At 36.5% G+C, this 266,364-nt stretch overlaps 12 protein-coding genes and 2 long non-coding RNA genes across 20 annotated transcripts; 9 read left to right on the forward strand and 5 right to left on the reverse strand.

The window, feature by feature from the left end:
- Positions 1-5,832: 5,832 nt before the first annotated feature.
- LOC135746784 (uncharacterized) lies at positions 5,833-8,795 on the forward strand. The gene is made up of 6 exons (XM_065265481.2): positions 5,833-6,339; positions 6,427-6,708; positions 7,100-7,221; positions 7,660-7,767; positions 7,865-7,954; positions 8,577-8,795. Exons 1-6 carry the CDS (start codon positions 6,273-6,275, stop codon positions 8,628-8,630), a joined length of 723 nt encoding a protein of 240 aa, XP_065121553.1. The 5' UTR covers positions 5,833-6,272; the 3' UTR covers positions 8,631-8,795.
- A 160-nt stretch (positions 8,796-8,955) lies between these two features.
- LOC135746717 (40-kDa huntingtin-associated protein-like) lies at positions 8,956-16,245 on the forward strand. Its single transcript, XM_065265378.1, has 12 exons — positions 8,956-9,063; positions 10,338-10,384; positions 10,470-10,542; positions 10,649-10,808; positions 13,390-13,458; positions 13,598-13,718; positions 14,053-14,145; positions 14,311-14,375; positions 15,491-15,572; positions 15,659-15,705; positions 15,781-15,836; positions 15,924-16,245. Exons 1-12 carry the CDS (start codon positions 9,005-9,007, stop codon positions 16,003-16,005), a joined length of 954 nt encoding a protein of 317 aa, XP_065121450.1. The 5' UTR covers positions 8,956-9,004; the 3' UTR covers positions 16,006-16,245.
- Positions 16,246-16,332: 87 nt separating this feature from the next.
- On the reverse strand, positions 16,333-22,937 carry LOC135746718 (epithelial membrane protein 2-like). 3 transcript variants are annotated; one of them, XM_065265380.1, is made up of 5 exons: positions 22,434-22,937; positions 20,488-20,589; positions 20,306-20,414; positions 19,984-20,124; positions 16,333-18,864 (listed from the first exon to the last, which is right to left on the reverse strand). In XM_065265380.1, the coding sequence occupies exons 2-5, from the start codon at positions 20,563-20,565 to the stop codon at positions 18,704-18,706; spliced, it is 489 nt and encodes a 162-aa protein (XP_065121452.1). In that variant the 5' UTR covers positions 20,566-20,589; positions 22,434-22,937; the 3' UTR covers positions 16,333-18,703. The 3 variants fall into 3 exon arrangements, with proteins under 3 accessions (XP_065121452.1, XP_065121451.1, XP_065121453.1); XM_065265379.2 differs by lacking the exon at positions 22,434-22,937 and adding an exon at positions 22,274-22,404; XM_065265381.2 differs by lacking the exon at positions 22,434-22,937 and adding an exon at positions 22,274-22,330 and having other exon boundaries at positions 20,488-20,586.
- A 3,776-nt stretch (positions 22,938-26,713) lies between these two features.
- Positions 26,714-31,627, forward strand: LOC135746660 (uncharacterized). The gene is made up of 5 exons (XM_065265316.1): positions 26,714-27,145; positions 27,247-27,365; positions 29,437-29,590; positions 29,684-29,802; positions 29,932-31,627. The coding sequence occupies exons 1-5, from the start codon at positions 26,860-26,862 to the stop codon at positions 31,453-31,455; spliced, it is 2,202 nt and encodes a 733-aa protein (XP_065121388.1). The 5' UTR covers positions 26,714-26,859; the 3' UTR covers positions 31,456-31,627.
- A 2,258-nt stretch (positions 31,628-33,885) lies between these two features.
- On the forward strand, positions 33,886-43,797 carry LOC135746706 (uncharacterized). The gene is made up of 18 exons (XM_065265364.2): positions 33,886-34,301; positions 34,522-34,689; positions 34,810-34,928; positions 35,209-35,377; positions 36,675-36,787; positions 36,902-37,730; positions 37,816-37,940; positions 38,174-38,420; positions 38,563-38,705; positions 38,793-38,883; positions 38,965-39,087; positions 39,169-39,341; positions 39,431-39,528; positions 39,596-39,723; positions 39,920-40,100; positions 40,209-40,350; positions 40,449-40,518; positions 43,411-43,797. The coding sequence occupies exons 1-18, from the start codon at positions 33,923-33,925 to the stop codon at positions 43,431-43,433; spliced, it is 3,321 nt and encodes a 1,106-aa protein (XP_065121436.1). The 5' UTR covers positions 33,886-33,922; the 3' UTR covers positions 43,434-43,797.
- LOC135746561 (EVI5-like protein) lies at positions 43,583-107,596 on the reverse strand. 2 transcript variants are annotated; one of them, XM_065265167.1, is made up of 25 exons: positions 107,397-107,596; positions 100,768-100,957; positions 89,287-89,656; positions 88,289-88,478; positions 86,433-86,657; positions 86,255-86,329; positions 86,026-86,151; positions 85,507-85,650; positions 85,131-85,220; positions 84,831-84,928; positions 84,173-84,233; positions 82,732-82,785; positions 82,254-82,286; positions 81,602-81,742; positions 64,972-65,088; positions 64,726-64,866; positions 64,432-64,593; positions 61,514-61,660; positions 58,673-58,768; positions 58,479-58,574; positions 53,518-53,725; positions 45,996-46,156; positions 45,676-45,792; positions 44,610-44,775; positions 43,583-44,390 (listed from the first exon to the last, which is right to left on the reverse strand). In XM_065265167.1, the coding sequence occupies exons 3-25, from the start codon at positions 89,526-89,528 to the stop codon at positions 44,293-44,295; spliced, it is 2,988 nt and encodes a 995-aa protein (XP_065121239.1). In that variant the 5' UTR covers positions 89,529-89,656; positions 100,768-100,957; positions 107,397-107,596; the 3' UTR covers positions 43,583-44,292. The 2 variants fall into 2 exon arrangements, with proteins under 2 accessions (XP_065121239.1, XP_065121237.1); XM_065265165.1 differs by lacking the exons at positions 43,583-44,390; positions 44,610-44,775; positions 45,676-45,792; positions 45,996-46,156; positions 100,768-100,957 and having other exon boundaries at positions 48,886-53,725.
- Positions 107,597-108,508: 912 nt separating this feature from the next.
- On the forward strand, positions 108,509-119,059 carry LOC135746652 (ATP-dependent RNA helicase DDX39A-like). Its single transcript, XM_065265306.1, has 10 exons — positions 108,509-108,593; positions 109,978-110,190; positions 110,959-111,086; positions 111,898-112,174; positions 114,525-114,643; positions 116,003-116,134; positions 116,261-116,370; positions 117,041-117,185; positions 118,577-118,724; positions 118,813-119,059. The coding sequence occupies exons 2-10, from the start codon at positions 109,983-109,985 to the stop codon at positions 118,827-118,829; spliced, it is 1,284 nt and encodes a 427-aa protein (XP_065121378.1). The 5' UTR covers positions 108,509-108,593; positions 109,978-109,982; the 3' UTR covers positions 118,830-119,059.
- A 26,269-nt stretch (positions 119,060-145,328) lies between these two features.
- LOC135746749 (uncharacterized) lies at positions 145,329-153,350 on the forward strand. 2 transcript variants are annotated; one of them, XM_065265426.1, is made up of 12 exons: positions 145,329-145,456; positions 146,764-146,826; positions 148,009-148,442; positions 148,649-148,710; positions 148,888-149,051; positions 150,214-150,407; positions 150,634-150,695; positions 150,874-151,034; positions 151,477-151,628; positions 151,733-151,794; positions 152,029-152,195; positions 152,306-153,350. In XM_065265426.1, the coding sequence occupies exons 2-12, from the start codon at positions 146,787-146,789 to the stop codon at positions 152,395-152,397; spliced, it is 1,590 nt and encodes a 529-aa protein (XP_065121498.1). In that variant the 5' UTR covers positions 145,329-145,456; positions 146,764-146,786; the 3' UTR covers positions 152,398-153,350. The 2 variants fall into 2 exon arrangements, with proteins under 2 accessions (XP_065121498.1, XP_065121499.1); XM_065265427.1 differs by having other exon boundaries at positions 150,217-150,407.
- A 4,746-nt stretch (positions 153,351-158,096) lies between these two features.
- LOC135746769 (uncharacterized) lies at positions 158,097-160,135 on the forward strand. Its single transcript, XR_010531621.2, has 2 exons — positions 158,097-158,313; positions 158,737-160,135. It is a non-coding gene; the product is annotated as an uncharacterized lncRNA (long non-coding RNA).
- A 2,703-nt stretch (positions 160,136-162,838) lies between these two features.
- On the forward strand, positions 162,839-171,576 carry LOC135746754 (uncharacterized). Its single transcript, XR_010531620.2, has 5 exons — positions 162,839-163,391; positions 164,184-164,230; positions 165,705-165,751; positions 170,143-170,279; positions 171,493-171,576. It is a non-coding gene; the product is annotated as an uncharacterized lncRNA (long non-coding RNA).
- A 15,252-nt stretch (positions 171,577-186,828) lies between these two features.
- Positions 186,829-194,050, forward strand: LOC135746705 (uncharacterized). The gene is made up of 10 exons (XM_065265363.2): positions 186,829-186,876; positions 187,103-187,164; positions 187,685-187,848; positions 189,236-190,071; positions 190,281-190,342; positions 190,502-190,665; positions 192,686-192,837; positions 192,941-193,002; positions 193,242-193,408; positions 193,518-194,050. Exons 1-10 carry the CDS (start codon positions 186,829-186,831, stop codon positions 193,607-193,609), a joined length of 1,809 nt encoding a protein of 602 aa, XP_065121435.2. The 3' UTR covers positions 193,610-194,050.
- A 4,421-nt stretch (positions 194,051-198,471) lies between these two features.
- On the reverse strand, positions 198,472-235,392 carry LOC135746722 (uncharacterized). Its single transcript, XM_065265386.2, has 13 exons — positions 235,274-235,392; positions 220,632-220,685; positions 220,492-220,539; positions 220,292-220,362; positions 218,031-218,086; positions 217,231-217,283; positions 216,524-217,147; positions 216,330-216,422; positions 201,261-205,915; positions 200,535-200,596; positions 199,677-199,819; positions 199,469-199,555; positions 198,472-199,210 (listed from the first exon to the last, which is right to left on the reverse strand). The coding sequence occupies exons 2-13, from the start codon at positions 220,660-220,662 to the stop codon at positions 199,122-199,124; spliced, it is 6,012 nt and encodes a 2,003-aa protein (XP_065121458.1). The 5' UTR covers positions 220,663-220,685; positions 235,274-235,392; the 3' UTR covers positions 198,472-199,121.
- Positions 235,393-250,073: 14,681 nt separating this feature from the next.
- Positions 250,074-258,143, reverse strand: LOC135746793 (adipose-secreted signaling protein-like). Of its 2 annotated transcripts, none has more exons than XM_065265491.1 (6): positions 258,018-258,143; positions 254,895-254,997; positions 253,606-253,742; positions 253,338-253,488; positions 252,451-252,576; positions 250,074-250,221 (listed from the first exon to the last, which is right to left on the reverse strand). In XM_065265491.1, exons 2-6 carry the CDS (start codon positions 254,911-254,913, stop codon positions 250,124-250,126), a joined length of 531 nt encoding a protein of 176 aa, XP_065121563.1. In that variant the 5' UTR covers positions 254,914-254,997; positions 258,018-258,143; the 3' UTR covers positions 250,074-250,123. The 2 variants fall into 2 exon arrangements, with proteins under 2 accessions (XP_065121563.1, XP_065121564.1); XM_065265492.2 differs by lacking the exon at positions 258,018-258,143 and adding an exon at positions 257,807-257,968.
- A 314-nt stretch (positions 258,144-258,457) lies between these two features.
- Positions 258,458-263,882, reverse strand: LOC135746643 (E3 ubiquitin-protein ligase TRIM39-like). Of its 2 annotated transcripts, none has more exons than XM_065265293.1 (8): positions 263,761-263,882; positions 261,866-262,523; positions 261,456-261,551; positions 261,125-261,358; positions 260,018-260,165; positions 259,760-259,789; positions 259,422-259,448; positions 258,458-259,310 (listed from the first exon to the last, which is right to left on the reverse strand). In XM_065265293.1, the coding sequence occupies exons 2-8, from the start codon at positions 262,514-262,516 to the stop codon at positions 258,751-258,753; spliced, it is 1,746 nt and encodes a 581-aa protein (XP_065121365.1). In that variant the 5' UTR covers positions 262,517-262,523; positions 263,761-263,882; the 3' UTR covers positions 258,458-258,750. The 2 variants fall into 2 exon arrangements, with proteins under 2 accessions (XP_065121365.1, XP_065121366.1); XM_065265294.1 differs by lacking the exon at positions 263,761-263,882 and adding an exon at positions 263,603-263,742.
- Between the last annotated feature and the right edge of the window lie 2,482 nt (positions 263,883-266,364).

Consider the following 266,364-nt stretch of genomic DNA (forward strand, 5'->3'; position numbering starts at 1 on the left):
TCGGACTCAGCCTGTAAGTTAACTCCTGTTAGCATTGCATTTTGAGTGAATCTTTTAAACATGGTAAGGAGCGTTACATTTCCGGTTGACGTCAGAGGTATTCAGGCCAATCACAACGTACAGATTAGCTGGCCAATCAGGGACACAGAGCTTTTCAGATCAATGAGCTTTGTACAAATCAGTGTGTTTCAGGAAGACAGTATATCTGAAGCTACAAAAATGTACGGTATGTGGAAAATAATGTGTTTTTTAACCACAACCCACGCAAACACATTGTTTTATACCAAATATACAAAATAACTTTGTTTTATTGTGTATGAACAGGTGAAATAGGTGCCCTTTAAAATACATCATTGCCATTGTTTTGTCTCAAGATGCACACCAGTAATGTTTTCGTAAGGTATATGTTTGTAAAATGTCCTTATATAGCCTAATAAGGCCTAATCCTGGCCTAATCTAAACCTTTTTCAGGAAACCGTTCCTTAGTAATAGTATGTAGTGTGTTTCTATAAAACTGGTTCCTTTGACTTTTAATTATTTTAATGATGACTAATCCAATCCAGACTGACTCACATTTTCTCACTAGGTTAATATAAAGTTGATTTTTGAATGATAAGAAAAAAAACTTTTTTATTTTGGCAAACATATGACACAAAATACTAACAGTATGATAGCATTTTATTTTTTACTTCACCATCTGGATACATTGTTTATTTGTTTTACCTCCCTCTCTGTAGTTCCAGTTCCCATAATCCACTTCATTGCTTATCCCAAGACATGGAGACAAAAATGCCACGAGCGCCAGCCATCCCATTAACATCTTTGCCATGGGAACAGTCATGGATACCATGTGGCTGAGGTGTACAGAAAAAGGAGGTATGGAGTTATATTAAACTGTTAAACAATCAAAAAAATTACCAATGAGAGTTTTAGAGTTTAAAACCTTAATGCTGCCAATTCATCTGGCACAGAAAAGAGCACACTGTTATTTCCAGGACAAACAGCCAAAAGACTTATATGTGCCGAGCATAAGTTTGTACACAGCTCTACGACTTCATATGATCCCATCTTCTCAATTCCCTTGGACAATGATGCCGTGCTGAATATTTTCAGACACTTAGGTCAGATCACATGAAGTCATTCATTGGAGAACAGTGGTACAGATTAAACTAAATTATCTACAGAAAATTGTGTTCTTTGTGTCAATCACTGAGACATCAGTAAGTTTTACTGTGAAAAGACAAAACTTATCTAAGCTCAAATGATCATTGGAAATCAGAGAAATCCAGCTGGAGAAAGAGGAACAAGAGAGTGACGCTTGGGCAAAAGCTGGAGGAGAGAAAGTTTTACGTAATATTGAATTTGGAAATCGTGGTTATTGACTTCATAAAGTGAGTCAGTAAAGAGGCATTTCTGAGAATGACCTCATATCAATGTTTTTAAGAGATTTTGCATGCTGAAAAAATCTCAAAAGAGGTGGTTTCTGTTTGTTTAAACCATTTTTAATGACAACATTTTTTTTATTTTAATAGTAAAACTATATTCTTCTTAATTTATGTCCAAGCTACACTAAGCCAACACTCTTTAACAAATACTATTACATAATACACAACAAATTTCAGCCTTGAGAGAAGGAACTGACATACTACATCAGAAATGTTGAAAAATGTTCTCAGCTCTTACAGTAAACATATTCAGTACTGCAACATTTGGATTTTTTGGTATTTCCTGGAATTGCTGTAAAATGGGTTTTTGCTTTATGAGTTGTAGACAGACCTTTATACCACACAGATACAGCAGCTAATGTAAAGGATGGATTCAGCAGAGAGAAGGAAAATAATAACAGTGCAGAAAAACTGCAGGGCACACATGGTACTTAAGCAAAACATCTGTGTAACGCCATCAGTGAAACATTGTAAAAAAAGGATATTTGAATAAGTCAGTATTTTGAAAATACACTGAATTGTTACAAATAATTACTTACTTTTAATCAATTTTATGAGATGTTGTCTTCTTCTCGGTTTACTTGTAGTAAATATGTTTTCAAGTCCTCTACTGTTTTAAGTCTCAGTCCTGTTCAGTCGTCTTCCTATTTTTTTAATCAGCAGAAGAAACAATGAGATGAGAAGAAAGTCTGTGCTCAAACTTGTCTTACTGTAGGTCTGCCTCCCAAAATAACTGATGCTATATGCTCTCTCTTTCTCTTATTCAACCCCTCCCCTCTCTGCACTCTTTCTCACTTTTAACTTACTTACTTTTCATTTTCCTTCCCTCATCTGTTCTCCTCTGAGCTTGGTTGTAAATACATTTTATGTAGGTGTGTATACTTCATTAAACAGTAGGCGTATTTATAAAAGCAGTAAAGCCATAAGACTGTGATTCATGTGGATTTAACAAGGTTATATATATATATATATATGACAACTCTTTCACTGTAAAATGTAAATTTATTTCCACAGCTGTATAGTTAATTATCCTTAAAGTTGATCACTAAGCAAGATAGCAAGAATTAATATAAAATGTGTGGCAACAGGTGTGTGTTTATAGTCATTTTACCATGCCTTCAAATCAGAATTGAGGCTTTTTACATAATTGTTAAAGTTCATGTAAAGTATCATATTAAATGTGTTCTCAGTTTGCACACCCGAGACGAATTTGAATGAGGAAATAAAATGGCAAGTGCATAAAACAAGTTATCAAAAACTTCGAAAAATAGGCAGGATTCTCATGCGGTGGGGCGTATCCGCTGTCGAAAAGGAAACCACAGCCACTCGATAGCTGCCATATCTCTCAACTTTCAAATACCGCTACAATCTGAATGGATGCTCGCGATTGTGTTGGGGCGGGGCCATGCTGGGTGTCTCATCGAGCCACCATTTTAGCCCCACCCAAATAATCGTGAACTTGTTAATGAGAACAAACTGTTTAACGTTGTAGCCCCACAATTCTGTACATTTATAACGTGTTTAGAAACAATTTATTTTTAGAAATGACTTTACCTGGTCTTTAACTCTTTCACCGCCAGCGTTTTTAAAAAAAGTTGCCAGCCAGCGCCAGCGTTTTTCATGATTTTGACCAAAGTTTAATGCCTTCCAGAAAATGTTCTTCTTTAAATATATAAACATACAATATACCAAATGAAAGAACAGACCCTCTGCTTTCAAACAAAAAAAACCGTTTCATCCTACCTTTAGTGGTTCTTTTGCAATCAGCTTTTGAATATGGGTAGGTTTTTGCAAAAACATCATATTTTGAGCAAAAAGCAGAGATAATTCCATATTTATGACGGACTTTTCATAGAGATCCCATTCAGAGCGATCTTTAAAACAGACACGGACATGCAGCCGCTTGCCATAGGGCAATACTTCCGGTTTTAAAAAGTTGCGGAAGGGCGTCACCTGGTGGATAATAGCGGTATTGCGGAAAGACGGAAAATCTCGTCATTGGCGGGGAAGCGTTTTCTCTTAATTGACGAGATATCTCGTCAATGGCGGGGAAAGAGTTAAAGGTGCAGTGTGTAAATTTGACTGGCATCTAGTGGTAAGGTTGTGAATTGCAGCCAATGGTTCAGTTAACTCTTTCACCGCCAGCGTTTTTAAAAAAAAGTTGCAAGCCAGCGCCAGCGTTTTTCATGATTTTCACAAAAGTTTAATGTCTTCCAGAAAATGTTCTTCTTCAAATATATAAACATACAATATACCAAAAACCGTTTCATCCTACCTTCAGTGGTTCTTTTGTAATCAGCTTTTGAATATGGGTAGGTTTCTGCAAAAACACCACATTTTGAGCAAAAAGCAGAGATAATTCCATTTTTGTGACGGACTTTTCATAGAGTTCCCATTCAGAGCGATCTTTAAAACAGACACGGACATGCAGCAGCTTGCCATAGGGCAATACTTCCGGGTTCAAAAAGTTGTGGAAGTGGATAATAGCGGTATTGCGGAAAGACGGAAAAACTCGTCATTGGCGGGGAAGCGTTTTCTCTTGATTGACGAGATATCTCGTCAATGGCGGGGAAAGAGTTAACTGCTCACCCATCGTATTTAAAACGCATAGAGAAGCTACAGTAGCCACCACCAGACAAACACTTCGGAATCATCTTCGGAGACAGCTTCATAAAAAAGTTTGTCCGTTAAGAGCTGCTGTAGAAACATGGCGGCACAAAATGGCAACTTCCATGTTAGGGGACCCTCAGTATGTAGATAACAATGTCTCATAAGGTAATAAAAACATAGGGGTTTATTATAAAAGGTCTTTATACACCCCTGATAATATAGTTTTGTATATTATTTTGCATTTCTGTCAAGAGATCCTTTAATGTGCGTGTGCAGTTCTTGTTTAGTTTCTCTTATAACATTTGAAGTCAATTGACTGACTGATCATTTTGAATGTCTGAATGGGTTTTAACAAAAAGTATATCTATCTTTCTTTTGGAAGCCATCACAATTCATAACTCCTTTTCCAGATGTGCAAACATATCGTCTCTCTCTGTGTTATCAGTCAGATGCATAAATCAGGTAGCATAAGACTTATTCAGTCTAAGTTTCTGTCAAAACTGAGCAACAACTCCAGTAACTTACTAGTAAAGATTTAATCTTGCATCGTTGCTACCAGTGACAATAAGACTGAATTGCTGCAGTTAGACAGCAGATAAAATTGGACATGGACTTGGAATAATCTAACTTTAAAATAATTTTGTTGTTGTTGTTGAAAATGTTTCTCAAAACGATATGATTGCACTTTTCTTATTTCAGACTGAGGGAAAACTTCAAAGTATGTTACTTTACTGAGTATCTAACTTGATGTCATCAGTCTTATTGTTTATGATTGTAAAATACAGTTGCCTTTGATCTTTTCTTCTACGCAGGTATGCTGTACTGTAATTTATTAGAGTCATGTCTATATAAATCTGCACTGATTTTGATCCCCAGAATGACTGAAGGAATCGAGTACAGGGCAGGAAATATTTTTTCTCTGTTATCCAGATGTTATTTCTGTTGTGTCTCTCTTTCGTTCTCACTCTCTCACCCCGCTCTGTTTTTTCTGGTATGTGAATGAACTGTATGAGAGTTTACTCCATTTCTTTGGCTCTAAGGCAGCAGTCACAAGGCGCATGCACCTGTTTTTTATTAAACCAGGCGATCTGTCACCTCCAACTGAATTCCTTTCAACCTTCTCATCTTTTCTTTCACTTTCTCTGTTTTTCCTTTAGTGTCATCAGACCATACAAATGGAGCCTAGAAGTTTAATTGGTTGGAAAATATGCAAGCCTGTGCATACAGAATAGCCAAGTCTGTTACGTTTGTGTGAATGTCTTTCTCTCTTTTTACACCTTTTTTCTGTCTTTTATCTATTTCTTATCAAAGTAGATATTTTTAGAAAATCTTTGTACGCGAAGAAAGAAAATGAAGTGATGCAATCATTATGTAATTCATTTATTTGCTGGTGAGATGGAAACATTATGAACTCCCAATAGGGTCTCCTTTACAAAATATCACATACTCATCTGCTTCCATCTGGTGGTTGAAGTGCAGTATTTCAAAACTCACCTTTCTGACCAGTTTTGCTTTCCCAGCATGCTTCTTAACTAACCTAACCAGAAACAGTTTTTTTGGTAAAGTGGCCTCACAGCTACAGCATGATGGGCTTTTCTTAAAGAGATAGTTCCCCCCAAAATGAAAATTTTGTTAATTTCTTTGTTCTGCAAAACACAAAGGAGCATATTTTGAGCAATGTTTGTAACCAAACAGTTTTGGAGCACAATTTTTTGAATGGTGCTCGAAAATGGCTTGATTGCAAGGATTCCTCGAAATATCTTCCTTTGTGTTCAGCAGAACAAAGAAACCAATACAGGTTTGAATCAACATGAGGGTGAGTAAATAATGACATTTTTATTTTTGGGTAAACTATCCCTTTAATTTGTTTTCCCACAAATTTGTCTCTCACCAAGACTTTTATTATGTAGTATTGAAATTATTATATACTGTATAAAATACTGTACCAGGTTTTATGATTCAAAGGCTATTTCTCTCTAAAAGGACAGAATTAGGGAAGTTACATAGGAAGTGGTTTGGTGGATTCATGAGAAGATTTTATGCTGTAAAAGGCTCTGTGAAAGTCCACTGTGACGCAATATGGCTCAACTTCCTGTCTTCTCCAGAGACATGACTTCTGTTTGAAAATAATGCTTCGCTCTTGTGTTGGATATGACATCTGACAAAAAGTCACAGGGTGGATCATTTCATTTTAAATGAAAGGAAATTTGAATTGTAATGATGTATGTGGCAAAGCCTGCCGTGTGTTGGGTCTTTATCCTGTCCTGCTGGCGAGTAACTGAAGGTAGGTCAGTCATTATTTATTTGAGAGTTTGACTTGGTTTTCATTGCTATATGTCTGACCATTAATACCTCTTCAATCTGAAAAAAGGTGACGCTTCAATCTCGACGACGTACAGAACCGGAGTGGCACTAACAGGAGAAACTTTAAACATCAGCCTCTCCATGAAAATCCCTGCAAACTACACCAAACAGCCAATTAAATGCTACCATGGTCTGTTGGGGAGTGTTTGGGAAAAAATTATTGAAAGTAAAAGTGTTATAAGTAAAAACCAGGTGGTGGCAACAATCAAAATGCACAACACATCTTTTTCTGGAGAATACTCTTGCCGTTATGGGAGTCAGACGGTACATTGGGTTATTCTTGTAAGGGGTAAGTCTGAAGATCACAGATAAATATCCAAGTTTTTTAGATATCTCAAGTACACACTCATCATTTCGACTTTATGTACAGTCATGTATGAGTCTTGATCTTTATAGTTTATTGATTTTTATTTCAATCTGAACCTTCTGTACACATCGAGTTTGTGAGGCAATGGACAGATTGGGGCGATGAATCAGTTAAAGCAGTAAATTATTATGTACACAACAAAAGATCACAAAAAATAACATGAGATCAGTCATGTGACATGTTGAACTAAAACAGTAACTACTTGTATATCTGAAATGAAGCTGGCTGCAAAAATTTTGCCATGAGTGAAATGACTGTATATCTATCGCTACACTGTTTCATCTACTCAACCAGAACTACATTTTCTTTTCAGATAAAGGTTATGAGGAGCCAGATGATGTGTTAGAAATTGATGTCATCATACAGATGATTTTCTCAGGAGTTGTACTGATCTTCAATGTGGTTGGGTCACTTTACATATTAAAAAGATACAAGGTAACAGCTGAATGCCTTAAAAAGATCCAAATGTATTGTACAGTACAGTATTATTGTTGTTCACCTACCTAAATTCACCTCCATATTGTACTGTGCTTATTACTATGCTTTGATGAAAAGTTAGATGGTGGTCAAGGTGACAATAAAGAACTAGGCCAGTGTTATTAAGTAATTTTGCAGAAGTGTTTATCCAAAGCAGTTCAAGCTCTGATAACAGACAAAGGAACATAACCCCCAGTTGCAAGTTACAACTTAGTTTCCAGAGTTGCTTTGAAAGCAAGACGGTTAGGCTATGACCAAAAACAGTATGATACCTTCCAGATAAATGCACAGTCAACCCATTAAATATGTAATGCTAAAACTAAACACAAAAATTACACAAATCCTAGCAACTTTTGAGTATTGGTTTGAACTCTTGTTTTGCCTTTGTTGGTTTAGGAACATCCTCCTTCCAAAGAAAAGGAAAAAAAAGCACCGCAGCAGAGACCAACAAATAGTGAGGATGCAGCAATGGATGAAGATGATGCATCCGCATCACTTTACACTGTGAGAGATTTCACTTTTTGCTAATATGTTTTCTTTATCTGATATTGGTTTGTACATTTTTTATTTATAATTTTTTTTTTACATCTTACTCCACAAGGATTTACAACCCAGACCAAGCTCCATATATGACAGGCTAGATCCAGAAGAGATGACACATGCAGAAGACAAGACGAATTGTAAACAAAAGGTTGGTTTATTAGTAGGAAAAAGATTGAATACCACACTACACAAGACCTTTAATAGAAGCACTGAATCTGTTCTGAATACAAATACTTTATTTGAAATATTGATTTACACTGAATGTTTGTGGATATTTACTCTGGTAAACATAAATGTAAAGTATGTACGTTAACACTGGCATTTGACTTCATTGTTAAATAGTGACACATAAGCTTTACATAAATGTGAACATACATAAAAGAAATGAAGACAAAAAAGTTACATCAAATTTAGACAAACAGTAAACACAGCTACCGTAAAACATTTAGATCGGTAGCAAGGAGCTAACTATGCAATCTAAGCATGTAAGAAGATTGGTACACATGATTTTCTGCAAATCCTAAAATTTAAAACATCACATCAAAATCACTGTCCCATATTTGGGTATTTTGAAAGTTAAAATTTTAAATTCATGCCTTTATTTTATTTATAACCTGCTCATGTAAAATACTTACATGTGTTAAAAGTTTTGTTGATGAGTAAACCAAAAGTGGTTTTTCAGAAAATGTGTCAATATCTGGAATTTAATATGTGTAAACACCATTTAAATTTTACAAAATATTTTATTTGGTCTCTTTGTTCTCTTTCAGAACTCTAAAGCTCAAGATGAAGAAGTATTTGATTCTGTCTATGAAAATCTGTGAATTTTTTGTTTATTTTTATAAAAAATGTTATGTTTTTGAAAATATTTTTTTTTTAATGTTTTATTTTGGTAAATGTATTACATTTTGTAAATTTACTTAAGTTTTAAGATTATGTATGACTAAAATAAAATAACAGAGGAACATAAAAACAAAAAAATATTAAAATGATAAATGCTGTATTGTGTCGGTGTTTTCCCCAAACTACAAATCTCGCATTCTTGCTTAACGTTTTTAATGAATTCTGTCAATGAAAATTCTGTCAGAGACCCGCCCTTTCGCCATGTAAACCAATGAACTGGCAGCTCAGTTTACATCCAATAAAACAGTCGTAACAGAACTTCCTGTTTCTTGCCCCGCCCCCTCAAGTGTCAACAATGGCAGCCGAGGGAGATTTTCTAATGCGCTACCGAGCGGTGTCAAACAAACTGAAGAAGTAAGAGCTTCCACAACAGTTTTATTGATGACTTTATTGAACTTTATTTTATTATTGGTGATACATTGTTATTTTTGGCAGACAATTAATTTAGTTAACGACAAAGAGGATAACCAGTGTCATGAAAGCACAACCCTCTCCTGACTAGCACGTCGCTAGTCTACTACGTTAGATATATCAGTCAATTTCTTATTGTAGAATTAAGAAGTTACCATAATAGAATGATGTGATATTAGATGCTTTTCTATCATGAACAGATTCGCTTGCATAACGATTATTTTTTAAAGAAAATCTTCGTTCGGAAATCTTTCATAGATCATTACCAGTTCAGCGCAATGCCATACTGTGGTTTAACGTTAATTGTTTAAAAATACAGAAGGGGACACACAACGGTTTTTATCTGTTTTATCTGCCTTGAGGTAATGCAACTGCTGTATTAAGGCAAGATAGGGGCCGTCTGCAAAGAACAAAACGAACACAATAATTCCATTTTATTCTAATCTCCAAAAGCTTCTTATATTATTAATTTAATGAATTTTAATATAAAATATATCTCAAATGTAATATGTGTGTCTTGTTACTGATTTCAAGAAGAACATTTTCATATTAGGTGTATTCACAAACTATAGCACATCAACAGTTATTGAAATACATCAACTAAGAAATTTTTTTTAAAGGGGGGGGGGGTTAATGGTATTTTATGCATTCTGACATATTAACACAGTTTAAGTTGGATTTCTCATGCTAAACATAGGCAAAGTGTCAAAAAAAAAAAAAAAACAGTAGGACGTATGATGGAGTATTTCTGTGCTGAATGCACTTCGCCAGGGTTCATGCAAGATTTTTTTTCAAACATGAAAGAATCATACCTAACAATCTTAAAAAATGACTAACAGTGATTTCAGATCGATAAGGACTTACTGATCAAAAGCCGTAGTACATGAAATAGCTGTGAATAATATCGGCTGTGCGATTCAGAATAGTTATCGGTCACGTATTATTAGTGTATATCGGCATTTATCGGTGCACCCCTATAATGTAATCGACACAAACATGTTGTGAATCATAAGTTATCCAGAGATAGTGGGATAATGCTTTTTGTGCGTTGCTTGCTTGTCACTCACTATAGCTGATCTGTTTGATTAAACTGAAGACTGTTTGGATATATGTTGTTTGGATGTAATTCAGTTTAAAAATTTAATAAAAATGCTTGCAGTTTGGCGTGTCAACTTGATGTTGATGGTTTGTTTGCTTTTCTCCTCCCGTCACCACAGACGTTTTCTTCGGAAGCCTAATGTGGCAGAAGCAAGTGAACAGTTTGGTGAGTATTGTGTTAGAAGAAAACTGAATAAGAACCTGTCACCAGATAAGGTTAACACACAACTTTGCATGACATCTATCTTTAGGGCAGCTGGCCAAGGAGCTGAAACAGCAGGACTGTCCTCAATATGCTGCCTTCTGTAATCTAGCTATGGCCCGGTAAATAGCTTTGATCTGTTCATGTTTTGATTCAGAATGTTCATTATCTGTTGAATGTGATCACTTCTGTAGGGTAGTTGAAATGGTATTTTTTCAATGTCTGCAGCTGTGAACAGACGCTGTTCAATGCCCCAGGAGAAGCCCTGGCTCTGACCGACGCTGCCCGACTCTTCCTGGCTTCAGAACAGGAAACGAGAGCACTGAGAGCTCCTGGCTTTGATGAAAACATGCAGGCTGCAATGAACTGCTATAGTTTTTCTATTAAGGTATTTATAGCAATCAAATTTATTTTCAGTTATTCACAACCTGCACATGTTATTTAATAGGTTATAAAATACATGTTATTTCAAAAGCATATACACTTAAAGCTATTACATCATAAGGACAAAGTTTAGTACTCTAGATTATTGACTTTCCTGCTAAGTGTTGCTTCTGCTCAGCTAAAACCACTTTCACACGGTGCATTGATACCATAAAATTGCAAGAGTGCCCTCTGTGAGAACACTAGGGCTGGGCAAAAAAATCGATTTTTCGATTAATCGTTTTTTAAAACGTGGCCGATTAAAAAACGATTCTCAAAGAGCAGAATCGTTTTTTTTTTTTCATATTTATTTCCGCAAACATTGAACGGAGGAATGGAAGCATTTTAGATTTCACAAGCAAGACTTGTGACTTTTAATTTCTTTGTATTAATTACCCACTTGTAAACTGCTGTTCACTGTTCTTTTTTATTAATATAGTATTTGTATTAAATCTATATTCATTGAGTTGAATCGAGAATCGAGTATAAAAACCTACCTGAGAACCGGAATCGAAAATGTAATCGAGAATCGGAAACGAATCGATTTGATAGCTTGTGAATCGAAATCGAATCGATCTGGAACATCTGAATCGATACCCAGCCATAGAGAACACAAACACTTCCTGAAATTCATCCTGGGATAATTTTCGAAATTGGGACATATTAATATTTCCGTAACATTTCCAGAACGCATTAACGGTATGCGATCATGATAGCACATTGCACACTATCAGATAAACTTCACAAACAACGCTGAGAATGCAGAAAATCTCGCGAAGATCTCGCAATGTTTCTCACGTCCAAATGTTGACTTCACAGTAAAAACAAACATGGCGGCCGACCAACAGGCATAAAGAAATGTCATTAATACAATGGACTGCTTTTTTACATCTCTGTGTCATGTAGTTGTTATAGATTTATCTTTCATCTGCTCGTTGTCTGATTGGGTATCGGTTTGTTTCACGAGAAAGTCTACAGCGTATGTGCGTTTGTCAACGGGGTTTTCCCCCACACAACAGGATTTTTGCTCGATTTGCGATCGGAGTGGACCCCCTTGTGTACAGTACGTTCCTTCGCGGCCCCCCAAAGAAAATGTATGACAAAAAACTGTTCTAAAATGTAACATTTTAATTAAACAAAACATATTAAGTTATACAGAGTAGTGCTGTTGGTTAGTTGCCTTATTTTTTTGGTTTAATTACACAGAATTCATGATAAATTAATGTATTTTATAAAATGTCATAAATCTGGGGCCCCCCTGGCACCATCTCGCGGCCCCCAGTTTGAGAACCACTGTTCTAACGCACCGCGCACCACAGGAAAATCTAATAAGATAATTGGTGCACCATGAAGACGATGGGGACTCAAATTCCCAGCACGAAAATCTTGTGGTGTGTACTCAGCTTTAATAGAACAGTACAGGTTGCACTAGTTTATGATCAAATTAGAAAAATTGCATGCACGTGGTTTCTCAAGAGAGAAAGCATAGATGAAAAGCAAATTTAAGATGCTGTGTAACAATATCCTTTAAGTGCATGACTCAGTCCTTCCAGAAAAACGCAGAGGTTTTTTTTGTGATTGTTGCGGGCAAAAATCCTTGATCTTGCAAAAAATGCAATGGAATATGGCGGATATTTATGCAATGAAACTGCAAGAACTTTTGAATGATGTTCACGTCACATAATCACGTCACTTCAGAACGTTCCCATGGCAACAGGAAAAATGGCTGTGCTTGTGTGAAGTAAATGCAACATTTTTAATCTTTCTGCTAAGATATATGTGATTTTTGCTACGAAAATGCAGGTATTATGAAATCAAGCATGCCCCGCATATTTTTGCACATGGAAATCTGCATATTTGGCTGATTTTGGTTAAATCATGCAATCGCATAATCACGTTTTTCTGGAGGGACTGGTGACTACAGTTACATTACACATAATGGGTCTTTACGGGATCTTTACGTGATATGTGTGATAGCGCGCACAAATTCCAGAAAATCACTTGCTGTGTGAATCCCTGGAGAGATCTTGGACACATTCTCCATGTATTTTCCTAAATCATCAAGCCCTCATCCACATATTGTTACTTGGGGTGATGTTTATAACTAAGTTCTCACTGCAAGTAGTTCAAAATGTAGCTATAGTTTTGAGAAACAATCACCCAAGAATGAACATCTTGTCATTATTTGCTTACCCTTTAGTTATTCTAAACCCGCAATATTTTTTACTCGAGCGGAATCTGAAATCAGATATTATGTCTCCATGCACTAAGTGTTATAAATTGATACAGGAACGAACCGAATTGTACACTTAAACATCCTCCACCATAGCTTTAAAACATTGACGCACATTATGAGCGGTCATGAGATGTGAACTCCAATGTGAGATTTGAAAGCTATATGAAAAGCTTAAAACAGAATTTATATATATATATTATATATATTAGTATACTCCACTGTATTAAGAATACTGAAATCTTGCAGTCACAAGCAGATTTTGTGTTTATTTAGATGTTATACTACAAATAAGTACTTATATATTGTTTAGGTCTATATTGAGATGAATCAGCCTGTTATGGCCGCCAGTCTCTCACTGGAGCTTGGCAATGCTCTGAAGGTGAGACTTAAATTATTACAATATATGAAGCAGTTTCTCTTTATAAATCAGGCTATTTGATAATTGTTTCTTTTTGGTTCCCAGGACTTTGTCATGATGTCTATTCTGTTTGTGGTGTTTTTTTAATATTTGTGTGTAGGAAATGAACAGACCAGGAGAGGCGATAGTTCATTTTCAGAGAGCCGCAGAATTGCAGATTCAGACTCCGATTGAGGCCCTGCTGTCGCTGTGGGAGATGGCCTCCTGCAAAATACTAACACGTGAGTTCAAGGATCATTTTAATGCCATAATATGATGACACTTTTCTCCCAATTCATATAGGGGCGGTTTCCCGGATAGAGTTTAGACTAGTCCTAGACTAAGGTAAATGTAAGAGCTGTCCCAACTGAAAACAACTTGCACTGTTTTGCTTCAAACTGCACACAGGTAATGTTTTTGATGAGGCATATTTGTTAAAACTAATCATATTTCCCAATTAAACTAAGGCCAAGTCCTGGTTTAAGCTAATCCCTGTCCAGGAAACAGCCTCCTACATCATTAGTCAGTTGAGATGGTTGTTGCCATAGTAACAGTAAAGTGACGTTTCATTGGCAGGTGATTATGACGGTGCTCTTGCTGTGCTCTCAGAAATGCAGTTGATGTGTCAGGAGAGAGGACTACAGCTGCCTGGGACCAACACTCCTGTCGGTATGAATCATATAATGATTTGTGACTAGGGTCCTTACCAGTGCCCGAACCTGTGTACACAATATATTGATTCATACAATTAAGAAACAACCATATTCTGCTGAAAACCATCAGATTTATGCTTGCTTTACATTCCTTGATTGTGTTAATGTGTGTTAATTTCAGGTGCGTTTATGGATATCATAGCAAAGTGCGAAATCTCCAGGGTATTACTGCTTATGCTGCTTGAGGTAAACTAGATATTTTTAAAAATATCTGTAAGGGTCACTAGGACTTTGCAAAGCCATTAGTTGTATAAACAAATCATTAGTGTGTTTGTTCAATATCTGCAAATCACATTATTTGGGTAAATGACGTGACGTTACTTATTTAGGGTTCAATTAAATGTAAAAGGGTTAAAATTTCAAAATAAATTTGCAGATTACTTGCATGCATTCTCTTTTTTGAGGACCAAGTCTAAAATTTCTGGTTTTATTTTATTTTGAGAGAATATTTGTGGGATAATTGCAAAAATGTCAATGTGGTGTAACCGCTCTGTGTCAGTTGGTGTAACACATATTTTTTATTATTTTATTTAATTTATTACTAATATTTATTTTCTTTTTTGTTGTCTTTTTTATCCAGTTTGTTTAAATATACTTTAAAATAGTTTTCTATTTTCCTTTTTTGGGTTGGGTAAAAAATTTTTTGTTCATGTTTGTCCTGTATATTTTTGTAAAAGTTCAATCAACCGATAAAAAAAATATTCATAAAGAAATGTGGAATAAAATAAAATCATCTAGTTTAGTGTAATAAGATTTTTTTTCTACATACATTTTCTCATAATTTGTCAAAGATTATTTATAAAACAGAGCTGTCTTTGGCATATGTCAGGACAAATATTTCAAAGACGCATTAAAATGTACATTTAGAAATAAATAATAAAATGATATTTTAAATTATGCTTACATGTCATCAAGGTATCCACCCTGATGGCAAATATTTAATATTTCTCATTCTTTGGCGCAACTGGCGCGTGCTTGCGTGAAACTATTGCATGCTCGCGTGAAACTATCGCATGCGCACGTGAAACTTCTGCTTTCACGTGTGCGCGCGATAGTTTCAGGTGAGCATGCGATAGTTTCACGTGCGCACGCAAAACTAAACTTAAAAAAAAACAATTCTGCACATGAAGGTTTCGCGTGAGCACATAAAAGTTTCGCGTGAGCACATGAAACTAAATTTTATTTATTTTTGCTCCATGTCCCCTTAGGGGCTCCGTAATATAGACCTGATGCATGCTTTTAAAACAAGTTTTTTGAAAAGTTTTTTTTTATTTCTCATCTTGCACATTTATTTATTTTAGCCTCCACCTCAGAAGTTGTTACCTGAGCATGCTCAAACACTAGAGCGATATGCCTGGGAGTCATTTGACTCGCACAGTCAAGGTAAGGTATCTTCTGGCCTATAAACAACAAAACTTTTTTAAAATGTGGCTTTTCTAAATAAACTCTTGTTGAATTATGTCCTCTAGTAAACTTCCTCCCAGAAAATGTGTTCCTTCTTCTGCAGTCAGTTGTGGTATGTAAATGTAAAAATGTCAGATTCGTATTGTGCTAGAATGCCTGTGATCTAAAATTGAGGCTGAAATTGCAGATGGCCTGTCAGGAGAAGGACACTGAATCCTTAAAGGCTCTGCAGACAGAACTATGGTGAGCTTTTTGCATTGTATAAGATTAGAGTCTTGGCAATGATGTCCTCTTTTTCAAATGCATTTCTCATTTCCTTTCTTACAACAGGCCGCTCCTTTCGGCAGAACAGAATCATCTCTTACACTTAGTGGTGCAGGAGAGAATTACACCCTCTGGTCAAGGTATATGATTCAGTCCCACACCCCCACAAAAAAAGCCTTTTTGGAACATTCCTATGTCAGACTCTTGTGAAATTGCATGAGGACTGTAGAAGGTCACTGGATCTATTAAGTGTGTACATACACATGTGCAAAATTATTATAATTCCTTTCAAGACATATTGTTTTGTCTCCAGAATTGTTATTTGAAGAAATACTAGCTTCCAATATTTGTCTGTACATTTTACCTTTCATTTTGACTTTATTTACTGGAATTATATTATATTAAGGCAAAATGCCTTTGTTGTAACTTATTTAAAGTTGTTAAATATTGAGGTTGTAAATAAATTGACAAAGGAGATGTTTATCAGGTTTTTATTTCTCAGATTATTATAATTAAAATGAAGCTCATCCGTGGTTTATACACTAGCATCGCACTGAAAAAATACAGCTGATCCTTTTCATTTACTGTCAGTTTTTAAAATAGAAAGATTTCTAAAGATCTCAAGCATTTCTGAATGTTTGGTCAACCAAACACAATAAGCAGGAACTAAATAAACCAAACCTCCATATTATTAGGAGCATCTGTTGAATAATTACTTTGCTCATATCAAATATGAAAACATGAGTACTGAAAAACAGAGAAATGGCTTTCAAGATTCTTTCAGACCATTCGGTGTTGTAAAATCAGAATCTCACGAGCCCTGTTTACACCTGGTATTAAGATGCATTTTGGTCAGTCGGATCACAAGTGTACAATACTAAATATAGGTGTGAAATGTTTTGAGCTCATCCCCTTTCGACCACATTTTATCGTTCGACACGTATCTGTCCTGACTTCTACTGCAAACCCACAGTGTTTGGCACGGTCTTTAGGCTATCATTGATAAAACTAAAGCGCTTGCTCTCCACCTCCACCTTTAATTGTTTCTTTCATTTTTTATTTCATCAGTTGTTCTAAAATTGTACAGTACAATACAGGGTTCCTACGGGTCCTTGAAATAATTCAAGACCCTGGGAATTAAAAAAAATATATACATACAAAGATACAGGTCATTGAAAGTGCTTGAATCTATTTTATGCAATAAGTTTTCTGGAAAAAAATCCATATTATTCCCTGTGTAGTGTAGGAAAATATCATAAAATTTCTGGCCTTTTAAGCACACGTGCTGAGCTGTTCACTTTAAATGCTTATATCTTCTGTATGCGAATGTTGATTCATACCAAAATGCTTTTTTGCATAGTGGTATGTGACACATGAAAACGTCTCGGGTTACGTATGTAACTGTTGTTCCCTGAGAAGGGAACGAGACGCTGCGTCTTCCTTGCCATACTTCCTGCGTCACTGTAACGCCGTCTTTGGCAATAGTTCAGATAGCGATATACTTCCTGGCTCTTGCGTCACCCTGTCTTTATCATTAAGCCTCACCAATGGTTGAATTTGATATACACATTCAGACGCACTTACCCCTGGAGGTGTACCCAAAGTGTCACCGCAGTGACGCAGCGCGAGTTCCCTCAAAAGGGAGCTGTAACAATGTATCTTAAAAGGTAACACGATATAACCTTGCTCTCACTTGAAATGTGTCCTCACATTTAGTCCTTGAATTTGAGGGTCTTGGACCTGGAAAGTCCTTGAAAGGTCCTTGAATTTGAAGTGAACTAAGGTGTGGGAACCCTGACAATACGATGTGCAGCATGTTTACTAACAGCACAACTAGCGGTACCCTGACATAATAGTTTGCGTCAACTTAAACCTGTCATTTTTCCCGCTCGTGTTTTAAGGATTCGAGACCGTAATCGGGACAGACGCAGTCAAAAGGTGGGGGAAAAAGAGACAGATAAAAGTTTAAGGTGTGTCGCTCTCTCATCCACTTGTGATCCGATCAACCAAAACGCATCTTAATGCCAGGCGTTAATGTGCTGACAGAGTGCTTCGGGTGATCATCCGACCTCATGAACATTTATTCACTATATTCATGCTATTCTAATGATAAGCATAGCAACAAGGTTTGTGGTGCTATTACAGTACAGGTATCCTGAAAACCAAGTGTCTTCACCTTAATGCACACAAACGGTTCTGTAAATATGGTAGTGGAATGCTTGTACAGTCAAACTTTTCATGACTGTGTATTTGTAAAATAAACAGCACCATAGACTATCTGGAGCTATAGATTATACTGTGCAATTGGTGTCTCTTGAAAAGAAAAACACTCACTAGAATAATTTTGGTGTAATGTCATACCAAAACAAACGTGTGTTTGTTAAGCATAGGCTATTTTAAAGTGCAAGTGATGTTCTACAGAAACATTCTCTTTAAAAGTTTACTCTTTTGTATGTACTTTATATGTACAACTGATCTTTCTCTTGTTTATACATGTTTAGATACATTTTTTACATTTCATTCCTGCATAAACTTTTGTATATGTACACTTTATCACTTGCATTCATACCCTCTCGTTGCCCTCAATGCATTATGGAACGGAAACCCAGCCAATTAAAACTATTGTATTGTATTTATTTTAATTACATTTCCCTTTAAATGTTGGGTAAAACCTTTTATCTCTGGCGACATGAAACGTTTGGACAAAGGTTTAAATGACCTGCAGTTATGAGTTGTCCAAATTTTCCTCTACTCTACCAGAGGCCTGGAACGTTTAATACAACATATTTCTTAAAATTTACAGCACCTACAGCCGCGGATTAGCACTGAGAGCGAGGGTCAAGATTTCAATCCACTCTTTTGCGCAGGACAATGTACATAATTCCAGTGAAGAGGGTCAGCAGCCAGCCAAACCAGGCCATGATGTAAGACCAACCGTACCAACCGTCCTTCTCACCTCTGTGAAAGTGATCGGTGTAGACTGACAGAGCCACCATTATGCAGAAACCTAGAGAGATAAAAGAGAAATCAAAATGTCAATAAACGTTTTCCAGTCCCAATTGGCTGGGATGATTCATACTAATAATACCTGTCTGAAATCGTTTCCGCACGAGAGCGCCCTCTGGCTTTGGATGTAGTGGCATTTCACCATAATTTATTAAAAAGCATAGCAAGCAAATTGCACGATTTATCATCCCAGCAATTTCCTTATACTTAACACAATGAACGTTTGTCATAACTAGTGATGCAAAAATGTGAAATATGGTTTGTAGCTAGATAGTCAAGTCACCTATTTAACAATAATCATTTTATCTAATTTGCTAACTAAGCAGTTCATTGCAAATAAACTTATTAGTTTTAGAAGACATACTGGGCGACACTATGAGATACCAGAGATTAATTTCAGGGAATTTAATCTTGGTTATTTGTATAAGCCAAGTGCATTATATGCACATTGAAGTACTTAAATAAAAAAAATGAAAACTATATTGTATGGCGGAAGAGCACTTACTTTGTAGCACTTTGACCTTGTGCCACCATACTTACCCGTGTAACTACTCATGTAACAGTCTTTAAATAGGGAAAACATGGAAGTGTTTGGTGGCTTCTAAATTCATCCCTGTTTGGATCCTAAGGAATGAATGGGGCTAGGCTAAATGCTAACACATTCACCACTCGCTGTACAAAGATTTAGTGCATGCATTGAAAAAAGATAGGGATGTATTAATTCGTCTAAGTTGAGGTAAGAACATAGTAAAATATTGAAAAACGGTGGTGTTTTCCTTTAAGGTATTCCATTAGGCCTGTCTGAAAAGGCCTTTTGTGAACCCTGATGCATTAGTTACAAATAATATGTTTGTTAATCCTTATCTCAAGAGAATTCTCACACATCTTACGAGTCGGCTAATTTGTGTGAATTGTACAAAAACGTATTATTAGAGAAAAACAATAATGGTGTCCCACCCCTAAACCAAACATCACAAGGGCAAAAGCAAATTGTACAAAGTTGATCGTACTATGTATGAATTGCAATGAGATTAAGTTGGTTTTGTTACACACAGCTCTGATACAAAGGAGACAACTTCACCAATCCACTCAAATACTGTGTCCAGACACATGAACTTACAGGATATGAGTTGCACAACTCCAGAGATGGTGAACCGCTTCCCTTTACCCAGGGTAAAGAGTTGAAAGATGAAAACACACAGTGACAACACAGCAAACAGACAGGCCAGCACTGCGAACACCTGTACCGCCTTCAGATAGTCTAGAAGAAATGATCAAAGATAAATTGTCACCCTTCCTGTGAAAACCCAGCTAAAGTGATTTTGGGAGGGGGTTACTGTTTTCTACATACAAACATATATGTTGTATTTATACATGGTGCAGAATCCATGTAAAACAACTATGACATCGTTACTCCTAGGGAATGAATTGTTTTGCCTTACCTTTCCTGTAGGAGGTGGGTATATCCTTGTACACCCAGACATTATCATTGTTATCCATCTCCCATCCACCCCACAGATCTGTGTAAAGGGTGTCTGTAAACCACCATGCCTGATCAAAGCAGAAGTAAAGATTTTATTACATATAAAATTACAAAATATCATAAATAAATTATTGCACTTACATCATCTATGGTTGCCCAAAACAGGAAAAAAATTGTAGTTAGATGAAGCAAACAGATTCCTCCCAAAGCCTTCAGCATATTCAGAGGATAAGAGAGCAGCTGCTGTAAAGAAAAAAAATACAAGAGTTAGTGATATGCATATTTTTGTGACCAAGGCCATTATGTACTATAAAAATAACTTGATACACCTATGACATGTCACTTTATTTTATAAAACCTATTTAGTTTACATACATTTTCAATATATTTAAAGGGATATTTCACTTAAAAATGAAAATCCTGTCATCATTTACTCATCCTCATGTTGTTCTAAACCTGTATGAATTTCTTTTTTCTGATGAACACAAAAGAAGATATTTTGAGAAATGATGGTAAACACACAGCAGTAAGTGACCATAGACTTCCATAGAAGGAAAAATATTTTGGAAGTATTGTGATAAATGACTAAGAAAATATTTTGATTAATAATGGTAAGCACACAATTGAAGGTACCTATTAAAATCCATCATATTTTTTATTCCTACTATGGAAGTCTATGGTCACTTAATGCTGTGTGTTTTCCATCATTTCTCAAAATATCTTCTTTTGTGTTCATCAGAAAAAGAAATTCATACAGGTTTAGAACAACATGAGGATGAGTAAATGATGACAGATTTTTCATTTTAAAGTGAACTATCCCTTTAAATAATAATTTGATATCGCAGGCAAAAGCTTATATAGACATTCAAGATGTCTGTTAAATGAAAATGTAGAGGTTCGGTGGTGCAACAGGAAAGACAAAGTGTACAAATGCTATATGAATGCCCCTAAGAAATTAAAAATAAAGCTACATTTTTAATAAGATGATATTTTATCTAATAATTTTTGTTTAAATAAATGCAAGCTAAGCTTGTTTATAATAGTTACAGTTCTCAAATGTTAGTTTTATGATAAAGATGTTTTACACTTTTTTAAAAATGTTCTGACATTGTTGTTCAAACAAACATAACTTTTTTATTTTAAATAGGTCTACGTTTTAGGAGATTGTTTAGATATTGACCCACAAAGTTTTCTGAAATTTAGCAGCTAATCAATACACACATCCATCATATATGAAGGGGGTTTATGATCTTTTGTCATTATCTAAAATGCTTATGTGTCACTTTTCATATGGGATGCATATCCGAATTTACAGATGGATAATATGTTCTCTACCAATCTAACCTTTCCTCTTTGGTCTCTAGTCTAAGATGCCATTTTAAAGTCACGTGGTTGCGCTGACAGGTCATTTAAAATGCAAACAAACACTTTCAAACAAGCTATAAGCAAATAATCTCTAAAAAATTCATCATATATTTCTAATGAATGCTGTTCAAAAAAGTAAAAAAAATATGCAGCAATCAGAGTACAATAATCAGTTTTTTATTGTCAACCGCCAGCCAGCAAATCTACATTACACACAATAGACGAATGGACAATAAATAAAATGCCGTAAGAAGGAGGAACATTTTATGGCAAACATATGCTTCGTCACCTACCTTATGCAAAATACACAGACATAAAATCGTCTGACAGAAGAAATTCGTGCGTCATACATTCATTCAGCTGTAGCTTCATTAAACACTGCATCAAATTTGCATCAATATGTGATTAATTGCATTTTAGTATATATAATCATTTCTATTTTGTTATATCGATTCTGATTCTTAGATGCCTTATTTTAATAATAAATAACTTTATTATATAACAATTGTAACACCTCACCATCACTATTGTACAGCAATGCCAAAGATAAATCAAATGTTACCTTGTGGTATTTTAAGCTCTGAATTAATTTCTTGGTTTTCGTAGTCTATCTGATGGCCCAGCATCCGAGAGAACTCACGTTTCCCGCATCTCGTCCGCTGTCTCGCCCCCCTCCCGCACTCTTTGCTGCATAGAAAACCCCACCCATCCCAAGGACTTACTTTACGTATCCCACATCCAGACAGCGAAATCCTTGAATCCTTTATGTCGCTCACAGGAAAGTCATTTGTCACGTAGAGTATTTATGCTTTGCCAACCCTTTGCCAACCAATACTTAATACACTAAGACATTTTATTACATTAAGTGTATCCGTTGCGCCGCATAAGCTATGAATCTCAGTTCAGTTCCTTTCGATTAAGAGTTTGCCCTATTGCCTAAAGCTGTGGCGTGCAATACACAGCTGAGCTGCCGGTCTATTCGCATGTTCCAGCATCCATCACTTCTGCAGACACACAACGTCCGCGCACTCCAGACTCGACTCGTCTATCACACAAAATTGCACTGCGCTGTACCTGCAAGGTTACGACGAACTACTGAAGCGATCATTGAGGCTGACTCCGGCTATTCGCAGCTTCTTGACGCTGTTCATTCCACCTTAAAAGACGCGACGCCTTCGCGTTAGAAGTTATTATTCACGCTCAACTTAGGGACCGTGTTTCTTTTCTCTTATTCGTGCTGTTTTAAGAAATATTATTATGTGTCTATTTTCAGAAAAAATGAACAAAATCTGCATACAGAAGAGAGGTTGTTTTGCTGTTTTCCCAGCTAAAAATGTTCAGTTCCCAAAACGTTCCCCTAATGTTGGTTTTTGGTTCCCACAACGTTATTTCCCAAGGTTTGTTTTTGCTTAGCCAGGAAAGTTTTCTTTACAGAAACTGAACATTATTTTTAGCAGTGGGGAACCTTCAGGGCCTTCTACGCCTTCGGAGAAATCCTTAAAAAATTAATAAAAAGATTTTTTATAAATAAATAATAAATAATATAGTATTCAATAAAAATATGTTTTTACATTTAAATTTTTTTATTTAATTCAATTTAATACAATACATGTAATATATTTTCTCTCATCTATGTTCTAACGTTAAGCTTACTGTCAGGTTCATTTCATGAAAACATCTAATCCAATCAGAATCGTCTGTCTCTATTAAGGCCCGGTTATCTGGCTCATTCATTGGTTAGGACTTCATGAATCCCAGGGAAGGCCAAGCTATGTGTTTTGGTGTGGAGAGTGACGGGCAAATTGACCAATCACGTTTTGATTTCAAGTGGGCGGGTAAAAAACAAAACATTGTAAGCCTTCATGAAGTCCTAAGCATGCAACAAACTGGATGCGAGCTGCCGTAAAACACCAAAGACGAAGATCATAGACCGTTAAAATTAATACAGTCTAATGGCCCGAATCTCTGCGGTGAGAGTGGTTGAGGTAAATGGCGGAAAACGTGATTGACGTTGTGGCTAGCTTGATAGGGCTGAGGTAAAAACGAAATTACTTAAGCGCGTACTCGTGAAGAGCACAGCCGGGAGAAGCGCGTGCAGAGGAGCCTGTGCATATGACGCAAACACGAGAAAAATAATGGGTTTAATTATACTTTTACTTCCTGACAGTTTCACTTGTTACGTGAGGATAGTAATGACTGACAGACGACGCCGAATTACATACCATATAATTTCCTAACTAAATCTGAGAGAATGCGAAAACATTCAAATATTTTTTTCCTCGCTATACCCGATGGGCAGGGCGGAGATACATTTTGGTAGCTCGACAAGAATTCGCAATAGCCCCGGGACCTCAAGGCTCGGGCTAGCGATTTTGCGAGCCCTGGATATCTTATAACAACAGTCATAAGCCACAAGGAGGTGCACTGAGAACGCAGGGTGCTATATTTCCCCTTATGAAAAAGACTAACAAGGTATCCTACAGCTAAATATATATTTCCAAAAAATAAAAAATAAATTAAAGAACATAATTTAAGCTTGTTAAATGCAAATTTCAGAGCTCAAGACTTCAGCCGCAGTGAAGTAGTATGGCTTACTAAAGAATTTAAAAATAACCACCCTGCAATGTTATGGGAACATTATTTTATGGTTGCCAAAAATAAAACGTTCCCAAAACGTTAATATTTGGTTACCAAAAAATAACCAAAAACGTTAGGGTAACGTTCTGTGTTTGCTGCGTTACTGGCTGTCTAGTGCAGTTACAACAGGCTTAAGTTGATGTGCTTGAAACTGTGGACATGAGAGAGGACTTTTGAGGAACCCAATCACTCCCTCCCATCACCATTCTCTGTTATTCTGTTTATTTTAAGTTTTATTTTGTTTATAATAGAAACAAAATAAACACGATCCCTTAAAAAAGCACAAATAAAGAGAAGCGTGAGGGTGAATAAGAAACTGCCAACAGAAGCGTCACGCCTTTAAGGTGGAACGAAGTAGTTGGATTCAGCCTCTTCATCTTAATTTGAAGGAACTCTAAGCGATATAAAGTGCCCATTTAAAAAGCGCAAAGAAAGTGATAAATTATCATTATATAAAGGTATGATATCTGAAATACAAAAATTAAATACATTTAAAATAAAAACAACATATAAAATAAAAAGTATTATTTAAATTTAAGGCACAATATGTAGGATTTTTTACACTAGAGGTCGCTATTTCACAAAAACACAATAACATAGGCAAAAGTAAATAGAATCGAAATCCCCCACTACATTTTCTTCAAAATGCACTGAGAAAACTCCTTACCCAAGATCACGTGATTACAAACGGAACTTACTTTCTTGAAGTGACCATGGCATGTTTTTGCCCTGTCCCAAATGGCACACTCCAGACATGAGGACTTCCTCTGAGTCCACACTTTGATGACATCATGTAGTGCAGACTTGATGCGAGTCCATGAGGACACATCAGAGTCGTATTTTGGGACAGACTCGAGCGTCACCCTGGAAATAGGAAGATAAGTTGCCCATCAGTGTGAACTCCTTCCATCCGTCGTCTGATTGCTCTTTTGCAAGCCTGCAGCAGGGGGTGCATCAAGGGTTCAAAGGGGGTGCTGATGAGCACACTTTGGAGCTTAAAGGTACTCTGAGCGAATTCACGCATTTTAGGCCATAAAACATTTTTTGTTTCATACAGTAAACATCTCCTCACTATCTGCTAGCTGCATGTCCTTTGAACACACTGTAAAAAAACTCGGTCTCTGCAGACAGCCCAGGCTTCGCAAACTGCAACAAAAACAGAGTGATCAAATCTACCACAACGAAACATAACAAAGTGTTCCAGCCAATAAACGACAAGAATGATTTGGGAGTGGGGACGGAAGGGAGGGGATGAGTTAGCTACAGGAAGGGACGTCACAGATTCGCTTAGAGCGCCTTTAAAAATGACAGATGGGACACCTTACCGACTCGTAGACTAAGCGAGCATGCGCAGTTTAAGGCCACAAGACAGAAAGTAGGATGACCATACGTGCCATTCTTCCCGGACGCATCCCGTCCAGGATTTTGTGTTCGTCTTCCGGAAGTCGTATTTGTCGACCGCATAAGTCATAGAGGATTATTATTATTATTACAGAAAAGCCACCGTTACATTTTAAGGTAAGAATGAAACTACGTTTGTATATCTTATGTTTTTAACTGAATGGCGTATGCGGTCAACAAATACGACTTCCAGAAGACGCACCAAAATCTTGGACGGGATGCGTCCGGGAAGAATGGCACGTATGGTCACCCTACAGAAAGTCCGTCATTTGGGACAGGGCATCTTTACACTTCGCTAACAAACTTCTGGAAGGGCCTTTCATGAAGGGATTCAGAGGTTCACTTTCTTTTGGAACTCCTATACAAATGGCGAATGGCCCTCAAGGGTGCATAAATGGTGTTTGGAAAATGCCCTGAGAGTGCAAGCCTGTAACAGTGCAAGGCAACTGCAGCTAGCCCTCTTGTTTGGTTTTGCAGTTCTAGATCTACTTGCTCTAGAAAAATATTATCATGGAGGTATTATCGAAATTACCACTCTGTAGGACTAATATTTATTTTATTTATTCCTTCGTTCTGGGGTTCTTTTGCAAGTTGTCTTCATCACATATAGATGCATTGAGTTAATTGTTGCCATGATGTGATTGGCTCATTAGCGATTTTGTATAAGCAATAGATCCCAACAAAGTGGCTGGTGTATGTCACTATACAAATAATATATTTATGTGGATATGTGAATATTATCTTTTACTAACCGTTTTAACCCTTTTTATATAAGAAGATTTAAAAGCATAATAAAGAACTATCATAATTTTATTTCTAACCATGACGTGCATGGGCTTCCGCATTTGAAGATGTTATTAGATAATAAATATCAGCCGTGTCCTATAACAAGGAGGCGGCTCCATCCTAATTATTAGCGTTGCAGGACAAGCTTTGTTTTTTCCAGCTGCGTTGTTTGATTGAAGTAACTTTTGCTGTGGAGCGAAGGCTGCCGCATTATGTTTTCGTTCATGTCTTGATAAGAACTGCCTCGTGCAAACAGAATATTATACTAAACCACCCAGAATGCTTATGTAATTTAGCTTATGTTGAACGGGACAGGTATTCAAAATGAACAAGTGCCATAAACTCCGAATCCTTTGCATTTTGTTACTGGTTGTTCTTGATGTTTTCTGTGATGACGTGAGCAACAAAGTCTCGAGAGGTGACTTCTTAACATCTATTTGGCAAAACTCAAAGCAGCGAAGAAGCTTGAGATCTGTAGGCATGAGGACCGACGGACATTTCCGAATGGCACAACCGGCTCAGATCGCCAAACCACCGTTTGAATGTGGCGACCGATTCTTGACGCTGTTTTTAAGTCCCGCAGATGTTAGAAACCTCCGAATTTATGGACGTAAGTGAAAGTTTGATCTACAATTTTCTGTCAGTAAAACGGTCAAACTATATTCTGTGTTGGTATTTCAATTAAACTGTTGCGGTGTTGCCTTCTGATAGCGCTTGGAGATCAGCTGTTCTTGGGTCAGTTAGCGGCTTTTTGTGGCGTGTCGGTCAAAACTACACAAACCGATGTCCGCCTGCAATTTAGCTACGAAAGCTGTTACGTTAAACAAGAGGTACAATTTCTTTCATTTTAAGTTCTATCCACATGAGAAATACTTCGTTTAGCCTACTTTATATTATCTAGTTATTTGTACTAAAGTGGGTTTTTTTGCCCAAAGTAGGCTAAATATTGAACTTCCCCTGCTGAAAAAAACTGCATCAAACCAGCATGAGAATTGCTGGTTTAGCTGGTGTTCACTAGCAAACCAGCACCAAAACACAACTGGTCTTGCTGGTATGCTGTTTATTTCAGCAGGGACACTAGTACTAATACTGAAGTAAACATTTTGAAGTGTTACTATCCCTGCTCAAAAAACCAAACAAAAAACAATAGAAACCATCACAGAAGTTCTATTGGATGTAATGGTTTTAATGGGAATTTTATTGGTTTTAATGGAAACTCTAATGGTCTCTACTGTATGTGTTGGATTCTATTGGTGGGTGCATTAAAACCTACTGTAAATGTCCCAACAAAATGAAAGTATACAGTAGTTTTCATGTGGGTTTGAATAAGATCTTTTTTGCGACACTTGATAAAGCTCCAATCCGTAACGTTTTGGTTAAAAGTTAACATCAAGTTCTCACTTCCATACATCGATTTTTAACGGTAAATTTTATAATATTGATTTACAATTTGAAGTTTATGGTTTTCTAGGGCAGTGGTTCTCAAACTTTTTCAGAGTGTGGCCCCCTTTGTGTACGGTGCATTGTTTCGCGGCCCCCTCAAAGAATTTTATGACAAAACAGTTCTAAAACTTCACATTTTAATTAAACAAAACATTAAATTATGAAAAGTAGTGCTGCCTTATTTTTTTAGGTTTAATAATTTCACAGAATGCATGATAAATTAATGTATTTTACAAAATGTCATAAAACTGGGGCCCCGGACCCCAGTTTGAGAACCACTGTTCTAGGGAATGCCTGTTTTTTTATGTGCATGAAATATGTTAAAGTTGGGAGAAAATACCAGGGATGACATGCACAATTTTTTTTTTAAGGGCACAGATCGCACAAGCATTAAAAGAAATATGGGGCATTCAGTCTTTTTTCTCGGCACTCCCATTTACACTTCAATCAATTTCACCTCCCTGCTTTTATGTAAAAACCTCCATAATAAATGTGTTGACTGACTATTATGTAAAATTTATATTAAATAATTCAACCAATTAGAATATTATTGCCAGAAGTTGAATTTGAAATGCATTCTGTTTACCGTTAATGCTGCTCAATTGTGCTGTAAATGCATTTGCAAAGCAACTGTTATTAATTTAATGTGGTTTTATTAAATACATTGCCCCCCGCCTTTAAGTATATAAACATGGTTTTTGAAAAACACTTTGGAAAAGCGAGTCGGGCCGAGTACCAAAACACACTTGTTGCATGTCTACTAACCAACATCGTTGCATGTGTGTGTGTGTGTGTGTGTGAGGGTCTATCAAAAGAAGGTCCAGATTCTATTGGGGTAGGTGTGTTTTTTTTGGGGGGGATTTTAAATATCGACATTGGCTTTCAGAGATCATGTACCCCACCTTTATCGAAAATGAAAAACAGTCATGTGATTGTGACGTTCGCTGCAAAAATAATGCTGTAATCTAGACTTTATTTTCTAGTTTCAATTTAATATAAATTTTTAAACATGTATGTTTATATAAAACAAATCATTAGAGGCCGTGTACGCTGGTTTATGGCACATACTCTACTGAGTTGGGTGTTGAGAGGGTTTTCGATGATTTAGTTCTTCAGATAACAAAATGCAGTAGCAAGGAGCCTGTGACCGCACAGATGATGTTGATGTATGCAGCGCCTGCCGTCTGAATAAAGTAACGTGATCAAAACTGTGAAAATCTCTGGATGCAGCACTGTTAATATTGTGCCTAGTTAACAGAATTAAAGACAAGTAACACTAATAGATACTTTGATTTGGTGGTTGCATGCAAAATCCATTTGGCTCAAAAAACTGCCCCTTCAGTTTAAATGCTAGATATTAATCACAAATGTTTAGAATGATGACCCTCATCTTAAACATAATGTCCACAGTATTAGAACATTGAATGTTGATTTTTGTCACTTGTTTAAACTTAACAGGTAGCTGAATATGTGGTGTTCCTGAGCTGGTATGGCACAGATATGAAACTGTCCTGTCCTGTGATTGTGGCTCCTCCTGTGGTCATCTGTAAGAGAAATGCAATGGAATTAACTGTTGTTGGTGAAGGGACAGCAGATGTACTGTCTGTTGCATGTAGGTGTTGTTTCAGTGCTTTATAGAGACTTGCTCTTATGGTCATGCTTGATTCCAAAGTGTTGATGGTTGAGATTTGGTTTTCACTTGCAGTAAATGGAGAATGGGCTCCTCTGCTTTATGTGGCTACACAGTGCTGGCAGAAAGAGCCATCTAGTCAGGGAAAGCTCACCTTCTCGATTCCATACACAAGCTGTGGTGTGAACTTGAGGGTGAGTTCCCACACTTATAAAAATAACTGCTTGCCTATTTTACAGTGCACATTTTAATTTTAACAAAATAATGATGTCTGGAATATAACTGTGGTGCTTTAAAGTGACCTAAATGTTTTTTTTGTTCAGGATGGAAACTTCATTCTTGAAGTCAGATCAAAAGACAAGATGATGTCCCTGTTTTGTCCATATGAACCAATTCCTCCGGTCACGAGCACAATGGTTCCTGTGACTGCGCAGCCACAAAAGCCACCTGTTGTATACCAAAAGCCACTAACTTTTTTTCCTGCAGCAACAGGCAGTGAAATTGTCAATCCGGAGCAAGGATTTAGGCAACCAGAAAGAACTGCAGTTATACCTGCCAAAACACCCTTACGGCCATCAAGTCACCGGATGCCAAATAAATCCCCTCTTTCAAAACTTTTGCCTGGATCCTTTAATCTGGCAGTAAATTTCCCTTTTTCAGTCCCCATACCAAAATGGCAGGCTGCAATGCCTCATAGACCCCATCATAGTAAACCAGCATTTCCGATCTCTGATCCCACCCCTGATCCCATTCTTGAAACCACTTCTGCCTTTATCCCTGATCCTACCCCAGCTCCTACCCCAGCTCCTACCCCAGCTCCAGTCAGTGAAGCACCATACCCTCAATTATACCCAAATGTGCCGTTTCCATATCCATTCCAAAAACCTGGTTCAATATTATCTCACATTAAGCCTTATAGTCAAGAGTATCCACGTGTGGGAGCACTAGTCCCAGGTTCTGCACAATACCAGCAATTAGTCTCAGCCCAGAGTCTTAACTTACCTCCAGCTTATCAGTATAAAGTAAACGAGGCTTTGTCCACTTTAAAACGGTTTCTTCCCCCTGGGTATTATCTATGCTCTTATGACAGTCAAAAACCAGAGGTTCTGCCACAAAACCTACAAAATCCTGTTCTTCAGCCTACTCGGCCCTTTCAGTATCCAGAATACGGGTATGAAAAAACGGATATTTCTCCGCTTGCACCTGTAGCACCTCTGATAAAACCATATTCAGAACAGCAGTTTGCAAGTCCTGAAGTTGATACTGAAGAATCGCGTACTGTACCGCAATCTTTACAACCCCAGCCATATTACCCTGCTTCTCCGTATATTCCCGTAAATACGCAATCTCAGGTGAGACCATATCGTCCTCACCATGGTTTTCAAGATGCTAAGCCCTACCAGCCACAATACTACCAAACTCCTGATCTCAGTCGGGGGTTTGCTATGCAAGCTGCTGGCTCACACGATTCAAGTCGTTCACCGTACAGGCACGGTCAATATTCCAGATTCCCATATCAACCGTTAAAATCTGCAGGTGACGTCTCTTCAGGACAGACCGTATATACTGGCCCGAGTTTTGGACCACGGTCTTTAGCTTCAGCTAGTTTGCAGGAACCAGATTTACCAGGCAGTGGTCTTCTTGAGTCTGCTCCTCCAACTCCCCCACAACCTTCACTGCCTCCTGTAGAAGGGAATTCACAAGTTCCTCAGCTCCCTTACCATCAAGGTCCTTCTACCTTACGATCAAGGTCTTTCATATCCAACGAAGGATCGCTTCAGCCCAGAAGAGCATCGCTCCTGAGGTCCAATTTCTACAGGCCTCCAGCTGCTGCTACTGGCAAATAAAATGTGGTTTTGGTTTGTGTGTAGTATTTGTGATTGTCCTAAAAGTAATAATATTTTGATGTGAAATTTTCAGGCTGATACTTTCCAGACCTTTTGAAAAGCTGTTCTAAGAAGGATGGTAGAAGTAACTTGATAAATCATGTGTGATACAATAAATGTTTTGTAAACTGTACTTGCTGACTTCTCATTGTTCATGTTTTTTTTTTTTTTTTAATAGTTGCATACACATTTATAAGGGGTTTAGGATTTTCTGTGTTTTCAATGCAGTGCTCTTCTTTATTTGGAAGCTTCGTTTTGAAACAACCTGACAAGTAATCGAACTGATCATTAGTTTGAAATCTCTATTAATGCTTAAAACTCTTAGGGGTAGTTTCCCGGACAGGGATTAGATTAGTCCAAATTATGTCGGTACTATAGAGTACCAATTTGCAATCAATCCACAACAAATTTCGGTACCTTTTGCATTGTTCAAATTTACTACCTTTCGTGTTGTTAGAAAACATCCACTAAATTCAACCGCTACAAAAATGTATCCGATGAATATTTTTCAATTTTCCAATTTTTTTTTACATCTGTTAATCAACCTCAGTACTGATCAAAACTACCAAATCTTCACAAAAATTCCATGATTTAAACACTTTAATTGCCAAGTTTATAAGTGGTGTCACTGATTTGGGGGAAAAACACACACAAAATCTTTTTCACAGTCTTGGTCATGTCAAAGATTGGTAAAATAAAAACATTGGCTTTGAAGCATTTTTTTTTTTTTGTAGCATCCGTTTTTATATTTTTCTCCCTTATTTATTGTTAGTGGCTGTTTTTGCCCCATTGATTTCCATTACAACCACATTTTTTGATTGCAGAGCTATGACACCTTTTTATCATGCATTTTTGAATGTTGGTGTTTTTTCCTATTGCTAGAGGTCAAATTTGTCATTTTTACTGTTGATCACCATGTGGCACTATTAACCCTATAGTAGCCCTGTGCAAAAACAAAGCTTAATTTCTGGCTTGTACGTTGTGTTTTATGGAGTATAACTCCATAATAAAAGCATATTTGTGTGTGTGTGTGTGTGCAAAAAATATTTTCTGTAAAAATCTTCTCTGCGTTAGATTTCTGAACATCATCTATTACGAACACAAAAAAACTTCAAATAAACTGAACAATGAACTCCATAAAACACGCGCGCAAACAGAGGGTTTATTTTGTCTAGTGCGTAAAATTTCTAAATAAATAGCAACATGTTAAGTTTTGGATTAATTTTTTACTGAAATGTTTTGGTTAATACATGAAGTACCACAAAAAGGTTTCAGGTACCGTGAATGGTACTCAACTCTAGGACAGTGGCCTTCTAGGACCAGGACTTCGAGCAATGTGCCAAATTGTAGGACTGTGGCCCTCCAGAATAAAAGGTTTAGCACTTCTTATGTGAATATTTGAATATTGAGTATTTCAGATAAATGTCAGACAAAGATCCAACAAGCAGATAATTACAGAATAAAAATAATGTTGGAATACTAACATGTTTAGTAGCATTCAGAAGCATTCAAATAGCTGATGAAGTAGTTTAGACAAATATTGGTCCTAAATAGCACTAACGAACCATTTTAAGTGCTAAACACCACCTATGTAAAACCTGTGTAGAGCTATTGTGTTATGTTGAACCATATGTGGTGCTACAGTCATGATTTAGCACCACTTATGGTTCCACAGAGGTGTTGGTGCTCTGTAGTCCTAAAAATGGTTCCCCTATGATTATGAGCTTTGCATATTTAGCACCATTTTTTTTTAGAATATGGGCAGGCTAAAGTCTTAAAATCTAACTATAAGAAAATGAGCATTAAAATTCGATTAGAACCAGTTTATTTTAGATGTTAGAAACATCAGTAGACATCAGATTTATTCAGTCTTTCTGATTTCAGTGTTTATGCTCAAGATCTTTCTCAGACAATATGAAAGATATCAATGTTAGATTTTTTTACAGAATGCTCTTTACAATATTCAAGATGATTTTATTTAGAAAACAGTGTAGGAATTTTTCTTATGTAGAAAACACAACTTTTTCTTAACTGCTGTTTTCAAGTTCCCATAAGGTAAAAAATGTACTCAATGCTGGAAAAAACATTAAATTAAGATAAATGAACTTCAACAACTAATAGTGAAATTTGTATCAAGGGAAGAAAATATTAAACATAATTTAAGTAATATATTAACAATTATATCAAAACATTTTCCTGACTATTTTTGCTTTAATTTGAATTCAAATTATAAGTAGGCTACTGTGATATTGTATCTTTTTCCAAGACTAGAAATTAAGCAAATACTTAACTGCTTTAGAGTAGAAACACAGTTTAATTTGTTTAGCTTTACACAGGTGGTCTATATTAGTATGGTTGATTAGATTTGCAGTTTTCCTGTGCGTGCTTTAGTACGCAGTAACATCGGAACGCGTAGGCCTAACTGGCGATGTCTTGCAAAACTAAAGAGTTATTTACAATCTTGGTACTATTAGCAGTTGCAGTTCATCTCAATTGTGGATCTTTAAACGCCAAGGAAGCCACTGGCTATTCTAGAAGAAGCATCTATGACTTCAATTTGGCAGACCAAATTAGATCTTCACGAGGACTCCGGAGCGCCGGTTTGGAATTTAACGCCACAAATTCAAGTTCAAGTGGGCGACACAACGAAACGCTGCCACTTGAAGAGAATAAACACATGTACGAATTTTCTATGCGACCCAACGACAGTTTACCTACTTTCTCGCCCAATGAAAACAGTTCACTCATCAGACGTTTCCACAAAAGAGCTTTCCATACCGACGCTAAATTTCAAGCGGACAGCGCAGGTTCGTTCTTTCCTGACTTAAAAATATATTTTTGCCTAGGCTTATCCTAGTCCCATACTAAAATGCGTGTTTCCGCTGCCTAAATTTAAAAACACTTCGTACTGACATATCTTAATGTAAAACTACTTATAAAAGTTTGTGAAAACTACTTATTACTAAGCTTATAGTAATGGTCTTACCTAAACCCTTTCCTGGAAACCCCTATGTGTTTCACATACAGCATTTGAGGGACCAGGGACTTCCGGGAATATGTATATATCTCAACACAGGTCTAACCCTCAAGACACAGATTTGTGGCTTGTTGTAAAACCATCAGTGCATTGTTCAGGAGATGCAATGACTCTAACAGCCCAAAGGAAAGAATTCACCCACATCCTTGTGGACAGAGGTAAGGATCGATGTATTCTTGGAAAAGTAATCTTTTAATTGCTTACCAATAGTCAATAAGTTTATCAGTTTAATGATCTTCTGTATCTACAGATAAATATGTGTCTTCATTCATTCACAGCGGATGCTTCCCCAGTACATTTGTACCAGTTACCTGCAAATTGTGGTTACACTGTCAGAGTTACATGGAAAGAACTTGTGCTAATGGCCCCGTTTGATGGGTGCTACATCACACAGGAGGTGCCCAATATGTAATTTATTCTTTTAAAAGTTGTACTTTTTACATGTTTAAAGGCGGGGTGCATGATCTCTGAAAGCCAATATTGATATTTGAAAGAACCCCCCGATATATATCGCCCAGCCCTAAAACTGTTACATTATAATGTGAGCCCACGGTAAGGCTTTTTTCTGACATTACTGATGTTTGTTACGCCGAAATATTTTCCTACTACGTAATATGTAGAAAAAATGATAACCTAAATATTTTTTTTCATCTTTGTTTAAATCCTTTCCCCCATAGAATGGTTTTCATGTTCTTTCACTGCTGTGGTGGGGCAAACCCATAAAGATCTCCTGCCCCATGACACAGATGACCTCACAACCAACTTCTTCTGTCCTCTGTTCCTACTTTGGCATGATCATTCAAATAGAAGGTGCTCAAGATGCTGTTGAGAAACACAGAGTTATGGGTAAGCACATTGACATGGAGTCAGACGCTGGGATTTAATTTTAATGCTTCCTTATACAAGAATGTTACTACACATTAACATTTCTTTAATGCGCACAATTGGCAAGTTAAAAAGTCAGAAGGGGAGAGCGTGGCACAAGCTAACGCTTTTTGGTTTTGGCTCAATCATTTATAAAATATTTGAGTTTGATTAATTATATTTTTACACAAGCAACACACACATCTCTGCTACAAATGAACATTTGAAGTTTGTTTCTATTACTTACCATTCTTGGACAATTACACAAAAAGTGACAGAAGTGCAAACGATATAACTTACCCCATAGGTGGGGTTAATTGTAACAGGCAGGGGGTTAGTTGTAACACTTGCTAAAAATTAAGTTTGCAGGCAAATATTTCAATACCATTTTGTCTATATACTTGAAGTGGATATTGTTTATATATCTGTCTATAATAGACAGCTATCCACACTGTATTCATTCATCCAGCCCTTTTCTAACAATAGTTCAATTATAAATTGATACAAATGTCTAAATATGTGAGAAAAAGCAGCACAATTATGACAAAAAATTTTTTATATGTGACCCAGTCTGTAATAGTCATACTACAGTTTCAAAATCAAATTCTGAGATAATGAGCATCAAAGTCTGATTTTAGCCCTTCATTTTATTATGATTTCATAATCTTATTCAATCAATATTAAAGATATAAACAAAAATAAATTTGACACACGATTTTTGATAAGACAGACACATTTATTTTGTTGGCAGCCAGCGATCATTCGTGTGTAGCCTATTTAAAACAACGGTAAGAATTACTCTAACGCTAGCGGTTTTCATATCGTAAGTGCTGAGGGGTTAGTTGTAACACGGCGTTAAAATTAAGCCCACTGGGTCAAAATATTTTCAAATATTCCAAAAAAGTTGCTAAGAGCTGCAGACATATTTCAAAACGATGCTATGTTTTAGTCAACAAGACACTGATTAATATGACATCATTGGATTTGGTATCTTACACACCCAACTTAGAAACCAGGAAAAAAAACATATGATGAAAAAATGTACTTGCATGCCACCCTAACACATTTCCAATAATTTGCGGGGTTCATCTTTTGGCAGCGTGAAAAAAATACATGGAAAAACAAAATCCTCAACAATATAAACAGTCTGTGCTACATCTAACCCCGCGTTAGTTTTTACCCTGCGCACCCCTATAGCGTCTATAGACAATATCAGTTTGATATCAGCAATGGGTGAAAAAATTCCCCAAATGTAATAATTGTTTTTGGTTGTTTACAGTGAATGGGGAGGTACTGCCTCTCTTATCCAAGACGTGTGCATACCGCATAAATTCTCCCCCTGATGTTGTCGTTCTTCATACTGCTTTCACCTCAGGATGTGTGATTTCGGTGGTAAGAATGTATTTTGTCTGTCGCCAACTTTGTGTTCCTTTTCCAAGTAAAGTGCATTGTATCTAGTGTGTTTCTACATTGTACTTTATTCTTGTTTTCCATGTATTTTAATAGGATGGAGAGAACAGACTTGTAATCTTTGTGGATGGAAAGCAGTTCACCCTTTCTTGTCCACACCCTCACCTTTCTCCATTTCTTCCCAACCTTCAATCTCCTACATTCTATCAACAGCCAAAATTGGAACAAAAACCTTTAATTCCTCATGTTCCTACTTCTGTTGCTAATGCCATGCGGCAGCCACCTAAACCAGAAATATTCAAACCCCCAATGGTACCTCACTTTCCTTACAAGGCACCTTTGGTTCCTCAGTTTTACCCTGATCATAGCAAACAACCTCTTAATTATGTTCAGAGCTTGTACCCCATCCAACAAAAGTACCCACCCAGTATTTACCAACAACCAAAACCGGTTCCCGTACGTCTCCAGGCACCTCCAGACAACTCTGGTTTCTCCACACAACAATATATTTCTCTACCACGATTGCCTGCCGCTGCTTCTCCCATATCTCATGGTACCCAACATCAGGCTCCTATTGCACCGTACCACCCAGTGATGCCCCCCTTGCACTATTCACCATATCAAATTTCCTGTCCCCCATACCCTGAGATGTTCTGTTCTCAGTCCCCCGTTCTTTACCCCCAATATCATCAGACATTAATGAGACCTGCTGCACAACCAACCATCAAACCAATGCCAGAGGTGTCTTTCTTTCCACAACCTACATACGTGCCTTTGACCCCTGTTATGCAAAACGTCCTGTTTCCCCAACTTCCAATCTTTCCTTCAGTTCCCCCCAAGATCTCATCTCCATCACTTAGTTGCATAAGGAATAAAATGACAGCAACTTTGCCCTATGCCCAAATAGACTCTATTAAAGTCAAAGGTGAGCTAAAATAGTGTAATTCCACTAAACGTGTCTATTTGCAGGCATTAAAGTCAATAATTGCTTGTTTTGTCTCTATGTGAAGATACGAGGACAAATACTTGGATCTCCATTGCTGCTGTTTCATCAGCATGTAATTACAAAATCATCTCCAGAGGTGGTGCTGTTGTGCTCTCGTCTCCACTGCCTGCCTGCCATACACAACAAATGGTGAGCCCTCAGTTATCACAAGAACATCTTCATACAAGCATGTTGGTAAATAACTAGGGAATGAATTTGCGTAAATAATGATGCATTCTGCCAATTTTGAGACAATTGACAGTTTTTTTTAAATGGGAGTTTAAAAATCTTGATGCTGTATGCTTGCATACTAGAATTTGACGTGAAGAAATGAATGCTTGGGTATGCATCTTACAAATCACCTCCATCATCTTTTCCTTTAGTCCTCCTCCATGATCTCTCTATATGTAAGGTTCTGGGATTCCTCATTGCTGCGAGCCAGGACCCTACAGCTTCAATGTCGGTACCTTGGAGATGTAGAGACGCAATCTCCTGTTCTTTATGGTACACCCAAACCTTTGTCCCATTATCCTGCTGGACCAACCCCTGAAGAAGTTCAGGTGTTTTGTTCTAGCCAACATATGAGTGTCAGCGTGCCACCTGGACCAACATCTGGCCTCGTTGTAGAAGGTGAGTTTCAACTTAAAATACATTTTCAGCAGGGAGATTCAGACCTTCAGAGCTTTCCCCTGCATGGTGACAACTGTAAGTCTACTCTTGATTTTATGTGCTTGGTTTTTCCTTGGTGCTATCTATATTTTTTTGTTTGTAGCACCCTCCAGTGGGATTAATACACAAACGAGAGCCGTGCCTCTTTTAGAAGCCCCAAGTCATTGTGGGTACTCTTTGCAAAGAAACAGAGAAGGTGCCATAAACATCCATCTGCCTTTTTCTTCCTGTCACATGACTCAGCAGGTCTGTGATGTCATTCAGTAATCTCGTGCAGATTGTATAAATGTGTCTGTCTGTATCACACCTTTCTCTTTTGGATATTATCAACAGGATGGGCAGCACAAAATAATATTACAATATCAGACATCGGATGGACGCACGTTTGAGGCCTTGCTGTCGTGTCAAGCTTCGGTCAGTCAGGGTATGAATCTGGTGTTTTATAAGACATTCAAGCATGCTGTTTTCACCAAACCGTTTTTTACAGTTTTATTTTTGTATTTAGAGTGCAACGTTGCCATTGACCAGCAGCTGATCTGTGGTTCTGGAGCTTTATCTTCAACAGAGTGCTATGACAAAGGTTGCTGTTTTTCGTTAGATACCCAGCTCTGTTTTTATCCCATGGATGGTGAGTTTATAGACCAGGCAAAAACATTTCCAAGGCGAGAGAGTAAATGCACACTTTCGATTAATCATACGTTTCCATCAGAATGCACAGTGGATCGCCATTTTGTTTTCTCGGTTCACTCCTCCCTCGCAAATCCGCCCTTTTCGCCAGCCACCCTCGTCACTGCTGGAAACAGCTCTTGCTCACCGCACAAAGTTACTGCTGACTTTGCCTTGTTCAAGATACCTCTGGATGAATGTGGTGTCCACAGATATGTAAGTGTTGTGTGGTTCCTGTTTGTCTGAGAATATATGTGTGTGTGTGTGTGTTCAGGATGTTTGTGTGCTAACTCGACTGTTTATAGGAGGTGGGCAAAACCGTGATCTACATGGTAGAGATCCTGAATAGACTGCAGTCCGTCAGTTTAAATTATGGCACCATTACCAGAGACTCACCTGTAAGGTACAGTTGCACTGACTTGCAAATAGCTGGACAACGTGCTGAAACTTCACGTCCTATCTGTTTCCAGGTTATTGGTTGAGTGTCGGTATTTTCCTGGCTCTGTGGTAAGTCTGGGATACCTGGTGAAAAGTCCTTCCCTCGGACCTTCTATCAAAGCTCAGGGGGTGTTCGGGGTTCAGCTCAGGATTGCAAAAGGTTGGTTAAGTTTTTGTTTTAATGGACAATTTGAATATTTTGAGCAATCTGAGTGTATATAATCATTTAGATTTATTTGAACCTGTAGTAAAATCTTATGGCATGTTCAAGAAAATCTACATTTGATTTAAATCACAACAAACAAAGCGATTTCCGTTTTGTCTTCTGGGTATTAAGAACAGATTTTTCACTTTAGACGAACACTACAACGACTTTTACCCACAATACCACCAGCCCCTGCGTATGCTGCTGGGGAAACCCCTTTACCTGGAAGTGCGTTTGCTAAATCCTCCAGACCCCACTGCTATGCTGTTGGTGCATTACTGCATTGCCTATCCACGCTCTGCAAAATCTGCATGGATCCTTATCTATGATGGGTATGAAAAGACTTTACTTTAAACCTTTCACCCAATTACAAATTTTAAGTTTTAGTCTTTTACATTACATACGCTGGCTTTTCATTTTAAACATCTCGACCCTTTTAGGTGCCCAAATTCTCTTGACAAGGCTCCAACACACAAGCCACCTGCCACCCCTGCAGAAACTCTGACCAATCACGCTCGGCGTTTCACCATCACTACTTTTCAGTTCCTGCATGACCATGACGTCTTACAAACAGATGAGGAGGTAGAAATAATTTGGCTTTGCACATGCAACAATTATTATTGATTGATTTGAGCCTTTTGATATGAGGTTGGTTTATGCTTCTTTCTTGCATGTCACAGATTTATTTTATGTGTTCAACTGAGGTTTGCCTGCCCTCAGATGGTCCATGTATTGAGGGCTGCTTTGAAGGTAAACTTTTATGCTATATGCTGGATCCGTCTAAAAAATTAAATTAACCCATTTGACCCAACAATGGATTAAAACAACTTTGCTTTTTGGGTTAAAACAACCCAGGAGAGGATATGTTGCAGAGACCCCCTGATGTTGGATTTGTTCCTTTCTGACCCAATGATGGGCTGAAAATAACCCAGCATTTTTTGGTGTTGTGTATAATTATAACCAGTGTTGGGGGTAACGCATTACAAGTAACATGCATTACGCAATATTACTTTTCTGAAGTAATGAGTAAAGTAACGCATTACTTTTTAAATGTACACATTAAAGGATAATTCCGGTATTTAACACTTTGAGTCTCATTTCTGGTTTGTTTTGGATGAACTACAGTGATGGACACAGACATTTTGACAATGGGTCATGTCTTGACTTTTTGACTCGTTTAGAAGCGTCTCTTGACTGCTTCAGAATGGAAGTCAATGACCATGCACAAACATGTCATTAAAACAACACTTAACGTTCATTTTCAAAACTGTACTACTCACCGAGTGGTTCGTGGTGTTCGTTGATGATTAAAAACAAGTTGTGTAGCGAAATACAGTTTCTGTCGTGTTTTATTTGGCATTTTGTAAAATTCCATTGACTTCTCTTGGAAGACTCATTGCTCGCTGATATATCACTCCACCGCCGGGAAACAGAAAAGGGTCTGTTTACATGTGGTTGTAGTTTTTTGCTCGGTTTCTCTCAGAATAAATTTTTCCCATATTTGATGGCTCAAGGGCGATTTATAGTCGTGCGTAGGTGCTACGCCGTAGCTATGGCGTAGGCTATCCGTAGCCTGTGCGTAGCTCTGCGTAGCCTGACGCGCACCTCACAAAATTCCTAACAGCGCGTCGGCTCTACGCGGACCGCAAGCTCTGTGATTGGTCCACCAGAACCCCTCCCGTCAGGTAAAAAAACTGCGTCATAGGTATTTCTGGTTGAGACGGTGAAAACAAAGATGAGCCAAGTTGAGGAGTGATTTAACTCAAACTGCAACATAAGTCGCTGTTTATTTACTGCCATCATTGCTGGTCTTCTCAAATTATACACAAGTTGCTATTTCTTCTTCGTTTGTGGGTTAACTTGCTTAGCTTCTTCTTCTCTGACAACTTCTGCTGCTACTGTGGTTACACGCGTGATTACTGCCAACCAGCGGTTTCGCGTGTGTTTGCACGTCGACGCGGACGGCGACGCACAAGTTTAAATGAAAACCGACGCGGAACCTACGCCGTAGCTGCTACGCCGTAGGACCTACGCACGACTATAAATCGCCCTTCAGTGACCAGCTTTAGGTTTGAAGTTGAGCTCGATTGTGACTGTCTATACCAGGGATGGGCAACTTCGGTCCTGGAGGGCCGGTGTCCTGCAGAGTTTAGTTCCAACCATAATTAAACACACCTGAAGCGGCCAATTAAGGTCTCACTAGGCATACTAGAAACTTTTAGGCAGGTGTGCTGAGGCAAGTTAGAGCTAAACTCTGCAGGACACCGGCCCTCCAGGCCCGAAGTTGCCCATCCCTGGTCTATACGCTAGACACCGAGCGTACTTGTATGGAAAAGTGTTTGTCGCCATCAAGTGGTCGGGAGTGTGCTAACGCTTCAGACTCAAATAAAGAGCGGAAGTATATACACGGTTGTGAGGTATCTGGAAAAAGTAGTCCCACTATAGCAAATAACACGGATTGAAATCATACATTGCGCCAATATATTTGTTTTTAATCATCAACGAACACCACGAACCACTCGGTGAGTAGCACAGTTTTGAAAATGAACGTTAAGTGTTGTTTTAATGACATGTTTGTGCATGGTCATTGACTTCCATTCTGAAGCAGTCAAGAGACGCTTCTAAACGAGTCAAAAAGTCAAGACACGACCCATTGTCAAAAATTGTGTCCATCACTGTAGTTCATCCAAAACAAACCAGAAATGAGACTTAAAGCGTTAAATACCGGAATTAGCCTTTAATATTAGAGTTACTTTTTTTAAAAAAGTAATGCAAGTTACCTTTTTAGTTTATTAGATAAAATAATTTACTGAATTAAACTGAACGTAGTTACATTATACTCTATGCGTACACCCCTGTGTGGGAACAGTTTGGGTCAGAAACTGTGATGGCAGGCCAGAGCTTGACATTTTTTGTGATTTGAAAAGTTCTGCATTCACAAATTGTAAGTCCTGAAGGAGATCAAGCCTCAACCAAGAAAAAGTAACGTAAGCATTACTTTCCATGAAAAGTAACAAAGTAATCCAGTTAGTTCCTTTTTTGGGAGTAACTTAATATTGTAATGCATTACTTTTAAAAGTAACTTTCCCCAACACTGATTATAACCATAATTGAGGAGCTCAGATGCAAAAGTCACTTCCGTCAGAAATTATAATAATATCCGAATGCTCTTGGCATGTACAATATGTTCATCAAATACCTTTTAGCTTCAAATCCGCTTAATCCTGTCGTGTTGGCAGAATCCGCTAAATGCCACGGCAATTTGTGCACTTGTCCTTAAGCGCACAAAAGATTACATTTATCCACTGGTGTTTTGACATGTCATCGTTCATCCCATGCAAACTTGAGATGCATGTGAGAATTGTTGAAATAAAGCATTTGAATTATTGGCTATAATTTAACCAATTAACTTTCCATTGCCATAAAAGGGAAATGACTAAAACTAACCATAAAAGCTTGATAAAAGTGCTCAAGAAAACATGTGAGATGCACTTTGATGGTTTTGCATCTGAACTCCACAATTATGCGAACTTGTGTCGAATAATTGTCATTTCTGAATCAAGATTTTTGGCCAGAGAAATGATGCTGTATTGTATTTGCACTGTTTGCATTTTATTTACTTCCATCACTTTGTCTTTTTAGATCCTGCTAATGTGAAGTCTTGAGAGAAGACTATTCATTTCTGACACGCAGTGCACAGTGGCACTTCAGCAAATACAAACAATAAAACTGTAAAACACTGTCATATTTCAGTAATACTTGATCAGAATGTCTCGTCTCACAATAATAACTGTCTATATCTTCACTCGTTCAGCCAGAGCTCCAGTTTTTATTTCAATGTATTGTTTAGTCACTGTAAAGACACTGGACGCTCAAAACGTATTTGCACTGTTAAGACTTAAACACACATTTTTAGAGTACAGTAAGTAAAATAATCAAACGACCAATGTGTGGGAGTTTTGAGACATAAAAACCTTAAGATATGAACAGATACAAGACTACAATAAAAAGACAAGACATTAAAAATGAGACCTTTTCTGATTCTTTGCGTCTTTACACCAATTTGCATATATAAAATAATGCTACAGCACCCATAAAATTAAATGCTAAATAATGTAAATGCAGTTATTAAATACTAATATATCAAAGCAAGATACATTATCTTCAAGTGGCTTTATACAGCTAACAAACTGTTGATTTATGATTAGGCTCAACATTGTATGTAATTACAATGTTGTAAGCTGAAATAACACAGCTTGATTCATCTCTGCATCACTGTAGCAATGTCCTGTATATTTAAAATTGTAATTCAATCTCCATTACATTTAATTCGCTGTCCATTCTTTAATTCTGTGTATTATTTTGACAACCTTGTTGACAGTGTTTGAATGGAGCTTGGTTTAAACAAGAATATATACACATGAATGATTATTATAATAATACTTTTTGTGTTTTTTTTATAAAGCTAATATAAGTACATTCACATTCTTGGTTCAGTAACTGTTCAGCTTCAAGTATGTCTGTTCAACTGAATGGTCTATAGTGTTTTCTGCTGTGGGTGATCAGGTTGGAGCTCTGACTGAAGGCCTTACCACACACTTTACACACATGCGGCTTCTCCCCTGAACAAAACAAAAAGTACATCTTAATGTCCAAAGAAAAGTAAGGAAATCACACACACAAATATATATATATATATATATATATATATATATAAAGTCATAGGCTGCTATAGTACAGTATATATTGTGAAGTATATGATAATGGAAGAACACAATTCTTAGCTGCATTTTTTAATGAAATAAGCATTTGTGTGTCTCCTTTACATTTGTATGCCTTACCTGTGTGTATGAACGTGTGCTTTTTCATGTCTGATTTCTGGTGGAATCTTTTGCCACAGTATTGGCAGGGATACGGCCGTGTGTCCGAGTGGATCAGGAGGTGCGTGGACAAAGTGGATGAGCGTTTAAAAATCTTTCCACATTCTTTGCATTCAAACGTCCGTTCCTTAAACATGCAAAAATAAATCTTTAAAGTTATAGGGGTGGTTTCCCAGACAGAGATTAATTTAAGCCAGGACTAGCCCTTAGTTTAATTATGAAATATAACTAGTTTTAACAAACATGCCTTACTAAAAACATTACTTGTGTGCATTTTGAGGCAAAACAAAGGTTGCTGATATATTTTAAGTTATGTCCCTGCAAGATATTTTTAGTTTGGACAGCTCTAACATTTATATTAGTCTAGGACTAGTCTACTAGTCTTTCTTGTATTAAAAGGACTGAAGTAAAATAAAAACATATACGTAAAAATATTTTTCCCTTTTTTCCAATGCATTTTTTATGACACAACATTAAATTATCAATTTGTGTTTTTAATGAGCCTGGCCGATGGCTATTCAGAATTGGGCACAAGAGGGAGATATTTAGCAAACTTATATCATTAGAAAAGTCACTATCTTTAGACACCTTTTTATAGTTTGTTATCTAAATATGTTGCACATTTATCTTGCTTTTTGTTTTTTTTCTAGCATATTCTTATTTTTTTAGTTCTCAAATTTTCTTTCTGTTCCCCTAATACCTGCACTGTAAAAAATCTTTACTGCCTTACATTTTTTGTTGTTGAATCAACTCAGATTTACAAGTCTTGTCAACTTACTATTATTTATCTTGACTAGAGAGGAGTAAAACTTATAAAATTAAGTTTTTTTAACTATATTTTATAAGATATAACAACTGATCTCTAAGATAAATAATAGTAAGTTAAAATGACTGTAAATGTTTTTTTGATTCAACAAACAAATTTAAGGCAAATGTAAGATTTTTTACAGCATAAATGTTTCCTGAAAAGATTATTTGCAACAATATATTGTGAAAAGTGCTATGATATTGAACTAATTTATTATACCTTTACTCTGCATGACATCAGTTGGTCTCTGCTTTCATGTAATGTCAGAGATCGTCCGTGATGACTGCCGTGTGATCTGTACACGTGCGACTCCAGGCGAGCAAGAGAAGAGAAAATCTAATAAAAAATATAAAATGAACAGAAAGCTGTTTTAAGAATGATTCAAGAAGATTTTCTCTGTACGCTTTTAAGGCCAAATACAGCAAAAGCTTAAAACTTTATGCTGATCAAGAAGATCTGGAAAATCATCTGTTGAGTGTGTTAAAAAATAAATGAGAGTTTTTATTTTAAAAATCTGTCAGATCAAGGATCAGTTTTACCTTGCCACATAAGCTGCAGTGTTTTGTTGCTCTCAGAGAATTGATCAGGGAACAGTCTGTATCTCTGCTATTAAGCTCCTGGATATCTGCTATATCTCTAGAGCTGACAGGTAACCAGGGTAGTTGAGAAACAGAAGAGTCATACTGGATATCTGCTGGATCTGCAGAAAACATTAAAGATTATTAAGAAATAATCATACAGTCAAAAATATTTCATAAAGAGACATGCATAAAAACAAGATGACTAATTGACTATTGAAATTAGACTCTTTTTAATATAAAACAAGAAACACTAGTATAAAAGACTATGTGTATTAAATTACCTGTTATACAGCCATTATCTGGACTTCCTTGTGTGTTGTCTTGTTGCGTGAATGGGGAATCTGGTTGTACGTCCTGGCCTGATTCTTCAGGCAGGGTCGAAACTTTTAGGGGGACAGACCAACCTACGATGCCCAGGTATGGCACATCAGCTATTGGAGGAGAGGAACGAAAACCCCCCTTCCTTCTTTTTTTCACCAGAAATGATCGAGGCATAATGGATCAGAGACTGCTTTGGAATGCTAAAATAAAAGATATGACAGACATAATACATTTGGTGTATACTTAAGGATTTACAGAAGGATCTTCTTTAATATCTGCATTCAAAATTTACTGAAATATACAATAGATACTATTGGTTTCTTCATTAATAACTAAACCAAGTTTTGAGGAATGCTTTCAATGACTAATTATATGATTCAGCATTTTTAACCTCTATAAGCTCAAGCACTAAATCAGTTCCTTAACATCTAAGAGTTGAAGATTTTTGCCATTTAATTTCTCTGTTCTTGCTGTGATTAAACATCAGTGGATCCAGATCTTTTCATGACAGAGAAAAATCCATTACCAAAACAGATGGATATGGTCTGTTTAATGTAATAAGGGTTGATGTATTAAATCCAGTGAACTTTTGTTCATATAAATTCCCAAACAGCGTACTATCACATTAACTGAATCAGATTTGTTATGATATATTCAGATTTGTTATTTACTTTTTTACACTGTAAAAAATCTTTGCTGCCTTTTTGTGAAGTCATTTATCTTATTATTATTTATCTTGATGAGTTTCTACAAAAAAACCTTCATTTTATGAGTTATAACTTATCTGTAGTTATAACAAATCATCTCTAGTCAAGATAAATAATAGAAAGTTGAAATAACTTGTAAATCTGAGTTGATTCAACAAACATTTAAGGCAGCAAATAATTTTTTACAGTGCGGTTTATATTTCCGAGTTTAATTCAGGTAACGTGTCATTTAAAAACAAACATTTTACACGGACGTGAATGTTATGACGTGAATAAATGTTATGTTAACTTTGAATAAACACAGCATTTTTATAAATATACTAAATACGTATAAATGCATTTTTAACTTAACGTGTGTTTCGTAGTAAGAAAAAAATTATTAATTTACATACAGGACAACTGTTTGCCTTGTAATGAGCTACTGTGTTGAATTGTTAAGTGTGTAAACCTGTCAGTAAATAGTTAACCTACTACATAAATACTCAGTAAAAGTGCTAGTAAATCTTAAGTGCTTTGGTTTACAAAAAGTTATTTTAGTTCTTGATTTATCTCGTGGATCCCTTAGATATGCAATTTCACAAACTGTTTTTGTTGTATTAATGCTACTTTAATTATCAGCACTTACCTCACGAGCCTGCAAATAATACGAGTCGCCTATAATGCACACACGCGCTATTCTTCTCACGTTTGTTTGCATGTGTTTATCGCAATCAGGTGAGGTTTAACTGCACTGCTGCGCGTCTCTCTGTCACCAGCAGTAATAAATCACTGAAAGCAGGTGCGCGTTCCTTAAAGCGCAGCAAAACTGAAAGTTTGCGCACTCGCAGCACCGGCCGACCGCAGACGCGTCAGTTTCCGCCGCGCACTCTGCCTCGAGCTGTTAAAAACCCAGACTGATACTAACCGTAACTGCAGCTCAGTGTACAGGAAAATTACCAGCAATATAAAGCGGCGTAGATTTATCAAGCACTGTTTTTTTTTAACTTAACTATATACCGTGCATTTACTTATTTTGCAGACGCCCAAAACAACTTTAAAAAGACATAAGAAACAAAGCTAAGTGGGAATAAAGCTGAAGTTTGTGCCGTGTACACGGTTAAATATCCTGGGTTGTTTGAACCCCTGTTGTCCAGATTTTATGGGTCAAAGCAACCAGCATTTTTTGGAGAGATAGCCTACATTTGACTGAGAACGTGTGTCAAAAAGTTGCATTTTACATGATTGAAAATAAAGACACCATGGTAATGTTATGTGGTGATCTTGTTGCAAAAATGGATGAGTCATTCAAAGCAAATCTAGAACGCTGTTGAGTTTTAAATGTGTAAGTGTTTTCAGTGTGTGACTACAGCATAACACATCAGTCAGATTTGCCGTTGACCCACCAAGGCGAAAAGTCTCAGGCCCCCAGACAGATGAAGAAAAAGCAAGGGAAAAGTGATGATACTGTTGAAAGGCTGGTGAACTGTGGAGTGTGTGGTTGTGTGAGGTGTAAAACAAACTTTGCTCATTCATTCTTGCCCTGAAACCATCGATAACTGACATTGTTCACAAAGCCAACAAAATGTCATTAGCGCTCAATTTCCTGAGAACCTAGCGGCAATGGAGGACAAACAAGAAGATGCTCCTATGGATTTGACTAAGAGTTGTTGCTTACAACTGCAATTGGCTAGTTTACAGGTATATATCGAGAGGTGATGAAATGTGTGCACAATCCTTTCACTTCTTCTTAAACCAGTAGATTGTAAAATGTAAAGCAAATCTGTCATTTACATGTCAGTAGGTAACAAAATTCATACAGACACAACAATATTTGAACCAAGTGAAGAGCATAAATGTTTATTCTTCTTTTTAAATACATTTTATCATCAAATACAGAACACAGGATCATCGTTTGATAACATTGCCGTTTATATAATCTTTAGTACTGTCGTTCTTAATAACACATCGGTAAGATTGTAGGACAGAGTACATGTGGTGTAATGGGGATGTGGGACGTTTGTTTAGTACTGGTTAAAGGAGGTAAGGCAGCTGTTGGGCTCTACATGGGGCTCCTGCATTCACGTACGCTCTTGCTGGCTATTCATTTTAAAATGGCCACACTCGCAAGCGTAATGTGATGAGTATCTTGACCTCTGTTGTTAGGTTTGGCGTGTTGACTTCCGGTCTTTAACATGTTGTTAAATATAGCCCACTGTCATTTTACATTTAAACTTTTTTTGTATACACACACAATGCATACACAAAGTCCATACTGTAGTGTGCACATGCGTGTAAAACAAAAACGTTCCCCAATTTAATGCATCAATCCAACAAAGGGAAAAATCTGGCTTTAATGGTTAAGTACACTACAATTTTTAACATTGAAACATATTCTGATACAGCATGATATTATGCTATTTTGATCAAAGTGACTTTGATCCGTAGGAAAATGTCAGATTCACAGACACAAACACAAACTCTGATAGGTATTTTCTGTATTGACGTTTTTGTGAACACATTTCTAATGGCACCAGGGTAGATTCACATCTACCATCAAACCCAGTAGGGTTTTATAAAAAAATAAAATGGAAAAATAAAACAAAGTGTGCACGTAAGACTCATGACAGTATATAAAAAGTATTCAGTTTAACTCCAACACTGACAGCATTTCTGAGATGTTAATAATGAATGGGCTGGAAAACGCGATAGACTTGTAATAAGAATTTGCATTACTGTTACTATAATAGCATTATTTTTACTTAGTCCTTCACTGGTTATAAATATTCAGTATTTATTAATAGTGCTCAAATTGGACCTCACTATGAGACAGAAATGTGTTTGACCATATCAGACACCCCTCTTTAAAAATACATTTTGTTCTTAGTCAAACAACTTCATAAAGTAAAAAAAAATCAGCTAAAAAGAAAAATTGCCAAACTCACATTCAAAGTTAATTTCAAAACAGGCTTTTCTGAGTTCCTATTAAGTAAATATTCTTTAGAAGATAAAACTCACACCACAAAACCGTTGCATGTGAAGTAATCAAGTTATGAGCACAGTTTCCTTTGACAATTCGAAATCCAACAGCTCTGAACTACAATGTTGGTAAAACAACAGCTTGGCCTAAAAGGTTATCATTTTTAAGTGCAAGGCTTGAACAATTTTCAATATTTTACTAAACTAGTGTTTGTTTTGAGCATTTGAAGAACAATGTGTCTTGCCTCCAGATTCATCGAAGTGGAACAAAGATCAAAACTGTGCTTCTTTAACCACTGCAGACAAAAACCTTTGACAATTGAGACCCACAGAAGTTGCCCTTCTCGAAAATCAAAGACGCAAAACAACTTCCTTTACCAATTCGTGTTGTGAAGTATTTCACATAGCTCTGAGAAATAGTTTTGTGGATAAAAAAAAAGTTACAGACCGGGCAACAGAAACACGTCCTAAATCAGTGTACAGCCCTACTGAAACTACAAATGCTTTCGTTTGAACCGAAATGATCCTGAAATGTATAAATAAACCAATTACTGGGGACGTTTATTTTCCAGTTAAGTTTTCTCAAGCTGTTAAAAACTTTTTTAGAGATGTGATATGATCAGAATCAGTGAAATGGGTACTGCAGTACTGAGTCAAGACAGCACTGCGGTAAAAAAACACAGTAACCCCCGACTACTTCTAGCATTTACAACCACTCGAACGCAGATATGTCCAATAAACATGATAAAAGGGCTTTTTATCTGATAATCAGCACGTAAATGTTTATCTTTAAAACTCTGAACATTTAAAAGTGTCTGAGCTGTGACTGTGAACAGCTTCTAACTGGTTCTTATTAATAACTAGTGGGAATCAAGACGACAACTCTTTTCTGAGGAAAGAGTCAGCAATGTTTTGAAATCATGTAAACGCATAACTTCAATGATCGATGAGCTTTTGAAACATGAGGCAGTGGTGGGAAAAAGCAATGACAACGACGCACGCATGTGTTACTGGTACGGTCCTGTAATCTTACAATAAAACGTCCAGACGTGATCAAGAAGAATAAACTAGCAATTATGAAACATTTGTATACAAACTCTATTACTTTGTGTATGTATAATAACTATTATTTAACTCTGTTTAGTAGTTATATGTATGTAAACCTGCTGTTGTTCAGTCAAATACACCAGCAAGCCAAAGCTTTTGTTCTTTAAATAGAAATAATGATACCAAAAAACAAGAGTGAATTCAGAAATGTTAAAAATGTAACTTTCAGGCAGCCATTTTGTTATAATGTTCTAAAAAAATGAAAATTTTCTTACTCGCATGTTGTTACAAACCTGTCTAAATTTCTTTGTTCTTATAAACACGTAGGAAGATATTTGGAGAAATGTTTGTAACCAAATGATCATGAGCCCCATTCACTTTCATAGTAGGAAAAAAGAAAAGTATGGGGCGTTTGTTACAGACCTTTCTCAAAATGTCTTCCTTTGTTTTCATCAGAACAAAGACATTTATACATGGGAAATATAAAATTATACAGGAGCGAGTAAATGATGACAAAATTTTCATTTTTGGGTGAACTATCCCTTTAAGAAAGTTCTGCTGTACAGCCCAAAAAACGGCTGGGTTTGTCCCCTTTTGACCCAACGCCGAGTTGAAAATAACCCAGCATTTTTTTTAGTACAGGATCAGCTCTTACCCCAAATCGCATGTCAACAGTTAACAATCAGGATAAATACAGTATCTTTCCTAATACATTTAGGCATAACTGACCCGTGCAATAAAAATTAATATCGCAGAGATCAGATCATTACTGTTAAGGGTCATGTTTATAATAATTCACAGTATTTAATAAATGTTTCGAGCATATAGATACTCAACATGGGGGAAAGGTTATCCATGTAAACCTTTTGAAAAAAATATAATAACTAACTAACTAGATATGTCATAGCAGCAGTCGTTTCCTTTTCTTTACCCTTCTTAAAACTAATCTCTTCTCTGGAGACCCTGTAGCGTCAGCTTTGTGCTGTTTTGTCAGAATTGGCACAAGAAAAAAAAAATGAAATAAATATTTTGGCCTCCGAAGTTCATTCATTCGAAGTTTTCATACGAAACAAACATAAATAACTAAAAATAACATTTGGCAATGTTGAGACAAGTTTTCTGTCATTCAAAATGTTGATCATCTTGGTTTTGTATAAAACACACACACAGATACATGAATGAGCTATTGTAATATTCATCTATGTATGTAACTATTAACATCTCTATTACGTAATATAATAAGAGTTTGTTCATATCGTTCCTTTATCTCTTCCATTTTCTCTCCTTCAGCCATCACCTCTCATTAAAGTGATTGCAGTGTTTGTTGCGTTTAAAAATAAACTTAAAAGTGCACATGAGAACAAGACAAAAAACAAAACGGAGAACGTCCATCCAGGCTGAGAATGTCACCGTATCTGATGTTTGCCTCTGAAGACACAACAGATAAAGAGAGTGATGTCTTAAAATCCAGATCCAGAGATAGGATGTTGCAATGACACACTAGGGGTACCAGAAACTGTGCATCCTGCTTTCTCCTGCTTCCCGAAGTTACTCATCTTCTCACAGGATTTAAGTGAGTGTGTGGATAAATTAGAGGTAGTTTCAAGGCCACAATGTTTTTAGATAAGTTCTTTGAAAAGAATAAAACAAAGTAAAAAAAAAACAAATTGGCACTGTGAGAAGTAAACAGAGTTTAACCTCTGTGTTTGCAATGTAAATGAACAGGGTCCAAAATTAACAAATGCCAAAAGCCCGACATGAAAAATGTTTTTAATAAATCCAGAGATAGTTTGAATTGCACGTGTTACTTGCATTAGCGAGGGTCAGTCAGACTAGTAAAGACATAGAAATTGTTTACTACATAAAAGTAGATTTACATCAGTCCAAAAACGTACCATCAGAAGTTTATCTACTGTAGGTTGCCTACAATACTTCACAAATGTGGCTTAGAGTAGCCATTAAAAAAAATTAAAATCCCATTGCAACTAAATAATAAATAGGCCTTTATTTAAAAAAAAATTCTTGCTAAGTAATAAATAGTAAATTTTCCTCCGACCTACATGGTTGGCACACATGAATCAGTTAATTTCAGACCCTGTTACACGTGCATTACTGAATATATATGATACTGATAAAGGAAAACCAAAGGTAAGAGAGAGAGAGAAAGATGAGAGGGTACTATGAGTGTGGCGCTATGCATCAGTTTCCTGCCGTACCTCTGACAGCGTTCGTGTAAATGTATCTCTCTCTCTTTCTCTCTCGCACGCTATGCATGCGTGCACTGTGCGGCCTGTTCTTGTCTGTTTCTGTACGTTTACATCCTTCTTCCGGCCACCATTTTAATGAATCTCAATTTTCCAGTCCTTCAGCACACACCATGCCCGGGTAAAGCTGCTGCTGGTTGGGCAGAGGGTCTGGGCAGGGATTTTGGTGGGAGATCCGCTCCTCACCATCGCTGTCCGTGCTGCCTTGGCTGTCCAGGTGAGATGACGTGTGGTGTGTGTACAGGGCACTCACAGGCAGGTGACTGTGAAGTGGGTCCTCGTCTGAGCTGGGATAATCGCCTTCCGCAGACGCCGGGCTGGCCAAACACAGGTCCTGATAAACGCCACCACTGGTATTCTGGAACTTGGAGGGCTGTCCACGTAGCTGCCTGATCTAAAATGTTCAAAAGAAGAATTTTGACAACTTATAAATGGCATTCCTGCAAACATAGAATGTCTTCCGCCATACAACATAAGGAATGAATGGGGTTAGGCTGAATGCTAGTTTAGGTGCATGCAATGAAAAAAGATATGGTATGTATGAAAATTAAAAATAATGAAAAACTGGGTTGTTTTCATTTAAAAGGCACAAATCAAAATAAATAATACCCAACAAATGAAGAAAGGATCCATCCATCTATCTATATCAATCTATATATCTTTATCTACCTGTCTGTCTATCTTTATCTATCTGTCTATCTAACTTTCTTTATCCATCTATCTATCTGTCCGTCCGTCCGTCCATCATCTTCTAAATATCAATATTTATCTATTTATCTGTCTGTCTGTCTGTCTATGTCTATCCATCCATCCATTCATCTATCTGTCTATATCTATCTGTCTGTCTGTCTGTCTGTGTGTCCGTCCGTCTATATCTGTCTGTCTGTGTCTATCCATCCATCCATCCATCCATCCATCCATCCATCTATCTATCTCAATCTATCTATCTTTATCTATCTACCTTTCTGTCTGTCTGTCTATCTATCTGTCTTTCTGTATGTGTCTATCCCTCCATCTCTATCCATCTATCTATATTTATCTATATCCATCTACTTATCTTTATCTATATATATCTACCTCTCTGTCTGTATGTCTATCTATCTGTCCATCAATCTTCATCTATATATCAATATTTATCTATTTATCTGTCTGTCTGTCTATTTCTATCCATCAATCCTTCCATCTATCTGTCTGTCTATATCTATCTATCTGTCTGTCTATATCTATCTGTCTGTCTGTCTATATCTGTCTGTCTGTCTGTCTATATCTGTCTGTCTATCTGTCTATATCTGTCTGTCTGTCTGTCTGTCTATATCTATCTGTCTGTCTGTCCGTCCGTCCGTCCGTCCGTCCATCTATATCTCAATATTTATCTATTTATCTGTCTGTCTGTCTGTCTATGTCTATCCATCCATCCATTCATCTATCTGTCTGTCTATATCTATCTATCTATCTATCTATCTACCCATCTATCCATCCATCCGTCCGTCCGTCCATCCATCCATCCATCTTCATCTAAATATCAATATTTATCCATTTATCTGTCTGTCTATCCATCCATCCATTCATTTATCTGTCTGTCTATACCTATCTATCTGTCTGTCTATATCTATCTATCTATCTATCTATCTATCTATCTATCTATCTATCTATCTATCTATCTATCTATCTGTCTGTCTGTCTGTCTGTCTGTCTGTCTGTCCGTCTGTCTATATCTGTCTGTCTGTGTCTATCCATCCATCCATTCATTTATCTGTCTGTCTATACCTATCTATCTGTCTGTCTATATCTATCTATCTATCTGTCTGTCTATATCTATCTATCTATCTATCTATCTATCTATCTATCTATCTATCTATCTATCTATCTATCTATCTATCTATCTATCTATCTATCTATCTATCTATCTGTCTGTCTGTCTGTCTGTCCGTCTGTCTATATCTGTCTGTCTGTGTCTATCCATCCATCCATCCATCTATCTATATCTATCTACCTTTCTTCTGTCAGTCTGTCTATCTATCTGTCTTTCTGTATGTGTCTTTCCCTCCATCTCTATCCATCTATCTATCTTTATCTATATCCATCTACCTATCTTTATCTAAACATATATCTACCTCTCTGTCTGAATGTCTATCTATCTGTCTATATCCATCTATCTGTCTGTCCGTCCGTCTGTCCATCAATCTTCATCTATATATCAATATTTATCTGTCTGTCTGTCTATGTCCATCCATCCATCTATCTATCTATCTTTATCTATATCTATCTACCTCTCTGTCTGTCTGTCTGCGTCTATCCATCCATTTATATCCATCTATCTATCTTTATCTATATCCATCTATCTATCTTTATCTACCTCTCTGTCTGTCTGTCTGTCTATCTATCTATGTTTGTCGTTCTATCTATCCATCCAACAGTCTGTCTGTCTGTCTGTCCGTCCGTCCGTCCATCCATCCATCCATCCATCCATCCATCCATCCATCAATCCATTTATTTTTTCTTAAACCCCTGATGTTAGAGTTCTGACAAATATAAGTCTATTTACAAGTTATTTGAAATGAGGAAAACATGCATGCTTTATGGATGTGACAAAAATGGACAAAGGTTTTGGGAGACAACATGCTTGTCGGAATTCGGTGAGTTAAAAGGCACAAATCAAAATCAGTAACACGCAACTAATGATTGCTATTCAAAGAACATTTAAAATTTATTTTATTTTTATTTTTGTATGCACATTCATGAGGAAAAAACAATGTGACATTTCTCCATTATGGACATGACAATTCTGAAATTTACACTTTAAAACTAAGTTCAAACTATGAAAAAAAAAAAATGGTTTAAAAACTTTATCCAAGACTTTGCATGGGTAATTAAACCACCAAATATTAACATCTGAGATTTGAGTTAAAAACTTTCATAACAAGGTTGACATTTGCATGGAATTGCCCTGCTTTTTTATGTTTGCCTACCTGTGCACTTACTGTAGATCTATATATGCTTGTTGTCTATACTGTAGTTGCATCGATGAACATGTTTTGTAGGTAGAGAGGTACGTGAATGGTTTACAGAGTGGATTTTTTTGCGTGACAGAAATGGACCACAAATTTTTGCTCTCATTTCAGATCTTCCCTTCTGAGTCAGTGAGCACAAGTGAGTGCGTCTGCGTGCTATAACATTCGTGAGAGCTTCTAAAACAGGTATTATGCTAAAATCTCAGATCTGAAACGTCATGGGTTTCCCAATAATTGCTTTAGCAATTTGTAAGTGTGGGAGTAGGAGGGGCTGTGGTTAACCAATGGAAAAGCTTCCTGAGACAACAATCTACACAAGCCCCACCTCTCACTTCCTCTGTCTGGTTGATCTCGTTTCAGCCAAAACCACAGAGCAAAAGTCAGTGCACAGCACTTCCGAATTAGGACATCACCGAGATTTTTTAAAAACACACGTTTATGGCAGGGGTGTAGCAAAAACGATCTTTTAACAGACTATTTAATAAAAATTAAGATCTTGCAGTTAGAAACAACTAAAGGTAAGCCTTATACAGTGTAATCATAAGCAGGCTGATTTTCCCAAAAATACAAACAGTGTACTGCAAATAAAATAAAATATTCTGAAAATATACAAAAATATTTGTTTTTTTGCTGTTGAGTATACCAATAGGACTGATGCCATTGGAATAACAACCAATGGCATCAGTTTGGGGCAGAGTTATTCAATTTTCCATAAAATTAATAATAAACAAGGAGCGAAACTTTGAAAACTGTCATTATATTTGTAAATCTATTTGTTGATGCTAGCGATGCAGCGCTTACTTCCTCTTTTAGCGACGGAGCAATCCGCAAAAACTGCATATGCAAGCAGGAAGTTGATGTACTCATTATTGTTTTCTCATGTATGTAATCATATCCCAAATTCTGGATTATTATTTCTGGTGGTCAGCTGAAAGGCCAGCGTACATAGTCAGTACATATACATCTGACCTTTAAAACACGAAAAGAGAGACATAGTGTTATCGTGCTTATGTTACTTACTGAACCAGCATACACTTAAGTTTGCTTTTTAGGAATGCATCTTTTTATATTTTTATATAATTTTTTTATATAGTTCAATAGGGATTGAATTGTATTTCAAAGTTTTGATAATAAATAAAGCTCTACAGGGACAGCAGTACAGATCACGAGGTGACCTGATTCCGCAGCTGAATTTAAGAGCACGTAAAACGCTGATGTAAAATCGCCCCTTTGAAAGCACCCACAATACAGCTCAGCTCAGTGATTACAGTAACCATGAAACTGGAGCAAATACCCTTCACATTTGTATGTAAACACTGACACAAGCCAAGATATCGTGCAAGAGGAAACGTGAGGACAAAATCAAAACGAAAAGAAGGACGAAAACGAGAAAGTGATGCATGAACAGAGAGGTGAAGGGAGAGAAATACATACAAGAGAACGAAAATGTCAACACACTCTCACACCCCCCTGTCACGAAAAGCTTCTCTACAAATGAGCAAGATCATCAGATGAAGTGCGTGAGACCGAGTTGTGACTGGGTGCGTGGGTAAGCGCCACAGCATCCAAACATCAAAGCCGTCTGTGTGTGTAAGGGCATATGAGGGGGAAGGGGAAATGGGGAAAAAGATTTTGGTGTGGTATATATTGTGGTTAGGGAGGGTCCCAAATGTTAATAAAAGCACTGCAACCACAGTAAAATAGATCAGCTCGGTAACCACTCTCAGAGCTGCTACGTGTACTACAAACAGGCGGATGACTGCTTATGAAATTATCATGGGTAAAGGTATTAACAGAAGTGGAGGTACTGTGCACTTGCCATTTTATGGAATAACTGTGTAAAAATTTACCAAAAATAACGTGGGCTGCAAATGATATGCTTTTGGTCTGATAACAGATTAACATGCAAATGCAAAGATTGTTGCAGATACCAGCTGCACGTGCTTAGTATGGTGTGCAAAGCATTTTTTGCCATTTAACATTTGAAATCGTTTTGTTTTTGTTTACCAGTGATGCAAACTACAGTCAAAGTTTGGGGTATTCACCTGTTAAAACGCTTAATCTGTATACATTACTGTACATTTATAATAAATTACTGAGAAACATGTTTAGTTTCTGACAAAAATAAAACCTCACCTCGTTCTTGAGTTCAGCAATCTGCTGTCTGAGTTGCGTTATATACTGCGTAGAGTCTGAGTGGTTCAGCTGGCCTTGGATCAGTCCTTCCTCTTTCTGCAGGCAAGACATATAGCCACACACATACAAACACACACAGATGACAAATGTACACACAACCCTTTAAAGTATAAACAAACAAATACTCTTCTCACCTGTATTTCCAGCTCGGCTATCTTCTGCCGGAGTTCAGCCACTGCTGCCATACTGTCAGCTTCTCTTAGACGTACGGCCATCACTTCTTCCTTGCTCTAAAAGTAAAAAAGTATAGAGAAAACACAATACAGCATGGTAAAACCTAAGCATTACACTGAAATAGGGGTTGGCGATATGACCAAAAATCCATTTCACCAATTGAGTCATTTTATTTTACGGCAACAGTATATTTGACGGTATATGTTTTTTAGTTTATATAGGAATGTAAACATTTGCAGAAGTTTTCAACTCACTATAGCTCTACAGCTAAAGTGAAAATGCCCAGAAGACAACAACAGATTAAGTCTTTATAGACAGAATCTTGTTTTTAAGTCAGTTATTAATTTTATAGACTATTGAAGCTATAGTATGCACTGTATTTTGTATGCAAATAGTATATAAGAGACAGATCTCTAGATATGAATATACTGGGGTGGTTTCGCAGACAGGGATTATCTTAAACCAGGACTAGGCCTTAGTTTGATTAGGAAATATAACTAGTTTTAACAAACATGACTTACTAAAAACATAACTTGTGTGCATTTTAAGGCAAAACAAAGAATACTGATGTATTTTAAGATATGGCAGTACAAGTTGTTTTCAGTTTGGACAGCTCTTACATTTATTTTAGTCGAGGACTGGTCTAATCCCTGTCCGGGAAACCGCCCCTATGAATATGACCAAGGTGATGACCATGTGCGAGAAGTGCTTGCTTTATTTGATGACGCAGCCTCTTGCATGCGCCTCGAGAGACCTCACGCGAAAAACCTGCTGCATTAACACAGAGCGAGAGAGCCACAAGGTGGATTCACTGGCGCTTATTATGAAATTACTCATTCATTTGTTATGAGTGGATTATTTTACATGTTTCTCCATCACACTCAGTCTAATATACGGGAGTGGCAAGTTAAACATGCCCACATATTTATATTCCGCTGTATGCATGGAACAGAAACATCTGTTACGTCTGCCATTTTATTTCATGTAATGGAATATACCGTCATACCGCCCACTAAAAATATATAAAAAATGTATGAATGGTTAATTTTTTATATGCAACACAATGGAAAATATAACATTAATAAAATCTATCTATAATTTTGTACAATTTATTACTAATAAATATACTAAAACTTCCACCACCAATAAAATGCTCTAAAAAATGTTGGGTTTTTTTCAAACCAATGTTTGGTCAAAAAGGTAAGCATTTTTTAAGTCGAAGTCAAAGTATCTTTATTATGCTGAGTTTACACCAAACGCGGTTTGGGCGTCAAAATCGCGTCTACCGCGCGTGGTTTGCCGCTTGAACAATTTGGATGCATTCGCGCGTGTAGAGCGGAGTAGACGTGCGGAAAAAGCAAGCATTTGACGCGCGTCCGAAGCAAAATCCGCTTCTTGTGGGAGGGGCAACTGCTGTGCGAGTGTCTGTTTGCCAGATGACTGATGTTACTTGTGCATTTATCAAGAGAGTTACCAGTTTTGTATTGGGTAACCTTACTATGGGGAAAAATAAACGGCGCGGGTAGATAAACGTCACGTGACTCAAAAGTGAAGCGTGTATTACAACTTACCAAGTTGCCCAAAGTCCTTACTGACACTCTTCCAAGCGAGGTCCTTTTTATTCCTGTCTCCACTATAGAAATAACAACTTGTGTCATATAGCTTCGAGTGACTGCTTGAGTGAGTGACTCCGGGCGGGGCTGCCCCACAGCAGCAAGCAGGCTCCTGATTGGTTAACGCGGCGCGAAATTCCGCCAAAGTTCAAATTTTTCAACTCGGGCGTCAGCCGCAAATTCGCGTGAACCGCAAGATGCACAAAAAGCACCATTCGCGCTTACCGCGCGTACCACGCACAACGCTCAATTCGCGCCTTTCGCCCGAGCTTCATGCGCGAAAGAGGCGGAAACGCGTCTTCCGCGCCGAACGCCTCTTCCGCGCCGCGGGACCTCCTGACGCGCGTCAACGCGTCTTCACATTGACTTAACATTGAAATCACTCGCGCTTCACGCCCTTACCGCGGTCGGTGTAAATGCAGCATTAGTCTCACCAGGGAGAAATTTGTTTTGGATATGAGGGAATTGCTACAGGACAAATTAAAAACAGAGACACAACACAGATACAGAGGTAAAACAGATAAAAAACAAGAAGTACATAAAACATTAAGACTACTCGAGCAGCTGTGCAAAATTGCAATCTACCGTTAAAAAAAAAAAATCTGGTCTCACCTACATTACTGCTTATTTATTAGATGAATTGAAAGAGGAACAAATGAGCGCTTATACCTATTATATGTACACAGAGGGACCCTGTACCTCTTTCCTGAGTTCAAAAGCTCAAACTCTGAAAACAACACATGAGAGTTATCTGATATAATGATCTTAGCCTGCCTGAGTATTGTCTGATCAAAAAGGTCCCACGGATTTAGGGGGGCTGGTGTACCCATGATCTTTCCTGCCGTCTTGGCCAGATTAAAAATTTGAGTTTTTGATTTAACTGTCACATTTCTAAACCAGCTGGTGATACCATACCGAAGGATGGACTCAATAGTTGCTCTATAGAAAATTAGCATAATATTTTTACAGACCCCAAACATTCTAAGTCTGCGCAAAAAATAGAGGCGCTGATTGATTCTAACACAAACATTTGTAACATTTTAGAGTGTTATTATTAATAATAACAACAGGGAATCATAACAAGCTTACATATTTAAGCTTGCATATTTTGTGATAACAGTTAAAGTAGTTTTTTTGCTCTTATCTTATGAAATATGACTTTGCTGACCGTGAATGAATGTACTGTACCTTGCAGTCAGACTCGGCCTGCTTTCTCTTCATTTCATTGACTTGGCTTTGTAGTGTTTTGCTGTGAGAAAGAGAATTCTGCAGTCTCTCCTGCAGGGCGGCGCACTCCTGTTCATGTCTACTTACTAATTTACAGTTGATCTGGTTCTGTAAAAACATGAAGAAAAATTTGAGGTTTACTAAATAGTGTGTTTTTGGAAAAACGTATTTTGTCAAGGCAAACTCTACAGTAAGACATATCATCAAACAATTCAATACTAAAATGATTCAGTTTTAGTACAGCACTGCGTAACAAACATAATAATGGCAACATAACGTGCTAAAGCAAAAGTTCATTCAAGTATGAAAATTATTTTATTATTTATTCACCCTCATACCACCCTCTATGACTTCCTTTCTGCAGTTAAAGGATCTCACTGGTTTGCGTTTCTCTTGACTAGTTATTTTAAAGTCGCAATGAAATTGAAATGAAAAACTATATATATTTTTTTAATATTGTGGTATTATTAACAAATGACTTATCTGTGAGCTTCATTATTTTAAAAAAAATTTGTGTGTTCTCATAATCTTTAATCAAAAATGCAAATCTCCTCCCCTCCTCAAAACGATATCTCTTCACTTCCGGTCAAAAGTATGGCAGGTGGGCGGGGTCCGGTAGAAGATCGCAGCGATTAGCAATTAGCAACACGACCCAACTTTAAACGATCCAATCAGATCTCGATGGACAAATTCAAATCCAGCCCTGCCTTATTTCATCACAAAAGCCGTTTCATTCGGATATACGTCACCACGGGGAAAATAAGGCAACCGCTACTTCCGTTTCATGGCGACTTTAAACGATTTAAGTGGTAACAACATAAACAAACAGCTTTTGTGGACTTCCGCAATAACAACAGAGTTCCTCTAGAGTAGATTATTAATAAGCTAAATAAATGACCAGTAAATTATCTTTGTTCAAATCATAGCTAAAGTGTATCAATCGTTACACTGAGCTAACGTTAATGTGTAAAATTAATGTGCAGTATACTGTCTGTCCTCGTCTGTTGAAAACCGAAACATTTTTATTTTACACAAATTATTTGTTCCAGAGGTCAGTTTAGTCGCCATCCAGATCGATAAACAAGCACAGACCGGAAATTAACTTCGAGCCAGACTTAACTGTTGTCCTGTAAAGTGTATATATGCGTTTTCCTTCACGAGACCGAAATATCCATATGAGAATTGCCGTTATCGTCTTTTCAACAATAATGTATTGTGCTGATCTGTATGTTGCCATGAATATGAACGCTAAAAAGCTCAAAATATTATCAAAATATTTTATTTTTCTGTATTGCTTTACTTTTATAAACCCATTGGACTCATTTGTATTACTTTAATGATGGATGGATGGATGGATATTTTTGGTACCATTTTGTGCCCTATAGACCGTTTCAGCGGTAACAACATAAACAAGCCGCTGTCGCGGTCCGCACGTAACTTCCGGTAAACTCCGCTAATAACAAATAACAACAAATTCTTTAAACATAGTTTATTTATATAAAAAGCAAACAAAACAACACATAGATTACCTAGCAAACCAAAACATTTGTTATTTTCGACGAGGCATTTGTTCAAGAGATCAGTTTAGCAACTAGTCAGACCATTAAAAAAACGAAACCGGAAGTAAGGTTCGGATCCAGACGTGTATCACGTGCGTCCGATGAAACCATCTATATAAGAATACAATTATTAATTTGTGTTCCACTGAAGAAAGTCATTTTAGGGGTGGTTTCCCAAACGAGGCTTATCCTAGTCCCAGACTAAAATGCATGTTTGAGCTGCCTTCACAGTTTGTACGGACATACACTCACCTAAAGGATTATTAGGAACACCTGTTCAATTTCTCATTAATGCAATGGTGTAATGGTGTGGGGGATGTTTTCTTGGCACAGTTTAGGCCCCTTAGTTCCAATTGGGCTTCTTTTAAATGCCACGCTCTACCTGAGCATTGTTTCTGACAATGTCCATCCCTTTATGACCACCATGTACCCATCCTCTGATGGCTACTTCCAGCAGGATAATGCACCATGCAGTCCATGTCACAAAGCTCGAACCAAATTCAAATTGGTTTCTTGACAATGAGTTCACTGTACTAAAATGGTCACCACAGTCACCAGATCTCAACCCAATAGAGCATCTTTTGGATGTGGTGGAACGGGAGCTTCATGCCCTGGATGTGCATCCCACAAATCTCCATCAACTGCAAGATGCTATCCTATCGACATGGGCCAACATTTCTAAAGAATGCATTCAGAATTGAGACAGTTCTGAAGGCGAAAGGGGGTCAAACACAGTATTAGTATGGTGTTCCTAATAATCCTTTAGGTGAGTGTATCTTAAAGGTGTAGTGGAGGATTTTCTCGAATTTTAGAAAAGAACCACCTTCTCCACTTTTTAAAAAAATGCAATTGCGCAACACTCCTGATTGACAACTAGGAGGACCAATAGTCTTGATGATCCACCCGGAAAAAGAAAATCCTCCGCAATACCTTTAACATATATCAATATCATATATTAATATCATATATTGTCTCAAGATGCACACCAGTAATGTTTGTTTGTAAAAACTACCTAAATGTCCTAATATAACTAAAGCCTATTCCTGGGTTATTCTAAACCGGGGAAAACACCCCATATACATCTGAGATGGCATGAGGGTGTTATATGGGAAAATATTCTATTTCTTTAATATAAGATCGTAATTTGTCAAAACAATGCATTTTAAGTTCATGGTAATACATAGCAGTATGGACACTTTTGTTTGAAAACACTGTTATAAAGCGAGCCCGACTTTAATTTATTTGTAATATTTTATGGTAGTAGGTTCGATGTTGGTTATTATTAAATTGTGTAGAATTTGTGAGCATTGCAGTTCGAACCTGGCTTTCCAGCTGTAGGTTTTTAAGTTTGACCTCTTTAAGTTCAGCTTGAGTCTGAGCTTCTCGCAGCCTCATGCCCATTAGTTTATCCTGTAGCTCATTCAATGCATTCTTCTTAGGGGACTCCTTCCAATGACCTCCTCCTGCACGGGATGTATGATGCTGTGACAGAGAGAAAGTTTAATAGGTTCAGTAAGGAAGTGGAGAGTTCAGCAGATTTTGTGTAAAGTTCACTAGGAATGAGTAACTACTAATTTTTGTGGAGTTCAGTGGGATTGTGTAGAGTTGCTGCACCTGCCAGCAGTGGTTGAGGTCAGTAACGGCCTCCTGCATCTCTCTGAAGGAGCGTAGAGTCTCCTGCTCTCTCAGTTTCACAAGCTTCAGCTCATCCTGAAGCTGAGCTACATTAATTTCATCCGGCAGAGAGTTGTTCCTCTACAATAGACAGACACAGAGAAAATAACACATGTTCCACAAGTGGAAGCTTGGTTACCTATGCAGCATTCATTCATATTTGACCCAAAGAATTATGAAACACACCTTCTCCAGGTCGAGAACTTTGTCCTGCATTTCTTTTAGAGCACCGAGTAGTTCTGCCTCCTGCAGCCGAGACTGTTCCAACTGAGTCTGCAGTCCACTTACAAACTGCTCTGTGTACTACAAACAGACAGAGAAAGAAAAGATTAAACTTGATTCAAATTTCTTTCATAAAATTGATTTTATTTCAGTTGTAGTTTTTATTTCATAGTCAAACGTGGCTTATTTGTGTTAAAAAATACACACATATCTGACCGCTCATCAGTAAAGTTCATGTCACCAGTAAACAGTCCACAATTTAACTTAAAGGATTAGTCCATTTTCTGAAAAAAAAAAAAAATAATCCAGATAATTTACTCACTACCATATCATCCAAAATGTTGATGTCTTTCTTTGTTCAGTCGAGAAGAAATTATGTTTTTGAGGAAAACATTCCAGGATTTTTCTCATTTTAATGGACCCCAACACGTAACAGTTTTAATGCAGTTTAAAATGGCAGTTTCAACCAAGTTTCAAAGGACTCTAAACGATCTCAAACGAGGCATAAGGGTTTTATCTAGCGAAACGATTGTCATTTTGACAAGAAAAATAAAAAATATGCACTTTTAATCCACAACTTCTCGTCTATCTCCGGTCCTGTAAATGGACTGCATTTATATAGCGCTTTCATAGACCCATGGCAATCCAAAGCGCTTTACAATTTGCCTCACATTCACTCCATCATTCATACACCGCGGCAGTGTCAAGCCATGCAAGGCGCCATCCAGCTCGTCTGGAGCAGCTGGGGTTAGGTGTCTTGCTCAAGGACACCTCGACACTTGGTCAGGTGGAGCCGGGGATTGAACCACCAACCTTCCGGTTTGTAGACAACCTACATGAATGACATCAACGCCCTGTGAAGCGCCAGCGTGACCTCAAGTAATTATGTAATGCCGTGGAAAGGTCACGTCTTACATAAAACACACATTTGCGCACCATTTTAAACAATACATTGACACAAAGACATTAATTAGTATCATTCGACATACAACAACGTCGGAACGTTCCTCTTTCTCCACACTTGTAAACACTGAGGCGTAGTTTCGCATTCTTCATCCGTGACCTCTTGACGTGATGCCGTATTGTGCGTGGTTGCGCTGGTGCGTCACAGGACCGGAGATAGACGAGAAGTTGTGGTTTAAAAGTGTATATTTGTTATTTTTCTTATCAAAAATGACAATTGTTTCGCTAGATAAAACCCTTATGCCACGTTTGGGATCAATTAGAGTCCTTTGAAACTCAGTTGAAACTCCAATGTTAAACTGCATTAAAACTGTTGGGGTCCATTAAAGACCATTAAAATGAGAAAAATCCTGGAATGTTTTCCTCAAAAACATAATTTCTTCTCGACTGAACAAAGAAAGACATCAACATTTTGGATGACATGGTGGTGAGTAAATTATCTTGATTTTTTTAAGAAAATGGACTAATCCTTTAACTATATCTGTTGGGGATTCCAGTGTCCTGCCTGTGAAAGCCAGGTTAAAGTCTCCTAATCTGATTATTATAAGATTCAACCATGAATTTCACTATGATTACTATGGTCTTACTTAGTCAATATTAAAGATAACTAGATTTTCACAGTATGTTCTTTACTAAGGATGCCACAATTCTCAATATAATAGTGAACCATTCGGTTCGATCCCTGCGGTCCAATATGCGCATGTGAATTGCGTTTTTTTTTTTTTTTTGGTTTATCCATCCAAACCTGTCATTTTTTTATTCCCTGCACTTTTGTTAATGTGCGCGCCCGCGTGATCTGCACGCTTAAACACCACAGCGAGTTGATATCCAGTCACTGTGCCGCTAGCTGCGTTAACTCTGCTTGAACTCTGCTTGCAATGCTGTTGTCAGATTTCATTCGCGCACACACACACCCAACATAAGTGCGACAACAAAAAGATGCAGCACCACTGTCTTTAAAATCTGAGGTGTGGATTAATTATTTGCGCATGTAGATTACATACAACATCAATGTAAAGATGCAAATTCGTGTCGGGCAATGCAAATGATGCAAATTGGGCTTGTTATTGATGCAAACACGCGTTATTTGCCTCAAACACGTCTTCAGTGCAAGTTGAAAAAGTTCAACCTCAAGAAGAGAATGCGCATGATGCTAAAATAAATCCCACCAGTAATCTTGATTGAGGAACGCATTTTTGGTTTCTACACAGACAGCATGATGTTGGACTTAACAGTAGTGCAGTAAGGTATAGCCTTCATTTACAATGTAAAGTTTAATTTACTACAGGTATATAAAATGGCCAATTTATGTAATGTAATGTAATGAATTCACATGTTCCCCAGTTTGAATAGGATATAATTTTTATATATCTTTATTTAATTATATCTTATATTATTGTATCAATACACTAGAAATGTGTGATTTTTGCATTTACATAAAATAAAGAAAACTGCAATTAAAACCAGTATTTTTGCTTCTTAACATCTCACTGTACCTGTTACCTAACATAGAATAAAAAAAAACACTTTAATAGGGCAAGGCATCAAAACCGAAACGAAAACAGTGGACAAGAACCGAAAATTGTATTGAACCGTGAACTAAGTGTATTGTTGCATCACTATTCTTTACATTATGTAGTAGTTTTAGTAAATCACAAAAAATGACCATAGCTGGGTTTTTAAAGGCAGGGTCACGCATACTGTATTATAGACGGTTTCATCGGACACACGTGTTTTGTCTGTCGCGGTTAAGCCTCTGGTCGGAACTTAACTTCTGGTTTCTGTTTGTTTAATGATCTGACTAGGGGCTAAAATGAACCCTGGAACAAATACCTCGTAGAAAAAAATAAGAAATGTTTTGGTTTCCTAAAAAGAAGGGGAGACTGCGATCATGGATCACCGCTACGTGAAGGGAGGTTTGGCAGCTATACATTGTAGACATTATAGTACACATTTTAAACAGCAACGTTAGCTCAGTCGCGTTTTTAAACCGCTTTAGCTATGAAATATGAACTAAGGTAATCTACTTGTTGTTTATTTAGCTTGTTATCAGAAATAAACTACTATAATATGACTTTTTATTGATTCTTAGCGGAGTTTACTGGAAGTTACGCGTGTTCCATGAAAGCCTTTGTTTATGTTGTTACTGCTAAAACCGTCTACAAAATAATTTAATTAAAATCAACAGACATTTCATAACATATTGTTTCAAAACTAATGCTTTTATCCAAAATAGAGACAGTTTGTGTTTTACTTAGGGACACAATACATTTTAGCAAATAACCTTATCATGAAATCACTTAAGATTGTTAAACAGCAACACTTTTGCAAGTGACAGATTTCAGGCTTATCTAAAATTGAAGTGGCAGTGTTGATCTGAGTACACTGCGCACTATGTGTATATACTGTGGCCTACCAGAGGGGGCTGTGGGCTGGTCTGGAGGCTTGTGTGAACGCTGGTTCCCACAGATGTTTACTTCTCTTTTTCTTACCTCCCTCCAGTCTTACGAGTCACTCTAATCATACTTATTTTACTCAGATGTTCCTATCACAGAAACACTTAGATGGGACACTAGAAACCAAACCGCTGTCATATTTTTCTGACAAGATACACTGCAGTGCACCGGAAATGAACTTTACACACAAGAAATCGAAGTGCTGACAGATATGAAGATCTGCTTTGATTACGATAACACTTTCGCAAATGCCAATGTATGTTTTAAAACCGTATATGTAAATATGAACTTGAGTGTATTTTTCTATGCACTCAAATTTTTTTGTCAACAGCGTTGACCCCCTTTTACTCTGGGTTATAAAACCAGAAGCTCTATATTTAGGCCAAATAACTGGCCTAAATATTCAACCCTACCCACACGGTTTTAAATTTCACGAATTATATAATACAAAAATGTACGGCTCTGTAAAACAATACTTCAGGGATACAGTGGTGTTAAAAAGCCTCCTTTCTAATTTTGTATGTTTTTGCACGTTTGTCACACTTTAATGTTTCAGATCATGAAACAAATTTAAATATTTCAGTAAACACATCATGCAGTTTTTAAATGAAGTTTTTATTATGAAGGTAAAACAAAATGCAAATCCACATGGCCCTGTGTGAAAAAGTGCCTTTCCCCTTTAAAACATAACTGAACCTGAGTTCAGTTTATCTAGCCACACCCAGGCCTGATTACTGCCACACTTCACTTAAATAAAACCTGCCTGACAAAGTGAAGTAGACCAAAAGATTCTCAAAAGCTACACATCATGTTGATATCCAAAGAAATTCAGAAACAAATGAGAAAGAAAGTAAGTAATTGAGATCTGTCAGTCTGGAAAAGGTTATAAAGCCATTTCTAAAGCTTTGGGACTCCAGCGAACCAAAGTGAGAGCCATTATCCACAAATAACAAAAACATGGAACAGTGCTGAATCTTCCCAGGAGTGGCCAGAAGACCAAAATTACCCCAAGAGCGCTGAGACGGCTCATTCAAGAGGTCACAAAAGACCCCACAACGACATCAAAAGTACTGCAAGCTTCACTGGGCAAAAATGGCCTGCATGTCGGAGTTCAAAAAACGCTGCTGAACAAAACGAACATAAAGGCTAGTCTCAGTTTTGCAAGAAAACATCTTAATGATCACCAAGACTTTTGATATTCTGTGGACTGACAAGACAAAAGTTGAACTTTTTGGAAGGTGTGTGTCCCATTACGTCTGGCACAGTGTTGTTTTCGTCAACGATGACAATAACGAAATGATTTCGTTGACGCACCTTTTTTTATGGCTAAATATGGTTCTAAGGTGACGAAAACATGACGAGACGCTTTCAAGTTTTCGTTGACAAGACGAAAAGGAAAGAAAATTATTATAGGTCTGACGTTCACAATGCATGTCATTTCTGCCTATTTTGCGTGAAATCTGTCTGTTTTAGCTAAAAAGTATCAGCAATGCTGCCACGGCGCTTCCTATCCTTGTTTTGGGTACGCCCACCACCCGGCTGCCACCATGCCGCGCACGCACCCCAGATTTCACACAACAACAACAACACACCTGTGTCTGTGGCGACTACCTTTTTTTACTAAAATTGACTTAAATTCGACCTTTTTGCGTTTTCATCAACTAAAACTTGGCTAAAACCTTTTTGTGTTTTCATCGACTTAAACTTGACTAAAACTATTAAGTTTATAAGTGACTAAAATGTTACTAAAACTAAAAAGCATTTTCGTCCAAAAGACTAAGACTAAAACTAAAAGGGCTGCCAAAAACAACCCTGGTCTGGCGTAAAAGTAACATTTCAGAAAAAGAACATCATACCAACAGTAAAATCTGGTGGTGGTAGTGTGATGGTCTGGAGCTGTTTTGCTGCTTCAGGACCTGAAGGACTTGCTGTGATAAATGAAACCATGGATTCTGCTATCTACCAAAAATTCCTGAAGGACAATGTCCGGCCATCTTTTTGTTACCTCAAGCTGAATCGAACTTAAGTTCTGCAGCAGAACAATGATCCGAAACACACCAGCAAGTCCACCTCTGAATGGCTGAAGAAAAAAAATGAAAACTTTGGAGGGGCCTAGTCAAAGTCCTGACCTCAATCCTATTGAGATGCTGTGGCATGACCTTAAAAAAGTGGTTCATGCTCAAAAACCTTGTAATGTGGCTGAATTACAACAATTCTGCAAAGACAAGTGGCCCAAAATTCCTTCACAGCGCTGTAACAGACTCATTGCAAGTTATCGCAAACGCTTAAATGCAGTTGTTGCTGCTAAGGGAGGCCCAATCAGTTATTAGGTTTACGGGCCAAGCACTTTTTTACACAGGGCCATGTGGGTTTGGATTTGTTTTCCCTTCATAATAAAAACCTTCATTTAAAAACTGCATGTTGTGTTAACTTGTGTTATCTTTAATTTATATAATTAAATTTCTTTCATTATCTGAAACATTAAAGTGTGACAAACATGCAAAAACATAAAAAATCAGGTAGGGGGCCAACACTTTTTCACACTACTGTACAAGCGCATATGGATTTCTGTAAATGTGTGTGAGATTGGTTGACATCAGCACCTATATAGGATGGTGGCCAGTTCTAAGTGTACAACAACACAGGAAAATTTATGTGACCAGAGAGTGCTGCTAAAAGTGTGAAACATTTTATATTCAAAACTTACACTCGACATGACACACACCACACCCTGACATCTTCTCACACATGGCCTTCCCTCACAGCTAAATCTTCAAAATACCCTGTCTGCTTGTGTCCACAGGGCATCGCCCATTCCTATAACCCTGACATAAAAATTTCAAATCGAATAATGTGTCTGAACAATCAGTCTGGTACTGTACCGTATGAACAATTAGTCATTTGCAAACATCTTACCAGAAAACAATCTGTGACCTGTCAATGACCCAGTCCGCCTGTTGACTGTGAAGTTCAGGGTATTTCTGTTGTATGAACTTTCGTACTTGGGTAAAGTCTGTAGCCATGTGTATGATAACCATAACCTACGATTTTCACATATATACATACATATACTCATTACATATGTTCTTCATGCATGTATATACAGATGTGGCCTTTAAAAACGCGCGTTTTCTCCCGCGGCATTCGCCAAATCGTCTCGCGGAGTCACGCAGAATTCTGCAAGTGTTTTCGGGGGGGCTACTTTCCCTTTTCCCTTAATGTGTTTCGCTTCACAGAAAATCCACCAGGTGGCGCATAAAAAACTACATTTTTATATGCGTTGTCATTGCGGTTGTTTCCAGAAGTTAATAAGGGCATTGCTGAATATTTAACATTTCTATTAAAACAGCAAAGTGACGTCAACCAATTCTTGCCAGCATAACAGCGCATACATATATAAAGATGACTGTACGTGCAATGGGCATTTATACTAAGTGCAACAAAGAATTTAGTGTGAGCCTAATACACTTAACTCTATTTACAATGTATATCTTAATTATTTGTGTTGTCGAATTTTGACACCGTTTCATTGTTTGTTCATAATATTAATAATTATGTCCGTTTTTCTAAAAGTATTAATATTTTAAAGAGATTCATGTGGTATAAAAATACATGTTTTAAAGTTAAAAATGTTGTAAAAATATAGTAGTATTATTGTTCTTAATATATTAAGAACAATAATATGACACATGTATATTGCGCTAAATTGCTTTACATATGGAAAGAGGAATTCTTCTCAACCACCACCAATAAAGTTTAAAAAATATTCTTTAGAAAAACGGCGTTTAAACCCACGCAGAGCGAACAAGAAAACATGGGCCTACATACTGTACAGTGGGCATATGATATCTTTATTTAGTTTTACATATTTAAAACTTTAATACCTTTCTTGCGCATATAGGCAGTCAGTGTTATGATTTTTTTTTATCCTTTCAGCCGTTATTCATAACAGTAAAAATATTCAGTGGCTTTGTAAATATATTACTAAAATAATGGATTAAAGGAACTTTATAAAATCTCTTAATGTCACTTATGTATTTTTTAGTTGGTCAAAACAAAATAAATTGCTAGAAATAGAACAGACATTTTAATTTAAAATGTACATATATTATGGGCGTATATTATAGGTCCTTCCAGATATCTTATCTCAGACGTTCGCAGTCAACACTTTTAAAACTTATTTATATAAAATCTAATTTATAAATTAAAAAACAAAGTTTTAAGTTAAGACAATAATAAATATGTTTATTTTTATTGAAAGAAAAACGTAGAAAATGTTATTATGGGTATAGTTGATGCAAATAAAGTGTGCAGTATACAAAAAATGCAAACAAATTATTTCTAAAAGTGGCAAGATTTTAAAAAGATAAAGGTGGCATAAAGAAAGACATGAGAAAAGTAGAGGTATGCAAAAGAGCACAGTTTAGTTATTGTTAATTAAAGCGGTTTTATACACCTTTGTTTGAATTGACAAGCATTTTATTCGCCACTTTCAACACATTTTGTGATTGATTTACTTATTTATTACAGAAAATTGTTGTCAGAAGCAAAGCTATTGTACAAAGCATCTTTATATGTATGTTTTAAAGTTAAAAATGTTGTAAAAAATATATTAGTATTCTTTTATATTAAGAATAACAATATGATACATTTATATTGCGCTAAAATGCAATATACATTATTCTGCAATATAAATTATTCTCAACCACCACCAATAAAGTTTAAACATTATTCTTTAGAAAAAAAACGGCGTTTAAACCCGTGTTGCGTGGAGCGAACAAGAAAACATATGCTTACATGCTCAATCGGCACCGGGCGGGTATCCTTTTCCTCCAGACCTTGACGCATGGTCGCGGAAAAGCGAGAAATATATTTTTTTTAAGTAAAAATATTTTGCACAATTGATATATTACTTATGAATATTTTAGGAAATTATTTTTGACACACGTAGGTTATTACGTGTATTTTGGATTTTAATTTCATTACTGTGCCTATCCGTGGCCTCATCCGAGCGCACTTTCTTTGTCTTGCGTCTTTTAAAGACATTGGTACAGCACCATGACCCAGAAAAGACTCACACACCTTTCCCTGATGCATGCCCACACAGAAATACTGAACTCCCTGGACATTCGTCCCCTAGCTCATGAGAGACTTTGGAATTTCTATTATACAACCGGCGCAATGCGCGACGCGAGTTTTTTCTGCGCGAGTAAAGAGCGCATTGATAATATGCGTATTAACGGAATGACAACGCGGGTTTGTTTATTACATACATGGATGCGCAGCAGCACAAAAACGCTTTTTAATATGAAAAATTAAAGGATTAAAATGTAACAGATTATTATTGAGTCTCTTGGACATAAATGATGATCAATTATGAGACGTTAGAAGGCTTAAATAGCTGCTTCATCTGTAGCTAAGTAAATAAATGCTTTGCTTTAAACAAATGCATCTACTTTTAAATGTTTTTTTTAAATGCTACCCAACGGATTTATTGTATATAATGACTCTGCACCTGTAGATATGGTGAGATGAGAAAACATTTTAAGTAATGCTTTTAAAAAAAACATTTCGCTGTCCAAGTGCTGAAATGGCTTTCCACACGTTTGTAAATTCTTTATCTTTTGTTTGTAACAAATAGAGTATTTTTACAGTACAAACCTTATATAAAGCCTATTCTAAAAATGTAATTATACACCATGTATTTCTTTATAAAAGTATACAATATCAGAACTAAACCCATCATTATTTTTGTTCAAATTATGAATTATTTATAAGTTTAAAAAAGACAGTAATAGTACTATTTAGTAAAAAAAAAGATCTATATAAAAATATACTAGGTATGTTAATGTGAGAATATTTTACATCTGTCGTGTGATTCTAACTTAAAAACGAAAGTAAAATATGTTCGTCCGCATGGACATTGAAAATTGTGAAGTTTAATTAATATTATATGTTGTTATAATATTATATGTTGTATGTAAATTGTAACGAAAGTAATTCCCCCTGGGATAAGTATTTTTGCTTCTGATTAATAGCGCATATTCATCTGAGAACTGATGATGTCTGTGTGTTTCAGACCCTGGCTGTGTGCCCTGAAGTGTATATGACAATAAAGTAGTAAATCTCAATGTATTTATTTTTAAAATGTATTTTAAATAGGCCTATAGGCTCATAGGTTTTTTGGTTAAAAAATTCACAGCACCCCCTGTTCAAAATGACTTCCAGCGGCCCTGCCTTGACGCTTTGTGTGTTCGACTTTAAATGGTTTTTTTTTTTTTTTTTTTTTTTTTAGAGAACATATGAACATTAATACAGAAAACAGGCATCAAAATAGAAACTTCCAAAGTTGAATAACAAAATAGTTATAAAAATAAAATAGAAGACATTCACAGGACGCCAAATACAGACTCATAGACATTAACAATACATGTACCTTTTACATTTTTACAAGTTTAAGAGACTTCATTAAAAGAGTGATTTCTTTTAAGAAAACCAGGTGTAAAGGATAAGATTTTAACAATCTACATTTATGAATAAAGAATTTGCCATACAAAATGAAGAAATTTACCAAATTGTAAATGTTTTTATCATCATTCTCAAAGTAACAAATAATATCTTTCATATTAAATGTTATGACTGTGTTAGTTTTAGTTGATAGGACAGAAAAACATTCATTCCAAAATGCCTGAACATTTTGGCAATCAAAAAATAAATGACAAAGACTCCTCAGTATTATTACAAAATGAACATTCGTTCCCAATGTCCATAAATTTAGAAAGTAGTAAATTAGTTGGGTATATTTTGTGTAATATCTTCAAATGAATTTCTCTCACTTTATTTGAAATACAAAATTTATAGGGCAGCAACCATGCTTTACACCAAATTACATCTCTTAGAATGGAATTCCAATAAAATTTTCCTCTTGGAGTAACTCTCTTCCTTTCATGAAAAACTTGTCTAATATCTTTATTAGTGCATTTTTTTTTCAAAAATATTTTTTCGACTTTAAATGGTGCGGCGCTGACTGGTCGGCGTATGACATCAGAGTACCGCGAGAGCAAAGGTAAAGTCGGACCATTTGTAACATTTCGACTTGCTCTCGCGGTACTTTGATGTCTTCGTTGCCGAACTGTCTGCGCAGCGCAACATAGAAATGCCCTTTGACTTTTTAAGGCAAAGTACCAGCAACATGAGAAGTGGTGGCACGCAAAAGAAAGTGAAGGTACGCAGTACGCTAAAATATAAAGCGTCTGTACTGCGAGCACTGGTATAATTATTTACATCGTGTGTTGCTCTTTCACCATTGTGCACCCGCGCACTCGCTCTGTAGTTTGTAGCTCGCGCTCCGGCTTCGATAAACACCGTTTCTCAATACCAAGTAGGGGAGAGTGGGGCAAAGTGAGCCAGTGGGTAAGTTGACCCACCCCCTTTATCTAGGCAACCATACAGATTTGTAGCCGTGTGACCACAAATACAGGTAGCAACCATAATTTATATGTTAAAGAGAAGGACAAATTAAAGAGTTATGATTAAAGTATGATTTTTTTAACAAAAAAAAAAAAACAGTTTTTATCCTATCAAAGTAAAATTTATACATACCAGGTATAAAGGCTGTTATGTTAAAGTAGATTTATCCAGGTCTAAATATTCATACCATAAATATTTGTGATAGGCTAATGTATAAAACCATGTGAATGATTTAGCTAAAGATTAGCCTGAATTACTAAGCTAGGCAGTTTCCCAGAACGGTGGCTGTGGGGCAAAGTGAAACAGATGGGGTAAACTGAACCAGGGGTTAAACCCCACCATGAGGCACTGTAACCATTGAATATGTTTCATTAAAAAAAAATTCTGTGTAGTTTCGCACAACTGATTTGTTCATTTTTAAACATTTTAGAAAACATATCATGCTAAGACATTACCATATTAATTAATTTTTATGCATTTGGCGTTTTGCAGGTCTACACTGAAAAAACAAACATACCACTCAGAAACGTCCATTGACAATCTCCAAACAATAAGTTGTTCCTCAAAATCTGTATTTTCATCTGATACAGACTCAAACATGAGTGGATGACATCAGAGTACCGCGAGAGCGATTTAAAACCAACCTCCTCCGCTTTATTTCTCGCGGTACTCTGATGTCATCTGCTTGTCGGTTCTTGTGGCGCTGCGTAAAGTTGACCACACCTAAAAAATGTACTGCTAAACTCGACAGAAATGCTCTGTATACCAGCACCTCCTTTATTAATTTGTATAGCAGGAAAAGTTCTATTTTACTTCTCAGCGTGATAAATAGCTTACAAGGTTTGGTGTGTGAGCGTGTGAACTGACAGAAATGCGTGTGTCTCATGGCGATTGCGTGGGACTTAAGAGCCTAGGTTATATCAACATATGTCAAATTAAGTTACCTGATATCCACTTAATTTTATAAGTTATAAACATTCATTTAAAATAACATACAGCTTATGTATTAGGCCTATTTGCTTAAATTACATTTTAACAAAGAAACTGCAAAGGTTGATATTAAAACCCAACACGCTGGTGAAAACTGGATAAACCGGTTTTCTTTGATGAGGTGATCGATTAGCATTGGGGGTTGGCAAAGAATTGGCAGACCTAGGGGTGGGTGGTTTTTAATTTCTTGACTCTCTGTCACTGGTAGCTGCTAAAACAAGCAGCTAAACCATGTACAATTAATTACATTTTGGAATTAACTTCCTTCATGTCTTTTTATTTATACACTGTAAAAAATATTTTCTGAATTTTTAAGTAAAGTTAGCATTAAATATGTTTTACAAACAATTGATTTACAAACTCTGGGATGTTTGTGATTATCATCATTCAGAAAAGTGGTGCTTGTGTTTAGACTCATGTTTTACGTGATTAAATCAGGTTACATTAGTTTCTTTTCAGTGTAGAACAGTTTGTAATCAAAATGCAAAAATATAGTACATTTATAAACATCGCTGAAACAAAGAGTGAATTAAAATTAAAAAAGTAATAAAGTTAAAGCTGCTGATAATTTTGTTTATATTTACTAGCATTTTCTGAGTGAAAAATGTTTAGATTTTGTTAAGTAGCCTAAATCCTACTCCAATTTATTTCAGTGTAGGTTTCTCATTTTTATCAGCTTTCTTTTGCTTTTCAAAGGGCCGTCTACCTTTGCTACCGCCAGTGCTTTAATGTGGGCCAGTACCGCCACTTCCAAATATAGCTCTTGAGCGTACCACCGCCTCTCCCTGCGCCCAGAACCTACTTCTAACGTACCAGAACGCTCGTTTGCACATCTGTTTAAATCAGAGGCTTAATTTAATTATTTGGCTGCGCTGCCGCTTTTCAAAGCGCCCTTCACAATGCAAGCTACCTAATTCGTCCCACCGAGAGCAGAGACTACATTACCCATTCACCTTTGAGTTTTACAAGTTAAAAGCGCATGCGTAGCTTTTGCTGCTGTCAATAGGCTTGTTCGACTTCATGCGGCGCCCCGAGAATCGACAGCCAGAAGACGTCACAGTATCGCGAGAGCGAGGCGAAATATGATTTCTTGAATCATTCTCGCGGTACTCTGACGTCATCCGGCTGTCGGTTCTTGCGGCGCCGCATGAAGTCGAACAAGCATAGTGTTAACAACGTGGTTTGGAGAGGTGTGTGAAACGCGCAACCATAGCTGCTCTGTTAAAATGAAAATACAATGAATACTTAATATGCCCTCCTGGTTTTAGACTCTAAGGAGTAAAAGAACAAGGTCAGAATCAGATGACTCTCGCTGGCTGACATCCCAACAAGCCAGAATGATATCGCTGCAGGTCAGATGCAAGCTTTTTCCAATACCCTTCTGTAGGTACGTGACAATCTCTGCTGTCGCGGCTGTCAGCTTGGTTCCCCTCGACGCAACTTCGGATTTCCTCAGACGATGTGCAGACTGATTGTATTATACATACTTGCTAAACTACAAGTGTACGAAATTTCAATGAATTTGAACGACGCGCACAGGAGTTTTACCACACGCAAAATGGAAAACAATGGGACAAAATAAAGTGATGACTTTCGAGTTTCAAATGGCCAATATTCTGTTATTCTTGAACCCATAGACATGGTCTTGGTGTCCAGAGAGTATCTTTGCCCGACAGCGACAATATGTTATTAAAAAATAAATTACATCATTATGGATAAATGAGTGCTTACCGAATATATATGTTTGAGAATGCTTATCAGTACTTTTTTGTTTCTTAAACTTTAAAGATGAATATTCTCCTTTAGAGATGGGCAATTTTCAGCAATAGCACATTATATTCAAATTTTTGAGCTCATAAAAAATATTTTTCGCTTATTTAAATGACTTTTTTATGTTTTTATGCACGTTTAGTTTTGGTGCAATTTCATCAAAAGCTTGTAATTAGGAAATACACACAACATGCTTAACGTGTATTTTCTATATGTTAAAAAGTTTGTAAAAATTGCGTATTCTTATATAATAAGAATAACAATATGATATATTTATATTGCGCTCAAAATGATTTAGAAATGGAAAAAGGAATTCTTCTCAACTACCACCAATAAAGTTTTAAAATTCTTCTTTAGAAAAACGGCATTTAAACCCACGTGCACCGAACAAGAAAACGTATGCTTACATACAGTCCGTGTATGATATCTTTTTTATTTAGTTTTACATATTTTTATTTATATGCATTTAATAATAAGGTCATAATGTACACACTGTTAAAAATGATTCAGTGGCTTTGTAAATATCTCTAAAATAAATGATTAAAGTAACTTAATAAAATCTCTTAATGCAGTTATGCGATTTTTTTAGTTGGAAAATAAATTACTAAAAATAGAACAGATATTTTGTGTAAAATGTACATATATTATTTGATGTATACGCCTTAATAATATAAGTATTACATTTACAGATTATTTTAGTCAATTTATTTAAAAAGGTCAGAGTAATATATTTAAGTTTTTAAAACTGTAATAATTGCATATTTCAAATTATTATTATTTCTATTTGACATCAAAAATGTGTAAGTTTTACGCCTAACTTGAAGTATGATTTACTTATATTTTCACATTGATATTATTTGAGTAAATGTAGGCAAAAAATAAATTAATAATAAGTAGAAAAAATGTCAATTTTAAACAATCACATAGCCAACGGTTTTTAATCAGCAACAAAGAAACTGCGCATTTTGCCGATGACAAACACATCAGAAACTCCTCGAATTTATGAATATTTACACTCACAATATTATTTTATTTCCTTAGTACAAAAGTATAACATATTATACAAATTCTCAGTGAAATGTATTAAACACCAATGCATACTTTTTATCGTGTTTCATACCATGTAAAGGGAAACATAATAATATAAAAAGTAGCCTACTGTTCAGTAATGCAGAAAAGCGCACCACAACCATGTTAAAGCTATTAAAACGTTCAGATGCAAAAATGAACTAAATGTAAAATTAGATAAACTAGTTAATGATATTGCGTAAATGCGCTCGGTCTCTTCAAAGGTCTTCGCGAATTATTTTGTTATAAGACTCGATTATCATACATCACGTCTCTTCTACTGTAAGTACACGGAAAAAATAAGACAAATGATCCGCGTTTGAGTCGGATTTTTATGAAGAATATGTGACTGTTTATGTAACTGGCAAAAGAAAACTTCGCCAACAAAATGTTTGCCAAAAAGCATGCATTTGTATGACATCAAAGTCCGTGTCATGTTACTTCAATATCATACAGTATACGCTCAGCATGAAGTCGAGCACACACATTGTCGTCAGTATGGCCTACAAGAAACACGCCTGCCCTCTACAGGTTTTTATATTTCCTGCGTCCCCCACCGAACCCCCCTTTTGCGGGATCTCGCAGAATTTCGGAAGTCTCCGCGGCATTCTGGTCTCAGAGACGCGCATTTTTAAAGGCCACATCTGTAGGCCTACCATTTTTTCAATATCCTATTACTTCCACTGTGTTTATAAATTCCATTCATTTTCCAATTCTTCCTATTCAAACACACCTGAATCCACGCATCAGCTCATTAGTAGATATTCCAAGATATAATTAATAATAATGGGTTCAAATGTGGGAGACATCAAGAACGTAAACTTTTGGTGTGCCTCCAGTGACAGTGTTGGAAAACACTACTCTAACTTAATATTAGTTAGTTCCATGCTCGATTACTACAGCCCGGAAACTGACCTGTTTACACTGTAGTAACACTAAACCCTTGTTAAATTAATTCGGCATGCTCTTGTCAGTGGCTAACCAACTAGCCACTGCCGTATGTTGACACGTGGCCAACTCAAATTATTTTTTTTTAAAGGAGCCAAAGAATGCAATTAAATAGTATGTTAAATTGTTTTTTGAAATTCTCCAGAAACGTTTTTACATGTCCATTTACAACCCTAGGATTTAATCAAGGAATGAAATGGTATATTTTTGCCCTATTTGGAAGGGTCATGAATATTAATGTTGAGCTCTGCTCTCATTGCTCTGCTCTGAGGCTCATGCCAGTAGCTCACATTAGTAAACATTTAACATCTTTGTAAATAATTTAATGTAAGGGCGTACGTTTGAGGCTCATTACCATGTACAGAGCTCTTATTATTCATCTATGCCTAGGTAAATAAAGTTTTACATTTTATGGTACCTTTAAAGGCCGATATATACATAAATCTATTCAATAGTAGCAACTGCAAAATAAAAATAATAATATTTTATTAACTGAAAATAAAAAAACACATCAACAACATAGATATCAACATAAACATCTAATGGGCAGACTAAAATGCTTGTTTGAGCTGCCTTAATTTCAAAACATCTTGCACCGGCATACCTTAAAACATATCAGTGCCATTGTTTTATCTTAAGATGCATACCAGTTTTGTTTTTGTTAGGTATGTTTGTAAGACTACTTAAATGTCCTAATATAAGGTCAAGTCCTGAATTTATCTAAACCCTGTCTGGGAAATGTACTAAAATGTGAAAACATGCATTTTTAGTTGTCAAAAGTGTCAAGATTTTGGATCTGTTTCACAAGCAAATAAACACTTCCGTTGACGAGCCATGTGGGAATTGTGGCTGATGCTGACTACAGAAAATCAGCAGTCTGCTAGATTTTTGAATGTTTTTTATGAGACACACTGCTTTTAAGAAACTACCTTGTGTTGCTGAAGTTCTCTTATGGTGTCCTGTGCCTTCTCCAGACTCTCGCTGGTAGAAGAACACTGCTGCCGAACCACGGCCAGTTCACGCTTAATAACATAGTTCTCCTCTGCCTCCTGGGCTCGTGTCACCTGACCCTGAAGAAGAGAGGTGGAGTGAGAAGAAATCTTGGAAAATGTGTTTATTACACTTGAGGATAAAGGGATAAACGTAATGAAACAGGCGACATGCAATGATATCTCTGGGACTTACAACCAATGAAGAAATCTGATTATTTCAAGATCCCATTGAATTTTATGAAAAACAGAAGAAGAAATTGGCCTAACACAGAACCTTGATGCACACCTATTATTCCACATCCCACATGCAAGGTTACAACTCCCGGTGTACAGTGTCAGGGTTAAATTTCATTTGGGACATTATTTCACCCATACAGATTAAATGTGCTTTCAAGGCAGAACGAGAGAAACACAAAACCATTTTTGTCATGCATCAAGCCCATTTTTAGAAGTGAACAGGAGGAAGCGGAGGGCCAAGAGGAATAGTGAATTATATATGGACGGATGTTAAGAGGAATTGAGGGAGCGGATGATGAGAAAAAGTAAGGAATGAGGGATACGTTTGCAGCTGGTTTGACAATTACTGTACCTGAATCAACCTGTCTGCTAATGCAGCACTCTCCTACAACACCACACAAGAAAAGAAGGAAAGAACAGACAGACAGCGAAAAGGAAAGGAAACAATGGATGAGCAAAAAAGATACATTGGAATTTAAAGGTGCACACAAAGAGGGAATTTTTAAATTCGAAGGTTGAGTAGGAAGAATCGAGTGGAAACATATCGAAATATAATATAATATAAAGGATGAGAGTTCGTTGGTGGTGAAACAGAGTAAGAGATTTCAGAGAAAATTGTGAGGAAGTTTCATCAGAAGAAGGCAGAGAAAAAGAAGGGAAGATTTCAAAACTTTACCATCAAGAAAAACACAAAAGTAACACAGCTAACTCTCTTTTATGATCTACAGTACATGCACTAAGTCTGCAAGATTTTACACAGCTTACTCAAACACAAGCTAATCAAATCTATTTGGTTTCATGCATGTTACATACAACAGTGGGCCACTTACTTTCTCCAGCGTTTCAATCCTCTGTTTCAATAGTCTGTTTTCTGTACGCAGTCTCTGTTAAAATAAATAACGGAGATAAGAATATCTACTGCTCAAATCACACAACTGTGTGGTTGAGGAAATGTTTCACTGTTTTTACATGTAAGGATAGATAAGCATGAAGTAACATATAATTACAGGGCAGGATATGTCCCAAACCAGATAAGGAAGGACCTAATATTATTAAACCATGCTGATAGGCACAATGCAAAATGGACTTGAGTTGCTTACACAATTACAAGCATTAATACAGAAGTAAACTTATGCACAGACATGTACAAAATTTTGTCAATCCAACTGAATTTAGAAGACAGTTTACATGCACCCTAAATATTGCAATCTGATTTAAATGTTCGTTTACAAGTACATTCTATATAATCCGAACCAAACGTCTGCGCAAGCGCACAGCCAGCCCGGGTTGCCAGATTCGCGTATTAAAACCATTCAAAACTATCCCAAAGCATCCCAATGACTATTCACATCCCAAATGGCAATAACTAATGAACGAAATCCTGCGATCTTTAACCTGCAGAAAAAATTTTACTCGCTGAAACATCTGAACTTGAAAAAAGCAAAAGGACTTGGCAACACAGGGCACAGCATCTCTCATCAAGATCACGCTCTGGATAAATGTACAAAGTCAAAGTTGACTTGGAAAAAGTTTTAGATAAAGGCAAAGAAAACACACTTTTCGAAAGGCACAATGCTATTTTATTGCTTTATGTAATGATATGAAAGACATGAAAGCTGCAGAATGTATTGTGACCTTAATAATGTGTGTTGTCATTTCCTTGCTATTGCATGTTTCTGTGACGATAATCATGTTATACGTAAATAAGAGGGAAATATACAACGTGAACTTAAGCACAATTCTTCTGTGCATGTACACAAGGTATTTTTGCATCCATACAATGATTCACACGTTTTTATGTGTACTTTTATGCTGCTGATCGATCATATTGATTAAGGTGTTTACATGTTATATTATCGTAGCTATTGATGTTAAATGTGGCTCATACTATCAAAATTTTGAGTCGAAACCCACTATTTTAAAGAGTTTAACTGTTTTTGCAATGATGGGCATGATGCAATGATTGTTTTGCCATCTGTTATTACAACACAATCTCGTGGCAATTCAAAACTATTGTACATTTTAGTAAAACTATTGTACATTTCAGTGGCAATTTGTATGAATCATCTTTTGCCTCATTGACAGCTGGGATTAGGGGTGGAATGTCATGATTGTTTTCTTCCAATAATTGTACGTTTTGTGAGTTCTTATGAAATTAGAAATGTATAAAGACCTTTTAAAAAATGTTTTCTTTTCCAAGACAGCAACAAGAACAACATATATGAAACTATACAGGTATAGTTGACTTGTCCTCAACACCTAGTTACAAACCTTAATCTCAATCTGTTCCTCCATCTCTTTGTTCTTGATGGTAGTGTACTCCTTTTCTAATCTGTTATAAAAAAAAACATAATAATTAATAAATAAAAACCTTCCCATATTTTTATTCAGAAATCTCATTCAACATTTTCATAGTTCATATCATGGTAACACTCCAATAAGGTTGCATTTGTTAACAATTAGCTATTGCATTAGCTAACCTGAACTAACAATGAACAATACTTCTAGCGTTTCATGGTAATTTCGGCATTTACTAATACATTTGAAGAGTTTCGTTGCAAAACGTTATTTTTTTTCTTCAGAAATCTCGTTTTTTGGTTGTGCTTTCCAATTAATATCAGTTCAACAGCAGTTGGTTTGTTTTGATTTAAACCTTCACAACTTAAAAAATACAGCAAAGTAGCACCGCAAAACAATAACATGATAACATAATAATAAACATCTTTTGACAAAAATGTTAAAAAACGGATTTATCTCGTTTTGCAACGAAACTCTTCATTTATAAACCCAAGCGTTGTAACTGTTAACATTAATTATTGCACCATGAACTAACAACTAATAATTGACAATAACTAACATTAACAAGAATTGTTCATGTTAGTTAATGCATTTACAAACATTATTTTAAAGTGTTGTTCACATCACTCACTTTTTCATTCTCTTGGGATTGTATTTGACCTGATAGGCCCGTAGGACAAGCTTATCCAGGCAGCTGTCGAACTGGTGGGGAATCACCTTCTGAAAGTGCTGTGAGATCAGATACAAAATCGTCAAAGCCAGCACAAGATCACAGATCTCTAAAAGTCTGAGATCATCAAATTCAATATCAAATATTCATTGTAATAAAAAATACGTTAATGACGACATGTGTTCGAGCTTGCATGGGTTTGTGTATAACCTGATGATTTGTTCATCCAGCATGATTGAAAATGTTACAGAAGAGTCTAACCTGTGACATTCCCTCCATATCTAACTGTATGAGGTCTGTCTGGTTGTACTGTAATATCGCTATTCCAACTCGAAATATAATCTCCAAACCCTGAGAAAACAAAACAGAGTATTTATCACATGATATACTTGCATACAAAACAAATGCACACTGTATCATGGGTTATCAACCACTGTATCAACCACACACACACACACACATACACACACACCTATTTGTCTAAATAGGGACTTCCCACTGACTTGTATGGTTCTTTAATATTGCACACATAAATGGACCAAAGACAACCAATAAGTGGATTGTGATCCAGATTAAGACCCAAATCAGCACAAAGACACATTCGCAAACATTTCGTAAACGTTTCTCGTGCCCATACCTCATACATAAAGATGTCAAATATACGTGTAGCTATCGGCAGGGGCAGGAAAGTGAGGAAAAGTGTTAGGAACCAGGATGAAGCATACATAGATGTGTGGAAACTCTGAGATCGGAAATGAACGTTCAACTCTGGCAACTGCTCCTGATCACAGATATAAAAAAACAAGAGTTACAGTACCAGTAAAAGACAATTTACACAAAAACTGTAAATCTGCTACCACCTTGTGGACACACATAGTATAACTCAGGAATACCTGTGGTTTATTTAATTTTATTACAAGTGTTTGTAAAAGCAAAAATTAATGTTTACATGTCTAGTCTGTCTTAGGATGAGCTTAGGATGTGTGTGCAGACTGTGCAAAAAAGCATCAAAGGCTAAGAACGTAGTGCCGTCATCTTCAGTTATACCACTTATATTTACATACAAAAAGTGTGTGCAATCACAGAATACAAGATACTATATGCAATACAATATACCATATCAAATACATATATTACACTTTATGTTCATCCTTACCTGTAGCAAATGTTCAAATTGGTAGATGCACAGACCCAGCTCAGCCATGCTGGGCTTAAACAGCTCCCTAAGTCTGTATTCCTGCATTAGTTTAACAAACACACAGAAAGCCTCCTCCTCTGGCATCTGCAAATACAAAATATATCACACATCATATTACAGACATATTTACATTATTTCTCATGCTCACTCAGTTCATCGGGATAAATACAAAGCAGATGAAGCAAACCTGCATTAGTAGTAACCCTACAATGAAGGCACTGCCCTGGCAATATCCAACCTCTCGATCCACAAGAGAATATGCCTGCCAAACAAAGACACAAATTATTGTTCAATTTCTCAATTTAAGAATACAAATATTTTGTTTCATTTAAGTTTCTTTCGATTATATACCCAAATTGACTCACCTTCATGACATTAAACAGAACTTCCTGTCCCAGACTGTCCTGGCCCTTAAAAAAGTCATGTTCGGGATACGTGCGGGCAATGTCTCTGCGTATGAGTTTCTCGCATGGAGAAGACATCTTCAAGAGTTCAGAATACTGATTTTTTACTGGCATGTCAGTGGCATTACATAAGAGCTGCCAAACAATTGCTCGGAAATGATGAGGAATGCCTTTCCTTATAAGCTCCTGCATGAAGAGACAGGGATAGAGACATATAGGGTGATGCGAAAAAAGAGGGATAATCATCCATCAAACATGTCATCCAGATGTTTATGTATTCTTTCTTCAGTTGAAAAAAAAATAAAGTTTTTGGAGGAAAACAATCCAGGTTTTTTCTCCATATAGTGGACTTCAATAGACGTTAACTAAGATCCAAACAGAGGCATAAAGGTTTTATCTAGCAAAAGAAGGGCAGGATTTATATTAATATTTATATTTATATATACATTAAAAATGGTCAGAACGTCTACGTACCCTGCATGTGGCATGTGTTACCTTTCGACGAGATTATGTAATATGATGCAGACGGCATACCAGAGCAAGACGAGAAATTGTGATTAAAAGTACTTTTTTTGGGAAAATTATTGTTTCGCTAGATAAGACCCTTACAGTATGCCTTGGTTTGGATCATTTACAGTGTTCCCACACCTTAGTTAACTTCAAATTCAAGGACCTTTAAAGGACTTTCCAGGTCCAATACCCTCAAATTCAAGGACTAAATGTGGGGACACATTTTAAGTGAGAGCAAGGTTACATTGTGTTACCTTTTAAGATGATTTGTTACAGTTCCCTTTCGAGGGAACTCGCGCTACGTCACTGCGGTGACACTTTGGGGACGCCTCCAGGGGTAAGTGTGTCTGAATGTGTATATCAAATTCAACCAATGGTGATGCTTAACGACAAACACAGGGTAATACGGGAGCCAGGAAGTATATTGCTATCTGAAATACTGCCAAAGACGGCGTTACAGGGACGCAGGAAGTATGGCAAGAGAGATGCAGCATCTCGTGCCCTTCTCAGGGAACAAAAATTACATATGTAACCCGAGACGTTTTCATGTGTCAAACATAACTATGCAAAAAAGCATTTTGGAATGAATCAACATTCGCATACAGAAGATATAAGCATTTAAAGCGAACAATTTAGCACGTGTGCTTAAATTTTATGATATTATCCTACACTACACAGGGAATAATATGGATTTTTTTCAGAAAACTTCTTGCATAAAATAGAATCCAGCACTTTCAATGACCTGTATCTATGTATGTATATTTTTTTTAAACTTCTCAGGGCGTTGAATTTACCCCCAGATTAAAAAAGTTTCAAGGATTTCAAGGACCCGTGGGAAACCTGCTTTTAGAGCGAAACTGCAATTTGGACTGTCTAACCATTGGGGTCCATCGAAGCCCACTACATGGAGAAAAATCCTGGAATGTTTTCCTTAAAAACTTAAGTTCTTTTTGACCGAAGAAAGTAAATTATCAGGACATTTTATTATGAAAGTAAACTAATCCTTTAATATTTTCATCATTTTTTGTAACTGTTATTTCTTAATATTTAATTATAAATAAATAAATAAATAAATATAAATAAATAAATAATATAAATAAATAAATAAATAAATATCAATAAATAAATAAATATCAATAAATAAATAAATATCAATAAATAAATAAATATCAATAAATAAATAAATAAATATCAATAAATAAATATATATATATATATATGTATGTATATAAAATTCCTATTCAAACCTAATATTAGAAACCATACATTACTATAAAAAATATATATATAACCTGCCCTTTTATCACCTTTAAGAGTTTGTCCTTCTTTCGCCTCCACTCGTCCCACTCATTAACGATACGTCCCCACAAGATCCAGGTGTCCTCCTCCAGATGGGACAGGTTGGAGGATGCAGATGAGCTTGATACGAGAGAGGAGCCACTATTCCTCCGAGATCCACTCATGGAGCGCATGGACTTTGAATCTGCCTCTAACAGCCTGCATGCAAATAAATATGCTGGGATTAGTGTATACAAATAGCAGTTCACAGGGTTTCAAAGATTTGACCTACTAACCACAAGAGTATTGGTTTTAACCCCATAAAGGTAAACTGGGACAGATATTAAAAAGCATCATGTGTCCTAAAAATTTGACCCAGTTGCATTAGGGGACTATCTGTGAAATAAGTATACTGTGCCATTTGCAGAGTTTCAGATTAATTACAAATGAGCAATATGTGTTTATGCTGTATATTGTAGATGCTTATAACCTTTCAAGTGCAAGCTAGCATGCTGCTTAAAAATCTTCAAGTGTCCATACTTGATTCCAGGCAATGATATTACACAGTCCCCAAAAATAGTTCCCTTTTATTGAAAGTTACTAAGGGTACTATTTTCGGCTGCTGCGTAATATCATTGCGCCTCCTGCAGCCATGTTAGGGCAGCAAAAGTCCTTGATTATTAGGCCAGAATGAGAGCATAGTTCCTAGCCATATCAGCCTAGAAAATCGCAACTTTTTATTTTCCATCAGTCTTAGTACACAATGTAACTGAAGAGCCAAGTTTTAAATTGGAATTTTTTTAAGCGTGATCCTAAATGGTCTAATCAGATTCAATGGATTACGCTAAGCTATGCTAAAAGTGGTATCGCCAGACCCTGGAATTAGCTAAATGGATTCCAAAATGGTAAAATCAAAAGTTTAACTCTAGGGGAGCTGGAAAAGGAGCATATTTTCAAAAAAAGTGGAGTGTCCCTTTAATGTTCAAGCACACACGTCTGGTTTTGATATCACAGTCAAACTGTTTACCTGTTCTGCTCCTCCAGTTTAGCCAGAAGCTCAAGCTCATCTGGACTGAGGTTCTCTGAATCAGCCGGGGAGGCCGCCGGGGCGGAGAGCACGGCATCATGGGAACTTGAGTCTGGACTGAGAACTGGACTGCTGACAAATGCAGGGTCGGTTTCCAACCCAGCAGGAGATGTGAGATTCTCAAGTTGGACAGAAGTTACCACCCCTCCCTCTCTCTCGGGACTGCTGCTAGGGCTTGACATGACCACAGAACCCGGGCCAAGAAGAACCAAGCAGGGATGCAGGAAGTGGCAAAATGCTGCAGGGGTCTCACACTGTGGACATAAACAGGCCTCCTTGAAGAGGCGGAGAGTATCAAGGCTGGGTCGGTCTGTGGAAAAAAAACACACAAAGTGTAAGAAAAAAATTTTTAAAAGAGAAAATTATCTAGAAATATGCATTTGCTTAAAAACCAAGCATCCATAGTTAAATTTGATGTTTGACAAAGCCCTCGCAGTAACCATACGCCAAACAGTTTATGGCCACTTGACACAGATTTTCTCTAGAAAGTTAGAATTTAAATTAGGGTAACACAGCATGATGTTATAACGTCTGTCTTTTGTCTGATTGCTTTTGTCATGCTTAAACATTTAAGCCCTATTTTCTCTAAATGCTATAAATACTATTTTGCCTAATACACAGCTCATTGGAATACTTGATTCTGATTGGCGACATTTGCAGGTTTGTTATTCCCAGATAACAACCGCTCAGAATTAATAACACAGTGTAATCGGGATGCTGCAAATCATTTTGACAGGTTTAATATTTCACAAAAATTTAATATAAATATGTCTAAATAAAATAGAGTGTCCGTGACTGAATGTCTGGTCTTAACTATATCTCATGGATAAAACAAATGATCAAAATACTTAAACAGATAAACAGAAAATAAATGAAATTTGTAGCAACCTAGCACCACCAAACAGAACTCAGGGCTCAACATAAAGGACTGCCCGGTGGCCCTGGGCAAGCGTGAGAGACCTTCAGGCCAGTAAAAAGTATTGTCACTTGCCCGATTGGGCCAGTGCTTCACCCTCATTCACCAAAATATTTTTTTAATCAATATATATTTTTTTACATCTTGGAAGGAGATATTTACATGGGTAAAACACGACGAAAGAAACAATACAATATTTTGCACAATTTGCTGTCAGTTTACAGGTAAAGCGGAAAAGTTGGAAGCCTTTTTTCATTTGAACATGTCTGTTGTATATGTATTAGGGATGCACTGATAGGATTTTTTTGGGCCGATACGGATTTAAACAGACAACTTCTGGCTGATACCGATGCCGATATTAAACACTTGTATACAATACTATACAGTTGGTCTATAAGCTAGTTTATTTCTGCATCAAATTATTTTTACTGAACATGGATTGGATCTAATTAACATTCAACTGACCAACATAATAAGAGAGGCACAAATTAAGCTAAAACAAATATAATAAGACAGCATGACAACCTTCAAAGATGGTTTTTGCTATTCAGCATTTATTTTATTAACAACATAAACTCATTTTTTTTTGCATATAATGGATTTCTTTATGCAGTAAATTAAAGCAACACTATGTAGTTTCCATGTAAAAATGACTTACAGCTCCCCCATGTGGTCGAAAAGCGCAACAGTGCCTGGTATCAGACACTCTTCTGCAGGCAGGGGGAGGGTTGGGGCTGTGTTTCCTACCCTCCACCGCCACTTTCAGAGTGTGCTTGTAGCAGCTAGGAGGCTGCTTAGGTTGCAGCAACAGTACAATCTGTCCAGTTAAAAGTTGTTCTATCACTGAAATAATTTTAGAGACATTATTTAAAGTTAAAAAAACTACATAGTGTCGCTTTAATAAACAATTGGTATCGGCCTTTCTCATGCTAGTGCCGATATGCCAATTATATTTGACTTTTGAATTAAAGAAATTTAATAAATATAATATATTTAATTATTATATATAAATTATAAATATAAATTATTTTTAAATATGTGACACTGACATTTTTTTATTGGGGCCAGTGAAAATTTTGCCAGGGCAAGTGAAAACCTGAACCACTGGCCTGACTGGGCCATTATAAAAAATTATTTGCGTTCAGCCCTGGAACTGCAAAGACAAGTCAGTAATGTATCTATCTGGATTATTTTACACGTTCCAATTAATAGAAATGCTTGCTTTAACAAATGTTTAAATATTATTATCAGCAGGAATAAAAGAAAACACTCGCAATATCCACAGTTTCGAACCAAACGTCAGGCCCTGTAAGTCTTCACAGATATAATGACTTAAAAATACATAAAAATATATACATTTCGGATTTAGGTTTAAAGTAGGGCTGTCAATAGATTAAAATATTTAATCTAGATTAATTGCATGATTTCATGAGTTAACTCGTGATTAATCGCAAATTAATCTCACATTTTTATTTGTTCTAAATTTACGCAAATGTAACAATTTTAAGTTTTTTTTATAATTTTTTAATTCTTATTTTTATGAAAATCTCTGACTCATTTAGACAGCATGGGTCACAGTAAGGCTGCGTCCTAATATATCCAACTATAGGCTGGACCAAGGGCGTTGCGTTAATCACCGTTAATAAAATTAGTGGCGTTAAAATGAATTTGCGTTAACGCATTTTTAACGTGTTAATTTTAACAGCCCTAGTTTAAAGTATACATTTCTTTGTATAAAACAATTATACAATTGGGGGGAGGGGTAAAAGAAATAAGATTAAAAATGATTGTGCAGAATATGTGACGTGTGTGTTTTGTGCTGCTACAACAACAAACAAGGTCCTCTCTGTGTTCTACAACAAACCACAGAAACACACAGATAGACAGTTAGAAGCTAACCCACAGTCAAAGCATCCCTTCTATTAAAGAGAGCGAATGAGCGAGCGAGGGAGAGAGAAAGAGAGAGAGAGAGAGAGAGAGAGAGAGAGAGAGAGAGAGAGAGAGAGAGAGAGAGAGAAATGTCTGCACACTACATTATGTATAATGTGTGCATCTTGTTTTATTGTTGTCTTAAATGGAGTTCCTTTGGCTTATGGTGATTACACATCGTACTAATCTCAAGAACCTTTAAATGTACTTTATGTCAAGGTATGTCATACCCAGCGGACCTATTTAGGAAGGCAAATGAAAGAAAACCACTGACCTTTAAATAAAGAGAGAAAACAAAAGGCAAGATAGAAAAGACATGACAAACAGCACATTCATACACATGAAACAAAATACATGTAAATAAATACATCCTATAGGAATTAGAGAAGAGATCAGTAAACAGGCCAAAAGCATGCCATGGGCATCTTCCTCTAACACACACACACACACACACACACACACACGCACACACACACACACACACACACACACACACACTAAAAAAAAACCGGCAACCCATCATAAGCAGAAAAATAACCCACAGCTAAAAATAAATACACAAATATAACCTTCTTAAACAAAGTAAACACACAATGTGGACAATAGCAGTATTCACATCAGAGAAGCAGCCCAATCAAAAGAGCCATTAACAGCGCATGAAGCCGATCCCTCCTGACTGGGAAAACACACACAGCTCACATCTCGGTCCAGTCGACGCAGCGCAACCACAATAAAACACAATAGTGTACCAAACCTAACAGTGATCTCTGTATAGGGTTCAGCCTGAACGTTTAAATGCGAGCTCTCTGTCACATGCAGGGTTCTGGCCTTACGCAACTTTGCCATTACAATGAACAAAATGGGATGCGCTGCAATGAAACTGTTATTTACAAAGTGTCTACTTTGACTAAGTAAATTAAATCTTTCAATGTTACGATGCATTTTTTCTGATTTTAAAAGCCTGTCAGCGGCAGTACAGAAATTCTAAGTAAAAGAAAAATATTTGTGCATCCTATTTGAAGATATGCATGTATCTTAAGTCACTGATCTCTGTGTTTTTGCTGCATGACTCCCCTGTTGGTGAGCAGTACAATTGTGGTTATTGTGGTGAATCACGCACCCCCCCAACCTATAAAATCTGTTGGCCCTCAAATACATTCATATGACACATTCAGTTAAGTGACTTTACTAATGTGGTTAATTTGGATTGTAAAAAAAGAAATGGATCTCAGATATTTCTAATGGTGCTTTTCCTTTGCATAGTACCCCATGGTTTGGGTCTGCGTAATTTTTGGGGGTTTTCCACTGGAAACAATGTCACAAACATGTAGCCAATCATATTACAGTTGAACGTGTTAATCAGTAGTTTGAGTTATAGATAGTATGCATGTATGCCACATAGACTCTGAACTGAAATGATTGTAGCACAGCTGCCAGGGTTTCCCGCAGCACTTTTCAGTTCGGGCGGCCCACCTAAGCTGGGATACCCTACCACCTTAACTAGGTCGTCCAAAAAAAAATAATTTGTTGCACAAAAGGCTGTCAAGTGCATCTCGTAGAATAACGTGGACGCGCTTCACACCGCGAGCGGGCACGCGCCACATGGCCGAAATGAGAGAAAGACATGGTCCGTCACTATCTGGAGGATAACTAGCCTGTTGATAAAACATTTAATTAATTAATACACTCTAAAAAATGTTGGGTTGTTGTTAACCCAGTGCTGGGTAACTATTGGACAGAACACATTTCTGGGTTAAAATGACCCAAATAATGGGTTGTTTTTACCCAACTGCTGGGTTATTGTTAATCAACCATGTTGAAACAACCCAGCAGTTGGGTTAAAACAACCCATTATTTGGGTCATTTTAACCCAGAAATGTGTTCTGTCCAGTAGTTACCCAGCCCTGGGTTAAAAACAACCCAATATTTTTTATAGTGTAATCTAGTATGTGTTCATTTTCTGTCATAGTTTCTTCAAAATTGAGTTTAATTTGAGTGTTTTAAATAAAAATATTTTCATCATGACGCCCCTTTGATTGCCACGCCCCGGCCCGCCCACCTGCACAACCCTACCACCTTAACTAACACATTTTCTGCGGGAAACCCTGGATGCTTCAGCTCTACTTCTGTGCTGCTGACCCCTGTTCACATCAGCTCTTCAAGATTAGTGTTGCAAACACGCAGTTCACGTATGCATTGTATAAAACTGAACTTAGCAGTTATGTGCCTGAAACTGCAGAATGTAGCATCTATTTACATATATATCTATGGTCCGAGGTGATGTGAAAAGTGGAGGCGGGGACTAATTCACATATTCATATCTATGGTCCAAGCTCTCCCAAGAATAGGTGACTCATTTGCATATCCATATATCCGGATAAACTAAACGAGGCAAGGGTGTAGAGTTACATTCAAGCAGTTTTAAAGCATGAAGAAATTACTGTAAAAAACTTTTATATATGCTATTGGGATGATCAAAGACGACTTTTAACTAATAATATTATTGACCACAGGGAGACTTTAACGTGTGATACATTTTATGTCTGAGTTGTCTTGCTTTGGATGGATGATTCACAGCTCATTTAAAATGCTTTATTACTGCAAGAAAACAAAGTCAAATGATTCTACAAACAATCTTTTGTGTTCTGCAGAAAACATTGTACAAGTTTTGAACAGGGTTAAGGTTAGGTACACAATGACATAATTTTCATGCATGGTTGGCTGAATTCCTTTCAAATGTAGCCCGTATCAGACACAAGTGAGCCACGTGTTAAACTTAGGATATTTATCATATTTTGTTGTCATGTTTTATTATAGGGTTGGGCCGTCATATTTTTTAATAGGGCTGGGCAGCATAATGGTATATATGCTGCAACAGAATAAAAGATCTCTTGAAGAATCTTGAATTTCAGTACTATCTGTACTGTTGGCTCTTGTCACATGAATGGCTTGAGATGTTTCTAATTTGTAGCCTGGTCCAACCAGACTCTCGTATATTCATTTCATTTGTAAAGAGAGTCTGGCCACGCTCCCTTGCAAAGCGTTAATTTCGTTAAGGAGGGTCCACTGTTGAAGTTTAAAACTATTGGATCTGCCCAGAGTCACTCAGGATCTGCCATAGGCGATCGCTAACGTGTGGTCGTGACGTACGTAATGCGCCGAAACCGGCCGGAAACAACAAGTACGAATAATCAGACCAACAAAACTTAGCAAACCTGGTTCTTACTCCGGCTTTAACTTCTGTATATACGGCAGTTTTGCAACAATGGAACGAATAGCTTTTCTCACGTCTTTCTCCGCTGCCATTACTGAACTACAACTCAAACTGACGCATGACCTCAAGGTCATCGTTCTTAGCCACCCAGCTCTGTTCGCTGATTGGACCTGCAGATTTTTGCAGGAGAAAACGAAGCTCTACACAGCAGTCCCAGACGTAGTACTGAAACTAAGGGTGTCACGATTTCGATTTTAAATCGAAATCGATCGAAATTAAGTCACAGCTTCGAACTTCGAATTAAAAAATGGGATCGTCGATGCTGCCACGCCCCCATGTCAGGTCCAGTCGGCTTGCCAAGAGAGGGAAAAAAACCTCTCAGATATGCCTTTAAAAACATCTGTCCAGCGGAACGCGATCATATTTTAAACACAAGGGATGCTACAACTCCTTGAAATGCATATCATAAACAGGATTACTACCTAGTGATCTGCCTTTGGACAGAGCGCAGCTCTCTGCACGTGCGAGAGAGTGAGAGAGGCGCAAAGATGCAGCGGATTATATTTGAAACAAGAGGGATAGTTTGCCTCAGCTCGCATGAAACGCATAAAACTGAACAAATACATAAGGATTACTACTTTAGTAAATGTTTAGACTTTGGACAGATGCGAGAGCACGAGCGCGTGCATGTGCACGTGAGACAGAGAGAAGCGCAGCTGCGTATGATGCTGGATTTATTTCAGATGCTATGAGTCCAAGACACGCGCATTATGTCCATGTGCATTAAGTCCATGTGCGTGCAAGAAGGAATCCTCTCTCTACAAGCTCTCGCGTTAAGTGAAGCCCACAAACCCCCATGCGAGTTGTGCAATGTGCATGTTAATGTTAAACTATAATAATAATAATAAATAATGGCATATCATTTTTGTCCTCAAAAAAAAAAAAATGTTAAAATCGAGAATCGGATCGAATCGTGACCTTGGAATCGAAAATGTAATCGAATCGAGGATTTTGAGAATCGTGACACCCCTAACCGAAACTAAATTAAAATTAAGCGGACGCACATAGGAGAGTAAGTGAAGAGTAAATCCTTTTAGATAAAACATTAAAACCCCCAGTTAAATGATATAAATACTATTGAAAGAATGGCATGGGATTAAATTGCTATGTGGATGCTGCTGGCTATGACTAATAAATGCTTTGAAACCTAAAATAATATAAACTAAACAAGCCAACACAGTAATTTCAGAAATTTCACCACAGCATATATTTTAAAAACCATACAACCACTTAAATAACTTCATAAGTTATGTCATTCATATATAACTTAGTATTGTTGCACAAAAATAACCTAACATCGAAAACCATATGCCAAATTCTGTTCCTTTTCACACAAAGATTACGGAAAAACACAGAAAATGCATTCAGAATTTGTCCGGGATCTTTGATTTTTGACTAATTTCCACTGCCATTGATTTTCCGGAATCTGTGCGTGCTTTCACACACATCCTGTAAAAATCCCTTAAAGACACATGACATATTTAAAGTCCTGCACTTGATAGTTTTTTTCCACAGTGTCTGAAGTTTGCTAATTATCAATGATTTTTTCTCTTGTGCGTGCATGTTTGTTTATGAAGAGATCATAAGGAGTGTGTGATGTGCTATTCTGTCATGCTGGTGAATGATCTCAGCTTCAGCGTGGATAGTGACGAGCTGTTTCTGTGTCTTGTCCACACACCATGCTTTTCGTGTATGTCAAGGCAATGTTACTAGGTCCTCTTTCCGGGAGACATTTAGGGGCCGTGTTTGTGTTCACACAGAAGCCTGTCTGCCAATTTTACGGAAATATTCTGGGACCAAAGTGCTGTGTGAATGAGGTTTTAAGAGTCACAAAAGTATCAACAAGCATCTAAACCAAGTAAAAACAAGCATCAACAAGCTACTACTTGACTACCTTCAAACTATGTACACTGAGACAAAGGATTTAATTAGCAATGAGTCATGAAGGTTGACAAATAGGCTAGCTGCTCCTTGATTCAGGTAAACATGAAACCAGTCTAATTATTATTTCTAATTATTATATGGGACCTTCTTAAGATTAGATTTTTCTTAGACTTGCAAATATAAGGTATGAGTTTTGCATTATCTCAGAATGGCAGATGAATGATTTTCATTTCAAACCTAGGATTTAAGACAGACATAATTCTGTTCTAATATAAATATCTATTATCACATGGATCAGCCCTCTACAATGCGAGTAAATAAAAGATTGAACACCCCTATTTATTTGAACAGGATACAATGCAATGCAATACAATGCAAAGCTCAAAATGGCCAATGTGATGACGAAAGTCCTGCTTTACAGTTAAAAGAACCAATCATCAGTTGATAAAGACAGACAATTCTCTAGAGAAGGGGCTTTATACAAAGTCTTGTGAAGAGCTTGCCAACCAGTGTGCATACGCAGTAGGGCTGGGCAAAAAATTTGATTTTTTGATTAATCGTTTTTTTTAACGTGGTCGATTCAAAATCGATTCTCACAGGCCACAAATCGATTTTTTTTTTTTTTTAAGAAATAAGCTGATCCGGTTTGATCAAGGAATGCGACTGTTCTCGCTTTTTTTAGCATACATTTTTCATCTTGCATCAAAATTGTACTGTATTTAACATAATTGTATACATTAAAAAATAAGAGATGGGTTCTGTTTTAATGTAGCCAAGTGTACCTTAAATAAAAGAGTTTAACATAGAAGTTTGTGGCTATTAATTTCTGTTGATTAATTACCCACTTGTAAACTTATGTTCACAGTTCTATTTTATAAATATAGTATTTGTTTTAATCTATATTCATTGAGTTGAATCGAGAATCGAGCATAAAAATCGGCTTGAGAGTCGGAATCGTAAATCGAACAGAGAATCGAAATTGAATCGAATTAATAGCTTGTGAATCGAAACTGAATCGATCTGGAACAATTCGATACCCAGCCCTAATACGCAGTAGCCAATGCAACCTGGAGAAAAAGTGTTTTGTAGTGCCGACAAAAGTTAGGGTGCAGTTGATGTCAGGTTTAACTCTTTCCCCAAATTATCTCGTCAATTAAGAGAAAACATTTACATAAAAAAAATGTGTTCCCGATAAATTTTTATGCAAATCTGCAAAACCGTGATTATCCACTATATCCCAATTTATGAAAAAACTGAAGCAAAAACGTTATTTAATAATTTTAAACTCTGTTTATGTTTTGATAATCGTTCTGAATATGATCTCTAACAAAATTCCTTAACAAAAATAAAAATTTATTTTTAAAGAAATATATCCATATTTAAGAGTTTATAAGCAGAAAAATAATATAGATATGATGAAACGCCTTTTTCCAGTTTTCTTTGTTTGTTTGTTTATTGTTTGATTGAAAGCAGAGGGTCTGTTCTTTCATTTGATATTTTTGTGTTGATATTTTTAGAAGAACATTTGAAACTTTTGAAATTCACAAAAAATGCTGGAAGGCAACTTAAAAATAAAATAAAAATGGCTGGCGGGGGATGAGTTAATTGTTAATAGGTTTAATATCTGTCTTTCCTCATTCAAGTAGACAGGACTTTAGTCTTACATGACCGACATGTAACCAACAGAAAACATGGCTGCCTAGTGGCGCAACTTGCAAATGCTAACAACTTTGGACACCAGGTAACTAATAAAGGATTTTAAAAAGCCAATGGCTAGTAAAGATTAGAGTTAGAGATGTATAGAATGAGTCTAATGCAGGTATTATTTCAATGCCTGTTTCATAAACTGTAGCTGGCTGACAGTGCTCTCTGTTGCCACATTAACAAAGCAGCAGAATACGGTTGTCAGTCTTGTATTTGAGTTCTTAATACAATTGCATTCACTCACAGTTTATTTATAAATGAGCACAACAACCACAATAACTAAAAAGCAACGATTAGAGGTAACCACCCTTGTACAGTATGTCTACAGTACATTTAAACACATTTGTCAAAAAGATCATTTCAATGAGGGTAAAACTTTTGAAGCGGAAAGTTTGGGAAGTGTCATTCTCTGGATTAGGGAATTTGGGATTGCTAAATCTAAGTTTAAGTCCAAGTTTATTAACAAAAACAACATGCACATAGGCCTACATGAAAAACACACACAAAGACATCCCATGTACAGTATCAGAGGCGTGGAATAATTCTGAGTAGGAAACAAAGCCACACCTCAAACATCGCACAATAGCTTAAACTGCATTATAAAGCTTCTCAATGCTCTGTGTGACATTCCATGATTATTGAGCTTGTAGAAACGTACAGTAACACACCCTCTCCTCCACCACTGCCCTTCACAATGACATTGTATGACTCATATACTACATAACATGTCTGAAGGTCTGACATAATACATCCAGACGTTTACAGTGAAAAATCAAGTATTCCAATGTTATAGACTTGTGTTATATTGGATTTCAGAGCTTTTGCCTTTAAAGAAAACAATCAATAGTTGCTTCATGAATTAAACTAAAATAATCAAAGGACAAAAAGTGTAACATTAGTCTGCTTTGTGGTTGCACAAATCTTTCACAGTGTTACGCGGCTTATGCAAGCAAGGAATGAATATATTGAATAAGCATATCAAGTGGCGAGGCCTCAAAAGATTGTAAAGGTTCTCCAGGCCCATCAATCTTTAAAATGATCGCCTAAACTTTAGTGTTGCATAGAGATAACAAAAAAAATCGTTTCTCAGTAATAAACTATACATTTTCTGGAGACATTGATAGTGTCACTGCCTAAAAACAAGCCATGCTAAATTTAGCCGCAAAGTTCAGCCTAAAATAAAACACACAATAAATCACATTAATTCACTTTTTGAAAACAGATGAGTTTATATGTAGGACTGTTTCCTGCAAGTACTTTGCAAGTACACTCCGGCTCTTCTGATTCACAACCTGTAAGTAGCCTATAAGTAGTTTTCATATTTAAATATTATCTTACGACGACTGATTCAAACGCAAGTTTTTAGCAGTGGAGAGCAGTGATTCTCAAACTTTTTCAGTGTGCAGCCCCCCTTGTATACGGTGCATGACTTCGTGGCCCCCCAAAGAAAATGTATGACATAAAACATTCCAAAACTTAAAATGTAAATTAAACAAAACATATTAAATTATTTAATGTATTGCTGTCTAAGATTTAATTACACAGAATTTATAATCAATCTATTTATTTTATAAAATGTCAGTAATTCGGGGGCCCCCTGGCACCATCACAGTGCCCCCAGTTTCAGAACCACTCGTGTAGAGTAGCACTTGTTTGTCACTTTACGATCACAAATGCAGACATGGTTTTATGTTTTAGTATCCTTATTCCTTACCTTAACGATCTGTTACGTTCTGCTCAAGTCGCGCTGGCAAAGTTGATCTGCATTTTCTGGATCAGATTCGGGCTTGTATTGATATAGTAAAGATGATATGGTCTCTTTTACCAGCGTTGCCAGGTCCGCTGCCTTTCGGAGGAGTTCTGATTGAGCTACTTTTAAACTGTAGCTACAGGTTGATGTTTTTCTGCGGGTTAGAGATGGAAGGATTTTGTTATTAGTTGTTGGTATTTTTGGACTAGTTTTAAATGGCCATTGGGCTGGTTTTGTAACACTGATCTAGCAATCCTGCCTTTCACTATTGCTTTGGGAGCTGATCTTTCAAATATGGTAAGGAGCTTCACATTTGCCTTTTCACACTTGAAGTATTCGGTCAATCACAACGCACTGGAAAGCTGGCCAATCGGAGTACACCATGCTTTCTGAGTTTCATAGAATTTGTTGCGTTTCATAAAGATGGGGAAAAGATAATCAACAATAACCTATGGTACATGTATCTGGATTTTTTCTTAACTTTATATAGCCCTAAAACTTTGCACTACAATGTGCTTTTAAGCAAGGTCATATGGGATCTTTAATGTCATGTGTACGGTCCTGTTTTTTTTCATGTACTCCAATAAATAGGTAAAAACAATGATACAAACCTTGTTTCTCTTAATAAATCCAATACTACGTCCTCGCTGAAACCCGCTTTATCCTGAGATAATTTAAGCTTGACCGTGTCAGGTACAGTAAAGACACACGTCGTAGGCGGGGTTAGGGCACACAACTCACATTTCACCTATTAATCGAAGTTACATGTACAACCTGATGAAGTTACATTTCTTTAATAAAACTAAAATCAGTTTAAAATTGAATTATATTTTATTTGACTTAAACTGACTAATTTATGGTAGTTTAATGAATTTACTGTAAACTAGGTTTTAGAATACAAACTTAAATTTCACATATTAATTAGGGATGCACCGATAGGATTTTTTTGGGCCGATACAGATACCGATTTAAACAGACAACTTCTGGCCGATACCGATATTAAACACTTGAATACAATACTATACAGCTGGTCTATAAGCTAGTTTATTTCTGCATCAAATTATTTTTACTGAACATGGATTGGATCTAATTAACATTTAACTGACCAACATAATAAGAGAGGCAGAAATTAAGCTAAAACTAATATAATAAGACAGCATGACAACCTTAAAAGGTGGTTTTTGCTATTCAGCATTTATTTTATTAACAACATTAACTCATTTTTTTTTTTTTTTACATATAATGGATTTCTTTATGCAGTTAATTAATAAACAATCGGTATCGGCCTTTCTCGTGCTATTGCCGATATGCCGATGGTTTCAAATTCATCAAAAATCGGCCGATAAATATCGGCGGCCGATACATCGGTGCATCACTAATATTAATCCATTCACAATGTCATAAATAAATGCCCATTACTTTTGTAAGTTAGTGTAAGATGTTGAAATACACTGTACAGAAGAAAAATACTACAAGATAACTACACTAAATCTCCAGCACCATTGTATCCCTTTAATGTTTTAAGCATTTGCAGAAACATTCATTTTAGAAACTAAAATAAAAAACAAAATCCTAACAAAATCTACCCCAATGAGAGACCAACTGCCTCATAACACACACAAACATTACGACATAGCAAACAAAATGAGGCTAATAAAAATGTAAAGGGCAGGAAAAGAAAAAGACATCTGCTGTATAACTAAGAACAGCTGCAGTGAATTTAAATTAGTATGACTAAGTAAAACCCAACAAACAGCAGCAGAGAGGACACACAGATAGAGACAGCAGGCCTGTTATGACGGTCAGAGCCACAGCTGCTGTGAAATAAAGTAAGTCACTATCTTACAGTCTAACACACATGCACATACTGAAACACATGCAAGTTTAGCCATGTTTGCCCATGATGATGTGAAGCAGTTAACTTAGCATCTCCTAACCAAGATAAAATGCGACCTAACCCTAAAAAATGTAAACAATAATGAGACAAAAAAGAATTGTGATAAAGAAGGTGTGAATTCTGAAGGCTAAGGTTGTGAGCTCCTGCACAAGTGAGTTTAAAGAGCACATATTGTCCGATTCAAGATTTTAAATTTCCTTTGTTGGGTGTGTATTAGTACATGTTGACGATATGCAAAAGGTACATACCCCAAAGTAAACGATGACGCGAGTTATCGTATCCAACGTAAATCTCTTTTCTTGGACTACAACAAACACATTGATTGTAGAAAAGTTTACTTCCTGGGATTGGTGATGTGGACAGGACCGACATAATCATAATTCCTCCCTCTTCGGACTTACAGCCTGTAATTTAACTCCTGTTGGCAACTGAATCTTTTAAAAATGGTAAGGAGCGTCACATTTCCAGCTGACGTCAGAGGTATTCTGGCCAATCACAACATACAGATTAGCTGGCAAATTAGGGACACAGCGCTTTCAAATCTGTGCGTTTCAGGAAGAGAGTGAAATCTGGAGGTACAAAAATGTACGATATGTGGAAAATAATGTGTTTTTTTAACCATAAACCACGCGAACACCAAATACACAAAATAACGATGTTTTTTAGCAATGAAATAGGTACTCTTTAACTGAAAATTGACAATACAGTGTGTAATACACTTCAAGATTTTACAATCTGCCAAATTCTGATGTAAAAGTAGGAAGTTTGAGTCATTTATAGATATGTAAATATAATTACAGGAGTGACTCAGAAAATGATTGCCTCCTTTGTTGCCTTGACAGCTTGTAATAGAAGAAAACAAAGCGATGGCATGATAACCTTTGACTGAGGAACAGAGGACATCCTGACCTTTCTCTTCAGGAACAACCCGAGATAATCGTATTACGGTGTGCTCATTCTGTAAATACTTACTGATATACCAAATATACAACATACTGTATACCGCCAGTTTGTGTATTAACATCATTTTGAAACGCTCAAAATTGCCATGAGATCATGGGCATTGGAAGCAGGGGTGCTGCAGCATGCCCCCGGCCTATATATATTATGTGTGTATTAGTGTTTGAGTCTCAGAATTCAGCTAAGCACAGTTTGTAATCTACAGTAATCCCTCTTGACTCCCCAAACGAATGTTAAAAATGTGCATGTGAAGAAGCATTTAACGTTACTGCTCAACAATGTCTGCAGCCAACATTGAGAATAGAGATTTTTTATGTCAATGAATAAACTTGTAACAACACCAATATTATCAATACCGCACATTTTACAAGTAAACAACACTTATTCTGATCTTTAATATTTTATCTTTTCATCCTTCCAACAATAAGTATTATTAAAATTATTCGTTATTAAAAAACAAATAACACATATGACATTCCCATGTTGTAAAACAAAGAAATGAAAGCACTGTTCCACTTACTTTTAAACAAAAGTTTGTGTTTTATTATTTATAAATAATAACACAGCAACAAAATATTTTAAAACTAATGAAAATCTGTTTATAAAAAACATACATTTTATTAAAAACGAATAGGACAGATGACATGAAATACCGCACTATATCACAAATAAATAAAGATTAGATTAAAATCCATGCTTCGTCTGTGGTTTTTATTTTTTTTTAACAATTAAACAAGACAAACTCACTTATATTAAACAGAGATATCCTTTTATTAACAAAAGTTCTCTTGTGCGTTTGTCTCAACCATCGTCCTGTCAATCAACACGCTGCCACAGGTGTCACGTGACTCCTGCTGCTTTTTGCTGTGTTAAAGCAGATGCACGTCCTCTCTCCAAATGAACTAAATTGATGTTATTTCTATAAAAATGCAGTGCGGCGGTGGTATGAATGTGCGAGACTAGTCGACTAAATGGTACCACTGCTACTAGTCGACAACTTAAACATTAGTCGACACAATTAAATACAAAAAATATATTGTTCAAATACGGCCATTTTAATTTTGATTAAAAACAAATGAAAGTGAATTATTTGAAATATATAATGTAATATTTTTTAAAAGTTTATCTGAACAAAAACTAAATAATTTTACCTTCTTGCATGTTTTTTCAGTGGTGCAGTTGTGCAGGGAAATCAAAAAATGAAAAATTTTTATGTAAGCTATGTAGGAGGCCTTACAATCCATTTTCCCTAAATTGCAGAAATACATTAAGCAAAAGTCCATCACGTTGTTAACTTCAACTCTCCACAGCTATGATCCCAATCTCTTTAAATACATTACTGAGCTATTGAGAGAACTGTGAAATGGTGTAATGACTGCTAAATTAGTCACTCTCTTCCTGAAACGCATGGATTTGAAAAGCGCTGTGTCCCTGATTGGCCAGCTAATCTGTACGTTGTGATTGGCCTGAATTCCTCTGACGTCGGATATGTGACGCTCCTTACCATGTTTGAAAGATTTGCCCACAATGCAATGCTAGCAGGAGTTAACTTACAGGCTTTGAGACAAAGTGGGAGGAATTATGACAATGTCGATCTTGTCTACATCACCAATCCCAGGAAGTAAACTGTTGCCTACAATCCGTGTGTATGTAGTCCAAGAAAAGAGATTTACGTTGGAGTTAATAACTCGCGTCATTGTTTACTTTGGGTTTGTACCTTTAGCATATAGTTAACATGTACTAATACACATTTACACACCAAAGGACATTTCAAAACGTGAATCGGACAATAGGTGCTCTTTAATGTTCTGTGTAACTAATGTACATTTTGTGTCTCTAGGCTATGTCTTAACTTAAATCCTGGTAGAACGCGAATCACAACACACACTTCCCAACTAGTTGACTCTGGACAGATCACCGGATCAGCTTTTTTTAACCAAACGCACCTCCCAACTTCAGGCTGACAACCCCTGAAATTTTTATATTTTACGTTTAAACGATATTACGTTTAAAAATGTTTGGAATTGTCATTGTCTGTTCGTAAGGTGCTGAGCTTGGATCGCAATTCCTCTCACATTAAGCAAGCTGTGACCACACAAGCACCAACTGATTCTCATGCAATATTTTCAGATCGAATAGAAGGTCGCTAAACAGGTAAAAAATCGTCCCAGTGTGTCTGGCCTAAAGGACCGAACGAAAATAAAAAGCAGAAAGCAAGACAGTTTGCAGAGGTTACATTATGTCTTTTTAACTCTTCAGCATGTGACTACAACACAACGTTTTATTTATGCTAATGAAAACACTACGATATCAGTTTAACATTTAGAGATACCAATCACTGCTGTTCTGTAGTGTCATTCTTTCACAAAACATTAATCACACTGATGTTATATCAGCACAATTAGTCCTTTGTTGATTTGTGATCATTTACATTAGCAAATGCTTTTATCTAAAGCGACATCAGAGTTCCATCAGCAAGAAATAGTGACGGTAAAAGAATCAGGTAATTTTAATTTGATCATATTCATGTTGTTTACATTGCCACAGTAGTCTGGCTCCTAAACAGCTCAGTAAGATTCTCACCAAACCAGCAGTGAAGGGACAACTGCTTACAAATTAAAGCTAGACCTTCAAACAATGTATCATATTCTATAATATCTTTATTTATCTTTGACATTTAGTTCAGACACGCACTCACGCACGCACACACACCGGAAACATGGGTACTGAGATGATGAGGTCATTATTATATCATCAGGATTGGATCATCAACAAAACACAAATCAAAATTGTGTTTTGGGGAGATAATTAGTAACACATAAGCACAGTCTTATCATTACATACCAACTCAAACAAGCAAACTCTCCTCCCTACCTAAACATGTAATCAGGCTACCCAAATAGTCAGTTAGAGCCGTACAATTAATCCTTTAAAGTGTAATTCAAGACAAACTAAAATGAAATCACATAGCTGAGCTGTTCACGAAAACATATTCTCTCTTTCGTTTGCTTATATAATACATCGCATTTTAGCAAAATACAGATGCTTTAACTGTTCAAGCAGACAGCGTGTGAGAATGTGCACAGCAGCCATTTCAGCTTTGTGTCACCGTATAAAATAGTAAGAAGCCATAACAAGCCATTTGGGTCATTAAATACGTTATTGTAGGGCTAAATTTATTTATTGTATGTGTGGACAGTATGTTTATTGCAATAAATCGTAGTCTGTGGCTCATTCAAACACACCTGACGTTACTGCAGGGATGCCAATTCACACTGTGAATGTGCAATGGATAAGTAACATGTTATAGTTGCATTTTCGAGGGTTTTTAGTGAGATGATTGTTTTAGGAGTGGAATAAACGGTATAAAACCAACCTTATTCTTCAGAATAAAGATTCGTCTATATTGGTCGAATTAAAAAAAAAAATGTATTTTGTTCTCCCTGTTAAAATAGTTCAAATGAGCTGTATCGTGCATATCGGTATTCCATATAAAATATATAAGGGTGAGGAGGATGATGATTTTTTGCTTGGCATCTGGCAAGCAGGCTCATCATCATGATCGCCGTTGGTCCAGGCAGATACGCTGGAATTTCCCCTCTTTGTCCTAGATCACCTTTATTTGCCATTTTACCTCGATTTACATTTTTAAAGACCGTTGTATTCAAATCGATAAATGCGAATAATAAACCAGTCACCCCCATGATGAAAAATGCATAGATGAATGAATGCCCACCTGAATTTCGGTCTCATTACTGAAGCTGCTCCGGCGCATTCACAGATGTTGTCATGCTAACGCTAATGGGTCACAAAAACGTTAATCCTTTCTTGAACGACGCCGTCTGACATCTACGGTAAACCGGGGAATAAATGTGGCATCATATTGACGTTTGGATGTGGCTACCCATTTAGAAGAAAATATGACTCGTCAGGGCGAGTTTCCTCAAGGAGAGCAGGAGTCGACGCCTACACGAGAAAACACCGCCCAAGTCCCGCCCATCTCAAAAGGCCTGATAAAATAAAAAATAGACAAAAGTAATTAAACGTGTCTTAATTGCCGTAAACATCTAAAATAAGAGACTATAAACATCGTCTGATCTACTGCTGTATGATGGCCTTTGTAAAATGTAAGCTTTTTGCACGTTATAACGTCAGCAAATGTGATTGACATCCACGCAACCAATAAACTAGAGGAATACTTTGAATGACAGCATATTTCACCAATCACTTATTTTTCTTAACCCACATCCACAGTGGTGGGTAGCGAGCAGGTGATGTTGCAGCTTTGATAGTTTACGTTAATCTTTAGTTGCAACATGCTGAACTTTCAAAATGAGGCCGCTATATTGTTCTTTGTTGTCTATTCTTTAAAACATTAAGACCTAACTAGAGATAGAATAACATTTTGAGTAACATATTTAAACTCTAAAAGACATTTATGATTTTTTTAGTATTTGGGTTTTGCTTAAAGTACACACATTAAAAACCTTTTGATATAATCATGATTTGAGAATATTCCAAACAGTTAGATGGAAGCAAAGAAATATGATCTTATCAGTAGCATGTAAACAATGTTTTGCTTACATGTAAGCAGTGTCTAACAGAACGCAGAATATTGCGTAATTCGTATTTTTAGTCATAACTTTTATGTATAAATTTACTTTTTGTTTATATGAAACAAAGATGTTTATGTTAGGTTTTATTTAAGGACCAAATTCAGTGTTCATGTAGTGACCTCCTCTGGCCACAGTATGTATGCTTGTAAAGCGGGATTTCAAAAAATCCTCTTAAACCCGCCCCCAACCAGCGAAGTATTATTGACTCTGAATTCAGCCAATGGGAGCGCTGCGTTTTCATATCCGGGTAGCACTATAAACTTCAAGGCCTAACTACACGATTTGCGAGTGGCGACGTTCATTATCAGCATCTAAAGGTAAATGATGTTTTATTTGTGTATTTTATCTTCGGTTTGTTGTAATGTACTATAATTAATAGCTCAAATGTCCTAGTTGAACATGATAACGGAGCCTAATTAGGACTCTAAAGGAAGAAATGGACAGTTGTGGAGACCTCGCGTTTCTGTACGTTAGTCCTGCAGCCTTTAGGACTCGAAGCCTAAACACGAAACTGATTTATGTAAGAATAGTTATAGATTTCATAATTTTATCAGCACAGCTCGATTTCGAAGTAATTGTAAACGTATATGGTATTTTAAGGCAAGACATTTTTATTTTATTTTAGTCAAAACGTCGGTTTGGCTGATACAATGAATGGCGGCTCTTTTGTCTGGACACGCTGCGGTAGGCGATCGATTCAATCGGGGCAGGTTTTTGATAGTTTACCGGCCTGTATCCGTTTTTCTATAAATCAACGCGTTTTACTGTATGTGGCATTTGTAAACGGGTGCTTGTAAACGTTTCATTTAAGAGGTCATGAAATATAATAAAATAAATGGTAAGAGAGTTCTGAATGAACTAAGCACTAGTCCCCATTCTAGTTTTTCAAAACCTATTGAGCTATATACATAGATGGCATTTTTGTCGTGTTTCAAGCCTGTGTAAAGTCTTTTCAGAGAATAGTTTAAAGGCATTATAAATGTATTGCTGAAACATGTTACCAAGACTGAACAATGTATGTTAGTACTGAATTGTGGAGTTACACGTTAAACAGTTTATCACATTTGTGTTCAGGATTATTTGGGCGGGGCTTAAACGGTGGCTTGATGACGCACTAGAGTCACCCAGCATGGCCCCGCCCCCTATCACAAAGATCCATAATAAAATTAGAAATTAGAAAGAAAGAGCTGTGCGTAATATCGCCTTTGCGATTTAGAATCAATATCAGACAGGCGTTATTAGAATGAATGGCGATAAATTGTCACAGCCTTAGCTCATACCGTACTGGATATTTGTAACCATTCATATTTTGTATGAGTAGGTTATGCATGCGTGTACAGGTTTATGGAGCCCGGGAGAGGTATTGCAATTTGTCGTAATGCGTGGGTCTCGTACAGCTGTCTGCGTCAAGTCAATAAAATGAACTATGCTTTGCAAGGCTGTGCATCCGACTCTGCCTGTATGTGTAAAAACCTAACTACACTTAATTCTCAAGACATGTAAAAATACTAACTATATTCCAGGCTTAAGGATTGTTATTTTTAAATGGTATTGCAACGCTTTTGATGTCAATTTCACCTTCATTTGTAGACCCACATATTAATTCAATATTCTATATCCTTTTAGTTATGTTATTTACATGTACATTCCAGACAAGGAAAATATAAATTTTCTCTTTTTACATGGTTGTTGCCACCAAAGTTACCATGGCCGAAAACGATGTTGACAATGAGCTGTTGGACTACGAGGAGGATGAGGAGCCACAGACCGCCGCAGACAGTGCTGCTCCCACCAGCAAAAAGGAGGTTAAGGGCTCGTACGTCTCCATTCACAGCTCTGGATTCCGTGATTTCCTCCTAAAACCAGAGCTGCTTCGTGCTATTGTTGACTGTGGTTTTGAACATCCTTCTGAGGGTGAGAATGAATGACTGTTTGTACTACAGTACATTTTCAGTTGTATGTTTGGCACCTGCTTTTATCCAAAGCTTACAGTACATGCAGTGCAAAATGTACAGTGGATTATAAGTAGAGATGCACTGATCGACTGGCCAGAGACTGGAATTGGTTGATCTTACGCTTGCCCGGACTGGTAACTGGCCACTCATTCTTACGACTTAAAGACTTGTTTAATCTTGTGTCATGTCACACATGCAGCTTATTACAAGCTTATCCTGAAGCACCAATTAGCGTCACAACTAAAATGTGAACATCTGATTAATCTCAGTATCGAGTTTGAAAGCATTTTATTTTTTTTAATAAAAGATCATTTAATTTAAATGCAGTTTGGGTAAAGGTGCAATGTTCAATAATTTATTTTATCATGGAAGTAAAGTTTTTCATGATAAAAAGTAGAATTTTGTTTGTACATGCTGTTATTATAGTACATAGAAAGAAATCGACAAACAATTGTACCGGTATATCAAAATGAGAAGTGGAAATTGGCCTAGAAAATTGTAATCGGTGCATCTCTAATTTTAAGCCATATATTTTATCAGTATGTTTGTTTCCTGGATCGAACCAGTGACATTTTGCACTAGTAATGCAATGCTCTACCAACTGATTTTGAGTTTTGATTTCTTTAGAGTATATAAACAGTTTATACATTTATATGATGTTGGCTTCGTCTGTGTGAGTTATCTTAATCATTTAATTTGTGTAAAAGAGAATTTTCTTTCTTCTCAGTCCAACATGAGTGCATTCCACAAGCCATCTTGGGTATGGACATCCTGTGCCAGGCCAAGTCTGGTATGGGAAAAACGGCTGTATTCGTGCTTGCAACACTCCAACAAATCGAGCCAGTGGATGGGCAGGTGTGTGTTTTAATTTAAACCTACAACTTTTTAAACCTAATCAATGTTAGGGGGCATTTTTCTATTTTTAACATTCTAAGGGGTTGTGTACACCAAAACTTTTACGCCCGCGGCCGGCTCATGTTATCAATTGTTTCCATTGGAAGCTCAGCGTTTTTCAAATAAGCCAGCAGCTAGCGGCTTTTTTCCGCCCTGAAAACCGGCGCTCTGCGGTTTTTCTGCGCTCGGCGCTGAGCGTCTAGAGTTGAAAGAGATTCAACTTTGGGAGAAAAGCTCTGCTCGTCAATGTCAGTTCTCACGCGGCCGCCCAATCACAGTGGAGGAGGGGCGGGACATTACCACAGCAACCAACCGGCTCGCAGCTGAAGTATCACAGCTACCAAAGCGCTCAGCTGAAGAAAGCTGGCACTCAGCTGAAAAACAGCTGGCATTCGGCGTCCTCAAGGCGTTTTCAGCCGCGTTTAAAAGTTTTGGTGTGTCCAGCCCCTAAAGATAATAATTCTGTCAAAAGTATAGGGCGGGATTAGTATTGTTTTTTCATACAGCAGTGTACAGAGGTTTTTGACATGTAAAAAAATCTGTGCAAAAGCAGATGTATGCCTGTTTCTATATTATATTGCTTGAGATTGAGTTTATTAAAGATGCACTAAGTATTAAATGTGTATATAACATTGGTAGGCTCTCAGTCATATTTATCTGTGTCTGTGTGTCTGACTCTAATTCAGACTTTTGCCTTGATTCAGTTAAAGATGTAGTTGTTCTTGTCAGTGGTATGAAAATCAACCTAATTTCATATTTGTTTTCTGCTCAGGTTTCTGTTTTGGTTATGTGCCACACACGTGAACTGGCCTTTCAGATCAGTAAAGAGTATGAGCGTTTCTCCAAGTACATGTCCAACGTTAAGTGTGCTGTCTTCTTCGGTGGGTTGTCCATAAAGAACGACGAAGACGTGTTGAAGAAGAACTGCCCTCACATCGTGGTGGGAACACCCGGCAGGATCCTCGCCCTCATTCGCAACAAGACACTTAACCTCAAAAATGTCAAGCACTTTGTTTTGGATGAGTGTGACAAGATGTTGGAGCAGCTGGGTTTGTAAATTTTTGTTTAATCTGACTTTTACAATTGAGGAGCTCAGACGCGAAATCGTCAGTGCCACCTTCATAAAATGAGTTGATGATATAAACAAAATGCTCTTGACACGTATGATCCGTTTATTAAAAACTTACGCTTAAAATCTACTTTTCTGGCCTCAGGCCATTCAGAAATACTTAAGTTGACATTAAAATTAAGATAAAATGTCTGATGCACTTTGAGGGTTTTGCATCTGAGATCTTCAATTGTTGTCTTGCACAAGAGCTAAAGGGTTGTTACTTACCAGTTATTGATGCCACTTAAAAACTGACACCATTGAAAGCGATTAATTTTTAAACGGCAACAACAAACATCCGGCTTTTGTGGTCCAAACATAACTTTCAGTAGACTTCCGGCAAGAATCTATAACCAAGTCCCTCTAGACTAGATGATTAGTTTAGCTTGTTATCAGAAATTAGGGCTGAACGATTCTTGCTCAAATGTGAATTAAGTTTTTTCTCCATGGGATATGAGATCATGATTCTCTCACATTTATTGCACTCAAATAAAAAATGTGCCACACAGGACTTTATAATAAATTGTCTTAAGTCTTTTCTCCTTATTTTACAAATTTGTTAGCTGTTAAACAAAAACAATAGAATGTTGACATTAATAAATAAAAAGAATTAAAATAAATGGCACCTTAAAAACACTAAACTATCCATATTTTGAGGCTTCAAGGAGGAGCGTAGGCATGTTACAATGCTCCCTTGTGCTAAAAACCCTTTCTGGTGGGGAACTTGTGGCAGTAATACAAAGGCCGTTTTTCAATCTGAAGGCTGTAGCCTCCAGAGGATGCATTTCTAAGCTGCAGACGTCATGAAGATGGTCTTATTTCAGAATATTAACAATTATAAAGTTGACTCTTATTCTTAGTTAATCGTAAATTGTTGTAATATGTTTATGACTTGCGAATGTAATGCTTAGTTAACTTTATTAAACCAGGCTTGATGACGTATGCAGCCCGCATATGCGACCTACTGAGGCTGCAGCCTTCCGATTGAGAAACTCGTTTTTTTTTCTCTCTCTTTTGTGTGAAAATTGCCGCTTCAAATCCACCATGTAAACCGACTATGCGTTTAGATTTGCCGCCTTTACACATCACACGAGTGACAGCGGAACGGCGCAAATAAGGATGAGAGAGGAGATAAAGGATCAGGGCTGATTGGCGAATGAATGGGGTTTGGTTTTGCACTCTGTGAGTGTGAGCAAGTTTGCCCGGTTTTGCATCTTGGATTGTTGTAATGTAAATACGTGAATGCAGCATCTGAATACAGGGAAATCCTGTATATGCAAGTGAATTACCATCATTTAGAAAGATTGTCAAGATTGTTATAAAAAAGAATATTAACTAAAGATGCATTAATTCGTGCTTGGATTCTCTTTGCACAGTAGTGATCCATGCTTGCTATCTCCCCACATTTTTTATTTTTGAAAGGTATTTGTTACAGAGGTCAGTTTAGCCACTAGCCAGAGCGTTAAACAAACACAGAGTAGAAGTTAAAGGGCCCATGGCATGAACATGTTAGCATTGCCACTTTGTAAGTGTGAGCAAAAATGTATCGTTTTGGGTGTGTCCTTTAAAATGCAAATGAGCAGATGAAGTGCAAACATTGATCACCACGATGGTGGTTTAATGCAATTCAAACTCAATTGTGCTGTCAATTATTTTTTATCTGTCTCTCTGCACTAAATGGCAGTGCTGTGGTTGGATAGTGCATATTAAGGGGGCGGTATTATTATAATAAGAGCTCCTTATGACATCATAAGGAGGGATACATTTCAATTACCTAATTTTTGCTCATACCTACAAAGTGGCAATGCTAACATGTTCATGCCATGGGCCCTTTAACTTCGGGCCAAGTATATACATCATACATCGTCCCCGATGAAACGTTAAAGACATTTTATACGTTAAGTGAAGGATCTTTATGAAAAAATAAATTGTTGTTTGTGTTCAGCTTGTGTTTTGACCAGAAAGACAATTGTTCTGAAAAGTGCTGTTCTGGCTGTGGAAAAAAGTAAATCCAAACAATTCACTACAATTAATCTAACTTATGTACACACCTGTATGCCCGGTTGCAAAATGACTGCTTGAGCACTGGCAATAAACATTATTTTATTATCTGTCATATACTTCGCTTTAGATTTTTTTTTTTTTTAATAACTCCTTTCTTCTGCTGTGTTTTATGTGAGGTTTATGCAAGGAATGTTGTTTATATCTTACATTGTAAAACATGAATACATAAACGGATGATATTCTTATACAGAATGTAAGAAATCTAATTCTGTGTGTTTGCGTGCTAGATATGAGACGGGATGTCCAGGATATCTTCAGACTGACCCCCCACGAGAAGCAATGCATGATGTTCAGCGCCACACTAAGCAAAGAGATCCGGCCGGTCTGTCGCAAGTTCATGCAAGATGTGAGTACTCCTGTTTTTACTCCAGTCCTATGTTTGTATTAGGGCAGTGCTTCCCAATCCTGGTCCTCGAGGCCCCCTTCCCAGAAAGTTGTAGATGTCTCTTTATTTAAAACACCTGATTCAACTTATCAGCCTCCTTCCGAAATGGTAAGCAAGCTGATGAGTTAAATCAGGTGTGTTAAATGAGGAGACATCTTAAACTGTCTGGGAAGGGGGCCTCGAGGACATGTTTCTGGGTACGCACTGCTTTGCACATTTTGTATATTTTGCCCACCTTACAACATGCCTAATGAACTACTGATCAGAGATGTGAAGAGCACTGGGTACCTAGGAACATGATTTAAAACGGCTGTCCTAAGGATGTAATGGTAGATTTATTCGTGCTTGAACAGTCATGGTATGGACGTCATGGTTTGGTACGCTGTGCAGACAGATGACATCAAAGTTCGTTACCAGTTGTGATGCGAGTTTCATCTGCATCGTCTACAGCAGAAGGGCTGCTCAAGTTTGGCAATAAAAATATTTCGCGCGTCTGCTAGTATTATAGTAGCCTACAGTATGGAGTGTAATGACTGTGTAGGGGTTTTGGCGTTACCTGCACTTGCAATTAAACTTGTGGCCGGACTTGTCAAAAGTGTAATGTATTTGTTGTAGCCTGTGAATATGCGCCGAGCAATGTTTACAGTCACAGGTTTTATTTCTTCACATTTTGAGCATTACTGTCTGGCTGCACACAGCAGCAAACTTAAATGATGTTAACGGCTTGTCACGTGCAGTTTTATCAAGTGATTGACATACAATACAGTTAAACAGCTCTGCTTTACTTCTAGATGTGATGAACGTGAGCGGGCGCTCTGTATCTGCAGTCATGCAGGGCTTAGCGGAGCTTCGCATTCATTATAAATGCGTTGATGAGCCGCGGATTATATACGTACTGACCCGAGGGAGGTTAGGATTTTTCCCGAGAACCGTTCCACCCCTAACAGATATATAACTGTAGTTTTACATAGGCCATTTTTTCTGTACAGCTGATAAAAGTGCATCCTTAATACACTAAAAAGTCTATACTGTATCTCAAAGGGGGACTAAATGGTGCCAACTAGAACAAATTAATTTGGATTGCTGTCTGTATAAAATGAATGAAAAGAAATCTAGCACTTGGTAGTCGTTTCTTTATCCTGTTGTACCGAACTGTGACCTCTTGCTTACCGAGCTGTAACTTTAGTGTACTTTTACACCCCTAGTAGTATTTAAACATTTTGTATACAGTTTTTGTGAATTCAAATCGGGCGGCATTTGAAACGTGACCTTGAGAGACAAGATGTTGTTGATTTATAAATCTTCTCCTTTCTCTTTCAGCCAATGGAGGTGTTTGTTGATGATGAGACCAAGCTGACCCTACATGGTCTTCAGCAATACTACGTCAAACTGAAGGACAGTGAGAAGAACCGCAAACTGTTTGACCTACTTGACGTTCTTGAGTTCAACCAGGTAACATTTCACTTTTTTTCTTTACTCCGTGCCTGATACATTGAACAGATTGTCTGATTTTTCTGATGTGATATGGGTTGATAAGGGTTAGGACAAACACATTAACTGTGCTTCTGTGTATTGCAGGTGGTGATATTTGTGAAGTCAGTTCCCCGTTGTGTAGCTCTGTCTCAGCTGTTGGTTGAACAGAATTTCCCTGCCATCGCTATCCATAGAGGCATGGCTCAGGAAGAGAGGTGAGATGTAGGCATTAAAGTCAATTTAACATTTAAAATAGTTTGAGTGATCGTAACATCTTACCATTACCAGTTTTTAAGATTTTCACCAAAGTTCAATGACTTCCTGAAAATGAATGTTCTGTTTTTAAATATAAACATACAATATATCAAATGAAATAACATTTCCATTGTTTTCAAACAAAACATTTTCATCATACCTTTATTTTATCACCTCTCAAATATGAGTAGGTTTCTTAAAAAATAGCAAATTTCGAGCAAAAAATTTGAAATAATTGCATTTTGAAGGAGTGATCCACAAAACATACACTGAGTTTCAACTGTTTGCCCTAAGGAAATACTTCCAGGTTTTATAAGTCAGGTAAGAGCCCCACCTGGTGAATAAAAGTGTTTTTTTCCCTGCAATCTGTATTTCCATCGTAAATAGAAGAGTGTTTTAACTCTTTCCCCACCACTGACAAGTTAACTCGTCAATTAAGAGTAAACGCTTCCTTGCCAGAGTCGTCTTATAGCATAGAAGTAAAGTGCTTGAACTTGTTAGATGTCTTCATTTTGCTATATTGCAATTGTGTTTGAGGCTGTAGTGACATCACCCCCTTCCTTTTAGGTGCTTTGCCTAATGCAAAAAAGTCCCTTATTTGTTTTCACTTTTTCATTTTGTCTCTCACAGATTGTCTCGGTATCAACAGTTTAAAGACTTCCAAAGGAGAATTCTGGTGGCTACAAATCTGTTTGGTCGTGGGATGGATATTGAGCGTGTTAACATTGTTTTTAACTATGACATGCCTGAGGACTCGGACACATATCTGCATAGGGTACATATACGCTACAGCATTCTACTTCTCATTTAAACAGTCAAATAACAGCCCAACCCAGTGTCTAAGAATACTCAAAAAAAATTAGAGCTACACAATTAATGGCAAATTAAACCATAATATTGTTGAAGCGATTTGCATTTTGCAAAACATAGTAACCCATGCATTCAAAGTAGTAATAGACCATTCTGTTGCAGTGGCTGATATATTTTTTATTTATTTATTATCTGCATCTGCTTTACATCTGAGCGTCTTTTGATTACAAAAACAAATCGCAAATTTAAGTAACACAAGGATTGGCTTGTACATTTTTTTTTACTTAAATTTGTGATTTGTTTTTGTTATGAAAAGATGCTCCGATGTAAAGCCAAGTCTGACAGACAATGACCAATCCTTCACTTTTTAACATGACATTATGTTGTGTTACACACAACAACACTCTGGTTTGCAGCAAAGTGTCAGATCCGCATCATGTCTAATAAATATATTTTAAGTAGTTTCACAAATTTTCTGTTTGCGCCTCATTTACTGTAATTACATTTGTGTTGTATCGACATCGGACATAAAAAGCACCATTAAAGGTGGGGTGCATGATCTCTGAAAGCAATGTTGATATTTAAATTTCAATTCTATTTTATTTATATAGCGCTTTTTACAATTGTTAATTGTTGCAAAGCAGCTTTACATGAGTAGATGTAGAGGAGAACACAGAAAATCAATAGATAGTATAAGAAGTAGAATATAGCGGCTAAGGATAAACCGTACAAAAACCCTTGGGAGAAATTAATATATATTTACATATATAGACACGGTAGGGATAGGAAGCGGGTAAGTGGATTAAACTGGTTCAGCCGGTGGTCGTTTGTCGCGCATCGGCTGGGCATCACGTTGAAGCCACGTTGAAACTACATAAACAAGCCCTTACCCCAATAGAATCTGGACCTGCTTTTGATAGACCCGCCCCACACATACGCAACGATGTCGGTTAGTAGACACACCCCTTACTGCTGATTAGCTACGTGTGTTTTGGCACTCGGCCCGTCTTCCTGTTCCCAAGTGTTTTTCAAAAATCATCCACCCCGCCTTTAATTCAAAGTCAAGAACTTTATTTATCTTTCTGATTCTACAGTATGTAAAAGCTCCATTTGTGGAGGTGATCTGCATTTTCTTGAAGTCATAAAATAAAAAACGTTATTTTACATTTAATTCTGATTAATAAATATGTTGGATAAAATGAAAAGTAGGCACACATAGAATGTGTTTTGACGGAGTTCAAAAAAAAAAAAAATGGTTTAAGAACTGAACTGAAGTCCACTTTCAAATTCAGGTGTAATTTGTCAAATATTAAGCATGTCAAATGTTAATGCGTACTCTTATGTTGTCCTCTTTAGGTGGCTCGTGCTGGTAGGTTTGGCACAAAAGGATTAGCCGTAACCTTTGTATCGGATGAAACCGATGCAAAAACCCTGAATGACGTACAGGACCGATTTGAAGTCAACGTAGCGGAGTTGCCTGAGGAGATTGACATCTCCACTTACAGTAAGCGCAAAATATCTTGTTGATAAACCATTTATATTTGTCATCGCCATTGTCCATTTTTGTAACCGTTTGGTCTCTCTTTCTCTAGTTGAGCAGTCGAGATGAGCAGTATGTGAAATGGCTGTCGTCCAGTTCTCCCTGTGTGTCTCAGTGTTGTTTCTGCGACAGTGGAAGAGAGAACTGCCCTTTTTATTTTAAGAAGATATTGCCTATTCACCCCTCTTCTCCATTTGTGCAACTATTTTATTGATCCAGAGGATTGGTGTGGGTGTGTTTTTACTTTTGTTAATTTTGGTTGTTTGTCGGTTGGTTTGAGAATTAAACATTTTATACTATGTAAGTTTTCTGAGTTGTATTTGAAATCATGTGAAAATCAGGTGATGTGAACTTTGTATAAATGCCTTTTTTAATGTGCTGAGACCTAAGCAAGCTATTTTTATGTATGTCTCAAGAGGGTAAACACTGCTATGTTATACTTTTTAAAACATTAATGTAACATGCCTGGTCTAACCAATTGTAGGAGTTTTTTTGGGGTGGGAGGGTGGGGATAATTAATTGTAGTGCTTTGTAGTTGCAGTGGTCACACAATTTTTCTTGATCTTCTGACATGTAAATGTATATTGTACTATTAAAAGCATACTTTTAAGTTTGTTCCACAAGTAAAAATGTGTATTTGTTTCTGCAAAAACAGCTTAAACGGATTGCTTCCACATCAAAACATTATCGCTTGGGTAGGTAGTTTCATACGACATCACAAAGTGGCGTGGTCAGGATGTCATTTGTAGAAGCGAATTGCAACATGCTTCAGCAAATCAAAGATATTTGGATTTATGTTTTATGATACCCCTTAAAACCCTGAGCATCATCAGCAATAAATTGTTAATTGTTATGTTGCTTCATTATTCTAATGATCTACTTTTTATTTGTCTTGAGGGCACTCATAATACAGTTCTACAATTTTAGATATTCTTTTGCAATTATTGCTCCCAAGTCGTCATATTAAAATGATAATTTTTTTCTAATCTAAATTATTTGCTGGAACCACTGATCTATATAAATGACTGAATTGCGCATGACGTCACACTTGTGAAGCCACCGCGCCGCCATGTTGGTATACCCAAACGTTCTATTAAATCAATGGACGTAATCAGACTTTAATGATAAAACATCCCTTTACTCGTCTTCGTTTTTATATGTGAAGTTACCCTGTACATTATTACAACACAAATGTCCAAAGCATGTAAATAGTTATTTACTGAAAGTTGTACGTTTTGCGTTTTAATCATACATTCATCTTTAGTATCAGATCAGCAGACAGACCGCAGCATATTTAGTATTAATGACAATAAACGTACTCATTCTGAAATCTATATAAATAATCATGCTTTGTACCGTATGTGCATGCAATAATTTGCTAGTTTTGTAATTATGTTATCTAAACTTACAAGTTACTTAAACTTATTTAGAGAAATAACGCTGACCGTCACGGTGTAGCTGAATGTCAAAACAAACTTTATTTATACCCGTGTCATTAACAAATGCAACAGACACACTCACCTTAACGGTTTTTTATAAATCCATTATCCTGCCCGATTAAAACATAAACATTACAAATAACACCAGAATTAACACATAATCAACGTACACATATCCTAAAATTTAACCTTGTGTAACTGATACGCTGTAAAGGGGGTACATTTTGATCATGATTTTGAATGGAAGTCAATGACGCTCTCTGCCGGTTGGGTACGGTTGGGTATACCAAGATGGCGGCTCGAACTCTGCGCTGGCTTCACCTCACGCAGTTACGTCAAGCGTTCTATGCGCAATCCAGTCATTTATATAGATCAGTGGCTGGAACCCCTCTCAAGTGCCGCCTATTCTACGAGTAAATACAAACAAGTGTGCAACAGCATATTTGTTGACATTGTCAAAATAGTCTTTTGTGTAAACATTGGCTTCAGTCTAGATTGCAAGACAAATTGATCTGAAACGGGGCATTAAAACAGAAAGACTAAAGGTTACTTAATTCTACCACATGAACCATACTGTTGAGTATGGGTGTGAAAAATAACTAGGCAGTTTTGTATGAAATATGGCAGATGAAGTGTATTAGATATGGGATTTGTGAAATAAGCTAATGTTTTAGCAACCAGAAACACTTTATATTGAATATGTTGTGTGCACTGCTTTATATTGCATTAAATATAAAAAACAAAAAGTCATAAATAAATAACATTAAACTGAGGTTTAGATTCTTTTCACTGTAATTTTAATAATGGCACTGTTCAACATTAAGTTTATATGTTTTTTACTCTTATAAAAACATGGATTTATGTGCATTCGTGGAACTCAAGATGTCAGGATAAACCTGAAACGCACTGAGAGTCTAAGTCGTTTATAACATGCATTTGAAAAAGCATCACTTGTTAAACATAATCATTATAAATATTCTTTATTAACATGGAAGTACCTTAAAAGGGTGGAAGAACAACAATATAAATATGCACATTTCCTGGAGATACATTTGTAAATGGTATAGGGGCACAAACTTAACGCAGGGTTAATTGTAACACAGCTACTTTACATATTTATACAGGGCAGAGCAATCTGTGCTTTTGGTCTTTTACTGTCAGAAGACGATCTGCTGTGAATGAGAAAAGTTTTGATGTGTTTAAGATATTGTGTTTTGAATGAATGGAATACATTTCTTTAAAACAGATTACAGTAGAGAATATATATGACATAAACTGATCATTAGTTCATGTTTATAATAGTTCTTAATGTGTTTGCTTGTATCTGTGTTATGTTTTAAATTAAAAAGCCCATTATTTCTGAATAACCTGATCATGTCTCCCTCTAGTAGTGCATAAGAAGCGATGTAATAAGATTTAGCATAAAAAGGAAAATAAACTTGAAATAATGTAATTGGTTATTAACTTTATTGTCATTTGTACTTGTTTTAAAGCAACACCAAAGAGTTTTTTTACCTTAAAATAACGTTTCCAAAAAAGTTTCAGTGGTTCATCCACTCAAAACAGGGTGAATGGCACGTTCACATTCGCTTTGCAGCCCTCTATCGGTCAAAACCGCACTAAAGAAGTTTCCAACCGTCGGGTCGTGGTCCTGTAGTTCGAGTGAAAACTACAAAAACTTGCTTTACGGCAGACCTACAATCCAATCAGAGCCAGCTATGCTGCAGTATTTACAACAGTGCTAATGAACAATTACGCGTCTAACCTGTAGGGGGAGCAAGGAGCAATAACTCTTTAGTGTTGCTTTAAAATAAATCATAATGTGTTGAATGAGAAAGGAACTGCTGCTGGCCTTTCAGGCGCCACATCCAAGTGATGAGCTTGATGCCTTATTCTCTCGGAAGATCAAAACTCTTGATAAATACGAGGCGTTGCGCATTTGTCTCATAAGAAACTTATGTATATATATATAATAGCCATGGTTTCATGGTATTTTTACAACCCTCAAATCGGGGGACCTGTCCCCTTGTTACCACTGTGCATGCTGGTGGTGGTGGTGTTATGGTGTAGGATGTTTTCTTGGCACACTTTAGGCCCCTTAGTGCCAAATGGGCATTGTTTAAATGCCACAGCCTACCTACCCAGATAGCATGCAAACCATTGAAACAATGTTAAAAACAGTTGATATGTCAATGTTTACTGCATTGAATCAATATCAGGTTTGTCCCTCCATTAATTGTGAAAAAATATTGAGATTTCAACAAATCACCATTATTGTGATCAGTGTTTGCTTTAGTTGCTTCAGCTGAGTGTATCAGTGTAAAAAATAAAAGTTGGTTTAACTTAACAAGAAAGTTACCTGGTTGCCTTTAAAATAGTTTAGTTAATCTTTTTTACAGAATTTTATTGAGTTACTGTAAAAAGAAATGCAGCATTTTTGTCAAATCAACAAATATTTTTATGCTACTTTAACTTAAAACATTAAGTTAAACAATTTCAACTTGATTTTATAAGTTATGTCAACTTTTAACAGTGTAATATTTTAAAGTTGGATTAACTCAAGACTTTAAGGCAACATGGATACTTGGTTACGGCGGCAGTGGCTCAGTGGTTCATGTAGATTGTCTACAAACCGGAAGGTTGGTGGTTCAATCCACAACTCCACCGGACCAAGTGTCGAGGTGTCCTTGAGCAAGACACCTAACCCCAGCTGCTCCCGACGAGCTGGATGGCACCTTGCATGGCTGACACCGCCGTCTGTGTATGAATGTGTGCGTGAATGGGTGAATGTGAGGCAAAACTTGTAAAGCGCTTTGGATGGCCATAGGTCTGTTAAAAGCGCTATATAAATGCAGTCCATTTGGTTACAACTTACTTTTATAAGTTGAACCAACAACTGTAAGTAAACTGTAAAAAATCTTTGCTGCCTTTATTTTTTCCAATCAACTCAGATTTACCTCTAATTTCAGTTAACTATTATTTATCTTACTATTATTTATCTTGAAGATGAGTTGTTATAACTTATAAAATGTAGTTGAAAAAAGTTAACTTAATTTTATAAGTTAAATAAAAATAAGTTGGCCTGACTTGTAAATCTCAGTTGATTAAACAAAAACAAAAATGTAAGGCAGCAAATATTTTTTTACAGTGTAGGCACAGAATATAGGAGGACCTATATTTTATTTTTGAAGTTTCAACATAACCAGAAGAGGTCAGCACAAAGCAACATTTAGTAGGCCTAGAGACTTTGGGTTTGTTCCTATCAGCTCATATCACATTTTCCAAATCTCGAAATATCATACTAACTCAATAAACATCATGACAGCGATAGAATTTTGGAAACTCATTAATTTAAAGTTATTGAATTATATTTCAACATAGCCTAAGCTCAACCGCACATCGGTTAAAAGTTTTTTTATAATGTAGGGTGGAGTCACATTGTGACAGATTTTGACAGTCAATTCATCTCACGTGTCCAGATGTCCGGAAGATATTGGGTCTGTCTGCTATTGATAAATACAGAGGTGACGTTAATTAGTTATGTCACCGGAAAATGAGTCTCGATGTGTAGTGAGGCAGGCGCAGAATCCTACGGGCACACACCCTGCTGATGAATACAATAAAAATTCTACTAATTTCCATTACACACGAACCATCATCTATTAACTAAACCATTGTTATTTAATAGTTTCAACAAGTTGCTGAAAGGTGTTGGTTCCTATCAGCCACTCGATTACATTACATTACCACAGATCTGCTGATAAATACAATAAAAATTCTTTCCTTTAAAACTTTTTAAAAGTGCATCTTAAATTATTATATATCTCCAAATCTTTAATTGTGTGGGCTTATTTTCTGCAAAGATCCTAGAGGTTTGTTTATGGCTGCATGGATTCTATCAAATATTGACAAACAAAACATTTTTTTAGAGGCATATTGTTTGGATCTTAAAAAAAACATAAAAATAGGTCACTAAGCACAAAAGGAAGGTTCTTTCATAGTTATCTCAGTCACCCTGACCTGAACCCTATTATGGGTGAACTAAAGAGGAGAGAGAGAGGACCAAGGAATTTGAAGCATCTGAAGAGATTTGAAATGAAGGAATGATGTCTGAACAGGTCTAGTCAGGTGTTTTTCAAACTAATCAGACATATGAAAAGAAGCAGCAGAGCTGTTGTCTTGGTGAAAGGCTTTTAAAAAAGTATTGAAAGTAAGGGAGTCATTACTTGTGGCTGCAGTGCGCTGAAAAAAAAAACACATTTATTGAATAGTGAGCCATTTTCAATTGTTTTACTTCAGTGAAAGCTTCAAGTATTTTTTAATAAAAGATCAAAAGGATTAGCAATCCAAATGTATTTTAACAGGCTTCTTTGTTCATATTTACGAAGGGTGCCAATAATTCTGAGCATGACATGTACTGTTCTTTTACTCGTGTACCCTTTTAAAACGTAGGCCTATTTAGAAATGCAGTACATTATTGGATGTAAATGGTACATAATGTTTCCCAAAAACTTTGTCGAAACTTAAATACAACAAAAAAATTGACAGCTGTCACTGGGGCTGTACCGTTTCGAAAACCACACCTTTGTACCTAGAGAGTTCATATTTAATATACCTCAGAGGTATGTATTGGTACCAAAGGGTGCATATTAATGCCTCAAAGTTACTTATTAGTGGCTCAAATGCACATATTGGTACCAAGTGTATACATACATTACATTTACCTAATTGGTATATCTTAACCATTTTGTCTAGCAGTGTTCAATAAAAATAAATGACTATTATTATTATCTTATTATTTTTATGAGTCTTTAACATTGGACACAGCGTTTTTTTTTGTTCAAGGCTGATGAACCGGCATCTGATACCTTCCCCCAGTCTGAGCAGTGGAAGATACTGCCATCATAGGACACCTCAGTTGACCATATGTGATTTAAATGTCACCAACCAAAGCACTTTCTGAAGGCCTTGACATTTTAGACTTTTAAAAATGCATTCTGAGCTGACCACGCCCGCCCTGTCAATCCTTACGTCAAGACCTGTTTGGTGTTGACTTTGTGGTGTTGGAAACATGACGGACGCAGAGCAGATAAATGTGTTAAATACACATACAGAAGAATTGGCGCATAAACAGAAATGTCACTGTTTCTAAAGAATGTTAGCGTCTGTCGCAACAGGAGAGGCTTTTTGACGCAATGATTGACAGGAGAAGGGCGTGGTAGAAGAGGGAAGCATTCTGAATTTTGCATTCAATTTTTGTAAATCCATTGTGGGGTATGTAATTGGCACAACGTGTGTGAGGTAAGAAGACAAAGACAATAGTATCCAAATAACATATTAACTCTACTGCCAAAAGCTGGATGAATACACAGCATGAACACACTTTACTCACTGACACGAGACCAGAGGAGGAAGACTGAAACAAGCACAACAAGATAATAAACTAGCAGGTACTGACGATTAAATAGGTGATGATGACTAACTAACAGAGGATGACTAATCTAGAAAGGTGAAACTCAAAACATGCAATGGACACAGACAGAAAAGTGACAGTTCGCCCCCTCCCAGCAAAGCGTGACCTTGCGACTGAAACACAAATTAGCAGGCAGATAAACATTAAACATTTAGTCCATGGTGGTAAGGAAGGTGCAATGAACCATGGAGGAATGGATGGATGGAGGCGCCATGGAACGGGCAGTGGAGAACGACGGCAGGATGGCCTCCATGCTACGACCTACGGAGACCGGTTGGAGGAGAACAAGTGAGCAGACGGAGAGACGATGAGGGCAAGCAACATCCCTGGCTTAGGAGACACAGGAGGTGGAGCCAGAGTGCCCAAGGACTGAGGGGGAGCTGGAGAGACCAAGGACAGAGGTGACCGCGGAAGGGAAGGAGGAACCCGCTGTAGCCAGAGGGCAGAGCGTAGTGACCAAAAGGGAGCCGCAAGGCTGCGGGTCTCGGGTGAGACCAGAGGAGGGAGGAGCTGAGGCTGAGCCGATAGGTCGACAGGACAGGATAGAGTATAGGCAACAGAGGATACATAACTAACCGCTATCACTTTGTTTATGTAAACGAGGAAGAGTCATATCACTCCCTGGTTAAATACGTCGTACTGCAAGGATCAGTTCTAGGTCCTATCCTGTTCTCGTTATACATGAACAGGATAGGATCTGTTACGTCTAGGAGACATCATCAGGAAACAAGTTTTCACTGCTATGCAGATAATACAGAGCTTTACATCTCCTCACATCCTAGCAAAACCCACCAGTTTTCTAAGCTAACAGACTGTATTAGCGATATTAGTGACTGGATGGCAAATTTCCTTATGCTCAACTCCAACAAGACAGAGATTATTATTATTATTGAACCAAATCGCTCCAAACTAAATATGTCCGATTACAAGTTGCCCATAAATGGCTGCACTGTGGTGGCGTCTTCCACAGTCAAGAACCTAGATGTGATGTTCGACAGCAATCTATCCTTTGATAATCATATCTCCAATGTCTGCTGCATAGCATTCTTCCATCTTAGAAATATCTCAAAAATACGCCATATGCTCTCTGCATCAGATGCTCAGGGGATGTTACGCAAATTAGGTAAATAAGCTCAAAACGCTGCTGCAAGAGTGCTTACTCGATCTAAGAAGTATGACCACATAAGCCCAATTTTGTCATCTTTACACTGGTTACCAGTTAAATAGCGCATACATTTTAAAATATTGCTGATCACCTATAAATGGCCTAACACCTTAATATCTTAGAGAATTACTATTAGAATAAAATCCATCATGTACTGCGGTCGCAAAATTCGGAGTACTTAACTATCCCTAGAGTATCAAAAGTGTCTAAAAGTGGTCAATCCTTTTCCTACTTAGCCCCTAAGCTCTGGAATGATTTGCCAAAAAACACACAGTCACAGTCGACCAATTTAAGTCTAAACTTAAGACATTTCTCTTTAACAAAGCATTCACATAATTTGTCTAGTTAATTAATATACTTATCCCGCAATAGTTAGCGTGTCTGGAAAAATGCATTCACATTACTCATCTGGGTAATTTACTAATGCCGCAATAACTAGCCTAACTGAAACAGAGCATTATAAACCACAATACTGTGTGACACTTGCATTATATGTGTACGACCCATACGGTAATAGGATTTTGTTTCCATTTCCCTGTCTCGTCCTTATTCCTGAGGACAATGGGACTAACAGACCCAGTTCCGGCTGCCGTGGAGGTCATCATGTCACTGATCTACTGGCCTTCCTTCAACATGATGCCCAGCCGATGTCAGAACAACACCCACTAGCTGCCCTTTCTCCTGCATCTATTAATGTAAAGCTGCTTTGAAACAATTGTGAAAAGCACTATATAAATACAATTTATTTGAATTGAGAGAATGGCGGTGTGAATGCAGGATCCTCACCAGATGCTGCTGTAGGATGCATGGCCAGTGATACAGCGTCACTGGGCGTCGAACTGCAGACATCTGGCAGAAAAGTGGATTTCGACTCGACTGAACTGGGTGATGGCAGGAGGACAGATGCTGAAAATGACGGGTGGGAAACAGGACCTCACTGTTTTTGTTGATAACAGATAACAGATATTGGATTTTGCGTAAAATTAAGAATTTACTTTTAAATATAACTATTACATTAAATGTTTGGAATTTAACTGTGTTATGTTTGTTCAGATATTGTTTGTACACAGCAAAATCCCGGTGTTAAATTAACACCGGCTCTGTGTTTATATGGGTATCACCAGCAGGGTGTTAAAAGTAACACTATAGCAGTGTTGGAGTTAATTAGATAATTAAATGATCATTTAAGGGATGATTTTTTGATTATTGAAGACACGTGGTGATTATGAACAGAATCACTGAAGGAAAGAGAAACACAAGAACTAAAACTGACTTCCAGCCACTGCCTTAGATAAAATCAACTGAAAAGACATATTAAACTTCTCTCATTACAAACCAGACTGACTTTTTTCTACTTTTAAATTTTTTGGTCACCATTATGGTGATCAGTGGTTCTTTTAGTTGGGCAGTTTGACTCTAAGGTTTCCCTTTGAGGTCTTGGCAATGGTGTTTGTAAAACACATTATATGTTGCAAAGGATGTTAAAGCAAAGGTTATCAAGTAAATTGTTAACATTGTAGAAAAGTGCCTTACTCTGATAATTAAATAGATGTTGATAAAATATATATTATTCTATATTGCATTTCAATAGCAGATCTTTCATCAGGTCAAGCTTTTTTAAATTTCATTGTTAAGTACATTCTGGAGATGTTTTTTGTCCCACATGCAGATATCATGAATCAGCCCATTAATCACAACAATGGTGACATAATGCAAGATGGGAGTCATAAGTTTTATACTACGGTGGATCCCAGCATTGGAACATTATGTTTGCGATTCATGGACTGATTCATATCTGGATGCATGTTGAAAGCAACAATTCCCTGCATATATAAAAATTAATTTATTTAGACAGTCAAACCATGCAACCTTGCTTAAATCAACAATTAACTGTTTATAGTAACTGATGACACTGCTTAATTATTCTTTAACTTAAGCTGTACCAAGTGATAACCCTCATTTGTAATATTCTTGGCAATAATTAATGTGTTTTGCCAAACACTGTTACAAAAAAAAAACTAAGAAAGGTGAGTAAAACTAACCAACTAAAGGGAGCACTGATCACCATAATGGTGACCAAACATTTCAATAAAACATCAGCATCTAAACCTCTAATAATTCTCAAAAAAGTAGAGAAATGTAGACAAAGAACAGAAATAAAGTGAGTCTGGTTTGTAATAAGTAAGATTAAATGTATTTTGAGTTGATTTTATCTAAGCCAGTGGTTGGAAGTCAGTTGTAGTTCTTGTGTTTCTTTTAAGTGATTATGCTCATTATAATCAAGTGTCTTCAATAATCAAATAATCATCCCTCAAATGATCACTTAATTATCTAATTGACTACACTGCTTCAGCGTTACTTTTAACACCCTGCTGGTGGTACCCATATAAACACCGAACCGGTGTTAATTTAACACCGGGGATTTTGCTGTGTATAGTTATCTTAAACACATATACACTATTATAACTCCTCTACCTCTCCCTAGTTTTACTTAATGAGACTTGATAAACCTTGTCCCTCATGCTGGCCCTTACAATACCGGTAAGTAAACCAGCATTTAAGCTGCACTGTTTTGTCCAGATTTATAGTGGTTCTCTCCTCGATCTGTGCCTATCGTCTTAGAAAAAGTACATAAGATTGGAAATTGATACGGCAATAGGTAACGTTAGTGCTTCTGAGATGGCAAAAGCGCGTTTTTTTTCTGGCGAATTAGCAAATGGTATGCAAACATAATACAGTGAAAGATAATCTTTAAAGTTTATTTGGGGCACAATGATCAGGCATAATAATCTTAATCACAAAGAAAATAATATTAAAGTTTATATAAACTAACAAAATAATAAACTAATAAATAAAACATAAACAAAAGATAACAAATCTTTAATTGCAATTTTTGCAATAAGTGTTCATAGACAGCGCAAGATCATAATGAGCGACCATGTTTTTTAAATAAAGTTTGAGGAAGCTGGATGATGACGTTGGTCCGCGAGACCGCGACCATGGTGTGCTGTAGTCCGTTTATAGCATACCGTTAGCATTTTATATTTGACAGCTTTATTTAGGCTTCAAAATGTACACATTTTCGATTAACTTGTAAAGATTATCTTGATAGATCGTGGCAGGTAGTCTATCTCTGTCTGTGGGGGACTCACGTGATTTCTTCGTGGTCATGGGTGTTGGATCGGGTTCCGAGGTAGGCTCTCCGCTGGTGTTGAGTTGGATTGGACAATTAGGTCATATTCTTCTATGATGATTGTGTAATCCACAAAGCAAAATTAATGTAACCTGACAAAGATCAGATGGGATTTGCTTGTGGCATTACAAACCACATTTTTCGTCCAGTCCCCCTCAAAACCCCTCCATAAAGATAAGATCACTGCAAGTGGTGTACTGGCAGGTGTCTAAAAATTTCTGCACATATTCTTCTATACACCTGTCGTTCTGGAAAATGTAGATGATTCTTTCACAGGAATGTCTTGCTTTACCTCCAGGGTGAATGTTAATGGCAGCAACGTCCATCTTCATTCCAGTCTTAGGTCCGGTCTTTTGTCACAACGTGTGTGTGGTAAGAAGACGAAGACAAGAATCCAAATAACATTTCAACTTTACTGACAAAAGCTGGATGAATACACAACACAGCATGAACACACTTTACTTTAGACCAGATGAGAAAGACTGAAACAAGCCCAACAGGACACAGACAGTAACGTGACAGTAATTAGGATGCACTACCAAATGTCCTACCCGTTTGCGTTAAAGGAAAATAATATTTAGGCTTAATTATCATTTTGACAGTTTTGCTTAAACATATTAAATCAGTCTGTTCAATACATTGGCAAATATAAATATTATATGAATTAATTAAATTGTACTTGTCATTGTGCAATAAACATTGCACATGTGGTATGAAAAATGTTAACTTAAATACATGAATCCATTTAAATTGCACATGCTCTATATTCCTGCCAAATTGCATTTTATAATCCAAATTGATATTTGCAATATGCCTAGAGATTATTGTCAGTGTGTCCTTATCTTAGTTGCCATCGGTGTTGTGTGACTATTTACGCAATAAATCATCTTTGATTTCTTTGTTTTACTACAGGGGTTTATCTTTCAGTTTTCAAATAGCAGAGAAGCTTTTCACCAGATAACATCATCCTGCCAAACCTGAATTTAACCCAGTCACCTGAGTTTTTGACATATGTTATTTATTTACAGAAGGATCCATTTCTATCATTTTTGTCATTCGTACAGAAAAGAAAAATGTAGCTAGTAACCCGAGGTAAAAGAAAATAGAGCACTCAAATACAGTATACCTCAAGATATGATTACTTCAGCTCATGTAATTATTGGTAATTAGTCTACATTTTTACAGTTTGTGCCATTCCATTAAATGGCAGCATGAAATTAAAACAACTTGGTTTTGCGAGTCAAATAAAGCTATTATTTTAAGTTCTGGCTTAAAAAAGTTGATTATAACTTATATAACTTAAACAGTATTTAAGAAATAACATTTGTTATCTGTCCCTGCTCTCTATCACTTTATTTTGTCATGATAAAAATATTCGTATTTTCTTGCATTGTTGTGTGACTTCGTATTCCATCTATGCTTAAAACGTTTTCATAAGAAACCCATAATGTTTTAGATCAAACACACTTTATTTGTGTCCCTAGTTCTTCACTCAGTCCTGTAACCCTAACACCCCCCCCCACACACACACACATCAAACATGCACATTTTCAACAGGAATTTGTATATAGATATTCTGAAACATAAGTTCATATTCAAATTTTCTTTTCTAATTATAATATTCTAGCAATGACTTCAACACTCTAAAAACAAACGGTGCTATATAGCACCAAAAGTGGTTCTTTGCTCGTAATCATAGAAGAACCATTTTTAGTGCCATATAGAACCGGAGAAGCACCTGTAAAGCACCTGTGTAGAACCATATAGGGGCCATATAGCACCACATATGGTTCTACATACCACTATATGGTTCTACACGGGTGCTTCACTGGTGCTTCACCGGTGCTATATGGCACTAAAAATGGTTCTTCTATGATTACGAGCAAAGAACCACTTTTGGTGCTATATAGCAGTGGTTTTCAAACTGGGGGCAGGGGCCCCCAGGTGGGCCGAGGGATGGTGCCAGGGGCCCCAGTTTTATGACATTTTATGAAATACATTAATTTATCATGAATTCTGTTTAATTAAACCTTAAAAAGGCTACTAACCAAAAGCACTACTTTTTTGTATAATTTAATGTTTTTTTTTTTATTAAAATGTTGAGTTTTAGAACAGTTTTTTGTCACAAATTATCTTTGGGGGGCCGCAATGGAATGCACCGTACACAAGGGGGGCCGCACGCTGAAAAAGTTTGGGAACCACTGCTATATAGCACCGTTTGTTTTTAGAGTGAAGGGTTAATCTCAACATACTGTCTATTTACATTTATGCTATATCCGAGCTAGAGCATTCAAGCTGTATGTGTTCCCTGTATGGGGATCAAATCCATGACCTTTGTGTTGCTAACTTAATGCTCTAATAATTAAGTTATAGCACACTGTTATCTATACTATATCTTAGGCTGTATTTATATAAAAAAAGTAAAGTTAGAGGAAATCACTTCTATAACTTAAATCTAAGTAACATGTAAATGAATTGTACCACTATGTTCTACCATTGGAAAGTTGATATATTTTTGTCCCTTACAGTGCTTTAAGTGGCCCAAAAGAGGTGCCGGTACTCTATGTTTTTTTTTTTTTTGCTGACTCGACTCCTATATTGAAGGGGTTTTATATTCAGCAGACAACCTTGTAAAAAATAATAAATCTTTTTATAAGTTTGTGGATTTGCTTGAGCTAGAAATATCTACTGAACATAAATAAAATGTGCAAAAGGTAGATATTTGAGTAAAATTTTCAGCATGGTTAAAGATAGAAAGAGCTTGAAAAAAAAAACTTTAAAATGACACTAAGACCATGTCCATGGGTTCAAGAATAACACAATACTGGCCATTTGAAACTAGAAAGTCATCACTTTATTTTGTCCCATTGTTTTCCAATTTGCGGGTGTTAAAACTCCCGTGGTCGTCGTTGTTCAAATTAATTTAAATTTCGTTCACTTGTAGTTTAGCAATTAAACTAAATGTCTATTACAATTTCAAGAATGTTTTTACTCTGCACAAACTGACAGCCGTGACACAGCGGAGATTGTCACGTACCTACAAAAGGGTATTGGATAAAGCTTGCGTCTGACCTGTAGCTGTCATTCTGGCTTGGTGGGATGTCAGCCAGCGAGTCTTCTGATTCTGACCTTGTTCTTTTACTACTCAGATTCTGAAACAAGGAGGGCATATTAAGTGTTCATTGTATTTTCATTTTAACCGAGCAGATGCGCATTTCACACACAAACACACACCTCTCCAGTCCAGACTACACTGACTGACAGTCAGTGGCAAAAGCGACACAGGCGCTTTTAACTTGCAAACCCAAGGGTGTATGGGTAATGTAGTCTCTGCTCTCAGTGGGATGAATTAGGAAGCGTAGATTGTGAAGGGCGCTCTGAAAAGCGGCAGTGCAGCCAAATGATTAAATTAAACCTCTGATTTTTAAACAGATGTGCAAATGAGCGTTCCGGTACGCTAAAAGCACGTTCTGGGCTCACGGAGAGGTGGTGGTACGCTCAAGAGCTATATTTAGAAGTGGCGGTACTGAGTACCGGTGCGTTCCGGCCCACTTAAAGCACTGGTCCCTTATCATATTGAAAGAATCAGGATGTGGCATGAAGGTGCTGTTGAACAAACAAAGGGTTATAGGATTAGTTAGAGTTGACAAAACCAAACTGTTGCAGTCAGACTTTATTAATCAACTCAGGCTTTAAGCGAAATATTGGCAAATATGAAGTGATGAGTATTTGCAAAAATCTTTTTTAATTCTTTTGGAGAAGGGCCGTCTTCATTTTTTTTAGTATCAGATATACAATGTCTCTGTTAAAACCAGCAAACACACTCAGTGCAACATGATCTCACAAAGTTCCGTGGGATAGTCACAGAATTTTGTGCTCATTTTTCCTTAGCTTTCTTACGGATCTCCGCATTTTTCCGTGGCCCTGCTACGGACTGTCTTTTTCCGTGGCATTCTCACGGATTGGTTACTCAACTGCTTTTTCCTATTTTCAAACCATTTTCGCTTCGGTTTAGGGTTAGATTTGGTGTTTGCATTAGTATGTCACTTTAACTATTGGTTTATATAATTTTTTCTGATTTATTCTTTTATATTTTCTAAACTTTAAACAATTGTCGCCTGGCGTTGGGGTTAGAGTTGGGTTTGGGTAGGGATGTCATTTCATGTAAATCTAACCCTAAACCGAAGCGAAAATGGTTTGAAAATAGGAAAAAGCAGTTGAGTAACCAATCCGTGAGAATGCCACGGAAAAAGACAGTCCGTAGCAGGGCCACGGAAAAATGCGGAGATCCGTGAGAATGCCACGGAAAAATGAGCACAAAATTCCGTGACTATGCCACGGAAATTCGTGAGATCAGGTTGCTCAGTCTACACACAAATCTTTGTATGAACAGAACACAATGGTTGCAAATAACATTCCTTAAAATAGTTCCCTTTCGATACGGTTCACTTCGCACTGCATCAGTGCTGACGCTACGTGGGAAACTCCTGTTTGCTCCGAGATTGAAGCCTATTGGGGAACATTTGTGAAAATCACAGACTGATAGTGTTCGAGCCTGCCATTTCAGTTGAGATAATGTTGCTTAGGCACTGCTGCTTGTGCCGTGAATGCTCTCATGGATTCCATTTGCACCCACTGCAAGCTTCTTCCCCTTTCTGTGCTGCGTGCCTGAATTGATGCCTTTAGCGGCACTGCCTCCTGTGCTTCCCCACCAATCCATTTTTATGCAAAGATGGAAACAGCAGCAGAGCTGTAGGCCGGAACGTCGGTTTGGTAATGAGCTCACACCTGCCCAGCCCAATGTGCACTCTCTCCTCTTCGCCGTCAACCAATTATCTTTCCCGGTCGAGCCCGAACACAGCTGACTCAAAGAGTGGTTTCTCCAGCGTGGACGCCATCAGTCCTCCCCTTCTTTCTTCCCACCAAGTCCATCAAGAGCTCATTCTTTCCTGGCATGCCCTGCACTCCACCCGCGCCCACAGTTCCATCACCTAGGTTTTCTTGGTGGTCGATGGCATAGATGACCGTGACTAAACCAAGCTTCCGTCACTCCAAGAGTCTGTAGCTGCCCACCTCTGCCCTTTATCAGCCAGCAATTAGTGAAGTTAAACCACCCATCCAAACCGTGCCATATCACCTCTACCTAGGCGTCTAAGTCATATGCTGCTTCTGCCCTGCAAGTAATGAAAGTTATGCAGGTTTCCTAAGCCAAACTCCTCCATGCCCTGGATGAGGCGAGGCCCAACTAAGTGTCTTATAAAAGACTTGCACAGTGCAACCGACTTGGCTCTGTGTGCGTTGTGGGTTGTAATATGGCCAGTCTCGTGGTGTTGGGCTGCACCTTTTATTCAGCCTCAAAGAGATAAAGGACACTGATCATGCCGCTCTCCAACACCAGGCAGAAGAAACAATTTGGCACCCCCAGATGGAACTATGGATCCTGCATGTGTGTCTCCTCAATGAGAATCTTTGTGGCTCTTGAGAGTTATACTTAGCACAATAACCGAGGCTAGAAGCCCTTCTAAAATCTCTTTACAGGCTGGTGTGCAGCCAATTTAGATCTGCCGCCCAAGCTCCTTCAACTCAAAAAGTTTACATGATGGCGATAGCAGCGAATCACGATCCCATTACACCATGGTTATGCTTATTTTTATTATTTGGTGGAAGCAAATGATAAAGAGACACTATCTTGGCTTTTTATTATGGCACACATTTAAATTTGGACAATTATTTTAAGTGACTGGCCCTTATGTCTCATTAAATGTACAGTTAAATTTTTCACAACCTGTCCAAGAAAATGATGTCTCTACCCATGGGTTACACAAGGAATACAATGAAAAGGATGGCACATGCAGCCACTTTCAGTGATGCCACAAAAAACACAATACACAGTAGGGGAAAGCGGGGACTATCCTAACGCTTTTTGGCTTTGGCTTCATCATTAAAAAATATTTAAGTTAGATTAATATGTGAATATGTACAACCCCAAATCAGAAAAAGTTGGGACACTGTAGAAATTGTGAGTAAAAAAGGAATGGAATAATTTACAAATCTCATAAACTTATATTGTATTTACAATAGAATATAAATAACATATCAAATGTTGAAAGTGAGATATTTTAAAATATCATGCCAAATATTGGCTCATTTTGGATTTCATGAGAGCTACACATTCCAAAAAAAGTTGGGACATGTAGCAATAAGAGGCCAGAAAATTTTAATGTACATATAAGGAACAGCTTAAGGACTAATTTGCAACTTATTAGGTCAATTGGCAACATGATTGGGTATAAAAAAGCCTCTCAGAGTGGCAGTGTCTGTCAGAAGTCAAGATGGGCAGAGAATCACCAATTCCCCCAATGCTGCGGCGAAAAATAGTTTTCTGAGTTTCTCAGAGAAAAATTGCAAAGAGTTTGAAGTTATCATCATCTACAGTGCATAATATCATCCAAAGATTCAGAGAATCTGGAACAATCTCTGTGCATAAGGGTCAAGGCTGGAAAACCATACTTGATGCCCGTGATCTTCGGGCTCTTAGACGGCACTGCATCACATACAGGAATGCTACTGTAATGGAAATCATAACATGGGCTCTGTAATACTTTGTAAAACAAAATCCACCGTGCCATTCACCGTTGCCACCTAAAACTCTATAGGTCAAAAAAGAAGCCATATCTAAACATGATCCAGAAGCACAGGCGTTTTCTCTGGGCCAAGGCTCATTTAAAATGGACTTTGGCAAAGTGGAAAACTGTTCTGTGGTCAGACGAATCAAAATTTGAAGGTCTTTTTGGAAAACTGGGACGCCATTTCATCTGGAGTCTGGACTAAAGAGGACAAGGACATCCCAAGTTGTTATTAGCGCTCATTTCAGAAACCTGCATCTCTGATGGTTTGGGGTGGCATGAGTGCGTGTGGCATGGGCAGCTTACACATCTGGAAAGGCACCATCAGTGCTGAAAGGTTTATCCAAGTTTTAGAGCAACATATGCTCCCATTCAGACGTCGTCTCTTTCAGGGAAGACCTTGCATTTTCCAACATGACAATGCCAGAACACATACTGCATCAATTACAATGTCAAGACTGCGTAGAAGAAGGATCTGAGTACTGAAATGGCCAGCCTGCAGTCCAGATCTGTCACCCACAGAAAACATTCATCGCATCATAAAAAGGAAGATGCGACAAAGATGACCTAAGACAGTTGAGCAACTAGAAGCCTGTTTTAGACAAGAATGGGACAACATTCCTATTCCTAAACATTGGTCCTCCTCCAGCTGTTCCTTTATATGTACATTTAAATTTTCTGGCCTCTTATTGATACTTGTCCCAACTTTTTTTGGAATGTGTAGCTCTCATGAAATCCAAAATGAGCCAAATATTTGGCATGACATTCAAAATATCTCACTTTCAACATTTGATTTGTTATTTATATTCTATTGTAAATAAAATATAAGTTTATGGGATTTGTAAATTATTCCATTCCTTTTTTACTCACAATTTCTACAGTGTCCCAACTTTTTCTGATTTGGGGTTGTAAATAATTAACTCTTTCCCCGCCATTGACGAGATATCTCGTCAATTAAGAGAAAACGCTTCCCCGCCAATGACGAGATTTTCCCTCTTTCCGCAATACCGCTATTATCTTTTTAAAACCGGAAGTATTGCCCTATGGCAAGCTGCTGCATGTCCGTGTCTGTTTTAAAGATCGCTCTGAATGGGATCTCTATGAAAAGTCCGTCACAAATATGGAATTATTTTTGCTTTTTGCTCAAAATATGGTGTTTTTGCAAAAACCTACCCATATTCAAAAGCTGATTGCAAAAGAACCACTAAAGGTAGGATGAAACGGTTTTTTTTGTTTGAAAGCAGAGGGTCTGTTCTTTCATTTGGTATATTGTATGTTTATTTATTTAAAGAAGAACATTTTCTGGAAGGCATTAAACTTTGGTGAAAATCATGAAAAACGCTGGCGCTGGCTGGCAACTTTTTTTAAAAACGCTGGCGGTGAAAGAGTTAATATGTAAAAATGTTTTTTATTCACAGCTAGAAGTTGCTGGCATGTTGCAAAAGTTTTAGGTAACAGGACGGTGACTAACACAACCAACTTAAAATAAACTTAAGATAAAGAAATTTACTACTATGCCTCATAAACACTCTTGTTCAATATCTTAACCAAAACACATCATAACTTTTCATAAATTCACAGGCGATCATCCTCTGAAAGTAAGAGAAAAAGACCGAAAGCACAGATGGCTCGGCCCTGTGAAAATATGTGAAGTAGCCACGGTGGTACAATTTACCTATGGCTAAGCCACGCCCCTTCCACTCACTCTGACAAACAATCAGCTTTCGGTGACAGGCGCTATGGCAGCTGTCACAGTAGAAGACATTTCACAAGATGCAGTTGATGACTTTTGGAGGCAGAAAGACTATATATGAAGAGTTTTGTTGCAAAACGAGATAAATCCGTTTTTAACATTTTTGTCATTTTGAAAAGCTTCAGCATACGTTTCCAGGACAAGCCTTTTTACTATCTTTACCAAGAATAAGTAAACTCTCAGTTAGATTGGTGCTACAGTATTTACATGAATCATTCAGCACAAAAATACACACCGTCACCCAGCCTTTCGGGATACCCGGTGTCAGAGTTGCATGTACCCCATGCACACCGTTTGACCATTTAAAACTTAAAATGACAAAAAAAAAACATATAAAAACGAATGACAAACTGCAATGCATTTCAATGGACGCAGAAGGAAAGAATGCCTGAGTGTATTTGGTTGCTATGTGCACTGTAATTGGCTCATCGCTTTTGGGGGCGTGGCTTAGCCATAGGTCAATTAACCTTGCGTTAGTTTGTGCCCCGCTCACCCCTAAACTACATTCTATTGCTTGTGACACAGTAAAGAGATTGCTTTGATGTGTAACAGTTTTAATGTATGGCATAGTAAGTTGCCAGAGATATTAAATTCCGTCCTATCTTTCATTTTAGCACCAGGGAAAGCCAGGGAATATTGTCTAGATCTCTACATTTTTGTGTTATATTAACAATTCCCTTATGATAATAAATCATGGTTTACATATGTTTTTTTTTTTTTGCTTTATTTGTACTAAAACTGCAATAGTTACACATGTATAATGGTCTCAATAGTGTAACCATGGTTACACAATATTAATCATTCTGCTAAAAAACATATGTGACCCTGGACCACAAAACCAGTCATATGAGTCTTTTTTAAATTGAGAAAAAAAAAGCTTTCCACTGATGCATGGTTTGATAGGACAATATTTGGCAGGGATATCCGAGGGTGCAAAAATCTTAATATTTAGAAAATCACCTTAGCACTGCATCCACTCATGGAACATGATCTTTACATAATATCCTTATGATTTTTTGCAAATTACAAAAAATTTGACCCATACAGTGTATTTTTGGCTATTGCTACAAATATACTTGCTCTTAAGGTTTTGTGTCTCATATTACTAAACTAATGATAAAATTATAGTTAATTTTGCTAACTGTTTGTACAATCTAAAAACGAACGATGCTAAATAGCACTAAAAGCTTGTTGTAACCATACCGGAACCATTTTTAGTGCCAACTATCACCACATGTGTAGAACCATTTTGTGCTGTAAAAAGTGATGTAAACAGGATTAGGAAGAAATTATGAAGCTTGTGCACTAAACACTTTGCTTACAGCTGACTTATTAAGTTTTGATTTACAGAGCATAACCTGTAGAGGAGTAGGTTGCAAATTATGACATTGGTAAAAAACAGGGTTGGTAAAATCTAATCTTAAATGTGTCTGGCAAGTTAGCTAAACCGGCTTCATCGTGCAGGCCACAGTCAAGCCTATAAAGTTCCTCCCATAACAAAGACACTTGTTATTTAAAAAAAGAAAAGGTAATGAAACTACCTGCAGCCTTACACGTCACCATGCAGTCTCATCCACAGAAATGTGTCTGTTTCATCAGTTGAAGGTGTGCACAGGTTTAAAGGTGTGGTTGGAGTGTAAGTTATACATGTGATAGCATTACGATAGGGGGATTAAGACAGCCAGAGTGAGTCATAATGCCCTTTGTGCAAGTTGAATTTCACAGAACATAAAACACTTAAATATTGACATTCAGCTTGGTTTGACTTTTCAAAGACATGCCAAGGTTGTGGGTGATGTGGAGCAAAACCCAAAGCTTGGGCTGATAACTCAAAGATTGCAAAGAGGGCAATGCACTTTTTTAGCAAAGGACTTTATGCCTAGTAGCTAAGCTGGGGTATATCTGATCCAGAGGTTGCATTCAAATCATTTTGGGAAGTCTTTTTTTTCTAAACAAAATTTTTGCGACAAAATGAAAATCTAAGGCTGCACATTCGTTTTATTATGAATATTTTGTTGTTTTTATGATGCCACAAAAATGTAGTTTGGTTACTCAAGCCGGTCAGGGTTAGGTTAGGGTTCTTCATTAACACCACACAGACTGCATACAAACTTCACTGTACTGTCAGCATTCACAATTGCTATGCATTGAGACGAAACCGTTTGCTTTTGTTAAGCTTATTTAACACACATGGCCACCTACTCATCAATTCTGGGCTTTAAGAAAATAGTTTTTTTTTACTAGTTTATACAAACTGCGTTGTGTTGTAAACTCGTCTCGTCGTTCCAAAATGTCTTGAACCCATCATCAGCTCCCACCCTGATCCAACACACCTAAACCAGCTGATCAAGGTCTTCAAGATTGCATGAGTATTAGAGGGAGGTGTGTTCTTTTAACATTGCCCTAACAGCACTTTGCACTTCATTTAAATTGTTCTTAAACTATTTTAGTAATTATACCATGCAGTTATTATTAACTATTTAATTTCAGCTGTAAGTCTACAATTATTAATATTTATTTATGCGTGTTTGTGCGTATTTCAGTATTATATTACATTATTTAATTTATATACATTATTTATTATTATTATAGAAATTATTATTGTATTATTAATACATTATTATATTTAAATGATCATATAATATTGTTAAAGTCATTTATTGGTTGATCGTCGTTTATGGTTGTCAAATAGGTTGAACTAAACCAAATAAAAACATTGTGTACAGGTTTCGTTTCGTCGAAGAGAGAAATTCTTGTGAACAAGCCCATGTATCATCCATTCAGACATCATTCACTTGCATGCAGTTAGTGCATTGTAAGCCAGTTGGCAAATATTTTTTTCTGTGCCCAGTAATGTGGACTAACACGTTTAATATGATGATGTTTGTGTTATGTATGACATGTTCTTTTGTGAATTACTATGTCATGTGCTTTGTGGAAACTTTTAGTGATATGTATGTTTTTTTGTTTGTTTGGCTCTCTTGTAAACATAAATGCATTTCTCAGAAATGGTGTCAGTTGACTCCTCATTTACTGTTGATGTAAAAAAAACACATACCAAACTTTAACGCTTACACATGCGTAACGTATTCTTTTATATCTCGTTGTTAAGAGCATCTAACTAATGTAAAGTATTATACTGTGTAGTAAACTAGCACAAATCACCTGGTACTAAGCAATTATGTGTATGGTTATTGGATTTTCCTTAGTGAAGAGGGACACATTAACAAAAATCTCTTGTGTTTTTCTTGTTAAGGTTGTAAAATTTAATATTTTGGTATTGGCTTTAAATCCTTAAGACAATTTATTATTATTATTATTAAGGATCAACCATATAGAAATGCATGAAAATGCTCCGAGGTGTAACAACAAAGGAAGGAGGATTGCAAGGAAAAGGAAGAATACATTTTCACTTGTTAATAATATTTTGTATTTTATTATAATTGTATAATGCAGTAGTGCAAATATTTATATAGGCTAAAGTAAGTTTTAAGTTTTATATTTCTTATTCATCATTGTCAGAGTAGATCATAAAATATTATACAAAATTGGGCTACGTAGACATTGTTGGTGTTAAGCTTTACCAACCACATTTACTATTGGGAGTGGTTCTGGAATTGTCCTGTTCATTTACCTTTTTACAGGAGTGGTTGGATGCCATTTTTATTAGGAACAATGACTTTTACAGCTAAGGCCCTTTCTATTCTTGCGATAGCTCTAAATAGCACGTATAACCATAGTGACAGTGACTAAAGACAAAAGAAAACAACACCCATGGCTAAAAGGTTGTATTTTAACTGACGTAAAATTGTATAATTACTTCCACTATATCTGAGCTGTAAGTTTCATTAAATCAAACATCAGCTTTAAATGCTTTCGATTTGTAACTGAGTATGGACAACATTATCTTACAAAATGGACAATGGATGAATCTTAAACCTTCGGATGGCTCACAGCTCATATACACTGTAAAAAGTGAAAGCTGCTCTACATAAAAAAACTAACTTCTGTGGATAACACCTAAAAATAAGTTTGATACATTTTCTCACTTTAAATAAAAAATGTAAGGTAAAAAATGTGTACATTTTAGGCGTTTGAATTTATCCAACTTTTACTTTTAACAATGTATAATGAGAATTTTGAGAATCATGGAAACATTGAAAAAAATCTTTTGGTTTGGTTAGGTTTTCATGGATTCATCGTATTGAGGAGCAGCTCCAGTGGCGACCGGTGACGTTTCTTCTGAGTGGCGCAAATTCAAAATGCGTTCGGGGTGTCATAAATGTGTTGCTCGTCATTTCAAAAGATGTGTTTGTTGCATCATGTGAACCATGTGCATCATGCATCTTATAAAAATTCGTGCCTGCTGCACACGCGTCGAAAGGATTTGTGATAAAAGAGATAATCGTATTGTGAAAAAAATACTCACAAGACACTAACTTAACACTAAACTCTGATTACACATGAGATTATGCGAGTATTTGGCAAACGTGAGCGTCTCTTTTATCATAAACCCTTTACACGCATCTGCAGCAGGCACTTATTTTGACATGACATGTGATGCACAAAAGTTTACATGACGTGCCAAACACAGATTTTGAAATGAGGAGCAACACATATGATGGGCTACATATATGTTGTGACGAGCTTCGCATTGTGCGCCCTCGAAATAGAAGTCACTGGCCACCATTTGGCGGCTCTACAGTATATACTTGAAGACATTGTAAAGTCACATCGTAAACTTTTTGGATTTTTTTTAAACTAATGCTGTGTAAACTGGAAAACTTTCTCATCAGACTGTATAAAAGTCACTATAGAGCTGCCTTTATCCCGAGCTGCTTCAATACACATGCCTCTAATGCTTAAGTAATCCTGTGTTTGATTAGGGTGGTGATAGTTAAGCTCTTCAGGAAGGTCAGTTTCACTTTTGAATAAATTGCCTTGGAGAAATTGTCCTTCTGCCTCCAACAGGGCATTTAAAGTGTTTGAGGTATTAAAGCCAGCATCAATAAAAAAACAATATAACCAAAATATAAAATACTGTGACAATAGTCTAAAGTTAACACTCATAAAAATAAAGGTACTACATATGCACTACAGATGCCATAGAAAAAAACCATTTTTGGCTGCAAAAGGTCCATGAAGGTCCTTTAAGTAATCAAAGCATCAATTGTACTATTGGCTGCACATTTTGTTGAGTCTAACTATCCCACTGCTTCTCTACGTTATGTGGGTATCGAGCGAGTTCCTTCACCAAGTAGAGGTGGGGATCATATTTTACTTAAACGTAAAACTTATCTGTTTTTTTATAAATGTATTCTATTGACAGATATTGGATGATATTCTTGTGTATTTATTCTTGTCTTTTTCTATTTGACAGTTTTCGTAGAATCATTGATTGATTGATTGATTGTATATTTAATTGGGATTAATTGTAATCACCTGCTAATGATTGTCTATTTATGCTCGCTGACTCAGTGCAAAATTATACCTTGACAAAGGCTTTGTGCCGAAACGTTGGTGATAAATAATAAACTTGTTGCTATCTCCATATACCCATGAAGGAAAAAAGATAAGAAATCAAAAGATAAGAAATCAAAAGATAAGAAATCAAAAGATAAGAAAGATATGGTTATTTTAAGAACCTTTCAATGGCTTTTCAAAATGGTTGTTCTATGGTATTGCTGTAGACAACCTTATATAATACCTTTATTGTTTTATATGACCTGTTGGAGAGGAATGACACCTGACGTTAATAATCAGAGATAGATTCCTCGTTCTTGTCCTTGATTAAGAACAAAATACCTTGAACTTGTTGCCCGCATTCTTATTTTTGGTGTCATATGATTTACTGTTATTTTTGTACGGTTATTATGAAGCAGGAAGTCACACAGCATACCATGGCCTTAAAAAAATCTAAATTCTGTCATGTTGTTCTAAACTGTATGCGTTTTTTTTTATTCTGTTGAACACAAAAGAAGATATTTCGATAAATGCTGGTAAGCACAGTAGACTGTGGAATAACAAATAATTTCAAAAACAAAACTGAGCGCATGCGGACTGACAAAAGAAGTTAACAATAGACTCATTATAATAGGAGAGGCTTGTGACTTTGTTCTTTGTGACGTTCTTGGGTTTTGACTTTTTACTCCTAAAAATAAAGGTTAAAATAAGAACAGAAGAACATTTTTTGGTTGTTTAAAAAAACTTTTGGTTAAAGTTCCTGTGGTCAAATAACTATCTCTTATACCGGCATGAGGAAATCATTCCTGGGTGTTTACAACCAGCCACAATAAAATCTAAAGAAACCAAAAGTTTTTTTTCAGTCAGGTTTATTATAATCATTTAAATTTGTGTAGAACATGCTGGATAAGTTAAGTTAATGAAGTGAAAATAAAAATTCTTTCAATTTCCCTTTGATATGGACATGTATTGCATTACTGAAAGATGGAACCAGCTCCCACTGTCCGTCTCAGAAAAAAAGTACATGAAGGTAAAAAAGTTGTCACTGGGGCAGTACACTTTTGTACCTAAGAGTTGCATATTGGTTCCTCTAATACACATTGGTACCTTAGAGATACATACTGGTACCTCACAGGTACATATCTGTAAATGGTACTTATTAGAAACTTTTTTAAGAGGTACCATCCCAGTGACAACTTTTGTACCTTTTATTCTGAAAGTGAAGATAGTAAAGGCTTGAAACTTTTTCAGATAATTTGCCTTTTCAAAGTGTTATTACATTCCTATATGGCAAAACAAGAATGATGACTTGGGCGTTTGACTTGAGAAGTCATCCTCATTGACCGCCATGTAGCAGGAAGCAATGTTGTATTTTACGTTGTTCTTCAAGTCGGTCAACTATTTCACAGCTGAGCTGTCATTGGTCCATTCTTGTCTTAAAAAAAGTAAAAACATGACCTCGCTTTAAATACCAGCTCACCTGACTGGTACGCTACATTACGGATTGTCATTTATTTAACTTGTCTTTACCCTCAAAGGACTGCCATTTGGATTTACCGAGATTGTTGACTTTTCAAAAGTAAGGTAAAGAACATTTCATTTATTTTTTTATTACGTTTTTATTTATATGTATACATATTGTAGTGTATTGCATACACTCATATTTGTGTTTAAAATTGTTTTGTGTTTTTGGGGATTGTGCTACTATTGCAATGGTGGTATACCCACACACTTTTTTCTTTTTTCATAAAAAAGTTCTGTAATAATTTTGTGCTGTAGTCTACAATATGTGTGCATAATTTTTAATCACTTTTGTAATATTGAATATATTATATTGTTTAATGTAACCTGCTAATATAAGTGCCTATTTGTTGTATATACATCGCTACATTGAAAATAGATTAGATTCTGTTAATCATCCAAGTGGAAATAATGGAAATAGATCGGTCCATTTTGTCTCAATTGAAAATGTGCTCCTATGGTCGTCATAATGTAAATAATTATAAAAGTAGTAATAATAATAATAAATAAAATATGTCACCATTGCCACTAACAACAATGATAATACAACATTTTAATATCAAACTTGTAAAAAATAGTTGAAAGATGCGTGATAAAGATGTCTTAATGCGGCACTGCCGATCCGTGTGCGCGGCAGCTCATGAACTTAAACACAAGTGAGAGTTTTTAACAGGACTAAACCGCAGTGTCTGAACCGCATCGGCTACATCACGAGCTGCATGACAGGCAATGAGAAACATGTAAATGTGTTTTTAAAAAAGAAATAAATGTGGCGGCGTGTGAGTGAAGGTTAATTAATTACAATAAAATTGTACCTCGAGAGTATTGTTGTCAAACAAAATTCGATTTGTTTTTATCTATGTCAGTTTAATAATATGGTTAGGAAGTCCTCGGTTGCTTTTACTACCAGTCCAGTGAGTATTTGTTTTCTTTTAAATTAACGCATTTAAGTTTTAGCTTATATTTTCATTTATAAAAAAAATCCGTGGTTTTATTATAGTAAAAGAAAAATAACACGGTAAAGCCGAGGGTACTGTGGAACAATCTGTTAATTTGTGGTAAACCACAGTAAACTAATTTTTATCTTATCTTTTATCAATAAAAACTGGTTTGAAATATCAACAATATTGCATATAATTTAAACATAATATAACAACCTTCCCTATTCTCATTTTGTTTCGAAAAAAAAGTATATATTTATTAATATTAATATTTATGGATTTTCGATTTACTGATGTGTTACGCATCTGTATCAGCATCCGTTACAAAAGAAAGAAAACCCGTTTTGTCCTTTCGCCCCTGCGTAGGTTCTTGCACGCCACTGATTAGGAATGTGTTTGATAATAAACTTTTGTATGTCTTTTTTAAAGGATATTACTAAAACATCAGAGCAATGGAGTGGAGGATTATATTTGCTGTTCTGTGCCTATTTGGTAAGTATCTTGTCACAATACCAAATCACTATTTAGCATCTGCTAATTTTACATATAAAGCAATTGAATTCAATGTAAAAGATTTTAAATGATTACAAATATTATTTTACCAATACCAGAGAGTTTGAGTATCATTGATAACTGTGCTAGGGTAGCAGGTTTTTTACAGCAGTCGTTCAACATCATTCTTTAGGGATCAGCAGCACACATTTTGTCTGTCTCATTCGACACACCCTAGTTTCTGTAAAGGTGACTAACAAAATATGCAGTTCTGCAGGTCCCATAGGTGACAATTTTGCTGTATTAATGTCATACCAACATTCACTAGTGGTGTAATGAGTGACAGTTTATTTTAATATTATCCATATTACCTAAAGTTAATTTAAAGTTATAGCATGCCAAGCTTCTTGTAGCCTGGGGAACTACATAAATTACAGAATATTTTACAATACCTACTAAGACACAATATTACATATCACCAAATATATTAAACATCTATCTAAAGCAGTGGTTCTCAAACTGGGGGCCACGAGATGGTGCCAGGGGAGCGCCCCAGTTTTATGACATTTTATAAAATACTTTAATTTTTCATAAATTCTGTGTAATTAAACCTACAAAAAAATAAGGCTACTAACAAACAGCACTACTTTGTATACTTTAATATGTTATGTCTAATTAAAATGTTATGTTTTAGAACAAAATTGTCATAAATTTTCTTTGGGGGGGTCGCAAAGGAATGCACCATACACAAGAGGGCCGCACACTGTTTGATAACCACTGATCTAAAGTATCTAAATTTTCTACATATACAGTAAGTGACATTTCAAAACAATAAATGGGCCTGTTCGTGCAAAATGCTGGTAAAGGGTAAAACTCTTACACCTCTAAATAGAGAAAAGAGGTATCACAAATTAAAGTTCAGGGAAAATAGTAGCAAGGCAGCTTCAATATACTACAATTACATGAGACTCTTAGCCAAGTGAGTTGCATGTGGATTGATATTCAGAACTCTAAACTTCAAAACATGGTAAACCGTCAGCAGTCTTCCATTTGTTTAGAGTTTTTTTAGATGATGATGATACAGTAATGGGTGTTTATTACGGTCAGTGTGCTATAACATTTTCCTTCTTGTTTTATCCCAAACGTGAATCCCACCTGTAAATGGCATGTCTCTAAATGCAGCAGCTTCATATGTAACGGCTCAAAATCCAGCACCTTCTAATGGAACGGCCCAAAATGCAACGGCCCAAAATGCAACATCTCCAAATGCAACGGCTCCAAATGCAACGGCTCCAAATGCAACGGCTCCAAATGCAACGGCCCCAAATGCAACGGCCCCAAATGCAACGGCCCCAAATGCAACGGCTCCAAATGCAACGGCTCCAAATGCAACGGCTCCAAATGCAACTGCTCCAAATGCAACGGCCCCAAATGCAACGGCTCCAAATGCAACAGCCCCAAATGCAACGGCTCCAAATGCAACGGCTCCATCTGCCAATAGCACTACTCCAGTAGAGATGAACTTAAGTTTCAGCATTTCTGACACTTTCAAGAACGTTTACTCCGACTTGAGTAATCCAGAAACCGTAAATTTCATAAACAGCATTACCAGTCAGGTAATGTTTGTCTCTAATGAGAGACTGTTAGATTCCCCCAGTACTTAATTTATTGGTTTATTAAGTTTTAGTAGCAGTGGATTCGATTAAAAAACAGTTAAACGGTTTAAAATGAGTAGTTTGCTTGTAAATTAAGACCACAGTTAAACAGATTTATGGATGTAAAGCCAGATATTTGTTTTAATCTGTTTTTCAATCTGTTGTAGATTGAGCCATTTTACAGGAAGCAATTTCCAAAGTTTCTCAAGATGCGTGTTAAGAACCTCAGGTAAATCCTAATGTAGAGAATTACTTTAAACATGTATATTGGTTGTTTGGTCTATTGTTTACTTATCGGAATGATTTGTGACTTTGCACAGCTTTGTATTTTAACAGATAATTTGTTAATTTAGTAGTTTGTTCATGTATTATTTGCACGTGTCTCACTGTGGTTGTTTCTTGTCAGGAGTGGCTCTATTGTGGTAGATTCTGCCCTTCAATTTGATAGCAATAGCACTGCTCCTAATGTGTCAGACGTGAAGCAAGTCCTTACTGATGCAGCTGCAAGTGGAAACCTGACCATCAAAATCAGCAATGACACCATCAACGTTACGGCACCTGCCACACCTGGTCAGTGTTTGTTTGCACATACTTGATGTGAATGTAGTAATGGAAGAAAGTCTGCTCCAACATTAATGGCAATGTAAAATTTAATAGTCGGTAACTGAAATGACTATTTTTACAAATGTCACTATAGTCAATCCATTGGTATTTAACAAGTTTGACTGTTTTTGCTGCACAACCCTCAAAGTGCGTGCAAGCTTTTTCGGCAAAAACCTCCACTTCTTTGCACAAAACATATCGTGAACAGTTGCAAAATCAGGAAAGATGAAACTATAAAGATTCCAAATGAAGAAAGCAAGAATTTTAAAAATAAACAAAACATGAACCACACATTAGGGGGCGCTGTGGTTCATGTGGCTGCCACATTTGGGTAGTATTCACGTCCAAAAAGGGACACAAGTTTGAATGTGATCCATGGTCATTTCACATGCCGTTGTTCATCCATATAGTTTACCGGTATTTGCATCTGAGCTCATCATTTACTAACTCTACTTTGTTGCCTATATTTAAGTAATCTATCAGGAAGTCTTACCCTGAGGAACTAAAAAATATAAAGACCAATATCTGGAAAGATTGATTATAGTCCACCATGTTTAAACTTCAATCTTCCGTCATAGTTATGGCTTGTACTGATTCTGTACTAGTAGTAGATACAGATTTTTTACATAAAGAAAAGTTATTGTCACAGATTTCAGTTCTGAATATATTTCTACATTATGTTTACAACACCTACTATTTCTTAAAAAGTATCTTAAATATCCTAAAAACTGACATTTTAAGACAAAAGATGAGCCTGTGGATGCAAAATGGTGAAAAAAAAACCTTTTTCACCTCTATATAAAGAAATCTGGCAAAAGCAAGAAAATGTTTGCCTCTGAGGACTCTCTTAATTCAGTTAAGCATTTCTATCAGTTCAGATGGTTTCCATTGGTCTCACAAATAAAAGTCATGGAAAAATAATAGCAAAAGGCAGCCTCAATATACAATTGCTTGAGACTCTAAGCCGAGTGAACTGGATTGATATTCGTTCAGTACTCTTAACATCAGAAAATTATAAACCGTCAGCAGTCTTATATTTGTTTAGATAATGATGCTACAGTAATGGATGTTTATTACTACAAGTGTGATGTAACATTTTCCTCCTTTTTAATCTTATTTCCAAATGCAGCAGCCCCGAATGCAACAACCCCGAATGTAACCACAAATACGACCTCAAATGGGACATCTCCAAATGTAACTGCCAATAGCACTACTCCATTAGAGTTTAACATAAGTTTCAGCATTGTTGAGACTTTCAAGGCCGTCTACTCCGACATGAGTGCTCCAGAAACCCTAACTCTCATAAAGAACATCACCACTCAGGTAATGTTTGTCTCTGATGAGAGATTGTTAGATTTACCCAGAATTTTATTTATTAATTTATTTAGTTTTTAGTAGCAGTGGTTTCATTTTAAAGCAGTGGATTTGAGTAAAAAACAGTTAAATGGTTTCAAATGAGTAATTTGCTTGTAAATGAAGACCACAGTAAAACAAAGTTATGAATGTAAAGCCAGAAATTTGTTTTAATCCATTTTTCAATCTGTTATAGATTGAGCCAGTTTACAAGGCGCGTTTTTCAAAGTTTATCCGGATGGTTATTAAGAAATTCAGGTAAATATACAATACTTTTGTGAAAAAAAGTTTCTCATGCTGAATAATTTCATCGTGTATTGTTTGGTTGGCCTAATGTTTACTTTTTAGAATGATTGGTGACTTTGTACAGCTTTGTATTGTATTTGTTTGTTAATTTACTATTTGCACATGTCTCACTGTGGTTGTTTCCTGTCAGCAATGGCTCTATTGTGACAGATGCAAGCCTTCAATTTGACAACAATGGCACTGCTCCTAATGTGTCAGAAGTGAAGCAAGTCCTTATCGATGCAATTGCCAATGGAAACCTGACCATCAAAATCAGCAATGACACCATCAACGTTACGGCACCTGCAACTGGTAAGTGTGTGTTTGCACGTCCTTTCTACCAGTAAAGGTTGTGGCTGAAGAACAACTGTCTGTGACCACATGTTATATTTGTGTTAAAGTACTTAAAAAATGCAGTATTAAACACAGTTTTATAACACAGTAGCCTATACACATTTTGTGTAAAATTAAATTAATACATCCTTTCTTAGAGCAACACTTATATTCATGTAATTACAGTAAGATTAATTTAATGTGAACACTGTATTTAGCTTGTTGTCCATGATGGAGCGCTCATTCATGAAAATAAGCCATTGTGTCACTACAAAAAAATTAGTTTTGTGATATATGGCATAGATGACTGGGTTAAAAAATGCTAATTTGTCCAATGAGACCGTGTTAGAAAATTGTTTTCCATTTGTTGAAATACTGTACTTGGAAATGTGTCTCATTTTCTCTTTATTCTCCTCTACAGTAACACCCGTGACACCTACTAACGCCACAAATACTACCTCAAATACTGCAGTGTTTAATTTAGTATTCAGCATTGTGGACACCTTCAATGATACCTTGTCAAATATGTCCTCATCTGATGCTACAACTCTAAAAACAAAAATCATCAGTCAGGTAAAATATGCAAACCAGTGGTTATATTTAAATGTATCCAATCTAAAAGAAATAAATGAATGAAAATCACAATGAAATTTAACTATTACTTTTGTCTCTTACAGTTTGGTAGTGTTTTCAGGAAACGTTTTACAAACTATCTGCAAATGCTAATTCAGAAATTCAGGTAAATAAAGTGTTAGTTATAAATTGAATAAAATAGTAAAATCTTAAACAAATCAGAAATCCATTGTTTCCTTTCCACCATGGCTGGTTTACTTATCTGTGTTTATTTTTGCTTGATTATTTGTTTCAATATTTATTTATAATATAACAGGGTTTTATTATATAGAGCAGCTCCATCTGGAATTTTCACTTTATCATTTAAAAAAATTGAACCCATATTGTTGTGTGTTTTCAGCAAAGGCTCCATTGTGACGAACAGTTCACTTGAGTTTAACAGCACTGGCCTTGCAGTTACAGCACAGAATGTGGTCGACACAATTATCTCAGGAATTCAAAATGGAAATTTCACCTTCAATATCGATCGGAAATCCATCAAAGTTACAGACTCATCAGGAAACATGGGTTAGTAAATATTTCTAGATGTGTGTTTTTATTTAAAGTTCAATTTCTTTAAAGTATGATTTAGTAGATTCCACTGCACAGCAATATAAAAATCTTTACTTTTTTTACAGCGTCCTCCAGTTCTCGAGTGATCACTAGTATGCTCACAGTTCTGTTGATGAGTCTAGCATCACTTCTGCTGTCAGGAGTGATCAACCTATAAGCACCACATTCATGAAGAATCAAAGAAAAACTATTCCTGCATTGATTACATCAAAACATATTATGAATGATCATGTCATCTTTGATCTTTTACACTCATTGCATACTATTTAGTTAGCATTCAGAACCAACAACTTATTGTACTTTGCGCACCACGTCATAAGCTGTAACAGTTATCTGAAACAGTAGTCTTATATTTAGAGCCAGGTGATGTATTGTATGTCTGATTAATGACATTTTATTTATAGCTCTGTTATGTCTATGTGTATACTGAGTTGGAGAAATAATGAGGATAGGTTTTTACATTTACACCGACTCTGAACATTCCTCCATGCCACAGTAATTGCACAAATAAATATTATATATATAAAGAGAGAGATGTATTGTGTTAAAATTTAGAAATGGAATTGTTTTGCTATGAACAGATTTATTTAACCTTGAGTAACAGAATCTTTAAAATGTTGTGTACTTACTGTTTTATGAGTTTTTTCTTTAAATAAAGGGGAAATCTTGTCCTTATTTTCTGTAAATGTTTTCAAAATTTTTGTAATTCTAGAGAAGAAATTTTATGTAATATTAATGGTAACATTGTAAATTCATTAGCTAACAAGAACCAACAATGATAGTTTTTCATTTTATTCATGATTTTTATTTATTAATATATGTTAATGCCAATTCAGTTATTCAACAGTATATTGTTCATTGTTAGTACATGTTAGCTAATACTTAATGTTAACAAATACAACCTTATTGTAAACTGTTACCATAATAATAATTTTTAAATTACGTGTCTCTACACAAAAATATAATGTCGCCATGAAAATAAAATGAAAAACTACCATTTGTTTTGGAATATTGTGGTATTTTTTTACAAATGACTTTGAGCTTCATTATTTTTTTAAACTCATGTGCCTTCATAATCTTTAATAAAAAATGTAAATATCCTCCTCAAAACGATCTCTCTTTACTTCCGCTCATATGCAGGGACGCCGTTGGGGGTTAGGACGATTCTAAGGGCCCATGAACTTTTGGGGGCCCCAGCCAAGTTAAAGACACGCACTCGCAAACTTCCCTAAACACTTTACCTTGGGGAAATACCTGTCACCATTTTGAAGTGCGTTCCACTTCTTCAGGTGAACAAGGGAAGTTAATATGGACAGCTGCCCTCGCTCCCTTGATTTTGACCTTGAGTCTACTTCATATGTACACTTCAGGCAGCTTCGTGTACCACAATGCAACACGATTGTGACATCACTTTAGCAGCTCGCGCTTTGCACAGTTGAAATGATGGAGGGGACGGTCTTCACTTTCCGTGTGTTCAAGGGCTTAAGGCGATCCATTTGAACCCACTTCAAGTGTTCTAGCAGTAGTGGGCACCCGTACAACGTAAGCAATGACGTAAATCTGAGTTAATGGCTTTTTTTCAATGTCAAGGAGGGATCCGCGTAAGACAGAATTTCTAGGATGCTACGTCATCGACATCCGTCGAAGGACTGTTCCAATGTCAAGGATCCTTGGAATTGCAACCAAGAACTGAGTCCTTCCTTTGAAAAATATCCCAAATACAGGAAAGGATGCCAATGTGTATCCTTCCTCAAATCACCCACAATCCTATGCACGCAGCACAGAAAGCACACCTTTTTACTGACGTAATGACGCAATGACGTGCACTTGCTAGCCTGTTCCATTTACGTGTTCTCCAAATTCTAAAGAGGAGCCTCGCCTAGCCTCTGAAGGAAGTGACTTGGAAAGACCAGTCCTGCCAACGAAGTATCCTTGACATTGAGAATCAAACAGTAAGACTGAGGAGTTAGCGAGGGACCCCCCCCCCCCCCTAAGTTGGGCCAAGATAGAAACTCCTCCTTATCTAAAATGTTATAAAAGTTCCCTTTTTCAGACGTTCTGAGGCTATGTTTACATTAATGAGTTTATCCTTTAAAACGCGTTACTTTTGCTACGTTTACGCCTTTCATTTACACTACACCGCCGTTTTCGACCCTCATAAACGGATTCGTTCGTAACGCTGAAAACCCTGTTTTAGTTTGAGAACTCAGACGTTGCGAAGCAATGTAAATGACCGTAGACAGAGTCTTATGTAAACGAACAGCTGATGTTAACATGACAGCGCATCATTTTCAAAGTAAAAATTATTTTTATTCAGGTAAAAAGGAGGTTTGCAACTGAGGTTTTGCCAAAAATAGTAAACATCTACCAACCAGCTATTATAAACGCTATATCAGATTGTTTTAACATCCTTATAGATAATGTCTGTTTTATATGTTTGAGTATTGTTCGGTTTGAATATTGTTGTAATGTTGTTTATGTTTTGTTTAAATTTAGTGAGCTTATTACAAAAGATAGACAGTAATTTTAAACGCCATATAGGGCGTTGTAAAGGCCAATATGAAGGGAGAATAGTTATAGACCAATTTCGTGTTTGCAAACAGAGATGACGTTTTTTGTGGGCGGAGCCAAACTGGTTGCAGAAAGTGACTGCTCCGCAGTAGGGTTGTGAAGTGTTTTAGCATTAAATCGTGATTTTTATGGATCCGGTGTTCTGTCGAAGTCTGATTCCTTTATGTTTCCCTTTAGTGCAATGTTTCTTATAGCGTTTTAATCACATTACGTTTATTTTTTTAGATAGATAAAAAGTTTAAATGGCTTGGCTACATATGCATGTATGTAATGTATATGTATTGTTCTTTTTTGCTAAATCAAATATTTTACAGTCTGAATCGCTAAAGTACATGTAAAAGCAATACTATCATGTATTATATATAATAGCGTTTATTAAATATTTCATAATTTTCCTGTTTTCTATTATTTCTTCCTTAATAAATTATAATTGTAACATGATAAAAACGCTATAAGAAACACATGGAGGGAACAGACTTCGACCGGACATCTTCTCTACTTATTTTCTATTCTAATTATTAAAAGATTTCCAGATGATTTCCTTGCTCCATTCTGTCCGTTTAAGGGCTTGTAATCATAAACACCTATGTTTATCTTCAAATGATGTCTTTGACGATGGTATTCTATAAAAATGAAAGCCATCTTTTTTGGCATTCTTATTCTGACACTTAACAGCACACCAGGACATTTTCCAGTGAGTTATCTTGCTCTTTTCACTCGTGTCTAATTCATTTCCACTGTTTTTCTGCAACCGCATTGCGCGCGCAGCTTGCAGTGACGTAACTGTGACGTCTACTCTAAATTGGTCTATAGGTCTGACATTATTTTAGTTTTGTTTGCTACATTAAAATGTAAAAGGGGCTATCCATAAATAAATAAATAAATAAAATGAATTTCGTTTCATATAATTTGTCTCTTAATTTAATTCGATGTTTTGTTGATAAGTTTTGTGAATATAAATTTATAAAAACAATAAAATCAACGTCATATATTTAATGCTTGTTTAGCCAATTGCGCTTTTTGCTATTTCTGTGTTGCTAACGGAGGATGTGTCATTGCACACTTTTAAAAATTAACGTCATATTAATTTTTTATACTTTAACCGGCAACGCTTTTTTTGGAGAACGTGTGTGAGAGAACACACACACGCACTGAACAGCGCCAGGTAAGGGAAGATAAGTTATTTGTTGTTTTTCTGAAGAATACAGTAAGTTCGTATGAACATTTTCAAATGGACTATAAGATCATAAATATGAACTGCGAACAATGAACTATTATAAATATAACAGCGTGAAATGGAACTCCCTTTTAACTTGAAACTCTCTACATTAAAGCAATAAGCATTTCTGTGGGCTAAATCTATACTTCACCTCTTATTATGTTTGATTGAAGTTTGCATTTGCTGAAATTTATTTTTGCTTCAAGTTCGCTACTGATGAAGATGATTTTTAAAATGCCGGTATAAACGAGGATCGTTTTCATTTTAAAAAGCCGTTTAAAAACGCAAATGCTCTAATGTAAACAGGGCCTTAGCTTCACCTTGTCTTTACTCAGCATTTTTAGCGCCTTTTTCACGGTCTCACAGTGCAGAGTGAACTTCAGAAGAGAACATGGTGTGTGTATATACTGCTATCTGCTATGACATCTGCATATGTGAACTTCCTTACTATAAAGGCAGTTTACATTATGTGACACTGGAGAAATATAATGCAGTTTTTTTCCACTGTAAAGTTTTCGCTCTGTTTACCCCAGTTTTTTTTAAAGAAGGTGATTTACGTAACCTGTTTTTTTGTTATGATTCTGACGCGAAGTCAGCCCTTATAATCTGTTTTAATAAACATAGCCGTATATACTAATTACCATAAACTAGAAATGCCATCGGTTACACACTCCAATGTTTTGTAACACAATGCAGGATTTTTTTTGCAGTCGAGCATCAAGTTGATTGTGATAAAACAGAAATGCAACAATGTATATTAAAGCTTCTCACCTTGCAACAGCTTTAAGAAATCAAATGTATGCTGTAATCTGCTATAGTTGTCATTTTATTTCATTTTAGAACCCTGTTGATAAAAACAATTTAAAGAATCATTTACGATAGCTGTTTTCCCCAGTTCACAATGATCTTGTTATTTGTGCTTTACTGAAGCAGCTGGTGTGTGAAACCTGTTATTCATCTTATAAATAATGCTAATAATTATAATACAAGCTGTGGTCAAGCATTTGAAGGTCAATTTAAGATGCATTGTTGTTGTTTGCCATTTTTCTTCTTCCTCCTTTACGCCATTCCAGCAAGTTACTGCAGATAACAGGTGCACGAAAATAACACACAAAAACATCAGTAAAACACTAAACTTATTAGCTGTATGTGAAATATTTATCATAATGTGTATGTGTGGACTCATTTTAAACATAATACTCTGACTGACCTGATCGCGTATGCCTTTTCCATAGTAGAATCGCGCTGCGTGTGCAGTTGTTAAATAACAATATGGATTTAGGATTATTTGATGCAAAATCCCATGGAAACAAAGAAGAAATATCAATATTTCTCATATGTAATACGTTTGTGGACTAAAAGTGCGAATGGATGTTATATTGTGAAGGCTTAGCAATGAGATTTCAGCAGTGTGAGCTCGTCTAAAGTTATGAGGGAGGCGCAGTTTCATAATAAGAGCTTGAAGTCATTTTATGAATGAACAAATTTAAATATGACCTCGTTGCATAAAATTAATTATTAATTTTGCTTGAGCATTTATTTCGTGGAAAAGCACTTAAAAATGAAATTTAATAACCTTCTTCATCAGTATAATGTATTATTAACATAATAGTTTGTAAACAAAACGCGTCAGGACCACGCACGGGCCTGGTTCGCTTTAACAGGATAACATCTTAACCCTCCATGCAGTTCAGCCATGAGGCTGCTGCAACATAAATTCACATGAATATGCTGCCATCTACTGGATGGCTGAAAAACATCTAACTATACACACAATTAAATACTCAAGGCCTTTAATACAGACACTTTGGCATCTCCAAATTGCTTAACTTGCATGTTTTTGGCCTGTGGGAGGAAACCAGAGCACCCAGAGTAAACCCACGCTGACACAGGCTGAACATGCAAACTCCACACTGAAAGGTCACCTGCCCTAGCCAGGGCTCAAACCAGGAGATGGGTCTGTCTGCGGACCGCAAGAGAGGGGCGTGCCGTTAAGGGGCGTAACTTTTAGCAGGGGGCGTAACTTTAAGTTGTCCAAGTTACACAGAACCACGCGAGACGTCAGGACGAGATGTTGTCATTCTGTCTTCTCTTCTGCTCGCATAGAGATACGGCGGCTAAAGGCGTTATTAAAGTTGCTCATCCAAGCGCCTTCATGTTTGTTCGTACCAATTTTAATGGACAGGAAGCCGACTGACGAACATCCTTTTCCCGAGAAATGGTTCGGCTACGACACATGTTAAGAAGTCACGCCAGGGGCTGAATTAAGGTCGACCGTTTCAGGTAAGCTCGCTAACGTTAGCTATGTGTTGTTAGCCTAATGCTAGATTTGTGAAGTCCGTTCTATGATTACACTTATGATCAGTAACGAGTAGTTAACAAAATGCAACAAATCTTGCATGAGTTTCATTGCTCACCTATATATTTTTATGTTTACGATAGTAACGTTAGATATTAATACATTAGAATCTTACAGTTATTCCTGTAAGTCGTCGACATTTCAAATGACAGTTAATTAATTAATGACCTATTAAACGTCATAATAACACTGGAGTTAAAGGATGTGTGTACTACTGTCTCGTTTTTAATGTATCTCTCTCAAACCCTATTCTGTTTAAGTATGGGTGCCATTGTATATTCTCATAATGTAAGCTTATTTTAAGTACAAATGTAAAATATGTTTGTTTATGGTTATTATTTTCACAGCTGCATTGATGTGAAGTGATGCAGTGGACAACTTGTGAGGGTGATACCATCCACATGCACCTTAACTGTGATGCAGAAATACAATAGGATGATCCATCTGTCTACACTTCAAAATCACCACTCAACCTTAAACAACCCATATCTGTTATGGTAAAACAATGTGGCGGTTTTCCAGACAGGGCTTATACTGTTCCCGGGCTAAAATGCATGTTTGAGCTACTGTAATTAAGAAAACACCTTGTACTGACACATCTCAACATATATATCAGTGCCATTGTTTTGTTTCAAGATGCACACCAGTCTTGTTTTTGTAAGGTTTGTTTGTAAAAACTAAAATTTCCTAATATAAGTGCCCAGTCCTGGTTTAATCTAAACCATTGGTGACCAAACCTGTGTCTTGAGATCTACTGTCCTGCAGAGTTCAGCTCCAACCCCAATCAAACACACCTGAACCTGCCAATCAAGCATTTCCGGGCAACCTTAAAATTATAGTCAGGTGTGTTTGTTAAAGCTGGGTTTGAACTAAAATATGCAGGAGGGTAGATCTCCAGGAACAGGGTGGGTCACCCCTGATCTAAACAAAGGGTTTCCAAACTGTGTCCTGCAAAGTTTAGCTCTAACCCTAATCAAACACACCTGAAGCAGCCAATTAATGTCCTACTAAGCATACTAGAAACTTACTGGCAGGTGCTCTGATGCAAGTTAGAGCTAAACTCTGCAGGACACCGGCCCTCCAGGACTGAGTTTGGGCACCCCTGACTAAGCCCTGTCTGGGAAACTGCACCAATGTGTTAAGCTGGCACCATTGGACATTACTGCTGCTGAGAAACAACCACATTTCTCAGCTCTACACAGGGTTGACATTGGATGCATTATTATTATAAAATGCATTAATGTGCACTTTACCAATACTGTACATACATCAACAGCTTCCAGCTATACAACTGGGATCAGCTCCTGATGCCTCTCATAATGCTGTGTTATAATTTATTGCAGGGTGATCTTGCTAAAAGGATATTTTTATAAACCTTTACAATGTCACCAGATGTTACCTGTTGTGAATAATTATTTTATAAACCTTTACAATCTCACTAGTTGTTACATGTTGTGGATAGTTATTTTTATAAACCTTTACAATGTCACCAGATGTTACCTGTTGTGAATAATTATTTTATAAACCTTTAAAATCTCACTAGTTGTTACATGTTGTGGATAGTTATTTTTATAAACCTTTACAATGTCACCAGATGTTACATGTTGTGAAAGGTTATTTTTATAAACCTTTACAATGTCACTAGTTGTTACATGTTGTGGATAGTTATTTTTATAAACCTTTACAATGTCACCAGATGTTACCTGTTGTGAATAATTATTTTATAAACCTTTACAATGTCACCAGTTGTTACATGTTGTGCATAGTTATTTTTATAAACCTTTACAATGTCACCAGATGTTACCTGTTGTGAATAGTTATTTTTATACACCTTTACAATGTTACCTGTTGTGAATGGTTATTTTATACACCTTTACAATGTTACCTGTTGTGAATAGTTATTTTTATAAACCTTCACAATATCACCAGATGTTATCTGTTAGCCATTTCTTATAAAACCACGTGAGCTCTGTAGATTCCTCTTAAAACTTAAAAAGAATTAAGTTTGCAAATGAATTTCATCTTGGTTTAATACATATTAAACTGTCTGAGGTGCACATTTACTTAAAAAAAAAGACAAAATCACCCTCACTGTGTAACAGTTCACGATTTAAATATTGGTATGCTTCGGTACTTTAATAATTTTAGGATGGTAAATATGTCCATATATGCCGTATATGGCCATATTGTCTACCCACGTTAACAATGACGATGAATGAGACAATATAAGACCATCCGAGCGTCTTATGAAGCTTCCTCCGTGCCCTCAATTTAAAACATTTACGGCAGTAACGTTATTTGTCATTACGTTAAAGTTGAAAGAGAGCTATAAACAATCGTCTTACTATTACTAGCTATCGGATGTGCCGTGTCAGTTTAGCGGAAGTCGGACATCTCGCGGGATTCTGTGTGACTTGGACAACTTACATTTCCGCCCCCTGCTAAAAGTTACGCCGCTTAACGGCACGCCCCTCTCTTGCACTCCGCAGACAGACACTATTGGAAACCAGAGAACTTCTTGCTGTGAGACAACACTGAGCCACTGTGCCACCCCGTTTTTAAATGTTACAATTTTTCGTGTGAAACAGCTTAAGTATACAGTGTTACTAAGACTGTCTGTGAAAATGAGACTAAAGTCTCAAATCTTATTGTGAGATAAAAAGCATCACAGTTTGATTTCAAGTATTTATTTCACTATGATTTCAATCACTGACATGATATTACTCTGTCAATGTTAAATATATCAAGTTTATGTTTTCACAGAATGTTTTTTACATTATGTAGGATGATTTTATGACTTTATATAGAAATTATTTTGTTTAAGTATATATTCAACCCTTGCGAGTCCTGTTCTGAGTGAAAACAATCTAAAAATAAACCTAAAAAAAAAACTGTATGACCCTGGACACTGTTCTGTAACTCAGTTTCAGGTTGTTACTGATCTTCTTATAGCCTTGGCGATCTCTGTGGAGAGCAACATTGAAAAAAATCTTAGTTCTGCTAAACCAGAGGTTTGGTTTTCATTGCTCCAGTGGCGACCGGTGACTTCTCTTCCAAGGTGTGCAAATTCAAAATATGGGTTTGGGGTGTCATGTGAACCATGTGCATCATGCATCTTGTCAAAATACGTGCCTGCTGCACACGCGTCAAAAGGATTTATGATAAAAGAGACGCTAGTATAAAAAAAAATGCAAGACACTAACTTAACACTAAACTCTGATTACACATGAGATTAAGCGAGTATCTGGCAAATGTAAGCGTCTCTTTTTATCATAAACCCTTTAGACGCGTCTGCAGCAGGCTCATATTTTGACATCACACGTGACGCACATAAGTTTACATGACTCGCCAAACACAGGCCCTGTCAAATGGCGCACTTCATGTGGACTCTCGGTCTCGTGGCTTAGTCTACGAGTCCGTAAGGTGTCCCATCTGCCAATTTTACGCTTTGAAGTGTGCTCATCAGCGCCTTCTTTGCCCCCTTGACGCGGTCTTCAGCGAAGCCCACACTGCAGCAGGCTTTGCGCACTTTACCAACCCAGAAGTCCTTGCGAAAGAGCAATCAGAACAATCAGTCGACGGAATGGAGGAGTTTACACTGACGGTCAACTACTCTACCTATTTCCGTTGTGATGCTCGAGTCTGTCCCAAAATACGACTCCGGTGCACCCACGTGGACTCGCATAAAGAGTCCCTAAAGTCTGGACTAAATGATGTCATCAAAGTGTGGACTCTGAGGAGGACCACAAGTTCGGAGTGTGCCATTTGGGACTTTCAAAGTGTTTGAGGTATTAAAGCCGGCATTAATAAAAAACAAAATATAAAATAATGTGATTATAGTTTAAAGTTAACACTCATAACAATAAAGGAACTACATGTGGACTACAGATGCCATAGAAAACCATTTTTGGCTGCAAAAGGTCCATGAAGGTCCTTTAAGTAATCAATGCATAAAAATGAACTATTTGCTGCACATTTTGTTGAGTCTAACTATATTGCTTCACTACTTTATGTAGGTATCAGGCGAGTTCCTTCATAGAGGAGATCGAGGTGGAGATCTTGATCATATTTTACTTAAACCTAAAGCTTACTGATACATAAATAAAGAACTCTTGCTCCTCATGGTCTAAATGTCGATTTTGATTCAACCTGTTTTCTATTAAAGGTGGAGTGCACAATGCCCAGGTAGCCAGTGCATTCGGGCCAGATCCGGCTGAGTGTCGGCGCACACGGCTGTGTTCTGGCTGCGGCTTACCAGCATTAAGCCAGCACTGGCCCAGCAAAAGTTGCCAGATTCGGCTAGGCTGTGGATATGCGGATTTGGTCCGATTTTGGCTGACAAATGGCATATTTTCCACATATTGGCTTTCACATTTCACGTTTGTTTTAATAAAAATATATTAATTTAACAATTGATATGCATATAATTGTTTCTATTTAATGTTTTGATATTTGTTTTTAGTTTTCCTGATTAATGGTAGCCTATGTCAATAAGTGAAAAGTAGTGTGAGGAAAAGTTAAGCTTAGAAATTTTTCCCTAATAAAATAAGGGAAGGGGAGAAGCATATTTTAATGTTAAGAATAGGTTTGTAGAGGCATAAAGTGCCATTAGCCTATTGAATGTAAGTATCTGGGCTATTAAGTTTATACTGAAATATTTTCTATGTATGTAATATTTCAACAAACATATATTGTATTAATTAATGGTCAAATACTAAATTGAGATTTTATAAAAAAAATTAATAAGCTGTAAAGCTTGTCAATTTGTTTACTTTATTACAACTACAATTTTTCAGCCCTTTTCCAGAATTTGAACTAATTTGATCATAAAGATTGATCTATTTATAATTTATCGATTACAATTTTTAGACAATTAAAGCTGGTTAAAGGAACTTTTATTTTGGAAAAAGAACTGCTGCTGTTTCAAGACATGCGCACTAGCTGCGACATCTAGTGACGACATTTACCGGGCTTTAACGGTTGTTGCTGCAATTTCTCTGAGGTAAGACTTTTTGGAAGTTATTTAACATAATTTTAATGCATAAAATATTTATACTCTGCACATATTAGATATATGTAAACTTCATTTAAAAGAAGGACAAACTGGTGTGACTGATATAGTATACGTAATTTTTTAAATGACCACAATCCCACTTCAACAAATATGTAAATTAGCATTTGAATTTATTATTAAAATACTGAAGTCTTTCTAGATAAATTTGAGTAGAAAATCGATTTTTATAATTTATCTGACAAGGAGAATTCGGACATAAGAAATGAACTCTGCTCAGTTTAATGAACTTACTTAAACAGTAATATTTCGTTTAGCAAAACAAACAAATAATATTTCGCAACTCATAAAACTGGTCTGAGGATTTGCCTCAGCAGTCTATGCAGCAGGCGGGAGTAACTGAGGGATCGTGAAGCTATTCTGCTAAACACTCTTAGCCACCTCAGCCAGTTCCGCTATTATACAGCTGACTGAGGTAAAAAAAATTTTACCAAGGGATAACTTTGTCTGGTACAGAAAACGTTTAAATTTCACAGAACAGAGAGCATTGCAGCTACAGGACACAGCTGGTAGTTAAACTTCTTTACTTAAAGTGCACCTGCAGTAAAAATATTTCCACCTCACTGTTGCACAACTTTATAACCGATTTCATCTATTGAAAGATACTTTGTAGAAAATGAGTGAACCTTAATTATGTAATTATTTCTCAACATTTTGTATCTATGATCTGTCTGTCTGTTATACAACTTAACAACTTATTGTGATTGTTTTTGTCACATTTAGATTTCTCAAGATCATCAGTTTGGACAGAATTCATTTGAAGAATTAATGTAAGTAAAAGTACAATATTGGACGGGGCATGGATATTTCTTGGGAATCAGTTTTGTTGCATTGTTAATGTCAGGACTGTCTGAGGGGTCAATTGGGGCCTGAAGTATGATAGGGATTTGTTTAGGGCTACAAATATATATTACAAATAACAAGTATTTAAAAAGTCTTTACATTAAGTAGTCTAAACTAAACTTTGATATGTAAACATTGTTATGTAAACTATAATAACAAGATATTTTATTAGATCACAATTCCAGTTTATGGATTTGGCATTTGCAGTCATTTTGAAATATAAATATAATGGTAGAGAAAACACAATTATCTGTGGATGTGTGTGATTAAGAGTAAGGAAAACTTACTTTTTTATATAATTGAAAATCTCAAAACAACCCTTAAAAACCAAATTGAGTTCTCTTTTGCTGCATCTTGCAAATATTACAATTTTAAATAGGCAAGGCTTAAAAAGGTATAAAAATAATAATGAACTTTCTCGATAATACAACACTGGCACAATTGGGCATGTAACCGTTTTTTTTTACCTTAGTGGTGTGCCCTTATTCTAGTACTTATGTTTCTAGTAGCTATGTTTACATGCAACCAATTAATCAGTTTGTAATCGTATTGATGGCTCAATCGTATTAAAAAGTCGTCATGTAAAAACCTTAATCAATACGATTGAGGTAGATTGGATGCAAATTTGAATCGTATTGAAAGGGGTGGTGTAGTCCAATCTGTGATCCGATCAGCAGGAGAAAAGTATGCATGTAAATGCGTGAATCGAAGTATTTTGTCGGATGCAAAAATACATTGTGCATGTGCACAGAAAATTTGTGCTCAAGTTCACGTCGTATATTTACCTCTTATTTGCTTTGGTTTGGCTTTGGGGTGGCATTGCCAAGTCCTCTCTTTTTTTCGTTCAGATTTGGGCTAATGTTTAAACTGTCTTTGCGAGTTGTTTTTTCTGCGGGTCAGATATGAAAGGATTTTGTTCATTAGTTATTGGTATTTGGGCTGTGATAAGTCATTGGGATGCTTTTGGGCTAATTTTGAATGTCCATGGGGATGGTTTTGATATGTGAAGCTGCCAACCCTGGCTGTGCGCTTGCACAGATGTTCGGTTTATATAAAATGTACATGAAAACAAACATTTTGAGGTGCAAACATTTAAACATGTTTAGGGTGCATGTAAACTGTATTGTTGTAACCTTTCATCGGATTAAATTCAGTCGGATTGACAAAATTTTGTGCATGTAAACATGGCCCTTGCGATGACAGTTTGTTCGAGGATAAGAAAACTGCCATCTAGGGTTTCAGAACGAAGCAAGAGCCATCAATATTATATATGTATTGTATGTTTATGTATATATACATTAGCAAGTAAATGTAATGGTTTTCTGAATAAATATACATAAATAACATAATGTATCTAAAAATTATTACACAAGAAATTCAGATCTTTCATGTGTTTTTCAGAGCACTAGCAGGTTCCAATAAAGGCTGGAACAGAACAGACAGAAAAGGTACAGTATACTTTCTTTCCATGTCCGCCTTGCCCACGCACACATCCGTACCGCTTTAAAAAGTATATATTATTTACAGGACATTCACAAATTTAGAAAAAATGAAGAAAAGTAGCAGCTCCACCACTATATTGAATATACTGTTCTGTATGAGTGTGCAACTCAGCGTTCCCACAACGCGCACGCTTGACATCTGTTCCTCAGACATGAGGGCTCGCGAAGCACGCACACAGTGCGCAGTCAACACATGCGTGATCACTAAACTAAGTTTTCTTTCTTGTTTAAGTGAACATAAACAGCTAGATGTGTCAGTATCAGTATATTAAAGCAGTGCAGTCTTAAAGCTGTTCTGGGTCTTAAAGTGACAGTAGCCTACTGCTTTCTGTGTCAGAAATGTTCTTTCCACCCAAAAATGAAAATCACTCACTTTTCTTAACTGAACAACTTTTGCAGCTGCACATTTAATTCATACAGTGAGGACTGTGTGTTTTGTGTGTATTTATTGCTAATGTTAAATCATAGATTCTAATAACTCATATTTTTACATTTAATACAGATGCCTGAAAAGTAAAACAAGATGAGTATAGTGTTATGATAAAAAAAAAAAAAAAGATTTGGTTGTTTGTCAGTAGCATTGTTGTAGTGACAGCCAAAATACATCGGCCTAGGGCTGGGCAATATGGCAAAAATCCATATTGAACGATAATGATATATATTTCGATGTAAGTTGTTAATGCTTCCAGCTTTAAAACAGTATGCCAACAATGACTGAAGCCACAAAAATAAGAGGGTTCATTTATATTTTAATCTGCGCCTCGTCAGTTTTTTAGCTAGCCAAACCACTTCCATATAAAGGAATTCGTGCTACCTTTTTGTCCACAATTTATCATCTTTGGATATTCGTTGCCACTTCCACTCATTTTTGTTTAGTTTTTTTGCTGTTGTGTCGAGTTTGCAAAGTAGGAAATGGACTTTGTACTACTCATGTGTATTACATATAGGCCAATGTATTTTGGCTGTCACTACAACAATGCTACTGAAAAGCAACCAAATGTTTAATATTTCCTCTTAATCATAATACTATACTCATCTTGTTTTACTTTTCAGGCATCTGTATTAAATGTAAATATATTAGTTATTAGGGGTGTGCATTGGCACTGCCCTCACAATTCGATTCAATTACAATTCACCAGGTAACGATTCAATTCAATTCGATTCTATGATGCATTGCGATGCATCAGAATTCTACTGTACACAACAAGGCAAATTTTTCATTAGTCAAGTAGTAAAGTCAAGTGCAACTATTCTCAACAAAAATGGAAGCTAAGCAGCTTTAAGACAATGACAATTGTATACCTGAGATGAGAATTTTACACACAGCGTTAGTCTTGTCTAGTTTCCCATTAACTTCGTAGAATCCGAAATTTGCCCATATGTCTGCTTTCCATGGAAAGGGTGCGTTTTTATTGTCCACTCGAGGCCAGAAAATAAACGGTGACATAATCGATTATGGCACTTTGCTGCATCGATGCTGAATTGGGCATGCGCGCATTGCGATGCATCGCCGAATCGATTATTGTTGACACCCCTATTAGTTATGAAATTGTCTGTCAACATGATTTTAACATGAACCTTAGCAATAAATACAAATAAAACACTGCACAGTCCTCACTGTATGGATTAAATGTGCAGCTGCAAAATTTATTCAGTTAATAGTAGTGAGGGGTTTTCATTTTTTTTGTGTAATGAACATTGAACACTCAAGACAGCTTTGAACACCCAAGACAGCTTTAAGACGGCACTGCTTCAATATACTAATAAACATACAGCTGTTTATGTTCACTTAAACAAGAAAGAAAACTTAGTGAGCCCTCGTGTCTGAGAACCATATACGAGCTATACATGCTGGTAAACAGGCACGTCACCTTGTGGAAACGCACAGTCGCACACTCATACAGTACAGTATATTCAGAGGCGTCATGCCCATTCAAACTGAGGGGACAGTTGCCCCCTTGGTTTTTTGAGCCTCAAAATCAAAGAAGCGCCCATTAATCTGTTATTTGTCTTTTAATCTGTTTACTATGCACAATATTATTAATTCTGTGCTGCATCCTTGTCACTTTTCGGAGATTTTCGCCGTTTTGATAGTGTTTTGATCGTGTTACATTACTTCTGGCGGCAGGCGCTGCATACAGCGCAGTCGCTGACGCCATCAACGTCAGAGCACGCTCACGAGCTCTTTGCTGTTGCTGCTGCATTTTGCTATCCGAGGAATTAAAACGTGCAAGAAACGCTCACAACATTTCCAAACCCCAGTACGGTAATGTGCAGTTAACCTCCTCTGTGTAGAAAATGTATGGTTTAAAATGTGACCGTCTCAATGTTATATTAGTAGAGATTTCTAGATTCATCTTCTTGGTACAACGCCAAAGTTCGCCAGAGTTCACGGGGGCGCGGAATCACACATGCTCACATATGAGGTAAAGTTGAATGCAAAAATCCGTTCCTCTAATAATTTTTATCTAAAAAAACTTTTAATCATTATTGAACATTAAACTCAATCACGTGGCGATTTAATTTTCGTTTAAAATTACATTAATTGTATAGGATTATGCAGTTGTTGTGCAAAATGCATTGACACACTTAAACAAGTCATTTAACAAAACGTAAATAAAAAACATGCCGTTCCAGATGTAAATATGATGCCAATATGTCATTATTCCGATTAAATAGTATTTGATATGAAAGTTAGTCAACACTTTTATTTTGGAGGTTTTAAATTTCGTCATGAAGGCAGGAACAGGAAGGCTCAAAATAGTGCCATGGAAAAGACTGAAAGCTCTATAATATTGATTGAACGAATTGCTTCGAAAATTGATTCAGTTTTTCAAAGCAGTTCCAAACACCACACACGCTTTCGTAAGGGAAAAGAGTGTAAAAGCAATGTCCAAACATTTTAAACTTTTTTTTTACAAAATAATAGCAAGATTTTTATTAAAATATGTTTTAAAAAATATTTAACTTAACTAAGACATAGTTAAAAGTGTATTATGTGTTTTAGTTTTATTTGGGGCAAACATAGCATTAAAACTAACTACCCTTTTAATTATGCACATTTTTGCCATTAAATCTGTATATAAACAAAAAGTAGACAAAATGGTAGTGTTATGTTTTAAATGTTTTATGAACTTGCATAATAAAACTGACCCGAGTTCACCTAAACAAATTGGACACTGGTCATTTGTGATCAACTTCCCCTAGTGGTGAACCATCGGATTTTCGAAACAGTTATGACGTAATGAAGCCTTGTTTGCTAAAATCACGTGACTTGGGCCAGTTTGAAACACGCTCCGAACCACTGATTCGAAACAAAAGATTCGTAAATGTTTCGAAGCCTCATGAAGCAGTGCTTCGAAAACGACCATCACTATGTATGCACACATTTCTGTAAGCTGTGCACACTGTGCCCCCTTAAAAAAAATTGGTGCATGACGCCCCTGAGTATATTCACTGCAGTGGTGGATCTGCTAATTTTCTGTTATGTTTTCAGTTGATAAGATGTGCTTTTTGATTACTGAAATTTAATTTAACCAGAATCCAGAATAAAACGAAAAACACGGAATTTGAGAAAAAATTTAACTGAATCTGGGGAAAAAACAATAGGGCCATAGCTGTGCTAAAACCTGACTCCAATTGGCTTTTTTGAGGTCATTCAATTAAGGGTTCACATTTTTTTCACAAGCACTAAGATGTTTTTTGGTAGTTCTCAATAAAGACATGAAAGATCAGAATGTTTTTGTGTAATTATTTTTAGACACATTGGGGCGGTTTCCCGGACAGGGATTAGACTAGTCCTAGACTTAAACAGTTTTAAGAGCTCTCCAAACTGAAAACAACTTGCACTTACATATCTTAAAATACATCAGTGCCCTTTGTTTTACCTCAAAATGCACACAGGTAATGTTTTTAGTAAGGCATGTTTGTTAAAACTAATTATATTTCCTAATTAAACTAAGGCCTAGTTCTGGATTAAGCTAATCCTGGTCCGGGAAACCGCCCCATTATGTTTATCAATGCCCTTGACTTAGATAAAGTTTAGATCGCATTTTATGACAAATTTGTTCAGAAAACTGTGAAATTCACATACTTTTTCTTGCCACTGTATATAAAGCCATTACAATGTTAATCTATGAAGCTATAAGTCTTCCACCCTAAAGTACCTTTCATTGTTTTTGAAGCAGAATAGCTTGTAGGTAACATTTAACCCTGGAGAACCCACGGATCAAATGTGGCCAATGTTAATTGATTCTAAGAGAAGGGTTCTTGGGTTCTCCAGGGTTAAACTAACATGCTTGCATTTACCTAATTAAATAATTTTGTTTCTTTTCAAGAATCCGTCAGAAGAAATTCAACTACTGTTCGTGCACCAGATGGTGAAGTAGAAAAGTTCGTAAAAACTTCTGCAGCTTGCATCTGACAGAGATGCAAAAAGAATAAGAGAGCGGGCCTGAAAACAAGCAAATTCAAGGTATTTCAATTGTTGTTAAAGGGATAGTTCAATAGATATTCTTTCATTATTTACTCATCCTCATGTTGTTCTAAATCTGCATGATTTTTTCTGATGAACACAAATTAAGATGTTTTGCGTAATGATGGTAAAAACACAGCACATTGTAACCATTGACTTCCATAGTAGGAAAAAGTATTTTGAAAGTATTGTGATAAATGATGGTTAGCACACAGGTGACGGTACCCATTAAATTCCATCATATTTTTTTATTCCTTCTATGGAAGTCAATGGTTACAATCTGCTGTGTGTTTACCATCATTCCTCAAAATATCTTCTTTTGTGTTCATCAGAAAAAATTCATACAGGTTTAAAGGTAGGGTAACACATTTTGAAAAATGCTAACGGTAGCCGCCTAGTAATGTAATCACGATCCCACCCTTAAGTCAAATCGCCATCCAAAGTCACGCCTCTTTCAAAACACATGAAAATGCACAGATCAGACGGTCACATTTCATGTCTCATTCACCAGTGAGAAAACTTTGCAGTACAAAGTGAATAACACTTCCAAAATAACCAACATAAACAACTGGTTTATATCAGAATTAGTTTAAGCACACGTTCGGTTGTGTAGACGTAGTAACTATATCGTTATGCTAATCCGTAAACGAACACAAATTTCATAAGCAACACAATGTTTCATCAAAGTAGAATATCTAAATCCATCTCAATACAAACATATCGCGTACCTACCTTAACAAAATAAACAACGACCCTTTCAGACCCTTTGCCTCCTGCAGCTGTTTGCATCTCGTGCTAAAGCAGTAAAGTTACAGATGTTAATTTGGGTTTTTGCTCTTGCTGATCCAGGCAGTTTTTGCTGTTGTTGTTATAAAATATGCCTTTTGTTTTGTGGCTCCTGTACAGGTTGTCAATTCAGCAGAAAAGTTTGCTTTTCTCGCTGTTTACAGACAGGAGGTGAGCGCACGTGAACACGCATCTTAATACCAAGTGTAAACAGCCTCTTAACCAGCATAACTAAAAATCTTTCAGGATCAAATCTGTTACCCTAACTTTAAAACAACATGAGGATGAGTAAATGATAACAGAATTTTAATTTTAAGGGTGAACTATTCCTTTAACATTTACCCAATTTAACATTAATGCCTTCAGTCTATCTGATGAAGTAACCATGAGTCATTTTCTGTTCCCCCTCTTATCTCTTTTCTCTCAGTCTTTCCTTCTTTTAGGGTACACTTGAGGAGTGTCCAGATGTTTATTAATGTTTTATTACTGTAATGTTATGTTTCAAATAAACATGTAAACATACTGTATATTTTTCATTTTTTTTTAAACAACTACAGTAAAGTGTGACACTTAACACATTAAAAGCATCACAAACATTGAGGATAGAACTTCTAATGTGCAGTTTAACTTTTTTTAACTAAATATAATAAAAGTTTTTTTAAGAAGGGATAAGTACATGCCATCTTAAGGGCTAAGGTTATAAAATATTGTTTTGTGGAAAAAACACTTTAAAAAAAATTCGGGCTAGTTTCGTCTGAGTGTACAGTTTAAGCCGGCATGATTCTGGCACTTTGCTGGCAGTGTCGGCTGACTTTAAGCACCCGGACATTGGCCAGTTTTGGCTGAGTGTACAGTTTTAGCTGGCGTGATTCTGGCACTGTGCTGGCAGTGCTGGCTCACTTTAGGCACCCGGACATGGGCCAGTGTACTTGGGCCGATTCTGGGGCGTCATTCATCCCAGAGTTGGCCCTTTTCTGGCAGCCGGAACTGGGCCGTGTTTTTTTTCTGGCCTGCCGGATTTGGGCCATTATTGGGCCAAACTGTTTTGGCTACCTGGGTGTTTGAAAGCCAATGTTAATATTTGAAATCCCCTAACGCCCCTACCCCAATAGAATCTGGACCTTCTTTTGATAGACCCGCCCCACACATACGCAACCCTGGCAAGGATGTCGGTTAGTAGACACGCCCCTTACTGCTGATTGGCTACAAGTGTGTTTTGGTAATCCGCCCGACTCCCTTTTACAAAGCGTTTTCAAACATGTGCACTCCGCCTTTAATGTTTTCTATTGACAGATGTTGGATGATATTGTTGTGAATTTATTCTTGTCCTGTTCTATTTGACAGCTTTCTTAGAATGATTAATTGAATGATTGTATATTTAAATGGGATTAATTGTATTCACTTGTTAAGGATTGTCTATTTATGCTCGCTGTACTCAGTGCGAAATTATATCTTGACAAAGGCTTTGTTCCGAAACGTTGGTGAAATAAACTTTTTGCTATCTTTCATATACCCCTGAAGAAATCAAAAGATAAAAATAAAAAGATAAGAAAGACATGGTTATTTTAAGAACCTTTAAATGGCTGGTCAAAATGGTTCTTGGTATTGCACCTTATCTAACACATTTATTGTTTTATATGACCTTTTGGAGACGTGAGAAATGCAACCTGTCTGCTGCATTCTTGATGTTTTGTAGTGATATGATTCAGTGTTATTTATGTTTGGTTATTTTGGAGCAGGATGTCATACAGCGTACCATGGCGTTAAAATTCTGTTATCATTTACTCTCATGTTTTTCTAAACCTATATACGTTTCTTTATTCTGTTGAACACAAAAGAAGGTATTTTGATGAAGGATGGTAAGCACACAGTATGTGTTCATTGTCCTCATTGACATTTGACATTGTTCATCAAGTCTGTCAACTGTCTCACAGCTGAGCTGTCATTGGTCCATTCTTGTCTTAAAAAAGGTAAAAACATGACACTTTAAATACCAGCTCACTTGACTGGTACTCTGCATTGCAGATTGCCATTTATTTAACTTGTCTTCACCCTCAAAGAACTGCCTTTGGATTAGCCGAGATTGTTGACTTTTCTAAAGTAAGCTAAAAAATGTTTTATTTATATTTTATTACATGTACATATTTGTGATTAAAAAAAGTTTGGGATTGTGCTGAATATAACTACTATTGTAATGATGGTATACCTTACCCACACACTTTATTCTTTTTCATAAAAAAGTTTTGTAATAATTTTGTGCTGATTTCTACAATATGTGTGTATATTTTTTTAATCACTTTGTGATGTTGAATATATCATAATATTTTATTTAACCTGTTAATATAGTGCCTCTTTGTTGTCTATACATAGCAAAGATCTTTGCTCATAGTGTAAATAATAGTGTAAATAATTATAAAAGTAGTAGTAATAATAAATAAAACATGTTACCCTTGCAGCTAAGAACAATGATAATACAAAATTTTTATAACAGACTAGAAAAAAATATTTGAAAGATGCGTGATAAAAGATGTCTTAATGCGGTACTGCCGATCCGTGTGCGCGGCAGCGCATGAACTTAAACACAAGTGAGAGTTTTTAAAAGGACTAAACCGCAACCGCAGTCGGCTACATCGCGAGCTGTATGACAGGTAATAAGAAACATGTAAATGTGTTTTTAAAAAATGAATTAAAATGTGGCGGCGTGTGAGTTAAGCTTAATTAATGACAATAAAAGTTTATCTTGATTGCTACCGTAATTTTGACAAACAATATTCGATTTGTTTTATCCAAGTCAGTTTAATAATATGATTAGAAAGTCCTCGGGTGCTTTTTTCAATACTACCAGTCCAGTGAGTATTAGTTTTCTTTTAAATTAAACATTTATGCTTTAGCCTATATTTTCGTTTATTTTAAAAATCCGTGTTTTATTATAGTAAAATAAAATAACATGGTAAAGTCGAGGTTACTATAACAAAAGCTGTTAATTTGTGGTAGGCTAAACCACAGTAAACTAATTTTTATCTTATCTTTTATCAATAAAAACTGGTTTTAAATATCAACCATATTGAATATAATTTTAACATAACACAACTTGCCTTATTTTCATTTTGTTTCGGAAAAAATAAAAGTATATATTTATTAATATTTAGGGATTTTTGATTTACTGATGTGTTACGCATCTGTATCAGCGTTGGCAAAAGAAAGAAAAATCCGTTTTGTCCTTTCGCCCATGCGTGGGTCTGTACACGCCACTGATTAGGAATGTGTTTGATAATAAACTTTTCTATGTCTTTTTAAGGATATTACTAAAACAACAGAGCAATGGAGTGGAGGATTATATTTGCTGTTCTGTGCCTAATCGGTAAGTATCTTGTCACAATACCAAATCACTCTTTAGCATCTGCAATATAAAGCAATTAAATTTAAAAGATATTAAATTATTAAAACTATTATTATTATTATTTTCAATTTTTATTGTTAAAATGAATACCAGAGAGTTTGAGTATAATTTGGCTTAGGGTTAGAACAGCTTTTTGTTACATAAAAATTACATCCTAACGCAATCCCCAATTCTAACCCCAACTCCAAGCGACAATGGCTTAAAAATAGACAAAAACATGAAGAAACCTGTATATTAAATACCTTCTTAAACAAATCTTAAATCTAACTCTAAACCTAAGCGAAAATGGTTTAAAAAAAAACAGAAAACATTTGAGAAACCAATAAATGAAACGACAAAAAGATGCGCCGTTTAAGTGAATGGGAAGGACGGGCGTATCATATGCATGCCAAATTGGAATTTGGCGTATGTATTGCACGATTTTCACAGGGTAGGCATTACACATTTTGTCTGTCTGCCTCATTTGACACACCCTACTTTCTGTTAAGTAAAGATAACAATATATGCAGTTCTGCAGGTCTCAGGTGACAATTTTGCTGTATAAATGTCATACCAACATTCACTAGTTGTTTAACTCAAAAAGTATGTCAAGCGTCTTGTAGCCTGGGGAACGACACAAATTACAGAGTAGGTCTACTCTACATTTTACCAACCTTTTTAAATGTAAATATGAGCAAAACACACATTTTTCTCTTACAACGGAGTCGTTTTTATTTTACTTGTCATTTTATGAAATAAATATAAGTGTAATTGCAGTATTAAAATAACTATCAAAATAAATATCAAAATCATAGTTGCCAAGCGACCTTGCAAGACCCACCAAATGTGTGAACCACAAGTGGGTCCTGACCCATAGTTTAAAAACTCCTGGTTTAGTCCATCCTCATATGTTAAATCACCACCTTCTTTTATCCTAAATAGGAATCCTACCCGTGCCTGGTAATGGGCAATCCTCTGGCAACATCACTGCTCCACCTAGAGAGATTAAAATAAGTTTCAGCATTGCCGACACTTTCCAGACCGTCTACTCCAATATGAGCGCTCCAGAAACCTTATCTCTGATAAGCACCATCACCACTCAGGTAATTTTTTGTCTCTGATAAGAGATTGTAAGATTAATTAATTGATTATTTTTTTAGTAGTAGTAGCCTTATTCCAAAGCAATCAGTTTGACTGTTAAAAAACGGTTAGTTTAGAATGAGTAGTTCGCTTGTTAATGAAATACAGATTTTAATACAATTATGGACGTAAAGTAAGATGGATATCTGTCATACCCAGTCAACAATTTGATCTCTCATTGAAGTCACCATGAGCTCACAAGATCCTCATAATGTTGTCACAATGTGTGGGTCACAGTGATCTAAAATTGTAACCACACTGCGCACTCATGGTGTGCTCATATATTAAGGTCACCATATGAGGTCACTGCACACTAACTGTGAGCTCATACTACCCATAAAGCACATGGTATGAAAAGTACCAGATGTCGCTCAGAGAACTAATATTCTAGCGTTTGCTAAATTAAGTTCTAAACATAGGTTCGGAAGGAGCCTAAAACATTCAGTCCTGTCAATCATCTCGAGAGCCTATTTAAGCGAGTTAATCTCCACGCCTCACATTGAGGATTCATCCGGCATCCCTCCTCCTCCCCAATTCTCCTCCTTTATCTTGCCCTTTTCTCTATCTGCTCAGTGTTACAATGGGGGGATTCTGAACTTGGGGCTCGAGCCGAGTCTCGGGTTCGAGTTCCTTTTGAGCAAGCCAAAGTTCATTTTACTATCATTCAATAGACTGAATAGAGTGAATCAGAAACATGTCGCAGAGACGTGAGCATTTAATTGCAAATGATACGGACAATAAAAAAGTGAAAGAGAAATTATTGTCTCTTCGTTTAACCCCACCACTGAGTAGTGAAGCCATCCACACACATGGCAACACCCCAACAATCAATCACTTCCTGCCAGCCGTGGGAATCAAACCACCAACCTCTGGGTTACACACAAGTCTGACTCTCTAACCACTAGGCCACAATGCTTGGACAAAACATATCTGACATTTTATTATTTTGTATAAACATTAAACCATGTATATGGCCAGAGGCGTCATGCCCATTCAAACTGAGGGTGCAGTGGCCCCGTGGTTTTTTGAGCCAAATGGATTTTGCATGCAACCTCAAAATCAAAGAAGCATCAATTTTTCTGTTATGTGTCTTTAAATCTGTTTAATATGCACAATATAATCATTTCTGTGCTGCATCCTAGTCACTTTTTGGAGATTTTCGCCGTTCCATCGTGTTACATTAATTATTCTGGCGGCCGGTGCTGCAGACAGCGCAGTCGCAGACGTCATCAGTGTCTGAGCGCGCTCACGGGCTCTTTGCTGTTGCTGTTGCATTTTGCTATCTGAGGAATTAAAACGTGTTAGAAACGCTCACAACATTTCCAAACCCGAGAACGGTAATGTACAGTTAACCTCCTCTGTGTAGAAAATGTATGGTTTAAAAAGTGACAGTCTCAACGTTATATAAGTAGATTTCTAGATTCATCTTCTTGGTACAACGCCAAAGTTCGCCAGAGTTCATGGAGGCCCAGAATCACACATGCTCACATATGAGGTAAAATTTGATGCAATAATGCGTTCCTCTAATAATTTTATCTACAAATATTTTTTAATCATTATTGAACATTAAAATCAATCACATGACTATAGCTTATGTCATTTTGGCGTTTATATACTTTATGGATTTAAAATTACATAAATTTTATAGGATAATGCAGTTGTGCAAAATGCATTAATGACACAATTAAACAAGTCATTTATTAAAAATTAAATAAATAAAACATGCCATTTCAGATGTAAATATGATACCAATATGTCATTATTCCGATTAAATAGTTTTGATATGAAAGTTAGTTAACACTTTTATTTTGGAGTTTTTGCATGAAAGCAGGGGTTTTCAGATTGTTAGAAATGTGAGTGCCATGGAAAAGACTGAAAGCTCTATAATATTTGTTTGATGTCTGTGTATGAACAAATTTCTGTGAGCTATGCACACCCCTTATAAAAATTGGTGCATGACACCCTTGTATATGGTTGTATAAAATGCTGTGTAGAAAGTGTCCTAAATTTGATCCTATGACCATTCCTATAATATTTCTTAGAAATTATAGCTAAGACTAAGTTCTACTCTTAGGCCAACATTTTAAATATTATAGCTAAGACTAAGTTCTACTCTTAGGCCAAGACACTTTTTCAGACATGTGTGCTGTCCTGCTATAACAGAATAAGTGCGCCGTTCCCCTAAAATTATGACCATAGTATGAGCTCACTGTGAGTGTAGAACGACCTCACATCATGACCATAGTATGAGCTCACTGTGAGTGTACCATGATCTCACATCATGACCATAGTATGAGCTCACTGTGAGTGTACCATGACCTCACATCGTGAACATAACATGAGCTCACTGTGAGTGTACATGACCTCACATTGTCCTGTGATCCTCCAGTATCCACCTTTTCCTGGTGAGAAATAGGAAGTAGAATGCCCCACTTGTGTTGTACCTTTTAACCTGCTCAAAATTTTTAAAACACAATGAGCTCACATATAGCTCACACTGTGAATTATCATGGTATAAGAATGATGTGACGTAGCTGTGATCTGGTGTGATATCATGTGTTGACTGGGTACTGTGTCTTAATCTGTTTTTCAATCTTGTAGATTGAGCCAGTTTACAAAAGCCGTTTTCCAAACTTCCAAAGATTGTTGATTCGGGAATTCAGGTAAATATTTGGTAACACTTTATATTATGACCACCAATGTACCGCGTAGTTAAACCAAATTTACAGCGTACCTATTTATAACAACAGACTACCTCTACAGTAGCCTACATACTTGTAGGTATGTGGGAACAATAGGTTAAGATTGGGGTAAAAAGGGGGAAAGAATATGGAAAATTATACATTACTTATATTCTAAGTATTTTATAACTACAGGGTACCTACACTGTAAAAAAATTCTGTAGAAATTACAATGTTATTGCAGCTGGGTTGCCGGTAAATTACCGTAGATTTACATTTATGTTATTTACTGGCAAGAGTTTGTTCAAAGTTAAATACATTTTAAATATTAACAAGTCTTTATCTTTACAGAATAAAACTATACAATAACAGCCTCATGCAAAGCATTCTGGGAACCAGAAATCATCATCAACCTTTTTCTGTTTTTTACTTCAGATTTTGTTTTCCAGAATGTTTTTCTTGATGCTGTTTTTTTAGTTTTACTCTGTAAAGACAAAGACTTGTACATGTTTAAAGTTCATTTAACTTTGAACAAAATGTTGCCAGTAAAAAACATAAATTTAAATCTACGGTAAGTTACCGGCAACCCAGCTGCAATTTCTACGGAATTTTTTACAGTGTATTGTAATATTACGTGGTAAGTATGACCTCTGGGTAATATGGTCTATTGATGTTTTGTTATTTAGATTTTTTTCATATCGCTACTTACCTGATGAATGTGTATTGTATACAGTCGATGTCTATGAGCCACATCTGCAAATATAACAGCATTTCACTTTTATTTAGTTATTTTATAATAGCAATAGTGCAGTAGCTGACATTTGATTATCTGTGTTTTATAGTTGACATAGAATGATTGAACGGGGTATTTATCCTTGTTCTGTGATGTGACATGTAGACAAATTTTTTTTTTTTTGGGTCTGTCAGCTTCCTAAAAACCTCTCTCAGATAGCTCTTTTAGGGTGGGGGATTTTAAACAAGTGGTTTTGCACCTATTTGGCTCCCCCTACTGGCTTAACTTGCAATCTCATTACTGATTGGCTGACTTTGCTGCCACTCAAAAAATGTAGCCAATTATTTTAAAGTAGAGGGGCAGTTAGATGCCTGTGATGTCATAAGCATCAGTTTTTCAGATTGGGATGTTTCCTGGCTGACATTTCTAAAAGAGGAATTACTATGAGACTGAGATGTTTAGCATGTCTAGAACTTTTTGTATGTTCGTGAATGCGGGTAGACTACCATTATTCAACAAAGACAAGGTAAAAATGGTTTTTCATTTTCTGTCCCCTTTAAGGCAAGTACAATAAAAATAACAGCAACTTGTACCTCTTTGATCTGTATATGTGAGGAGAAGTTACCAGGTTACTCTTAGGTTTGCAGGCTTTAAATTAAAGTGGTGCTTGTTCTGTGAATTTACCAGGTAACTCGTAGGTTTGCAGGCTGTAAATTAAAGTGGTGCTTGTTACCCCCTTGTTTTGTGAATTTACCAGGTAACTCTTAGGTTTGTTGGGTGTAAATTAAAGTGGTGCTTTTTACCCCCTTGTTCTGTGTATTTACAGGTAACTATAACCTTTTCATGCTGTAAATTAAAGTGGTGTTTTGTTCACCTCTTGTTATAAATTTAGTTTGCTTAAGCGTGAGCTGGATACCCATCTGCTGTTTTTATTCTGGTTTGACATTGCATAAATTATATTTGGCTAAAATGCTTGTATTTACGTCATGTTGCAAAGTTTTATTCTACCAATGACAACACCTATTAAAAATGAACAAATAGCGTGCTGCTTTGTTGTCATTATTGTGTAATTTCAAATAAAAAGCTTTTAACGAGAGTTTCAGAGTCAAGCATATCCGATTGCAAAGCAACAATTTAAATATGCCCGCAAATGTTGGTAAAACCTGGTAAATGTTGGTAAAACCTGGTAAATAGGGAATAAGTTGCTATTTTATTGTACTTGCCTTAAAAGCATATTAGTAATAGGCTACACTGTAAAAAAAAATTCCGTAGAAATTGCAGCTGGGTGGCCAGTAATTTACCGTCGATTTAAATATATGTGTTTTACTTGCAACATTTTGTTCAAAGTTAAATGAACATTAAACATTTACAAGTCTTTGTCTGTACAGAGTAAAACTAAAAAAACAGCATCAAGCAAAACATTCTGGGAATCAAAATCTGAAGCAAAAAACAGAAAAAGGTTGATGATGATTTCTGGTTCCCAGAATGCTTTGCACGAGGCTGTTATTGTATAGTTTTATTCTATAAAGATAAAGACTTGTTAATATTTAAAATTTATTTAACTTTGAACAAACTCTTGCCAGTAAATAATATAAATGTAAATCTACGGTAAATTACCGGCAACCCAGCTGCAATAACATTGTAATTTTTACGGAATTTTTTTACAGTGTACTAAAATAAAAGTGATGTGCCGTTATATTTATTTGCCGACGTAGCTTGTAGATATCAACTGTATACAGCAGGGTTCCCCAAATCTTACCCTGGAGGGCCGGAGCACTGCAGAGTTTAGCTCCAACCCTGATCAAACGCAAGCTAATCAAAGTGTTCCTGATCACTAGAAAATCACAGGTGGGTAAGTTTGAGTAAGAATTGGGGAACCCTGGTATACAATATACTTTCATCAGGTAAGTAGCGAATATAAACAATTTACAATAAAATCATAAAAAAATCAATACATAATTTCCCCATAGACTAAATTGCCTAAGTCATACATACCACGTAATATCACAATAGGTACCCTTTAGTAATAAAATACTTAAGAGTATAAATAATGTATTTTCCATATTTTTACCTCCTTATTACCCCTAACTTAACATATTGTTCCCTTATACCTACAATAAGTACTGTAGAGGTACTCTGTTTTTACAAATAGGTACACTGTAAATTCGGTTTAATTGCATGGTACATTTGCATGCGTTTCACTGTGGTTGTTCCCCTTCAGGAATGGCTCCATTGTGACAAATGGAGCACTTCAGTTTAACAACAATGGCACTAGCCCCAATGAGACAAATGTAAGGCAACTCCTTATTGATGCAGTTGCAGCTGGAAATGTGAACCTCAAAATCAGCAATAACACTATCAATGTTACAGCACCTCCATCACCTGGTCAGTGTGTGTTTGCACATAATAATGCTTTCATAAACATTCACAAATATAGCAATAAGATTAGTTAATCAAGAAAAATAGCAAATGTATATTTGTAATTTATTAAAGTTATAGCGGAAGATTTTCTTTTTCTGGGTGGATCATCAAGACTATTGGTCATCCCAGTTGTCAATCACTCTAATGACATGTTGACATAAGCCCCTCGTACGTGCTTGTCCCTAGGTTCGCTTTCTGCACATGCACACTTTGAGGTGTATATGTGTGGTAAACTAGCGTTCTCACCGTGTTTTTTCAAAATGTCTGAGGTTCGCAAGAGAAAAAGTGTCTACGAATTGCATGACAAGAAGAGAAAGGCCTCTTAAGAAAGAAACAAGACCAGAGTGTTTTGGGAGAATATGGCTTCCCACGCAAAATTCTCCTTGACAGGTAAAGTTTGGCATGCTATTTGGAGAAATCCATTTAAAATCACTGCTGGTAAAAGTTGATGTAAGCAATGATTAGCGATGCTAGCCCTGGCACAAGTCATGGACCGCGCAGACACAGTAAACATCTCAGTGTATGAGCCATGCCTGAAGCAACTTGTAAACAGAGCGAAGAGAAGAGGCTCGTGCATGCTCTCTCTCGTGCACACGTTTAATAGGCGTTCCCTCTCGGGAGCTAGCAGAATGTTGCGCATGCGCATTTTTTTTTTTAAGTGGAGGGGCGGTTCTTTGAAAAAAATCGGGAAAATCTTCCGCTATACCCTTAACTCTTTGTTGTTGTCTAAACTTAAGTAATCTATCAAGTACCCTGAGGAACTATAAAAATAGAAAGCCCAATTACTGGAAAGATAACAGTCAATCCTGTTTGTATGTTTTGTTACTGGTTTAACTGTTTATCTTCCATCATAGTGGGGGCTTGTACCGATTTTATACAAAGTGTCTAGATTTTTTATGTGAAAACTGGACAAATTAATCAAACTCCAGGGAAAATACTAGCAAAAGGCAACTTCCATATACTACAATGGCATGAGACTCTTAGCGGAGTGAGTTGCACATGGATTGATATTTGTTTAGTTCTCTAAACTACAAAAAATATGAACCGTCAGCAGTCTTCCATTTGTTTAGAGTTTGTTTAGATAATGATGTTACAGTAATGGATGTTTATTACGGTCAGTGTGCTGTAACATTTTCCTCCTTGTTTTATCCCAAACATGAATCCCACCTGTAAATGGGATGTCTCTAAATGCAGCAGCCCAAAATGCAATGGCTTCAAATGCAACAGCTCCACATTCAACGGCTCCTAATGCAACGGCCCCAAATGCAACGGCCCCACATGCAACGGCTCCAAATGCAACAGCTCCAAATGCAACGGCCCCACATGCAATGGCCCCAAATGCAACGGCCCCAAACTCAACGGCTCCAAATGCAACGGCCCCACATGCAACAGCTCCAAATGCAACGGCCCCACATGCAATGGCCCCAAATGCAACGGCCCCAAATGCAACAGCTCCAAATGCAACGGCCCCACATGCAATGGCCCCAAATGCAACGGCCCCAAATTCAAGTGCCCCACATGCAACGGCCCAAAATGCAACAGGCCCAAATGCAACGGCCCCGAATGCAACGGCTCCAAATGCAACAGCTCCACACGCAATGGCCCCAAATGCAACGGCCCCAAATGCAACGGCTCCACATGCAACGGCCCCAAATGCAACGTCTCCGAATGCAACAGCTCCAAATGCAACTGCCTCTGCCAATAGCACTACTCCAGTAGAATTGAAATTAAGTTTCAGCATTGATCAGACTTTTAAGACCGTCTACACCGACATGAGTGCTCCAGAAACCGTAACTCTCATAAACAGCATTACCAGTCAGGTAATGTTTGTCTCTGATAAGAGATTGTTAGATTTCCCCCGTATTTAATTTATTAGTTTATTTAGTTTAAGTAGCAGTGGATTCAATAAAAATAAAGTTAAATTGTGTCTAGTAAATGAGTAGTGAGTAGTTTGCCTGTAAATGAAGACCACAGTAAAACAGATTTATGGATGTAAAGCCAGATATTTGTTTTAATCTGTTTTTCAATCTGTTATAGATTGAGCCAGCTTACAAGAAGCGTTTTCCAAAGTTTCTCCGGATGGTTATTAAGAAATTCAGGTAAATCCTATTGTAGAAAATTACTTTAAACATGTATATTGGTTGGTTGGTCTATTGTTTACAGAATGATTGGTGACTTTGCACAGCTTTGTATTTTAACAGATAATTTGTTCATTTAGTAGTTTGTTCATTTATTATTTGCACGTGTCTCACTGTGGTTGTTTCTTGTCAGGAGTGGCTCTGTTGTGGTAGATTCAGCCCTTCAATTTGATAGCAATAGCACTGCTCCTAATGTGTCAGACGTGAAGCAAGTCCTTACTGATGCAGCTGCAAATGGAAACCTGACCATCAAAATCAGAAATGACACCATCAATGTTACGGCACCTGCCACACCCGGTCAGTGTTTGTTTGCACGCACTTTATGTGAATGTAATACTGGAAGAAAGTCTACTCCAACATTAATGGCAATGTAAAGTTTAATAGTCGGTAACTGAAATGCCTATTTTTACAGATGTCACTTTAGTCAATCCATTGGTATTTAACAAGCTTTTTTTGGCAAAAACCTCCACTTTTAAAAAAATCTACTTCTTTGCACAAGACATATCGTGAAGAGTTGCAAAATCACTAAAAGAAGCAACTATAAACATTGCCAATGATGAAAGTGAAAATGTAAAAATTAAGAAACTGAACCACACATTAGGGGGCGCTATGGTTCATGTGGCTGCCACATTCGAGTAGTATTCAAGTCCAAGTACTCAAAAGGGACACAAGTTTGAATGTGATCCAATGTCATTTCGCATGCCTTCTTTCATCCAAAAAGTTTTTGTACACTTAGAGGACTTTGCTAAAAAAATCTATGCTTAGCGAATTCTGCCAACAAACTGGTATTTCTGAATGGCCTAATGCTGGGTTTAAACGGATTTAAAGCGAAAGTATTTGAGAGCGTTTTGAAATATAACCGTCAACAGTCTTCCATTTGTTTAGAGTTTGTTAAAAAATGATGATACAGTAATGGATGTTTATTAGGATCAGTGTGCTGTAACATTTTCCTCCTTGTTTTATCCCAAACTTGAATCCCACCTGTAAATGGGATGTCTCTAAATGCAGCAGCTCCAAATGCAACGGCTCCAAATGCAACTGCTCCAAATGCAACGGCTCCAAATGCAACGTTTCCGAATGCAACTGCTCCGAATGCAACTGCTCCGAATGCAACGGCTCCGAATGCAACGGCTCCAAATGCAATGGGTCCAAATGCAACTGCCTCTGCCAATAGCACTACTCCAGTAGAATTGAAATTAAGTTTCAGCATTGATCAGACTTTCAAGGCTGTCTACACCGACATGAGTGCTCCAGAAACCGTAACTCTCATAAACAGCATTACCAGTCAGGTAATGTTTGTCTCTGATAAGAGATTGTTAGATTTCCCCAGTATTTAATTTATTAGTTTATTTAGTTTAAGTAGCAGTGGATTCAATAAAAATAAAGTTAAATTGTGTCTAGTAAATGAGTAGTGAGTAGTTTGCCTGTAAATGAAGACCACAGTAAAACAGAGTTATGGATGTAAAGCCAGATATTTGTTTTAATCTGTTTTTCAATCTGTTATAGATTGAGCCAGCTTACAAGAAGCGTTTTCCAAAGTTTCTCCGGATGGTTATTAAGAAATTCAGGTAAATCCTATTGTAGAAAATTACTTTAAACATGTATATTGGTTGGTTGGTCTATTGTTTACAGAATGATTGGTGACTTTGCACAGCTTTGTATTTTAACAGATAATTTGTTCATTTAGTAGTTTGTTCATTTATTATTTGCACGTGTCTCACTGTGGTTGTTTCTTGTCAGGAGTGGCTCTGTTGTGGTAGATTCAGCCCTTCAATTTGACAGCAATGGCACTACTCCTAATGTGTCAGACGTGAAGCAAGTCCTTACTGATGCAGCTGCAAATGGAAACCTGACCATCAAAATCAGCAATGACACCATCAACGTTACGGCACCTGCCACACCTGGTCAGTGTTTGTTTGCACGCACTTTATGTGAATGTAATACTGGAAGAAAATCTACTCCAACATCAATGGCAATGTAAAGTTTAATAGTCGGTAACTGAAATGACTTTTTTTTACAAATGTCACTTTAGTCAATCCATTGGTATTAAACAAGTTTGACTGTTTTTTTGCTGCACAACCCTCGAAGTGCTTGCAAGCTCTTTTTGGCAAAAACCTCCACTTTTGAAAAAATCTTCTTCTTTGCACAAGACATATCGTAAAGAGTTGCAAAATCACTAAAAGAAGCAACTATAAACATTGCCAATGATGAAAGTGAAAATGTAAAAATTAAGAAACTGAACCACACATTAGGGGACGCTATGGTTCATGTGGCTGCCACATTCGGGTAGTATTCAAGTCCAAGTTCTCAAAAGGGACACAAGTTTGAATGTGATCCAATGTCATTTCGCATGCCTTCTTTCATCCAAAAAGTTTTTGTACACTTAGAGGACTTTGCTAAAAAAATCTATGCTTAGCGAATTCTGCCAACAACTTGGTATTTCTGAATGGCCTAATGCTGGATTTAAACGGATTTAAAGCGAAAGTATTCGAGAGCGTTTTGAAATATAACCGTCAACAGTCTTCCATTTGTTTAGAGTTTGTTTAAAAAATGATGATACAGTAATGGATGTTTATTAGGATCAGTGTGCTGTAACATTTTCCTCTTTGTTTTATCCCAAACATGAATCCCACCTGTAAATGGGATGTCTCTAAATGCAGCAGCTCCAAATGCAACGGCTCCAAATGCAACTGCTCCAAATGCAACGGCTCCAAATGCAACGGCTCCAAATGCAACGGCCCCAAATGCAACGGCTCCAAATGCAACAGCTCCAAATGCAACGGCCCCAAATGCAACGGCCCCAAATGCAACGGCTCCAAATGCAACGGCTCCAAATGCAACTGCTCCAAATGCAACTGCTCCAAATGCAACGGCTCCAAATGCAACGGCCCCAAATGCAACGGCTCCAAATGCAACGGCTCCAAATGCAACGGCTCCAAATGCAACGGCCCCAAATGCAACGGCCCCAAATGCAACGGCTCCAAATGCAACGGCTCCAAATGCAACGGCTCCAAATGCAACGGCTCCAAATGCAACGGCTCCAAATGCAACGGCTCCAAATGCAACGGCTCCAAATGCAACGGCTCCAAATGCAACTGCTCCAAATGCAACGGCTCCAAATGCAACGGCTCCAAATGCAACTGCTCCGAATGCAACAGCTCCACACGCAACAGCCCCAAATGCAACGGCTCCAAATGCCAATAGCACTACTCCATTAGGTTTTAACTTAAGTTTCAGCATTGTTGACACTTTCAAGGCCGTTTACTCCGACATGAGTGCTCCAGAAACCGTAACTCTCATAAACAGCATCACCACTCAGGTAATGTTTGTCTCTGATGAGAGATTGTAAGATTTACCAAGTATTTTATTTATTCGTTATTTAGTTTTAGTAGCAGTGGTTTCATTTTAAAGCAGTGGATTTGATTAAAAAAAACAGTTTAACGATTTAAAATTAGTAATTTGCTTGTAAATGAAGACCACAGTAAAACAGATTTATAGATGTAAAGCCAGATATTTGTTTTAATCCATTTTTTAATCTGTTGTAGATTGAGCCACTTTACAAGAAGCGTTTTCCTAAGTTTCTCCGGATGTTTATTAAGAAATTCAGGTAAATATCTAATAATATTGTAGAAAATTACTTTAAACATGTATATTGGTTGGTTGGCCCATTGTTTACTTATTCGAATGATTGGTGACTTTGTACAGCTTTGCAGTGGTGGCTGGTGACTGCTTTTCAGAGGGGCGCAAATTCAAAATATGTGTTCAGAGTCTTATGTGTGTTGCTCGTGTTTTGTTGCGTCATGTGAACCATGTGCATCACGTGTCTTGTCAAAATAAGTGCATGCTGCATCTGGCAACTGCGAGCATCTCTTTTATCAAAAACCCTTTAGACGCTTCTGCAGCAGGCACTTATTTTGACTTCACACATGATGCACATAGGTTCACCTGAAGTCCAGCACACACACATGATGAGATAGATACATGCTGTGACGAGCTTTGCATTGTGCGGCCTTGAAAAGAAGTCACCGGCCACCAGTGCAGCTTTGTATTTTAAAAGATCATTTGTTTATTTAGTAGTTTGTTCATGTATTATTTGCATGTGTCTCACTGTGGTTGTTTTTTGTCAGGAGTGGCTCTATTGTGGTAGATTCAGCCCTTCAATTTGATAGCAATGGCACTGCTCCTAATGCAACAGACATTAAACAAGTCCTTACTGATGCAGCTACAAATGGAAACCTGACCATCAAAATCAGCAATGACACCATCAACGTTACGGCACCTGCCACACCTGGTCAGTGTTTGTTTGCACGTACTTTATGTGAATGTAATACTGGAAGAAAGTCTACTCCAACATTAATGGCAATGTAAAGTTTAATAGTCAGTAAATGAAATGCCTCATTTTTACAAATGTCACTTTAGTCAATCCATTGGTATTTAACAAGTTTGACAGTTTTTTTACTGCACAACCCTCAAAGTGCTTGCAAGCTTTTTTGGCAAAAACCTCCACTTTAAAAAAATCTACTTCTTTGCACAAGACATATCGTGAAGAGTTGCAAAATCACTAAAAGAAGCAACTACAGTATAAACATTGCCAATGATGAAAGTGAAAATTAAAAATTAAGAAACTGAACCACACATTAGGGGGCGCTATGGTTCATGTGGCTGCCACATTCGGGTAGTATTCAAGTCCAAGTCCAATGTTTAGAGGACTTTGCTAAGAAATCTATGTTTTTTCTGCAAACAAACTGGTATTTCTGAATGGCCTAATGCTGGGTTTAAACGGATTTAAAACAAAAGAATTTGATAATCATTTAATAAGTGGCAAGTATAGTAGGTCAATATAACTATCCATTTTTTTTCTAAGGATGTGGTGTTTACCAGCTTTTGCACATGAGCTCCTTATTTACTAACTCTACTTTATTGTCTACACTTATGTAATCTATAAGGCAGTCTTACTCTGAGGAACTATAAAAATATAAAGCCCAATATCTAGAAAGATTGATTATAGTCCACCCTATTTGTATGTTTAGTCATCATTTTTAACTTCAATCTTCCCTCATAGTGATGGCTTGTACTGATTCTGTACTAGTAGTATCTAGATTTTTTCCCCTGAAGAAATTTTTCCATTGTCACAGATTTCAGTCCTCACTGAAACTATTTTTTACTATAGTTTATAGTTAAGTTTGACACACTATTACATGTACTACTATGACACATTATTAGATTTGACCAAATGCATTACATTTCTTGAAAAGTATCTTAAATACCCTACATACAGTAAGTGACATTTTTAAAACAATAGATGAGTCTGTCCATGCAAAAAGCTGGAAGAGACAAAACTCTTACACCTCTAAATAGAGAAGACTGGTCTCACAAATTCCATTACCATTGGTCTCACAAATTAAAGTCCATGAAAAATAGTAGCAAAAAGCAGCGTCAATGTTCTTCAACTGCATGAGACTCCTAGCTGAGTGAACTGCTTGTGGATTTATATTCGTTTAGTACTCTTAATGTCAGAAAATTATAAACCGTCAGCAGTCTTCCATTTGTTTAGAGTTTGTTTAGATAATGATGATACAGTAATGGATGTTTATTACTACCAGTGTGCTGTAACATTTTCCTCCTTGTTTTATCCCAAACATAAATCCCACCTGTAAATGGGATGTCTCTAAATGCAGCAGCTCCAAATGCAACAGCTCCAAATGCAACTGCCCCAAATGCAACTGCTCCGAATGCAACGGCTCCGAATGCAACGGCTCCGAATGCAACGGCTCCGAATGCAACTGCTCCGAATGCAACTGCTCCGAATGCAACGGCTCCGAATGCAACGGCTCCGAATGCAACGGCTCCGAATGCAACTGCTCCGAATGCAACGGCTCCGAATGCAACGGCTCCGAATGCAAAGGCTCCGAATGCAACGGCTCCGAATGCAACGGCTCCGAATGCAACGGCTCCGAATGCAACGGCTCCGAATGCAACGGCTCCGAATGCAACGGCTCCGAATGCAAAGGCTCCGAATGCAACGGCTCCAAATGCAACTGCTCCGAATGCAACGGCTTCGAATGCAACTGCTCCGAATGCAACGGCTCCGAATGCAACGGCTCCGAATGCAAAGGCTCCGAATGCAACGGCTCCAAATGCAACTGCTCCGAATGCAACGGCTCCGAATGCAACGGCTCCGAATGCAACGGCTCCGAATGCAACGGCTCCGAATGCAACGGTTCCGAATGCAAAGGCTCCGAATGCAACGGCTCCAAATGCAACAGCATCAAATGCAACTGCTCCGAATGCAACTGCTCCGAATGCAACGGCTTCAAATGCAACAGCTCCAAATGCAATGGCTCCAAATGCAACAGCCTCAATTGGGACATCAACAAATGGAACAGCATCTGCCAATAGCACTACTCCATTAGAGTTTTACTTAGGTTTCAGCATTGCTGACACTTTCAAGGTCGTTTACTCCAACATGAGTGCTCCAGAAACCGTAACTCTCATAAACAGCATCACCACTCAGGTAATGTTTGTCTCTGATAAGAGATTGTTAGATTTACCCAGTATTTAATTTTTTTTTTGTTTATTTAGTTTCATTAGCAGTGGATTTAATTAAAAAACAGATAAACGGTTTAAAATGAGTAGTTTGCTTGTAAATGAAGACCACAGTAAAACAGATTTATGGATGTAAAGCCAGATATTTGTTTTAACCTGTTTTTCAATCTGTTGTAGATTGAGCCAGTTTACAAGAAGCGTTTTCCAAAGTTTCTCCGAATGGTTATTAAGAAAATCAGGTAAATAATATTGTAGAAGATTACTTTAAACATGTCCATTGGTTGGTTGGTCTATTGTTTACTTATCGGAATGATTGGTATTCTAACAGATTATTTGTTCATTTAGTAGTTTGTTCATTTATTATTTGCATGTGTCTTACTGTGGTTGTTTCCTGTCAGCAATGGCTCTATTGTGGTAGATTCAGCTCTTCAATTTGACAACAATGGCACTTCTCCTAATACCACAGACGTGAAGCAAGTCCTTATCGATGCACTTGCAAATGGAAATGTGACCATCAAAATCAACAATGACACCATCAACGTTACGGCACCTGCCACAACTGGTCAGTGTTTGTTTGCATGTACTTTCTACCAGTAAAGGTTTTGGCTGAACAACTGTCTGTGACCAGCAGTGTTGGGGGTAACGCATTACAAGTAACATGCATTACGTAATAATATTACTTTTCTGAAGTAACGAGTAAAGTAACGCATTACTTTATAAATGTACACATTAATATTTGAGTTACTTTTTTAAAAAGTAATGCAAGTTACTTTTCAGTTTAATAAATTCAATTTAAACATAAAATAATGTACTGAATTAAACTGAACATATTAAAATAGAATTACGCCCAGTTTGAAACGGAGATGGCAGGCCAGAGCTTTACATTTTTGCGATAAAAAAACCCCTGCAAGGCCTGAAAGAGATCAAGCCTCAGGCAAGTAAGAAAAAGTAACGCAAGAGTAACGTAAAAGTAACGTAAGCATTACTTTCCATGAAAAGTAACTAAGTAACCCAATTAGTTACTTTTTTTGGGTAGTAATAAATATTGTAATGCATTACTTTTAAAAGTAACTTTCCCCAACACTGGTGACCACATTTTATATCTGTGTGAAAGTCCTTAAAAAAATGCTTTATAACACAGTATACATGCACTGTTAAAACGGCTGTATCAAAACAACACATTTTGTGTCTAGTTAAGGAGAACACATTTTGTGTTAAATTAAATTAATACATCCTTTCTTAGATCAACACTTATATTCATGTAATTACTGTAAACATTAATAAAAGGTGAACACTAGGGCTGTCACTTTTTATTCGATATTCGAATATGCATTCGAACATGACGTGAAATATCCGTATTCGAACTTTAAATAAACCATCCGGTTTTTTAAATGCCATATGTAATGCATTTTTTACAGTAACACCTCGTAATAGTTAGGAGGCTGAGAGTGAGACCGACGACGGCAACTGTGCGCAAGAGAGGGAATCAAATTTGACTAACATGAACCTATGTGCATGTGAAGATAGAATTATAGTTTGTATATAAAATGACATATTAATGTTTATAGTGTTAAATATTATAGCAGAATAAAAGCTTGTGTTAATACGTTTGCATTATGAAATTAACATGAATGAAGATAATTGTATTAATTTTACAACGCAATGTAAACTTTATATTAAACAACAACAGCATTTGTCTTGTAAACGGATTTTAAATGATAATGTGCTGACTGTCACGTGTCACATAGACGACAGAGTCAAGTGAGATCTGCTTAACTCAGCGGTAAGTTTGATTTCATCTCAAGTATCAAAGGGTTTGTGCTCTCTATCATTGAAAACGGGCGAGCAAACAGCACGCGCAGGGTTAATGTACTCTCCACTGACGGCTCACAAACGCGGCTCACAAACGGCTATATGTGTCCTTGTTGTCAATGATTACTTCTCACAAACACGCTCAAGCGCGGGATATGTGAGCTTGTAAATGACGGGCATTAAATCTGCAGAAATCCGCGAAGTTTTCTGCCGAAATCTGCGGGCGCGAATTCCGTTTGGGCTCCTATACTCCTGCTGCTGTTTAAGTTGTCACGTTATTGTCTGTAACTGTTCTGAATCATTTTTTCATATATAAGTTTTGTATTCATAAGTTGATAACCTGCTGTTTCAAACATTAAGTAAAAAGGTAATCCAGACAGCCCAGTTTATGACTGTCACGGTTAATAATTTTGTGATTGAATCTCCATACGGTGGGTTTTTGATGCGCGCCGGGGGGGGGGGGGGGGGCAGATATTCGAATATATCCGGATACATTGCATGATATTCGAAATCCGTTCGAATTTGATTTTTCTCAAAAGTGACAGCCCTAGTGAACACTGTTTAGCTTGCTGTCCACGATGGAGCGCTCATTCACGAAAATCAGCCTTTGTGTCATTACAAAATGATTAGTATTGTGATATGTGGCTTAGATGACTGGGTTAAAAAAAATGCTAATTTGTCCAATGAGACCGTGTTAGAATTTTTTTTTCCGTTTGTTAAAATACTGGACTTGAAAATATGTCTCATTTTCTCTTTATTCTCCTCTACAGTAACACCCGTGACACCTACTAACGCCCCAAATACTACCTCAAATACTGCACTGTTTACTTTAGTATTCAGCATTGTGGACACCTTCAACGACACCTTGTCAAATATGTCCTCATCTGATGCTACAACTCTAAAAACAAAAATCATCAGTCAGGTAAAATATGTAACCAGTGGTCATATTTAAATGTATCCAATCTAAAAGAAATAAATGAATGAAAATCATAATGAAATTTAACTATTACTTTTGTCTCTTACAGTTTGGTAGTGTTTTCAGGAAACGTTTTACAAACTATCTGCAAATGCTAATTCAGAAATTCAGGTAAATAAAGTGTTAGTAATAAATTGAATAAAATAGTAAAATCTTAAACAAATCAGAAATCCATTGTTTCCTTTCCATCATGGCAAGTTTACTTACTACTGTTTATTTTTTGTTTGATTATTTGTTTCAATGTTTATTAATAATATAACAGGGTTTTATTATATAGAGCAGCTCCATCTATTATTTTCACTTTATCATTTAAAAAAAATATCTGAGCCCATATTGTTTTGTGTTTTCAGCAAAGGCTCCATTGTGACGAACAGTTCACTTGAGTTTAACAGCACTGGCGGTGCAGTTACAGCACAGGATGTGGTCGACACAATTATCTCAGGAATTAAAAATGGAAATTTCACCTTCAATATCGATCAGAAATCCATCAAAGTTACAGACTCATCAGGACACATGGGTTAGTAAATATTTCTAGATGTGTGTTTTTATTTAAAGTTCAATTTCTTTAAAGTATGATATAGCAGATTCCACTGCACAGCAATATAAAAATCTTTACTTTTTTACAGCGTCCTCCAGTTCTCGAGTGATCACTAGTATGCTCACAGTTCTGTTGATGAGTCTAGCATCACTTCTGCTGTCAGGAGTGATCAACCTATAAGCACCACATTCATGAAGAATCAAAGAAAAACTATTCCTGCATTGATAACATCAAAACATTTTATGAATGATCATGTCATCTTTAATCTTTTACACTCATTACGTACTATTTAGTTAGCATTCAGAACCAACAACTTATTGTACTTTGCGCACCACGTCATAAGCTGTAACAGTTTTCTGAAACAGTAGTCTTATATTTAGAGCCAGGTGATGTATTGTATGTCTGATTAATGACATTTTGTTTATAGCTCTGTTATGTCTATGTGTATACTGAGTTGGAGAAATAATGAGGATAGGTTTTTACATTTACACCGACTCTGAACATTCCTCCATGCCACAGTAATTGCACAAATAAATATTATATTTGTATGTTAAAATTTTAAAATGGAATTGCTTTGTTATGAACAGATTTATTTAACCTTTGAGTAACAGAATCTAAAACTGTTCTTAAACATATTGTGTACTTACTGTTTTATGAGGTTTTTCTTTAAATAAAGGGGAAATCTTGTCCTTATTTTCTGCAAATGTTTTCAACATTTTTGTAATTCTAGAGAAGAAATTTTACACAATATTAATGGTAACATTAGTAAATTCATTAGCTAACATTAACTAACAACGAACTATTTTTTTATTATTTATTAATATATGTTAATGCCTATTCAGTTATTCAACAGTATATTGTTCATTGTTGGTACATGTTAGTACAGGTAATTTAAAGTCGCCATGAAAATAAAATGAAAAACATAATTTGTTTTGTAATATTGTGGTATTTTTTACAAATGACTTATCTTTGAGATTTATAATTTTTTTAATTCATGTGCCCTCATAATGTTTAATCAAAAATGCAAATCTCCTCCCCTCCTCAAAACGATCTCTCTTTACTTCCGGTCATATCAGGGGCGTCGCTAGACCCCTTTTACTGGGGCACGTGCCCCAGTGTAAATTTTTTGTGCCCCTGTGTAAATTTCAAGTTTATATAGCAGTTAACTAGTTTATTCCTTTACAAAGACAATCGCGGCAAAACGGATCTATATGCAATGTAGTTACCCAATTCACGTTTGAAAAAGCGACGCAACAGTCGCACTGACGCGTGCACGCCTCAATTCATGTCCGCGTCCGCGCACGGACATGAATGGGTGCGCGGACGCGGACATGAATTGAGGCGTGCACGCGACTGCTTTGCCGTGCGCAGCCGCATACAAAGTACACGCGATTGAGTTGGTTTATGAAAACATGACGAGACTAAAGTAAGTTTCTAAATAATAATGAAAATCTCATTGACGCATGTGATGGACATCAGAAATGTTTTGTGCAAAGCAGGAAAAGGGAAGGAAAAATGAGAGATGATGAAAGGGAGTAAAGACACATAACATCTTACCCTGTCAGGGCTTAAACATTAGAGGGAAAATTTCAGGATAACCTCTGTCAATAGTCTATAAAATTGCATTGTTCACATACAAAAACTGTGTTATACTGTTCTGTATTTTCAGTTATGAAATTAATATTTAGTTCACTAGCTCTAGGTCATTACATAATCAGTTAGCAGTAACTAAGATAGATTTTTTAGTAGTCATAAAATGAAAATATTCTTAAAAATAAAAAAAGAAGTTATTAGTCATTGTTATGTAAAATGCAAATGTGCATAACATTTTTTTCTCTCCAGCCATTTCCAAACATTTTATGCCTTTAAACATGTTAATTATGTTGTATATATGTATATATGAAGATGATACTTAAATATTTTTAAATAAATGTTTGTCTTTCCCAGTACTTGTTGCAATGTTGGAATAGTGGGTTAAGCAAAGGAAATTGTATCTTGCACACCGCAGGCTTTCAAGAAAAAGTAAAAAAAAAAAATGGGGGGCCTGTGCCCCAGTAGAGCTTTATGTCTAGCAACGCCCCTGGGTCATATGCAAGGATGCCGTAAGCTTAGGGAAATTCTACAGTGCAGTTTTCTTTCCACTGTAAAGTTTTCGATCTGTTCCCCCCATTTTAAAAAAACAAGGTGATTTACGTTCCCTGTTTTGTGCTATCTTATACGAAGTCAGCCCTTATAAGCTGTTTTAATTAACATAGTCGTATACGATAGTTAACATAAACTAGAAATGCTATCGGTTACACACTCCAATGTTTTGTAATACAATATGCCAAGGAAGTATTTTATGCAGTCGAGAATCAAGTTGATTGTGATATAACAGAAATGCCAAGAATGCTGAACTAGTCCAGTAATGTATATTAAAGCTTCTCACCTTGCAACAGCTTTAAGAAATCAATAGAAATGTATGCTGTAATCTACAATAGTTGTCCTTTCATTTCATTTTAGAGTCCCTTTGATAAAAACAATCTAAAGAATCATTTAAGAGTATAGCTGTTCACTGTTTCAATGATCTGTCGTTATTTTTACTTCACTGAAGCTGCTGGTGTGTGAAACCTGTTATAAACCTTATAAATAATGCTAATAATTATAATACAAGTTTTGGTCAAGCATTTTTGAACCAGTCTTATTTAAGGCAGAAGGTCAATTTCTAGAAAAGATGCATTGTTGTTGTTTGCCATTTTTCTCCTTCTTCCTTTATGCCATTCCAGCATCTAAAGCAGCGGTGTCAAACATACCCCGCATGATGATTTATATAGTTGTATTAAATATTAAATGCATATTTTAAATGTTAATTTTTTTTGGTGTGTAACAGCTCAAGTATACAGTATGTTAATAAGACTGCCTGTGAAAATCAGACTATAAAGTCTCAAATCTTATTGTGAGATAAAGAGCATCACAGTTTGATTTCAAGTATTTATTTCACTATGATTTCAATCACTGACATGAGATTACTCTGTCAATATTAAATATATCAAGTTTATATTTTCAAAGAATGTTCTTTACATTATGTAGGATGATTTTATGTAGAAAACAGTAAACCACAAATAAATACTTCAGCTGGGTTTTCACAGGCACGGTTATTAATTATCTTTAATATTTGTCTAAGAATGTTGCATTTTCTCTGAATATTTGATTACTGTATTGTATTTTTCAATTAAATTTACATGTGCACAATAAATCATCCTAGCTGCAGACATTGTAGGTCTCTATAAATACTGATAATTGTGGTAAAAAATGGCAAAAGAAATAGGTCTGCATTATTAAATTGCAGACAAAGATTTTGAAGGATTGTGTGTTTGCTGCGAAATGGGTATGGTTGGGGGCCCAACCCAGTATTCTTTTATAGGGCCTAAAATTGCTTGCGGCGCCTCTGGTCATATGGTATTGCAGGTGGGCGAGGTCCGGGAGAAGATTGCGATTAGCAATTAGCAACCCAACCCAACTTCAAACAATCCAATCAGATCTCAATGGACAAATTCAAATCCAGCCCTGCCTTATTTAATTTCACTACATCTATTATCACTTCGGGTGTACTCACTTTTGTTACTACCTATTTTGACATTGATGGCTGTATGTTAAGTTATTTTCAGAGGACAGCAAATCTATACTGCTATACAGACAATACAAGCTTACACACTGAACTTATAAACAAAATTATAAACGCAACACTTTTGTTTTTGCCCCCCATTTTTCATTAGCTAAACTAAATATTCTTTTACTATGTACACAAATAGCATTATTATTACACAGGTGTGCCTTAGGCTGGCCACAATAAAAGGCCCTAAAAGGCCATGTGCAGTTTTACTGTATTGGGGGGTCAGAGGGGGCCCGAAACCATTTGACTTACGTGGTGCAACACAACTCCTTGGTTGTTGATTGTGGCATGTGGAATGTTGGTCAACTCCTTTTAAATGCTGTGCGAAGTTGCTGTAACTGGTATCAGATATTCTTGAAGGTAAAGATGCTGGATGTGAAAGTCCTGGGCTGGTGAGGTTACACATGGTCAGTAAATTCCTAAAGCGGTCATTATTTTCTTGTAATGCATTGTGTTTCTTGTTTCATGTGTTAACGTACTGATCAATCTACAACACAGTCAACACGTGAGATCACACGAGATCACAGTGAATTCACACCATTCTCATACCGTGATAATCACAGTGTGAGCTATATGTGAGCTCATTGTGATTTCAAAATTATTGGGTTGCCTGGTGCCCCCCACTCGCCAAATCCCGTCTATGGATATCGGCCCTGCAAATTAGCATCTTGATATATCACACTTGTGAGGTGGATGGATTATCTTGGCAAAAGTAAAGTGCTTAATAACACAGATTAGGTTTGTGAACAATATTTGAGAGAAATAGGCCTTTTGTGTACATAGAAAAAGTCTTAGATCTTTGAGTTCAATTTATAAAAAATGGGGGCAAAAACAGTAAGTTGTAAATGTTTAGTAGATTCTCTGGTTTGTAAATTAAAAACATTGATAACATTTTTATATTTATAGAAATGAACAGCCACATGATGGACCAAATACTTGTATATGGTGCATCGTGAGAAGTTGTAAATAACTGTGAACATACATAAAACAGCATGAAATGTATAAACACCCTAATGTAAATAACTGTTAATAAATAAAAAATAAATAAAATGTTCAACCCAGAAATGGGTCAAAAAGGGACAAACCCAACTCGTTGTAATTTAATCTATTATTTTTTCAACCAAAAATGCTGTATTGTTTTAAGTCGTTGTTGGGTCAAATATAAACATTTTTGGGTTAATTTAACCCCAGGTTTGGGTTCATCCCATTTTGACCAATGCTGGGTTGAAAATAATCTAGCCTTTACATTATTTTTCTGTTAAAAGTATTTTTTTTTACAGTTTTCAGCAACACATGGTGAAGACTTATCTTGTTTATTTAGAGTCAAAAACAGTTGGAAAAATAAGACTTCTGTCAAAATGCATTAACTTTTTAATTTGATGAACCCAGAACAAAGAAAAAACAGAATACCCATATAATATCAGTTCATTGACATTAAGCAAAATTATATAAGCATTAAACAATAGTGAAAGAATAATCAGTGTTAAATATTTTGTTTCTTTAATTTATCTGATTTTGCAAATTTAAATTATAATCCAACAAAAAATGGTTTGTCCGACCCAAACTATAAAGAGAATTGCTATAGTCTGAATTAATGTTTCTTTTCCCCTTTTTTAACTCCAACTTTACTCCAAACTAAAAAGAAACAGAAATGTAAATATTTAAATTGTTTTGTGAAGAAAAATCCCAATCTCAGATAAATTAAATAGCATCTTTAAAATAGTCACCATTTTCCTATTTTATCAACCAGCTTCTGTTATAAAACAGTTTATGACATATGTTATAATTATGGAATACAACACAATATAAAAATACAAATCAGTATTTTAATAAAACTATTTTATTCTGAATTAAAGTGCAGAAAGTGGTGCACCACAACCTTAGAGTTAGTAGAGTGATGAAAAACATATAGTAATTAACTTTACTTGTGAGTTTGTATCTTCAAAAACCTATGAATTTCAATTTCAATGTCTAACATGTCTAAAATGTAACTGTATTGCATCTTCTTTATCAGCTTGCCTTGCACTTTGTTTAAATCTGTTAAGCTTGAGTTACAAAAACAATGATGGTGGCAGTTATAGCCACTATTGAATAGTGAATCATCCATGTAGATGCCGTGTTTGTGTGCCCTGAAAAGTTAAAGAAAGATTTTTTAATAGTTGATTGCAAGGTCAGGGCTAATCAAAATATTTCGTTTATGTCAGGCAATTTATTAACTAATTTTAACAAATGCAACCTTTTTGTAAACTGTAAGCAAAGTATCAAAGGAAACAATACTTTTGGGTATTCCACACACACACACAATATACAGAAATTAATATTACTGTAATGCTTTTGAATAAACCTGAAAAGGCCCAACTGTTGTTGGAAAATACTGTTAGTTATACCTGTGATTGCTGTCAAGTTCATGGTAGTATTTTGTACAATATTTGCATGACTAGGTGTGGTAAGTGCAGTTGTAGTAGTTAAAGGCTCTGTAATTGAAATAGCAGAATTAAAACAGATTTGCAAAATTAGGACCTTAGAAATAAACAAAAATATATGTAATCTAAATGTAAAAATGATTATGCTAATTTGTGGTATTCACTAACTCACCTGCTTTAATTGTTCCAATTATGACTTTCATGGGATTGTCAATCTCAACAGCATTGTATAGAACATCTTCTACTTGAAGGATGCTTGGGACTACAGAAGTGTTCTCAAAGACCAGAGTCATATCAACTACAATTGATCCCTTCCTGTAAAACATGGGGAAATCATGCACATCTGCCATTACAATTTAGTTATAATGTAATCATTGTACTAATTAAAGTCAGCCTTATGATAGTTGTTGAAAGACTACACTCTAAAAAGTGTTGGGTTATTTTCAACCCAGCATTGGCTTTAAAGATGGTGGCGTGTGTATGAAATGACGAGATGCACTATAGAGAAGAGGTTCAACACCTAGTCGAGTGGTGTTCTGATAGTGGTTTTGAACACCACCAAAACAAAGGAAATCATCATAGACTACAGAAAAACGACCCCTTTCCCTCTCTATATGAATGGAGAGGAAGTTACCAACATTAAATTCCTGGGCCTTTTTATCACAAACAATCTAACATGGACTGTTAATACTTGGTATGTAATAAAGAAAGCTCAGCAGAGGCTTTTCTTCCTGAAAAAACTCAAGAAAGCCAAAGTACCTTCTCAGCATTTGGTAAATTTCAACAGGATATCAAAAGCATTCTTTGCCACTATGTGACAGTGTGGTATACTGTTTGAACCACTTCCATCAGGAAAAAGATACAAAGCAATTATAACACAAATTTCTAAACAAATGTCATTATATTTTATAATGACAATAAAGTTTTTTTTTCTAAAAGATATGTTCGAATTCTGGTTTGTTTTAACCAATTTTTGGGTTCGTCCCTGTATAACCCAGCATATTTCAAGAATGTACTGTTTCATACTTACGAGAAACTGTTGACTCTTGACCGTTTGAATTCTTTAAACTTTTCCTTGTAAAGTTTGTTTATCTGCATATAAAGAAAAATATGATAATTTAAGCATAAATAAAATACATAACATTTAAAGTAATTTAGTAATAAGTTATAAATAATAAATACTAATGCATTTTACATGAGTGAAATACAAGTTGCTAATGCGTGTAAACAACTTTAGAGGTGTCTTATTAGTTTCCTATGAAAAGGCACCTATTATTAAACAAGATATAATATAAGTCTCAAGTGCCCACCCTCTCAGAAAAACAAAACACCTCAATTGCATACAAGACATTCATTTTGCTCCAGCATGGAGACAATGGTGGACATTGCACAACTAAAGGGTAGAAACTATGCTAATACCATCCATCTACAATTAGGGGGGGGGGGGGGGCTTAAGCAATGTGATGTCACATTGCTAAGAAAATAAAAAAACGTCTCAATTGATGAGACTGTTGAGGTTTTATGGGAATTTTACAAAAAGGAGTGTGTGACATTATATGTATATATTTTTATCATAATGTGATCCTGTATAGCTCAGTGGTAGAGCATTATGTTAGCAGCGCGAAAGTTCATCTGTTTGAACCCAGGGAACACACATACTGAAAACATGTATACCTTGCAATGCACTGTAAGTCGCTTTGGACAAAAGTGTATGCCAAATGTGTAAATGTAAATGTGTGAAACCAAAAAGCCTTACCATGTTAACCACTTTATTGGCCAGAATAAGGAAGGTAGGGGTTGTTCTGGTCTTATATGTTGGCTCAAAAGTGTCATTTAGACTGAATGTTAAGCCTATGCCTCCCTCATTAAGAAAAGGAGGAGCAGTATACAAATCCAGTATTACAGTTGTAGCGGATGCATTTGGTTTTGATGCAGTTGGCGCAACTTGTATTGGAGATTCACTTTTGGCTGGTGAAGGTTTCATTGTAATGTGAGGTAATTCTGGTACCGTGGTTGAGTTTTTGGGAAGAGTGGACACTTTTGCTAGGCCTGTTGTTGTTGTCCTCGTACCCTCTGTTGAAGAATTTTTTACAGATGAACCTTCAACTGGTGTAGCCTTGGTTGCATTTGGTTTTGTTTCATTTATACCATTTGCTGATGTGTTTGTACCCGGAGCACTTGCTGAGGTAGTTGCATTTGTTGATTTGTTTGTGTTCGATTCATGTGCTGTTGATAAAGAATTATTAGTATCTTGTGTTGCAGGCTCTTGTGTTATTGGCTTCATTGACACTTGTGTGGCAGATTCAGTTTTGGGTGATGAAGGCTCCATTGTAACATGAGGTAATTCTGGTACAGAGATTGAGTTTTTGGGAAGAGTGGACATCTTTGCTAGGCCTGGTGTTGTTGTCCTCATACCTTCTGTGGAAGAATTTATTGCAGATGAACCCTCAACTGGGGTAGTCTTGGATGCACTTGTTTCTGATTCATTTACAACACTTGCTGATGTGCTTGTTCCTGATTCATTTGGTGTAGTAGGCACATTTGTTGATTCTTCTGTGTTTGATTCAGTAAACGTAATATGTGCTGTTGATGCAGTATCGTTATCAGCTTGTGTTGCAGGCTCTTGTGTTTCTTTGATGATAGTTGTAGGTCCTTCTGAGGCATGAGCTTCTGTTACTGGCTTCATTGACACTTGTGTTGCAGATTCAGTTTTGGCTGATGAAGGCTCCATTGTAACATGAGGTAATTCTGGTACAGAGATTGAAGTTTTGGAAAGAGTTGACACCTTTGCTAGGCCTGGTGTTGTTGTCCTCATACCTTCTGTGGAAGAATTTATTGCAGACGAACCCTCAACTGGGGTAGTCTTGGATGCACTTGTTTCTGATTCATTTATAACACTTGCTGATGTGCTTGTTCCTGATTCATTTGGTGTAGTAGGCACATTTGTTGATTCTTCTGTGTTTGATTCAGTAAACGTAATATGTGCTGTTGATGCAGTATCGTTATCAGCTTGTGTTGCAGGCTCTTGTGTTTCTTTGATGACAGTTGTAGATCCTTCTGAGGCATGAGCTTCTGTTACTGGCTTCATTGACGCTTGTGTTGCAGATTCAGTTTTGGGTGATGAAGGCTCCATTGTAACATGAGGTAATTCTGGTACAGAGATTGAGTTTTTGGGAAGAGTGGACATCTTTGCTAGGCCTGCTGTTGTTGTCCTCATACCTTCTGTGGAAGAATTTATTGCAGATGAACCCTCAACTGGGGTAGTCTTGGATGCACTTGTTTCTGATTCATTCACAACACTTGCTGATGTGCTTGTTCCTGATTCTTTTGGTGTAGTAGGTATATTTGTTGATTCTTCTGTGTTTGATTCAGTAAACGTAAGATGTGCTGTTGATGCAGTATCGTTATCAGCTTGTGTTGCAGGCTCTTGTGTTTCTTTGATGATAGTTGTAGGTCCTTCTGAGGCATGAGCTTCTGTTACTGGCTTCATTGACGCTTGTGTTGCAGATTCAGTTTTGGGTGATGAAGGCTCCATTGTAACATGAGGTAATTCTGGTACAGAGATTGAGTTTTTGGGAAGAGTGGACATCTTTGCTAGGCCTGCTGTTGTTGTCCTCATACCTTCTGTGGAAGAATTTATTGCAGATGAACCCTCAACTGGGGTAGTCTTGGATGCACTTGTTTCTGATTCATTCACAACACTTGCTGATGTGCTTGTTCCTGATTCATTTGGTGTAGTAGGTACATTTGTTGATTCTTCTGTGTTTGATTCAGTAAACGTAATATGTGCTGTTGATGCAGTATCGTTATCAGCTTGTGTTGCAGGCTCTTGTGTTTCTTTGATGATAGTTGTAGGTCCTTCTGAGGCATGAGCTTCTGTTACTGGCTTCATTGACGCTTGTGTTGCAGATTCAGTTTTGGGTGATGAAGGCTCCATTGTAACATGAGGTAATTCTGGTACAGAGATTGAGTTTTTGGGAAGAGTGGACATCTTTGCTAGGCCTGGTGTTGTTGTCCTCATACCTTCTGTGGAAGAATTTATTGCAGATGAACCCTCAACTGGGGTAGTCTTGGATGCACTTGTTTCTGATTCATTTACAACACTTGCTGATGTGCTTGTTCCTGATTCATTTGGTGTAGTAGGCACATTTGTTGATTCTTCTGTGTTTGATTCAGTAAACGTAATATGTGCTGTTGATGCAGTATCGTTATCAGCTTGTGTTGCAGGCTCTTGTGTTTCTTTGATGACAGTTGTAAATCCTTCTGAGGCATGAGCTTCTGTTACTGGCTTCATTGACACTTGTGTTGCAGATTCAGTTTTGGCTGATGAAGGCTTCATTGTAACATGAGGTAATTCTGGTACAGAGGTTGAAGTTTTGGAAAGAGTTGACACCTTTGCTAGGCCTGTTGTTGTTGTGCTTGTATCTTCTGTTGCAGATTTTATTACAGTAGATGAACCCTCAGCTGGTGTAGTCTGGGTTACATCTGTATCCGTTTCATTTATAGCCTTTACTGATGTGTGGGTACCTGGTACACTTGCTGTAGTAGTTGCATTTGTTGATTCTTCTGTGTTTGATTTGGTAAACGTAATATGTGCTGTTGATGCAGTATCATTATCAACTTGTGTTGCAGGCTCTTGTGTTACTGTGAAAACAGGTGTAGGTCCTTCTGAGGCATGAGCTTCCGTTGGTGAGTTAACAGAAACTTGTGTTGTAGAATCAGTTATGTCTGGTGAAGGCTCCATTGTAACATGAGATAAATCTGGTGCCGAGGTTGAGCTTTTAGGAAGAGTAGACGCCGTTGCTAGCCAAGTTGTTGTTTCTTCTGTTGCAGAATTTATTGCAGGGGATGAATCCTCAACTGGTGTAGTCTTGGATTCATTTTTAACACTTGCTGATGTGCTTGTTCCTGAATCAGTTGCTATAGTAGGTGCATTTGTTAGTCCCTCTGTGTTAAATTCCTTAAATGTAGTATCAACTTGTGTTGCAGGCTCTTGTGTTACTGTGAAGACAGGTGTAGGTCCTTCTGAGGCATGAGCTTCCGTTGGTGAGTTAACAGAAACTTGTGTTGTAGAATCAGTTATGTCTGGTGAAGGCTCCATTGTAACATGAGATAAATCTGGTGCCGAGGTTGAGCTTTTAGGAAGAGTAGACGCCGTTGCTAGCCAAGTTGTTGTTTCTTCTGTTGCAGAATTTATTGCAGGGGATGAATCCTCAACTGGTGTAGTCTTGGATTCATTTTTAACACTTGCTGATGTGCTTGTTTCTGAATCAGTTGCTATAGTAGGTGCATTTGTTAGTCCCTCTGTGTTTAATTCCTTAAATGTAGTATCAACTTGTGTTGCAGGCTCTTGTGTTACTGTGAAGACAGTTGTAGGTCCTTCTGAGGCATGAGCTTCTGTTGGTGGGTTAACAGAAACTTGTGTTTGAGAATCAGTTTTGTGTGGTAAAGGCTCCATTGTAACATGAGATAAATCTGGTGCAGAGATTGAAGTTTTGGAAAGAGTAGACATCTTTGCTAGGCCTGTTGTTGTTGTTGTGCTTGTTTCTTCTGTTGCAGAATTTATTACAGAGGATGAACCCTCAGCTGGTGTAGTTTGGGTTACATCGGTATCCATTTCAGTTATAGTATTTACTGATGGGTGGGTACCTGGTACACTTGCTGTAGTAGTCACATTTGTTGATTCTTCAGTGTTAGTAATATGTGCTGTTGATGCAGTATCATTATCAGCTTGTGTAACAGTCTCTTGTGTTACTTTGATGACAGTTGTTAATCCTTCTGAGGTATAAGCTTCTGTTGGTGGGTTAACGGAATCTTGTGTTGCAGATTCAGTTTTGCCTGGTAAAGGCTCCATTGTAACATGAGCTAATTCTGATGCTGAGGTTTTAGGAGGAGTAGAATCATTATCAATTTGTGTTGCAGGCTCTTGTGTTATTCTAATGCCAGAGGTCTGTCCCTCTAAGGTATGAGCCACAGTAACTGGCTTCACCTGTGTTGCAGATTCGTGCTCAGCTCGTGTGGTTACATGTGTTTCTGGTTCATTAATAACAGTTGCTGCGGTGCTTGTCCCTGATTCATTAGTTGTAATTGATGCAAATGTTGATTGTTCTTCCAGTGTAGTATGCGCTATTGAAGCAGAACTGTCTGTCCCTGATGCAGTTGCTGGGAATGCTGATGACACTCCTGTTGATCTTGTTGTAGCTGCACTACCATTTGATTCTGCTACTCCAGTTGATATGGTTGCTGGTGATGGTACCATTTCAGATACAGACTCTGTTATTTTGTTGGGAGTTTCATGTGTTGTGTTCATTTTGGGATTTTCAAAAGTTCTTGTGATTTCCTCTGCAGTTGAGCCAGTTTCCGTCACTGTTTCTGTTGTAACCTCTTGCATTGTTGTTTTAACGGTTTTGTCTGTCGGAAATAAAACAAGCATGAGGTTAAGGTGCTTTTATAATTTTTATAAAATACTTATAATTCGTTTTAATTTGAGGAATACCAAATAAAAACATTTTTCGCTAACAGTCTTTGGCTTTTGGACCGTTTATATAGGTTTCATCAGATGTATGCGCCTTGTCACGGTTTCGCGAATGGCCCTAAATTAACTTCTGTTGTCTGTGCTTGTTTATCGGCCTGGTTAGTGACCTCTGGAACAAATACCTTGTCAAAAGTAAAAATGTTTAAATTTCCTAAAAACAAGGGGAATGGCGAGCAGGGATCACTGCTGTGTGAGAGGTTTGGCAGACAGGCAAGAATTCGTTGATCTTTAGCTATTAGTTGATACGCTTTAGCTTTGATTTAAACTAATGTAATGTATTTTTTTAGCTTGTTATCAGAAATAATCTAGAGAGATTCTGTTGTTATTGATTCTCTGTATTAAAAAATTTATTTAGTTGACACTTCATACAACGATGGGTTAAAGTTTACTACAAGTGGTACCTAAATACATTTTTTTAAATACATTTTAAAAAACACATTTTAGTTCATATTTATGATCTCAAAATAGTACAGATAAGTACACTTAGATGTTTTAAAGATTATCTTAATAAGTACTAACGAAGAATTTTTATTATTTTTTGTACAACATTAGTGCACTTACTATGAAATTGAACTTCTATTTAACCTGGGAGAGAATTAGTATATTAGAGAAATTAGTAAATGAGCATAAATATCTCTAACCTGTTACTACATGCTGGACTTCATTTGATGTTACAATGCTAATTCTTGTTTGTGGTGATGTTAGCATTGTTAAGGTTGTAGATGTTTTAGGTGTTATTTTCAACCGTATTTCACGAATTTCTGTGGGATAATCACAGAATTTTTTGCTAATGTTTCCGTGGCATTCTCACGGATCTCTGCATTTTTTCGTGGCTCCACCATAGACTTTCTTTTCCGTGGCATTCTCACGGATTGGTTACTCAACTGTTTTGCAATTTTTTTTACCAATGTTGCCTCGGTTTAGGGTTAGATTGACATAAAATGCCATCCTTACCCAAACCCAACTCTAACCCCAATACCAGGCGACCAGGGGCGTAACTATCGGTAAGCAGGGTAAGCGTTGCTTACGGGCCCGGACCAATCAGATATATCACATATTCGATGCTATCCGCTGTTCCCAGGCTTTCTCACGGGTTTTCAACGGGGCCGTCCGGGGCTAAGCCCCGGCACATAGGCTGAAGGTCTCGCTCTGCTCTTGCCAGTGTACCAGCTGCACTTGTGCGCGTGCACTCGCTGCGCTGGTGCGTGTGCACTGAAGTGAAGGGAATAATGCGTTTCCATTCATTATAGGGCATACTCACCAACGCAAGTTTAACGATTTGCGCGAACAGATTACATACAAAGTCAATGCAAAGACGCAACCAGGTGCGAAAACACGCGCTTTCCCCTTTAAACGCGTCTTCGCGCAAGTTATGCAACTCAAGCGAAAAAACTCAGAACTGCAAGAACGCGCTCTCACACAGGATCATTTGACATTGTAAAGGAGAGAGAGAGCGAGCGCGAGAGAGAGAGAGAGAGAGGTAAGAATGGTGCCCACGTCGAGAAAACTTAATAGAAGACTAGAAACGTGTAAAGAATTAAAGTATTTGTCACTCACATTTAATTACAGTATGTTAACTGGATAACACTGGATATAACTCACTGTATAGGCATAGTTTAATAAAATAATGTATTTTGATTACACAAATCAAACCTATATGATTGTTTTAGCTGCTGACCAGCATAGGGAATCTCTATGGCTAATTTATAAGACATGTTAGAGTCTTTTTGAGTATCTTATGCCTAGAATTATTCAAGGAGGTTAATTCTTTAACTTCCTTTAAAGTTTGATCAATTGTGCATAATGACATGTGGAACAAATGTATATAGGGTGTCAAACTCATAGATTTGCATCATTTAAAATTCAGAAGCTCTTTTTAAAATATTTGGGGTCAACCTCTGGCACAGCTTTAAAGCTGAAACTTATCAAATCCTATCAGAGGTCCAGAATGTCATTGAAACACACCAGTGGCTTTGCTGTCATCAGTATTAAACATGTTACCCATCGAAGTACCCCTCCCCGCAGAGCCCCCCACATAACAAATCCCAATTTAACCCCTGAATGAAAGTGAGCATCTTTTTATGTATTTAGACCTAGGTGTATGTGTGTGTGTAGTCATAGCAGTGAGTAACAAAATGTTATAGTGTGCTGTCACCAGCAGTGTTGTTTGGTGCGCTGTCACTGATGTTATATTTTTGTTGTGGTGCGCGTAGGCTATTTCTGATTTTGTCAGTCATCTCATGTCTCTATGATCCTGTCCTGTCCCATTCATTGTAGCCTGCTTGTGGACATTGCGTCATCACGTGCTGTAGTAAAGGGCCCGCCTTGATAATCCTGCTTAGGGGCCCGGTGTTGACTCGTTACGCTACTGCAGGCGACAATTGTTTAAAGTTTAGAAAATATAAAAAATAAATAGTAAACAAATAGTATAAACCAATACTTAAAGTGAAATATTAACGCAAACACCAAATCTAACCCTAAACCGAAGCAACAAAGGTTTGAAAATAGGAAAAAGCAGTTGAGTAACCAATCCGTGAGAATGCCACAAAAAAGAAAGTCCGTTGTGGAGCCACAAAAAATGCGGAGATCCATGGGATAGTCACAGACTTTTTTGCTAATTTCGGTGGCATTCTCACAGATTTCTGCATTTTTCAGATCATGTTGGTTATTTTAGCCCATGACACTCCTGCGGATGCTGAGGTTTTAGTTGCAGATTTTGTGATTAGTGGCACAGTTGGTGTTTCTGCAGGTGTTAGTGTAGTTATGGATGTTTGTGAAGCCTCATCAGCAAAAGTTGAAGTTGCCTCTGTTACTGCTGGATTAGTTGTTGATTTCATTTCATTTTCAGCTGTGTTTTGTGTCACAGTTCTGGTACTCAGTGCAATAGCTGATACTTCTCCTATTGTTGATATCTCTACTGTCATTGTAGGAGATAATGGCATAGGAATTGAGGAGTCTTAAGGAGTATTTTTATTTTGTGTAACAATGTAGCTGGGTAGTCATATGTCAGCCCTTTATATTTTAAGTACGTCTTTATAATCTGCAGAAAGAAATAAAGTACGTCATTTGCAGGGAAACTCCCTAAAGACAGTTAACCCTGGCTCTGTGCTGCTTTTAAAACATTGTTTACGTTGTTACCGCTGAAACTGTCTATAAATATTTTGCATTATCTGCTCTAGCTTCTAACATCAATAGGAGGCAAGGCAGATACTGAAGGTGAAGGGTAATATTACAAGAATTAGTTGAGAAATTAGTGAATGAGCATAATATGTCAAACCTGTTGTCATATGCTAGACTTCATTTAATGTTACTTAAAGTTCAGTTTTAATTTTTGTTTGTGGTGATGTTATCATTGTTAAGATTGTAGATGTTTTAGATGTTATTTTTAGTCCCTGACACACCTGCGACTACTGAGGTTTCATATTTTGTGATTAGTGGTGCTTCCACATGTGTAAGTGTAGTTATGGATGTTTGTGCAGCTGCATCAGCAATAGTTAAAGTTGCCTCTGTTACTGCTGGATTAGTTGTTGATTTTATTTCATTTTTTTGTGTGTCTTTTGTCACAGCTCTGGTACTCATTGCAATAGCTGATGCTAGCCCTATTGTTGATATCTCTACTGTCATTATAGAAAATGATGGCATAGGAATTGAAGAGTCGTCTAATACTGTAGTTGCTTTTGCACTTTGTGTTGGATAACCAGATACTTTGGTTAGTAGGTTTGCATCTGTTGTAACTAATGTGTGAGTAGACTGAACTGCTGTCATGACCTCAACAGGCACTGTAAATACAATAAGCATCACGTCAAACAATGTAGCTGGGTAGTCATATGTCAGCCCTTTATATTTAAAGTATGTCTTTATAATCTGTAGAAAGATCTATAAGTACGTCATTTGCAGGGAAACTCCCCTGGCTATGTGCTTCTTTCAAAAACATTCTTTATGCCAATGACTATCTATAGTATGTATATACCAGTGGCGGACAGTGACTTATTTTATTTTCTATTTATAAATGAGAATTTGTTTTTATGTTTTGTTATTGTTTATGTTTTTTGTCCTGAGGACCACAATGGAAATAAGTCTCAGACTTTATTGTGTTTTTATCCTCAATTGTATTTGATGTCTTTTTTGTGGTTATGTGTAAGACATTGTGCTTGATACAATTAAATAAATTCAAATCAAATCAAATCAAAACAACATGTAATTAAGATAAGTTAGGTTTAGTTAGTTTAAGTCAGTTTAGTTAGTTAGTTTAGTTAGGTTTAGCTAGGTTTAGTTTAGTAAGTTTAGTGAGTTTAGTAAGTTTAGTTAGTTTAAGTTAGGTTAAGTTAGTTTAGTTAGGTTTTGTATGTCTGTTAGGTTTAGTTTAGTTTAGTTTAGTTTAGTTTAGTTAGTTAATTTAGTTTAGTTTGGTTAAGTTTGTTTTGTTAGTTTAGTTAGGTTTAGTTAGTTAAGTTAGTTAAGTTAAAGTTAGTTGAATTAGTTAGGGTTAGGTTAGGGTTAGTCAACTTAGTTTGATTAGTTTCGTTTGGTAAGTTACGTATGGTTAAGTTAGTATTGCTACTAGTTTAGTTAAGTTGCATAAAGATAAGCTAAGTTAAATTGGTTTGGTTAGTTTAATCATTAGATTTAGTTAGTTTAAATCATGAAATCATACAGATGAGTTTGCTTATCATAGGCTTATCAAAGGCCCCCCTCCAAGCTTGAAGCCCTAGGCATTTGCCTACTTTGCCTATTGGTAGCTTCAGCCCTGTGTGGTGTTTTCTGTATGAAATGATGAATTAACTATGATTAGATTTAACTTAACTAACTTAACTAACTTAACCTTATTAAACTAAACTAAACCAACTAACTTAACTTAGCTGACTTAACTAACCAAACTAAGTTAACAAAAATGGAAATAATGGCGCTTTTCCATTGCATAGTACCCCACGGTTTAGTTTAGTTTGGGTCGGGTCAGCTTACTTTTGGGAGCTTTTCCATTGGGTGTAGTACGTAGTACCCGTCATTTTTTTCGTATCACCTCGGCTGGGGTTCCAAGCGACCCGAGCTGATACCAAACGTGACGCGAAAACACTGTAGATCACTGATTGGTCTGAGAGAATCGTCACGTCATCGCTATAATGTAAATATTAGCTTTAGCTTACTGCTAGCTTGCGCTGTCTCAAGCAAACATGTTGTTATCTGTGTTCTGCTATAAGTTTCCAAACACCCTTTTAGCGATGAAAAACATTCTCTAAGTTGAGAATCTGGGACACCATAACAGTTTTTTCCAGACTTGCAGTTTGTGGCGGCACATTCGCGACGTGCACATCCGCATTATATATGCTTAAATGCAACTTGAATGAGGCTCAGCGGAGCGCCGTCGACTGACGCCACGGGTCGGGTGTTTGAACAGAAACTGTCATGTGAGACAGAGGTAGTTATAAACGCGATGTGCAAACATCTATTTGTGGTGGCCAATTTTAATTTTGTGGCTGACTGAGAAATAAATGAATGTATGGGAATGTACAACAACGCTCTCACGTGTATGATGTCACAGCAGGCAGCGCAAATATAACGACACGCCTATAATTCCTTTCCACTCCGAAGTGATACTAAACTCGATGGAAAAGCTAACCACGCCAAAGTGAGGTGAGCTGACCCGACCCAAACTAAACTAAACCGTGGGGTACTATGCAATGGAAAAGCGCCATAAGTCTCGGACTTTATTGTGTTTTTATCCTCAACTGTATTTGATGTCTTTTTGTGGTTATGTGTAAGACATTGTGCTTGATACAATTAAATAAATTCAAATCAAATCAAAACAACATGTATTTAGCCCGTCATGTGTGTGGTTCGTCATGTCAAAGTATGTGTTCGGCGTGTCGTGAACCTTTATGCGTCATGCTTCTTGTCAAAATAAGTGTCTGCTGCATACTCGTCTAAAGTGTTTATGATAAAAGTGACGCTCGCGTTTGCTAGATACTCGCTTAATCTCATGTGTAATCAGAGTTTACTGTTTAGTGAGTGTGTTGCAAGTATTTTGTGAACGTAAGCATTTCTTTTTTCATAAACCCTTTTGACGCATGTGTAGCAGGCACTTATTTTGACAAGATGCACGTTATTTCATGGATTAGTTGTTGATTTTATTTATTTTTTTGCTGTGTCTTGTGTCACAGCTCTGGTACTCAGTGCAATAGCCGATACTTCCCCTATTGTTGATATCTCTTTTGTCATTGTAGGAGATGATGGCATAGAAATTGAGGAGTCTTCTAACACTCTAGTTGCTTTTGGACATTGTGTTGGATAACCAGACACTTTGGTTAATAGGTTTGTCACTACATCTGTTGTAACTAATGTGTGAGTAGACTGAACTGCTGTCATGACCTCAACAGGCATTGTAAATACAATAAGCATCATGTCAAACAGATTCTTTTTATTTTGTTTAACAATGTAGCAGCGTAGTCATATGTCAGCCCTTTATATTTTAAGTACGTCTTTATAATCTGCAGAAATAACTACAAGTACGTCACTTTCAAAGGAAACTCATCAAAGACTGTAAACCCTGGCAATGTGCTGCTTTCTAAAACATTGATCTGCTTGTTGGAGCGGTTCAACATGACAAGACGGCAAAGTATTTGTCTGAACAATACTAAATGGGTGGAGTGGCAAGACTTTTCAGGAAACCTGATTTAAAACAATCACTATACTGTATATTAATAGAGAACACTATGTACCATGAACAACCAACAACTGTCTAACATGTGTGAACTCATGAATTCTTTCTTGCCATCATTGCATTTGTCTTGGACTTATACTGACACCAAGTGGCACAAAAATTGTACTAGAATGCAAACTTAAAGATATAAATCCCACTGTAGAAATGTTATGTCAGTAATCAGCTATTAATAATTTATTCTGTGAACAAAATTGTTGTTATGTCATAAATGGAATAACAACAGACTATTCCATAAATGGGAATAACATAAATACAAGTGGTATTTCACTTTTTACTGTGAATAGTACTGAGTTAATTCATCATTTCATACAGAAAACACCACGCAGGGCTAGCGCTACCAATAGGCAAAGTAGTCAAATGCCTAGGGCTTCAAGATTGGAGGGGGGTCTTTGATAAGGCTATGATACGCAAACTCATCTGTATGATTTCATGATTTAAACTAACTAAATCTAATGATTAAAAATTAAAAGTTGTGTAAAGATAAGCTAAGTTAAATTAGTCTGGTTAGTTTAGTTAGTTTAGTATGTTTAAATTAGTTTAGTTAGTTAAGTTAGTTTAGTCAGTTTAGATAGTTTAAATAAGTTTAGTTATGTTAAGTTAGTTTAGTTAGTTTGGTTAGTTAAATTAGTTAAGTTAAGTTAAGTTAAGTTAATTTAGTTAGTTCAGTTAGTTTGTTAGATAAGTTAGGTTTAGTTAGTTTAAGTCAGTTTAGTTAGTTAGTTAGTTTAGTTAGGTTTAGCTAGGTTTAGTTTAGTAAGTTTAGTTAGTTTAGTAAGTTTAGTAAGTTTAAGTTAGGTTAAGTTAGTTTAGTTTTGTATGTCTGTTAGGTTTAGTTTAGTTTAGTTTAGTTTAGTTAGTTAATTTAGTTTAGTTTGGTTAAGTTTGTTTTGTTAGTTTAGTTAGGTTTAGTTAGTTAAGTTAAAGTTAGTTGAATTAGTTAGGGTTAGATTAGGGTTAGTCAACTTAGTTTGATTAGTTTAGTTTGGTAAGTTACGTAAGGTTAAGTCAGTTTAGCTACTAGTTTAGTTAAGTTGCATAAAGATAAGCTAAGTTAAATTGGTTTGGTTAGTTTAATCATTAGATTTAGTTAGTTTAAATCATGAAATCATACAGATGAGTTTGCTTATCATAGGCTTATCAAAGGCCCCCCTCCAAGCTTGAAGCCCTAGGCATTTGCCTACTTTGCCTTTTGGTAGCGCCGGCCCTGTGTGATGTTTTCTGTATGAAATGATGAATTAACTATTATTAGATTTAACTTAACTAACTTAACCTTACTAAACTAAACCAACGAACTTAACTTAGCTGACTTTACTAACTAAACTAAGTTAACAAACTAAACAAACTAAACTAACTTAAACTAACTTTACTAACTTAACTCTTTTCACACTATTGACAAGTTATCTAAAAACATGTTCTTAATAAGGTTTTCCTGATGAAATGTGTTCCTGATGAGGTAAATCTGTAAAACGCGATTACATTAATTGCCACTTACCCAATTTATATATATAGAAAAAAAAAACGTTTTTTTGTACTAATTTTAAACTTTGTGTATGTTTTGATAATTGTTATGAACACAATCTCTAACAAAATTCCTTCACAATAATGACAGTATCCCATACAATTCAAAGACTTATTGAGATAGCTGTGGAATAAGGAGATCACTTCCTCGTCTTCACACATGCTCTACATTTTTACGTGATACATCTGTACATGTGCACATACTATTGCTACTCTTTCTTCTATCTATTTGTAACTACTTCAGGTTTTGCAGTATCTATGTGTTTGTGATAAAGTATATAAGAACTGATGTCCACCATTTCTAACTAGTCTTTCTTATATAAGCAACTGCCAGGTCACATTCTCCATGTGATTTTGCAACAAAAACCTTAAAAACAGAATCAAAAAAGTGATTCTGGTTATTTATCTAACTCTGATGGCTCCTGCTACCAGCATAATATAACTTTAATATTTAAATTCATATATAAATTAAATTGGATTATTAAGACTTCATGTTTGCTAGACAACGCTTGGTCGCTAAAGGCACACCATGATTAGTTAGTCAAACAAAGTCACATGTGCCTCCATCATCTAAACACACGAGGGCGACCTTGCCTGCTGCTGTCTTGTGTATAAAAAAGAGATGGTGCTCACTGCAGAACAGACATCCATCGGGCGAGGCTGGATCCAGATCCAACTCCTCTCACTTTATACTTTGCTATACCAGATGAACCAGCATTTTTGCAATTATAACTAATTGTTACACTGCAATTAGTGTGTATATATACACAAACAAGTAAATCTTTAGACACAACATATTTATTTGATATATTTATTAGCACATTTGTAAGAAGAGTAAACCTTCTGCGAGGGAAACCTGTTTCCCTGTCTAATGGCTGTAGTTCTGCAGTGAGGCGTTACTGGGAAAAAAGTGTACATAATGCAAATGAATGCTGCAGTTGTTTTATCTGCACATGCACCTCTATCCTCTAACCACATGGGGGCGCATCTCTGCCTCATTAACTGGTGTATATTGACCTGGGGTCTTATTTATAAAACTGTGCGTAGGATCCTTACCAAAAGTCTACGTCCGCACGAAGGCCAAAAATGGCATACTGCAAAAATCATTAAGACTTATAAAACAAAAAAATGTTCCCTTTATAAGTACAGGTCACCTGCAAGTGTGCCTACATGAATCATCCTCAGATCCCACCCTGCAACCCTATTCTCCTATCAAGTTTGTTTTTATAGATCACAACATTTGCGTGCGTACGCACCCTTTATAAATGAGACCCCTGCTGTCCTGCATTACACTTTAAAAAATGCTTGGTTGGTAATTCAACCCATAGTTGGGTCAAATATGGAAAAACAAAACTGTTTGATTATGCTGAGTTGTTGTTACACAACTATGGGTTCAAACAACCTACCATTTAGGTTGAAACAACCCAACATTTTTAGAATGCAGAAACGATTGGAAATTGCCTACATCGAAATAAGTAGTATGTCTGAAACAATACCAGAATGGTCTACTGTTTAGTTTCTGTAAATATTATATATTGTCTATAGTATGCATCGGATGGACACTTTTTTATCAAGTGAGGCCATGGAAGATGAGAAGCTGCTTAATTAAAAAAGTTAACAGAAAAAAATATAATGTTTTAAACTGTAACCTGTTTAAGTGATATAGGTAAGGACAAATGTTCTACTTGTTGTTAAATTATACGTGTTTAACAGCACCTATAAATCTTATTTGCTGTCTACAAACGTATATGTTACATGATGCAACCATGGCGAATGTATTAAGTTATGTCCCAATAATACTGCACTCGCATAGATCATAATGTTTTAATGGTAAAGTAAGAAAATTTAGTATATATTGTCACCGTACATGATTTCAGACCCACGGTAGGTTTAACATTACAAGTTACTTTATTATTTACCATGTCTGTTTTTGGCCATGTTGCCCTGCATTGTGTGTTTATTTTTGCCTGGATTTACCTGTATCGCTACACAATGCAGTGCTATTTTAGTTTGTAACAATGGGGAGAAGAAATACAGCTATATGTTTCCCAAACCTGTTTTGGGCAATGCAGTTGTCGGCCTTTTTGTTGTTCCAGTTGCTGTGGAGACCGGTGATGTTGGTTTGACTGGTCCTTCAACTGTTGTACCTGTGCATTTGATGTATAAAATATGACATAGAAAGATAAATGTTGGTAATTAAAATAAACAAAATGCATTAATGGTTGGTTAGTACAGCAGTGTTTTAAACCTGTTTCGGGTATTGCGGTTGTTGCCAATTTTGTGGTTCCTGATTCCACTGAAGATGTCTGAGCAAATGCTGTGTCCGGTGATGCTGGTGTGAATTTTATTTTTCCAGTTGTAGTTGGCAGATTTGTAGATGAAACTGCACTCCATGTTTTTTCATCAGTTGTGTCACCCGGTATAGTTGTTTCTTGTACACTAGTAGCTGTACCCACTGATTCTGTAATCTCCGGTTTTTGTATATAGGTAGTTGTTGTCAGCTTTGTTGTGTTGTTTATTTGCTCCGTTAATGTAGTTGCTTGTGGGGTACTGGTTAATGGAGGTGTCATTGTGTGCTTTGATGTGATGCCTGTTTGTTGACTTGAGGTGTTTGTTGAAAGTCCGGAATTTGTTGCAATTGTTAGTTGTCCTGATTCAGTAGTTTGTTGTTGTAAGTCTGTTGTTATTGGAGTGATGATTGTTGGTGGCACTGTTGATGTTGTTGGCTCTGTAGTTGGTGATATTTGTCTCGAGGTAGTTTTCTTTTTGGTTGTGTTTGTTGGTATGATGTTTGATGGCTGTGCTGTATTTGATAATGTTGGTGTTATGGCCATTGTAAACGCAGGTGATGTGGGTTGTGGTCTTTTAAGAGCTGCAAAATAAATTAATAAATATCATTTTTTTACTTTAGGCAAAATTAAAACAACAGTATAAATATTTATATTGATTCATTACCTATTTCTAAACTGGGATACCAGTACTGTCTTGCAAAAACATATGGCCCCCTCCTGAAAGATAAGATCATCATACAAATTATATAATTACAGTATCTATACATTACATACATTCAATTTTAACATAGACGTTGAATCAGTAGACAGCAGTGTTTAGTATATATTATAATTTATTGTTCTGAATTAGAATTTTTTTATATTTAAACCACGTTTACATAAAAAAATCTGTATACTGATTTTATCTTTTAAAAAAGTCGTATTACAGCATGTCTTAAAGAGAAAGTTCACCAAAAAAAAAATGAAACTTCTGTCATTATTTTCTCATCCTCATGTTGTTCTAAACAGTATAAGTTTCTTTGTTCTGTTAAACACAAAAGAAGATATTTTGCTAAATGATGGTAAGCACACAGTCACTTCCATAATATTTGTTTATGCTACTATGAATGTCAGTGGGTATCGTCAACTGTGTGCTTACCATCATTAATCAAAACATCTGCATTTGTGTTCATTAGAATAAAGAAACTCATACAGGGTTAAAACAACCTGGAGATGAGTAAATGATGAACAGAAGTTTCAATTTTGGGTGAACTATCCCTTTAAAACATGCTGTAAGAATACTGTACATATTGTTCGGTGTTAGTTCATGTTACCTTATTACAGTATATTTAATAAAACAAAACAAAACAAATGGTTAATTTACTAAGGAAGTAATAATATAAAAGTACAGCGTAATTACAATCATTTTAATTGGATTTTTGGACCCCTGTTATGTATTTGTATACAGTACATTTTCACACTTACCTAATAACTTTGGTCTCTGTACGATTAGCAGCTGGCCACTGTCGCAGTACACTGTTCTATAGAAACAAAGACACATCCAGATCAGAGAGATCACATTAGAAATCCATACATAATATGCTACAAAGTTTTGCACAGTTGCAGTTGTGATGTGGTCATTTTTATTTTTAGTAAACAATCAACACAGTCACCTTAAAGGATTACTTAATTTTCTTAAAAAAATCTTGAAAATGTACTCACCCTCTTGGCATCCGAAATGTTGATGCCTTTCTTTGTTCAGTCAAGAAGAAATTACATTTTTTAAGAAAAACATTACAGGATTTTTCTCAATTTAAAAGACTTTATTGGACCCCAACAGTTTACAGTGTATAATTGCAGTTTCAAGGACTCTAAACAATCCCAAACAAGGCAAAAGGTCTTATCTAGAAAAACAATTGTCATTTTTGGCAAGAAAAATACAATATATGCACGTCAAAAGGTCACGCATGATGTATGCGAAACTACCTCCCCAGTGTTTACAAGTGTGGTGTAAGAGGACCGTTCAAATGTTGTTGTATGTGGAATGATATTAATTTATGTCTTTGCATCAGTTTATTGTTTTAAAATGGTCCGCAAATGTACATAGTACATACGTAATGCTTATGCATATACGTGAGGTCGCACTGGAGCGTCACATGGCTGGTGCAAAACGAAGGGCCCTATTTTAATGATCTAAGTGCATTGTCTAAAGCGCACAGCGCACGGTCTAAATGGGCATGTCCGAATCCACTTTTGCTAATTTAACGACAGGAAAAAAATTGATGTGCCAAGTGCACAGCCTAAAAGGGTTGTTCCTATTTTCGTAATGAGTAATGTGTGTGTTTTGGGCGTAACATGCAATAAACCAATAAGAGTCTCAGCTCTAATCCCCTTTAAAAGCAAGTTGCGCCTGGCGCCATGCCAAATCCCTATTTAGAAAGCAGAAATTGTAAACTAAAAAACTTTGAATTTTTTGGATTTCAGTCATGGAAGTAAAAATAGCAGGCTTTTAATTGCTGTAAATGTATCCTACATAATCATTGTAATCTCATAATTAATTTGCAAATATGCAAGAAATGGTTTGTACTCTAAAATACTTTATTTGTAACAAACAGGAGATAAAGAATTTACAAACATGCGGAGAGCCATTTCAGCACTCAGCACTTCAGCTCCATGTTTTTTTTTTAAAGCATTATTTAAAAATGTTTCTTATCTCACCATTTCCACAGGTACAGAGTCATCATATACAATAAATCCTTGGGGTAGCATAAAAAAAAAAACATAAAAATAGATGCATTTATTTAAAGCAAAGCATTTATTTACTTATAGTACCAGGCTACAGGTGAAGCAGGTATTTACGCCTTCTAACGTCTCGTAATTGGTGCTCATTTATGTCCAAGAGACTCAATAATAATCTTTTACATTTTAGTCCTTTAATTTTTCATATTTTAAAAAGGGTTGTGTTCTGCTGCGCATCCATGATAACTAAATGGCTTCGTTTGTCCCGTTTGTAGGCGCATATTGCACTCATTACATTACATACAATATTGCGCCATTGACTTTAGACTTAGACCTGGTTTTTGTTGGTCAAAGGCGTAGTCTATTTTTAGTTGCCTCAAAATAGCAACGCACCAACAATGCACCTAAATACACCTCATTTTCAGACCAGAACGCCCATGGGCGCAAAATTGGGCGCAAATGCATATGCTTTTTAAATAACGTGGCGCTAAACGTAAAAATGATAATTGCGAAACTAGCAAAAGACCCTTGCGTCGCGCATTGTGCTGCATTGTGCCGGGTGTATGATAGAGCCCGAAAAGTTGTGGTTTAAAAGTACATATTTTTCTTGCCAAAAATGACAATCGTTTGCTAGATAAGACCCTTATATCTTGTTTGGGATTGTTTAGAGTTCTTTGAAGCTGCATTGAAAGTGCAATTTTAAACTGCTTTTAAACTGTAAACTGTTGGCGTCCAATAAAGTCTATTAAAATGAGAAAAATCCTGGAATGTTTTCCTCAGAAAACTTACTCTCTTCTTGACTGAACAAAGAAAGACATAAACATTTTGGAAGACATGGGGGCGAGTAAATTATTGGGATTTTTTTAAGAAAGTGGAGGAATCCTTTAATAACTGCCTGAATACACACCACCAAAGTTATACATAAAGCTGTTTACACAGCAATTTAATAGCAAAATAATTTTTATTGAGTCGTCAATGTCAAATTATTAAGTGTGCTATGGCCTTACAATCGTCTGAGCCTTTTCCATAACGGTTGAGTTTGATGCAGACACATTATGTGGTGTAACGGTTGATGATGCTAAAGTGAAAAGAGGGAACAAGAAACAAGGTATTAATTATGCTTTTGAAATAAGAGTGATTTTATTTATTTTCATTTAATGTTTGACTTTTTATCCACTGTGGGAACAAACAAATATTTAGCTTTTACCTGAGCAAGACACATTATTCAGATTTTCACAAGTTTGCCCCAACAATCCTGATGAAAGAGGTTTAATTGAGTTTTAACAGGTGTCTAAATGTTAACAGTGTTAACTTGCACATAAATAGGAACATTGAATAGATATTTACCAAAGAAAATCAAGAGAACCACCAAGGACATCGTCCTTTATGTCTCCTTCTGTCCTGCAAATAAACATTGAAAGCACTTTAAACAATTTGGTGGTTAAGAACAGCTTAACCACACTGTCATAGAAAAGACACAAAAGCTGTCTAAAGATGGTACTTTTTTAAAAGGTCCTAATATTTAGATACAGATAACACTGTAAAAAATATTTTGCAGCCTTTAATTGTGATGTATGATCAGATTGGTTTAACAAGTCATTTTGATTTAAAGTACTAATTAAGATTTCTAGGCTACATGTTTTACATGTTTTGAAGCTGTGTAATGTAATACAGTGTTTCTCAACTCTGTTCCTGGAGGCCCACTGCTCTGCACATTTTGTATGTCTCTCTTATCCACCGGCCTCAGTTCAGTTTACGGAGAGCTCTGCTAATGAGCTGATGATTTGAATCAGGTGTGTTAAATAAGGGAGACATACAAAATGTGCAGAGCAGCGGGCCTCCAGGAATAAAGTTGAGAACTACTGATGTAATATATATGAATAAACACTGCAATAGCTTCTTGCTTAGTTCAAAAGCCACTTTCTGTTGTCAATGAAGTTGCTCTCTTGTTTACAACTATATATTAGGGGTGACCCCGAATAGTCGAAGATTCAATGGATTGATAGGAGAAGCCTGATTCAACTACCAATCTCACAGTCAATCACTGCAGATATGCAACACATTATCTGATTTCACATATAACAGCTTTTTCCCAATATATTAATATACAGCATATTATGATAATGCTATGTAAATAATATGTAAAGAAGTAGCTTTCAATAAATATTTTTAAAATGCATTAAAGGGATAGTTCGGCCAAAAATGATATTAAACCCATGATTTACTCACCCCCAAGCTGTCCGAGTTACATATGTCCATCGTTTTTCATACAAACACATTTTCGGATATTTTAGAAAATGTTTTAGATCTTTCAGTTGATTAAATGTAATGTTACGGGGTCCACGACCTTCAAGTCCAAAAAAAGTGCATCCATCCTTCACAAAATAAATCCAAATGGCTCCAGGATGATAAACAAAGGTCTTCTGAGGGTAATCCATGTGTTGTTGTAGAAATATCCATATTTAAAACTTTATTAATGAAAATAACTACCTTCCGGTAGCGCCGTCATCTTAGTCTCCTCTGTATTCAGCAGAGAGTATTAGCGTAGTGTACGCACTTTTCTTAGTGACGTATGACAAATTCGGAGGGCGGGGGCACAGAGCAGCAGCAGAGTAGCCTCCGTAGGCTGCGTAAGCTCTCATCCTGAATGAGGACGCAACTAAGATGGCGGCGCTACCGGAAGGTATTTATTTACGTTAATAAAGTTTTAAATATGGATATTTCTACAACAACACAGCGTAGATTACCCTCAGAAGACCACTTTTTTTGGACTTGAAGGTCGTGGACCCCGTAACATTACATTTAATCAATTGAAAGATCTAAAACATTATCTAAAATATCCAAAAATGTGTTTGTCTGAAAAACGATGGACATTTGCAACTCGGACAGCTTGGGGGTGAGTAAATCATGGGTTTAATAATATTTTTGGCCGAAATTTCCCTTCGAACAACCCTTGTGACAGGGCTACACGTCCATATGGTAAGAGGTTTCCAGGTTAATAAACCATTGCAATGCATGGTCTCTTTGTTTCTGAAAAATTGCTTGCTTGAAAAGTGACAGCTTTTGTAAAAATTTTGAGAAAGCACAATTAAATGTGGATGCAGTGCAGTGCAGTGCAGTTCAGAACTAGGTATTGAGGACAGGGGTTCTTAAAGTGAGATCTGGGGACATATGATGGTGTAAGTTTCCTGGTGGTTCTTCTGGACACTACAAATTAACCACAAATAGTAATCCACTCCCAATGTCCTTTCTCAATCTCGTCTTGCAGAGATGTTAAAAAGCTGTCTAGGGGAACTACCACTGCCAACGTCACAAACTCAGTCAGTCAAATTAAGAAAGAACACAGTTTAAAGGGCACCTATTTCATTGCTAAAAAACGATAATACAATGTGTTTGCGTGGTTTATGGTTAAAAAACACATTATTTTCCATATACTGTACATTTTTGCAGCTTCAGATTTCTCTCTCTCCCTAAACGCACTGATTTGGTAAAAAATTTTGTTTTGAAAAGATCTGTGTCCCTGATTGACCAGCTAATCTGTACATTGTGATTGGCCTAAATATCTCTGACGTCAGCCGGAAATGTGGTGGTCTTTACAATGTTTGACAGATTCCAGTGGCGATTTCTTTAAGACTACAAGGGAAGCTCGGCTTCCCCTATAATGTCAAAAAATGAATGGTCAAATATGTACTATTGTATTAACATTTTATTGACTAAAAATACGTTAGAAAACGTTAATCTCAAAGACGAGTTCATTTAGAATCAGTTACATACAGCAGGCCGGCTGACTCGATCTCCTTCTCATAAATTCCCGTAGCGTCACAGTCAGTGCATTTCCCTGTTGAAGCCCAGCTTCCATTGACTTCAATGGGGCTGCTTTGAACAGTTTTTTTTCAGCGCTTCGAAACTAGACGGACATTGGATAAATGCTGCGATTATGTCCCGCCCATGGAAGCTCAGCTTCTCTGGAGGTGAATGAGGAGTGGGCTGGCCTGGAAGCCGGGCTTCTGCTTGATGATTGGAAGGTCTGTTAAACTGCCTGCATCTCCTTTTGACTGACAGCGATTTTGTCCTATAAGGAATCGCCGAAGCTATTCGCGCAGTTCCATCGCGGATTTCTCAAGTATAGTCAAAATAAAAACTGCTACAACCTATTTCTTGATTTTTGCTTGGTGAAATTGCTTGATTTTCCTCATACATTTCACACAATCAAATTATACATGGAAACAATAATTTCTTATATTCTTAAGGTTAATTCTTAAGAATTAGTCAATCCAGGGAAATTTGACGACATGGAGACAGGTATTTCCAGAGGAGGCCTTCCAAAGTGTCCTGAAAAGTTATGGCCATCACTTTGATTTAGGGAGACTGAGGTCAGAACTTCAAGTCCTGTATTCAGATCAGGAATTGCAGGGTTACAGGGGAAAGCTGTGTGCCCTTACGAAAATTAACCATGGTTTTACTACAGTTACAACAACAACAACAAAAAAAAAGGTTACTGTAGTAAAACCAGGGTCACAGACCATTTTCTTGAAAAGGAACGTAGGGCAGAATTTACTTTTAAATAAATGGACAATTTTATGATGTAGGCTGAAAATGAGCTTCCCCTCTTTGACAGACCAGTAGCCGCCACTGACAGATTCGTTCACAAATGCAATGCCAACAGGAGTTGACCTACAGTCAGAAGCGAGAGGTATTAAGATAATGTCAGTACATCACCAATCCCAGGAAGTAAACTGTTGCCTACAATCCGTGTGTTTGTTGTAGTCCAAGAAAAATTTTTTACGTTGGAGACGATAACTTGCGGGGGTTTGTACCGTTTGCATATCATTAACATGTACTTATACACACTTACACACCAAAGGAAATGTCAAATGTAAAAACCGGATAAGTGCTGGAAGTACAGTGGAAGTCTTTATATGGGCACTTCACCCGGAATTGCGCACACACACACACCAATCAAGAGCTGACACAAAATTAACTTCACCAAAGAAGAGTGTTGTGAGGGAAATTTAAGCTTGTTTATATTCCCAAAGAAGAATTGTGTGTATGTTTAACACTGTCCTGGTGATAAAACAAGTCACAGTCTGTAAGTAAAACAGTATCAAATGTCTGTTTTGTTGGCAATCTGCACTTGTGCATACTGTATAATGTAAATGACACGAGCATGTAGTGAATCATAAGTTATCCAGAGGTAGTGGGATAATGTTTTGTGAATGTTGGGTCCTCGCTCTGCCCATGTTACACTTCCAAGGGCCCGTTTTTTTTTTTTTTTTTTTTTTTTTTGTAGCGCTACAGCTGATATGTATTTTAGGTGTTGGAGTTAAAAGGACTCCGCATAGAATGGATGTGTTGGCCCTGTCCCAAATGGCACACTCCGGACTTGTGGTCCTTCTCAGAGACCACACTTTGATGACATCATGTAGTGCAGACTTTGGGGACCCTTGATGCGAGTCCACGTGGGTGCACCGGAGTCGTATTTTGGGACAGATTTGAGCGTCACGCCGGAAATAGGTAGAGAAGTTGCCCGTCAGTGTGAACTCCTCCCTTCCATCGTCTGATTGGTCTGATGACTCTTTCGCAAGGACTTCTGGGTTGGTAAAGTGTGCAAAGCCTGCTGCAGTGCTGGGTTCGCCGAAGACCGCATCAAGGGGGCAAAAGGGGCACTGATAAGCACACTTCGAAGCATAAAATTGACAGATGGGACTTACGAACTCATAGACTAAGCGAGTATGCGCAATTTAAGGCCACAAGAGCGAAAGTCCACATGAAGTGTGTCATTTGGGAGAGGCAGTTGTTACAATTTTGCAGAGGTACATGTCTGGCTACGCAGAGCTACGTACATTTTTGGTAAATAACCCGCATATTGCACTATTTTGGAAATCTGGCCCTTAGTGTGTTGTACCAAAAATAGCATTGATTGTTTTGTTTTCAACACATCCGTTTAAACAGTGCAGCTTTACTGGACAGGCTGGTTTTTTAATGCTTTTTAAATCCCAGGCATTGTAAAATGTAGTAAGGCAGATATGTGTGAAAACTAGCATAGTAGCAAACTGAGCGACTTGAAAAGGCTCTTGTAAAGAACCATGAAAAAGCTAATAAAGAGAAAACAACCCACCCTACAATGAAATTCAGGCCAAAGGGTTTTGTACATCTGAGATTGAACAACTACCATCAATTTAACCATTAAAGCCGTAGATGTGCTATTTACCCCCAAAATGCCACTTTGGATGTCCCAAAGCACATGTGAAAACTGTTCAACATTTCTATGCTGTGGAATAAAGGGAAACTTTGTCTTTAATGTTGCCTTTAATGTTACTTCATTGTCCACTATTATGCCTAGTTATCATTGTCGTGATTGTTACTGTTACAAATGCTGTTTGCACATGTGGACTTTATGTAGTCTCGTGTAGTGTATAATATATGGTTAAAATGACAATAAAGCCACCCTGACTCTAGTAAAAGAGGTAAAAGAAGGTACAGTTTTGTCGTTAATGGAGTTGTTTAAGGGTTATAACTATTGTATGGTAATTGCTAAAGAGCCCCTATTTTCCGTTTCATGATTTCCCGAAGTCACGTTCTACGATGACACAAATTATTGAGCAGCGCTTGTCGTTTGTCGTTTCTACGATCATAAATGCAGACATGGTTTTATGTTTTAGTATCCTTACCTTACCAATGTGTCACATTTTGCTCAAGCTGCGCTGGCAAAGTTGATTGATCAGCTTGGTCATTTGCATTTTCTGAATCAGATTAGTACTTGTATTGATAAGGTAGTAAAGACGATATGTCCTGTTGGGAGCTGATCTTCCCAATATGGTAAGAAGCACCACATTTCCGTCACTCACTTGAGGTATCCGGACAATCACAATAGACTGGAGAGCTGGCTAATAGGAGCCCACCGCGCTTTCTCGGAAGAAATGAGCTTTGTACTAGCCTAGGTTTCCCCATTCTGCCTTGTCCGCAAATTTATTCACGCTGCAAGTCTAGCATGGAAACTATGAACCTTATCTGTCCCTGAAATAGGGAACCAATCAAGAACAGGGAGGGGGCAGCAAGATGAGGACGACATCTATGCGACACACCAAAGCAGTTTTGTTTATCCAACACGGCATCAGACGTGAAGTTACTTTTCAATTCAGCCTAGATAGTGTTCTAAGGAGTTTTGAACGCAAGTTTATATACAAAAAGAGCAACTTTTGTCGTTAAACAATTTCATATCCAAGATAGGACCAACCTGCTAGGCATCGTCGTAGACGAAGTACATTTAACTTATAAATGGTAAGTGGTATTTATTATTATTGTCATTATGCGTGTACTGTGGTTGTCACAGTGCCACTAAATTGTGTTGCTTTTCAAATACAATATACAGCTACCAGTTTAGTTGCATAGCTTTCAGCTGTGAAAACGTACCGATAAAAGCTGTTTACGTTTGAATTTATGTCGCTCTACATATGTCATCTGGTATATTGAAACGATTGGCTAAGAGCTACGTACAGACGCATTTGATAAACATTTGTAGCGCCCAGTAAACGGCTCTGGGCATTCGTAAACCACACCTCAAATACGAGAAAATGAGCGTATGGTCCCCAGACCACTTCTTATTCTCTATGAGACTGGTCTTGTATTAGCCAGGCTAGCTTTGTACAGTATTTCAACAAAAATTTGTTTTTTGAACCATAAACCACGTGAACACATTGTATTACAACAAATACACAAAATAACATCTTTTTAAGCAATGTAATGTGCCTCGTTCTTCCTGATCCCATTTTTAAAACACTAGTGTGTTATGTTGCTATAAAAGCATAAATAATACCTGTAAAATGATAAAGCTCAAAGTTCACTGCCAGGCAATATATTTTCTTTAATAGAATTCCTCTTTCAAAGCCTACAGCGAACTGACGGTTTGGACTACAACCCTCTATTTCCTGCTTTAATGACGTCACTAGAACAGTTTTTTGACTAAACTCCGCCCACAGGAATACGGCAGTCATCAGCTTTGGCTCAATCGGCTCTGCTAAGCTAAGCTGCTATCGAATCACAACACACTAAACAAACTACACAATCAGAACTCGTTACGTATTTCTGAAGGAGGGACTTCATAGAACAAAGAAGACATCAGCCTGTTTTGAGGACAGTGAAAACAGCGCTATACAGATAAGTAAATTGTGTGAAAAATATAGCGTTTTTTTACACGTGAAACATGAATACATGTTATATTGCAAACTATAAACACAATCAAAGCTTCAAAAACACAGAAAGAACGGGAGCTTTAAAGGTTTCATTAGAAAAACGCATTCTCTTATCTTGTGTAGTCGTGTGTAGACACCCATGTGTTTAACAGTAGTCAAAGCTTAGGAATTCTAACAACATTATTACGGCAACATTATTATTCATCAACATTAACAGTAGGCCAGCTGGCAGGATTTTTGTTTTGTTCATTATTTATAATTAATTGTAGGTCAAATAGTGTATTTTTAGGAACTGTTAATGAGTTTCTGAAGCATCTTAAAATACGTTTATACTATAATAACTCTGTTTTTATATTAACTTTTATGTTGCTGTTCAGTAGTAAAGGTAGGATGTTCTGATTGGTCAGTGTAGTAGCCTTTCCTCTATTGTGATTGGATGGCTAGACAAAAAGTGACTTAAAGATGCAGTATGTAAATTTTAGAAGGATCTTTAGACAGCAATGCAATATAATATATAGATAACTGTGTTTTGAGTGTTGTAAAAAGACATTACAATACAAACTGTGTTGTTTTATTAACCTTAGATTAAGATGTTTTTATCTACACACACCGCGGGTCCCCTTACATGGAAGCCGCCATGCCTTCATATTTCTACAGTAGCCCTAAACGGACAAACTGTCCTATAGAGCGTGTTTGTCACTTTGTTGTCTCAAATGATGACATGTTTGTCCTGTGACGGCTACCATAGCTTCTCTATGTGCTTCAGGGTTGGGGTGCAATACGCAACTTCACCACTAGATGCCACTAAAATCTACATACTGCACCTTTAATTGAGCCCCACTATAAAAACAAATATTATGACCAGTTCGACAATTGTTTTACAACGTATATTACAGTATCGTTTTAAAATGTATTTTGTTCAATGTACAATTTATTTGTTAAACACATTTAAAAAAACTGTTGTTAAGCAAAGTGCTGCACAGAAAAACAAAAGTCCAATTACAGCATTAACAACAAATACACAGTTTTTTAACACAACTATGTAGTCCATCTTATCTTGTGTCATCGAAGGCACATGAGAAGAGATGAGTTAACAGAAATTTGAATTCAGACACTGTAGGAGGAGTAGATCTGATAGGTAGCCTAGAGGTAAACGTTGCATAATTTAGAACCAGCAACTTTGCATTTCAGTCGAGTTCTAGGAATGGACAGTTAACAACTCAGAAAGATATTGAGGAACAAAACAATTAACAGCTTTATACACAAATAGCAAAATCTTAAACTCAATGCGATATTGCAAAGGTAGCCAATGAAGCGACCGTAGGATAGGTGTAATATGAACCCATTTGCGACTGCGCGTAAAGTGAGCGGGTGGCTGTATTTTTCGCCAGCTGAAGTCGATGTATAGATGAGACCGGCAAGCAGGGTTTAAATTGGGCCGGGGCCGTCCGGGGCTAAGCCCCGGCACATAGGCTGAAGGTCTCGCTCTGCTCTTGCCAGTGTACCTGCTGCGCTGGTGCGCGTGCACTCGCTGCGCTGGTATGTGTGCACTGACGTGAAAGGGAATAATGCGTTTCCATTCATTATAGGGCATACTCACCAACGCAAGTTTAACGATTTGCGCGAGTAGATTACATACAAAGTCAATGCAAAGACGCAACCAGGCGCGTCCTCGCACAGGGCGATGCAAATGACGCGAATTGGGCGGCGCAATTGCCGCGAAAACACGCGCCTTCCCCTTTAAACGCGTCTTCGCGCAAGTTATGCAACTCAAGCGAAAAAACTCAGAACTGCAAGAACGCGCTCTCACACAGGATAATTTGACATTGTAGAGGAGAGAGCGAGAGAGAGAGAGAGAGAGAGAGAGGTAAGAATGGTGCCCACGTCGAGAAAACTTAATAGAAGACTAGAAACGTGTAAAGGATTAAAGTATTTGTCACTCATTTAATTACAGTATGTTAACTGGATAACACTGGATATAACTCATTGTATAGGCATAGTTTAATAAAATAATGTATTTTGATTACACAAATCAAACCTAACTATATGATTGTTTTAGCTGCTGACCTGCATAGGGAATCTCTATGGCTAATTTATAAGACATGTAAGAGTCTTTTGTGGTATCTTATGGCTAGAATTATTCAAGGAGGTTAATTCTTTTAACTTCCTGTAAAATGTGATCAATTGTGCATAATGACATGTGGAACAAATGGATATAGGGTGTCAAACTCATAGATTTGCATCATTTAAAATTCAGATGCTCTTTTTAAAATATTTGTGGTCAACCTCTGGCACAGCTTTAAAGCTGAAACTTATCAAATCCTATCAGAGGTCCAGAATGTCATTGAAACACACCAGTGGCTTTGCTGTCATCAGTATTAAACATCTTACCCCTCGAAGTACGCCTCCCCGCACAGCCCCCCCACATAACAAATCCCAATTTAACCCCTGCCGGCAAGCCATAGTAAAGTGAGTTACAGTAATCCAGTCACAAAAGAAAAAAATGCATGTAGTATTTCAAAGCACTTTCTGGGCAAAAAGTTTTTCACCTCACAAAGATATCCTAGTATACTACCCTAGTGACAACTAAAGACAATTTCTTTTGTTCTGACTGTATAGGAAATTGTATTTTATAGCTTTATTTGTTCACTTGAACTTTAGACAATATTCAGAAAGGTTATAGACTAAGGCAAATCATATTTAAAATAGAATGTAACAAAGGCAAAGCATACTGAACAAGCTGGTTTTTCTATAGTTTCGATTCTTTTCAAATCACAGTTCTTGTAAAATGTACAATGTACAAATATGTATAAAGACTAGCGTAGTAGAGGAACTGGGAAAAGCATTGGAATTCAGGCTAAAGGGTCATGTTTGAACATTTGCACTTTAATGTAGTCTTGTTTATAATCTGTGTATAATGTATTTCTCTAAGGTTTAGTTCTTATCTTAATTAAATGTTTTTGTCTATTTCAGATAATTTAATAATGTGTTTGTCTTGTCTTGTCTTGTCTTGTCTTGTCTTGTCTTGTCTTGTCTTGTCTTGTCTTTGTCTTATGTCACACCTTTGCCTTGGAGAAAACATTTCTGAGCTGTATATGGTTAAAATGACAATAAAGCTACCCTGACTCTGACTCTAGTAAAAGAGGAAAAAAAAGATACAGTTTTGGCTCTGATAGAGACGTTTTAAAGACTTCCAAGTGAAAATAAGATGACTTTAAGATAACTTAAAATAAAAAAAAACTCAAAATAAGACAAAGAAATGTAAGTCCCTGCAAAGTCAGATATTGTGTTCTTTGTAAAACCAAAGAAAAATGTCTTCTAAACCACCCAACCAAATTTAAATGATGGAAATAAACCGACAAGTAAATAAAATGATTTATTAAAATCTTGGAAAGATAGGCAGCATTCTCTACTCTCAAGCTGTGGGGTCCTGTCCACTGTCCGCATTGAAACTTTCAAATACTGCCAGAATCAGTATTATATCAGGTCAGTATTTAAAAGTAAATTCTTAATTTTACACAAAATCCAGTTATTCTGTCATCTTTTCTCCCTTTTTTCCCAAAACGCAATAAACGCCACTCCCCTTTTCTACAGAATGCAATAAATCCGCTCCACAAATTACAGCGCACCATTCCACGCAATGGCGGCGCGTTGAGAACAAGGAATCTTAGTTTGTATCTCCTCATCTATTTTGTACTTCTTGATCAACAAACAAACAAAAACAAAATATTACTTTAATGGCATTGATAAACCTGTGATGGTTTTCTGTAACGGGAAAGAAACGTAAGCCATCAACATCTAATAATTTACGCGAGAGGCCCCTCGGAGATGGGTGCTTGTTCTCCCGACAGCATCAAGCGTCTGTCATGCTAACACATTGACCCCAGGGGATCTTATGAAAAACTTTCCATAACATTTTACAGCTGATCTCTGTGAAAAATGTCAAGCGACGACGTCAAGTATAACCGTAGCAATGACAGTGTTCTTAATATGACAAAGTAAGTGTTTTGCTTAATTCCATTAATGTTTATTTTTTTATCAGTGTATACCACTAGTCAACTTAATGAATATAAAATGGCAAAGATGAATGCACATTTATACATGATTGAATAGATTTATAGCATTTTGAAAAAAACTTGTCATGGATTTATTGCATTTTGTGGAAAAAAATAATCAGTTTTTATAATAAATCTTTGAAAATCAAGTTCTGGATTTGAATTTTTTTATGTTTTTATAACCTAAAGATGCTATGTGAAAGTTTGTAACAGAAAATAGTGGTTTTCATCTTGTCGCTTTCTTGGTATAGAAAACATATTTTTACCGAAATTTGTCAAAATGGATTTATTGCGTTTTGGAACCAAACTCTTCATTTTCTCTGCACAATAAAGGTAGAAGTGTTCAATATGTACAGAAATTAAACTTTAAAAAATAAGCTCTAAAAATATTGAGTGGTGTACAATTTGTCACAAGTAGTTGTAGTTGCTGTGCTTTACTGTGTTTTTAAAAAAGAGTCAAATGTACTTAGTGCTGAGAAAAATTTGAGGCAATATTTTGTCTCAGCCACTTGATGCATACTGCACACCATGTCCATTGTAAATAACTGTTTACTAAAGCCAAACTTTGTACAAAGCACAGGTTGCAATCAGGTAGCTTGTTTTAATGCACCCATGCACCTACGAAGAACTAGTCATAGTTTTGAATGTGCCAAAATTTGCAAAGTTCATGCCACTGAATCTTTGTAAGATATTAAAGTCTCCCTGTAATCAAAACTTATCTTTGAGCATCATAATAGCATATATAAAAGTTTCTTCATGCTTTAAAATATCTGTAACCCTTGCTTCATTTAGTATATGTGGATCTATGAATATGCGATTTAGGGTGTTTTCACATATAGTTTATTTTTAAAGAACCAAACCCAGTTCACTTAAAGTGAACCAGAAAAGGAACTAGCCGAATGTGACCTCAGTCCTTTTGGTGTTCACAATATAGTGGACTCAAAAGAGGACCCAGTTCTTTTTTTGGTCCTTTTCAGAACTGAATTGATCTCAGACCCTTTCTTGTTTACATCACAACTTCATAAGAACTCAAACCCCTGCTTTCTGTGCCTTTTGATACAATGTCAAAAAGACACGTGAAGCGGACCGGGACCTCATTGATTTCACATCTCAAAAAGAAATTAAACCACAAAAGAACCCAAAAACGAACCGTACTCACATGGGCATCGGAACCATTATACGTGGGTGGGACAGGACCCACCCACTTTTTAAGACCAATGATAATGGACCCACCCACTTTTTCTTTAATTTAGCGCATTTGTCCGTTCACTTATCAAAGCGCTGTTAGTCAAAATCCATTTCACTAGAGCAGGGATCCCCAACCTTTGCTTCAGCTTTGTTTCAGCTTTAAAAAAAATTTGCGGAGGGGGGTGTCGCTGAGTTGCTCTTCGAACAAAGTGCTGAACAACCTCCTTTGCGAAATGTATAATGTTTTAAACAGAAGTAAAGGTCAAACAACCATGCATTAGGAAAATTAACAACTGCTTTATTTATAGTATATTTTCTATAGACGTGTAAAACCATATTTTGGCGGATTGTTTTACTTTCACTGTTTCACGAGTTTGCCTGCCCATTTAGTCTTAATAATTAACGGTAAACAAACTTAACTTGCTGTTCTTAAAGGCAGCTCGTGGAGACCAACCCACTTTTCATTTGCTTCTGACGCCCATTCGGTGTGCTTTTGGGTCCTTTTAGGGGGGTCTGAGATCACTTGTTTGTTCACATATACACCCTGAACTGCTCTGAGAGTGTTTGGAGGGCTTAAACGAACTAGGTGTGAAAACACCCTTAGTGCCTCAACTTAATCACACAGTTTGAACCATATATGAATGTACAAACTAGATATATAGATATATCAATCCAGTATCACGAAATTAAGTACCTATATTCACATAAATTTGTGAGTCTTTCGCCTGACACGGACACGATTTTCCGCCTTTTTGCGTGAACATGTCACATATTTCTGTGTACATGTCATTGTCACGTATTTGGTACTCAACTGTTTTGTCCTATTTTCTTACCATTGTCACTTCGGTTTAGGGTTAGATTTAAATAAAATGACATTCTTACCCAGACCCAACTCTAACCCTAATGCCAGGCGACAATGGTTTAAAAATTATAAAATATAAATAATTATAAAAATTAAATAATGAAAAAAGGTATAAACCAATACTTAAAGTGACATCCTAACTCAAACAACACTAACCCTAAACCGAAGCATCAATGACTTGAAAATAGGACAAAAGAGTAAAAAATACGTGACATGTTCACGCAAAAACACAGAAAACCGTGTCAGTGTCACGCAAAAGACTCACAAATTTACGTGACTATAGGTACATCATTTTGTGATACAGGGTTGCGATATATATATATGTAAATGATGCTACATTCGACACATACAGACTCATAACTGCTAAGTTTGGTTAACCACAATATATACTTGACCTGGGTGTTTGCAGCACTAATCTTTAAGTGCTTTAAGCCTTAACAGGCTACAGCACTGACCTTGCATCACAGAAACAGAGCTGAAGTGCCTGTGATGCAATCGTTTCAGAGTCTATGCGGCCTTCATACTGTAAAAAATATCTATACTGTAACTTGTACTACTAATCCACGTGACTTTAAAGAGTCTTGTAAGTGTGAAATGTCCTGTTGTGTATAAAAGCTATTAGTAAAGAAATTGGGTGTAATAGTAATGATAAAATGTTAGCAGATTTCCTGCACGTATAGGTGTATTCAATAATTTTGCAATGTTAAAAAAATAAGGTAACACTTTACTATAAAATTGTATTAGTAAACATTACTAAATGCATTTACTAAAAACTAATATTGTTTTTCAAGATATACTAATTCTTGTTAATGATAGTTTATGTCAGTATTCATAGTAGTTCATAATGCATCAACTAATGTTAAAAATTACAATGTTTGATTTTAAAAATGTATTAGTAAATGCCGAAATTAAAATGAACAAAGATTAATAAATGCTGTAGACGTATTGTTCATTGATAGTTCATATAACTAATTGTTAACAAATACAGCCTTATTGTAAAGTGTTATATATCTGCAATATATTGCTCTAAGATGTGTACTGCTTATATACTAAAACCACAATAATGCTTGGGGATCACACAAAACAATCTAATTTGACCTTGAGGGAGCACTTAACCCGGATGACCCCTATTATTAGAAACATATGATTAAGGTGTGTTTAAATGAGATACTAGTTTGAATGACATACTGTACTGTAAATAAATACTACAATAAACAACACAATTAAACCATTTTAAAAGCCCACTGGTACCAATGCTTAAACCTGTAAAGGGAAGTCTACAGTGCTGAAAATATATCTGCAGGCCTATTTACACATGCAAATCCTAATCACTTAGGAACCATTATGGCACCTGCAGCAAAACAACACAAATGCTACACTTTCAGAGGATCTAACCTAAAAAAATGAATTTTCTTCATTAAAGCTTAACAATCAGTTAAGTAACACAGCTGTAAATGAATATTATTGTATTATGTTATGGCTGTGCTAGATCCAGAACACTGCACATGCATCTTCTGCGCTTTAATCTTAGATGTTAATTAAATATAAGTATCTAATAATATTATAACATAGTGCTATAGTATTAAAAACTTGTAAATGTTGATAGTTGATGATTAGGCTAAATAGTTAAATAAAAAAATAATAATTATGGTAACATAATATCTAAATCATTTAACAACCACATATCCTTACCTATTTGTCCTTTGTCTCTGTTTTGTAGGCTACCATAGATCCAATGGAGACAGGTCATTGTTTGATTTAAGGGTTATCCACTTTTTCATTTTTTGCGTGAAAATTTGCCAGGTTTTTCTTTCGGTATACGTCAAAACAAATGAAACTTTGTAGCATTGTAGTTTTCATTTCTGCCGTAAAGGGTGGAGCTGCACTTTGCCGTCTTTGTAATGTCAAACACGTGTCTAAAATCATAGATGACAACCTGAATTTCAACATTGCATCCTTGTATAGTTATTCATGTTTACTTTAAGGAAGCTAAGCTGAGGTTCCTGGCATTTGCTTTTTTGTGGTCTGCGTAATAAACCGTGAAAAATGCTGTGCAACTGCTATCTGCTATGTGCTGTGTCCTGTCTCTCTACTGGAAAAAAATGATTTATGCTGGTGAGTGCTGGTTAAATGATGGTCATGTTCAAGACCTACATTAGCTATGACTAAAGTTTTTAAATACATTTTCTATTTTTCCTTTATTCTTTTTCAGAAGTCCAAAGACAGCCCACATTTTTACAGCCATTTAAGAGACCAACTTGCTTTAATTTGCAAAAATTCTCAAAATTAAGCCAAAGTCAAACTGGACATAACAGTTTTGTAATCATCATCACCTCCAATCACAACATTTCTCAATGAGTACTCTTAACTATTGTTATTATGGTCAGGTAAAAGTGTGAGAGTATCACAGATGCATTTCAAATCAGGAATGATTTTAATCACCAAAATCTTATCAGATAGGGTAATATTTAGACTCTCAAAAGACAGAGTATATTTCTGTACATACAAACTCAAAGTAAAGGTTTAAGGTGAGTCTAAAATTTCCTCAAAGGAGAAATGTTTTACTTCCACATGTTTCATTGCTCATGTTTGGAGTTAACTGAAGTCAGTATAACTTGAACATGACCTTAAACATGAGTTCACTGCAGTAAAGTGATTTGCATTAGAAAGTTACAAACAAAGTTACAAACAATGAATTTTGCAACCACCTATCTCTTTCGGATTTGCTTTTAACAATCCATACACTTATTACTTGAAACATAGTGCCCTACTGTGTAATACTTCACTTATTTTGTCCAAATGTTTACTGAATTTTTACTGAAACCTTAAAAAATCCACCATGGATCTGATATTAAAGTTTTAATGTCTGTACCTTTAAATGCAAATAAGTTACAGCTCCTCACTTCCTTACAAACAGACAGTAAGCACTTTTAGTTAAATTAAGTTTTAATCTGATTAATGCAGTCTGAGTAAAATATACTGAAGGTGGAAACTGTGGTAATGCAGGACTGTTAGTGGGCGGGGCTTTATCAATGTGACCTCAAATTAATATGTGAATCAAAATTGCATGTCTAATGAGAATGCTTTGGTTTAATGGTGATAAAAAAACGCAGGGTTAACTGTTTTATTGTAGGGTGGTTGTGTTCACACACTGTTTAACACACAATGGCCCTCATTTATCAAAAGTGCGTACACCAAATTTCCAGCGTACACCTTGCGTACACCCAAAACCACGGTGACTTTGAGATTTATCAATATGGACGTTGGCGTACGGCACGCTCAAATCCTACGCCAGCTCAGGAGGTGGTGTACGCACATTTTGAGTTAGTGCAGAAATGCGCAAAAACTTCCTAACACCACAAAACGTACTGACAAACTAAAATATATGATATATTATGACCCACTGTAAAAAACATAGTAATTATAAACTTCAGTGTTTATTTTTATGCAACAATGTTCAGTGTTTAATTTGTGAGACTTTACCAAAGCATTTGATTTGTATGCATATGTATTCCTTCAGTTGAGAGCCTGTGCGCTTTACCTGATGTTTCAGAGCGAGCATGTGAACGGAGCTTAGTGGGAGCGGAGCGTTGAGCGGTGCGGTAATATTACCATCAAAGCGCCTTTCCGAAAATTCCGCTCCCTCAGCACCGCTCGTTGAACCCAGAACGCCCTTTGATAATTTGCTAGTTCGAGAATCTGTAAAAACGTCTAGCAATAAGTTATGGAATTCAAGCCTTATACATAAATGTAAAGTAAAAATCAAAGTTAAGATTGAGCAGGAAGAAAAAAATTGAAAGGGACTGCGGAGAGACTGTAAAGAGTTAGCAAATATTCTTCCTGGAATCTGAAGCGGCACATTGCAAGAAAGCACAAGGATGTGCTACGAAAACATGGTAATGCAATAAAAGGTAAGCTAGTTACATACTATTCGATGATAAATAAATACAGATGAGGTACGGTAAAATGCTTGTGTTGAATGGAGCCGTAAATCCGATCATGATGACATGCGGACAAAATTATGGCCACGAATAATTTTTTATGCTTTTCTTATTTAGTCTAAAGTATGGCCATAAATTTAGAATTTGTTCCCAATATTCAACAGTTTGTTCCTTGGAATTAATTATTATAATATTTAGAATATTTCGTAATTACTATTACAATTATTATTACTTCAAATTATGAATTAGCTTAGCTAAAACATGTGGATGTCGTGGAAACAAATTGTTAATTTGAATTATATCCGGAGCTCCGTATCAAACTGGATCTAAGATACAGCTAACAAACAACTGTATGTAAATACAGAACAACACACTACAAAAGTTACTACATCATTTTAAAATATTATATAAAAAAAATTAACTGAACCATTAAGCAGACATAGAATTTAGATGTAGGCAACAGTAAATAATAATAATAATAAATAATTATTCTTCTAAATATCAATTAATAATAATAATAATAATAAGAATATTACAAATTGTCATCCAATTATTAATGTGTCTTTAATCCCACTCTTTAAACTGCCAAATAAAACAATTTTGTTTCTTTTCACTTCCCCGGATTCTCTTCTTTGCCGTCTTTCGTGTGTCAATGGCGTAAAATGAGGGCGTGGGGGAGGCGGAGACTTGAATTTATATGGGCTTGTTATTCTAATGACGCTCGTTTTCGGCCGCGGCATTTATGAAGGGCAGATATTGCGTACACCTGAATATCATCGGTACGCACAGTTTCATAAATCAGGCGGTGAGAGGAGTGTAAACGGGCGTATATGTTGGCGTAAGATTATGCTTACACTCCTCTCACCGCCTGATTTATGAAACTGTGCGTACCGATGATATTCAGGTGTACGCAATATCTGCCCTTCATAAATGCCGCGGCTGAAAACGATCGTCATTAGAATAACACGCCCATATAAATTCAAGTCTCCGCCTCCCCCACGCCCTCATTTTACGACATTGACACACGGAAGACGGCAAAGACGAGAAACCAGGGAAGTGGAAAGAAACAAATTTTTTTATTTGGGAGTTTAAAGAGCGGGATTAAAGACACATTAATAATTGCATGACGTTTTGTAATATTTGTATTATTATTTTTTATTAATAAAGACGCTTCATTGATATTTAGAAGAATAATTATTTATTATTATTATTATTATTTACTGTTGCCTACATCTAAATTATATGTCTGCTGAATGGTTCGGTTAAGTTTTTTTTTAAATAATATTTTAAAATGATGTAGTACCTTTTGTAGTGTGTTTTTCTGTATTTACATACAGTTGTTTGTTAGCTAAGATCCAGTTTGATACGGAGCTCCGGATTTAATTCAAATTAACAATTTGTTTCCACGACATCCACATGTTTAACTGGGCTAATTCATAATTTGAAGTAATAATAATTGTAATAGTAATTACGAAATATTATAATAATTAATTCCAAGGAACAAACTGTTGAATATTGGGAACGAATTTTATATTTATGGCCATACTTTAGACTAAATAAGAAAAAGAAGTGTCCATAATGTAGCATAAAAGATAATTCGTGGCCATGATTTTGTCCGCTTGTCATCATGATCGGATTTATGTCTCCATTCACAAGCATTTTTACCTTACCTATTCATGTGTAGCTATTTATTTATCATCAAATGGTATGTAACTAGCTTACCTTTTGATGCATTATTACCATGTTTTCGTAGCACATCCTTGTGCTCTCTTGCAATGTGCCGCTTCAGATTCCAGGATGAATATTTGCTAACTTTTACAGTCTCTCCGCACTTCCTTTCAATGTTTTCTTCCAGTCTAATCTTAACTTTGATTTTTACTTTACATTTATGTATAAGGCTTGAATTCCATAACTTATTGTAGACGTTTTTACAGATTCTCGTACTAGCAAATTATTAAAGGGCGTTCTGGGTTCAACGAGCGGTGCTGAGCGAGCGGACTTTTTAGAGAGGCGCTTTGATGGTAATATTACCGCACCGCTCAAGGCTCCGCTCCGCTCACATGCTTTGCCCTGAAACGTCAGGTAAAGCGCCCATGCTCTCAACTGAAGGAATACATATGCCTTCAAATCAAATGCTTTGGTAAAGTCTCACAAATTAAACATTGAAGTACATGTTGCATAAAAATAAACACTGACGTTTATAATTACTATGTTTTTGTTTTTTTACAGTGGGTCATCATAATATATCATATTTTAGTTTGTCAGTGCGTTTTGTGGTGTTAGGAATTGTTTGCGCATTTCTGCACTAACTCAAAATGTGCGTACACCACCTCCTGAGCTGGCGTAGGATTTGAGCGTGCCGTACGCCAACGTCCATATTGATAAATCTCAAAGTCACCGTGGTTTTGGGTGTACGCCAGATGTACGCTGGAAATTTGGTGTACGCACTTTTGATAAATGAGGGCCACTATGTCCAAACACCTTGCAAAAGTGGATTTTGAATAATAGGTGCCCTTTTTATGATATTGATTAAATATAGGCTAAATACCATGATATTAATTCAATGGACTCTTTACTCTTTTACTTAGCACTGTATGCAAACTGTATACAGTGTTTTCATATGTTGGTACTGAAAAATAGTATGTGTGTGTGTGCATGCGTGTGTGCATGTGTGTACGTGTGCTTGTGCGTGTGCGTGCGTGTGTGTGATAACTTAAAAACAATCAAGAGAGAAAATAGCCTAAAGTCAAATAGCTATTTTGTTATGTTTGTTTATTACATAATGTGTCATGGTGAAAAGTGTTGTCTTTAATACTCGGCGAGCTCAACCTTGTCAAAATGTAAATATAATTTGTTCATTTGCAAAAGAAAAACAAACAAAAAAAGTATTGCAGACCTCACCTTATACTTTTAGGGGCAATATCCCAAACAGGGTTTACAGTTTTTCTCAGTCGCTTTGGTAAAATTCTCAGATCAGAATTGAAATTCTCAAAACTGCTTGTTCAATTCTCACATCATTGTGTCACTTGTGCACATCAAAAAAGCAGTTTCTCATTTCTTTGAACAAGTTGCAAATGCTTTGGTACATCCATGCAAATGATTATGTACAATTCTCTGCTTTTTCCTACATTATCAGTTGCTTATGTCATGTTGATCAAAATGTACATATAAGTCTTTACATGCAAAATGGTTGAACATGTTGTCAAAATACAGGATATGGTCAAACATATTTCTATACATTTCCATTAGACATTTTTTCTAAATCTGTCTTGAATTGGTAAATTGCTCCCAGGTGAATCTTGACTTTCTCTAACAGACAGAAACATCCCCAACAAGCAAAAACCGAGACATTGAAATGACTGCTCACTATAGACCCAATATAGTCCGGCTATGAGTAATCCACTTCTACCCTAAACAACCTTGAATTTGGTTACATGCCATTTTTGCCAAAATAACTTGAAGATGTATGATATTCCAACATGTAAGCAAAGTGTGTTCAAGGTGTTTGCTTTCATTTCTTTTACATGTTCTAAAAGTATATGCATCATCTATTCTTGGGCTATGGTTAGACATCTTTTAGACATCTATCATGTTCACATTTCTACTTTTTTCCTCTTTATGCTATGCAGTGCTTGCAGTGCTGTCTTTCAATGAATTACAGTACAAACAGTATTTTGTCAAGTCTCTTAACTCACACATAACTTATACTAAGGTGTAACTTACAATTTACAATACTTGTCGTCAAAACTTTAGCCATAGTTTACATCAGAACATTCCTCCAGAGTAAACTGTTATATTGACAACATGACTAAACAATTTGACTTATCCGTACACAATGACACAATGACTTGTTATTCTGATGGCACTGACATGTTCATTGACACAGATATTTAATTTTGAGAGATGAAGTATTTTGAGTAAAAGAGTGGCTTTTGCAGGTTATCCATGATGTTTTGCTATTTGAACAAATTGTTTTGAGAAATGCACTTACTGTTTTGCAAATTGTGAGTATGATTCGAGAAATGTACCAAAGCGACTGAGAAAAACTGGAAATCAATCCAGGATTAGGCCTTAGTTATATTAGGACATATTATGTAATTTTTACAAACATACCTTACAGAAAACAATACTGGTGTGCAGACAAAACAATGGCACTGATATATGATAAGATATGCCAGGGTAAGATGTGGGTTTAGGATAAGCCGTGTTCGGGAAACTGACCAATAATCTTTAAACCACTTCTGATCAACCAATTTTGTCTAAAATGCAAATGGTGTGTCTTCTTTTCTATCTGCTGTTGGTCTTATTTTTTTTTTAAAAAGCTTTAATATTGTCAAATTGTTTAAAATAGTCTTAAACATGTTGATTATGAAAAGTTGTACAATGATTTTTGATAGAATGCGTTTAATGCAATGGATCTTTAGACTATGGTAGCAAGTTCTGTTGTCAGCAGCAAAGTTAATGAACCGAGTATTTCCTGAAACCATTGTTCCAGCGAACATTCACAAACTGCATTGCAAACTTGTAGGTTTCGAAACTACAGCTTTCAAGCCTGACAGATGTGATCCGCCAAGGAGTCAGGAGGGTGTGACATTATGACGGTATTTTTAATAGATGGCAAGGAAATCATGGGAAGACTTTATACAGCAGACCTGTCCGATAATTGCCCTGGCTCCTGAGAAATGCCAATGTGTGGGGAAAATAAGGATCCAAGGATGTATGATAAAGTTATCATGTTTTAGGGAAACAGTCATGACTAGCCAATTGGGTTTTCCAACGTTGCTTCACACTACAGGTTTAGCAGCAAGGTACAGTGATGCACGGGAACTGCACCTCTTGTAAAAGTTATGAATAATATGAATAGTTGCAATGTAGAGCCACCTTAAGTTTTGTTTGTTTTTAATCATTCGAGGAATTTCTTTTGTGTCCTGTCAAGTTCATTTTCATAAAGTTCAGCACACCAAATGAATGCCATTTTCTAAATGCATCTGGGGGGGGGGAGTTCAACATTTCCTTAAGATAAGGATCACATATTTTGACAATATATTCATCTTGGACATACCAGTGAGCATGAAGCAGAGCGAATGCAACATCATAGCCAATAAGAAGGAGCATGGCTGCTAGTCTCCAGGGAAATTAAAGATGTTTAAATTAAAGATGTTTAAATGTTTCTCAGCAGAGTTCCCAATGCCTACCTAAAAGAAGAGCTAAACAGCTTTGTAAGGGTGGATTTAAAACAGTGTTTCAGAATGCCTCAATGACTAAAAAAATGTAAACAGCACTATGGTGTATTTCTTGTACCCAATGGCAGACATAAGTGCAGTTATGATTGCAAAATATGTAGGAGAGCATAGCTACACTCTAAAAAACAAACGGTGCTATATAGCACCAAAACAGTTGCTTTGGATCGTAACGATAGAAGAACCATTTTTAGTGCCATATAGCACCAGTGAAGAACCAGTGAAGCACCAGTGAAGCACCAGTGAAGCACCTGTGTAGAACCATATAGTGCTATGTAGAACCATATGTGGTGCTATATGGCCCCTATATGGTTCTACACTGGTGCTTCACTGGTGCTTCACTGGTGCTTCACTGGTTCTTCACCGGTGCTATATGGCACTAAAATGGTTCTTCTATCGTTACGATCCAAAGCAATTGTTTTGGTGCTATATAGCACCGTTTGTTTTTTTAGAGTGTAGAAAATCAATATCTTGTAGGCTATTGTGATGGATAGCCCTTAAATATTAACAATAAATAAAAACTAGTTAGCAGATTTAAAAGGTTTAATAACCGTACAGACTAAAAGTTACAAGTGAAATGGTTACCCTATAAATGGATATAATTAACTGTTCATCATCCCTACGGACTCCATTACCCATAATCCTCCACACTCCCTCACCTGTTCATTATCTGTTCAATCCTCAAATCTGTCAGTCATTACCCTCATCAGCTCCCTTATACAGTATACTTTATCTGTTTTCCTTCATCTTATTGTTGTCTGGTCTCGTTTATCTTACGCTATTGTAATGACTGGTTTTGATTTTCAACACCATTCAACCTGCTGTACCTAGAAATAAGCTAGAAAAGGCTGGATTACACCACAGTATGGTCATAAATTGTGGTCATAAATAGACCACAATATGTAAGGGGGAACAAACTGTGTCTCTTATAGTTATGTGTAGCACTAGTGTACCTCAAGTGATGGTTTTGGGGCCATTTTTATTTACTTTTTATAAATCAAATTTTTTATATAATTTAAAAAATTGCCATCTCCAAAAATTCTTTGTTGTATAAAAAATATTGTTTTTTTTTACCAGCAGCCATTAGATGTTATAACTAACGCTTTTCAAAATAATTGTTGTAGTAATCTGATATTGGGGTGGTTTTCCGGACAGGGATTATTTTGGCCAGGACTAGGCCTTAGTTCAATTGGGAAATATAACTAGTTTTAACAAACATGCCTTAATGAAAACATTACTTTTGTGCATTTTGAGGCAAGGACACTGGTGTATTTTAAGTTTTGTCAGTGCAAGTTGTTTTCAGTTTGGACAGCTCTTACATTTATTTTAGTCTAGGACTAGTCTAATCCCTTATGTACTGATAAAGGAATGTTGAACTCATGCTCGAAATTAAACTAATGTGGTGCTGTGTATAATGTAGTTTCTTGGGTCTATCTGTACCAACAGTTGTAACTGTATTGCTATTTTTTTATTATTGTGTGCTTGCTGTAATGTAAAAATATTATTAATACTGCAAACCATTCAGTAACATTGGTTACCTACATGAGTTACTACCATTCATATACGTATAGATAGATCTTTATTTTTAGATGTATTATTCGTTCTTGTTCATTTCAGTATTTAATTCATGATGACGTGAATAAGTACCCTAAAATGTTAAAGTCTAAATATAGAAAATCATAATTAAGTCATTAAATATAATAGAGTTATTATCTCAGATTAAAGAAAGTATTCAAGTGAATTCACTTAAATTATATTGATAATGCTTAAGTGGGATAATGAGTTAAAATTACTCAAGTCCCTTTAAAAACACCCTGCCCTTTTTGCATCCTGCCCTGAAGCTCAAAAGCTTTGTAAGGTTGCACGCAAAAAAAAAAAAACAATGACACCACCATGACACAAGGAAGTTTCCTTAAAATAATTGCCTTTCATTGTTTGGCCATGCACATAAAGCTGATAGCCAGTATTTTGATACTATGATATTAAAATAAGCTCATCAGTAGACATTGCTGTAAAATACAATACCAGTAAGCCCATCTGCCTTTGATTATTTATGCTTGGTTATAGAAAATATGGCATTTAACATATACAATAACATAATATGAATTTACATGTTTGGGTTTTACAGAAACTAGGTTCCTTATTTTTTCTGTATTTACAGTGGTGCCCTTATGAAAATCAACCATGGTTTTACTACAGTTAAAACCAAAAAACCATGGTTACTGTAGTAAAACCATAGTAACTACAAAATAACCATGGTTTTGACAATCATGGTTTTCAAAAACCATAGTTAAACCATAGTTAGTTTAGTAAAACCATGGTTTTGCTGATAGTAATCAATACACCAAAAAAACATACACTTTTACCACAATAAAACCATGGTTAATTTTCGTAAGGGTGGTGCAGTCAGTTAAATTTTTTTTGCATGAAATGTTTCTAGAGAACAAGGAAATAAGTACATTTGGAAAATATTTTGAAATCAGGTTTGTATTTCACAGAGTGAGTCAAGTAATGAGAGACAAAATATTAAAAGGCACAAAACCAGCTGAACTATATTTGGTTATCTCTGTAATACCTGTGTTTTTTTGTACAATTTTGTTCATGTAGTGAACTGCTAAGCATTTATGCACTTGCATTGGATGCTAAAAACATTTGCTTGTGAAGTAATGTAACATTTGAGCCTTTAGGTGTTAGTATTTAAGTCCAAGACGACTGCTAGTGGCATAAATTATGAACTGCTATAGTGGCAAAATGTAGACTTTTAATGTTTTAAAAGGTAATGAAATGGCCAAACACGTTTTCATCCTTTATATCAAGATGGTAATGCAATTTATTTTCTTTTGGCAGAATTACAAAGCTATTTATGAAATTGCAGTAAAAAGTAGAATACTGTAGAAATTACAGTATAACTGCCAGCTGTTTGCCAGTAACTTGCTGTAGATTTACAGTACACTCACCTAAAGGATTATTAGGAACACCATACTAATATTTGTTTGACCCCCTTTCACCTTCAGAACTGCCTTAATCCTATGTGGCATTGATTCAACAAGGTGCTGAAAGCATTCTTTAGAAATGTTGGCCCATGTCGATAGGATAGTATCTTGCAGTTGATGGAGATTTGTGGGATGCACATCCAGGGCACGAAGCTCCCGTTCCACCACATCCCAAAGATGCTCTATTGGGTTGAGATCGGGTGATTGTGGGGGCCATTTCAGTATAGTGAACTCATTTTCATGTTCAAGAAACCAATTTGAAATGATTCGAGCTTTGTGACATGGTGCATTATCCTGCTGGAAGTAGCCATCAGAGGATGGGTATATGGTGGTCATAAAGGGATGGACATGGTCAGAAACAATGCTCAGGTAGGCCATGGCATTTAAACGATACCCAATTGGCACTAAGGTGCCTAAAGTGTGCCAAGAAAACATCCCCCACACCATTACACCATTACACCATTACACCACCAGCCTGCACAGTGGTAACAAGGCATGATGGATCCATGTTCTCATTCTGTTTATGCCAAATTCTGACTCTACCATCTGAATGTCTAAACAGAAATCGAGACTTATCAGACCAGGCAACATTTTTCCAGTCTTCAACTGTCCAATTGTGGTGAACTTGTGCAAATTCTAGCCTCTTTTTCCTATTTGTAGTGGAGATGAGTGGTACACGGTGGGGTCTTCCGCTGTTGTAGCCCATCCGCCTCAAGGTTGTGCGCGTTATGGCTTCACAAATGCTTTGCTGCATACCTCGGTTGTGAAAAGAGTGGTTATTTCAGTACAATAGCTCTTCTATCAGCTTGAATCAGTCGGCCCATTCTCCTCTGACCTCTAGCATCAACAAGGCATTTTCGCCCACAGGACTGCCACATACTGGATGTTTTTCCCTTTCCACACCATTCGGCCCGTCTGGCACTAACAACCATGCCAGGCTCAAAATTGCTTAAATCACCTTTCTTTACCATTCTGCCATTCAGTTTGGAGTTCAGGAGATTTTCCTGACCAGGAGCACACCCCTAAATGCATTGAAGCAACTGCCATGTGATTGGTAATGAGAAATTGAACAGGTGTTCCTAATAATCCTTTAGGTGAGTGTATGTTACTTACTGGCAACAGTTTGTTTAAAGTTAAATGAACATTAAACATTAACAAGTCTTTATTTTTCTGCCATTAAAAAGGAAAAAAGAAGAAGAACAAGTCTTTATCCTTGCAGAAAAGCTAAAATAACAGCATTAACATTCTGGGAACCAAAATCAGAAGGAAAAACAGAAATAGACTGATGAGGATTTCTGGTCCCTAGAATGCTTTGCATGAGGCTGTAATTTTATAGTTTTATTCTGTAAAGATAAAAACTTGTTAACGTTTAATGTTCATTTAACTTTGAACAGACTGTAGCCAGTAAAGAACATACATTTAAATCTACAGTAAGTTACATGCAAACAGCATTTTTTACAGTGACCCGATTAACCGATTTTGCAGAAGTATTCATAGAAGACGTCTGTTGTTATCAATGAAATCCATTATTTAAATAAAGAAACAAGTAAATCCAGCTTACACACCATATGTTGAACATTTTCAACTCATCAGCAACATCATCCTTCTCTGTTGTGTATTTTGTGGAAATATAGGCAACAGCTCCACTTAGTGTTGATATATGGTGCTTGTATCATTGCTGCTTTCTATTTAAAGACAAAGACTAGGCAAAATAATATTTCCACACATAAAAATTTGTGTTACTTACTTTAACTTGTCACTGTAGCCAATTGGTAAAGGTTTGCACGAGGAAGACGGATTTAGAAACTGGAGAGTAAATCACACATCCACATAATATAATGCCTATATTCATTTTAATGTAGGCTATTCATTTTTAAAAGTTTTTACATTTATCTTACAACATTTCAATATTTACTTAAGATTTATCTTGAGTAAAAAGATCTTATTACTATGCCTTGCAGTTACTCTAATAAAGAGAGGCCCTTTCTCTGCAACTGTCAGAATGTCAGTGTTATCTTCAAAAGATAAGGATTTCTACCTTTCATGTGAATTATTTTTAGATTGGGCTCTTTGGAAAATCTCTGAGGATGACTTTTCATTATCACTTTCAGTAAAGCCTTATTACACTCCTAAAATCCATTTCTTTCCAAAGCCATTATATTTTCTTGAAAGGAAATAAATGAGACTGTGACAACATTTTAAAAAGATAATGTTTGTATTTGTTGTTATCTTTTATGTATTATTATCAGTTCCAGTATTTACTTTGGACTAAACTGATTGGTCCAAATTGCTTGTACCCATGTTCACAAGAAATCTACACTCTAAAAATGGCTGGGTTATTTTTGACCCATAATGGGTAAATATTGGACAGAACACACTGATGGGTTAAAATTAACCCTTTTTAGAGTATACTAAACTATTGATGAGAAAAAAGACTATGTTAAGAGCTGCTATGCCAGCACATTTAGATACTTGTTCTCTTGTCATATATTAAAGGCAGGGTGCATGATCTCTGAAAGCCAATGTTGACATTTGAAATCACTTAAACATACACACCCCTACCCCAATAGAATCTGGACCTTCTTTAGATAGACCCGCCCCACACATACGCAACCCAGGCAATGATGTTGGTTAGTAGACACGCCCCTTAGTGCTGATTGGCTACAAGTGTGTTTTGGTAGTTGGCCCGACTCCCTATAGGCCAGGATCATTTTATTTTGTGCACTACTCTACTGTCTTGGTATGCTAAATAGGTATCATAAATAACAAGCGAAGAAGAATGATACATACATATTGTGATTTTACACTTTTTTCTATGTTGATAATTACTGGTGTGCCAACCATTCATCAAAATAGTTTATGTATAGGACACTTAAGGGTGCAGTTTGTAAATTTTAGCGCCATCAAATTGCAACCAACAGCTCATTTCACAGCTCACCCCTTGCTTTTGAAACGCATGGTAGTCGACACAGGACAATCATGTCATTGTTGGAGACAACTTAATAAAAAAGTTTGTCCGTTAAGAGCTTCTGTAGAAACATGGCGGCACAAAATGGCGAATTCCATGTAAGGGGACCCTCGGTGTATGTAGATAAAAATGTCTCATTCTGAGGTAATAAAAACTTCACGGTTCATTATCAAAGGTTTTTATACACCCCTGATAATATAGTTTTGTATATTATTTAGCATTTCTGTCAAGAGATCCTTCTAAATATTACACACTGCACCTTTAAGCATGTGATGTGCAGAAATGTGTTAGTGGAAAATAATTTTAAAGAGCATTTCAGGATAAGGACGACATATGTGGCCCCATCTATGAAACCCAGGTCAAAGTCTTAATCTTACTATACAAAAAAGCAGCAAAGCTTGATATCAATATCAATATTATATTCATGTTCTGTACATTATGTAGGATGATATGTAAAAAACATTAAATCATAAAAAAAATTGCTTTAGCTGGGTTTTTACAGATTGAGTCACATATTTAATACACTTGATGATAGCAAAAAAAAATTTAACCAGTGTTAAGTATGCCATAATGTTGACATTAATGGGCATTTAAGTGGGAGGGGGAAATCCTGCTAAGCTTTATTGTGAGTTGGGTTAGAAGCATAAAATGTGCACAGTTTTTTCTTTGTCTATTTCATTTCTCCTTAAAAGTGACTTAAAGAGGGCATATTATGACACTTTTTAAAGATGTAAAATAAGTCTTTGGTGTCCCCAGGGTGTAAAGTTATAGCTCAAAATACCACACAGATAATTTATTATAACATGTTTAAATTGCCACTAAAAGCGAGCAAAATGTGCTGTTTTGGGTGTGTCATTTTAAATGCAAATATGCTGAAAAAAAAAATGCAAACACTGATCGCCATAATAGTGGTTGTTGACATTGAAATTCAACTGTGCTCTCAATAATTTTTGGATAGTGCAGATTAAGGGGCTTTCACATTTTCTATGTTAGTAGAAGCACTGGGGACACAATTATAGCAACTTCAAAGATTTTCATGATATGTCCCCTTTAGGTTTCCGATTGTCTATGTACTGTAAAAGCATAGTCAATGTGAGGACAGACATGACACAAGACAACAAACCTGCCTTTGGCATTGCACTTCTCATTATCTCTTACTTTCCCATACATTCCCATAAAAAACAATGAGTTTCACAACTTTGCTGAAAGCTATAAGTTTGGACTGAATATGTGGCCAGTGATAAATGCTTTATTTTAGTGTTTGTGCAGAAAGCCATCAGTAGATCCTGTGATCTTGCAGGAGGGGCTGGGGGTGAGTCGGTTTCTTCATATTTAATGCACAATCACAAGTCCATTGATTTCTGTTTATTTTCATTCACACAGAAAGTAAACAGCTTCAGTCACATCTTCTTGGTGTCATTATTTTTGGAGGCCACTTGCTTTTCTTCTCCAATACAGTGCACACCGTCAAGTAACATTGGGGTCCCATGGTGGCGCTCTGTAAAAGACACGTGGCACATGTAGTTGTATTGTACGACAAGTGATGGTTTTTACCTCTTCAATAACTTCTAAATAATAAAAATTCAGTGTCAAAATGAGGACATTTCAAGAATTCACCTGTTCAAAGATTTGACTTGCTGTCTAACATAGAGGGGTGGTTTCCCGGACAGGGATTAGACTAGCTGTCCAAACTGAAAACAGCTTGCACTGACATATCTTAAAATACATCAGTGCCCTTTGTTTTACCTCAAAATGCACACAAGTAATGTTTTTAGTAAGGCTTGTTTGTTAAAACTATATTTCCTAATTAAACTAAGGCCTAGTCATGGTTTAACCCTTGTGGGTTGTTCCAATTCACTACCCCTTTTCCAAAATTTCCATGATTTTAACTCTTTAATTGCCAAGTTCATAAGTGATGTCATTGATTTGGGGAAAAACACACACAAATTAACATATTTTCAAAACAAAAAGTGAATGTAGACTGTTTTTTTTCCTTTTTCACAGTCTTGGGCATGCCAAAGATTGGTAAAAACATTGGCTTTGATGCATTTTTAGTTTTTGTGCTCTCTCTCTCTCTCTCTCTCTCTCTCTCTCTCTCTCTCTCTCTCTCTCTCTCTCTCTCTCTCTCTCTCTCTCTCTCGCTCTCTCTCGCTAATATGCTGTTATAGTCCATATAACTCAATGTACAAGCCAGATATTAAGGTCTTTTTTTGCACAGGCCTACAAAAGGGTTAAAGGAAAAACCGTCAACAGTCAAGAATACATGATAATAAGGTGGCATGGCTTTGCAATCAAAAAATGTTGTTATAATGGAAGTCAATGGGGCAAAAAAAGCCACGAACAACTAATTAGGGAGAAAAAATAAAAACTGATGCTGCACAAAAACTTCAAAGCCAATGTTTTTACCCATCTTTGACAAGCCCAAGACTGTGAAAAAGGTTTAAAAAAAATCCAGTCCACAATCACTTTTTATATTGAAAATCTGTAATTTTGTGTGTGTTTTTTCATCAAATCAGTGACACCACTTATGAACTTGGCAATTAAAGAGTTAAAATCATGGAAATTTTGTAAGCATTTGATAGTTTTGATCAGTACTGAGGGTGATTAACAGATTTATGAAATAAAAAATGGAAAAATATTCATCTGATACATTTTTACAGCCGCTTAATTTAGGGGCTTTTTTGTTCACGAACAACCTGAAAGGGTAGTAAATTTGCCCACCGTATATTGTTACGTTTTTGAAGCATTTTCTCAAAATATGTGTCAATATAAGATTTGTCACCAAAAATCATTCCATTTGCTGAAACACAGAGAAAATTGTGGCCAAATTAAGACATAAAAAAACAAAAATGGCCAAAATACCCTCAACAACCCATAAGGGTTAAGATAATCTCTGTCCAGGAAACCACCCCAGAAGGTTTAAGGCCCGTCTCCTTCCAACCATTATACTTAATAATAAAGGTAAAGATAATATAGTCTTTAATCAGTAGATTATAAAATGATGTGAAACAAAAATAGTTATAAATGCATGCAGACCGTAGGTGGCGGTATGTGGTCTTCACATCTGCATGACATTAAAAATGAAAGAACATCAATGTCTTCTGTTCAGCCCTTTAAATATGAACAGGAACGTAACATAAATAATGAACAATACAGAAAACATACAAATAAAAGATGATCAAGATAAAACGATCTGAGAGGCAAGAATATGGTGATTAAAACATTATCACATGGAAAACTATAGTAGATACCGTATTATAGTAAACTGTTATAATATTTTACGACAACCGTTGTCTACCCAGAAAGCACTATGCGCAAAACATAATGGCAGCAATTAAAATATTTAATGTTTTTCTACTCTGTACCCTTTGAATCATGGGTGGGCTTTCCTGGTCATGTAGGGGCACTGTCCTGTCAAGTTTAGCTTTAACCCTAATCAAAAAATTGTTCAGGTGTTTTGATTAGGGTTGGAGCTAAATTTGCAGGATAGTGGCCCTTCAGGAACAGGAATGCCATCCCTTGCTTTAAATCCACAAGTAACATTTTTAGTAAGGGCTACCATACTTGACCTCATGCCACTTTGTTTCAAAATCATATTTGAGAACAGTCATTATTATTTCAATTCTGTTTATTGATGCAAGTGGTGTATATATATATATATTGCATACTTCACCTAAAATATGAAAGACATGTAATCTGTCACCAGCTGGAGTGTGTAATATCTCACCCATGACTCTGGCTTGTAATCTAACTTTGACACTGCTGTCCCTTCTGCTCCGGTTGACCAGCGTGAGCTCCTCCTGTACCACTCCTTCCTGCTTGGCAATGTACTCACAAACCACCCTCACGCCTCCTTAAAACAGCAGGGAAGAGGAAAGAGGTTTTGGAAAGGGCATATAGATAGGGTTGGTAACATGGATAAAAGGTTTAAAAGCATCATATGATTTTTAAGGATAATTTTTATTGATGGCAGAGTGCATGCATATCCTATTAGATCCCTATTATAAACCCAGATATAGTAAATCTGCAGTGAGATTCAACTGGGGGGAAAATGACACCACTATAAACACGCTAAGTGAGTTTCGGCTAATGGAGAGGTCGATGGGTGGCTGAAATACGAGTGTGTGACTATTGATTGTAGTATGATGTCTCACTACCAGTCATAGTTACAAATAAATTTAAATTTGATGAACCACTTTGATAGCTTTGGTGATTTTACTGCCTTTTTCAAATTAATTGTTTTTTACTGCTTCCTTTCTAGTTGCAATGTTTAAGTTCACATTAAATCAAGGTAATTTCTTCTTCCTAATTGAGTCACAAAAGCCTACAGATCCTAACTGCTCTCACAAAGGTGGCTAATTCAATTTCAAACACCTGGGAGACCCGACAGTTCCAATCTGTCCATAACCTTTGTACTCTTGAGCAAAGCGTTAAACCCTGCTTGCTGCGGTGAAAGTCTCTATGTAATAAATGTACAAAGTGCCAAGCTATAGTATGCAAATCATTTTTTATGCTTCAGTGACTTCTGTGATTAAAACATCTCTCAGTAGAATAAGTAAGGCTATTCAAAACCTTAGTCACAGATGACAAAAGACCTCCGCAAAAAATGCATACCCTCAGGCTGCGGTGTGATGCACGTTGCACGAAGGCGTGGTCGTGCCGAAGTACGAAGTGCGGGGGAAAGAGTGACATCTTTGCCCATAGTAGGGACTTGCGGTAAAGAGAAGATAATTTCATATTTGTGATGGCTCCTTAAGAATCCCACCTGTAATTATAGTTCACATTATTCCAGATTTCTAGGATGCATATTATCTTACAGTATAAGATTGTATATAATATAATCTGTTTTTTAACTCAAAATTTGAACAAGTGCCCCCTTCACCTTTACAAGATATGCACCATCAGGCTCTGGCAAAGCAGTGATGATTTTTTCCTGAGTCTTTCCATCACAACTGTTATTAATGGGGGCATCTTCCTCATGGTCAGGGAAACGAACTACTCCACCTTTTGAAGTGGAGCCTGGTGGAGGGACAGCAAGGGAGGAGGTGAGATCACAGAGATAGATACTGGACAAGAAGTTACATGCTGAGATGATAACATCTACAAACAGGAGCCAGTGTGGGAGGGTTGTTGGAACAAACACAATCTTACTGTAAGTGTTAAAATAGGAGACGAAGGCTAGATTTACACTTCAAATATTGATGCCCAATTCCGATTTGTTATCCGATTTCTTTGACGACCGGGTCAGGTCGGCTCATTTGCCAGCATCACATTTTCAATGACCCACAATACGTCTTGAGATGGGAATATCCAAGGCTATCTCACGAGAATTCAGACATATTTTACGAGTTGGCTAATTTGTATTAATTCATACAACCACCTTCGTAAGGTTTTGTACGATTTGCCTTAACCCCTGTGACGTTGGGGTTAGGTGCGGAGTTAGGGATTCGATTTTGTTGTTGCTTTATTTATGAAAATCCTACCTTTTTGCACTTCATTACTTTGTATGAGTTCATCCGAATTAGCCAACTCGTAAAATATATATGAAGAGTTTCGTTGCAAAACGAGATAACTCCGTTTTTAACATTTTTGTCAAAACATGTTTATTATTATGTAATCATGTTATTATTTTGTTTATGGTGCTACTTAGCTGTATTTCTTAAGTTATGAAGGTTTAAATCAAAACAAACCAACTGCAGTTGAATTGATATTGATTGGAATGCACAACCAAAAAACGAGATTTCTGAAAAAATAAAAAAAACGGAATTGTCTCGTTTTGCAACTAAACTCTTCATATGTACAAATTCTTGTGAGATCAGGCTGGAATATCCAGTCTGTCTGCTTATATTGTGGACGTAAATGCATGTATCTGATTCATATCCGATTTATTTCCACATATGGAAACCGATCTGAGTAAATCGGAATCTATGTGCTTTTTTCCTGTTTACATGTTCATGGCTCATATCCGATCTGAGCCATATAAGGGAAAACAAATCGAAATTGAGTCACTTTAAATGCAGCCAAATTGAAAGAGTGTCGACAGCACAAATGTATAAATACAAAAAGCACATTTATATGAGATTGTAATGTTAAATGTCCAACAAGCTGCATGTATGTTTGCAAGCCTTGCGTACTAATATACATATTCAGAAAAGCATATGAAATACTGACTTTTCCTTCCTGTTGCCATGTTGACATAAGGCCAGGGAAATCCAGGGGTGACTGACGTCAATGAGATATCATCTCTTAATAACAGACACTAAAAGACAGATCCCTGTGGTAGACAGAAAACAGACGCCTCTGAGTCTTGTTATACAATCTAATATCCTGTGCTACAAGCACAAAAACTGATGATTACTGGAAGATGATTACTGGATGATTAACTGAAAATTAGTGTTAATGACATTTTTTTTTACCCAAGATGACTACAAAAGTTGCATCTGACCTCTTTATTGCTTTATTTTTTAGAAACAACATCAAAGAAATAATTTGTACAACCATTATTACATGCAATATACAGCCCTTAAAAATACATTACGGAATTATGATTTTCCAGGCCCTTCTAAACTATGAGTCAAACAAAGCTAATGGAAACACAGCATCCAGCAGGGGTCTTCATTAAAAAAAATACTGGCTTATTTTCAACCCTGCAATGGGTCAAAAAGAGACACATTCAACCCGTTGGCAATTAATCCTATGCTGGGCTTTTTAAACCCCTTTTTGGGTAAAATATAAACATTTGCTGGGTTAATTGAACCCTTTTTGAACCAACCTTGGATTGAAAATAACCCAGCATTTTTTAAGAGTATTAGATATAAATATTTATGATTTGAAAATTTTTGATGAATGTAGAAACTTGAAAAAAATAGAAAAATGGAAATTTATGAGATTGAATTGGCTTTTAAAGAAAGTTTGATCTACTTAAATAAATACTTCAGTTAGTAACACTTAAAAAAAATTAGTTTTGTCAACTTTTGTCAATTTTTTTTTCCTTTACATCGAACATTTTTAGGTGTTACCAAATGAAGTAATTTAACATTTAATTCAATGTTCACTTTTTTTACAGTGTAGATGTTAAATTGAAATTTGATTAATGTTATGATTTATAATTTAACACAGTTACACCACAGAGACATTTGCCGTTGCAACATGATCTCATGGAAATCCGTGTTATATGCTGCCTTCACGTGCTATGGGAAAGATGATATTTTCCATTTGTGAACTGGTCGTTACCAGCGTGTTGTGTTCAAGTGCATTTTCCATTTGTGAACTAGAATTTACCAGTTTGCTGCGTTCAAGTGCATTTTCCATTTGTGAACTGGTATTTACCATTGCTTTTGTTGTCATTCAACCATTCACGACGTTGCTGCTGCTCTTTGCCATTTTGAAAAGGTCAAAGGTAATCTCATCTCGGCAACTCGGGCATCAAAATATTTTACGAGTTGCCCAGTGGAAAATACCACATGAGGGGTGTTCATGTGCATTTTCCAAGTGGGATTTTGGTATTTACCATAATTACGATAGCACGTGAAGGCAGCAATAGTCACGGAAAATTTTACCACTTTATCCGTGACCATGTCACAGAATTCAGCTTTTTTCCGTGACGGGACCACGGATGTCTTTTCCGTATGACTCCCAAGGATTTCTTGTGTCATTTTATGTATTGTTTTCTCATTGTTTTTTCCTATTTTCAAATCATTGCCACTTGGGGTTAGAGTTAGATTTGGGGTTTGCATTAGGATGTACTTTTATGTTAAGATGTACTTTTATGTATTGGTTTCTACATGTTTGTCTTCCGCTTTCAAAACTATTCTCGCCTGGAGTTGGGGTTAGGGTGTCTAAAAATGTAACAGAAAGTGATTCTAACACTTACCCCAAGCGACAAAGGTAAAAAAATAGGAAAAAACAACGAGAAAAGAATACACAAAATGACACAATAAATCCGTGGGAGTGACACGGAAACAACATCCGTGGTCCTGTAACGGAAAAAAGCTGAAAATGTAGTTAAAGAAAAGATTATCTAATTCATTTAATCCTACTTCTACTTTTTTAATTCACTAACAAGCCTGCATTAACTAAAAAAAGTGAAATTCAAATCAGATTTTATTCTCACATGCAATACTTCTATGTGATCTGATTACGTCTGTCATGGTAAAAAAAAATAAGCTTTCGCAATATAGGTCTAAACATGGGTCTTCTAAAGTGCTTTGAAATCCATGCAGGTTATTTTCCCAACACCTAAATTATTTATTGCTCATCTCAATAGGTATTCTTGATTTGCATTTCATAGTCCTTGCAGTACAGGATTAAAATCCACAGGAAGGAGATCCCCTACACCTGTAATGCGTTATATTCATCATTAGTTGCATCTGAGGTAAATATGTTGGTTAATCATGTCAGTAATAAATCATGAGGTCTAAAGTCAAAGTAATAGCAAGTGTACAGTGTACAGGATACATTTCATTAGACAAAATTAGTGTAAACAACTACACTGCAAGCTATAATCGTTTTAAGTGAAGAATAAGATGTGTGTGTGCGAGTCAGTGTTAAACCTGCCCCCACTTTCTCCTAGTAAATCTATTTGCGGATCATGCACGCAAATGAGATTTCAGGCCCATCCTGATTAATATTGACCCATAAAGCAGGTTCACTTAAAAATCTTTCAGGCAAGGTTATTTCACAGACAGTTCTACCGTCTGTCTCTTAACTCAACACCAGCCCTCCCTTTCCAAACCACGTCACATATAATGTCAAGAAAAGCTGTTTATGCAACGATAATCGTTCTTAAATCGGTAAGAAATCGTTGTAAGTTCCTGGAGATGTCACAGAGGAGAGATTTAGCATGGCTCTCCCCAGCGAGCACAAATAAACAAGACAGCATCCGACAAAACAGCATCTCTCCTTTATTATTTATTAAAAGTGCAGCACGCTACTGTATGTTCTCTGTAAACTGTGCGCGTGTCCGTCCGATACAACGTCACTATACATTAAAAGCAGCATGCGCAAGATATGCGTAACATATTGTATAACAATAACAGTAATCTACTGTAACAGTAATCTACTGTAACGTTTCGTGTCTTTACCTTAAAGATTTGATATTAATGCGGAGAAAAGTCTTCATAAAGATTTCGATGCAGGTTATGCAAGCATGTTTAAATTATGACAGAAGTATGACAGATTGTCAATCAACAAATTCAACATTATGGAAGCAACGCATAGAATATCAGGTTTACCTGCACAGAAAGAAATATTTAACAAAATAAAATGGAAAAATACACGAAAAACGTTGTTTACCTGGAAATGTGGAAACCGGTTTGTGGCGATGCTGGATGCGCGCCGTGCCAGTCCGCGTGAACGCAGCGTGCAGGTCTGACGCAGAGCAGCGGTCACAGAAAAGGAGTGGCAGCCATTGGTTAGTGATGGTTACTTAATATCTCTCTCCCCCCTCTCGCTCTCTCTTCAAAATTTACTGCCACCAGATTTTCTTTATTCTGGTGGTTAGGTTGAGATGTTCCTCTCCAACCTTTGTTTAAGCACTTCATTTTATTATAATGGTTTTAAGAAGATCCCAAGAAAAGCAACATAGGTCTTGATTCAGACTGACACAAAAACAATACTAAGAAAACATCAAGGACAAGAGAGTGTAAAGGACCCCCCCCCCCAAAAAAATGAAAAACTGAAGTCATCTTTAGACTACAGAGTCACATTTATTTTTTTATTTTTTGAGCATACACAAAAATACACATTTGAACGTAATTGGACATTATTTTACAATCATCACCCCAAATCATTCTTAGACCATTTGTCTGACTTTAAAATAAGATTATTTTTTGATAGATACATAGTCATTAATATATATAATAATACATTAATAGTTAGCCCCCAACCCATCTAAAATAGTATATTTACATGTTATGGCATACCACTATGTTAAGTTTGTTAAAATGTAAGCAATAATTTGTAATGAAACAACCAAAGTAAACAAACACTGTTTGTTATATTTCATTTTTCCATTTCTGTTTTTTTTTTAAGTCAGCCAGCTTCTGTCAGCTGGGTAAGTAGAACATATGGTAAGTGGTTCCTCATTTTTGCCAGATTTGTTGGTGCATGGGCTAAAAAAAGGATATAAAACGCCTGTAAATGTGCCAGTGAAGGTATAAATCAGTGACTTTGTATCTGCATTATAAAAAGACACTTGACCTTTTTCATAGTCCACAAACACACCAATGATTTGGGGTTTTGGTTGCAGCGTTATAGTAGCTGATTGTTCTGTGCGAAAGATATAGTCATTCTTGTCACGCAAACTTAGAAACCAATATCCATTAGCTGGAGTGGCAGCTATTTTTCCTTTCCTGTTAATAGAATTGCTGGCCACTCCCAGATCCCAGTCTGTCTTGTCACCTACTTGGACCTCCCAGTAATGGCGGCCAGAGTAAAAACCTTCACGACCAAGAACACACACCACACGGTCGAACCGCTCCAGTGTGTCGGGCACATTTTGGTAGCGGTCACTGCAGTGCACCTGCTTACCATCCTCAGAGATGATTAGTCGTGGATGGGCTGAATCTCGATCTAGGGTCACATCCACTAAAGAGAGAAATAGAAGACAGCATTTGCAATGTGTGCCAGGAATGTGACACAGAATGCCAAATATTTGGAGTATCTTAGCTAATTTGCATAGTAAAAATTATCACATACTGGCATATTCCTGCACTCTCCAATTTTCTGCAGACAGAAAAAGTATAGATGTAAAACAATTGCCTCATTTTGGTGACTTGGTGGGACAACACTTTAACCAAAGCATTATGGTTATCAAATTATGGAAACAGAATTATTTAGTTTTTTTTTTAGATTTTTCAGAAAACTATTGTTAATAATGTATTTTACCCTTGGAAAAGACCTACATCTCTAGACCATTTTAAAGTAAGGATAAACGTATGCTGAATGTAACTTTGCCGCATGTTAAACAATATAGAGCTGTGATGCATTGTTAAAGATTCAATGAAAACAGTTAGGGTAAGCATAAAAAAACGTACTTGTTTCCAGTGAGTTTTCTGAGTGCAAACCTGACAAAACAACATACCAGATAAAATGTCAGAATTAGGTAAAAAAAATTGCAGTACTTGAACAGTTTAACAAAGAATTGCGAGTTAGGCTTTTGAAATTTTTAGGTGAAGAAGCTGCTGGTTTAGTTGCAAAATCTGTTTACATGTGAACCCTATATAAAGCTTGTGTTCATTTAAAAATGTCTGATTGATTCATGTACACAGTATAAGAGAATAACTTTCTCTTACAGTTTCCAGACAGTTTCTTCAGATTTTCCTGCACTTCCTTCACCATCTGAGTGACATTTCTCAGGACTGCCCCTGCTGTGGGGTCAGGGGTCAAAGACACGTCATTCCAGTTCTTTGTCACAGGTAAACTACTATATGCTGGATATGTCTGAAAAAAAAAAACCCAATACATTAATAAAGGTGCAGAGAAAATGAATATACCAATAAATAAAATACGGAAACCCGGCTTTAAAAACGCAGCTAACATCCGTTTTACAGTACATCACTGTTTTCTACATAAATATATCCTACATAATGTACATAGATATATACACTAGATGTCGCCTTGAGGTTCTAAGCATGCGTCAAAACTGCCGCCATCTTGGAACAGGGGTCTTGTCATAAGAAGTAGCTAGGTAATACTACTATCTCCGCCTGTACTTCGAATTCATGGACGGTGCCCAGATTTTTGTGCTGCGTATGGAAATGCATACTAGCACTATGCATTTTATTTAGAAAAAGTAGCTTTTCTTAATATAAAAACTTTACATTTTCTCTCGACTCAATGCTTAATACATGTCTGACCGTTGGAACAAACAAACAACCAAACAAAAAAACCTAGTAAATCGCTTTCATGACGATTTATGGTAATTTTATTTCCGTTACACCTTTGCCTACAATTATGCTGATGCAGGGTTCCCCTGTTTCAAGATGACGGCTACATTTGACGCATTCATTCCAATGAACTGCCATAACCAAGGCGACATCTAGTGTACATATCTATGCATAATGTTAAGAACGTTGTTGAAAAATGTAGCCTTGACATCTTTAATATTGACTGAGTATGGCCTAACTTTGCTCGGTACAAGTTAGCGTAAATTGGTTTGCTTTGGCCTGGTTTGCTTTTCCACTGCAGTTTAATACCGCTTTGAAGTGGATTACTGCATAGTTCGGCACAAACAATCGTAAACATGACACAAACAAAAGCACAATAGTGCATATCGAATAAATTGTGTTCTTCTTGATTCTCAGCTTATGGATGTTTTTGAAAATAACATAACAATTATGTTAAGGTTACAGCTTCTTAATATAAAAGAGGGTGCAGTGAAGAATAAGAAAAATCCAAACCTTAAAAAAGTTGAAATAATCTTGGAACTGAACAAGTTGATAGAGGTTGCTGCTTCTTTTTTTTAAGTCAGAGATCTCAGTCTCCAGGTCTCGTATGAGGGCACTAGAGCGATGCTCCGCGGCTCGGCGTCCCATCTCCACCACCTCCAAAAGCTCAGCCTGGGACCTCTCCACAGCACTCATCAACTCACTGAACTTACCCACAGTACCTGCTATCTCTTGATCTGCATTTGACTTAAAACAAGCAAGTGAGCATTATTTAAATAATAATAATAATATAACACTTACAATCTATATAATATTTATCTCAATAGTACGACGTTGCACATACTTGAATTTCTCCGAGTGATTTGAGGATCTCCTCTATCTTCCTCTCTCTGACTGTGATCAAACCTTGAAGCTCCACTTCCATGATACGCAACTGGGACTGATCAGAGACACAAATATTAACACACACTTTCTTACACACAATCAGACACAGAGGTCTGATATTTCTATGACTGCACTGTCAGATAAAGGATCCCAAGCTGTCACAGGTGCAGTATCCCCTAAAAATGTCCTAATATGTAACCTATGAGTACTAATATGCACTCTTCTTTGGTACCAATATTTTTTCATTTGAGGTACTAATATGACCTGTGTACTTTATTTTTTTTTTAAACATTATTTTGATCATCTTTTGACAGTTACACATTTGTATTCGCTCATTGCAGACAAACACTCTCAATTACTCAGACTTACCTTCTTAATATTCATCTCTCTTTGGGCAGGCCCCACAGAATGGCCCTGATGCTCTGTCTGTGCACACAATGGGCAAATACATGCCTGGTCTGTCTTGCAGAACATCTCCATTGACTGTCCATGTCTGGGACACTGTGGCCCGCTGGAACCTCCTCCATCGGTTACACTCACACTATAAGATCTTTTAGGTGTCAATAAGGCAGAAGGGGAGGGAGAATCATTTGATGCCGATGGCTGTGGAGATGTCAAAAGCTCACTGGATGCAGATCTTCGAAAGCGGCTCTTGATTTCTTTTACAAGCTGGTCGGACAGCTCTGGTGGTCTAAACTGGCCTACATGCTTCGGCGCAGAGAAAGAGTTGGCAACGGAGTCTCCAGTCGCATTCCTAGGACTCTCAGGGGTCTCCGCCATCCGTTTAAACTGCTCAGTGATCTCTTTGAGCGTGTGATTAATGTGGAGCTCAGGGCGCTTTCGAAAGTTCTCCTTGCACAGAGGGCAGAGGCATGATTTTGCCTGGCCCTCCCAATAGGAGGTGATGCACGCTAAGCAAAAGCTGTGCCCGCAGGGTGTGGAGACAGGATTGGTGAAGATGTCTAAGCAGATAGAGCAGGACAACTGCTCCTCTGACAGGAATTCAGCAGGAAGTGACATGGTGTGTCTGTTTGGACACAAGAATTAAAGATAGAATTTAAATGGTTTATTAATATAAAATTTTCAAATATCTGTTATACTAATGCACATTTATTCCTAAAATAATTTGGAAAATTTGACTGAATACTGTTATTTCGATTGAACAATTCTATATTAGCATAATAAAAGAAAGCAGGCTTTTGTTATCAGCCACACTGCTCTCTAGGAAAGTGGTTCTCAAACTTGGGACCGTGGCCCCTTGGGGGCCCTGAGCGAGGGCAGGGGGGCCCCAGTTTTTATAAAATAAATTAATTTATCATAAATTCTGTGTACTTAAATCTCAAAAACATACTGCTACTAACCAACAGCACTACATTGATTAACTTAATATGTTTTGTTTAATTAAAATGTTAAGTTTTACAATGTTTTATGCCATAGATTTTCTTTGGGGGGCCATGAAGGATGCACCGTATTCAATAGGGGCCGCATGCTGAAAAAGTTTGAGAACCACTGCTCTACGAATCTGTTTTAGCATCAGCCATTACCCTTATCAGTATTTGAAAGTATTTAATTGTCTTCTATCAATACTCATAGTCCACCTTAACCACAGACACATATGTTTTAGCTGTTATAAACACTGCACCAATGTCTCCCACATAACAGTATACTGACATATGTGTACTTTAAAACGTGAATGTACTCAATCATTAAAGTCAAGAATTGGCTTAAAATGGTTAAAAAAACTATTTGCAGTAACTGAATTGGTGGAATAAAGTCAGACCAGCTGCACAGCTATGTTAAATTGTCTGTAAACCGGATCTAGGAGCAGCTAGCTAACTAAACTCATGTTGTCGGCTTTTAAAGTGGACGCTTTAATAAATAATGCAAAAAGCAAGCTTTCAGAAAGTTAAAATAAAACCTAACAGCCAAGAAAGATTGTAGTGGCTATCAGTGCATTTTTCTGAAATGTAAAATAGCAGACATGTTTTATGCGACTTTCTGTGCTCTGTATTAAGCTTGTTGTTTATAAGCCTTTGTTATTAACAACTATAACAGTAACAATACAAATATATACATTAAAAGTTATGGTTAAGCAATCCACTTAACTGTAATGAAAATCCAGTAACGACTTCAAGTTAAGGAAATCACAGTTCATTTACAGTAATAGCACGCGTCCAAACTTGCCATGAACATTTTCACATTCACACGTTTGATTACATGAAAAACACTCAAAATGAGGAATATTTGCCTGCATAGATACTCACAAAATTTACTTGGGTTTGTTCTTTTCTCTTCCCGGCAGTTTGTTATGTTGGTTCTGTTCTGCTAAGTTGTAACCTCCTGCAAACCGGTGTGTCTGCATACCAACAGACAAACACACAGTCAGTGCACACACCTGGATGCCGATCCAACCAGTCAGACAGGTGCAGACTTCTATTTCTCAAACTCTCTCTTCTATTCACATTTCACATGCTTGTTAAAACTGACACGCACACCATCTCTTAATAATGAGGTGTCAGCTCTCCAAAGCGGGATTTGTCAATCCATAAAACCTTAAAACGGTAGCAAATGCCACTAACATCCTGTTTTATATTTTTTCATTTGATCAATTACATTTTTTTGAAAGAAAAAAAATGAATAAAGATTAATATTAGTAAAGTATAAAGTGATTACTATTTATACTTTATTTCATAAAAGTATCATTTTGATGGTCCCGTGTAAAGGGATAGTTCCCCCCAAAATTAAAATTCTTTCATCATTTACTCACTCTCATGTTGTTACAAACCTGTATAAATGTCTTTGTTCTAAGGAACACGAATGAAGAAATTTTGAGGAATGTTTGTAACCAAACCGATCATGAGCACCATTCACATCCATAGTAGGAAAAAAGAAGGAAGTGAATGGGGATCATGAACAGTTTGTTTACAAACATTCCTCCAAATATCTTCCTTGTTCATCAAAACAAAGACATTTACAGGTTTGTACCAACATGAGAGTAAGTACATTACATAATTTTCATTTTGGGTGAACTATCCCTTTAAGAGGAACGTTACACCTAAAAATGTCATTAGAGTATTAGACTGTCTGCTTAATACTTTATGGGGTGGTTTCCCGGACAGAGATTAGCTTAAGCAAGGACTAGACCTTAGTTTAATTAGGAAATATAACTAGTTTTAACAAACATGTCTTACTAAAAACATTACTTGTGTGCATTTTGAGGCAATACTAAGGGCACTGATGTATTTTAAGATATGTCAGTGCAAGATGTTTTCAGTTTGGACAGCTCTTACATTTATTTTAGTCCAGGACTAATCTAATCCCTGTCCGGGAAACCACCCCTATGTGTTATATCTCCTATAGGTAACTTTGCAAGTTACCTTTTTACTGATCCCTACTCCCTACTTATAGTCAACAAAATGTGAAATGGGGAGGATCAAAATGAAGAATAAAAAAGAGTTTTGTATTGCTACATTAATACCAGGGGTGTGGTTTTAACCGTTGGTGCTGATTAAAGGGAAAAAAATCTGAAAAGCTTTAATAAGTTCACTTGCCTTTTAAAGGTTAATTATTGGTTATTGTAACACGGGGTCTCTACAATGTGTTGCTTTAAAAAAAAAAAAAAATGTGTTGCTTCAGTTGATAAAGCATTGCGTAAGCAACGTAATTATCACGAGTTTGATTTGGTCCCACCATATAACACACACATCTGATTAAAAATGTGTCTGCCAAATGCGTTAAATGTGAAAAAGAAAATAAAGATTTCAGGCCTTGATGTTGCTTCTTTGATGTAGGCTATGTATGCACATGTAAGGTACATGCAACACTGTAACATTTGGTAAGTTTTCACACGTTTAAAGCAAACGCATGCACTAAACTAGCATTTGGTCTGCGCCCCTGCGTCTGGACAACATGCTTTCCGTTCATTTCCTTTTCCTTTTAACTCTACAAATGCAGGTTTTTGGAAAAATATTTAAAATTCCTTCCGATCAAAAAGAGTCACGCAGCACAAGTGAATCTCGTGAAATTTCACTGTCCGGCAGCATGATTGAAAACCTGAGAACGGAGAAGATGGGAAACCTTACTCGAGACTCAAATAAACCGTTGCATGCGAGCTTAGTGGACCGTTCTAGTGACAAGATCGCCAATCCAGCCGTAAAATTAGCTCACATGAGGTCGTCCTCAAGAAACGCCAAAGGATTCTGGAATGAATTCTTATTTCGCGGGAAATCTGACTTTAGATACATCCTGCCAATCAGGAACATCGAGGTGCGTCAGGAAAAGTGTCGTGCGCTTGCATTCACTCAAGTAAGGCTGGATTTCATCAGACTGTGACATGTTAAAAATAACTGTATGCATAGTTAAATTAAAGGAAGGGTTCTGTGTTTCTTTTTTTTATGAATTTCTTTCATTCAGCACAGTTCTTAAACTTTGGACCGACAGTTGGCGCCAGGGGGCATAGTTTTATAACGTTTTATGAACTATATACATTTGTTATAGCCTAAATTCTGGGTAATAAAACATCAAATAAGTCCGCATTGTATATTTTAAATATGTTTTTGTTTAATAAAAAAATCTAAGTTTAAGATTGTTTTATGTCACAAAGGGAAAAAACTACCCCATTCATATAACAATTTAAATTAAACGTATACCAATTTTAAAATCGGTACATTGATTATTTTTCTATTTCGCAGAGGATCTCCCATGAAAACTGTGAAACCTTGGAGCTCAAGAACAACGTTTGTTTCGGGACATGCGCCATGGCGCCCTCTATTGGTGAAGACGAAAGTTCCTGTCCTGTCTGCTCACCGGTTAATTTCGGTTTCAAGACTGTAAAACTAACATGCATCGACAACACAGAGGTTCTTAAA

Source organism: Paramisgurnus dabryanus, chromosome 4 (assembly GCF_030506205.2).
Source record: "Paramisgurnus dabryanus chromosome 4, PD_genome_1.1, whole genome shotgun sequence".
Taxonomy (NCBI): Eukaryota; Metazoa; Chordata; class Actinopteri; order Cypriniformes; family Cobitidae; genus Paramisgurnus; species Paramisgurnus dabryanus.

What these genes read in the sequence shown, in the direction of transcription:
- LOC135746784 (XM_065265481.2), top strand. Translation starts at nt 6,273, where the DNA reads ATGATGTATGTGGCAAAGCCTGCCGTGTGTTGGGTCTTTATCCTGTCC. An exon ending in CTGCTGGCGAGTAACTGAAG is followed by an intron (nt 6,340 to 6,426) that starts GTAGGTCAGTCA and finishes ATCTGAAAAAAG; the next exon opens with GTGACGCTTCAATCTCGACG. An exon ending in TTGGGTTATTCTTGTAAGGG is followed by an intron (nt 6,709 to 7,099) that starts GTAAGTCTGAAG and finishes TTTTCTTTTCAG; the next exon opens with ATAAAGGTTATGAGGAGCCA.
- LOC135746717 (XM_065265378.1), top strand. Translation starts at nt 9,005, where the DNA reads ATGGCAGCCGAGGGAGATTTTCTAATGCGCTACCGAGCGGTGTCAAAC. An exon ending in TGTAATCTAGCTATGGCCCG is followed by an intron (nt 10,543 to 10,648) that starts GTAAATAGCTTT and finishes CAATGTCTGCAG; the next exon opens with CTGTGAACAGACGCTGTTCA. An exon ending in GCTCTGCAGACAGAACTATG is followed by an intron (nt 15,837 to 15,923) that starts GTGAGCTTTTTG and finishes TTCTTACAACAG; the next exon opens with GCCGCTCCTTTCGGCAGAAC.
- LOC135746718 (XM_065265380.1), bottom strand. Translation starts at nt 20,565, where the DNA reads ATGCTGAAGGCTTTGGGAGGAATCTGTTTGCTTCATCTAACTACAATT. An exon ending in TTTGGGCAACCATAGATGAT is followed by an intron (nt 20,415 to 20,487) that starts GTAAGTGCAATA and finishes TGCTTTGATCAG; the next exon opens with GCATGGTGGTTTACAGACAC. An exon ending in ACCCACCTCCTACAGGAAAG is followed by an intron (nt 20,125 to 20,305) that starts GTAAGGCAAAAC and finishes CATTTCTTCTAG; the next exon opens with ACTATCTGAAGGCGGTACAG.
- LOC135746660 (XM_065265316.1), top strand. Translation starts at nt 26,860, where the DNA reads ATGAACAAGTGCCATAAACTCCGAATCCTTTGCATTTTGTTACTGGTT. An exon ending in AAACCTCCGAATTTATGGAC is followed by an intron (nt 27,146 to 27,246) that starts GTAAGTGAAAGT and finishes GCCTTCTGATAG; the next exon opens with CGCTTGGAGATCAGCTGTTC. An exon ending in GCTGTTACGTTAAACAAGAG is followed by an intron (nt 27,366 to 29,436) that starts GTACAATTTCTT and finishes TAAACTTAACAG; the next exon opens with GTAGCTGAATATGTGGTGTT.
- LOC135746706 (XM_065265364.2), top strand. Translation starts at nt 33,923, where the DNA reads ATGTCTTGCAAAACTAAAGAGTTATTTACAATCTTGGTACTATTAGCA. An exon ending in TGAGAAACACAGAGTTATGG is followed by an intron (nt 35,378 to 36,674) that starts GTAAGCACATTG and finishes GGTTGTTTACAG; the next exon opens with TGAATGGGGAGGTACTGCCT. An exon ending in CAGGATGTGTGATTTCGGTG is followed by an intron (nt 36,788 to 36,901) that starts GTAAGAATGTAT and finishes GTATTTTAATAG; the next exon opens with GATGGAGAGAACAGACTTGT.
- LOC135746561 (XM_065265167.1), bottom strand. Translation starts at nt 89,528, where the DNA reads ATGTCAAGCCCTAGCAGCAGTCCCGAGAGAGAGGGAGGGGTGGTAACT. An exon ending in ACCTCAACCACTGCTGGCAG is followed by an intron (nt 64,594 to 64,725) that starts GTGCAGCAACTC and finishes TCTCTGTCACAG; the next exon opens with CATCATACATCCCGTGCAGG. An exon ending in TGATGTCATGCAGAGTAAAG is followed by an intron (nt 44,776 to 45,675) that starts GTATAATAAATT and finishes TGCATGTTTAAG; the next exon opens with GAACGGACGTTTGAATGCAA.
- LOC135746652 (XM_065265306.1), top strand. Translation starts at nt 109,983, where the DNA reads ATGGCCGAAAACGATGTTGACAATGAGCTGTTGGACTACGAGGAGGAT. An exon ending in GTCGCAAGTTCATGCAAGAT is followed by an intron (nt 114,644 to 116,002) that starts GTGAGTACTCCT and finishes TTTCTCTTTCAG; the next exon opens with CCAATGGAGGTGTTTGTTGA. An exon ending in CGGACACATATCTGCATAGG is followed by an intron (nt 117,186 to 118,576) that starts GTACATATACGC and finishes TGTCCTCTTTAG; the next exon opens with GTGGCTCGTGCTGGTAGGTT.
- LOC135746749 (XM_065265426.1), top strand. Translation starts at nt 146,787, where the DNA reads ATGGAGTGGAGGATTATATTTGCTGTTCTGTGCCTATTTG. An exon ending in TAAACAGCATTACCAGTCAG is followed by an intron (nt 148,443 to 148,648) that starts GTAATGTTTGTC and finishes AATCTGTTGTAG; the next exon opens with ATTGAGCCATTTTACAGGAA. An exon ending in AAACAAAAATCATCAGTCAG is followed by an intron (nt 151,629 to 151,732) that starts GTAAAATATGCA and finishes TGTCTCTTACAG; the next exon opens with TTTGGTAGTGTTTTCAGGAA.
- LOC135746705 (XM_065265363.2), top strand. Translation starts at nt 186,829, where the DNA reads ATGAGTGCTCCAGAAACCGTAACTCTCATAAACAGCATCACCACTCAG. An exon ending in ATGTTTATTAAGAAATTCAG is followed by an intron (nt 187,165 to 187,684) that starts GTAAATATCTAA and finishes GTTTTTTGTCAG; the next exon opens with GAGTGGCTCTATTGTGGTAG. An exon ending in AGACTCATCAGGACACATGG is followed by an intron (nt 193,409 to 193,517) that starts GTTAGTAAATAT and finishes ACTTTTTTACAG; the next exon opens with CGTCCTCCAGTTCTCGAGTG.
- LOC135746722 (XM_065265386.2), bottom strand. Translation starts at nt 220,662, where the DNA reads ATGTCCTTGGTGGTTCTCTTGATTTTCTTTG. An exon ending in TCAAGAGTCAACAGTTTCTC is followed by an intron (nt 199,820 to 200,534) that starts GTAAGTATGAAA and finishes CATGTTTTACAG; the next exon opens with GAAGGGATCAATTGTAGTTG. An exon ending in AATTGGAACAATTAAAGCAG is followed by an intron (nt 199,556 to 199,676) that starts GTGAGTTAGTGA and finishes TTTCAATTACAG; the next exon opens with AGCCTTTAACTACTACAACT.
- LOC135746793 (XM_065265491.1), bottom strand. An exon ending in ATGGTGCATATCTTGTAAAG is followed by an intron (nt 253,489 to 253,605) that starts GTGAAGGGGGCA and finishes CTATAATTACAG; the next exon opens with GTGGGATTCTTAAGGAGCCA. An exon ending in CATCACACCGCAGCCTGAGG is followed by an intron (nt 252,577 to 253,337) that starts GTATGCATTTTT and finishes TGCTGTTTTAAG; the next exon opens with GAGGCGTGAGGGTGGTTTGT.
- LOC135746643 (XM_065265293.1), bottom strand. Translation starts at nt 262,516, where the DNA reads ATGTCACTTCCTGCTGAATTCCTGTCAGAGGAGCAGTTGTCCTGCTCT. An exon ending in GAAGAAACTGTCTGGAAACT is followed by an intron (nt 259,790 to 260,017) that starts GTAAGAGAAAGT and finishes TTGTTTTGTCAG; the next exon opens with GTTTGCACTCAGAAAACTCA. An exon ending in GAGAGTGCAGGAATATGCCA is followed by an intron (nt 259,311 to 259,421) that starts GTATGTGATAAT and finishes TTCTCTCTTTAG; the next exon opens with TGGATGTGACCCTAGATCGA.